General features: G+C 44.9%; 2 protein-coding genes across 2 annotated transcripts; both read right to left on the bottom strand.

The window, feature by feature from the left end:
* Nucleotides 1-12183: 12183 nt before the first annotated feature.
* LRGUK (leucine rich repeats and guanylate kinase domain containing) lies at nt 12184-48678 on the bottom strand. The gene is made up of 16 exons (XM_041401057.1): nt 48499-48678; nt 46145-46252; nt 45439-45520; nt 43153-43253; nt 42704-42785; nt 39654-39778; nt 35850-35993; nt 33542-33622; nt 32841-32927; nt 30377-30483; nt 25829-25948; nt 21144-21240; nt 18796-18997; nt 18143-18250; nt 12313-12470; nt 12184-12192 (listed from the first exon to the last, which is right to left on the bottom strand). The coding sequence occupies exons 1-16, from the start codon at nt 48676-48678 to the stop codon at nt 12184-12186; spliced, it is 1791 nt and encodes a 596-aa protein (XP_041256991.1).
* A 9978-nt stretch (nt 48679-58656) lies between these two features.
* LOC121334187 (exocyst complex component 4) lies at nt 58657-272394 on the bottom strand (the record flags this gene model as incomplete). The annotated part of the gene is made up of 11 exons (XM_041401096.1): nt 58657-59908; nt 82274-82433; nt 83686-83864; nt 87325-87466; nt 101357-101535; nt 105527-105682; nt 112928-113064; nt 133042-133261; nt 203529-203625; nt 267105-267193; nt 272249-272394. Coding segments are annotated over 11 exons (1743 nt in total), but the record flags the coding sequence as incomplete, so codon positions are not given.
* Between the last annotated feature and the right edge of the window lie 15964 nt (nt 272395-288358).

The raw sequence follows: 288358 nt of genomic DNA, 5'->3' as shown, positions 1-288358 counted from the left end.
CTACAAACAAAGCTCTTGGAAATCCCTTCCTGTGGGAACACCTGATGCCATTTCAGGACCACCGATTTCAAGATTTTTGGTTCAATTCTTGAAGAATTTCAAGCTCGTGATATCTCCCAAATGCCAGTCAGCAGCAACTGTGCTAAAGAGAGAATAACTCTGGATTTAAAACCCTATTTCCCACTCCAGTTCTATTTTTCCACACCTGCCCCACGTTTCTTTCAGCCCCTTTTCCCCCAAACCAATCTCTTTTCAAGCTCATGGTATCTATCTCCAAATATCACTCAGCCCTCTCTTGCTGAATCCTCTCCAGCCTGGCCTTGGACACTTCCAGGGGCGGTTCCACAATTCCATAGCCAGAGAAAGATCCACTCTCATGCTCAGAGAGGGGTAAAGGCACCTCAGAGCTCAGCTCCTGGTGCCATTTCAGACCACCAACTTCAAGATTTTTGGTTGAATTCTGGAGGAATTTCAAGCTCATGACATCTCCCAAATGCCACTCAGCAGCAACTGTGCTAATCACATCAAGAGAGAATAAATGTTTTTAAAACCATGTTTCTCACTCCAGTTCTGTTTTTCCACACCTGCCCCAAGTTTCTTTCAGCCCCTTTTCCCCCACAAAGAAAACTCTTGGAAATCCCTTCCTGTGGGAACACCTGGTGCCATTTCAGGACCACCAACTTCAAGATTTTTGGTTAAATTCTGGAGGAATTTCAAACGTATAACACGTCCCAAATGCCACTCAGCAGGAACTGTGCTAAAGAGAGAATAACTGGTTTGTAAAACCCTATTTCTCACTCCAATTCTGCTTTTCCACACCTGTACCAAGTTTCTTTCAGCCCCTTTTCCCCCACAAAGAAATCTCTTGGAAATCCCTTCCTGTGGGAACACCTGGTGCCATTTCAGGACCACCAACTTCAAGATTTTTGGTTGAATTCTGGAGGAATTTCAGGCTCATGACATCTCCCAAATGCCATTCAGCAGCAACTGTGCTAAAGAGAGAATAACTCTGGGTTTAAAACCCTAATTCTCACTCCAGTTCTGGTTTTCCACACCTGCACCAAGTTTCTTTCAGCACCTTTTCCCCCACAAAGAAATCTCTTGGAAATCCCTTCCTGTGGGAACACCTGGTGCCATTTCAGGACCACCGATTTCAAGATTTTTGGTTCAATTCTTGAAGAATTTCAAGCTCGTGATATCTCCCAAATGCCAGTCAGCAGCAACTGTGCTAAAGAGAGAATAATTCTGGATTTAAAACCCTATTTCCCACTCCAGTTCTATTTTTCCACACCTGCCCCACGTTTCTTTCAGCCCCTTTTCCCCCAAACCAATCTCTTGGAATCCCTTCCTGCGCGTCAAGCGAATCGCACAAGGTGGAAATGAACCGACTCCCGCCCGTGCCCGTTGGCACCGCCGGCTCTCACAGAGGATGCCGATGGTGGAGCGAGCCTTCATCCCAGCCCCGGGGGAGCTCACCGGGTCTGGGGGGCAGCCAGGGGTGGGCTCTGCTCCGGGAAGGGTCCCCTGGCTCCTGGCTGCTGGAGGCGCTGATGGGCCTCAGGGCCCAGATCTCTGCGGGAACAAAAATAAAGTTATTGACACGGGGCGCGAGGGGGCAGCCGGGGGTGGGCTCTGCTCCGGGAAGGGTCCCCTGGCTCCTGGCTGCTGGAGGCGCTGCTGGGCCTCAGGGCCCGGATCCCTGCGGGAACAAAAATAAAATTGTTTACACGGGGCGCGAGAGAAACGGAGATTTATTATTTTTTTTTCTATTTAGCACGGCCCAAGTGGGGTGAGATTAATCAGAAATTGAGATTTAAAAAAAAAAAAAAATTAGCACAGTCCAAGTGAGGTGAGATTAATCAGAAATCCAGATTTATTTATTTATTTGTTTAGTGCAGCCCAAGTGAGGTGAGATTAATCAGAAATTGAGATTTTTTTTTTTTTAAAAAAATTTTTTAGCACAGTCCAAGTGAGGTGAGATTAATCAGAAATCCAGATTGATTGATTGATTGATTTAGCACACTCCAAGTGGGGTGAGATTAATCAGAAATCCAGATTTATTTTTTTAAATTTATTTATTTAGCACACTCCAAGTGGGGTGAGATTAATCAGAAATCCAGATTTATTTTTTTAAATTTATTTATTTAGCACACTCCAAGTGGGGTGAGATGAATCAGAAATCCAGATTTATTTATTTATTTATTTATTTAGCACACTCCTAGTGGAGTGAGATTAATCAGAAATTGAGATTTTTAAAATATTTATTTAGCACAGCCCAAGCGGGGTGAATTTAATCAGAAATTGAGATTTAAAAAAAATTTATTTAGCACAGTCCAAGTGGGGTGAGATTAATCAGAAATTGACATTAATTAATTTATTCATTTAGCACAGCCCAATTAAGGAGAGTTTAATCAAAAATTGAGATTTTTTTTAATTTAGCACAGCCCAAGAGGGGTGGGGTTAATCAGAAATTAATATTTTTTGATTTATTTACTTAGCACAGCCCAAGAGGGGTGGGGTTAATCAGAAATGAATATTTTAAAATTTATTTATTTGGCAGAGCCCAAGAGGGGTGAGGTTAATCCCACTTTTGTGGGACAGCTCCCAAAGTGAGGGATTTGTTTCAGAACAACACAAAACCAGCAATTTGACTAAAAATTTGTGTGGACACCCCTTCATTTCCAGGCTTGGAGCAGAGTTAAACTCAAGAGAAGCAGCAGAGTGGGAGAAGCCCTGAAGGAAACGCTGAGCCAGGAGATTTTTGAGGTTTCCCCCCCATCTTAAAGACGCTCTAAATCTGTGATTCTCAATTAAATTAATAAATTAAAACCACACCAATCAGTCAGGGCCAAGCTCCCAGCGCTGCCTGGCAACGAGACACCCAAACTATTTTAATTTCACCTGCACACAGCAAAGAATAATTCGGATTTAAGGGCCCAAATTTATGCAGGGTCGCCATAAATAAAAGAATTTGGATTCTTGTGTGACGCTGCCTCAAATTTTCTGCCGGGAAAGCTGAGCAATATATTCCTGTTTTAATTAAAATATGCAAGATTTTAATTTAAAAATTAAATCTTTTTAATTTCATCTTTTCGTATTTACCGATGCGCCAGGAAGTTTCCAGCGCTCGAGGAATTTTGTTGCCGTTTTTTGGCAGCAGTTTTAGGTTTTTTCCTGAGGTTTTGATTTGGTTTTCATCGGAGCAGGGTTCTCTGGCAGGGATTTCTGCTCCCAGCACGAATGGGTTTTCAGAGAGGGAGGAAGTTTGATTTGGGTGAAAAAAATTCAGTTTTTTTTTGGTAAATCCTGACCTGCAGCTCCATCCGTTCATGCCAAGGCTGTTGGGAGGAAAGGAAGGGCTGAGGCAGAACTGCCACTGGTGAAACGCTGAAATGAATGAATTTTTTCTCTTTTCATGAGAGAAAAAAATGCCAAAAAATTCAGTTTTTTTTTGGTAAATCCTGACCTGCAGCTCCATCCGTTCATGCCAAGGCTGTTGGGAGGAAAGGAAGGGCTGAGGCAGAACTGCCACTGGTGAAATGCTGAAATTAATGAATTTTTTCTCTTTTCATGACAGAAAAAAATGCCTGAATTTAAAAATAAATAAAAAAAAAAAATCTACTTTGCATTGATAAACTCTTTTCAACCCAAGGAATCAGGATCCAAACCCTCAATAAAAAATCCTAAATAAAATCCTAAACAAAACACTGTTGATACAGATAAAATCTGGTCCAACAGCTAAAATCAAATAAAAATCTTCCATTGGGGAAAGTCTTAGCTGATCAAATTGGTATTTCCACGTGCTAAAAATACACCTGCATTTTTCATTAATTTTCATTAATTAATTCATTAATTTTCACTAATTAATTCTCATTTTCCAAATGAGAATTTTCTTTGGAAAATACTTGGTTTAGGTTGCTCCAGGATTGCTGCAAAGCCCTGAGAGCAAACTGTTGTTTCTGTTATTTCCCCAAATAAAAATTGAATTAAAATTAAATTAAAATTTGGAATGAATCAGCTTTAATCAATTTTATTCTGTTCATCAGCCCCACAGAACGGTTGGGTGGAAGGGACCTGGCAAAGCCCATGGCAGGGACACTTCCCCTGGCCCAGGTTTTTCCTCTCCAGCCTGGCCTTGGACAATTCCAGGGGTGGCTCCGTAATTCCAAATCCAGAGAAAAATCCAGCAAATCCCAGGGCAGGTTTCCAAGGTGAAACCTCTCTCTGGTTGGGGTTTAAATAATTCAAGAATTAATTCAGAATTAAATAATGAATTTTTGATTTAATTCTGGATTTTACTCTGGATTTAGTTATGGATCTAATTCTGAATTAATTCTCGATTTAATTCTGGATTTTACTCTGGATTTAGTTATGGATTTAATTCTGAATTAATTCTGGATTTTACTCTGGATTTGATTATTGATTTAATTCTGATTTAATTCTTGATTTATTTCTTCATTTAAATCTGGATTCAATTCTGGATTTTACTCTGGATTTAGTTATTAATTCTGATTTAATTATTGATTTAATTCTAATTTAATTCTGGATTTAATTATGGATTTTACTCTGGATTTAGTTACTGATTTAATTCTGATTTAATTCTTGATTTAACTCCTGATTTAACTCCTGATTTAACCCGTGATTTAATTCTGAATTTTACTCTGGATTTAGTTACTGATTTAATACTGGATTTAATTCTGGATTTTACTCTGGATTTAGTTACTGATTTAATTCTGATGTAACTCTTGATTTAATTCTGATTTAATTATTGATTTAACCCTTGATTTAAAGTTATTAATTCTGATTTAATTATTGATTTAATTCTAATTTAATTCTGGATTTAATTATGGATTTTACTCTGGATTTAGTTACTGATTTAATTCTGATTTAATTCTTGATTTAACTCCTGATTTAACTCCTGATTTAACCCGTGATTTAATTCTGAATTTTACTCTGGATTTAGTTACTGATTTAATTCTGGATTTTACTCTGGATTTAGTTATTGATTTAATTCTGATTTAATTCTTGATTTAATGCTGATTTAATTATTGATTTAACTCCTGATTTAATTCTGATTTGACCCTTGATTTAATTATGATTTAATTCTGATTTAATTCTGGATTTAATTCTGGATTTAGTTACTGATTTAATTCTGATGTAACTCTTGATTTAATTCTGATTTAATTATTGATTTAACCCTTGATTTAATTCTGATTTAATTCTGATTTAACTCTGATTTAACCCTTGATTTAATTCTGATTTAACCCTTGATTTGATTCTGATTTAATTCTTGATTTAGTTTTAATTATTGATTTAATTCTAATTTAATTCTGGATTTAATTATGGATTTTACTCTGGATTTAGTTACTGATTTAATACTGGATTTAATTCTGGATTTTACTCTGGATTTAGTTACTGATTTAATTCTGATGTAACTCTTGATTTAACCCTTTATTTAATTCTGATTTAACCCTTGATTTAATTCTGATTTAACCCTTGATTTGATTCTGATTTAATTCTTGATTTAATCCTTGATTTAATTCTGTTTTAATTATTGATTTAACCCTTGATTTAATTCTGATTTAACCCTTGATTTGATTCTGATTTAATTCTTGATTTAGTCCTTGATTTAATTACTGATTTACACCCTTGATAATTCTGATTTAATTCTGATTTAACTCCTGATCTAACTCTGATTTAACCCTTGATTTAATTCTGATTTAACCCTTAATTTAATTCTGATTTAACTCTTAATTTAATTCTGATTTAACTCCTGATCTAACTCTGATTTAACCCTTGATTTAATTCTGATTTAATTCTGATTTAACTCTGATTTAACCCTTGATTTAATTCTGATTTAACCCTTGATTTGATTCTGATTTAATTCTTGATTTAGTCCTTGATTTAATTACTGATTTACCCTTGATTTAATTCTGATTTAATTCTGATTTAACTCCTGATTTAACTCCGATTTAACCCTTGATTTAATTCTGATTTAACCCTTGATCTACCACTAATTTAACCCTCGATCTACCACTAATTTAACCCTTGATTTAACTCAAACACACACATCTCAGAGCACATCCACGCTGGGCTGCCTGATTTTTAATTTATTTCTTTTCCTGCCGTTTGCCGCCCCCCGGCCCGAGCACCCCAAACTTTTGCGCCCTCGCTGTCGGTGCCACCTCGGGCTGGGTTTGGCTGCTGTCCCCATTCCCGCTGTCCCTCGGGGCCACAATTCCCCAGGAAAAGCTGACTGGGCCTGACAGGATTTTTCTCTCACCTGCCCCAGAGTTTAACTCCAAATTCAGCAGCCCAGGAGTGAAAATCGTGGAATAAAAAAGAGTAAAAAAAAATATCAATAATTAAAGCAAACTGAGGTGAGGAATTAATGCTGCAAATCAAACCCCGAACCTCCAAAAGAAAACTGAAAACAAAACATTGATTTCTCTTCTTTTCTTTTTCCCTCATTTCAAAATAATCCAAAATTAATGAATCAACTATTTTAAAAACCTCTTTTTTTTAGTAAGGATTTACCTTGAACCATTGCTTTTCTAGAGACAATTTAATTCTGGGGGGTTTTATAATTTTTTTTTTGCTTTTTAGATTGAATCTCCAGGCTCTGCCACTGGAATCATCCTCACCAGCACACCTGGAATGAGCTGAATTTTTCTGTTCTTTCTGCTGTTTAAATTCCACCACTGGGAGTTTTTTAGCATGGCAGACAGGAAAAGAATATGGATTAGGAAGGTTTGCACCAGGGGGAAGGCAGGAGAGCCACAAAAGATCAATCAGAGAAGATTTATTGAGATTTTTTTAGAGTTTTTAACCGATTTTTGGAGGAAGAAGAGGAATAAAAGCAGTCAAGATAATATCTTAATAAATAATAATAATAATAAAAAAAAAATTTAAGATTTAGAAATGCTATTTAAACAGAGATTTCCACTGCAGAAAAACCCCTTGTGTTGACCTTCCAACACTAATTATTAGTGCTAAAAAATCACCTCAGGGACTGGGAGCTGCCAAAAAAATTCTCTTTTTTCCTCCTACTGGAAACTAGAGAAGGAACCCTAAAAAGTGAGGAAGGAACCCTAAAAAGTGGGGAAGAAACTCAAAAAAGTGGCAAAATACCCTAAAAGTGGGGAAAGAATGCGAAAAGTGGGGAGGAAATCCTCAAAAGTGGGGAATAAATAATAAAAAGTGAGGAAAGAACCCTAAAGAGTGGGGAAGAAATCCTAAAAGTGGGGAGAGAACCCTAAAACGTGGGAAAGAAACCATAAAATGTGGAGAAAGAAATCTAAAAGTGGGGAAGGAGCACTAAAAAGTGGGCAAAGAACCCTAAAAAGTGGGGAAGAAACCCTAAAAGTGGAGAAGGAACCCTAAAAAGTGGGGAAAGAATGCAAAAAAGTGGGGAAGGAACCCTAAAAGTGGAGAATAGACCCTAAAAGTGGGAAGAAACTGTAAAATGTGGGGAAGGAGCCCTAAAAATGGGGAGGAAACCATACAAGTCAGATAGAAACACTAAAACTGGGGAAGGAACCTTAAAATGTGGGGAAGGAACCCTAAAAAGGGGGGAGAGAACCCTAAAGCTAGAGAAAGAAACCATAAAAGTGGGGAAGGAACACTAGAAGTGGAGAAAAAACCAAAAAAAAGTAGGGAAATAACCTTAAAAGTGGGGAAGAAATCCTAAAAGTGGGGAAGAGACTCTAAAAGTGGGGAAGGAACCCTAAAAAGGGGGGAGAGAACCCTAAAACTAGAGAAAGAACCCTAAAAAGGGGGGAGAGAACCCTAAAACTAGAGAAAGAACCCTAAAAAGGGGGGAGAGAACCCTAAAACTAGAGAAAGAACCCTAAAAAGGGGGGAGAGAACCCTAAAACTAGAGAAAGAACCCTAAAAAGGGGGGAGAGAACCCTAAAACTAGAGAAAGAACCCTAAAAAGGGGGGAGAGAACCCTAAAACTAGAGAAAGAACCCTAAAAAGGGGGGAGAGAACCCTAAAACTAGAGAAAGAACCCTAAAAAGGGGGGAGAGAACCCTAAAACTAGAGAAAGAACCCTAAAAAGGGGGGAGAGAACCCTAAAGCGAGAGAAAGAAACCATAAAAGTGGGGGAGGAACACTAGAAGTGGAGAAAAAACCCAAAAAAAGTAGGGAAAGAACCTTAAAAGGGGGGAAGAAATCCTAAAAGTCAGAAAGAGACTCTGAAAGTTGGGAAGAAACCCTAAAAAGGGGGGAGAGAACCCTAAAACTAGAGAAAGAACCCTAAAAAGTGGGGAAGGAACCCTAAAAAGTGGAGAAGAAAACCTAAAAAGGGGGAAAGGAACCCTAAAAGTGGGGAAGGAACCCTAAAATATGGGGAAGGAACCCTAAAAACTGGGGGAAAAACCCTAAAAAGTGGGGGAGAAACCCTCAAAAGTGGGGGAGAAACCCTCAAAAGTGGGGAAGGAACCCGAAAAAAAGTGAGGAAAGAACCCTAAAAATGAGGAAGAAACCCTAAAAAGTGGGGAAAGAGCCCAAAAAGTGGGGAAAGAACTGAAAAAACTGGGGGAGAAACCCTAAAAAGATGTTTTGGAGTTGATGGCAAGGAAGTAAATTGGAATTATCGCAATGTAATTGGAACGAAATGATTGGAATAAAAATGAAATATTAAATGATTCCATTTGAATATTGAATTTTTGCAGGTTACCTGTGGAAATGAATCATCCAACGTGCTGCAGAGAAACGTCTTTGGAGAGAGGCTTCTTCCTGGGAAAGGGAAAAAACCAAAAAATGACCAGTTTTAAACAGGATTTTAAAATTATTCGTGGTGAGTTCAACGTTTTGGGTCCTCCCTTCTCCTGCTAAAATTCCAGAGGTGTTGCATTTCAATATCCTGGGAAAACAGCAGGGTTGGGTTGGGGTTAATAAAGTGCCTGATTTGCATAAATAATAAATAAATTTTTTTGTTTTGGCTTGGAATGATGAAGGTTTTAATCTCTGGTGAAGGTTAATTTGTTCACAGGAGTCAAAAAATTTCCACAATTCCCTGAGAGGAGGAATTTTTTTTAGGGAGAAATTCCCCCATGGAAAATTCTGTCATGCATGGGAAGAGCTGCCCGGGGCAGTGGTGGAGTCAGCAAGGCTGGAAGTGTTGGAAAAAAGGGAAAAAAAAGGTGAAAAAATGTGAAAAAATGACGATTTTGAGTGGGGACCACGATCTGGGAGGTCTTCGTAACCTTAATTCCATGAAAAAAGGAATTTCCTGGAGCAAATTTGAGTGAATGGCAATGAAATTTTTCACAATGAGCTCTCAGCAGAGCGGGAAATGTGGGGTTTGAAGGGTGTGTTAATTACCACTAATTACCATTAATTACAGTCTAATTTGTCAGGTCAGCAACAGGGTGAGCTGAAAAAATTGTAAATTCCAGAGGAATCTTATTAAATCCTGCTTTGGTATCAGCTGATATCAATTATCAGTTGATCAATAATTTAATGTCACAGGCTGAGACAGAGCACGGTTAAACTGCTCAAGAAAGAGAAATAAAATAAATAGAAATAAAATAGTCACGTAAATATCAATAAAATAAATAGAAATAAAATATTCACACGACAATTGTGAATTACTTCATTATTTATCCCAGGTAAATAATTTGACTCTGCTCAGACGCCCCCTGAGCTTGGTTTTAATTTCATTTTATTCTGTTAAATATAAAATTCTGACCATTTTTTAAAGTCCTGGGTGGATTACAGGTACAGAACCTTTCTGTTCTTACTTTTTATAATTAATTTTAATTTACAATTAAGAGCAAATGAGGGCAGGGCTGGTCTGAGCACAGGGGAGGAGCTGCAAGGAATCAGATTCTCATTTTGATCATGGAAAACTCACATGGATCTCTTCTTATTTTTTATTTCAGTTCTCCATGGGGCGAAGGGAGTGTGGTGACAGGACATTATTGGGGTGCCAAAATAATTTCAAATCCCAAATGTAAGAGCTGAAAAAATTGCCTTTAAGGCTGCAGAAATATTTCTATTTTTTTCCCATTTAATTTTGTGTAAGAGGCAAGTGGGTTTCACCTTGAATGTTTAAATGTGTAGAAAAATAGAATGAAAATTCAGAGTAGTAAATAACAAGATATAGATTATATATATATTTATATATATAAAAACATAATAAATATTTATTGCATATATTTACATATATAAATATAATAAATATTCATTATATAAAATAAATATTATAATATATTTTATATATTTATTATATATAGATATCTATATAATATATATTTATATATATTACTTCTTTGTTTTTTATAAATATATATATTCATAACAGTAAATACGAAGGTGTTCCTGGAAAAGGAGAATAATAAGAAATAAAGAGCTTTGTGGCCACCAGTGAGTTAAACCTGAGGTAAATGATGGCTCCCTCCACCATAAACCTCTTGACAAAATGTAAATTTTTAATATAAAAATGAAAAAAAAAAATAGAAATTGTTGAGGTAGGAGTGATGGCGGAGGGTGACAAAGGAAATATTTTGGCTTCTCCCTCGCCTTAAAGCAACGAAGCTTTGGATGAAAATGAGCAGCACTCCTGGCAGTTTGGGAAATCTCAAAATTAAGGATTTCCTTCCAGAAAAATGAAAGGTGGGAGTTTCCCCGTTTGCATCACCCATTCCTCAGCCAGAACTTTCTTCCACACAACTTTTAAACCCTGGGAAAAGCAGGGCAGGAATTGTTCCTCCACTCCCAGCTCTGATTTTAATTCCAGAGGAATTATTATGAATTATAAATTAAAAATGCAGGGATTTCATTTTTCTTCTCCTCTTTTTGTTGCTGTCCTGTAAAAGGAGCAGCGACCACAGAGGGAATGTCCTGGGAGAAAAGGGAAAAAAAATAAAGAGGGATGAAGCTGGAGTTTCCAGAGGTTGTTCGAAATCCGAGCGTTTTGTTGGTTAAAAGAAAGGAAAAGCAGGTGAAAAATGGGATTAAATTTGATGCCTGGCTGTTGTCACTGGAACGAGATGGAAGGGCTTGGCTGGGTGAGTTTTGCACTGCTGTGGGAGGGTGTTGGTAAGGAATTCTCGTGCTCCTGGCAACTGCACCCAGATATTCCCACAAAACAGCACAATTCCACCTCGTTGTGCAGGACCGGGAGGGGAAATTCTGCTCCTTAGCCCAGAACACAAATGGGTGGAATCAATAATGGGTTTATTCTGGAGTAAAAATGAGCAGAAAATAGAATTTGTGCTCTTCTCTGAGTTTTGCTGCCTCAACCCCGAGGGAATGAACGGAATGACAGGAGGAGGATTGGCCTTCAGCTGAAAGAGGGAAGGGTTGGAGGGAATATTGGGAAGGAATTCTTCCCTCTGGGGGTGGGGAGGCCCTGGAGTGGAATTCCCAGAGCAGCTGTGGCTGCTCCATCCCTGGAAGTGTCCAAGGCCAGGGCTGGGAGCAGCCTGGGATGGTGGGAAGTGTCCAGAAGGTGGAACTGCAGGAGTTGAAAGTCCCTTCCCATCCAAACCATCCCAGGATTCCAGCACAGCCAAGCTGAGGACACAAACAGAGATCAGTCCTGTCCTGAGGTGAAACCAGGGAGCAGATCCTGGGATTTGGATTCCTCCCCACTGTTTTTATTGCCGTGGCAGGGATGAGTATTTATGGGGAAGAATGAAATCCTTTTTGGTGCCTGAATCCCAAACTGATCCAACCCAGAGCCCTGCTGGGACAGACACTTTCTGTCCTAAATCCCTTAGCTCCAAAAGTTCCCAGCTCAGCTCCTTCACCTTTTTTTTTGGGAATGTGCACAGCAGGAATTCCAGAAGTACAGCCCCACTTCCACTGGAAATGCCCCCACCCATGGAATTTTGCTGGAAGAGTTGTTCCTTCCTCTGTTGGGAAGATTTTTGTGGTTTTTGGCTTTAATTTCCCACTTTTTGTGTTCTATCACATTAATTAAAAATAATCAAAATAAACCCGAGATATTTTTAGGAGCTTTTGAAGGGCTGAGTCTCCTCCCCTTAAATTGTCCTGTTCTTGGGAATATTTATTCCATCAAATCCCTCAGCTCCAAAAGTTCCCATCTCAGCTCCTTCACCTTTTTTTTGGGAATGTGCACAGCAGGAATTCCAGAAGGTGTCCCTGCCCATGGCAGGGGTGGCACTGGATGATCTTTAAGGTCCCTTCCAACCCAAACCATTCCACGATTCAGGAGAACTGGGAAATATTGAAATCAGAACGGGACAGAGAACAGAGATTCATTTTTTTTCCCCCTGAAAATTGAAAAAGGTTTGGCTCCAACTCCTGGTTTCTAAGGTGACAGGAGCTGCTCCTTACCACAGAGCCTGGGGGCGCAGTCAGCATGTCCAGGATGTCCCTGGGATAGGTTTTGGTGGAACGCTCCGAGCGGTCACCGTAGGACGGAGTCCGAGAGTGCGCAGCAGTTCCTCTGCCCGGGGACGACTTTTCCTCTGGGAAGCGCTGTTGTCTGGAACCTGGGGTGGGAAAGATAATCCTCAACAAAAATATTCTCAACACTAGCAGGAAGGAACATTTCCATCTTCATTTTCCATCCCCGGGAGTGGCCAAGGCCAGGCTGGATTGGGGTTTGGTGGTGGTTTGGTGTGGAAGAGGTTTCACAGCGACTTCTGTGAGCCAGACAGAAGTTTGAGAAGAGGATCCATGTTTGATAAGAGGGTCCGGGTTTGATAAGAGGATCCATGTTTGATAGGAGGATCCATGTTTGACAGGAGGATTCATGTTTGAGAAGAGGATCCATGTTTGATAGGAGGATCCATGCTTGATAAGAGGATCCATGTTTGATAAGTCATGACCAAAGTGTAAATTTATGAGTTTTGTAAGACTGTACAAAAAGCATGCAGGCTGGAATAAAAACTGTTTGAAGCCTTCTGAAAATGGAGCTGTTTGTATTGTCTCTGTCTCATACACAACAGTTTTGGTTGGCTAATTTGAGATTTCCCCGTTAATTAGCGCTAATGAGTGTGGTGGGCTCAGTGCTGGCTAATCACCAGTGCACTCACTGGGATGTACTCACCTATTTCCTGCTGGGAGGCAGGACTAGGAAATAGGAAAGGTAAAGCAGGGTGAAAAGTTTCAAAGGGTATAAAAAAAATTTATTAGCAGTAACTAAAAGGAAAAAAAGAAATAAGAATCAAAACAAAACCTTTGGGATGCTTTTCCTCCCCCTACAACCTTTTCTTTCTTAATGACAGCGTAAAGAAACAAAACCTAAAATTTCAGTTTACTGTTCTTGATTTTTTTCATCTTTAACATGTTTTTTTCACAGAAGTGTATAAAGCTTTTCAGTAAGTGGAAGTTTTATATCACTTCTGTAAATACCTCCCATACAAAAAAAAAATTATTTAGTATCCACAGGCCTGGAGAAACCTGGGGTAGTGGAAGGTGTCCCTGCCCATGGCACTGGGTGGGCTTTAAGGTCCCTCCACTCAAACCAGTTTTTAAAACCAAAATGATTTTGAATAATTCAAATTATTAAAAAAATCTGTAAACTGGGATTTATCCTGTGTATAAAATCACACCTAAATATGAAATGAAGCCATAGAAATAACCTTATAAATATTTTTGTTTGGTATTCTTTCCTCTGAGGGCTCTGGTGTGCCAGGGAAGTTATGGATTCTCCATCCTTGGAAGTGTCCGAGGCCAGCTTGGAGCACCCTGGGATAGTGGAAGGTGTCAGGGTTGGAACTGGATGGGCTTTAAATTCCCTCCCAACCCAAACCATTCCAGCATTTTAATAATTTCCAATCTCTGCATCCCATGGATAAAAGCTGCCAATGGAAGTACAAAGCATTATCAGCTCCAAAAATTCTTCTACTCCTGCTATTAAAAGTTTTTAAAAAAAACTTATCTCTTTTCTCCCTGGAATTCTTTTTATTATTTTTTTTTTTTTACTCTGTACACCAGCAAAAGATTTTGCCCAGCAGTTCATTAAAAAAAAAAGAATTATAAACCTCTCATAATCTCCCACAAGCAATCTTCCCCCTGCTCCAATCTCACTAAAAACCTCCTTTTTAAAGACAACCCTGTGGCAAGGTTTGGAAAATAAATTATTCCCTACAGTCCACGAGAGGAGAGGATCTCTAGAAATAGAGGAGTTAAACTTATTTAAACACCTATAAATGGGGCTCTAAGTGAATTTAATAGTGTGTAGTAAATTTAAAAGTTACTTTATGAGCAGCAGAATTGCCAAAATCTTGCAGTGTTAATGAAGTTTCTGTAGTGACAAGTCTGGAAGAGCTGTTGAGGAATAAAAAGCCCTTTAAAGGAGCTTCAGATACTTATATCTATCTCCAAAAATACCAGGATTATATAAAAATCTTTTATTTTTAATCCTCAGGCTTTTTTTCTCCTTTTCTAATAATCTCTCTAGGGTTTGCTGGGGTTTTTTGCCTTTGAGACAAAAAGTCCCCAGAGTTTTTAAGGCAAGAAAATACAATATTATAGCAAACAAGGCAAGGAAATCACCTTTTTCATTTCAGATGAACGTGGAAGTTCTGGAAATTAAAGTAAAATCTACCTTATTTAAAGCTAAATAAGATTTTTCAGCCCAGTCCTCACTGCTGCAGCTCTGAGAAGCCACAATGTGTACAGAAGCTTTTCCTGTGTCCACTGGGAAATTAATGTTATTCATTCCTCCACGATCCAAAATTACATGAAATTATGAACTGATGAATATTTTACTGTCCTTTATTAAAATTTCCAGACATTTTGCCCTTTTTTTTTTTTTCCAGCTGCTTTTATTTGCAGCCTTCCCCAGCCACACGGGCTGTGGATATTGGCTCTGTGCTCCTGAGGGAACTGATTCTCCTCCCTGCTCCAATGGATCTCAAATGGAAACAAATCCATAAACCATGGAAATTCCTGGAGTCAGAGGGAAAAAGTCCTAAAAACGAGCTGCTTTTTAATTCATATTGCACATCCTCTTTTAACCAAATAATGTCTTTTTTGTTTATTTTTTTTTTTAATTTCAATAAAGTTCTTCTCCCTCTCTTTCCCTCCTGGAGCCAATTCTGTGGCTGCAGCATCAAGGAATTGATCTGTCCCAAAGTCTGGGGGAGTTTTTGGGGTTTGTTTTTGTTGTGTTAATTTAGGAATTCACATAATTTAATAGATTTAGGAATTGTTTTTGGCTTGTTTTTGCTGTGTTAATTTTGGAATTTACATGATTTAATAAGTTTAATAAATTTAGGAATTTGTTTTGTTTTGGCTGCGTTAATTTAGGAATTTACATGATTTAATAAATTTAATAAATTTGGGAATTAATTTTTGGTTTGTTTTTGCTGCGTTCATTTAGGAATTTACATGATTTAATAAGTTTAATAGATTTAGGAATTTGTTTTTGGTTTGTTTTTGCTGTGTTAATTTAGGCATTTCCATAATTTAATTTATTTAATAAATCTTGGAATTTGTTTTTGGTTTGTTTTGGCTGTACCAATTTAGGAATTTCCATGATTTAATAAATTCAGGAATTTACATAAGGAGGGTCTGGTTTGCTTGGCCTGGAGAGGAGGAGGTGAGGGGAGACTCCTCGGGGTCTCTCCAACCTCTGCTCCCTGTGACAGGAACAGGAAGCAATGGAAGCTGTGCCAGTTTTAGGTTAAATTTTGGGAAAATTTCTTCCCCCAGAGGGTGCTGGGCACTCCCAAAGCTGCTCCAGAAGGGTTTGGACAATGATCCCAGGGTGGGATTTTGGGGTGCCTGGATGATCCTTGTGGATCCACTCAGGAATTACATGAAATATCGGGAACGGGAGATCCAGAACCCAAAGGCATCCTCAGAATGGTCAGGAAACTCCATCTGGGCCCAAAATAGGGTCCAGAAGGGTTTGGACAATGATCCCAGGGTGGGATTTTGGGGTGTCTGTGCCTGGATGATCCTTGTGGATTCACTCAGGAATTACATGAAATATCAGGAACGGGAGATCCAGAACCCAAAGGCATCCTCAGAATGGTCAGGAAACTCCATCTGAGCCCAAAATAGTCAGGAAAACTCAAGAGCCCAAAATCATCCTCAAGAGAGTTGGAAACTCCATCTGAGCCCAAAACCATCCTCAGAATGGTCAGGAAACTCCATCTGAGCCCAAAATAGTCAGGAAAACTCAAGAGCCCAAAATCATCTTCAAGAGAGTTGGATACTCCATCTGAGCCCCAAACCATCCTCAGAGAAGTCAGAAAACTCCATCTGAGCCCAAAGCCATCCTCAGGGAGTCAGGAAATTCCAGAGCCCAGAAAAGGTCAGGAAAACATCCAGAGCCCAAAAACATCCTCAGGAGAATTGGAAACTCCATCTGAGCTCAAAATCATCCTCTGGAGAGTTGGAAACTCCATCTGAGCTCAAAATCATCCTCAAGAGAGTTGGAAACTCCATCTGAGCTCAAAACCTTCAGAGCAGTCAGGAAATTCCACCCAGAACCCAAAATCATCCTCATAATGGTCAGAAAACTCCATCTGAGCACAAAGCCACCCTCAGGGAGTCAGGAAACTCCATCTGGGCCCAAAATCTTCAGAGGAGTCAGGAAGCTCCATCTGGGCCCAAAACAGGGCCAGGAAACTCCATCCAGAGCCCAAAACCATCCTCAGAGGAGTCAGGAAATTCCAGAGCCCAGAAAAGGTCAGGAAAACATCCAGAGCCCAAAAACATCCTCAGGAGAATTGGAAACTCCATCTGAGCCCAAAACCTTCAGAGCAGTCAGGAAATTCCACCCAGAACCCAAAATCATCCTCATAATGGTCAGAAAACTCCATCTGAGCACAAAGCCACCCTCAGGGAGTCAGGAAATTCCAGAGCCCAGAAAAGGTCAGGAAAACATCCAGAGCCCAAAAACATCCTCAGGAGAATTGGAAACTCCATCTGAGCCCAAAGCCATCCTCAGGGAGTCAGGAAACTCCGTCTGGGCCGAAACAGGGTCAGGAAACTCCATCTAGAGCCCAAAACAGAGCCAGGAAACTCCATCTAGAGCCCAAAACCATCCTCAGAGGAGTCAGGAAATTCCAGAGCCCAGAAAAGGTCAGGAAAACATCCAGAGCCCAAAAACATCCTCAGGAGAATTGGAAACTCCATCTGAGCTCAAAATCATCCTCTGGAGAGTTGGAAACTCCATCTGAGCTCAAAATCATCCTCAAGAGAGTTGGAAACTCCATCTGAGCTCAAAACCTTCAGAGCAGTCAGGAAATTCCATCCAGAACCCCAAACCATCCTCAGAATGGTCAGAAAACTCCATCTGAGCCCAAAAAAGAGCCAGGAAAGAGAATCTAGAGCCCAAAACCATCCTCAGAGGAGTCAGGAAATTCCATCCAGAACCCCAAACCATCCTCAGAATGGTCAGAAAACTCCATCTGAGCACAAAGCCACCCTCAGGGAGCCAGGAAACTCCATCTGGGCCCAAAATCTTCAGAGGAGTCAGGAAGCTCCATCTGGGCCCAAAACAGGGCCAGGAAACTCCATCCAGAGCCCAAAACCATCCTCAGAGGAGTCAGGAAATTCCAGAGCCCAGAAAAGGTCAGGAAAACATCCAGAGCCCAAAAACATCCTCAGGAGAATTGGAAACTCCATCTGAGCTCAAAATCATCCTCTGGAGAGTTGGAAACTCCATCTGAGCTCAAAATCATCCTCAAGAGAGTTGGAAACTCCATCTGAGCTCAAAACCTTCAGAGCAGTCAGGAAATTCCATCCAGAATCCCAAACCATTCTCAGAATGGTCAGAAAACTCCATCTGAGCCCAAAAAAGAGCCAGGAAACTCCATCTAGAGCCCAAAACCATCCTCAGAGGAGTCAGGAAATTCCAGAGCCCAAAAAAGGTCAGGAAAACATCCAGAGCCCAAAACCATCCTCAGAATGGTCAGGAAACTCCAGAGCCCAAAAAAAGATCAGGAGAGCATCCAGAGCCCAAAACCATCCTGAGAGGAGTCAGGAAACTCCATGCAGAACCCAAAACCATCAGAGCAGTCAGGAAACTCCATTTGAGCCCAAAAAAGGATCAGGAGAACATTCAGAGCCCCAACCCATGCTCCTGGAGGAATCAGGAGCAGCTCGTGGAGGTTCCAGGTCTCGCAGGCTGCATCATTGACAGATTTCAATAAATCAATTACCGATAAATAGGAATGTCCTGCTGATAACACCACTTTACCTGCCCTGCTCCTGAAGCCTTGAAAGCTGTCCGAAATGTCAGGTGGCTCCAAGCCCAGGTAGACCTTGACAAGGTGAGTAAGCTCTGTGAATGCCTCATCCAGCTCATCTGCACAGGGGGAAATGCATTTCGTGGCAGAGAGAAAAGAAACTGAATAAAAACCAGCTTTTCATCAGTGCAAAGACACAAATCTCACGAATTTGACACAGAAATATGCTTTTAACTTAGCCAGAAAATACAGAAATACATTGTTTGTCACAGAAATACATTTTTAATGTCTCTTGGGGTGAAAAACCTTCATCTTCACGAACAGCACATTGAAAAATAAAGCTAAAATTCTCTGCACTCACCTAAGTATTTTCTTATTGTTTTATTTCTTTAGGGCCATATTTAAATTGAAAGCTCCGTGTGCCACATTTACAAATTCACAATATTTTACACCACGGTGCTGTAATTTAATGTGGTGAACACCAAAAAAACACCTCTACAAAAGGAATGAATTACAGAGGGATTCTTTCCAGAAAGGATTCTCCCAGACAAGAAATACCATCTCCCACATTTAATGCCCACCCTGGCAAAAAAAGAAGCTAACCTCCACAACCTGCCGTCCCTCAAACCCTAATTATCCCGAAGGAAATCAGCAATTAACTCACCAGTGTTGATGACTGCATGGAAGTAGCTGGGCACGTCCTGGCTGACCTGCAGGTACATGTCCACCCTGCTCACCGCCTCGTCGATCTCCGGCCTGCTGAACAACCCTGTCCTCCTCAGGTGGACCCCGTATTTCCACTTGTCCTTTGGCACCAACAGCACGTACCTGGGTCTAAAGTGGGTATTCTTCAAGCTGTGGGCACCCTGGAACATAAAGCAGAGGAAAAAAAGTGGTTTTTTTTCCTTGAAACTGTGAAATTTGGACCTCAGTTTTTTTCTCCTTGAAAATAAAGCAGAGGAACACAGGGGTTTATTTTTGAAATTGAGTGTTTGTCCAATTCAGAGCTCAGTTTTTTCTCCTTGAAAACAGAGCAGAGAAAACAGTGGTTTTCTTATTGAAATTCAATATTGGTTAAATTTGGAGCGGGGTTTTTTCTCCTTGAACAGAAGATGTGACAGTGACATTAACACATCAGCTCTGGTGAGGAATGGACAGCTTGAAAATTCCACCAAGGTTTCATCTCCTGTTTTTCTTGCTTTGGGAATTTAAGGCCAGACAAGGAACACTCTCTGTGCCCATCAGGGAGATTCACACTCTGCCCAAACTGAGGGGAAAAAAAACCTGGAAATACCCGAGATGAAGTTATTAATTTGCTTTTTAATATCAGCTGAGCCACAGGCACTCAAAAGCAGCATTGCAGCACTAAATTGTCCCTCATTTGAGCAAGAAAATACTTGGTTTTTAGTGCTGCTGTTATTTGTACATTTATATGCGAGCCAGTGGATGTGCATGGATTTATTTTGGGCCCAAACTCCTCACGAGCACCAAGGCACTCAACTGAAAATCAGATTTTTCATCACCAGTTTCCCAAACAAAATGATCATCTTGTAATTTATGACAATTAAAATCTGAATGCTCAGCTCAGGCTCTTGTGTTAGCATTGCACTCTCCTAATTTCTTTTTCTCTCTGCTGTTTTACACAACTGAAAATCAGATTTTTGTTCATTTTCCCAAACAAAATAATCATAATGTAATTTATGAAATTTAAAACCAGAATGTTTAGCTCAGATTCTTGTGTTAGCACTGCACTCTCCTACATTTCTTTTTCTCTCTGCTCTTTTACTCCATTGAAAATCAGATTTTTGCCAAAATCAGCATTAATGGGGGCACTGAGAGCCCAAAATCAGTGATAATCAGAGAGCCCAAAATAAGCATTAATGAGGGCACTGCGAGCCCAAAATCAGTGTAAATCAGAGAGCCCAAAATCAGCATTAATGAGGGCACTGAAAGCCCAAAATCAGCATTAAGGAGGGCACTGAGAGCCCAAAATCAGCATTAAGGAGAGAGCCCAAAATCAGCATTAATGAAGGAACTGAGAGCCCAAAATTAGTGTTAATGAGAGAGCACAAAATCAGTGTAAATGAGGGCACTGAAAACCCAAAATCAGCATTAATGAGGGCACTGAGAGCCCAAAATCAGCATTAATGAGAGCCCAAAATCAGCATTAAGGAGAGAGCCCCCATATCTGGCCTTGTGCCCTGTCCATGGATAACCAAATCCCAGAAACCTGGGAACAAACTGCTGACAGCATTCCTGGGTCATCCCTTCCCACTGGAAAGGAAAACCTAAAGCAAGGGGCTCCCTTCTGGTGGATTGATATAAAAAATGGGAGATTCCAAGGAAAAAAAAAAAATGTTCAACACATCTGCAAGGGGAACGTGGAATTGGCTGAGGCATTTCAAAGTTCTGCATTCCTGGAGAGATGGAAGCAGATGATTTGATGGTTTTTTAATTAAACTCCTTGATTATTGTTACCATGAAGGGCCAGCTCAGCTGTTCCAGGCTCATTTGGTATAAATACAAATAATGGGCTCTGTTGTGGCTTTTCAAGGCAAAGTTTTGTTGCAAAAGGCATCAAAAAGAGCAGCTGGAGGCAGAAATCCTCCAGAGGAACCTCGCTCCTTTAAAAGGGATTTGCTAAACTTCCAAGGAATTGCCTGCAGGGTTGCTGGAAAATGCTGAAAAAATAAAACCAATAAACCCCAAGCTGTATTTGTGCCTGAAAATAAGTTTATTTCTATGTTATACTATTATTTAAATATTCCCCACTGGCCATTTTGCCCATCCAGTGGTTTCTATAATTTCATTTATGGGAGAGAAGACAGCACAAATCTACAAGAAATTTGTGCTTTCTGCCTGTGAAACTTCAAAACACAACTGAGAGTGAATAAACATTCACACCCAGGCATGAACCTAATAGAAAAAATAAAATAAATCAGGTTTGGCCAGAGAAGTGGAGTTCACTGTGGGAGCAGGAAAAAGCTACAAGGACAGGAGTCAGGTACTTACAGCTTTCACCATTGTGTCAAATTCCTCTTGAGAAATGAAATAATAATCGAATCTGTTTTCTTCCCCAAAATAAGCTTCCCTGGTGGTGTGGCAGGGCCTGGAAGATTGATGGGATAATAAAGAAATAACCTGGTTTACAATCCCTGCAGCAGCTCTGGAGTAGCAGTGGGAGATGGGGGGTGCAAAGCTGGGAAACTAGAAATAATTTTATTTTTAAGCAGCAAAGAAATACGAGAAATAGAAAGAGGTGCAAATCACACCCTAAATGCTGCGTGTTTGAAAGATGAACCCATTTAAGCAGCAAAGAAATACGAGAAATAGAAAGAGGTGCAAATCACACCCCTAAACGCTGCGTGTTTGAAAGATGAACCTGTAAATACACCAAAAAAAGTTAAATGTAACGTGGTGTTTTGGCTGTAAATCCCTCCCCAGCCCAGGCTGGCACTGAGAAATGATGAACCCTTTTTTTTTTTTTTCTTTCCCAATTTTGTCAGCTTGGGGATGATATAAAGTCAAATCCTGAATGTGGAAAAGGAGCTGGGCTGAACTGTGAGGTTAAGAAAGAGCTCAAAAAGTCCAATTTTTAAACAGATGCCTAATGGGAAGGGGAGAGACAATCCTGAAAGTGGGGAAAAAAGTGGATAAAAGGCAGGGAAATAAAACCTCAGCTACCTCAAAAAGTCCAATTTTTAAACAGATGCCTAATGGGAAGGGGAGAGACAATCCTGAAAGTGGGGAAAAAAGTGGGATAAAAGGCAGGGAAAGTAAAAATTCAGCTACCTTGGCTTCACACCAGGATAAAACACTAAAAAGCCACCAAAATGCCACGCCCAAACTCAGCTAATTAATGCAGGTAGCAATTTAATACTGAAGAATTCGCTTAGTCTGGTTCTGTTTAAAAATCAGATTTTTTTTTCCCCTTTTTTCTGCTTTGTCTTTGAGGTGGGAAAAAAGGGATGTAGGGATAAACCTCAGCTACCTGAGCTTCCCACCAGGATAAAACACTAAAAACCCATCAAAAACACCCAAAACCCAGATAATTAATGCAGGTAACAACTAGAGCCTGAAATATTCATGGGCTCTGGTTCTGTTTGAAAAGCAGATTTTTCTCCTCATTGCCACTAAAGAGGGAAAAAAAGGCTGGGAAAGGAATTCCCTGCCATCCCAGAAGGATAAACCTCAGCCACCATGGTGAAACACTAAAAAAACCCAAAAAATCCCTAAAAAACCCAACCAAAAATCCCACAAAAAACCCTCAGTTAATTAATGAAGGTGACAATCTGAGCCTGAAGTATTCAGTTGGTTCAGGTCTGTTTGAAAATCAGATTTTCCTCCTCATTTCTGCTTTGCCAGGAATTCCCTTCCATCCCATAAGGACAAACCTCAGCCACCAGGATGAAACACTAAAAAACCCCAAAAAATCCCTAAAAAACCCAACCAAAAATCCCACAAAAACCCCTCAGTTAATTAATGCAGGTAACAATTAGAGGCTGAAATATTCACAGGCTCTTGTTCTGTTTGAAAATCAGATTTTTCTCCTCGTTTCTGCTTTGCCATTAAAGTGGGAAAAAAGGCAGGGAAAGGAATTCCCTTCCATCCCATAAGAATAAACCTCAACCACCATGGTGAAACATGAAAAAACCACTAAAAATCCCCAAAAAATCCCTAAAAAAACCCCTCAAAATCCCCCAGTTAATTAATGCAGGTAACAATTAGAGGCTGAAATATTCATGGGCTCTTGTTCTTATAGAAAATCAGATTTTTCTCCTTGTTTCTGCTTTGCCATTAAAGTGGGAAAAAAGGCAGGGAAAGGAGTTCCCTTCCATCCCATGAGGATAAACCTCAGATACCAGGATGGAACACTAAAAACCCACTAAAACCCCCCCAAAAAATCCCTAAAAAAACCCCTCAAAATCACCCAGTTAATTAATGCAGGTAACAATTTGAACCTGAAATATTCACGGGCTCTGGTTCTTATTGAAAATCAGATTTTCCTCCTTGTTTCTGCTTTGCCATTAAAGTGGGAAAAAAGGCAGAGAAAGGAATTCCCTGCCATTCCATAAGGACAAACCTCAGATACCAGGATGGAACACTAAAAACCACTAAAAAACCCAAAAAAATCCCTAAAAAAAACCCCCCACCACCAAACCCAAAATCCCAGCTATTTAATGCAGGTAACAATTTGAACCTGAAATATTCACGGGCTCTGGTTCTTATTGAAAATCAGATTTTCCTCCTCGTTTCTGCTTTGCCATTAAAGTGGCATAAATGGCAGAGAAAGGAATTCCCTTCCATCCCATAAGAACAAACCTCAGATACCAGGATGGAACACTAAAAACCACTAAAAAACCCAAAAAAATCCCTAAAAAAAACCCCCCACCACCAAACCCAAAATCCCAGCTATTTAATGCAGGTAACAATCTGAGCCTGAAGTATTCAGTGGGTCTGGGTCTGTTTGAAAATCAGATTTTTCTTCTAATTTCTGCTTTGCCATTAAAGTGGGAAAAAAGGCAGGGAAAGGAATTCCCTTCCATCCCATGAGGATAAACCTCAGATACCAGGATGGAACACTAAAAACCACTAAAAAAACCCCCAAAAATCCCTAAAAAAACCCCCAAAAAACCCCAGTTAATTAATGCAGGTAACAATTTGAGCCTGAAGTATTCAGTGGGTCTGGTTCTGTTTGAAAATCAGATTTTTCTCCTCATTTATCCCAGGGGGCTGAGCTTGAAACCAGTAAAAATTCAATGTCAGCATCAGAGGGTGGCACTTTTTTCCCCCACAAAAAATGAGAGCAGCCAATTCCACATGGGCTCTGTAAAATTCCCTGATTTTTTCTGGGGTAACACAAAACACACCCAGCTCCAAAGGTCACCAGCCAGATGGTTGGAGGGGCCAATTTCACTCGATTTCCTGCGATTTTTACACATTTCAGCCCTTTTTAATTGTTTACATTCAGCCTGCCAGAATATCTTGCATAAAATCCATTTTTAATGAGCAGAATGTTTGAAATTTCCAGGCAGAAAACTGCTCAAATCTCCCCTGAATAATTAAAAATACAACTTTGCTTTATGGTTGCAATTTTCTGCTCTGTTAAGGTTCTGTCTATTCCTTTTTTTTTTTTTAAATTTTCTCCTCATTCATGGAAGTTGTAGGGAATAAAACACAATGTAAAAATGCCCTTTATTTAAAAAAACAACACAAAAATACCCTCACAGAATGTTTGGAAAATTTCAAATGGAATTGAATTTGTCATTTCTAAAATATGGGTTTAAATAACAGGAAAAAAAGGAACTTTTACAGTGGCATAATAGATTTTTCCCTTAAAAAAGAAAATTAATGCATAAATTACTGCCATAAAAAATGGGGAATAAGGGGATGCAGAGCAGGTTTTTTGGGTTGTAATTTCTTTTTTATTTTTTATTTGGTTTATTTCTTTTTATGTTTGTTTTTATTTTATTTGTTTGGGTTTTTTTGGAGGTTTTTAAGGGGTTTTTGTGGTTTTTTTTTTGGTTCTCTTGGAGTTTTTTGTTTGCTTGATTTTGGGTTTTTTTTAGGGAATAAAACACAATGTAAAAATGCCCTTTATTTAAAAAAACAACACAAAAATACCCTCACAGAATGTTTGGAAAATTTCAAATGGAATTGAATTTGTCATTTCTAAAATATGGGTTTAAATAACGGGGAAAAAGGAACTTTTACAGTGGCATAATAGATTTTTCCCTTTAAAAAGAAAATTAATGCATAAATTACTGCCATAAAAAATGGGGAATAAGGGGATGCAGAGCAGGTTTTTTGGGTTGTAATTTCTTTTTTATTTTTTATTTGGTTTATTTCTTTTTATGTTTGTTTTTATTTTATTTGTTTGGGTTTTTTTAGAGGTTTTTAAGGGGTTTTTGTGGGGTTTTTTTTGTTCTTCTTGGCTTTTTTGTTTGCTTTTATTTGTTTGGGTTTTTTTGGAGGTTTTTAAGGGGTTTTTGTGGTTTTTTTTTTGGTTCTTCTTGAGTTTTTTGTTTGCTTGATTTTGGGTTTTTTTGTTTGGATTTTTGGGGGTTTGGGTTTTGGTGTCTTTTTTGCTTTGGTTTGTGGTTTTTTTTGGTTTTGCTTGTGGGTTTTTTTGGGTTTTTTAGTTTTTTTTTTTTTATTTTTTTCTATTTTGGTCTGTGGGGGTTTTTTTTGCCTTTTTTAGGTTGGTTGGTTTCTTTTCTGTTTTGGTTTCTGGTTTTTATATTTGTTTTAGCTTACTGATTTTTTGTTTGCTGTTTTGGTTTGTGGTTTTCATTTGTTTTGTTTAGCTTGTTTGTTTTGTGTCTTGGTTTGTGTTTTCCTTTGCTTGTTTATTTTATTTTCTGTTTATTTGCTGTCCACCTTTAAAATAATCTGATAATTGGTTTTGGTTTGTGGTTTTCATTTGTTTTGTTTAGCTTGTTTGTTTTGTGTTTTGGTTTGTGTTTTCCTTTGCTTATTTTATTTTCTGTTTATTTGCCGTCCACCTTTAAAATAATCTGATAATTTAAATAACTTTCATTAACTTTTCAGCCAGTCAAGCCTTGAGAAGAGACAAAAACACAGCAAAATTCTCTGTTTTTAACTTCTTAACCAAAAAAAAACCCCACAAACCAAACCAGCAACAATTCCAACCTTGATCCTTTGGTATTTTTTTAAACTCAGGGTGCAGAACTTACCCAAATCTGAAGAAATTCTTGAATTTTCTGCAGATTTTGAGAGAAAGTTGCCTCCTGCCACCGGCCACAGGGCCCAGTAACACCAGCATGGGGTAGGGCTGCTCAGAATCAGGCAGAGTGCTGCAAGAAAGGACATTAAATCACCTTAAAAATCAAATTTCAGCAGCTTTTTAGACAGCTCTGCAGAGATTTTATCATCCCTTCAACTCACCTCACCTTGTTCACAGCGTAGACAAAAATTGGGGCGTTCTGAATGTAAAAATAGCACAAAAATCTGCATTAAAGGCTCTTTTTCAAAAGGAATAATGTTATTTTTACTCTGATTTGCAGCCTTTTCTAAAGAGCTGGGATTTTTTGGTTTTTTTTTCCAGAGGTGGGAATATTTTAATGAGCAGGATAACTGGAATAAATCTGGAATAAACTGAATCCTACAGGTTTTTCCACTCTCCTGCAGGACTTCGTTGACTTCCATGTCCTGTGCCAGGTGAAGGTGTAAAAATTCTTCAATTAAATATAAAAAACCCACTCAGATCCTTAAAACTTCACTGAACAAAATAAAACCACAAAAAAAGGACCCAAAGTGCTGCAAAAGTATGAATTTCTCCATTTTTCCACGTTGGATTAAATCCTTGGATTTAATCCTTGGATTAAACGTTGGATTAATGTTGGATTAAATCCTCGGATTTTCCACTTCCAGCTGCAAGTGGAAGAATGAAGTAAAACCAGAATTTTAAATTAATTTTTTTTAAATTCATTTTTAAATCTCAGGTAGATTTTAAGATTGGGCCACTTGGAAATATGGCAGGAATAACCAATATGATTATAACCCAATGATTTTTAATTAATAAGTAGTTTAAACTGAATTTGAAGTGAAAGGAAACTTCTTCTGTGTTCGTTGAATGGGATTTGAAACAGGTGAACAAAGACACCTGAAAAGAGAATATATTTCTAATATACTATACATATATTTCTAGATTATATATAATTTTATAGACTATTTAGACTGCATTTATATTTTATAATATATTTATAAAGGAGAATATATTTATTTGAGCATCCCTCTCACAAAGAACTCATTCTTTAAGAAATAAGGACAACATTCCAATACAAGGAAGGAGGAAAAAAATTCCAAAATCATGGCTTTATTCCTATTTTAGGAGCAGCACAGCAGCTCTGTTCCCTACCAGAGTCCATGGATATAATTAGCACAAAAAGCTGATTAGCACAATACATTAAAATCCTGCAGAAGGTAAAAATGCACTTTAAAAATCCATTCTAAAAAAATCATTTCAAAAGTGAGAAAAAAGCTGAAGTGAGTAAGGGTCCAAAATTGATAAGGATGTTGCAAAAAGGCACAATACATTAAAATCCTGCAGAAGGTAAAAATGCACTTTAAAAATCCATTCTAAAAAAATCATTTCAAAAGTGAGAAAAAAGCTGAAGTGAAGGGTCCAAAATTGATCAGGATGTTGCAGAAAGGTTTTTTTTTTATTCTATCTCAAGTTATTTCTTTTTGTGGATATTCCTGGCAAGGCAGGGCTGGGAAAACAGAACTTTTATTTTCCACATAAAATCCTGGAACGGGGTGGGTTGGATGGGAATTTAAATTCCATCTCATCCCAAACCTTCCCAACATTTTCCACTATTCCAAGGTTGCTCCAAGCTCCATCCAGCCTGGCCTTGGACACTTCCAGGGATGGGGAATTTTTTGGGAATCCTGTGACAGGACCTCCCCAGTCCTTAAAATAAAGATTTTTTTTTTCCCTTCTCCCTGCACCGGATCTGTTCCAGGCTTGGAAAATGCAGAATTCCTCTGGAATCTAAAATTTGGGGGTTCGGACTGCTTGGAAGAAGATTCTGGAAAAGAGTTTTGGGCTCATTATTCAAATTTCTTTGTGTTTGTGGGCACTGCTGTGAAAAATTAATCAATTTTAAGGCAAAGTAGATTATTTTGATGATCTAAATCATCATCCCACTTGGAATTCCCCAAGTTGGTTCCTGTTTCAGGCTTGGAAAATGCAGAATTCCTCTGGAATCTTTCCTTCTACGAGGAAATGTTACACCAAATAAATCATGCCTTGATGAGATCACGCTCAAAATTCAAATTCTCTTCAATAAATTCCCAGTTCCCCACGTTCTCAGACTCCTGGAATTTATGATTTCATCAGGAGAACATTTCCATCATCATGTCTTATCACATTGAGAACTCCTTGATTCTCAACATTGAAAGTTTGGGATTCCTTCAGCTTGGAAGAAGATTCTGGAATAGCTTTGGGCTCATAATTCAAATTTCTTTGTGTTTGTGGGCACTGCTGTGAAAAATTAATCAATTTTAAGGCAAAATAGATTATTTTGATGATCTAAATCATCATCTCACTTGGAATTCCCCAAGTTGGTTCCCGTTTCAGGCTTGGAAAATGCAGAATTCCTCTGGAATCTTTCCTTCTACGAGGAAATGTTACACCAAATAAATCATACCTCGATGAGATCATGCTCCAAATTCACATTCTCTTCAATAAATTCCCAGTTCCCCACGTTCTCAGACTCCTGGGATTTATGATTTCATCGGGAGAACGTGGAGAACATTTCCAACATCCTCTCTTTCACCACATCACCACTTCTTGATTCTCAACACCAAAAGTGTTGGGGGTTTCTACAGGTTGGGAGAAGATTCTGGAAAAGAGTTTTGGGCTCATAATTCAAATTTTTTTGTGGGCACTGCTGTGAAAGATTAATAAAATTTAAGGCAAAATGGATTATTTTGATCATCTGAAGCATCATCCTCTCCTCATTCCACTTGGAATTCCCCAAGTTGATTCCTGTTTCCAGCCCAATACTTGGGTTTCCATGAGATCATATTTGAATTAAAAACCTTCTAGTTGTGGAGAACTCTTGGTAAATTGCTCCAATGATTAATTATTTTAATTGTCAGAAAGAATCATGCTCTGGTCCTTTTCTGAATGGGTTCCTTATCAACAGCCAGGTACCAAAAATCATCCTGTCCTGGCCCAACAGACTGGAAATTAAATTAAATTCTGTTGTCACTCTGAGCAACATTTTCAAATGTCACCTGCATTTCTAGAAGGGGAAAATACCCATAATATTCACTGGTGTGTTACCACATAATTACAGATTAAATCACAAATTGAGAGCATGAAGAAAAGATTAGGAAATTCAATGTTTGGTGCCGGCAGGACAGGCAAGAATAAAAACTTTTTGCTTTGTTTTCAGGTTTGATTTGCAATAATGAAGATATCACTAACCCAGAATTAATTATAACTTGATGGAGAAAGAGAGATGCAAACGAACTCCCCCGATCTGGTTCCAAAAAGCATTTTAGGGTGGAAAGGGCAATAATCATTAGGAAGATTTCATTAATGACTCTGGGGTGCTCTCCAGCTGAGCACGAGCCAACCTTCCAGGCATCATTAACAATTTTTGGGGCTGGGCTGATGTTTTTGTGTGCACAATTCCTCTGGCAGAAGGCAAAATTCCTTCTTTCCATCAATCCAAAATCCACTAAGCAAATATTTAAATACAGCCCTGGGAAAAAAAAAAATCTGTGCCTTGAGGGTTTTTTTTTTTTAAGAAGGAAAATAAGCCAATTTTGTGGGTTTATTTTAAGAAATCTCCATCCCTGCAAAAATAAATAAATCTTTGGGGTTTTGCTTTTAAAAGAATTCTCAAAGCTGTTGTCACTACTGGGAAGGCTCCTGTTTGTTGTGGATGATCCCAGAAAACAGAGTCACAATAAAAATACAAATTTCTGACTTATTAAATCCTGGATTTTTTCCATCAGGTTACTCAGTTATGAATTCATTCAGCACCAAAACGGGGTGTGGGGTACAAAGGTTGACCTCACTGTCCAAAATAATAATCCACATTTATTTATAGCGTTTTCTACCAGATCATGTGCAAGAATTTTCCAAGAATTCCTCAAATATCACAACACAGCTGCAGAGCAGCAAAAATTCCATTTTTCAGAGGAGAAACGAGACTGGGAGAAGTCACCTGGGAATGGTGAGACTGGAAAAAGAGCATTCACCTGCCTCTCCCTTCCATGCTTTTCATGGAATCATCTCCTCCTTCCAGTAAAACATGGAAATTTCCCCTTATGAACACAAAAGGTGCCCCAAAATCTCCAGATAAATTCATTTTATCCCAACAGGATGCCAGCAGTGGGGAGAGAATCACCGGCAGAAGGGGAAGGAGAAGTTTTGCAGCTCTCTGCTGCCTCCAGGGTTTTTTCCAGTTCTTTTGGACACAGGGAGGAATTTTGCATCTCTCATTTGTGGTGCAAATGCCCATCTGCTCCAACAGATTGAGGAGAGGGAGTGGAGCTGTGGACAATCTGTCTCAGACTTTAGAGGTGAATGAAGAGCTTCGTTTCATCGTCAATTTGAACCAAATCAGATTTGCCTCCTTTCCAGGCCTGCTGACAGAATCCTGCAGGAGTTCTCCTCGGGAAAAATGTCCCTCTGAACGTGACAAAATTCTGCTTTACTTGAGTGCCACCGTCAGGAGCGGCTGTGAAATGAATGAACTCACCTGGGCAGGACTTCCTGGGGCTGCTGAGCATTGTACAAAATCTGAATCCTGTGATCTTCAGCAGCCATGACTTCTGGAGGAGGGTCCTCTTTATTCACGGCAGCCACCTGCTCCCAAAATTTAGAGGGGAGGGGAAAGGAAGGGGAGGAGTGATGCAATTGTTCCCAGGTGCAAAACTCTTGGCTGATCACCAGGAATAAGGATGGCTTTGTGCTGCTGAGGGTCAGGCTTGGTGCTGGGCTTGGCTGGGAGCAGAAATCTGGGGATGGATGGATGGATGGATGGATGGATGGATGGATGGATGGATGGATGGATGGCAGCCAGACACATCTCACCATCTTTAATGTAGACAACCCTTCCCTGAAGAAAACAGGATGCCACATAGGATGCAAAAGCAGGTTTTAATTATCCATTAATTTGCATCCTCTCAGTGCTGGTGGAAGGGGCCAAACCCCTGGGGACTGAAGCCACTCGTTTGTTACAGGGTGGGCATTAACAAATTCAGCAAACTCCTGACAATGCGTTCCCGTCTTTCCTGAGGGAGGGAGAGCACTCAGACTCCAAGGATTCCCTCCATCCATCCTGCTGACCACTCATGAGTTGTGTATTTTGGGGGTTATTAAGGCCACACACTCAGAAATGGGCTAAGAACGACCGAGGCAATTCCAATGGGACACAGGACAAAATTTCCACAGTGAGGCCAATCAGCCTTTGGAATAATCAAGAGGAGGTTGGGACAATCTGGGATGGTGGCAGGTGTCCCTGCCATGGCAGGGGTGGGACTGGGCTTTGAGGTCCCTTCCAACAAAAAACGTCCTGGATTCCATGAGAATTTCCCCAGGGAAATAATTGGTGAATTCACCAGTTGGTGGATTCACCAATGCAGGTCACTTTTAGGATTTGGCTGGGCCATTTGGGATTGCCTGTGCTTTTCCCAAGCAAGGCTGGGCCAGACAATCCATGCCTGGACAATCCATTTCCAGCCTGGAATGCCATGGCTGTGTGGCAGCCGTGCCTGTATTAATCAGCCAGCAGCAGGGGGAAATAGGAGGGAAAATATTCAGTGCTCAGAACTCCACATCCCCATGTTCAGGGGAAAGCAGGAGGAGGGAAAAAAATTTAAAAATAAATAAAATAAAAAAATTAAAATTAAAATTAAAATCCAATTTAATTTAAGCTGTAATTTGGCCCTTTGCTCTGAATTAGTGGCTGGGAGCACAGTGGGTGCATCCTGGTGCACATCAGAGTATCCTAAAGGAAGGATTATTATTAATATTATTAATATTGCAAGACTATTCCACAGTGAGACCCAAACATGGTGAGTTGGACAAGCAGGAATTCCAATTCCAAGCTCCTCTCCTGATCTAACCCACGTTCCTGTACATCCATTTTGTGTTAGTGAGACACAGAGATGCTGCCTCCAAATTCAGTTTGCCAAGAGAATTCTTTTAGGAGGCATCCTAAAATAACATAAGGAGAGGATTTTGTGGAACAACTTTTACCCCTCATAAATTAATTGCTGGTCTAAACCAGTCACTCAGGTTTATTTTTACAGTCCATTGAAGGGAAAAATTTCATTGATATATTCAAAATTATATTGAGAGGAAAACAGAATGGCACATAAGACAAAGATTGAGATCAACATTTTGGGTAGTTGGGGAAAATTATACTCTGGTATCATCATCTGTGTGTTCAGGATGGAGAGAGCCTGGCACAAGAACCCCCAAATTTATACAGATAAAGCTGGGAGTGATGGATTTCCTGAAGGGATTGCTTTGAAAGGATAATTCCCTGAATTACAGCAGTTCCAGCATGGCTTGGGCCCACTGGGAAGGCTCCTGTTTGTTGTGGATGATCCCAGAAAACAGAGTCACAATAAAAATACAAATTTCTGAGTTACTAAATCCTGGAATTTCTCCATCAGGTTACTCAGTTGTGAATTAATTCAGCACCAAAATGGAGTACAGAGCACAAAGGTTGATCTCAGTGTTTGCTGCAGCCAATATAATAACAACAGCAATCATAATAATAATCCACATATATTTATAGTGTATTACATCAGATTATGTGGAAAAATTTTCCAAGAATTCCTCAAATATCACAACACAGCTGCAGAGCAGCAAAAATTCCATTTTTCAGAGGAGAAACGAGACTGGGAGAAGTCACCTGGGAATGGTGAGACTGGAAAAAGAGCATTCACCTGCCTCTCCCTTCCATGCTTTTCATGGAATCATCTCCTCCTTCCAGTAAAACATGGAAATTTCTCTTTGGGGCACATTTTACGTTTATAAACAGCCCATGCAGCAACCAAATTCCAGCTCAGGCACCACAGCAGGGAAAGGTTTCCAATCCAACAGAATTTTTGTCAAGCAGGATTTTGGGGGAGGAGGTTTGCTGCAACTGCAAGCCTGGATTTTGTATTGTTTATTTAGAAAACTTCCAGAATGAAATGATGTTTGCTTACCTTTTCTTCCACTGAAACCTTCTTGAGATCCAGATCCGTGACTTGGAGCAACATGAAAATCGCTGAGAGCCAATAACCATCTTTTTCCTGAGGGGAAAAAGTTTCCATTTTGACAAAAAAACACTTAATTTCATCCAACCAATATTGAATTCCAATCAGCTAAAATTAAATTTGCCTTAATACATTGCAAAATAAAAGGTTTTTTACCCTGAAGGGTGTCAGGACACTGCCCAAAGTGACCCTTCACAACTGCAGCAAGAGCTGAGTTGTTCAAAAGTTTGTAACCACAACATTCAAAAGGCCAAGATGGGAATTTAAAAATGGAAAGGGATTTGATCAGACTTTGTTTAGGAGAAGGACATCTCAGCAGGAAAAACCTTTCAGATTATGGAAAATCAGGAACAGGCTGTTTCAGGTACTTTTTCCTGCTAATTTTATTGTGTGCCACGACAGACCAGTCTTATAAAAGCCAATAAAATCCTGGCAATTACAAGGAAAAAATTAAACTCTTTAATATTTTTAGTCTTTCTGGCATTGGGAATGACTGTAAAATTCACACAAAATTTAGAAATCACAAGGGTTGGGATAGAATTGTCTTTGGTCACTCAGGACAAATGACCTGCCCACTTCTAGAGACAGAAACTGAGGCTGAAAGGATTCAAACCAACAGGTTTAGGGTCTCATTTTTGCTTCTCTCTTACCTGTAGAGGGTTTTTTAGAAGATTTAAAGCCCTGAGGAGAGGCAGATCTTCAATCCATTTAAGCTCACTCAGCTCAGCCACCTGAGCAGGGACAGAAACAGAGCATAAATCAGCAGCAACAGAATCCAAGAGAACTAGGCAGGCAAAATGAAGTATTTTAATGGCTGCTCTTCAAATCTGGGCATATTAAAAAAATAATTCTAAATTACAGAAGGAGTTTACATGTTAACTGCCCTCAATGAGGCACTTCCAGGCACAAAAGGAGACTTGGCTGTTAGCTGGAGCAGCAGGATAATCCACACAGCAATTTCCAAGCACCTGCATTTTTCCAGTTCTTTCAAATGTCAAGCCCTAGCACTTTTGGCTTTTTATGTGCTGATGTGCTGGAGTGAGGCAATTCTGCAGTTAAATTCGTGCTCTGGCTGGGTGGTTTAAAAAGAATAAAATCCTTCTGAGAGTTTCTTTTCGCTGAAGTTCAAGTTCATCCTACAGAACTTGGTTAAAAAAGGAGCAGGATTTTTGTCCTTGGATGTGTCCAGAGGGATAAATCAGGGGGTCAAGAGGGTCTAGCCTATTTGGGGTCTCAGCTGTGAACAAGGGAATGCTGGGCACTCAGTTTTTGGGGTCAATCAAGGTTTGTGTGGCCCAAACCAACCTGGTTTTCTGCTGAAAGATGGAATCAGAGAGTGGAATGGGTTGGGTTGGAAGGACCTACAAAGTTTGAAACCCATCCAGTGCCACGGGAAGGGGCATCTCCCACTGTCCCAGTGTCCAGCCTGGCCTGGGACATTCCAGGGATCCAGGAGCAGCCCCAGCTGCTCAGGGAATTCCAGCCCAGCCAGGAATTCCACCCCCAAATCCAATCTAAATCTCTCCTTTTTTATTGTAGAACCATTCCCTTTTCTCCTGTCTGTGTTTTTCCATGGAAAAATCTTCTCTCCATCTCTTTCATAGCCCCTTTTAAATCCTGAAAGCCCAACTGAACCTAAAAACCTCCAGATTCTCCCTAATTCATACTCAATCCTTTTAAAGTGCCTAAAAACATAAACCTCAACCACAGCCTGCTCCAAACTCACTTTGAGATAAGAATAACCCGACCCAAGTCAGTTTTGGTGAAGTTAAATGTGATTTGAGTCGATTTCTTAAACAAATCCCAGAATTCCAGCCATCAACAATTGGAAATCACTGAATGTTTACAAGGGACACGTTTGCAGCTGAACCTGTTGTGGGCATTTTTTAAAAAACCAAGAATTTAAGATCATTCTGAGTGGCCGTGAGCTGAAGTAACTCCACGTGTTAATTAATTAAAACTCCCCTTTAAATTATTCTTCAGAAGGCAACGTTCAAAAAAAAAAAAAAGCAAAAAACTCATTGAACAGTATCAATGACATCATTCAAAGAGGCAAGTTTTGATGAGGTAAAATTAAGTTTTTATGTGCTGCAAAGAACAGTGGAAAATAAATAAGGCACTGGAAGTGGTGTTATTAATGTTAATAACAAGCACACCATTAGAGAGTTTCCTGTCTGCTGCAATTGAGGCACCTTTAAATGTCAACCTGAACACAGGCAGGAAAAGAATGCACAGTGACTTGAATTAAATCCACTCACAAGGAGAGAGAAAAATGACAGAAAATGTTCCACTGCTGCTTTATATTTTTGTTTTCTCAGATGATATTTTTTTTTCACATAACTTTGATGTCAAAGTGATTCACGAATTGATTTTTTTTTTTTCAGTTAAGGATGCTGGAAGATCAATATCAAAATTATTGTGGATATTTGGCTTGGCATTCAAAATTCAAAAGAGTTGGATGGTGCCATTGTTATTTCCAGTACAGAAAATTATGCTGCATAACAAAATCCACTTTTAAGTGAGTCCTTGCAGTTCTGCTTTGCAGGGAGTTTCCAGCTGAGAGCTCAGAGGAATCTGTGGTCATAAAATTGGGCTGAGAGATTTTAACAACCCCTCCTGAGGCCTGGCAGCAGCAGAGCTGTGGTGTAAGTAAAGATCTGGAATAATCGAGGTGGAAAATCTGCAAACTCATCCCTGCCTGACCCACCCAGGGGAGCAGTGCAAATTCCCAGTGTGTGAGAGCACTGAAGTGGGACTTGAGTGAAGAGAAAGCCACCTCAGAAATTAAATAAGGGCTGAGAGGACACCAGGAATCGACGTGGGAAACACCAAAAGAAAAGATCTCAGCTTTTCTAATATTCATTCCTGGCACTGCTGGAGGATTTTTGGAGCCCTTCAAGGAATTGAGTGTTAAAAAATGAAAATATTCTGTGCTCTTAGAAGAAGCTGAGCTGGTACCTGGTTATCCTCCAGGTTGATCACCTCCAGTAGGTCGTGCTCCTCCAAGCCTTGCAGACTGTTTATTTTATTGCTGGACAGATCCACCCACTGCAGATTTTTCAAGGTCTTCAGCCCATTCACCTTCTCAATCTGGTTAAAGCTCTAGGACAAAAACATGAAAGCAGAGAAACTGCAAATAAACCTCTATGAAAAACAACGTTCCTGAGGGGGAAAAGGAGTTATTTGTTGGATTTGAGGAGTTTTTGTCATGGAGAATCCTGTCACAAATAGGCCTTTCTGCATTAGCCTCATGCACATCCTGATATGTCACATTCCTCCTCATGGAATAAAGGAATCAATTCTCTCCTGATTAGCTTAACTCCAACTCACCTTGAAGAGACAACAAGCAATAAAAAGAGCTCTAACATTTTTTAAAAACTGATATTGGCCCAAGAACACACTTGTCACCATCCAGCTCAAAATTTAGAACACAGAGATGCATGGAAAATTATGGAATATATATACATAAATACATTGAATTTCCCTCTGTAATCATGGCTCTATTTACACTTGTGATTACAGAATAAATAATGAAAAAATTAAGGTAGGATAGAGAGGAGAGAGGGTTGGGAATGTTCCCCTGGGGAAGGGAAGGATCCAGGGAGAGCTTCCAGCACATTCCAGGGCCTGCAGGGGCTCCAGGAGAGCTGCAGAGGGACTGGGGACAAGGGATGGACAGGACACAGGGAATGGCTCCCAGTGCCAGAGGGCAGCCATGGATGGGATCTTGGCCATGAGGAATTCCTGGCTGGGCTGGAATTGCCAGAGCAGCTGGGGCTGCCCCTGCATCCCTGCAGTGTCCAAGGCCAGGCTGGACACTGGGGCTGGAATTGCCAGAGCAGCTGGGGCTGCCCCTGCATCCCTGCAATGGCCAAGGAAGGATTGGAGCACCTTGGGTGTCCCTGGAATGAGCTTTGAGGTCCCTTCCAACCCAAACTGCCCTGGGATTCTGGGATTTGGGACACTCAGAATCCATCCCAAGGAATTTTTATGGAAAACGGGGATGGAAAAGAGAGGAAAAGGGAAGGGAGACCCTTCATGGTTTCCTGAGATTCCAAGTGAAGCCTCTGGGACCATGAATGTCCTGGAGAGGTGATGGATCCAATGTCAGCCTGGGAGAGCTGGGAATGTTCCCCTGGAGAAGGGAAGGGTCCAGGGAGAGCTTCCAGCACATTCCAGGGCCTGGAGGGGCTCCAGGAGAGCTGCAGAGGGACTGGGGACAAGGGATGGACAGGACACAGGGAATGGCTCCCAGTGCCAGAGGGCAGCCATGGATGGGATCTTGGCCATGAGGAATTCCTGGCTGGGCTGGAATTGCCAGAGCAGCTGGGGCTGCCCCTGCATCCCTGCAGTGTCCAAGGCCAGGCTGGACACTGGGGCTGGAGCAGCCTGGGACAGTGGGAGATGTCCCTGCCATGGCAGGGGTGGCACTGGGTGACCTTGAAGGTCCCTTCCCACCCAACCCATTCCATGGTTCCATGACTCCCTGATAAGATACCAAAATCTCTCTGGAATACATAAATCCATATTAACACACATCAAGTGAAGGCTCCACTCACTGTCAGCGACAGCACAGAAATGTTTAGAAAATAATAATTTAAAAACCCCAAATTTTCCTGTAAAATTTTCCAGACTTTCCCACACGAAAAACCCCAAATTTTCGAGAACCAACCCTCAGAGTTTTTTCCAACGAGGCCCTGATTTCTCACTGGCCTCCAGATGGTTTCATTCCTCAGGGCCTCACAAATCTGAGACTCATTTCTGCCCCAAATTCCAAGCAGGGATAACAATTCCCTGCTCATCCCTGTCCCACACATTCCCAGCTGGCCTCTCCACAGGATTCTTCCTCCATAACCTTGCAAATTTTATTTTTCCATCAGCCTCACCTTGCGCTAAAAGCTTGGAAGCCTCATCTCCTATTAATAAATATTTAGGAACTGTTGAAATAAATAAGCCAGCTGACTTTAATGTTAATCCAGTTGTCTGTCCTTGACATTTTTGCTGACTTTTAAATGTTTAATTAGGTTATTAATAGCACGGAGCCTTCGTCAGACCTCTGGTTGATCGGGTACAGCTCGGAGCTGGGATTGCAAAATGCTGGCCCAGAGGTGCCCAGAAAATTCTGTGAACAAAAGGGATTTGGGGATAGATCCTTTAAAAGCAGAAAATTCCTAAGGCTCTTAAGACCTGTGCTTCTTGTTTTATTTTTTTCCTTCGCAAACATGAGTGGAATAAAGGGGTTTTTGGTACAGCAAGGGAGAATTTACAGGTTTTGAAGTGCTCCTCCCAAACTTCAGAACTTTCTGCTCTTTTCAACCTAAAAAGCTGAGGGAGAAAAGCTGGATTGCTGGGAAGAGAGAGGATGAAAAGAATAACTTCAGAACTTTCTGCTCTTTTCAACCCAAAAAAGCTGAGAGAAAAAGCTGGATTGCTGGGAAGAGAGAGGATAAAAAGAATAATAATAATAATTGCATTTTATTCTAGTTAATTCTAATTTTTAAAGAAAATTCTCAGCTGAAATCTCTTTCCATAATTTCCACGTGGCTAATTAAAAAGACAAGCAGTGTTATCAATAGTGATATCAGCACCTAAGAACCCCAAATGAGGAGCATGTTCACATTTAATAAGATTTAACTGTTAACAATCTCCCAGCTTTGGACAGAGCAGATTCCCAAGGGAATTCCTGGTAGACCTTTAAGCAAACCAGGAAATCAGGGCAGTGGAGGGACTTTCTGTGGCTCAAATTTGGAGAAAAAAAAATCAAAGTATTTAGAAAAAAGATCCTCACAGTCCTAGAGCTCCTTTCAGAGCATTTCCACGGCGTTTGGCCAATCTGAATTCATCTTCCCCACTAAAAATGAGACCAAATCCCAATTTATTGCCACTGAGGGAGATCCTGGAGGTGTCACAGATCTGAAATATAATTTCATTAACACCATTTGAATATATTAGAAATGTGAACACCTTCCCTGAATCCTGCAGCAGCCAAGGGCCAACCTGAGCTGGTATTTTCTATATCCAATTTTACAGAATGGAAGAAAAACCTTTAAATTTTTTAAAAGGATTGGAAAAGGAATATTTCTATTCCTGATAAGGGATTCATTCACTTCACTTCAAATATTTATGTGGGTGCTTAAAACTAATGTAGCCAATAGGAGCTCTGTATAGGTTTTTGGGGATTTATTTTTAAAGTCCCATTAAATATTTTTCACTTTTTATTACAAAGTCAAAGCTGTTGAAAAGCAGCTGGGTTGCTTTTGGGGCCACTCGATCGCATTAAAAATAGGTTTGGGTTGTGTTGCTGTGCAACATTTGTGTTATTAATTTAAAAAATGTGTGGTATTGCAGATATCCTGATAATTTGTTATGTAATTATTGATGTATTTATTTTATATATATCATTATAATAATTATATACTATATAATATATAATAAATATTATATATCATATATAATAAATAGCATATAATATTATAGATTATATATAATGCACATAATACATATAATATATATAATAGATGTTATTTTTAAATATTTATAAAATATTTTTATTATATATTATATATAATGCACATTATACATAATACATATAATATATATTATAGGTATAATATAGTATAAAATATTACTATAAAAGATGAAATAATATAAAATATTTTTATTATCTCCATATGTATTACGTTATATTTATTGTTTACATCAAGGTATTGATCTCTGGATAAGAGCCAGGCAGGAAAACCATCCGAATGATTTCTTTCTTACCAGGTTGAGGATCCTGATGGGCAAATGCTGCAGGCCCCTGATGGCAGCGAGCCTGTTGTGTGACAAACCCAGCTGGGTCAGGCTGTGACACTCCTCCAGCCCCCTGATCTCTTCAATCTCGTTAACTGTGCAGAGCTTTCAGGAAAAAACAACGAGCTGAACACCAAAGCTGAGCAGTAATTAGGTGATCAATTAACTAATTGGGTTTATGGGGTGGGGAGCTGGACGGGAAAGGATTTATCCTGAGGGGGTTTAAATCCCGCTGCTCCCACAGAAATTATTCAAGTTTTTATTCAAGTTGTGATTTTATGGGGCTAGTTCAGTTTAAATTATACCTGTTGTGTCCTGGCCATCTGTCCTGAGAGGAGAAAGAGTATTTTAAATTAGCATCACAGTTAAAACCAGCAGTACACATAATTAGAGCTGACTAACAAACTTCAGCATTAACAGACTCCTCAAATTCCCAAACAAAGAACCTCTGACAACAAATCCAGCTCCAATTCCTCCTTGAAATGGATGGAGTGACAGGAACCTGCCCAAAATCAGCTAAAACCCTGCCCCGGGGCTGGGACTCTTTGGTGACTGGAGTCAGGCAAAAGTTTGAACCAGGAAAAATTAAAATTTAAGCCACAAGCATCAACGTGAGGCAGCAAATTGCTCAGCACTGAACAATCATAAATTCAATTTTAGCTTTTTTATGACTCACTATAAAGGATTGTCATTTATTTCTGGCCAAGTTGTGTCTCTCTCTGGTTTGGACAATTCCTCCCTTTAGAAAGCTAAAGGAATACCCAAAAAAAAAAAGAGATAATGACCTGACCACGTGCATCATAATTCATTTAAAAATGGTAAGGAAAGTTGAGTTACTGGCACTGAGAAAAATGTTTCTGCTTCTGCAGGAGTTTCCAGAGAGGATTTTTGCATCTCTGATTAAAAATACGATTGTTCTGTGTGCCAGGGGAGGAGTGTGTGAGACTTTGCTGCTCTCCATTCTGCATTTCCTCTTTTTTAGGGGATTTTCCTGTGCACATAAAAACGTTTTTATCCCATTTTAACCAAATGAAATCCAAGGCAGCACAAAATCAAATCAAAACCTACAGATCAGACCCACGAGAAAAATTATTTGATTTTATTGATTTTTTTTTAAAAAAATTCTCCCCTTTTTCATTTTGCTGGAGGGATGGAAAATGAGGATTGCAAAAGGAGAGTGTTTGGTGCCATTTGGGGACAGGATTTGTGTCACCTGCACACTTTGTAAAGTGGGAAGAGCACAAATAAATAATAATTTAAAAAAAAATTAACAAAATTATATTTTATGCATACTTTAATATTCCTTTATGGAATTTTGTGACAGGATTTGTGTCACCTGCACGCTTTGTAAAGTGGGAAGAGCACAAATAAATAAAAATTTTAAAAAAATAAACACAATTATATTTTTATGTATAAATATTATATATATATACTTTAATATTCCTTTATGGAATTTTGTGACAGGATTTGTGTCACCTGCACGCTTTGTAAAGTGGGAAGAGCACAAATAATAATTAAAAAAAAAATTAACAAAATTGTATTTTTATATATAAATATTATATATATACTTTAATATTCCTTTATAATTTATATATCAGTACATGATCATATTAAAATATATCTAATTAATAGCAATATATTATGAATTATATTAATAATTAATAGATATTAACTATTTAAGAGATAATATATTAAATTATATATAATATTAATATAATGTTATGATTATAACAAGAACATTAATATAGTAATATAATTCCAATTATAATTATATTAATTCAGTAATATTTTATGAATATAGTACTATATTATTATATAGTATTCTATATAATAAATATATTATATAATTAAATATTAGCAATAATATTAATAAAATATGTATTTATGTATCTATATTATATTTATGTATTTTATATTTAAATATATATTTATATTTTAATATAAATCTACATATAATATATAAAAAAGAAACATTTATTTTTTATTTATTTATATATTTATTATATATGGGGTTTTTTTAGAGATATTTTAAAAAATATATTATTAAAATTATATATTTAAATTTCTATATTTATTTTAATATATAGTATATTTCATAATATATATAATATTTATTTTAATAGAAATATTTCTAAAAAATAAAGCAGGTGCCTTGTAAATTCCTTGTCTGGAACAAGCATTGGATTAATTTCATTACTGGCCAAGAGACAGAAAAATCTGCACCAACCTCCTGCCTCCTCCTTTTCAAGGAGCAGAGATTCAGGATGCAATTCCTGAAGAAAAAAAGGAAAAGTTCTGGAACCCTCAGGAAACATTTTGAAGGCGGCAGAGCAACGTGAAGCTCCAGAAAGCACAGGAAGGAATTTTTAGGGAAGCCTTGGAAAAAACATTGAAAATTCAATTTACAAGCTCCTGATTATCAGGTTTCTGCCAGGGAAGTGTTTCAAAATCCACAAATTGGGATGAGGGTGGAAGTGGGGAGCAGAAAAACCTTTGCTCCGTGTGCTTCCCTCAAAAACTCCGTGAACTTTTGAAAAAAAAATTCTTAAATTCTTAAAAATCCTTAAAAATTCTGTTCATTTTCACTAAACAGCCTCGTCCTGCAGAATTAGTTGGGTCCAAGATGAAACAACAAATTCCTTTTTTATTTAAGTGTTCCAGGCTGATTCACTGTTAACATTTGGGATTTAAAATCAATAATAACAATAATAATAAAAAAATATTATTATTATTATTATTATTATTAACCTCTGTAAGGGACATCTCCCCTTTGCACTTGTCCATGACACAAAAAGGAGTTTTTGTGTTCCTCTAGAAGGAAAATCCCTCAAATTTGCCCACTTTTAACACTATCAATGCTTAAATTAAGCTCAGTCTCAGCACCAAAATTACAATTTTATCTCAGTTCTAAGGACAAAACTGACATGAAGGGGAAAACACAAAGAAAACTGGTATTTATTTGAAGAAATGGCAAAAAAAAAAATTAATTTTTCTCCCATTCAAGATTCCCCAAAGGATACAATCCAGCAGGAGCTTGGTAAGCGAGTGGTATGCTGACAAATCTTTCATTTTTGGGATTTGATTGTGTGAAAAATCTACTTCCTAAAGGAAAAAAAGAGAGGAATTTGGGGTTATTTCTTCAGAGTTTGTTCCACCCTCCCACCACATGCAGGGGTTCAGTGTGGAAGAAAATAAAAGACATAAATAAAATACAAAGAAATTAACAAAAATATAAATAAAATGCACATAAATATACATATAAATATAAATAAAATACTCAAACATTTGGAAAAGGAAAATGGAAAAGGAAAATGTGAATTGAGGTAAGAACGAAGAATAAAAAAGGAATAAAAATTGACTTTTGCCTATGCTCAAATCTGTCTAACTTAGATTCAGGAAATGGTTTTGAATTTAAACCTTTAAAATGTTGTTCTGTTGTTTGGGGTTTTTTTGGTTTTTTCAGACTTACCCTGAGGTTTTTAGGTGCTTTAAAATTGAAATATGTGGTCAGTTGGTTTTTGGAAGCATTCAGCTCTACTAAATAAGGCATGTGACTGACACAGGAAAGATCTGGAAATGAAACAAAATGTCAAATCCTGCGCCTGAATGCAAAGATCATCACAGCAAAATGTGATAATTACATCCTGCAGCAATTAAGAGTCAATTTGGAGCTGCACGTTCAGGAAGTGATGCCTAAAATGCAGAAATCAGATATATTAACACCTAGAGGGAAAAAAAAAAAGGTTTATAAACCACAAAGAATAAATATCCAAGCTCGACATTTAATTTTCATCATGCCAGCTGACTTGCCTAGAAGCAAGAATTTATATTTGTATATTTATATATATTATACTATGTTATGTTATATTATTCTATATTATATTACATTACATTATATTGCACTATATTACCCTATATTATATTACACTATATTCTATTGAACTATATATTACATTATATATATTATATATATTTACACTATATATATTATATAGTATATGTAATTATATATATTACATATATGTAAATGTAATGGAAGTATATATTATATACTTATATAAGGAATTATATGTAAATATATAATATTTATATATTTACATATAAGTAAATATATTATATACAGGGTTTAGCTTATATATTACATATAAGTATATGTAATTATATATATCACACTATATATATTATATGATATTTATTATACTCTACTATATTCTATTATATCATATTATACTATACTATATTATCCTATATTATTATATTATATCATATTATACCATATCATATTATATCATATTATACCATACTATGCCATATTATACTATATTATATTCTATTATACTATACTATATTATACTGTACTATACTATATTATCATATCATATTATATTACATTATATTATACCATATTATACTAAACTATACTATATTGAACTATACTATATTATTCTATATTATCATATTATACCATACTCTATTATATTATACCATACTATGCCATATTATACTATATTATATTCTATTATATTATACTATATGATACCATATTACCCTATACTACATTATCCTATATTATTACATTACAGTATATTACATTACATTATATTATTCTACATTACATTATATTATTCTACATTACATTATATTACATTATATTACATTATATTACATTACATTACATTACACCATACTATGCCATATTATAGTTTATTTTATTATATTATACTACATTACATTCTATTATACTATACTATACCATATTATACTATATTATTGTATTATATTACACTATACCATACTATATTATACCATACTATACCATATTATAGTTTATTATATTATACTATATTATATTACATTCTATTATATTATACTCTACTGTACCATATTATCCTATATTATCCTATAGTATATTATCCTATATTGTTATGTTAGATTACACCATATCATACCATATGATACCATATGATATTATCCTACATTAATTATATATGTACTATATTTTCACATATTGTTTTTATATCCACCTCTGGAATGACAGACTCACTCTGGCCTGAGCTGCCAATCAGTGGAGAAAAGCATTTAGGCCACGACTGAGGAGTAAATGAGTGGTTGCTATGGAAAATCCCTGCTCTGCTCATATCTGGCCTCCCCAGGAAAAAAATCTCTTATTAAAATGAGCAGGGAGAGGAGCTGCTTTACAAAAGTGCTGCTGTTCTTGGACTGCAGCTCCTCGAGCGAAAGGAACTTGAGGGAAATGATGTGGTTGCCCCAGCAAAGCTTATTCCACTTGATGTTAAATTAAAACAAAAAAGAGAGAGAGGGAAGGACCAGCTGATGGAATTCATCCCAGTCTCTATCTGGCACCTTTCTGAATGTAAAAAATGTAATTTTTTTTACCTTTTGTCACCCATGGAAAACCCTGACAAGGGAAAACTCAAGGCTGGGAAAACCAAACCAAGCATAACTTGAATATCCTGCCAAATCCCCACCTTCACCTTGACATATCTGCTGGGATTTTATCTCTGGGTAATAAACTGAGAGTTTGAGCTCATGTTCCCACTGATAAACACATGCTGGTCTTAATGGGCCGTGGATATTTGGGGGATTTTAGAGGAGATCAAGCCTGGCTCTGTGCAATGTTTGACACCATTAAAATGTCAGCCAGGCTTTGTGACACTGAAACTCCCTGGTCCAGTGCATTTCTCATCTGGAACTGCTTCACAAGGCAGGAATTTGTAGTTTATTTACTCCATACCATTAATTTTATTGGAGGAAAGCTCCATTTTCTGCAGGTGAACGTATCCAGAGAGAATGCTGATGTCACTCAAGTCACGACCCTGGAAAAGGGAAAGGATTTTAATCATCATTTTAATAACTGGTTAATAACTCAGCTCACCCAAGGTCCCTCCAGCTGCAGCAGGACAAGGTGACATCTACAAAAAGCGATGTTGGAGCAGCCAGAAATAGAGAAAATGCCAAAAAAAAAAAAGACTTTGAAACAACAAAAACAGAGCTGAAGTCAGGAAAAACCAGGCAAACGAAGCTGTGTGGAAATGGGAGGGACAGCAGAGAGCTTTGAAAAGACAAAACCACTTCAGCTTCCTGAATGCAGCATTTCCAGGGGATTTACACATTCCTCTACTTTTTTCCCCTCCAGCTGACTGAAGTAGGAAGATACATTTTTCACACTTGAGGACTGGATAAGGAAAAAAAAAAAATTAAAATCAAACATTTCAGTGCTGATGTAATAAAAAAAAAAAAAAACAACAAAAAAAAAAGACCAACTCTCCACTCTGGCAGTCAGCAGGAGCCACTTTGAGTCTTATCAGTGTGACAAAAATCTGCCTCTTGACATCTTGTTTTTTAACAAGGCTTTTTTTTTGCAGCTATTTGCTGTTGAAAAAAGGAAATATTTGTGCAGAAAAGGGCCTTAAACTGATGGTTTTTTTGCTTGTACTTACTGGAAGTGACAGATGAAGATAAACATATTCAGTCCCAGGGGCTGAGCGGCCGAAGGTGTGGAGTCCCTCAGCGGCGGTGTCTTCATCCAACACCCCCTCCAAGTGACCCTAAAAAACACCAGGAAAAGGGAAAATTGATTAAGGGGAGATTGAGGAGGGGAAATCCCACACTTGGGAAAATCCAGAGGCTGCTGGGGTTCAAGGGGGAACAGGGCTGATAAAAGTCCTCAGTCGAATGCTGCTTTCAATGCTTCACCACCCTGCTAAGAAAAATGATTATTAGGGAAAGTGATGAAATCTGCCCTAAAAACCCCAAAGAGAAACGTGCCACAAGCCAGCTCCATCCATTTGGGAAGGTTCCTCAGGTTTTTTGCTGGGATTCTTAATTTTGTTCCCTCCTGGCTGATGTGATGCCTCAGGGTTTAGCTTTTATAATTTTCACATTCTGAGCTGCTTTAGTGTGTGGGTCTGAGCTTCATATTATGGGATGGTGAGCTCTGTGCACAGAGCAGGGAGACAAAACAATTCCTGCTCCAGCTGGGCACCAAGGACAAATGATCCAAATCTCAGGCCAGGAGCACAAACCCCGTGGGCTGCAGAGAGAAAAACAAGCAGGATGGGAGTGCAGGGGCTGAGCTGGAATTGGACACTGAACTGCAATGTGCACATGGAGCAGAGCTGATCCCAGGGAGAGACCCCGGGAGCGCTCGTGCATTTTGGGACCATTTGGGTTCATCTTGGGGGCAGCCCTGGCTGGGCTCTTGTGCTGCCCCAGGTGCATCCATGGAGGAGACCCTTTCCATCCATCCCTGCTTTATTCTTTAATTCTGTCTAATCTCTGTCCTAGCTCAGCCTTTCCAACCCATCAGAAGCACAGGTTCCATTCCCCAAGCCTGTTGAGCTCCCACAGATGATGGATGTTAACAGGGTGCTGCACCCCAAAATGCAGATTATTGGGAGCCCTTTCCACTTGCTCAGCACGAGTTGCTCTTCGGAGGAAAAATCTTTGCCAAAGAGGCTGCTTGACAGCCAGCACTAATGAGGAGATGAGCCCCTGGTTTGTGAAATTCCTGTCAGCTCCGAGGAGCTGCAGGACAGCTGCTGATCTGGGCACCTGTCTGACCAGAGTCCATCCACAAACAGCTTCAAAAACCACGAGATTTGACAAACCAAATTAAAACAGACAATAAATCATAATTAGACAACTTACTTCAAAGATAGAGTTTCACGCCTTAACTAAAAGAACCTTACAAAATAAGTTTATATACGTTGATTGTTACAGTGACAATATTAGTGATAGTGCCTTGTGTGCTTCACTGTGCGCAACAATTGATAAACAAAGACATCAAAGAAGTTTTTTTCTGTTCAAGAGAGAGGGGGAAAAGTGGGAAATTGATTTGTAGAGAATTCCCAAAGGCTGACAGATTTCTCACATCTGTATGCACACTTTGAGATGAGAAATGCTGACTTAGGAATGGCCTGGAACAGCACAGACATTGCTGAGAGAGAAATGGAACTGGAAACAAGTTTCAAAGGGTGGCCTTGCAAATAAGACTGGATGCTTTGGAGAAATAGAACTGTGAAAGAGGCATTGGAGTGGCACCCACGAGGGGTAATTTTAGGTGATTGGCTTTAGGGCATTTACAGCATGGTGTGGCTAAAGCTGACAGAGCAATAAACACTTATAATGTCTTGTAATTAGGAAATAGCTGGCTTCTGGTTATGATGGGGTGAATTCTAACATCTATATTGTCTCACCCTTCACATGAGACTGAAAATGGAATAAAAGCTTTTAAAACACCTCTCAGCTGCCCCATCTGTGGGCCACAAAACACCATAGTCCAATAGGGACCAAGATAAATAATAGAATAATTTCATTATAGCACCTAAATGTTACAGCAAAGGAGAGCACAGAATAATTTCCACAAGGCAAAATATGAGGTGACATTTTGTGGTGTTGGGATTTAAAGCCCAGCAGGGCAGGCAGAGAAAATTCACACGTGTCCATGGGGCTTGTTGGAGCTCAGGGCTGGGAATTTCAGCAGGAAATTGGGTTAATTTGGCCATACATGTGCCAATTTATCCTTAATCTTATATGGCCAGGAGCACTTGGCAGTGCTGGGTCAATGGTTGGAATCGACAACCTTCCAAGTGTTTTTTCCCAATCTAATTGATTCTGAGAGAGAGGGGGACAATCCTGGACCCGGGACACCACGGGGACGGGAGGGACCCTAAAAAGTCAGAAATGAGAGGTGCCGCCCTTCTTTCCCCCACATCCACAGCGAGGAGGGAAAGAGCAGTTCCCCCCCATGCACACACCCCTCCCCAGACAGTTGGGGAGCCCTGGGTTGAACCTCCGAGCGCTCCGACTCTTCCTCCTCGCCGTTCTCCTCCCGCTCATCCTGGCCGTGAGGAGGGCCGGGCCGGGGCTGCTCCTCGGGGAGCCCCTCAGCGAGGGGCTGCGGCGGCTCGTCAGAAGGGGGAGGCGGCTCCCCGAGGCTCCCTTCTCTCCCGTTCTCCTCGCCGCCCGCCATGAGCTGTGATAAGGAAGGAGGAGACGGAGGGGACTCCGCTATCGGCGCTGTCCCCGCTCAGGCATGGCCGCCGCCATTTGTTTACGCGTTGCCATGGAGACGGGAAGAGCCCGAGGGCGGTGATTCGCGCCAACCAATAGGAGCGCAGAGCCCGCAGTGAAGCAGCATGGGAATTGTAGTTCGCCTCCCTGAGGCGGCCATTGGCCTCGCTCCCGCCTCGAGGTGCACAACAAACTTACAAACGTTAAAATATGTCAATTAAAAGAGATAAAGAGGCGCACAAACACTCTCTGGAGAATACAGAGCCTTTACTGCTGCCTCAGTGTGTGGAGGATGACCAAAGAGTTTTTGGTCAACCACAAGGCAACCCAACCGCTCATTAAGCCCGATTTGCGTATTAACATTGACACCCCTGAGGATCAAAAGGTTTCCAGGCGTGCCATGTCTCACCTGTATGACCACAGTCCCCAGAACCCCACCTGTAACCTGCGGTCGTTCCATCCCATTGGGAAGGGCCAAAAATAGCACAAAAGAGGGATTTCAGGGCGGAAAGATTGAAGGGGAAAACACTTCTTCTTGTTAGGGATCAGTAAATGGCTGTGTCTCTTCTCCTGCCTCAAGGGATGACTTTCAGTCATGGCTTTTGTGCCTCCAATTGCACTGGGAACATTAATTTTATATATATATTTTAATATCTATATATGTGTATATATATATATATATATATAATATCTATATATGTATAGACACACACACAGAGAAATATAAACATAAATTAGATTTCTGTTATTACACTTACTTTCACGACACACCATTAACCATAGTTGGTGCAGTACTGTTTTTTCTTAAGAGAAAGGTACAATTTCAGAACTGATATGGGAAAAAAATAAATATAATTTGGCCAGATTTTTGGGAAATAATGAGAGAGGAGACTGTCACAGCAGGGGACAGCAAAATTACAGCTTTTGAGATATCTTTGTGTGTTGTCTTGTTTTTATATCATGTGTATCTTGCAGACAGTAATCTGCTCCTAATACAAATTTGAAGCAAAGATGTTGAAGATATTTGAGTTTTTGGGTCTAACATCCCCTTTTTTTTTTCTTTTTTTTTTTTTTTTTTTTCCCACATTGCAGAACAGGGCAAACTGAGAATGAAAAGGCAGAAAATAAAGGGGAAAAGGAGGAGGGGATGTCTCCAAATGCAAATCCCTGCAAGATAAACATGGGAAAAGAACTTATCCGTGTGGTAAAACAATTTAATATTGGGGATGGGGTTACTGCAGTGAATTTCCATTGTTGGGAAAGTGACACCAACTTTGGATGAGGTGGTTATTGCTAAGAAAAAAATGAAGAGGGAGATAGAAAAACTCCTTATGGACATTGCTCGCTGACTTTTATCTCTGTGCTTCAGGGAAACATTATGATAAGTGCAATAAAGCCACCCCAAATTGCATCCTTTTATTATCTCACTGGCCATAAATGTTAAAATGCTTAATGGGATTTATTCCTTCTCCACTGAGCAGCCCCCGGCAGCGAAGGGAAAGGCTGGAGAGCTCAGAAAGGACAGAAAACCCTGCAAGGGAAGGGGGAGCCCTGTCTGGGAGCGAGGTTAGGGAGCGATGCCTTGAGTTTCAGCTTTCCTATTTTCCAGATTCTGCATTAGTGTGTGACTCTGAACTCCATATGAAGTGCCAGCAAGTTCTCCTCACAGCTCAATCAGACAGAACAATCCTTTTCCAGCCCCACAACCAAGCACAACGCTGCAGCTTCAGGCCCAAAAAGTAAAAACAACAACTGAGGAGAGTAATCTGGGAGGATGGGATTTGATAACCTGGAGCTGTAATTGGACAAAGATCCCCAATATGGAAATGGACCAAAACTTATAAAAGTGTGAAAACTTGTGACTCACCATCCATCTTGGGTCCATCCAGGCTCTTGCACCGCCCAAGGTGCATCCTCTTACGACCTTTAATAAATCTCTACTTTACTCATTTAACTCTCTCTTGGTTTGAACTGCCCCACCTGGTTTTAGCAGGTGGCCCAATGAGCAGAGATAACTGCCCCACCTCTAACAGGTGGCAATGGAATACTCACCCCCAGCCACTCCTGCATTTGTAACCTAACACAAACACTGTTTAGCCTCTGTTCCAGGCAGCCTCTTTAGGCATCAGGCGGCTTTGTGACTTGCTGTGACCCAGGAGAACAATTCTGGATCAGCAGAGCTGCAAAGCCAAGCAGGAGCTGCTTAAGGGCAGCAATGTTTTGCTCCCTGTCGTGCTGCTGGGTCTGTTCCAAGCTTTTGTGGTCTCTAGGATGTTCTCCTTGCCAAAGCCTGCTGCTTCACAGCCCACATCTGCGGGTTTTGCCTTCTGCAAACTGCAGGGTCATCATCTCCTGCTTCTGTCCTGCACCAGGACTGCCAGTGAATGCAGGGAATTGGGTCACCCCCACAGGAGATGGGGCTGATGACAATGCCTTGTGAAGGCTGAGCTAGAACAGAGATTAGATGGAGCTAAAGAATAAAGCAGGGATGGATTGAAAGGATCTCCTCCATGGATGCACCTGGGGCCGCACCAGAGCCCAGCCAGGGCTGCCCCCAAGATGAACCCAAATGGCCCCAAAATGCACGAGCGCTCCCGGGGTCTCTCCCTGGGATCAGCTCTGCTCCATGTGCACATTGCAGTTCAGTGTCCAATTCCAGCTCAGCCCCTGCACTCCCATCCTGCTTGTTTTTCTCTCTGCAGCCCACGGGGTTTGTGCTCCTGGGCTGAGATTTGGATCATTTGTCCTTGGTGCCCAGCTGGAGCAGGAATTGTTTTGTCTCCCTGCTCTGTGCACAGAGCTCACCATCCCATAATATGAAGCTCAGACCCCACACTAAAGCAGCACAGAATGTGAAAATACAAAAGGTAAACGCTGAGGCATCAACGGGACACAGATGGGTGAGATGTTTCCCCAAATATTCCATCTTATTTTGAATTTCAAACACTGCTTGGCTGTGGTGTGAAATATTCCCCAAATTCTCCTGGCTCTGGAACAGCAAACACTGAATGACCATTAAAATAACACCAAAACCCAGGTCTGAAGCTGTAAATCTGCAGTTATTGTCCTCGTAAAACCTCCCCGCTATTGACAGAGGGAGCACTTCCTACTCAGGAGTGTTAATGGCAAACACTGGCCTTAAATACATTGATTTACCATTCAATTATGAAAATAATCAGCTCCCAAATCCGTGCCACATGCAAAGCAGGTTTATGGGCAGCCCTCTGCTCTTGTAAAAGCCCCACACAAATTCACTCAGGAAGCTCCAGGCAATAAAAGGACCCAGCCGGGTGTGGGGAGGAGGAAATTCCAAATGATCCTGAGTAGAAAGAGAAGTGAGGTGGCAAGCAGAAAACTTAAATCCCATTAAACTCAGTTTGCAGGTCCAGCTTTCATGGTGGTGGGGCAGAGGTGAGAATTTATTTGATACTTTCCCTTCAGCTTCTTCCCAGGGCTGTGACCCTGAGATTCCTGCTGGGAGCACATCCAAGCTCCTTAAATCAGCTCCCTGCAGCCAGTGGCTTGGGTGTACTCATTTCCCCATCATCTTCTTGTGTTTCTTGCTGAACCTGCCCAAAATTTTCCACTGGGGTGTTGGTGGCAGGAGTGTCTGTGTCACATCAGAGGCGGCTGCCTGGAATGTGGAGAAGGCCCCATGTGGGGACAGCTGGCAGCACCCTGCAGGAATCTGGGAAGTCTCAGGTGAGGGGTCAAGAGTGGCTAGGGACACCACAGAGTTGCAAAGGTCATCGAGTCCAACTGTTCTCCAGCACAGCCCAGGCTGTGTCCCCAAGTGCCACATCCACATGGATTTTAAATCCCTGCAGGGATGGGGATTCCCCACTGCCCTGGGCAGCTGTGCCAGGGATGGACAACCCCTTGGGGGAAGAATTTTTCCCCAAAATTCCCCCGAGCTCTCCTAGGCCAGCCTGAGGCCATTCCCTCTCCTCCTGTCCCTGTTCCCTGGAGCACAGCCCGACCCCCCCGGCTGTCCCCTCCTGGCAGGGACTTGTGCAGAGCCACAAGGTCCCCCCTGAGCCTCCTTTGCTCCAGGCTCAGCCCCTTCCCAGCTCCCTCAGCCCCTCCACACCCTTCCCAGCTCCATTCCCTTTCCTTGCACATGCTCCAATCCTTTCTCTTCATGAATGGCCAGAGCTGTCCCCGGGATTGCAGGGGGTCCCTCAGCAGTGCCAGCACAGGGGACAGTCCCTGCCCTGGGGCCATCCTGGGCCCAGCCTTCTCTCTCCTTAATCCTGGTTCTGCTCAGCTCAGGCTCAGCCTCCCTGTGCCAGAGCCTCAGCCAGGAGCAAGAGCAGCAGCTCTATCCCAGCTGGGGGCCAGAGGTGTGGAATTCCCAGAATGGCTGGGTTGGGAGAGTCCTTCCAGCCCGTGGAGTCCAGCCCAGCCCAAGCCCTCAGCCAGAGCCTGGCACCCAGTGCCACATCCAGGCTTGTTCAACACCCCCAGGGATGGTGACTGCAGCACCTCCCCGGGCAGCCATGGCAGAGCTTTATCCCCTTGCTGGAAAAGCTTTTTCCTGACACCCAGCCTGAATTTCCCTTGGCACAGCTCGGGACTGTGTGCTGTGGCTGTGTCAGTGCTGCTGGAGACAGAGCCCAGCCCCAGCTGAGCACAGGCACCTTTCAGAGCTGTGCAGAGTGCTGAGGGCAGCCCTGAGTCTCCTTTTCTGCAGGGGAGCACCCCCAGCTCCCTCAGGGCTTCCTCTCAGGGTTGGTGTTCCCAGCCCCTCTCCAGCCTCGCTGTCCCCTCTGGATGTGCTCAGTGTCCCAAGGTCCTTCCCGAGCTGAGGGGCCAGAGCTGGGCCCAGCACTCGAGGTGTGACCCCAGCAGTGGCAGTGCAGGGCAGCGTGACCTCCCTGCTCCTGCTGGCCACAAAATAACCCTAATACTAATTAAAGTCACCACAGGCCTTTGGAAATGCTCAGCACCGGGATTCCAAGTCCTTTGTGTTTCCCTCTCCTTTTCCCAGCCCTGCTTCCTCCTCCTGACAGTGGCTGGGTGCCACGGGATGAGCTGAGGCAGCCCGAGAGGGGATCTGCCTGTGCCAAACACATTTCATGCTGCAGCTCAGTAGAGGAAATTACAAACACCAAAGTCCAAGGGCTGAACAGTCCAATTTTCTCCCCTGATTGCCACTGTGCCTCAGCTTAGCAGAGTAAATAAAGAACACCGATGCAATGATCTTCCCAGTAAATCGCCCCTGTTGAATTTCACTCAGGTCATCCAAAAGCAAATTTAATGATTATGTGCTGGCCACAGCCACCTTGGTTGTTTTTTTGTTTTTTTTTTTTTTTTTTTTTTTGTTCCTGGCTCCGTGGTTAGATGCAATCAGCAAAGGAAGGAATGGAAAATAAAGTAAAACACCTCATTTCTGAGCACGCTCCCTGCTCAGTGCAAAAGCTGAAACTTGCACTGCAGGGCACAGGCAGATCCAGCTCGGATTAGTATGGAATCCTCATTTCCCGGCCAGGAATGAATGAACAGGGCCAGTCCACCAAGGAGAGCAACATTTGGCTTCCCTAGACCTCAGCTTCCTTTGGAATTTATCATATTTGGAGAACAGAGTCCTCAGGGCTCCACATTCCCTGCTCTGCACTCACAGCCTTGGACATCCAAGCCCAGCTTGCTCCTGGGATATAACTGATGTGGTTGTTTAAAGTCTGGTGGGATGAATCCTGGGGAATGAATTCCTGGAATTGCAGCACAGGCAGCTGTTTATGGCCAAGGTCTGCGGTGGTGAGCGGGGCTTGTGTGTCACAGGGATCCCAAAGCCTCAGGATGGGTGTGCAAGTGGCCATTTGTGGGATTTGCTGTGTCTCAGCTCTGTGAAATGACTCCACTTCCAGCAGAGCTCCCTGCTTGTCTGTGAGCAATAGAAGCGACATTGCTGCAGTGCTAATTTCCTCTTGGCACCTCTTCCCTGCTCCCTGTCTGAGTGCCCTCCCCTCCACTGCCATCCACCACAGCCAAAACGAGATTTGCAATTATGATTCATGCTAATGAAATAAAACTGCTGCAGTCAAAGACAAAGAGAGCCTCAATGCAAGGCTCCCCAGCAAACCTCTCCAGCCAGAGCTGTCTGTGACTGGCAGGTGATGAGTTTGGGGGGCATCCACACCTTGATATCCCTGGGTGGTCCGTCCATCCATCCATCCATCCATCATCCTCCATCCATCAACCATCCATCCTCCATCCATTATCCATCCATCGATCCATCCATCCATCCATCTATCATCCATCCATCCATCATCCTCCATCCATCAACCATCCATCCTCCATCCATTATCCATCCATCGATCCATCCATCCATCCATCTATCATCCATCCATCCATCATCCTCCATCCATCAACCATCCATCCTCCATCCATTATCCATCCATCGATCCATCCATCCATCCATCTATCATCCATCCATCCATCATCCTCCATCCATCAACCATCCATCCTCCATCCATTATCCATCCATCGATCCATCCATCCATCCATCTATCATCCATCCATCCATCATCCTCCATCCATCAACCATCCATCCTCCATCCATTATCCATCCATCGATCCATCCATCCATCCATCTATCATCCATCCATCCATCATCCTCCATCCATCATCCATCATCCATCCATCATCCATCCTCCATCCATCCATCATCCATCCCTCTCCTATCCATGCCTGTGTGATCCATCCATCCATCCATCCATCCATCCATCCATCCATCCATCCATCCATCCATCCATCCATCCATCCATTATCCATCTCTCTCCTATCCATGCCTGTGTGTGTAAATCCAATATATGAATTTATATCTGCCAGGCAGGTTTGTATCATCCTTAATCAAGAGGATAAAAAAGGGAAGAATCCCTCAGGAGAGGATGTGTTGGAGGCTGACACTCCAACTATGAAAGGAATCAGAGCAATTTGCTTTTCACTCCACCTTTCCTATTGTGTCTGGCACAGGCTTCAAGATCGTGGGATAATTAAAACCCAGTAAAGATTATGAGGCTGTAAAAAGGAAATTGTGAAACCCTCATGAACATTTACAGCCCCCATGGAAACATTTCGGGTTTGTGGTCTGGAGAAGTATTTCCTTGTCTCTTTAAGCACCAAAGGAGCACTTCCCTGGAATGATTCCTGGCAGAGCTGCTGGCATTTCATGGGGCTCTACAAAACAGAATCTCCAGGCTTTGTCTGTGGACTGTTGTGTCCTGCAGGATCATGTCAGGACAGCAGAATGATTTGTGGGGAAGGACTGGGGCAAGGGAACACAATCATGGAATGCTTTGGGTTGGAAGGGACATCAAAGCCCTTCCAGTGCCACCTCCCACTGTCCCAGGCTGCTCCAGCCCCAGTGTCCAGCCTGGCCTTGGGCACTGCAGGGATGCAGGGGCAGCCCCAGCTGCTCTGGGAATTCCAGCCCAGCCAGGAATTCCTCATTGCCAAGATCCCATCCATGGCTGCCCTCTGGCAGTGGGAGCCATTGCCTGTGTCCTGTCCCTGCAGGCCTTATCCCCAGTCCCTCTGCAGCTCTCCTGGAGCCCCTTCAGGCCCTGGAATGTGCTGGAAGCTCTCCCTGGAGCCTTTTCCTCTCCAGGTGAGCACCCCCAGCTCTCCCAGCCTGACTCCAGAGGGGCTCCAGCCCTGGAGCAGCTTCATGGATCCCTCTGGTCTCTCTCCAGCTGCTCCAAATCCTGCTGATTCCGGCACTGGATGCAGAATTGGAGATGTTCTGTGCTCTTGTAAAAGATCCCAGCGTGAGGACTGGGTCCCTCCTGCAGGGCAGATTTGGGGTAGGTTGTGCTGAGCTCAGGTCAAGGTTAAAGGAGGTTCCCAGGATTTTTGCACAGTTTACAACACTCTCTTGTGTTTTTTCCTTTGGGAAACCATCTCCCACTGCAAATGTGTTATAAATGCCCCAATTTCCATAGGCTGGAGAAAACAGGAACCAGACAGCAGGAAAGGAAAAATCAGTGCTGGGAAGGCAGGAAAGTTTCCCAAAGGCTGATGTTTCAGGAGCCTTGAGCTTCTCTTCCACCCCTCAGAAGTGACAAATCCAGGACAGCCGGAGCCTGGTGAAGCTGGACAGGACCCTGAGGACCCCTGAGCACCAGTGAGGGACTGGGGGGGCTCAGCCCAAACCCAAAAGAGTGGTGGTCCTCTGTGGAGAGTCCAGGGCTTCAAACACCTGGTGACCAGATGTGGCCTCAGGGGACTTCCCAAACACCTCAGGAGCCTCTGGAGTGTAGAGCCACCCTCTTGTCCAAGAGGGAGCCCCCGAGTGTGGCTGCAGAGGGATGCTGAGGGGGGTGTGGACACGGTGAGGGGGCTGTCTGAGGAGTTATTTACTCCCAACCACGACAGCTTGTCTCTACCCACCACCCAGCTCTGTAAACAAAAGCTGTTCCCAAAATCTCCCCCCAACACCCACGGTATCTCCTGTTAGTGAGGGTTTGAAACAAACACCAACACTCAGAGCCTTTGCAAGGGGAACTTTTCCCTCATTTCCAATCTAAACCTTTCCTGGTAAAACTTGAGGTGGTTTCCTGTTGCTTAGGGGAGAAGAAACCAAATCCCACCTGGCTACAACCTCTTGTAAGAGAGTTGCAGAGAGTGAGGAGGTGCCCCCTGAGCCTCTTTTTCTCCAGGCTGAACAACTCCCTGCGACAAAAAACCCCATTTCTGTGCTTCAAAATCACAACATCTGTGGTGTGTTACACTCACGGCAGGAAGAAAACGTTCTTCATTCCAAAACCACCTTCCCAGGAAAAAATATTCCGTGAGGATCCTCTGATGAGGATTCGAAGATGCTGCTGCAAGGAAGAATCCTGGAATTAAGGTTGGAAAAGACCTCTGAGATCATGGAGTCCAGGAAGATGGAGCAGGGAATGTCCGTGGGGGGCTGGAATGAGGTGCTTGGGCTCTGGATTCCCACGTTCCACACGCTGCTCCTGCCTTTCTCCTTGGTGTGATCCCTGGAATATTCACTTCCCTTGTGCAGGTTTGGAGAGGACTGAGAGCCTGAGCTCTTGAGGAGACACCAGTTAATTGCAAACTCTAATTACCTCAATTGCAAAATCTTCTCTTTCCTCTCCACTTGCTGTAGGTGAGGCCCTGAGTGTCACTGCTGCTCTGTTCACACCTCGTGGGGCTGTGAGGAGCAGCTCGAGGAAAAACAATTTAAATAATTTGTTTCAGACTCAAAAATACTCCCAAAGATGAGATTTTCCTGATTTTATCCAATCTGTCCTGGCCCCCACCAGCACAGCTGCTGGGTGGGTGGGAAATGTGGACTGCAAAGCCTGAGATCAGCGGAGCAGAGCCTCAGATTATTAAGAAATTAATAATTAACCAGTTGCACACCAGGCCACAGCAGCCCAGTCTGAATTCAGAGCTCCTCACACATCAGTCCCACACCTCAAAGGGTCCAAAATGGGATTTCCTTGTCCCAAGCAAGGACAAGAGACATGGAAATCCCGTTTCTTTGTCCTGAGCAGCTCCTTTTCCCTTTCCCAAAGTCTGGGTAGGGAATATCCAGCATTCCAGGACCTCCACGTGGATCTGTGATCCCAGGAACATCCCATTACCATCCCTCATGGAATTCTCCCCCGCTCCTGCAAACCCATCAGGGAAAGGGAGGAAGGAACTCCTGCAGTTAATGGCCAGTATTGACATGAGAAAAATTTGGATTGTGAATAAAAGGAGGGAAAAAGCCTCGGAATCTTCAAGATTCAGCAACAAGAACTGATGGGTTCTGCTTCTTGCAACCAACTGATGGGTGGTAGCTGAGGGTTGGACAGAGTGACTCAGAAAATCCTTTCCACACTGATGGAGCCTTGGAGAACACTGAGTTTGGGCCTGGAAAGGAATGTTTTAAGCACCTCAGGAATGACAGTTCTTAAAAACAGCCAGACAAACCACCAGGGCTTTTAAACATCCTTTAATTCTGCAATTTCAAGGTTGACACACAAAGCACCTACAGCTCAGAGAGAACCTTTCTCAGCACAGGAAGCCCAGCTGGGTCCCCAATTTTCTTGGCAAATACAAGTGCAGCAGATTCTGATTTTGGAGGAATAAGGAACCTTTTGCCAGGTGAATTTAGAGGGTCAAGGCAGGGCAGAATTGGTGCCCTGGGTGTGCCTCAGTCCCTGGATTTGGTGCCCTCCTGGCCTTGCTGATCATTGGTGCTGAGCTACACAACCCTGCCCGTCCTTCCAGTGCATCAAGTGACAGCCACAAAATATCTCTGGAGCTGGGGGGAACTCAAAGATAACATTCAGGACAAGAGAAGGAAGTTTTTTTGTTATTTTATATTGGCAATTTTCTCCTGCTGCAGGAGCACCAGATGGCTCCGGGATAATGAAAGAGGAGAAGTGGAAACAAATGGTCCCGTGTTACCTCCCACGTGCAGAACTGGCTGATCACCACCTGAAGGAATAAACAATCCCATCTTTTAGCAGTGGAAACAGCAGGAAACTTCACGTGGGTACAACCTGGAGAGAGCACTAGCAGAGCTGAGCAGGCTCCGAAAAATATCTCCAAACCATCAAGGTCCCACGTGTGATCAGCAGGTCTGGGATTGACTGGCAGGGTGCTGATTATTTAGTGTGGTCTGAACTTCCAAGACCCAATTTTCCCTTTTCCCTCCCCACAGCTCCCTTTACATCCCAAAGCAAACAACAGAGCAAAGCTGAACATCTCACCCCAAACCCCACTGGCGTTCCTGCTGTGGAATCACTTTCGGGAGAACATCGAAGAAGCGTTACATGGATACACACCAAAACCACCCCAACTCCAAATCTCAAATGGCATTCCCCTCCTCACCACAAAGCCCAGAAGATTCCCACTTTTTTCTTAGATTAAAACAGAACAAAACAAAACAAAAAAAACTTGTGAGGTGCCACCCGCCGGCCGCGGGTGAGGGGGGTGGCAGAGGGGGTCACACGGTGGTGATTTTCTTGTCCTTGGTGGCCTGTTTGATGGCAGCCTGCTCGCAGATGATCTCCTTGAGGCGCTGCAGCCTCATGTTCTGCGTGGTCTGGTCCCCCACGCCCGTCTGGCTGCGGTGCAGCAGGTTCAGGGCGTAGATGTACTCCAGCTCCGTGTACTTCACGCCCTGGTCCACCACCAGGTTCAGCAGCTCGTCTGCTGTGTTGTAGAGCATCTCGTAATACTGCCTGCAACGAGAAAAACACCCTGGGTTGTTGTGGTGCTTGGTGGTCCAGACCTTTTGCAGAATTCCACGAACTCTTGCTTTTATTCAGCAGTGCCACAAGCAGAGAAAGCTGAACAAAGTGCAGACATCTTCCTGCTGAACGTCGTGGTGCTTGGTGGTCCAGACCTTTTGCAGAATTCCACGAACTCTTGCTTTTATTCAGCAGTGCCACAAGCAGAGAAAGCTGAACAAAGCGCAGACATCTTCCTGCTGAATGTCATCCGAAAATCCTAGAGTGGTTTGGGTTGGAAGGGATCTCAAAGCTCCTCTTGTTCCACTCCCTGCCATGGGCAGGGGCACCTTCTGCCATGCCAGGGTGCTCCAAGCCCCATCCAGCCTGGCCTTGGGCACTCCCAGGGGCAGCCTCAGCCTCTCTGGGTGACCTGTACCCAACTTGGGCAGGTCTTAAAGTCAAAGTGACAGAAATCCCCTTTGTTGAGACTCACAGAATGGTTTGGGTTGAAAGAGACCTTAAAGCCCATCCAGTTCTTGCTTTGACCTCCTCTCTCCTGGCTCCAGATATCCCATGGCTGAGCCCTGGGAGCTTTTCCTGCCCAGGCTGATGATCTGGGAAGGGTAAATCAGCTTCCCCGTGCTCGGCCATGCCCACCTTAAAGCCAAAAGAGATCTTGGGGAGCTAAATTTGCTCTTTGGTTAGGTTTGCTAATCCCACAAAATTATTTATTAACCTATTTGTCAGATGACAGACTGAGCTTTTGATAACTTTTAATTCTTTTCCTTGGTTCTAAACCTCAACTTTAAAACCACAAAGCAGTTGGCCAGCATTCCACGGAGCAGATTCCCCTCACCTGTCCTCCACTTATTTATTCCCTCCATCCTTTACAACTTGCTTTCCTCAGCCACCTCTTGATAATCAAAAGATGGTTTATAATGGCAGGGACAAACACACTTGTGGAAGGAAAATGAAGAGCCTAAATAAAAAAAATCACAGAACAAGAGGCTCATCCCACTCCCTCTTTCATATTTCATTATTTGATAACATCACAGGCTGAGTCCATCAGAGCTGCTTGGGCGAAGGCAAACAGGAGAGTGTCTGATCAATATTTATTAATACTTTCAAAGACAAGGAAGGCAAAGTTGAGCAGACTCTGTAATGGAGTGAATAATTACTCATGCAAATTGGGCTTGGCCGCGGGCGCTGCCATGCCAGAGCGGCAGGTTTTTAATTGCACCCAATTAAAAATGCACACCTTGTGCTCCTTCCCTGCTGCCTCGCCTGCTCCCCTTTTATTTTAGAGGAATTTTTTAATTAAAAAATAATCTGATCCCGAGAAGAGTGGCAGATGAATCCCGTCTTTGTGAGGTGCAGGAATTCTTCAGTCAGCCCAGATTTAGGATAGGTGAGGACGGAGCTGTGAGGAGAGGATGGGGCTGTGCTGCTGGGCTTGCCCACTGACCAGTCTGTGCAGATTTAGCCCTGATTTGCCTTTTTTTCCCCTTAAGGTGCTCTGTCACCTTGGGAAGGCCACGGATTTTTTTGTTTTGGAGCAAGTCTTCCCTGCCCCTGGATCCCTGGAATGTTCAAGGCCAGGCTGGACGGGGCTTGGAGCAGCCTGGGATGATGGAAGGTGTCCCATGGCAGGGATGATCTTGGAGGTCCCTTCCAACCCAACTCATTCTAGGATTGTGGGGATGCAGCTGATGGGAACAAAGTGTCCCAGGGACTCATCCCAACAGAGAAATCCTTTTATTTCCATGTTTACTCTCAGTTGTCACTTATTTGTGTCATGCTGAAAAGCACCGATGGGATTTGTTGGGCTGACCTGGCAGGAGAGATTTTACACACAAAAACATGGAACAGGTTCTTAGGAACCTGTTCTTCTTAGGAAGGTTGTTCTTATTCCACAGGAATTCTTCTCCCAAATTCCTATGGAATAAGAGCTGCTTTTTACAAGGGAATTAATCTGCTTCAAGCTTTCACCTCTTCAGGATGGTAAAAAAACTTCTCCACTGGCATCCACCCCCAGTGCTGATGGCACATTTTGGGGAATGAGTAGGGAAGGACTGCCTGAGGGATCCCAAATCATTAACATCCTGCTCAAGCAGGATAATTAACTAATTTTGATGGTTTGGATGACAAAGGTTTGTTAATTTTAAAAAAAATAAAATCCATTTTTCATGTGATGAGCTCACATCCCAACTGAGACACCCATGGCCTATTCCTCTGACCACTGGCAATGGGATTGAGTCCAAAGCTGCCTTGAATTTTTTTGGGCATTTTTTGGGACAAAACTGAACACTCCCTGCTCCCTTTATCCATCTGGAATTGCCCCTGGAAGATCCACCACGACATGAGGAACAGCTCTGTGCTAAGAGCAGAGAGGGAAGGTCAAATATCCCTTTAATGGGATGGAAATGGTTCCCAGCTGCAGGAAAAAAACCATCCCATGGACAAACCAAAAATGCAGAATCCACCTGACCCCCAAACCACCTTCTTTTGTTGGCTTTTAAGCAGCACTTTCGAAAGAAAATAGCAAATTGCCAACCACGAACCCATTCTGCAAGGAGGCATTTTGAGCTGATATATCTATAGATTCCCATATTAAAAAATGGTCTCTTGAACTCTGTTCTTGGAGAAAGAGAATAAAAATTAAGAAGCTTTCTCATTTAGGGGGAAAAAAAAATCTCGGGAAAGGCAATCAGGATGAGCCCAGCTCCTCTGAGGGCTATTAATACCATTCTCCATTTAAATGCTAATGCTCACCTCTAACCCAAAAAAAACACCAAAAAACCAACTTTTCAAAAGGTGGCCAGGTGAATTCCAAATGAAATCCTGATTTCCCTGAGAATGACTTGATCTCCTCTTCAGAGGAGGTGATGTTTCAGAATAAAAGATCCCACTTTAATTATCCCTTCCTGATGTAGCTGGGGGCCTGCTCTGCATCAGAAAGGAACGGATTCTCCGGGCAGGAATTCCAGTCTGGGCGCTGAATTAGCCAAAGGGAATGGAAAAAAAAAAAAAAAAAAAAAAAAAAGAGAAATAGAAATTCTTTGCCTTATCTCCCTCTCTTTTGGGAGATTAGGGAGGTGCTTTGGCAGCACCCAGAATTGCTGCTGTAATGGGAAAGTCAAAAAGGTTAAGTAGGAAGCACTTATGGAAAATCTGGATAAAAAACTAGATGAGGAGACAGGGAGACAGGATAGAAGGAAGATTTTATGGTGAGGGTGGGGAGACCCTGGAATAGAATTCCCAGAGAAGCCGTGGCTGCCCCTGGATTCCTGGAAGTGTCCAAGGCCAGGATGGAGCACCCTGGGATGGTGGAAGATGTCCCTGCCCATGGCAAGGGGTTGGGATGATATTTAAGGTCCTTTCCAACACAAATTCTTTGATTTTATGAAAAACCACCACGCAGGACAAGCAAGAAACTGAAGATGATAAAAAAAGGCCAAAGCTGTGGTTATAAAATCACTCAATTTTGATATTTGACTATCATGGTGGAACCATGATATTTAAATACAGAGGGGGATGAGAGAGTGGAAAAAAAAATAAAAAAGGAGAAAACAGCAAGAAATTAGGTGACTTTAGTCAAGTAATGCAAAAGAAATGAATTTTCAGGCCTGACTGAAGGAAGAAAATCCCATGGGGCATTTTTCCCTTTGGAGTTATTAGAGGTGGGAGTGGGAAGAGCTGAGAATGGTTATGGGGCAGGAGAGATGAGTTCCAGGCAGGAGTTTGCAAAGGTAATTTGGAAAGCTCAGAACACCGAAGGAAAATGCAGGCAAAGCAGCAATTACTGTAATTCCTGCACCTGGTGGAGGCTGTGGGGATGTTTGCACACACACGTCAGTGAGCAGCATTTTAAATCAAAGATCTGCAAATGTGGGAGCTGCTGGTTCCAGCTCCAGAGCTTCTGAGGGTGGAAAATAGGGATGGGAGGCCACAGCTCCATCGTGGCTTTTCATGGAATCACACATGGGTTGGGTTGGAAGGGACCCTAAGGATCATCTAATTCCAACTGGGACACCTTCCCCATCCCAGGTTGCTACAATCTGGCTTTGGACACTTCCAGGGATGGATCCAGCTCCTCTTTCCAACCACTGCTCATCCTCAGCTGCAGCTACAACCCTAAAATAAGGGACAGCACCCTCAGGACACCATTCCAGGAGGGAATGTAAATCCTGATTGACTTTTCTTCAGACTTCTTCCTTGTTTTTCAGTCAACCCGGAGCAGTTCTGGGGACACCAACTGGAATGTTCCTTCTGTGCCTCTAGAAGAGCCCAAAGTGCTTTAGGGGAGCTCACATCAGAGATGGTTTTGCTGTTCTGGTCAACTTCAGCTCCTCTCAGACACCACACCAAGAGCTGGACACTTCTCCTGTGTGCCTGGGGTGAGGAAGAAGCCCCTACATGGCTACTGAAAAACCCCAAAATGAGGCCAAAAATGTTCCTGTCACTGTGATCCGCATCTTCTCTGTGCTCACCTCATCCACAGCCCCTTGTAAGCAGCTGCCCCACGGCACGTGGCATGATTTGGGGCAGGAGGCACAGGTGGCTCTGGGGCTGTGCTACCACAAGAACATAAAAAGGCACAAGAACGTGAAAAACCCCACTTAAAAACCCTAAAATCTGCAAAATTCCAAGACGGGAAATGATTTGGGAAAGGAAACAAAGCAGGAGAGGAAGAAACAAAAGTGAATTTGGAGTGCAGTGGTGCTTCAGGCTCCTGTGGCAGCTCTGCAAATCACAGCCCTTAATAAATAACCAAGGGATGGAAGGATAATACTGGGGGTTTTGTTTAAAAAAAAGCTGGAAGAATAATTAAAATTAAGTCATTTATCCAAGGCAGGGAGAAGTATCAGAGGTGGGAAGCCCTCACCCCTTGCTCAGTACCCACACAGAGCTCTGATCAGGTACAGAGCCAGGCAAGAAAAACAAGAGTATTTATTCAAAAGGACACAAGCACAGCCTTCTAATTAGAGACAGCCTCATTAGAAAATCCAATTATTTTCCCTTTTAAATTTTAAACCACAGAGACAGCGTATGAAGCCCTACATATAAATCAGCTCACCTGGGGGCTGTTTTTTATACAGATGAAGCCATTTTGGATAAAAACCCCCCCAGCCAACACCTCTGGGTGCCACGTGCAGCTCTGTCACCGCGTTTGTCACCACTGCCGAGCTTTTTGTCAAACACAGATGAGAAATCACCTCTTAAATGCAGAATTAATTAGCAAAGGGAAGGGTAAGGGACGTGCAGAACATCACCACCCTTCCCAAAGCTCTCTCCTGTTCTCCCTCCTCCTTTTTTATCCTGGTAGTTATCTGCCTTATCTATTATTTTCTCATTAATATTTCCTTCTTATTTCCTTTTCCCTTCCTCCCGGGCTTCATCACTTGGACAACGCTGCCCTGCTGGGAACACGAGCTCCAGGTGAGGCTCAGGTGGGAGATCAGAAGGAATTTCCTCATGGAAAAAGTTGGAAAAGGCTACCCAGGGAGGTCTGGAGTCCCCATCCCTGGAGGTGTCCAAGGATGTGGCTCTCAGGGCTGGTGACACGGTGGGCATTGGGCACAGCTTGGATTTCATACCTTGAAGGGTTTTCCAACCTCAACAACTCTGGGATTTTGGGAATGGGGATCTCTGAGCATCCCCACGTGCACGGAGCACTTAAATCCCTGAACACCTCGGAGCCCTCCCAGCCTGCAGCGAGACACAGCAATTACACAGCTTTTCAAAGGAAGGATAAATCCATTAAAGCCCATTAAATAATTCTTCAAAAAACAATGTCTGAGCCACTCCTTGTAGCTCCAAACCGGCTGATCCTAATGAAAGATGGAAATTCTCGCTCTCCAAATGGAACTTTATAGGGTATTAAACAAGCACCCTCAGCACTTATCTAAATCTTTAATTAGTTCTATAATATACTGATGATATCAAGGCTAATTAAATTTATACAGATAAAGAGCAATGAAATTCTAGCCAAGTGAGCTGGAAAGTACATATTAAATAGTAAATTTAATGGCTCAGGAAGATAAATGCAATTTTGTGTAAAAAAATTACATTCAATTTACATGTTGTATTAAAATTGATTTTGAGTGTGTAAATGATTGGAAAAGAATCTTTTTAATAGATCAGTAAAAGTGTTAATCTGACCTGTTTAAATATCAGTTATTAATGCCAGCATTTGCAAATAAGCCACACACATTTGCATTTTACTGCATATAGTAAAAAAAAAAAAAAATTATCGATACCATCTGCCAGTTTATAAGGAATATTAAGGGATTCTTCCCCTTGCCTCATGCATAAATTGGAGGGAACGTGAAAACGAATGTAGCCTGAAAGAAGAGGGAGTCAGCACTTCCACAGAAAGTGCAGCAGAGATTGCTCCAGTCAGCAAAAAATCCCACAATTTTCCTTTCCCTTTGGGAACAACAATCACTGTGGCAACCCCCCAGCTTTATTTAGGATCAAGTGATGTGGAACTGGACGTGACTGAGGAGGTGCTCAGTGGTGCCAGCTGAGCTTTGATTAACCAGGAATGTTTGGGAGCTGCCGATGGGTGAAGGACACAATGGGATCTGCCTGATGGGGACAGAACAGTAAAGTGGGGCAGAAGCTCAGTCAGGGCCCTCAAGTCAATATCTGCCTGTGGTAGGTCATGGTTGTTTTCCACAAGTCAATGTCTGCCTGTAGTAGGCTGTGTTTGGGTTCCAAAAGTCAGTGTCAGCCTGCAGTAGGTCATGGTTGGGTCCAACAAGTCAATGTGCCTGTAGTAGGCCATGGTTGGGTCCAACACGTCAATGTCTGCTTGTGGTAGGCCATGGTTGTTTTCCACAAGTCAGTGTCTGCCTGTAGTAGGCCATGGTTGGGTTCCCAAGTCAATGTCTGCCTGTAGTAGGCCATGGTTGGGTTCCCAAGTCAATGTCTGCCTGGGGTAGGTTGTGTTTGGGTTCCACAAGTCAAGGTCTGCCTGTAGTAGGCCATGGTTGGGTCAAACAAGTCAATGTCTGCCTGGGGTGGGTCATGGTTGAGTTCCACAGGTCAGTGTCTGCCTGCAGTAGGCCATGGTTGGGTTCCCAAGTCAATGTCTGCCTGCAGTAGGCCATGATTGGGTCCAACAAGGCAATGTCTGCCTGTAGTAGGCCATGATTGGGTTCCCAAGTCAATGTCTGTCTGCAGTAGGCCATGGTTGGGTTCCCAAGTGAATGTCTGCCTGTAGTAGGCCATGGTTGGGTCCAACACGTCAATGTCTGCTTGTGGTAGGCCATGGTTGTTTTCCACAAGTCAGTGTCTGCCTGTAGTAGGCCACGGTTGGGTTCCCAAGTCAATGTCTGCCTGGGGTAGGCCATGGTTGGGTTCCACAAGTCAACATCTGCCTGCAGTAGGCCATGATTGGGTCCAACAAGGCAATGTCTGCCTGTAGTAGGCCATGATTGGGTTCCCAAGTCAATGTCTGTCTGCAGTAGGCCATGGTTGGGTTCCCAAGTGAATGTCTGCCTGTAGTAGGCCATGGTTGGGTTTCAAGTCAATGTCAGCCTGGGGTAGGTCATGATTGAGTTCCACAAGTCAATGTCTGCCTGGGGTAGGTCATGATTGAGTTCCACAAGTCAATGTCAGGCTGGGGTGGGTTGTGGTTGTTTTCCACAAGTCAATGTCTTCTTGTGGTAGGCTGTGGTCTGTCACTATCACATTTTCTGAAAAATCCTCTTTGCCCAGGATTCTTCTCCTGGGAAGCTGAGAAGCCCAAGAGAAAAAGGAAAATAATATAATCTGATTTGCTTTTCCTGTGTTTTGCTGCTTTGGAATGTGGTTGGAGATTGTTTATGCAACAGGTGATTGTTTTGACTTAATGATCAATCACGGTCAGGCTGTGTCAGGCCTCTGGAAGGAGTCACGAATTGTCATTATCATTCTTGGTAACCTTCTGTCTGTATCCTTTCTCTATTCTTTAGTATAGTTTTAATATAGCATTCTTTAATATAATATTATAAAATAATGAATTAGCCTTCTAAGAACATGGAGTCAGATTCAATCATTCCTCCTTCATCCTGGAGACGCCAAAAATAACACAGTGGTCAGGTTCATCAAGTCAATTTTCCTGCAGTAGTTTTGTGTGTCGTGCTCCAGTACTAGGCTGTGGTCAGGTCCACCAAGCCAGTGCAGTAACTATGGCAGAAATAAACCAGGATGGGTTCAATGCCAAAATTTGAGATGTCCAGAAGTGGTGGACATCAGCATGGAACCGTAGATCTCCTGGATGAGGGATTCAGAGCTTCAATCCCCTCCTGCTTGCTTTCCCTGCTGGCCACTGGCCTGAGGAAGATTTCATCCCAGCTTCTCCCAGTGCTTGAAAACCTCCAGGTTTGAGGCCACAGGTTTTTATGGGCAGCTGCTGCTCATTTCCAGCATTTTTGGTTCAAACTGCTTCTCCCTTCCTATGCATTCTGAGGGCAAAAGTCGTATTTAGAGGGATTGAAACCCACCACCAGTAAAAGAGCAGCTCCCACACTGCTTGTGTGCAGTACAGCTGTGGTCTCTTCTGGCCATTCCTGGTGGGTTTACCTCCAGTTATCCCAACTTCTTCATCCAACAGAGCTTCACTACAGTATTTTTTTGCCAGACAGCACAAATCTGAGCACTTTAAATGAAAATATTATCAAGGCAATGTCAGTGCAGGGTAAAATCCTGAATACACGGGGCTTCTATCTCCACTGTCCACTGCATGGAGAAAGCAAGTTTTACTCATGGAATATCTTGGAGTTGCATCCCTTTGCTCATCACTTTTTATGGACAGACTCCACTGCAGTGCAACAGCAGCTCCTTGGGAACAAAACTGGCCCCCACAGAGTGAGAAGAGAGTCCCTGCACTGCTTCTGGATGGTGGAGTAGTTCAGAGGCATCAAAAGCACAGCAATTCTCTGAACTGCTTTTCATCTCCTCCCAGAGACGCGTCCTCAACTGCACAAAACCTCCAGGCTCCCCAAAGGACTCTGCTGCGAGAGCTGAACCTGGAGTTTTCCGTAGTAATTTATTAATTTTTCAACCTCTCGCAATTCCCATTTGAGAATTTCCTGAGGCACTTTGGAGACACAGCATCCAGAACTTCCCTGTTCTCTCAAAGGCTGCTTTGAGGGTGAGAAGGACCAAGGACCCCACCATGGTCCCCTCCAGCCTCATCCATTCTGTGATTACGGGGCCAGAAGGGATCTCCTTCTGTGTCCAACGGGGTGGATCCCACCCAACAAAATCATTACAAAATCATGGAATCATGGAATCGTTCAGGTTGGAAAAGCCCTTTAAGATCATCCAGTCCAACCATTGCCAGCACTGCCAAGGCCACCATTAACCATGTCCCCAGATGTCACAATCACATGGCTTTAAATCCCTCCAGGGATGGGTATTCCAGCCCTGCCCTTTGGCTGAAGAGATTTTTCCTAATAGTGATGCTCCTTGAGTAACCAATCCCAGATTCCATCCCTGAAAGCCCCTGCAGGGACTAAAAGCACATTTTCTTCATGATTCCCAAAATCTCCACATTCTCCACGAAGGAAAATAGAATTTCCCCCACTGCCCCACTTTTAACAGATGGCAGAAAAATTCAACTATTTCCCATGTTGGGCTGGGCTTAGGAAAACAACCCGGGATCTGAAGGCACTGAATCCTATTAAAAAAGCCATCTTTTATATCTTGCTTCTTCCCAATCCAAGCTGTTCCCCACCAAAGCATCAAAGTTGCTCTTATTTGCACTTCTTTGCTTCTCCTCTTTGTTTTTCCACACATGACAAGGTGGAATCCGTGTCTGATTTACGACTTCTGTAGAAGAAGATCTACTTGAGAGACCCATTTCAGCTTTAGGGGTTAATGCACCTCTGTGACATGAGGCGGCAGCTGAATTTTAGAGCTTCTCTGTATTATTTGAGCTCAAATCTGGAATATAAATGATAACAGACAAGGGAGTTTTACAGCCTTCAGTAAAACTGGAGTAAGTCATGATACGCTGCACATAATTTTCTGAATATATCTAAATGTCCACATCATATGCGTGTGTATTCAGTGCAGTGCTCTGGATGTAATTATTCAAACATCTCCCTAAAAAATAAGAATTGAGGCGTTTGGACTTTCTCTGAATGTGTGGATTTCTCCTGGCTACGAGGCCCAGGTTCATCAGAGGACAGATTTAATTGCTACATCAGAGTTTGTGTGTTGATATTCGACATCTGACGCGCGAAAGTTCAGCGACGCCAATCAGGCACGGTGCAGATGCCACTCTGCAAAATGTTCTCAGACAGTCTCCATCTGTCAGATATGGTAATCCCTGCTCCCCATCAATAATTCACCTCCTTCACTCCATGTTTCCCTCATTTGAGTCGGAATTTTTAATGTCAGAGGCTCCACCTTGGATAGACGGCGTTGCCTGATCTGCATTCCCCGCTCGTTCCTGCCCCGGAGCCTCTCGCCTTTGGCACTTCAAGAATAATTTCTCAGTTTGTTTTTTTTTGTTTTTTTTTTGGTTTTTTTTTTTTCCTGCAAAAATCACAGCTCTCCTTTGGGGCCGTCTCATCTCGCTCGAGGGTGGAAGTCAGAGGGTAATTGTGGCAATCACACCAAAATCCAGCTCGGATGGTTCATGCCTTTCCTGGGAAAGCTCCTGGGGAACACCACAGGGGAGGCTGAATCCCCCAAATAAGATGTTACAGTTGAAGAGGGAGGAAGGGGGCAAGGGAAGGAAGAAGATGATGTGGAGCTGTTCCTCCATGGGTCAGAAAATGCTGAGGGGCATCTTGTCCCCAGCTGACTCCACGGAGCCCACAAAATCTTGGTTACATCCCAAACTCTTTGCAGCCTTAAATCCTTAAAGAGAATTAATAATAATAATAATAATAATAATGATAATAATAATAAAGATGGAAAGCAACTTTTTACACAAATAGTGTCAGGACAAAAGGAAAGTTTTCAACTAGAAGAGGTGAGATTTGGATTAGAGTTTAGGAGGAAGGGGTTTATTGTGAGGGTGCTGAGGGACTTGGAGCACCCTGGGGTCAGGGAAAGTGGCTGGAACTGGGTGGGCTTTAGGGTCCCTCCCAACCCAAACCATTCCATGATTCTGTGATCCCAGAGCCAGGAGATGGCTGATTGTTGAGAACATTCCTTGGCATGAGGGCAAATTCCCCCCATAATCATCAATCAATCCTTCAGCACCAGTGACAAAGGAAGGTGCCCCCAGCAGGGGCAGCCCCAGCTCTCAGCACCTGAAAGGTGGAAAAACCATCTTGGGACTTTTTTTTTGGGAATAAACCCTGAGGATAAGAAGTGATAGCTGGGAATGTTACAGATCCCAGCACCTGGAATGACCAGCACATCCCAGGCACGGATCCTCAGCAGAAGGTGAAGGATGAAACTCCTGGTTGCAGAATGCAGCTGGTGGAAACCCTTACTTAGGATTATTTAGGATTATTTAGGTTCATCAGCTGAATGTGTGGCTTAGCACCTGGACTCACCACCAGCCCTGGTGGCTAAAACCTCCAAGCCAGACCAAAAGTCAATGAATTGAAGATTTTGTTGATTAAAGAGTAATTAACTGTAGAGGAAATGGAGGAATGCGTCTCAACCTGCCAGAATTCAAGTGTCCAGTGCAACCATTTCACCACCATGGTCACCTCCAACCCTTATCCCCAGGTGCCACATCCACATGGTTCTGAACTCTTCCAGGGATGGTGACTCCACCACTGCCCTGGGCAGCTGTGCCAGTGCTTTAGAACCCTTTCTGGGGGGGAAAAAAGTGTTTCTAAATCTAGTCCAGAACAACTTAAAGAGCTGGAACCCTGATGTTCCTGCTGCCATCCCTGCTCTACCCCAGTGCTGTGTCATGGCTTGACCCTGCTGGTCCTCTCAGTTCTGCTACTCCTGTCCTTTCCTCAGTTTCCCTTTTCCCTCCTCTATCCCACCAGGAATTGGCCCTTCCCTTCCCTTCCCTTCCCTTCCCTTCCCTTCCCTTCCCTTCCCTTTTCCCTCTTTCCTTCCCTTTTCCCTCTTTCCTTCCTTTTTCCCTTTTCCCTTTTCCCTTCTCTCACCTCACTAGCCCTGCGCCCAGTCCTGGCCACATCCTCACTGTCCCTTTATCCACATGGTTCTGAACTCTTCCAGGGATGGTGACTCCACCACTGCCCTGGGCAGCTGTGCCAGTGCTTTAGAACCCTTTCTGGGGGGGAAAAAAGTGTTTCTAAATCTAGTCCAGAACAACTTAAAGAGCTGGAACCCTGATGTTCCTGCTGCCATCCCTGCTCTACCCCAGTGCTGTGTCATGGCTTGACCCTGCTGGTCCTCTCAGTTCTGCTACTCCTGTCCTTTCCTCAGTTTCCCTTTTCCCTCCTCTATCCCACCAGGAATTGGCCCTTCCCTTCCCTTCCCTTCCCCCTCTTCTTTTCCATTTTCCCTCTTCTTTCCCCTTTTCCCTCTTCCCTTCCCTTTTCCCTCTTCTTTTCCCTTTTCCCTCTTTCCTTCCTTTTTCCCTTTTCCCTTTTCCCTTTTATCACCTCACCAGCCCTGTGCCCAGTCCTGGCCACATCCTCACTGTCCCTTTGTGTTCCAACACCATTTTCCTCCCTCCCAGCCCTTCCCTGCCACTCCTAGCCCTTCCAGGGACACATTTCTGACTCCAGCAGGTGGGAAAGCTTCACCCCTGCCTTTCCCTAATGAAGAGAGAAGAGAGGGCAGTGGCAGCTGTGACTGCAGAGCCCGGGGAAGTGCCGGGCAGTGACTCCAGCAGCACAGCCAGCCCTGGGATCAGCAATTCCCGAGCTGATAACTCGGGCTGCTCTGAGGCTCTGCAGCTCCTAATGAGATCTGACTGACAGGGCACTGCCTGTGCCTCTCTGGCTGCTGGGAAGATGCTGCCTCCTGTGAAAAAGGCAGGACATTTTCCTAATTGCTGCCATTTGCAGCTGGGAGCCAGGCAATAGAGATGCATCTCCAGCTGACAATCCCATATTTACCTTTCCTTCAGCTGCAGACAAACGCCTGGGATGGCTGCTCCTCACACGCTGATGGTTCTTCCTTTTATTTATTTATTTTTTTTGGGTAGTTTCTTTTTTTGTGTTTGTCACACGAATTCCCTTCTTAAAAAAAAATCTGTTCTTTCCCTTCAAGCTGAGTGTTGGGAATTTCATCAGAACCTCCCAGAACAGGATCCAGGCATTCTTCTCCCAAGAACCCACCTTTAAGCACGGGAGAAAAAAAGCATTTTCTAACCCAAAGAGGAGATGCAAGGTCACATGGAGAGCTCAGACAGGGAGTTCACATTCCCATACACTCACAGTGGGATCTGTTCCCATGGAATGGCTCTGGATGTTTGCTCAAGCTCAGGCTGAGGGCTGGGCTCAACCAAGAAGAGGGAACAACCTCAGGATCCAGGAGAGGTTTAAGTTTGGTATCAGGAAAAGTTTCTACCCCAAAATGGTTTTCCAGCCTTGGTGGAGTGCCTATCCCTGGATTTCAAAGCCACGTGGATGTGGCACTTGGGAACAGGGTCAGGGGTGGCCTTGGCAGTGACAGGTAAAGGGCTGGGCTGGATAACCTCAGGGGGCTTTTCCAACCCGAGTGATTCCCTGATTCCAAACAAAGACACTCCACTGAAGCCCATTCCTTATGCTGGGAGGTGCCACTCTTGGCTACTCTAAAGCAAAAAAAACCCTTTTAATGAAGGAAAACCAGGGTGATTCCCTCTTCTTCCTTGCCTGGATTCCACTGGATCCTATTTCCAGTCCCACTGGATCCCATTTCCAGTCCCACTGGATCCCATTTCCATCCCTGCAGGTGCTGCCTCCGTGTCTCCAGCCCAACCCCTCGTGTGATGCTCAATGGGATTTCCAGAGCCTGGAGCTGTGGAAGTGCAGGGAATCAGGGAAAGGTCCTTGGATGGGACAGAGAGGAGAGGATTTGCTGGAATGTTCCTCTGGAAGTTTTAGAGCAAGCCCACACATAAAGCTGCTCTCTGTGCACACAAAATCCTGCTGAAGCCAGTGGTGGATCCACCACACACACACAGAGGCTTTACCTGCACCTAAAAATGAGCTTTCACACTCATCCTCATATTTCTGTGGGATGAAAAGCTTAGCAGAACCTGGGCACCATCTGGAACTGCAGCTTTACTCTCCTGATCCAGACTTTAGACCTGGCCTAAGACTCTGCAGCCTGGTGGGGGGGGGCTGTGGGGAAAGCCCTGGGGAGGCCAAAACCTCTTCCCAACAAAACACCTTCCATGTTTCCTGTGGAAAATGAAGTGCAGGGAGAGGCTGACTTCCCCTGCAAGGCTGGGAACCCGGCAGAACCCCTTGTCCCACCCCCTGAGCCCCAGCCAACGTGTCCTGGGTGGGTTTCCCAAGGATCCAGAGCCCATGGGGAGCCCACCCCACCCCACTGCTGACCATGGACCACGAGGATTTGCTCCATATTTTTGCTGCCACCACCCACAACCCAAATTCTGTACAAATATTGATGAGCTCTCCACGATTTCCCAGAGGCACCACAGAGATGACAGCGGCCACCAGGACTTCCACCTCCAGGATGTGCTTTCAAACCCCAGCCTGAAAAAAGCAGTGCCCACCTCACATTGCACAGGCCTGGATAAACAAAATGATCCCATTCCAGCTGGGCAAGCAGAGTTTCCTGAACTCAGACCTTCTATTAAAGCACTTCCACAAGTCACTGGCCGGCGGCAAAGCATCATCACCGAGGCCAGAATCACTAAAGGTGGAAAATAAGAAGAAAAAAAACTTCCAGCAAGAAAAATCCCTTGCCTTTAATTACCATTAGCAATGCAGCATGACAGAGGGAGATAAACACACAGGCACCTACACAAATAAGGAGCTTGGGAACACAAAGTAATTACTTCGATTTTTTTTTTTTCCCTCCCCCCTCCCACCAACATTCAAAACTTATTAGTCTCCAGAAAGCACATATCAGCAAAAGACTGTCACCTCGGGGATAAATGAGGGATTTGTTTGTAACTCATTTGCAGGAGAGTATATCCTGATGGTTTTAAGGCAGAGGAGGAACATGCTGTGGCCAAAAGAGACTTTTTAAAAATGTTTATTCCCATCTTCCCGAGCTGGTTCCCTGGAAATGGGAACGCCAGGTTTCTGCTGGCTGAGAAGTTCACCCCATTGATTGTTTCTCTAACACGCCACGAACCCAGCGAGGAAAAGTCAATGAAGCCTCTCAGTTTTTCAGTCCATTTCCAGTTTAGGAAAATTGAATTAATCTCTTTACTCGGAGCAGCTCAGACATCCCTGTCCAGGCAGTGAAAATCATGGCAGAGGCCACGAAAACCTCTCTCTTTAAAGGTTACGGAGCGAAGATTAAAAGCGCCTCGGGGAAGGGCTGAAAAGCCTGATCCAAATAAAACCCTGAGTCAACACTGGCAAGGCTGAGCAGGACTGGTGCATGGCTGATATTTTCAGATGATTCCTTCTGGCACTGGGAGTGATCCCCATGGAGAGTGGGTGCTCTGTGAGCTCCCACATTCAGAGGAACTCACTGTGTGAGTTCAGCCTCTAATCCAGTTACTCTGGGGCTGCTACAGGGTGTGGAGCCTCAAGGGTTCTCCTGGGGAGGCATATCTGAGAGCAGCCCTGAGGAGAAGGGTTGGGCACATCCATGGTGAAGAGCAAGGTTTCCTCAGAGCAAAATCTCCAAAATATTCCAAAATCTCTTCTCCATCCTGTGCTGAGAAGTTCTAGAGAAGGACTTGGCCATGCCCCAACTTCCAGGAGCTCCTGAAGGACTGGAAAAGCTGAAAGTTTGGGAAAACTGGAGCAGGCACTTGGCTGAAACGGCCAAAGGAGCTGGGAAGGGTGTGGAGAACCAGGAGAGGCTGAGGGAGCTGGGAAGGGGCTGAGCCTGGAGCAAAGGAGGCTCAGGGGGGCCCTTGTGGCTCTGCACAAGTCCCTGCCAGGAGGGGACAGCCGGGGGGGTCGGGCTGTGCTCCAGGGAACAGGGACAGGAGGAGAGGGAACGGCCTCAGCCTGGGCCAGGAGAGCTCAGGGGGGATTTTGGGAAAATTCCTTCCCAAAAGGCTGCTCAGGGCAGGGGAGGAGTCCCCATTTCTGCAGGGATTTAAAATCCATGTGGATGTGGGACTTGGGGATATGGGGCAGTGGTGGCCTTGGCAGTGCTGGACTCAATGATCTTGGAGGACTTTTCCAACCTAAACAATTCCAAATCTACTGAAAGCAGGGAGACACCCCAAGAAATGCTCTGGGGAAGGCTGGAGAGGCACAGATTGGTGCCCTCCTAAAACTCCTGGCAGCTGCAGATTTAACTGGGAACGGAATCCACGGATGGGGGATTTGCTGTGGGAAGCTTTAATGATCCCAGAAAAAGGAGGATTGTTGGGATGCACCCCTCTGGAGAAGGGCCACACAGGGACCCTCTGATCCCCTAAATCCCCCTGGGGCAGCAGGAGGAGGAAGGTGAGGACGAGGCCATCAAGCTGAGGGGTGGTTTTTAATCCTCTGATTTTCGGTTAATGCGGTGAGACCACTAATTACAGCTAATTAAACCTGCACTGAGATCAAAGCTCGGCAGAAACTGCAGGGGGGAGCAAACAAGGCGGAAAAGAAAGGGAAAGAAAATACGGATTTTGTTGTAACCGAGTCCTTAATTGAAAACTAAAGCAGCTTTGTTAATTAAAAGCTGCAAGCCCAAACGAGGATGTGCTGCAGACACAGGAGCCCAGCCTGGGATGGAGACAGCACAACACAGTGCCAGCAAAGGGAAGCTTTTCCTCCAGAGCCTCTTCTGGCCCTCATCCCCTGTAGGGAAGGGACTTCCTGTGAAGATTTGGGGATTTTTAACTTTCACAACTTGGCTATGAAGAGGGGAAATAGAGTGCCCTGTGCACTCAGCTAATGTGGGGTTTACTCAATCTGAATGATCTTAAACACCCCAAATTTCGTCCTGGCTTGAGGGCAGCCCCCAGGAGAAATCTGAGATACTTCCCTCACCCACAGGCAGCAGGGGAGCATCTCAGGAGCTCTGCAGGGACTCCTGACTCTGGACAAAGGCATCCAGGTCGGGATTTGCTGGACCTGATGCTCTCCACACACAAATCAAGCTCAGAGATGGCTCTCAGAGGAAGATTCCCTCCACCAGCTCCACCCTCAGGCAACCTGGGCACCCAGGCACAACCACGGTATTTATTTAGAGTAAAATCACACACAGAAATAAGATTTGGCAATGAAAAGTCTTCCTGCAGAGCACGGGGATGTTTGAATGCTTCCCTTTCCCTCGGCAGCTCCCAGTAGATGGCAGCAGGTCATTGCTGATTCCTGCTGCCAGGGAACAGCAGAAATCCTTGGAAAATAGAACAAGAAACTGCCCAGCCTGGCAGGACAGGAGCCCTGAGCGCCGATGATCCAAAGCTGGCAGCACAGCCCTGGTCCCCAGCCCAGCAGTGATGCAGGTTTGACGTGGCTTTGAGAAAAGCTCAAGCTGCAGCTGCATCCTCCATCCTAAACCTTCCCATCCGCCCCTTTCACAGCATCATGGAATGCTTTGGGTGAGAAGGGACTTTAAGGATCATCCAGAGCCACCCCGTGCCACAGACAGGGACAGCTGCCACCATCCCAGGGTGTTCCAAGCCCTGTCCAAACTGGCCTTGGAATAAAGATGGGTTTTGAGGGACAGGAGCATTCCCCAGCCACATTGAGGGGCAGGAATGTGTCCAGGGAATGGAGCTGGGAAGGGTCTGGAGGGGCTGAGGGAGCTGGGAAGGGGCTGAGCCTGGAGCAAAGGAGGCTCAGGGGGGACCTTGTGGCTCTGCACAAGTCCCTGCCAGGAGGGGACAGCCGGGGGGGTCGGGCTGTGCTCCAGGGAACAGGGACAGGAGGAGAGGGAACGGCCTCAGCCTGGGCTCAGGGTGGATTTTAGGGAAAATTCCTTCTCCATAAGGGTTGTTAAACATTGGCAGGGGCTGCCCAGGGAGGTTTGGAGTCCCCATCCCTGGAGGTGTCCAAGGAACACCTGGAGGTGGCACTCAGAGCTCTGGGCTGGGGACAAGGTGGGGGTCAGGCACAGCTTGGACTCCATGGGCTGGGAAATTTTTTCCAACTTCCATGATCCTGTGAGTCCATGATTTGGGTTTCTTGATGGCCAAACCAGGAAGAAGTGGAGCTCTGATGGCTGCTCCCCACCCCATCTCCCTGGGGAGCCACCAGCAGTGCCAGTGAGGTGCCACAGCTGCTACAGGGACATGTCCCAGCCAATACCCCTGGAAATGTCCCAACCAATACCCCTGGAAATGTCCCAGCCAATACCCCAGAATTGTCCCAGCCAATACCCCAGAAATGTCACAGCCAATACCCCAAAATTGTCACAGCAATACCCCTGGAAAGTCACAGCCAGTACTCCAGAATTGTCACAGCCAACACCCCAGAAATGTCCCAGGCAATACTCCAGAATTGTCACAGCAATACCCCAGAAATCTGCCAGCCAATACCCCAGAAATGTCCCAGCAATGTCCCAGCAACGTCCCTGAAATGTGCCAGCCAATACCCCTGGCATTGTCATCACCAGCAGGAAAAGATTCCTGGTGCCTGCAGGAGGGGTGGCCACGGGAACAACTGGAATGGCAGCACAGGGAGAGCTCCAGCTCACTCCAGGTGTGGGGACACCTCTGGATCCCTCTGCTGCCACCCCCCGAGGCAGGGAGGACACTGAGACCAGGGACAATGACAGCACTGCTCTGAAACCTTCATTTCTGAGGTCACAGTGACACTTGTTAGAGAAAATGTTCCCATTTCATCCCTGCTCTCTCTGCGCCCTTTGCAGCCACCTCAGTTCACTCTCCAGAACACTCAGCTTTAACACTTGTATGACTCAGAAAACCACTTTTTTTCAGTGATTTTTTTATTTAAGGGTGAGTCTGAAGCAAAATCCTCACCCTTTGTGGCTACCTCTGATGAAATCTTCATAAAATCCCAGAGAATTCTGGGTGGGGATAGAGGGAGAGGAGGAAAGAAGAACAAGGGAAAGGACCTGAGTAGGAATTCAAATTTGAAGTTTTTGTCCCTTTCATGCCATAAATCTGATTCTGGGTGTGAAACTTTGGTAATCTGGAGGTATTTGGAAGTCATGCTTAGTCCCAGACTTTGCAGCACATGCCTGGATATTCCACAGGGAGAAAATCCTGCTTTTTCCTCAATAAAGCAGTGGAAGCCCCAACAACCTCCTGCATTTCTGCTGGCCTAGATATTGAACACACACAGGAGTGAAAAACCTATTAATATTTGCAGGAAATTTAGCAAATGCCACAAATCCTTTGTGACACCTCAGCAGTCAGAACCAGCCTGTTTCACCCTTTCTCCTGGTGGAAAAAAACCCCTCACACCGCTTGGCAATTTAATTTTTTTTTCAGTAGAAATGTGCTCTGTGATGCTCTGCTGAGACTTCCCCTGCCTTGAAAAGCAAAACTCATTTAAAACACATTTTCCCCTTGCCATGGGACTGCTCCCAAAGCAACAAATGCTGCTGTTGTCACCTGCAGGTTACAGAGCTTTGGAAAAATGGGGTTTAAACAGCAAGAGCCTCACCAGGACCAACAAGTGTTAGCTGGGCTTGCTGTGAATCCTCCACCTGATTTTGGCTTCAGAGGAAAAAGGGTTTCCCCTTCCAACTTCCCTGGTTGGATTTCTACTGCCTGAAGTCACTGAGCAGAGAAGAAAAGGATGCCCAGTGTTCTCTGAGGCCTCTAAAAAGCCTTGAAGACCATAGCAGAAGTGAAAAATAAAAGAAAAAAAAAATCAAAAGCACAAGGCTCAGAAAAACCTTAAAAAAACTTTTGGTCCTTTCTCAACTGGTCTGGTCTTTCCTGAACTGATTTCAAACAGGTTCACTTTGAGAAAAGGGACCTGCTCCAGAATTCAGGTTTAAGGCATGGAGAGGGGCTGCACTGCTTGTTAATTGTGGCTAATTGCTGCTGGAACCCTCAGTGTCACGGACACAGAAATATCCAGGCAGGGCTGGGGGTCTCCTGCCCCACCCACGACCCTCCAGTTCCCTGGAGCAGTGAGGCAGGGAGGGAATTTATCCCAGGAGGTGCAGGGGGAAGGGAGGATTTCTCCATCAGCTCTGCTACTGCTCCTGTACATGGAAAAAAAAAAAAACCACTTTATCTTGGAAAAGGCCAAACTGAGAGTTATCCACAGCACAGAGCATTCAGATTCCTGCCTGAGCCATATCACAGAGGTCCAAATCACTTTTATCCCAGCCTGATGTTGTTTTATGCTTTCTGGAGGGGAGCTGTGGTGTTTATTTAATAGTTTGAGTAGAGCTGGGCACCGTGGGGTCCCTGGGGTGACGTGAGAGCCTTGCTGAGGTGATTGTGAATTCAGGTGCCTTGGATGCACCAGAGCCTTGTTTATGTCGAAGGAGAAGCTGGGTAATAAACATTTAAACATTCAGGAGTCATCTGAAGAATGGAAGAATCAAACAGAGCATGGAATTACTCCCCAGAAGAAAAGAGGGAAGTGATGGAGCTGTGAAAGGAATAAAAGAAATGTTGCTGAATTGATGTGGTGGGAAGAATTCAGCACAAAGCTGCTGTGGGAAGGTGGGGGTCAGGCTCTGCCCCCAAGAACAAGGGACAGGACACAAGGAAATGGCCTCAAGTCGTGCCAGAGGAGTTTAGGGGTGCGTATCAGGAAAATTCCTTCACCACAGGACGGTCATTTAAGAAGGAAAAGATTAAATTGGGGAAGTTTATTCCTTGCAGAATCTCTAATGGATCTTCCTCCCTCCCCCTCCAGCAGGCCTCAGCATCCACAACCTCCTCATGCCGACGGTGATCTGAAGAAATCAATTCCGAGAGGATCCACCCCCAGATGAGATCCCAAATAAAGGCTCTCAGGCACACTCCTCATCCGGGGAGTGCAAACCTCCCTCGGAATTCAGCCTCCAGCAGCAGTGGCCAAGGGATGGCACCAAGAGTTTGTGGGGGGTCAGATCCAAGTTTCACACAGACCTCTCTCACTGGACCCCACTCCTTTATTTCCAAGTTCCAGATGTTTCTTTTGGCTGTTCCTGGGCTCAGCTGTCCCCTCCTGACCCTGACAGGATCAGCTGAGCCAGCTCTTGAGTCCAGCTGCCAAAACCACTGCTCAGGGCTCGCCTCCACCTGCTTGTCCCTCAATCCTCCTGGAGGGAAGGCACCCCAGAATGTGGGAGAGCTTTGCAGGGGGTCTTGTACATGGAGTTTTGGGTTTATTTTGGGTTTATTTTGCTGTTCCTGCTATTTCAAGGTAACAGAACTCGAGGGAGGTGTCCCTTCAAGCCAACCTGGATCTGGTGACCCTGAGCCTTCAACAAACCAAAGCATTTCTCACCTGGGAATAAATGCAAGCCCCAGTTTCATCCTGTTTAAATTCTGCCCACTATCTTTGGAAGCTTTTCCCTGCCTGGGTTTTGGTCTTGGAGAAGCCTCAAGGGAGCACCAAGCACAGACACTTTGGTGGGACCTCACATCAGCCTCAAGTGATCCACATTTGGATTGGTGACCTTGGAGATCTTCCCTAACCTTAACAAGCCCCCTGATTCTATGATTCCACATCCCTCTGAACATTGTTCAACCAAAGGAAAGCCAAAATTGCCACCAACACCTCCAGCTGTTGAACTTGCCACTCATCTGGCCACCTGAGACTTTTGGAATGTTGGAACCCAGGGCACAGGGAATGTTTCTCTGCTTGTCCTGAGAAATCCTGATCCCCAGGAGAACACTGCTTTTAATCTTCATCCATGGAGAAAGCTTCCAAGACTCTGGGATGAATTGGAATCTACGAGTGTGTGAAACAGAGAGTAGTATAGTTTATCACAGGGTGAAAAACTCAAGAGTTTTGGGGTTTTATGTGGAGGTGGGCAGGAGACAAGATGGAAGGAGTTTGGGCATTGTTTGATCTCCTTCTTGTTCTTCATCGCCTCCATTTTCTGCTCTGTTGGTGGCACAGAATGATTGGTGAGAAAGAACCACAATGCAGATGTTGGACAGACAAATAATTAGTTATTGGTAGAAAGGTAGAAATAAAATACGTTTTAAGAGTTAATTGCACAAAGCAGCTCTAAAAGACCTTGAACCTGTGCGTCTGATGACTTTTTTGGTGCCCTTCTCTTTGTACACCAAGCCTGAACGTGCTGAACTTTTAATGAGAGAAAAATCAACAACCTGAAGACCAAAAACCCAAAAGTCCCGTTCATCTCTCAATCCTGGCACCGAACCTTTTAGGGCTCTCCCTAAAAACCTCTCCCACATTGGAAGGAGCCACCTCAGCTCGGGTGGGCCCTGGCAGAGTGACAAAGGCCGGGGTTTGTGCTCACCTGGCGAAGTCCAGGTCGGCCTCCCGGGACATGGTGATGTTGGTGAGGTTCTGCTGCAGGATGAAGATGTTCCTGCACATCTTCTTGATGCCAGACTCGCTGATGCGCCTGAAGTAGTGGGCGCCGTTGATGAGGATGCAGGAGATGAGGTGGCCCAAGCCTGCAAGGGGGGAAGGGATTTAGTGCCAGTAATTCGTGGTAAGACCCCCAAAATGAGTGTTGTTGAGTGGTGCCTGTGAGCTGGATCAAGGGATAATTGGATTTTACCTGGAAACGCTCAGAAATCTTCGTGGTGCAGTTTAGGACTTTCCACCTCTTTAGTGAAAACACAAAACTGCCCCAGAACTTAGAGCTGTGTTATCTGATTTTTAACCAGGCTTTGCATAATGTGCCTTCCAGTCCCTCTCCCTGTCTGGGCAGAGCAATGGGTCACTGCAGCTCCTGTACAACCACAGGATTTTAATCTGTTCTCCAGGGGGGTGGTTTCCCTGTTTTTTTCTGGTAATTTCAGTCTCCAGGAGTAGGAATGAGCTGCATTCCAATGCCCCTGGGGCACAACCCCTCTCTGAACAGTTTCCTGTGTCTGGAGGATGTCAGAAGGGCACAGCTGGGGGCTAAGGGACACAGGCACCCCCAAAGTGATGCATGCACTCGTGTCATATTACAAAGAGCAAAAACCCAGCCTGATTTGCACTGCACAGGTCTGGGCAAGTCCAGAGGCCAATTAAAAGTCTAAATTAAGGATTTTGCTCATGTACAGGGAGCCAGTGTGGGAAATCTGTAAATCCCAGACCTGGGCTTAAGAGGTGTGATTAAGGAGGACCATGAGTATGAATTTAAAATTCAACAGGATGTGAATGGTCCCCGTGGCTCTGTGTGGAGTCATTTCCCTCTTCTTGAACAAAGGGGGAATCACAGAATTCCAGAATGGTTTGGGTGGGAAAGGACCTTAAATCCCACCCAGTGCCACCCCTGCCATGGCAGGGACACCTCCCACTGTCCCAGGCTGCTCCAGCCCCAGTGTCCAGCCTGGCCTTGGGCACTGCAGGGATGCAGGGGCAGCCCCAGCTGCTCTGGCAATTCCAGCCCAGCCAGGAATTCCTCATGGCCAAGATCCCATCCATGGCTGCCCTCTGGCAGTGGGAGCCATTCCCTGTGTCCTGTCCATCCCTTGTCGCCAGTCCCTCTGCAGCTCTCCTGGAGCCCCTGCAGGCCCTGGAATGTGCTGGAAGCTCTCCCTGGATCCTTCCCTTCTCCAGGTGGTCATTCCCAGCTCTCCCACATGGTTCTCACTCAATGCCCTGTGGGTGACAGCAGCACCTCACTCTGCTTCACCCCCGAAAGGAATCCCGTGGAGCTTTGGGATGAGAATGGAAAACCCTTTAGGGAGGAAGGACTGGGAAGAGCCTGACCTTCAAAGATGTACTGGAACTTGTGCTGCTGCAGGCTGGCGCTCATGGCCTCCTCGATGGCGCTGATGTCCTTGTTGAGCCGCACCACCAGCGGGTCGTAGTCCATGCTCTCCACGTTGGCCACGATGGCGTAATTCCCTTGTTTGGCCAGAGGGATCAGGTAGTGGAAACAGTGAACCCTGTGAGGCACGAGGAACAACAGTGCAACAACCCCCGTTTTAAAGTATTCCTGGGGTGCAAAGTGGTTTTTCCCTTCCTCAAGCTGGTAAAAAATAACTTCAGGAGATGGGCGGTGATGTCTGTGTTGAAGGTATCCTCCTCCTGTTGTTGTTCCGTCTTCAGGGATGGATCCAACAGATCCTTGGTGACAAGGACCTGTCCTCCAGCTCCTGAGCTGACCTCCATCATTCCACTGAGTTTTCCCAAGATTCCCAACCTCCCATACAATACCAGTCCTCCAAGAAGAACTCCTTTCATGAAAACCTCATAAAAGGGATAACTGGCAGGACCAGCAAGCCAGGGGTCATGGAATGATCATTAAAATTCCATGATTGTGCTTAATTCCAAACATTTCACACTACTGCAACTCCATCCTGTTCACCAACGTGCCCAACCATCATCCCTCCATGGAAAGAGAAATTCCAACATGGAAAGTTAAATCCCAACTTGCCTCCCTCCATGGAAGGAGAAATTCCATGCAGGTAAATCCCAACTTGCCCAACCATCATCCCTCCATGGAAAGAGAAATTCCAACATGGAAAGGTAAATCCCAACTTGCCCCCCTCCACGGAAGGAGAAATTCCTTCCAGCTGAATCCCAACATGCCCAACCATCATCCCTCCATGGAAGGAGAAATTCCTTGCACTTAAATCCCAACCTACCCCCCTCCATGCAAGGAGAAATTCCATGCAGTTGAATCCCAACTTGCCCCCCTCCATGGAAGGAGAAATTCCTTCCAGTTGGATCCCAACTTGCCCAACCATCATCCCTCCCTGGAAGGAGAAATTCCACGCAGTTGAATCCCAACCTGCCCCCCTCCATGGAAGGAGAAATTCCATGCAGTTGAATCCCAACTTGCCCCCCTCCCTGGAAGGAGAAATTCCATGCAGTTTAATCCCCTCTTAGGACTCTGCTAAAAGCCATAATTAAGTTGTTTCCCTCACAGCCAGAGAGGAAAGTTCTGTGTCCAGAAAAATCTACAGCAGAGCTCCTTCTGCTTTTGTGGTCACCCAGTGGGAACAGGGTTGGGCTCTACTTCCACCAGGAGAGATTTAGGTTGGATTTTAGGGAAAATTCCTTCATGGAAAGGGCCATTCAGCCCCTCACAGCTGCCCAGGGCAGGGTTGGAGTCCCCATCCCTGCAGGGATTTAAAGCCATGTGGAGGTGGCACTTGGGGACATGCTTAGTGGTGGCCTTGGCAGGGCCACCATGGTTGGACCTCATGATCTTAAAGGTCTTTTCCAACCTAAATGGTTCCATGATTCTGGAATTCACCTGCCAGGGGAACAAATCAAAGCCTGAGGGAGAATCCCTGGAATTTGGGGCATAACTCAGGGTCAGCACATGGGGGCAGGAAGCTCCCACCAGAGTGGCCCAAGGCTGTGACAGAGATGTCCTGGCTTCCACATTCCCTGGAAAACACCCCTGAGGTGGCCATCACGAGCAAGTCCAATTTAGGGCAATCCCCAGAGTAAAAGCATCTTATCTATAATTTTATATATTGTTTTAAAATATGAAAATCCTGTAACAGACATTAAGTAGTCTAAAATTTCATGATTATTCCAACAAAAGCTGCTTCCATTCCCAGGCTGGACAGGGCTTGGAGCAAGCTGGGATAGGGGAAGGAATCCCTGCCCATGGCACTGCATGACCTTTAAGGTCCTTTCCCACCCAAACCTTGCCAGGATTGTAGGATGTGATTCCATGGCTTGGGGAATGATCTGGGTGTGCCAAATGTCTCCTTTAAGGAAGCACACCCAAATCCAAGGAGCAGGATCTCAGTGACCTCAGGGTCACGTCCAGGGACGCTGGAGGAGGAGGAGACAACACCAACCGGCATCTGGAATGAAGGGGAGCTCTGAGGCAGGAGAAAGGCAGGGGATAATTGTGTGGAATTCCCCAAATCCCTGGGGAATTCAAGGAGACAATTCCCAAATTCCTGGCTGTTTTGGTGTCTCCTCAGGTTGCACCTGCAGCAGCCAGAGGTGGGATAAATCCCCAGGCTCTTCCCAGATGTGCTCCGAGTGTCTCTCAAACCACAGGGGTTCTGTGGAGGGATTCCCACCGTGCTGTGCACCTTGGACATGGCACAGATCCAGGGAAGGGGTGTAGGATCAGAGAATCCTGCTGGGAACAGGCACCAGAGGGACTGCAGGAGGTTGGAAACGCAGAGTGAAGGATCCAGGGAAGCTCCCACCTCTCCTCCCTTTGGACACAGTTTGGTGAATCCACAGCTCCAACCTCGGCTCCTCTTGGAAGCACTGGAGCTTCTCTGCTCTAAATTACAGCAGAATTTATCCCTGAAGTGCACTTTAGGGATTTTTGCTTAACCCAAGTGTGACAAAAAGCCACAGAGGCCAAAAACCCATCCCAAGAGTCTGGGTTCCTTCAGCCCAGCTGGAAAACTGCTCCATTTCCATACTTCCACCACCTTTTCCTCAAATCCTTCCAAGCCCAGCAGGTGATGGATGGCAGGATGAAGGAGTGCTGACAAGAATTAATGTGGATTTTTTTTGCCAGAGCTCCATGCTGACTCCAGCAGAGCACAGGGGGACACGACATAGCTTGGGATGTGTCACCAAAGAACAAACTGATGATCCATCAAATTTCTGACATCCCCCTTCTTTTTGATGCCTCAGAGCAAAGGGAAGCAATGCAAATACACCTGGCCTGAACAGTTCTCCAGGGAAAAACATCTTCCCAGCCCTGGAGTGGGCAGCTGGCAGCCTGAAGAAAGGGATTTGCTGCCTTTGATCTTTGCACGTGAAGGCAGAGACTTCATGAAATCACCCAGCCCTTGAAAAAAATCCAGCTGGTTCCCAGTTCCTGTCACTGTTTGAAGAAGTAGGAGGAGAAGCTCCTATTTGCAGTCCCCCACAAAAAAAAACAAAAAAACCAAAAAAACTCAAAAAAAACAACCTGTGGAGACACCTGTTAGACTGTGAAAACACCATTGTGTTGTTTTGGAAAGACAAAGCTCCCTGAAAATCACATTTTTTCCTGGTCTCTGAACCATAATCATGGAATCACAGAGTGGGTTGGGTTGGAGGAACCTGCAAGATCATCCAGTGCCACCCCTGCCATGGGCAGGGACAATTTCTGCTGTCCCTGGGTGCTCCAAGCCCTGTCCAGCCTGGCCTTGGATATTCCAGGGATCCAGGGGCAGCCCCAGCTGCTCTGGTAGGACCTCACCGTCCCCACATGAAGGAATTCCTTCCTTAATTCTCTTTTAGTTAAGATACAAACCTCCCTAGGAAATCCCACTTTTGGTGCCCTGCCTGCATGCCACATTTGGTGATCTGGCATTCCTGGACTCACCTTTGTTGCTGTCATGGACAAGTTTCTTTGTCTCCTCTGGACATGATCTCCACCTGCAGCTTCCCAAGATCCCCCTCCACGCCCAAATCCCAGGTTTTTACCTGACTTCCAGGTGCAGCACCAGCAGGCAGCGATCAGCCATCTCCTGGAAGGACCTGGCCAGCTCACTCAGGCTCTGCAGGATCTGCTCGGATGCAGGGAGCTGCTCCAGGCTGGCATGGCTGTCCTGGCCTGGGGACGTGGCTGGAAGAGAGAAGAGTTACATTTGGGATGTTCTCCATCCCATCCAGAGCCTCCTGTGTGCTCTGGGTGTTCACCTCTGACCCAGGAGCGGATGGAGGAGCAATGGATTGAACTCCCAGGTGGGTCTGAGGGGTTTCATCAACCTGCAGGAGACATTTTCCTGGGAAGAGAGTGCTCTGGGCTGAGAATTCCTGTGGCTGCAGAGTCCAGGAGTGTTCATCTCGCTCTGCTGGGAGGGAGGGAGGAGCTGCTTGGGAGCCAAGGCCCCCACAGCTGGGAGGGTCCTTTTTGGTCACCTCAATGTCCCCATCCCTTCAGAGGAGCCTTGCTTTGGTTTTGTTCCTTCACCACAGCTCCTGGGCAGTAAAAAGGAATTAAACACCCATGAGGTGCTCATGGATCATTTCCTCTCACTGAGACCTCCTTGAAAAACCTTCTGGGATTTTATCCCAGCCAGGAGAGCAGGTCTAACTCCACAACTTCATCCCTCAGGGGTGTAAAGAGCAATTAAACCACAGGCAGCACCCCTGAGGTGCTCATGGATCATTTCCTCTCACTGAGACCTCCTTGAAAAACCTTCTGGGATTTTATCCCAGCCAGGAGAGCAGGTCTAACTCCACAACTTCATCCCTCAGGGCTGTAAAGAGGAATTAAACCACAGGCAGCACCCCTGAGGTGCTCATGGATCATTTCCTCTCACTGAGACCTCCTTGAAAAACCTTCTGGGATTTTATCCCAGCCAGGAGAGCAGGTCTAACTCCACAACTTCATCCCTCAGGGCTGTAAAGAGGAATTAAACCACAGGCAGTACCCTTGAGGTGCTCATGGATCATTTCCTCCCACTGAGACCTCCTTGAAAAACCTTCTGGGATTTTATCCCAGCCACCAGAGCAGCTCCAGATCCATCACTTCACCCCTGGTATTTTACCCCAGGGCTGATCCCTGAAGCCACAAGAGGAACCCTCTGCAATCCCACATTCCACCCTCATCTGAGGAAGTGCATCCCAAATATCCCAGTTCAAGGCCTCGTTCAAGCAGCACTTCGGGGCTGACATCCTGCCAGGGGTGATCAGTTTGAGACAAGGCTGCCCTGAAATATTGAATTAAACAATGGGATTGTGAAGAGATTTCCTGGATCCCCAAAATCCCTGTGTCCCATGGCCTCAAGGAGAGATTCCTGTGCCATATAAAACATTTTGACTCTTGCTGGCTCCTTCAAAAAGCTTCTGTAACAAGGAAGGTAAAGTCTGGGTTTGAATTTCCAGCCTAACCTTATTCACGGATGTTTTGTATTTGTTTCTTTACGTGGTAACATTATTTTTTTCCCTCACGGAGTTCTCCATCTCTTTGTTGAATCATGGGATCATTTTCTCCAGGCTGAGCCCCTTTCCCAGCTCCTTCAGCTGCTCCAGACCCTTCCCAGATCCAGCACAGCCCTGCACAGGAGGGATCTGTGCATTCCCAAGGAGCTGCTGACAATCAAATTCCATTTGGATTGATGCTGATTTAAGGAAATGTGACTTTTGTGCAGCCATGGCCCTGCTCTGGGAGAGGAATTTGGGATTAAACACTAAAAATAATGGGCCTAAAATTAAACACACCCCCAGATCCAGCCTGAAAAGAGAAAAAAAAGCAAAGTGAGGGGATAAAAACCCTCTTTTTTTTTTTTTTTTTTTTTTGGTGCAAAACAAATTAAAGCAGAGGTGAACAAACAGGAGGGAAATGTACAGTTAAGTGTGGAAATCACAGAATATGGAAATAGATGATCTTTGATGCCCAGAGAAGCTGTGGGTGTCCCTGGATCCCTGGAAATGTCCAAGGCCAGGTTGGACAAGGCTTGGAGCAGCTGGGATGGTGGGAGCTGTCCCTGCCATGGTTGGAATGAGGTGATCCTTGAGGTCCCTTCCAAACCAACCCATTCCAGGAATTAACTCCAGGAATTTAACCCCCTCAGCAACTCCTGAGGTCACAGCAAAATTCATGAAGCAATTTTTTGAACCGAGGAACACCGAGAAATTCCCAGCCTGGCAAATGCTGCTGGAAATGATGAACTGGCCTGGGGTGTGAAAGGGGAATAAAGAGGGAAACGAGGGTGACAGTCCAACCTGGGTGGGTGGGAATGATGAGAATTCCCCTTCCTTGAGACTTCTCCCAGCCCCTCTCTGCTCACTGAGCTCTGTCCCACCAAGAAAATTAATTTATCAGCGAGGGGGTGAGTGGCTTATCTACAGAACCTCTAATTCCAGATTATCCCAGGACTTCAGCTCAGGGTCAGGTCTAGGGATAATTACATGGACACAGGAAAGCAGGAAACCCCACCTGTACCATGCATGAAAAAACATCATTTTTTCAAAGCCCAAAATCCTACATTTTGAGAAGTTTTTATCCTCCTGGAGATGCACTTGGGGCAGGAATCATCTCTCTTTAGCAGAGCCAGCTCTGCCACCCTGGAAGTGCTGGAGATGGATGGAGCCATCAGAGAAAAGCAGGAGTCAGCTCCTTGCTGCTGCAGGCAGATGCACACACCATTTTTCTCCTCTCCACAACTCACTTGCAGCACTTTAAGTGAAGCTGTAATTATATTTGTCAGTGGAGATGAGGGGAGGAGGGAGATGGGCACAATCTGCTCTGTGTTTGCAGCACTGAAATCCTTCTGGGCCCCCCTGGCTGGGAGGAGACTCAGGTGGGGGGGTGAATCTGAATTTTTTTTTGGGGGGTGAATCTGAATTTCTCCTGTGTGTTTTCGCTTCTGGAGCTCAAAGGAAGCCTTTCAGAGCCCATCAATTTTCCTTTCTTCTCTGGACATCCAGAAGAGGAGATCCCATTCTTTTAAGTCTCACTCCAGATAGTTTTACTCCATCATCCTTGGCAGCACGCAGCCAACAAACGAGCTGGAGCAGCAAAAAATAATCAGAGCCTGAATTATTAAAGGGCTTTGAGTAGAAAATGCCATTTGGAGCTGGCTGTGGGGTTGGGCAGCTGTTTGGGCAAAGGCTGAGCCTTCCTGTGGCTGTGGACCCACCACACTCTGAAAAAGGGAGGGATCTCTGCCTGCTGAAATTCTGGGAAAAGGGGGGAAAAAAATCAGGAATGCTGGAAAAACAGACCAGCCACGCAATTCTTCTTCCCCTTCTCCTCCTTCCTCACCCATTTCCACCAGGCTGAGCATGAGCCCACCTGGCCACCACAACACCCTGGCCAAAGCCCTGCTCCACTGGCCCCTATCATCCTGGAGCCTTCCCGAATTGGAAGGTGAATTTCCCATGCTGCTGGATAAAAGTGCCAGCTTTGTTCGGGATTTTCTCCTCCCTGGTTGAAACCACAGCTGAGTTGTCTCCCTCTGAGGAAAAGGATCGTTTCGTTCCAGCAAAGCTGAGGAAAATAAACTCAGCCCAGGCCTTGTCACCCAGGGTTTCTGCAGGTGCCTCCTGGCAGGTTGTGGATGGATGGATGCAGAGTGCCAGACCTCTGGAATGTTAAACAAAACCCCTTGGAGCCACTCAGGTGTGAGCAGAGTGACCACTGACACATCCCAGTGGTTTAACAGCACCAGGAGCAAAATCAGCCCAAGGAGACAAACTCTGCACCCTGAACCCGAGGAAGGAACCTCCAAAACGCTCAGGATCTGCACAGCATTCCCTAATTTCCTCTCTGGGGGAAAGGAAAGGCTCACAGAGACATTTTACGGCTCTGCTGGGGGAAAATCCCTCCTGTCTGGGAGAGAGATGCAGCAAGAAACTCCTGCTGAATTTAAGGAACAGTTCGCAGCTCCTTAAATTCGAATTTCTTCCTCCCTTCCTCTCCAGAAGAGGTAACTCCAAAAAACACTGGGAAAAGGGAATTTGTCACAGGGAAGGTGCTGTATTAAGCCTTTGGAGAGTCAGGGTTAACTCTTCTCTCTGCTGGAGACTTTCCTGGGGATCTCAGGCTCCACTTTCCCTTTCAGTGCTTGAGTTCCCAGCAGGTAAAAACCTGGATAATGAGATTTTATCCATCACTGCCATTCCAGCAGTGTCTTCTGTTCCCACAGCTTTTAGCACCATGAGGAGATGATGCCACAAGGACTCAAAATCGCTACTGAAACACCTTCAAAAAGGAGAGTATCTGGTATTTCAAGGAAAAAGCTTTGGGTGAAGCCAAGCAGAATCAGAGATGTGATCATTTTTTCAAGGAGGAAGGTGTCAACAACAGATCCAACATCAAGGACTTATTTCAGCGGGATTTCTGCCACGAAACCTCTGACTTCCACACCCAAAAAGCATGAAAAAATTAATAATTTTTAAATATTTCACTATTTAGAAGACACCTGTGTGTTAAGCCATGGTCTGTCCCTCTGGGGCAGAGCAAGGGAAAGGTGCTGCTGGTGAGGAAAATTTGTGAGGGGACAGGAATGTCACCAGTGCCCCACCAAAAATGGGACTCCAAGGTTCAGATCAGTCATTCCTTCTCCTAAACTGGTCCATTTGGGAATTCCAGTTCTCTAGGAAAGGACTGGAATGAGCCATAAAAGCTGGAGCTGGATATTGATTCTCCCACAGGATTCATTTCAGGGCAAAGCTGGATTTTGGGGTTGACACCTTCCCTGGGCTTCTTCTCTGAGATATGAATATTTGGGCCTCTTAGATATGAATAAATACTTCAAATATTCACCCAGATATTGATGCTTTTTTACCTAAATTGTTATCTTTTGTAGGGTTTAGATCCAGGGAAATAAAACACTCAAAGGAATGATTTCTCCCAAGACTTCCCAGATCATGGAATGGAAGGGAACCAACAATGTTGGAAGGGAACTTGAAAGGCCACCAGTCCAACCTTCAAGGTATCTGGCACCTCACAGCTGGATTTGGGATGTCAGCTGTGTAAATTGTCCAAATTCCCAGCATTTTACTGGGAATTCACCTTTTACTGGGATCAATGGCAAGGGCACTCACTGGTGCCAAAGGGACAAAGCTGCACTTGCAGGACAAACAGAGGTGAAGAGGAAACGAGCTCAGGGAGAGCTGCTCGTTAATTAATCTCCGAGCAAATTTCCACTAATGAGTCCTGAGGCATTCACATCTTCTGGAAAAATCCCTTCGCCCAGGATTTTTCTCCTGGGAAGCTGAGAAGCCTCAGAGAAAAAGGAAAACAATATTATTTCATTTGCTTCTCCTGTGTTTTGCTGCTTTGGAATGTGGTTGGAGATTGTTTATCCAACAGGACATTGTTTCATTGGTTTCATGTGAATTATTTTGACTTATTGGCCAACTGGGGCTGAGCTGTGTTGAGGCTCTGGAGAGAGTCACGAGTTTTCATTATTATCTTTTTAGCCTTCTGTCTGTATCCTTTCTGTATTCTTTAGTATAGTTTAGTTTAGCATTCTTTAATATATATAAAAATATATAAAAGATATTCTTTAATATATATAAAAATATAAAAAAATAATAAATTAGCCTTCTGAGGACATGGAGTCAGATCCATCATTCCTCCCTGCCACGAGGGCACCCTGCAAATACAACAGAGTTTTCTCAGAGAAAAATTAGGGATGTGCTGGAGGAAACTTAAGGAAGGGATTTCCCCCTGCAGAAGGTTCTGAAGAAGGGAAGGAAAAAAAAAAGCAAGAAAGAAGGAATCAAAAAATGAAGGGCTGGCACTCAGAACTTCCCATGTCCTCAAAATCCAAGCTCAGGAGAAGGGACAAAGCTGGGAAAAAAACCATCCCGACCTTTGAGGCGGCAAAGAGCTGCAGCCCCCACCAGCTGGGTAAACACTAATGACAGCAGAGCCCAGACTGTCACCGGTGATAAAGAGCAGCCTAAACACTCTATTAGTTTTTCATTTGGGGAATTAATGTTTTTTACTGCGTGTGTACACTCGGCACTTAATGAATTGTCTCGTTAGCGCTGCCTGCCTGCCGCGCTCCTCGCTGCTGCTGCTGCCGCCGGGCATAAATTTCCCCAGGAAATTAGAGCTTTTAAAAAAAGGCAAGAACTCCTCCAAAATGTGGGTTTTCTGGTTTTCTGCAAAGATGCAGCCTTGGGAAAAAATGATTATTGGAGAGGAGAAAAGGAATCTGTTAAATAAAATAGAGGGGCAACGTAAGAGGTTTGAGTTTAATCCTACAGCTCCTGGAAGGTTTGGGTGATCCACACTTTTCTTTCTTTAAGCACTTTGCAGTCTGGAAAAGGCATGAAAACCACCAAAAAACAATTGGTTCATTAAAAGAACTCCGAAGATCAGGAGTTTTTCATTAAAAATTTGGGGTTTTTTTCACTGAAGGAAGCAACATTGTGCAGGGAGAATGAAGAGCAGGATCCTAACAAGGATTAGGATCAGGGTTGATTTCACTAGGGAATGATTCCCTAAAATGTCCAGGATTTTCTGTTCCACTGCTCCTCAACTGGGAAAATTCCTCTCTTTAATTTTTTCTGTTTTCAGTCATTTATGATGTAACTGTCCCAGAACTTGCTCTTCTCAGAATTATTATTTCCTGGGCTGAATTAGATGATCTCAGAAGTGACTTGATTTTAAAAAGTCCTTTCAGCTTCTTCTGAGTTCTGGGAAGGATTTTTTTGCCTCTTTGGTGTGCTTCACCTGATTTTCCTTAAAAACAGGGAAATGGAGACACTTCCTTCCACCTACAGCAAACCAAAAACTCAGCCCCTTTTCCTCAGAGTCCACCAGGACATGGAGCTGCACCTTCCCAAAAAATGCCTTCAAAATTTCCCTGCAGGATTTCTCTGGGCCTCAGAGGGATGGATCTGCAAAAGAACCTTAAATCTCCCAGTCTGTTGGACTTAATGGAAGAGAAAGGAATAAAATTCCTGGAGTTAATCAGTGTCCTGATGCTCAGGAGTAAAAGCATAATGAAAATAAACACAGTGAACACATCCTTAGCAGTCTTTTTTTTTGGACAATAAATAGATAATTATAGATAAAATTAATGGCAATAATCAATTATAGATACAATTATAGATATAATTAATCAATTATAGATAAAGGGGATTTTTTTGAGGGCTGTTTGTTTTTAAGAGATTGGTTTGCAAAGCAAGAGGAGCAGCCCAGATGTCTGGAAGACAAAGGAACAAATTTTGTCCAAGGGAATCCAGAGGAAGGTGGGGATGGGAACATCCATGGGAATGATGAAGAGTTCTCAAATTCAGGGTGAAGAATGGGGCAGAAAAAGGGACAAGCACCAGGATGATCAGACTCAGCCTGATTTCTCCACAATTCCTGGTTATTTAAGAGTCATTCCCCCAAATCCCAGAGGAATTTAAGTGCTGGTGAGACCAGAGTGACCCAATGGTGATGTCAAACCCTGGATGTTTGAGTCCCCATCCTGTTTAATAATAATTTTACCAATTATTTCACCCCCTCCAGAGCAGGGCAAGGTGTCACCTCTGAGGAGGAGCAGGGAGGACTTTCTGCTCCCGATCTTTGCCATCAGAGAATAATTTTCTCCAGAAGAAATAAAAGGACTTAACTGGGATGGACCAACAGGAGTGGCCAGCGGGCTCCTTGGAGAAATTCCCACAAAATCCCGATTTCCTGGCATGACTCAGGCGGGATCCCGGCTGGAAAAGGCTTTGGAGAGCTTTGCTAATTGGGTCACTCATTTACATGACAATCCCCTGCGGTTAGGGCTGCTGAGTAATTAGTGTAATGATGATGGCGAGTTGAGTGCTGACCCCAGGATCGATCCAGGCACGGATTCCCGGTGCTGTCTCCCACAACAACCCAGGAATGAGCAGCCAGGCCAGGGAAACAGTGGCTGAGCTCCTCATCCCGGTAAATATTTGGTGGAAATAAAAGCTGAGGCTGAGGAAGGCTGCGATCCATGGGAAAAGCTTCACTGCAGACATTCCAGAGGGGGAAAAAAGCTCTGGAGGGCACCAGGAGATCACTTTGATGGAAAACCAGGGGTTTTTAGGTGACTGGCGACTGTGTGGTTTCCATCCCTGAGTCCAGCAAAGCAGAGCCATTTATAACCTATGAAATGTTCATGCCAGAATTCTAAAATAAACCAAAATAATCTCCTCATGCTCAGTTAAATCAAACCAGGCATTTTATCTCTGTGAAGTCAGCAGGTCCCTGCTGGTCTTGAAGGTGTTTTAACACTTTGCTATCCCAATTTTTCCATGGTTTTAGCCCTCCAAAAGTCAACTCAGCCAAGAGGGAAACCCAGCTGGACTCTTGCCCTCTGCCTGAATTGCTCAGCTCAGCTCTTGGCTGCAAAATCCTGGGATGGTTTGGGTGGCAAGGGACCTTAAACCCATCCAGCTCCAATCCCATGGCAGGGACACCTGCCACTGTCCCAGGCTGCTCCAGCCCCAGTGTCCAGCCTGGCCTTGGACATTCCAGGGATGCAGGGGCAGCCCCAGCTGCTCTGGCAATTCCAGCCCAGCCAGGAATTCCTCATTGCCAAGATCCCATCCATGGCTGCCCTTGATGCCTCAAGGTTTAGCTTTTATATTTTTCACATTCTGTGCTGCTTTAGTGTGGGGTCTGGGCTTCATATTATGGGATGGTGAGCTCTGTGCACAGAGCAGGGAGACAAAACAATTCCTGCTCCAGCTGGGCACCAAGGACAAATGATCCAAATCTCAGCCCAGGAGCACAAACCCCGTGGGCTGCAGAGAGAAAAACAAGCAGGATGGGAGTGCAGGGGCTGAGCTGGAATTGGACACTGAACTGCAATGTGCACATGGAGCAGAGCTGATCCCAGGGAGAGACCCCGGGAGCGCTCGTGCATTTTGGGACCATTTGGGTTCATCTTGGGGGCAGCCCTGGCTGGGCTCTTGTGCTGCCCAAGGGGCATCCATGCAGGAGATCCTTTCAATCCATCCCTGCTTTATTCTTTAATTCCATCTAACCTCTGTTCTAGCTCAGCTTTCTCAAGGCAGTGGCAGCCATTCCCTGTGTCCTGTCCATCCCTTGTCCCCAGTCCCTCTGCAGCTCTCCTGGAGCCCCTTCAGGCCCTGGCAGGGGGTCTGAGCTCTCCCAGCTGTTTGCAGCAGCTTTGCTAAGTACATTTGTATTTCTATCAAAGCTATAAATGGTGATTAATTAGCAGCTGATCGCCCCCGGTGTGGTTTGGATGTGACAGACCCCATTTCACTCTGGGTGAGGGTGGCAGAGCTCCCTGTCCTTGCTCATGGGCATTCCCACCTGGAAACCCAGGAGAGCAGGCAGGAACCTCACTCCTTCCTTAAACACCACCCCAAGCTCGCTGAGGACATGCTGGGGTTTGGAGAAGCCAAAGCTGGGCACAGCTTTGGAGAGATTCAGAGATTCCCAATGTTTGTGGAGAGCATCCCAGAGCAGGAACAGGCTGAGCTGAGAAAGATCTGTGGACACCAGCCATGGCCAAGCAGATACAATGCCCAAAAAGAGCTTTTCCTTCTTTTCCTCCGCTTCTCCTCAGAACCACCAAGATCTCAATAACTTTGCCCACCACCAGCAGCTCCCAGGGCAGGGCCATCCATGGGGGCCCAGCAAGCTGGGGATGATCACACAAAGGAGGTTCCTGGGAAGGGCAGCTGGCCAGGATTTGTGCTCTTCCAGAAGAGCCCCAACTGCTCAGGCAGTGGGAAAGAAGAAATATTGGAAAATAAGGCTATTTATGAAGCTTAAATAAAAAGCTGGCATTTGGATTAAGTCATATTGAAGCAGCAGATATTCACCAAATAATGAAAGCACTCGAGATTTACCTTGTTAATTTAATAGCAGATGGCTTGCATTTGGTGGAAATGTGCAGCTTTTTCTGGTTTAGTCAGAAATTTACTTTTGTTGCAATGACAAAGCCACAGCATTCACCAAGTCCTTCCTCTGCCCCAGGGCAGGCCCGTGTTGGTCATCTTTAATCTGGCTTTCAAATAAGGTTTTCTATTAATATATCTTAAAAATAAAACTTCTCCATGAGCAATCAATACAGCAAGATGTGCTACAAGTTCAGTGACCGAGAAAAAAAAATAAATCAGCTGCAGCTTGAGAGAAATAGAGCCCCATTTAAGAGCTGAATTCAGTTCATGAGGGGGTTAAACACAAAGCCCTGCCTGAGCTCAGCACTGCTGCGTGGCCTGGCTGTGAAATGCAAGGCAGCAATTTCCCCTGATTTCCATTTGTGCTGAAACCCCTCTGCGCCCCTCTGAAAGTGACTTTAAATGACAGCTGTGTGTGGCACACAAGGGCTCCAGTGTCCATTTCCAAGCCATCGTTCCTGGAGTGGGGCAGGATGCTCCTCTCAAAGCCCACTCCAGGCTCAGGGAGGCAAAGGAGAGGCTGATGATCCTCCTGGGAAAAAGTGGCCCAGGATGCTCTAATGGCCCTCAGTAAGCTCTGAGAAGCATTTTGAGATCTCTGGCTGGGAAATGAGCTGCAAATGCTCGGTGTTATCATTAATAAAGCCAGCCAGTGGCAGAGAAATGCAGGATTTTGGTAAAAAGCTGTAGAAAACCTCATTTTTTCCTCCGCTGCTTTGGATGGAAGTTGTAGATCACCCAGACTGGGAATGTGGGGGAAGTGCTGCCCATCTGCAGAGGGAAAGGGGAAAACATCTTCCACAGCCCCGTGGAATTCAGGGAATTTGAGGAGAAAATACCTGCTGTGGGCACGGGATACAGCAGTGAAGAGGCTGAATGGCCTCAGGGTGTGCTCCTGAAGGATTTTCTCTTTGTGGAGAAGGCAATGACAGGACAGGAGGACCCTCCTCAGACCCTGGCTGTTTTTCCAGTTAGAACTGGAAATGCATTAAAATGCTGCTATTGCTCACCAAGGATGACCCAGGCAAGGCCCACGCAGAGAAGGTGAACACGACACTCTGAGCAAATAAAGATTTCTCCACACGAAGGGGCTGAGGGAAGGGCAGCTACTGAGCTGTGACAGCCATGGATACACGGTGCAGATGTAAAAGAGTTTAATTCCAATGAACCTTGTGGAAGAGAAGGCCTGGAAGAGGTTTTAGAGTGACTTCTGTGAGCCAGAGAGAAGTTTGAGAAGAGGATCCAAGTTTGAGAAGAGGATCCATGTTTGATAAAAGGATCCATGTTTGATAGGAGGATCCATGTATGGGAAGAGGATCCATGTTTGAGAAGAGGATCTATGTTTGATAAAAGGATCCATGTTTGATAGGAGGATCTGTGCTTGAGAAGAGGATCCATGTTTGATAGGGGATCCATGTTTGAGAAGAGGATCCATGTTTGGGAAGAGGATCCATATTTGAGAAGAGGATCCATGTTTGACAGGAGGATCCATGTTTAAGAAGAGGATCCATGTTTGACAGGAGGATCCATGCTTGAGAAGAGGATTCATGTTTGGGAAGAGGATCCATGCTTGAGAAGAGGATCCATGTTTGGGAAGAGGATCCATGTTTGACAGGAGGATCCATGTTTAAGAAGAGGATCCATGTTGAAAAGAGGATCCATGTTTGATAGAGGATCCATGTTTGACAGGAGGATCCATGTTTGAGAAGAGGATCCATGTTTGGGAAGAGGATCCATGTTTACCCCTGAAAGAATTTCCTGCCAAGGTCATTGGCACAGAAACCAAGAGAGAAAGAAGGATAATTAAGAGAAACTGCACCTGCATGTTCCAATGAGCACCGTGTTTGTCTTGTGACCAATGAGTAAAGGGTAAATTTATGAGTTTTGTAAGAATGTACAAAAAGCATGCAGGCTGGAATAAAAACTGTTTGAAGCCTTCTGAAAATGGAGTGTGTTGCTTTGTATTGTCTCTGTCTCAACCATGACAAAAGACAATCCTGATTTAGGTGAGCTGGAGGAGCTCAGGGCCTGAAGGGGCTCCAGGAGAGCTGCAGAGGGACTGGGGACAAGGGATGAACAGGACACAGGGAATGGCTTTATTATATATTATAGATATTATATATTATAGATATTATTATATAATATATAAAACATATTATTATGCATTATATAATAATATATTATTTATATTTTATAAATAATATATTATTTATATTTTTATAAATAATATATAAAATAAATTTATAAAACCTATTTATTATTTGTTTGCATCCAAGGAAGCTTTGCTGGAAAAACTGCTGCCTTCCCCCAGGGCCACCACCTCCACGTGGGCTTGTTTGGATTATGGAATTTCTGGCATTGCACCAAAAATTCAGGTCCTGATCACTCCCTGAACACTTGGGTGATGCCCTGAGTGGGAGCAGGACTGAATCTCAAGTTTTTGGAGCAGAAAAGAGAAACAACCAAAGGATGAAAATTTCATTTATAAGCAGGAGGTCAGGACAGCCTCTGTCATTTCCCCTTCTTCCCCTTGTTCCAGACACTCCTGGCATTTGTGCACAGACATTTTGGGATGAAGTTATTACAAAGGAAGATGAATTTTTATTGTCAGGAGGACGCTGCCAAGTGAAATATTACACTTTGCGCTTTTATTTTTATTCACCACCGTGTGGAACGTCCTCTCCGAGGCCTGAAAGTCAAGCTCGTGCCCTTTAATATCTGGAAAATATTGATTTATTAAAAAACCTGAGTTTCAACCAGACCTCAAATTATAAATGATGTTTTATTTTAACAGCTCTGACTGTTAGAACATAAATCCTCAGCCCTGAGAACTCTCCTAGTAATTAAATAAATATTTGGCTCCTGAACTTTGATAGCATTTCCCACTGGGTTTTGTTTGATTTTGTTATTTGTTTAATAACAAAAAAAAAGCTAGAACAGAGCAAGCGCTGTCACCCAGGTATGGAGAAGGCAAAGTCTGGGTTACAGGAATATTAAAGCTGCCTGGAGTAATTTGGGTTTTAATTGTTAACTGGTTGTGTAACCTTAATTATCCTTCTGGATCCAAAGGATCTGATGATGGAAAGCTGAGGGAGGAGTTTGAAGTCCTGCTCTAGAGCATACACAGGAAGGATTTCAGTCACCCAGAGAGGCTCTGCTGCCAAGAATGATTTCATGGACATAAAACACTGTGACTTTGTTCAGCACCAGCAAATTTCCCTTGTGAAATTCCCAGAAAAAAAAAAAAAAAAAAAAAAAGTCTGAGCTGGTTTTCAACTCCCAGCTCCCAGGAGAACTCAGCTGCCCCAGTCCTGGACACCTTCCCTCAGGATTCTGCTCCAAATTTCCAAACCAAACTGCAGAAATTCCCTGTATCCTCACCACATTCCCCTGAGTCCCGGCATCCCCTCGAACTCTGTGGGTTTTTAATTCCATGCTTTTCCTTTTCCAGCTCCTCAGCTGTCCCCTTGCACCCCCTGAGACAGCATGGGATGCTCAGGATTTGTCAAACACACACTATTTAATTCCAAGGATGCTGGGCAGGAGGAAGAGCTCAAACCAAGACAAAGGCTGTTGGAACCCTGGATTCTGAGAATTCCAGACTTTCTGTGCTGCCAGGCTCTGACCCCCAGGAGAAACCTGCATTGACCTGAGGCCCTGGAGAAGCTTCCAAAATGGAATGACAGAACTGGGATTGTGGGTGTGCAGTTTGAATAGAAGTGTGTGATACCACAGGGTGGGAGAACTTAAAAGTTTGACTTTCAGAGGAAAACTGCACCCTTGTGTCACCGTCGTATTTTCTGGAAAAATCCCTTTGCCCAAGATTTCTCTCCTGGGAAGCTGAGAAGCCTTGCATTTGTATTTTTAATTTTCCTAGTAAAGAACTGTTATTCCCATTCCCATATCTTTGCCTGAGAGCCCCTTAATTTCAAATTTATAATAATTCAGAGGGAGGGGGTTTGCATTTTCCATTCCAGGGGAGGCTCCTGCCTTCCTCAGCAGACACCTGGCTTTCCAAACCAAGCCAGAAATGATGCTCCTGGAGCCCTCCATGGTGCCCCCACAGCCCCCAGAGGAACAAAAGCTGCTAAAACCCCAAATTTCCGCTGTCCCAATCCCCAGGCAGAGGTTTCCCATGGGAATTACTCACTCTGGGCTGCTGAGAGGCTGGAGAAAGCTGCCTTGGTGCGTCCTGCCAGCCACTCCAGGCTCTCGTGCAGGTTGGCCAAGGCTTTGAGGTCGCTGACGTCCCGCAGGATCTCCTGCTGAGGGATCAGTTTGTCTCCCAAATTCCCGATCAGGACCTCGGATTCTTTGCCAAAAGCAGCCCTGAAATGCAAAGCAAAGCCCCCCTGAGGAATGTGGAATCAGGCACAGCAGGAGAATCTTTTCTGTTGCGAATCTTGCAAGTGAAGAGTTTATTTTGATACGAGAAATTAAATATTGGTTAGTTGTCACCATCGTATTTTCTGAAAAATCCCTTTGCCCAGGATTCTTCTCCTGGGAAGCTGAAAAGCCTCAGAGAAAAGGAAAACAATATTATCTCATTTGCTTCTCCTGTGTTTTGCTGCTTTGGAATGTGGTTGGACATTGTTTCATTGGTTTTATGTGAATTGTTTTGACTCTTTGGCCAACCAGTGCCAAGCTGTGTTGGGACTCTGGAGAGAGTCACAAGTTTTCATTATTATCTTTTAGCCTTCTGTCTGTATCCTTTCTCTATTCTTTAGAATAGTTTAGTATAGTATTCTTAATACAATATAATGTCATAAAATAATAAATTAGCCTTCTAAGAACATGGAGTCAGATTCTCAATTCCTCCTCCATGTGGGGAACCATGAAAATACCACAGATAATTCTGTGTTGTAAATTTGTATAAAGGTATGAAAGTTAATGATACATGGTATTATTACTAATATTTTTAAAAACTGGTTTTTAACTCTTTTAAACAATATTAGTAATAAAAGTCAAATCCAAGCTCTTTGCCCAGTGCTTTTCCCTCTCCGAGGCAGAGCTGGGAATATCTTTGGGGATTATCAGCAGCACCTCTGCCTGGGGGATGGACTGTGGGATGCTCCAGAGATGAGGGCAGCCTGCTTCCAAAAACCAATTCCAGCAGCAGAGGCTGGGCTTTGCCTCCCTGCCTCCCCTCACTGCTGTGGTTTGGAATGGGAGGAAATCTAGTTTCATTCTTACTACTTTTTTTTCTTTTAGTTACTTTTAATAAGATCTTCTTTGTACACTTTTAAATGTTTTAAACCTACTTTGCCTTTCTCCTAATCCTATCTCACAACATGAAAGAAGCACACTAATAATTATATTATTATTATTATAATAAATAATAACTAACACTAAAGCCCATCACACTCATCAACACATTAGAAAATTTTAAAACTGAAAAAATCTCGAATTAGCAAACCAAAACCACTACACCTACCAAGCTCTGAGCTCCTCTAAAATGCTCCAGCAGGTCCTTCTGGCTGCCAAATCCCACTGGAATAATAATAATAATAATAATAATAATAATAATAATAATAATAATAATTCCCAACTAATGGGAATAATTCCCAATCAATGGGAAATTCTGCTGGTGCCTTCTGACATCTCCTTGCTGAGGAGACAGCAAGGGGTTAAAACAACAAAATCAATCTCTGTCCACAGGCTGAGGATTATTTTTTGCAAAGATTTTTTTTGTTTGTTTGGATTCTTTCTATTGAAACAAATGAATTACAGGAAAGCTGGGGAAGGAGGGAAAGCTGGGCACGGATCTCTTTTGCTGCCAGGGGACAAAAACTGCTGGTGAACTTTCAGGATTTGTTCCAAAATATTGGAATAATTTTCCAATATTCATTAGGGGCTGCTGCTGAGTAGTTCCACGTCCAAAAAAGAACATTTCCCCAGATTTCATCAGGCTTGAACCTTCTTTTCCAGGAAGGGATGTGTAGTCCTGCCCTGCTAGCCAAGGATTAAGGCACAGGAACACCAAATATTGAAATTTTAAACATCACAGAGGTCAAAAGTCCTGCTTTGGGTGAAAATAATGACATGAAAATGAAATAATAATAATGAAGTGAGCTCTCCCATTCTCTGCTAACCAAGGATTCCACAGGACCTGCTTCCCTCTGGCTCCACTGCAGTGTCCAGGCAGAATTATTCCCAATTCATCAGCAGTGCCAAGAGAAAGAAGCAGCAGCAGCAGTGAAGAAATCATGTTCCTTTGTATTAGGAGAAAAGGCTGGGAAAAGGCTGCTTAAATGGGAAGGGGATGACAAAAAAAAAAATTGGACGAGCAATTAACTTTATTTTGAAGCTTTCAGGAGGGATCTATTCAACCACCACCCATCCTGCAGGAAGTTTCTAAGCCATCAATTGGCTAAATCTGGCCCAGACCAATTATTAAGATTTAAATGAATGCCCCAGGAGCGTTCACATGGCACTGGGAGGAACTGGGGCTCAGCAGATGATGCTCTGTGCAAACAGACACTGAGAAAAGATCTTTGTCCTGAAGCCTGGGCTGAAAAAAAGCCACAGCACAGGAGCTTTTCCCAGGAAATTCAGTGTGGATGACTTAATGGGCTTTTCCCAAAGGCTTGCCATTGGAGCTCCTCTGATCCAGTGTCACAAAATACTTCAATGAACGGCCAGGAGAATGGAATCAATGGGATAAAATGCACATTGGGATGAAAATGTTGCTTCTGTCAGCGTCAGGCTGAGCTTGGCCACCCGTTTTTGCCTGGCCAGGAATTTCCACTCAGCCAGCAGAGCCCACTGGAGCTTTGCTATCCCAAAATGATGGACCAGGAATCACAGGGAGAGCCAGGAGGGGCTTCCCAGGTGAGGAAATGAAGGATAAATGTGAAGGCAGGTGAGGACTGAATCCATGAAATTCAACTCAGGGACTGCACAGAGACCTCGAGGGCTCTGCAGCCTCTCCCTGCTGCCCTGGGGATGTTTTAAATCCCTGCCCAAGCTGCAAACCCTTCTGTGACCCCACAAATCCCATCCTCTCCAGGCTGCATCCCCCCTGTCACGGGGCTTCCAGGCAGGGAAGGAGGAAAACGACAATCTGGGCAAATTGGACTTGTTATTTTCAACAGCTTCTCCTCCTCCTCCTCCACTTTTACAGCCAAGTGCCAATCAAGGAAGTGATGAATAGGGATGGGAACGTGCAGCCTTTGGAATCTCACAGGAGCTGAGCCATTCCCAACGTTCAGGCAAAGGGAATCTGCCTCCTTCCAGGCTTTCACTGGCATGAAAGGTAGAAACAACCTGGTTTGGGCACAGGGAGTTGTCTCCAAAAGAATTCCTGTTGGAAATATTGGAATTTTTTATTTGCTCCCCTGCGTTGGGATTGGGGGGAAACTCCACCATGGTCATGGGTCAAATAAAAGATTCCTTTGACAGCATGGATTTTGGGAAGTACCACCTCCTTTAGGTCAGAAAATGCTGCTCCCTCCATCACGTGGCTGATCAGAGCAGCACCAACCAGCAGGACAAGGATTTGCCTGGATTCAAACAATCCTTTCCTTCCCCAGTCCCAGGCATTTCCTTGACTTGGATCACAAAGACAACTCTCCAAATGGCTTTGTCAGAACAACAGAGTGAGCAGAAATCGCACCAGGAAAAGCTCAGGTTGGATATTGGGAAGATTTGGATATTGGATTTGAGGGATTTCTTCCCCCAAAAGGCTGCCCAGGGCAGGGCTGGAGTCCCCAGCCCTGGAAGGATTTAAAGCCATGTGGAGGTGGCACTTGGGGACATGGTCAGTGGTGGCCTTGGCAGGGCTGGGAATGGTTGGACTCGATGATCTCCAAAGCCTTTCCCACTTCCCAAATGATTCCATGATTTTCCTGTGGACAAGACTGTGGTTGTCTTCAAGGGTCCCTGGATGAGGGAAGAGATGAGAATCTTGACTCCATGTTTCAGAAGGTTGATTTATTATATTATGATATTAAAATGCTATACTAAAACTATACTAAAAAGAATAGAGAGAAAGGATCCATCAGAAAGTTAGAAAAGGAAAGAATGGAATGATAATAAAATCATGTGACTGCCCACAGCCTTGACACAGGCGGCTGTTAATGGTCTTCAAGTAAAAACAATTTCACATGCTGGGTAAACAATTCTCCAAATCACATTCCAAAGCACCAAAACACGGAGAAGCTGAAGCTTCCCAGCTTCTCAGGAGAAAGAATCCTAGCAAAAAGATTTTTCATAAAATATGTCTGTAACGCACGACAGCTGTGAAAACGCCGTAAATTCGCTCCTACTTTTTGCTGCTGCTCTCCTTGAAACCCATTCCCAACTTCCCACCGTTTTTTACCTTATGAAATCCTCCTCCTCCTCTCTCTTGGGCCTCAGCTGCTTGGGCTGAGCCATGTTGCTCCAGTTGGGCAGGGATTTCAGGAGCCTGCTGATGTCGTCGTCCTTGGCCCAGGAGGCGCTGATCACCAGCTTCTCATCCGACTGCACGATGCTCCTGCAGGGAGAGCAGCAACAACCACCTCATCCTGATTCCAGGGACACTTCTCATTTAATTCTGTGTTATGGATGGCATTCCATGGCACACACGCGGGGATTGAGCAGTGAGGAAAGGATGCAGAGAGGAATTCCGCACGCGGAGGGGACAGCGAGGAGGGTGGGCGGGGTGGGAAATTCCCTTAAACACACAACTCCTGATGGACTATGATGGACCTTCTGAGGGAAAAAGGGCCATTTTCCTAAATTCTGCAATCCTGGGAATTCAGTTTGGCGCCCAGCTGGAGGAGGTCACCCTGCACTGGTGTCTCCATGGATCATTTTTCTCTGGAATCTCAGGGGAGCTCAGCAACCTCAGCCCACGGTGGGGTCACTGCCAGGTGGGACCAGCCTGGAACACCTGGCTGGAAGCCACCACCACCTCCCCCCACAGCTGGCCCAGCCTGGGGACCAGGCCTGAAGCAAGGAAGGGGAGTGAAGGCTCCAGGATCTTCTTTCCAAGTCACCCAAAGCATCTCCTGATGGAGATTCCAGCTAAATCCTATGTGGGAAACTGAGTCAGGGACTGCAGCGGGTTCCAACGGGGAAGAATTTCCCTGTTTTGTGTTCTTGGCAGAGTAACTGATCTGAATTCCTGACTGGGAATTGCAGGACACAAATGGGATGCTGTATTTGGAGAAGTCAATCCAGGACCTTAAAGATTCTCATTCCACCCCTGCCATGGCAGGGACACCTCCCACTGTCCCAGGCTGCTCCAGCCCCAGTGTCCAGCCTGGCCTTGGGCACTGCAGGGATGCAGGGGCAGCCCCAGCTGCTCTGGCAATTCCAGCCCAGCCAGGAATTCCTCATGGCCAAGATCCCATCCATGGCTGCCCTCTGGCACTGGGAGCCATTCCCTGTGTCCTGTCCATCCCTTGTCCCCAGTCCCTCTGCAGCTCTCCTGGAATGTGCTGGAAGCTTTCCCTAGATCCTTCCCTTCTCCAGGGAACATTCCCAGCTCTCCCAGGCTGCCTCCAGGCTGGAATGGACTGAGCCAACAGAGGCTCTCCCACACCCCAGCACCTCCTGACACAGACCTGGCAGAGCCATTCCAGCCTCACTCTCCCAGATCCAGGCTGGAATTCTGGGGCAGAGATGAGGTGTCAGCAGCATTCAGGTGGCGATTCGGGGAATAAATAGAAATAAAAACAACAACAACACCCCGAGCTCTGAGTTTTGAAAGGAAAACACGAGACAGGAGCCAGCTCTGAGCCATCCTGAAGGGAACAGCTCATTTCTCCTCCCACCCCTTCCCCATCCACCAGCAAAACAAGCTCAGCTCAGGAACCACACAGCATTTGTGAAAACGAATTTGTCACATGCGCTTACAGACAAATTTCCCTTCCCTCTGAGTTCCACGTTCAATCTGTCACACACAAAAGGCTGAGTTTTGTTTCCAGCCACATGAGACCTCGGCGTCAACATTCCTGTTTGGCCTTCTGCTGCTGGGAGGGAGGCGGTGTTTTTCCACTCAGGGGAAACAAAAAAATTGAAAAAAAAAAAAAAAGGTCTTTTATTTTTCACCCTGGTGAAAACTGAGGGGGATAAAAGAGCTCCACCAGCAGCTCTGACATCTGAGATGGAAAAAGGGGATTTGATGATATCTGGGCATTGCTGTGCCAAGGCAAGACAACTGTTCCAGGGAACACATCAGCCAGGGCTTTGTCCTCTGCACATTTAAATGACTGCAGTAATATTCTCCTTCCCTTGGGAGTCTATTTCACACTTGAACAAATCCAACTCTTGGATAAAAAAACTCCTGCTACCGAGCTCGTGTTTTATTTTCCTCAATTTCATCCCATTACTCCCCGTTATTTCCCCTCTCAGCTCAGCTCTCTCCACGTCCACTGTTTGCTCTCTTCAATTATTTCCAGCCTTATCGTGGCCCTTCAGATGCCCAGGACTCCAGGGCATCTTTGGGAGTGTCCTGATGGAGTTACACAGAGCCACCTCTCTCTTTTATGATCCTTATTATCCTCAAAATCCCAATTGTTTGTGGAGTCAGTGCTGGGGAGGAGACGGGGGAGGATGTTGGGGTGCTCTGAAAGCTGCAAACTCAGCCTGCTGTCCTTGCTTTTGCAGGGTCAGAGTTTTCCAAGAGCCCAATCTGCGATTCCTGCTTTCCTCACATTTTGGTGGTGCCCATGGAATCCTGGAATGGTTTGGGTGGGAAGGGACCTTAATGCCCACCCAGTTCCACCCCTGCCATGGCAGGGACACCTCCCTGGGTGCTCCCAGCCCTGGCCTTGGACATTCCAGGGATCCAGGGGAGTCCTCCCTGGACAAGATCCATGGATCCACTGAAACCAGCGAGCTCCAAAGTAATCCATGGAACAGCCCCAGCACTGCCTGGATCCCTCGGAATTACACCCCCACTCTTTCCCAGGGCTCCAGCACCTCCTGATTTTTATTGGTGTTGGTTTTACCCCAACCACCCCCTCATCAAAAAGATGCTGAAGAGGCTGAACATCCCTGATCTCCGTTGGACACCCAGCTTTTCCCAACTCCTTTTCCCCACATTCTCTTCCCAGCTTCTCAGCCAGGGTTCCCCCTCTGAACCTTCAATCCAATTTGTGTCCTTGAGTGAATTATGCCAGGACAGGGTGACATCTTTTAGTACAGCTCAAAACTCTTCCTTCCACTCCCCTTATCCCAAACTCCTCCATAATTTTCCTGCTGCTGCCACAGGGAGCTGACCTTGGCTGGATCCAGGTGCCCACCAAGCTGCTCCATCCTCCCCAGAGGACAGAGAGTGGAAAAATGATGGAAAAAACCCTTTTATTGTGGAGCAGTCACCACAAAATACGAAATATCAGTCTGGAACAGCTGTCCTGGATATGTCTTTCCCAAAATCCTTCCCATTCCCAGCCTGCTGGTGGAAGGAGAGACAGCCCTGATGCCATGGCCAAAATCCTGGTGCGTATCCCACCTTCCCAGGTATCCATCCTGCACTCTGAGGAATCATTTCTCTTATGGGAAATCATATGGGAATACCCCTGGACACAGCTGGGGGGCCGTGGCTTTCCAGCAGGAAACATCTGGAAGCCACAGGGGCTAACTGGGCTCCTCTGCCTTGTGCCAGGTGGATTTTTTTGGATGATTTTTCCCTCTTCCCACGGCCAAAGTGATGTTTCCGTGCTGAGCTTGTGCTACCAAGGGTTAAAAAGCAGCTGGGCCAGGCACCCACAGCCTGAGGGGACATCCCTGCCCCAAAAAAGGGTCAAAAAGGCAACTTAAACCCCAAAAGTTCATGGAAGGAAGGGGAGATGCCACTAAGGAACAGCAAAATGAGTGGTAAAAGCATTTCCTGGGGAGTCAAAAATTCCTGCTTGGCTGCCCCATTTTGGCTGAATGAATCTGCTCTTTCTTAATAAAAAAGGGGCTCAGGTTTATTTTGCCTGGCTGGAAAGCAGGAGGGGTTTCTTTTCTTCACCATTTTGAGCAATCCAGGCCCAGTTATTTCCCATGTTTTTCCCCCAAATTTAGCTGAGAGAGTTCAGCCAAAGGAGGTTGGTCACCAGAAGCTGCCTCCAGAGAGGGAGCTGAGCACCTCCGGAGGATTTAATCACTTTTTTATCTCTCTAAACCACATTTTGGTGATGCCCATCCCTTTTTAAGACTAAAAAGACTCATTTGCGTGAGGGATTCCTGTACTCGGAGCCTTCAGAGAGGTTCAAGAATGAACAAGGTGAGGATGAAGATGAGGAAGAAGGGTGCAAGATGAAGATGAGGAAGAAGGGTGTGGACACCAAGACCGAGCTTAGAGTGGACAACAAAATAAAAACATGCAGCTTCAATGTGGATATGAATAATGTTGGCAAATTTATGTAGAAAAACATGGAAAGAGATTAATTTTTGCATTTGAGGCAGGAAACTTTGTCAGAGAAGGGTGTTGGCAGAGGATTAAAAAGAAGGGCTCCTGTTAAGGGCAGCAACCGTGAACCGGGCAGGTTTCTCCTTTCAGTATCTCCAGAAATCCCACAAAAATGGTTTTATACTCAGGTTTTTAACATAAAATGGTTTTTAACTCTGGGGTTGAGCTGCTCTCCTGGAAATCTGCTGGAGACGGGGGTTGGACACGACTGGGAAGTGCTGCCAGCACGGCAGGAGGTTTGGGGGCTCCATCTCCCATTTTATTTGCATTTTCAGCCCCAGCTCCTCATCAATTAGTCAGAAATCAGAGCTGACGTTTGTAAACAGTTTGGGTGGCAAACTGGAACTGGAATTTTGGAGAAAAACACGATTTGCCGGAGGCACCTCACCTACGCTGAACTTCCAAAATTCGTCATCAATTAACAAACGAGAGCTGTTATTTATAGGGATGTCCAATCCCATCCAGCCCCCTTAGGTTTGATGTTTTTCTTTTTAAATCCCTGGAAAACACGAGCCAAGCGGAGCTCAGACATGAACAATCTCAGCTGTGCATTTCCCAGTGCTGACGTCCTTCCCGAGCTGTTCCCGCAGAGAACTCCGGATCAAATCCTGCCTGGAGGAGCCTCCCTCTGGATGCTTTAAACCCACATTTGCTCACATTTCCCCTGAAGGAACAAATCCTGCAAAAAAAAACCTCTCTGCCTTCCCAAATTCTCACTCTTTGCCACCCCTTGCTCCGCCAGCTTTGCCGGATGCGATCGACTCCCAGCTCCAAGGAGTTCATCCTGATTTTAAGGAGCTGTAAATAATCCTGACTCCACCACCTTTGCCCACACCAGGATTTATCCATCCCAACAGCCCAGGGAAAACCCTGGAGCAGAGGGCAGGGCTGTGTGGAGCCCAGATCCCTGCAGAGGGCATAACATCCCCGCGGATGGGAGCGGGAAGGCCGGGAGCTGTTCCGCTCCCCTGCATTCCCGGGAATGGATCCGGGTTTCTATTTCAGTCCTTTGCCAGCAGCAAAATGACAAGAAACATTTCCTGTTTTTTCCTCTCGCTGCAATCAGGAGATGGCCAAATTAGCGTTGTCCTAATTAGCCCTCAGCAGGTGCCAAAGCCAGGAATGGCAAAGGAAGGAAGGAAGGACCGTCAAGTTCAAGCCAAACAAAATCAAATCCATTGTCTGGCTCCAGGCAGGGAAGTTTTGGGTGAAAAAAGGAATATTTTGGACAATGGCACACGAGCAGTTCCCAATTTAGGGGGGTGTTCAGACAAAGTTTAGCCTCTGCTCACTGCTATTGTTAATAATAATAATGATGATGATGATGATGATGATGATGAGCCTGTTTGCCGGATGAAGTTTTTCCTGAATAAAATCAGGCAATGGGAAGTAATTTCTTGGTCAGGAAGCACAAGGGCTTTTTCAGGCTCAATAGCCATGGAGGGGATGATGTAGAGCAGCTATTCCAGCCCACATTCCTGCAGCATCTTGTAGTGGTTTTTAATGGAATTATTTATCCCCATCGGATGAGGCACGATCCTGGTTTTCCTGTCCAGGAGGGCTGTTCTACAGATGGATAACTGGGATGTCCTTAGAAGTTATTTATTGATATTTACCCAGGAAATCTCTGATAAATCAAGTACTTGAAGGGTTTAACCCAAACATATCCATGGCCAGTGGGATTGTGGTGCCTTGATCTTCCTTGCTTTGGCTGGGGAATGTTGGGGATGAATCATCCCAAAATGCCAGTGGAACAAGGACACAGCACTTGGTGACACCCTGTCAGTTTACAGAATTGTTTTGGGAAACTTTGGTCAAACCCAGTGTGTGGATTCCTGTGGTTACTGATTGCTAAAATCATGGAATGATTTAGTTTGGAAAGGACCTCTAGGATGGAATCCAACCATTCCCAGCAATGCCAGGGCCACCCATGTCCCCAAGTGCCACATCCACAGGGCTTTAAATCCCTCCAGGGACGGAGACTCCAACCCTGCCCTGGGCAGCTCCTTCCAATGCCTGACCAATGTTTCAGGGAAGAAATTTTTCCTAATTTCCAATCTAAATCTCTGCTGGTGCAGCTTATGGCAATTTCCTCTCATCCTGAAATTCCTAAAGCTCCACGAGACCTGAATACCCAAATCTAAACAGAATCAATTCAAATAACGCTGAATTCCTTGCAAATGTTCAAATGAAGAATCTGAATTACTTTACCAGGGAGCAAAAGGCACATTCAGCCATTTATTTTTAAAGAGGACACTTCAGACTCTCAGTGGCCAACTTGAGGTCACCTTTCATCATGGAATTATGGAATGGTTTGGGTTGATAGGGACCATCCAGTGCCACCCCTGCCATGGCAGGGACACCTCCCAGTGTCCCAGGCTGCTCCAGCCCCAATGTCCAGCCTGGCCTTGGACACTGCAGGGATGCAGGGGCAGCCCCAGCTGCTCTGGCAATTCCAGCCCAGCCAGGAATTCCTCATTGCCAAGATCCCATCCATGGCTGCCCTCTGGCAGTGGGAGCCATTCCCTGTGTCCTGTCCCTGCAGGCCTTGTCCCCAGTCCCTCTGCAGCTCTCCTGGAGCCCCTGCAAGGTCTCATCCTGCCTGCCTAAGGGAAGAACAGGAGTAATTTCTCAGCTCTACCACCACTGCCATGCACATCTCAAGATCCTAAACTGCTCTGTGATGTGGATAAATCCACTAGGGAAACCACAACTCCCTATATTCCATTGACCATTATTCCAGCTTTTTTATCCCTAGCAGGAAACACCCTTCACCACTCCAGCAGAGATTCAAGAAGAAACTCCTGACCACTGCTGGCAGAACAGCTGAGGCTGGAAATGGGCAATCTGAGCCTGGAACAGCACAGCAGCCTTTGCCCACTGCATTCCCAGAGGAGCAGCTTTCTTCTGCCCTGCATTCCCAGAGGGAGAGCAGGCCCATCTCCAGCAGCCCTGGAGCTCCAGAGGAAAACTCCAGCCTTGTGCGGGATCCCTGCTCCAGCAGAAGCACAGCTGGCACTGCAGGAGGGCTGAGCCCCCATGGGATGGGACTGTGCCACCACCCTGACACACAGGGCTCAGCTCCTAAACTGACTCTGCCTGGGGTTTGGTTTTTGTACTATTGCATTTGTATTTTTAATTTTCCTAGTAAAGAACTGTTATTCGTATTCCCATATCTTTGCCTGAGAGCCTTTTAACTTTAAAATTATAAGAATTCGGAGGGAGGGGGTTTACATTTTCCATTTCTGGGGAGGCTCCTGCCTTCCTTAGCAGTTCTTCTCAAACCAAGACAACAGCCAAGCCCAAAGAGCAGCAATTCCCCCCGGGCTGTACCTGTAGGCCAGGGTGCAGGTGTCCTTGTACTCCTGCAGCTTCACACACACCATGTTGAGGAACTGGTCCGAGTAGGCGCTCAGGTCGTGCATGAGCTCCATCAGGTCCTGCACTGTCTTCTCCACGATCACCGTGCTCTGGGGAGGGGACAAAAACCCAGGTGTGAGCAGCAGCTTGGTGAAGTTTACCTCAGCCCCCTCCTGCTTTGCTAATTGCTGTCACAAACGTGCAGCTGATGCTCTGCCAGCGGCTCCTGCGAGGCTGGATAAATGAGGGAAAGGAAAAAACTGGGCAAGGAAAGGGGGAAAGGGGTTTAAGGGTTTGTCAGCTCTGGAAGTTTGGGTTTCCGAGCCACTTCCTGAAGTTCACCAGGTCTTTCCTTCATTAGGTGAAACCTCAAAAGGCAAAAATGTGATTTTTAGCGGGACACACAGCCCAAAGTGCTGCTCCACATCCTACAGATCCTGAAATTACTGAGGTAATTGTTACTGTGATATTTTCTGAAAAAATTCTTTTGCCAAGATTTGTTTTTTCTTAGGAAGCTAAGAAGCCTCAGAAAAGAATGAAAACAATAATTGTTTGATTGCTTTGGAATGTGGTCTGGATGTTGCTTATTAACAGGTGTATGTTTGATTGGTTTTATGTGAATTGTTTTTACTTAATGACCAATCAAACCTAGCTGTGTCAGACTCTTTGAGTCAGGGTTTTTGTTATTTGTTCTTGTTAAACTTTTTGGTGTATTTGTTTTTGTACAGTTTAGTATAGTTTTAGTATAGCATAATTAATATAATATAATATAATATAATATAATATAATATAATATAATATAATATAATATAGGAACTTTCTAAGAACATGGAGTTAGATTTATTTCTTCTTTCATCTTGAGAGCCTCACAAACACAACAGGTAATTACTGAGGTAATTACTGAGGAAGAGACCTCCCAGACCTTTGATCAATCCCCACCCTGCCACCCCAAACAGAGCCCAGAGTGACCCTAAAACCCCTGATGAGCAGGTTTGGTTTCCTCCAGCCTGCAGGAGGCACCATATATCCAACAATGTCCAAGATTTCAACAGCTCCATAGGAATTCTGGGATTTCTGAGGCCTCCCGAGGTGACTTGGCACAGTTTGTATTTATTTTGCCTACTGTGTTTGATTTTGTTGCTGCAAACGAGACAGAGGGGAGGTCATGGAAGTCCCAGGGTGATATAAATTGAATTATTACTGGTCTCAGTGGAGTGAAGGGTTATTCCTGAAAGGAAGATGCTGAAGTATTTGGGAACCCTGGTTGATTTGGGAAATTCTGGACTCAAATTGCATGGGGGGATCCCAGGGATTTGGAAAGAGCCCCCCTTCCTGTGTGTTCATCAGGACGTGAGGAGAAGTTGGGGACTCACAGCACAACCTCATCAAGCCCCAGGTGGGCAGCTCTGCCACAGCCCCACCAGCCCAACTTCCACCTCTCCGCTGAATTCCCGATCACAGCGCGGCAGCATCGCCCTGCTCCCTGATCCTGCTCCTCAGAGCAGCCCCTGAGGGACAGGAACTGATCCTGCTCTGTTCCCTGTCCCTGACTTGGGTAAAAAAAGCACCTTCCAGCCTCGTCCTCTTTAGGAATTCTCCCAAATCCTTGGGATAGGGGTTCCCTGAGGGAGGAAAAACCTCATCCCATTCCACCCCTGCCATGGCAGGGACACCTCCCACTGTCCCAGGCTGCTCCAGCCCCAGTGTCCAGCCTGGCCTTGGGCACTGCAGGGATGCAGGGGCAGCCCCAGCTGCTCTGGCAATTCCAGCCCAGCCAGGAATTCCTCATTGCCAAGATCCCATCCATGGCTGCCCTCTGGCAGTGGGAGCCATTCCCTGTGTCCTGTCCATCCCTTGTCCCCAGTCCCTCTGCAGCTCTCCTGGAGCCCCTCCAGGCCCTGGAATGTGCTGGAAGCTCTCCCTGGAGCCTTCCCTTCTCCAGGGGAACATTCCCAGCTCTCCCAGCCTGGATCCATGGGTTCCTCTGGAGTTGTTCCAGGTCCTTCCCCCAGGGCTGGGGCAGCTCTGCAGGTGGGGTCTCACCTGAGCAGAGCCTGATGTGGTTTCAGATTAAAGCCAAACCCAGGATGGGCCGAGAAACGTGCTGAGGGATTCAAGTCACCATTGATCCCTCAGGAATAAGAAAGGGAAGAAAATCCTCCCCAGCTCAGAAGCAACACAGACGACAAAATTCCCTTCCTTTTTGTGTGGATAATCAGAGTTTTCCTTTTCCACTAGGATTTCAGTGGTGGGAGGAGGGTGGGGTTTCTGGGGATACCAGATCCACGGTATCAACTGATATCCTGCAGCTTCCCAGGAGCAGGATCTGTCCTGCCAGGAATCCTCCTGTGACCCCTCCTGAGTTGGACACAAAACCACACGAGGAGGAATCAAACCTGGCCTCCATCCAGCTCATTCCAATTTCTTTTCCTAACTCAGCTTTTAGAAAAACACACCCTAAAAACCCACAAGTGATGTTAAAACAGAAAGTATTGTGGTTTTTATGGCGTTTCCCCCGCTTGTTCTCCTCAACAACATTAAAATTCCAGCAAAGCTCCTGCCGGTATCTGGATTTTAGAATAAACCCTACTGATTTAAAGGGAACACAAAGCTACTTGAATGATTAAAAAAAAATAAATAAAAAGGAGAAGAAAGGGAATTACCATATGAAAGAAGGCACTGCCAGATACATAATGACCATTTCCCTGAGACATCTTAACCTTCCCCAAAGCCCTGCTGCCACCTCTGCAGGTGTCCCTGGGGACACCCTGTCTGAGGAGCATTTGGGACAGCTGCATTCGTTAGCTGGGCCAGCCTTGGGGCTTCTGAAAGTCCCCAAAATGAAAAGCAGCTCACACATCATCCCAGAGCCACCATCCTGGTGCCTCTGCCCCATCTGGATTCGTTAACAGCAAATGGATGTGATCAAAGCTTAATTTGAGGCACTTCAATAGAGCCTGTTAAAAAAAAAAATAAAAAAAAATCCAACTAACAAGGAAACTCATCCCGGGAACAACATCCAGCCCCTCACACCTGAATCCCAACAGCACGCCGAGGGGATGTTCATTACTCCTCCAGCAAGGCTTTCAAAGGGGCTGAAGGCTGCTAAAAATAAAAAGAAATTCCTCCTGACGCCCTCCTGTCCCTCAGCTGTGGCCAGAGATGAGGATGAAACAGAGAGCAGTGGTTATTGACACTCTGGGGTTGGTCTTTAATGGGCTTTGCAAATATTTGCCATTATCCCTTGATTTGCTCCTTATTCCCAGCTGGGCTGGAGCTGCAGGTGATGTAAAGCAGCTCCAGGGCAGGCAGAATTCCTGCTCTGACTGCGGGGTGGCACACAGCAAGCTGATATTATTCCAGAATTTACATATTCCACATGTAATATAATATATAATATGGATATAATAATATATATTCCAATATATATATTATATATGGATATTATATATATATGTATTATCCCAATATATTGGCATAGATATATATTATATATAATATATATTATGTATAATACATATATAATCCAAATATATTAATATATATATATTAATATATAAATTCCATATATATTCTGGATATATTATTCTAGCCATTCCTTTGGGGTTTCAGTATTCCAGCCATTCCTTTGGGATTTCAGTATTCCAGCCATTCCTTTGGGGTTTGTGCCCCGTGGAACCCCAGTGAAGAGGGTTAATAATGACTGGAGAAACAGAGCACTGGAGGTAAAACAACAGAGCTGTCTTTTTAAGGGTTCCTTAAAAACACAATTTCAGCACAATAAAAGTGATTTTCAACGAGCCCTCGACAGGCAGAAATTCAAACCTCCAAAACTTTCAGCTTTGCATAGAATCAGAGAACAATTTGGGGTGGAAGAGACCTTAAAGTCCATCCAGTGCCACCCCTGCCAGGGGCAGGGACACCTCCCACTACCCCAGGTTATTCCAAGCCTTATCCAACCTGGCCTGGGATATTTCCAGCGATGGGAAGTGCATAATTTCATTTTCTAGCTCCTTGGTGAGGAGCACTTGTATTAGAGGAACAATCTTCGCCCTTGATTTTTTTTTGTATTTTCATTTTTTTGCAGAAATCACAGCTCTTCCCATGCCTTGGGAGGAAGAACCTCCATTCCCTGGCCACATTTCCCTGGGGAAAGCAGACAAAAGATGGGAATATCCTGCTCAGAAATGTCTTCACCAAAACACAGCAGATGGAGGAAGAGACCTTGGCACTGGAAAAGTCAATTTTTCCTTGATTATTGCCCATCACAAAATATCTCCTCGAGATGCCTTGGCAGAGGAAGGCACCCTTCTTTAAGGGCTGCCTTAAAGAAGAAGAATTAGTAAAGCCTGATTTAATTTTTAAGCTGAAGTTTAGCTGATCTCTCACAATTTTTAAGCACCAAGCAGAGCCCAGCCGTAATTAATGCAGGAGAGGAGAGAGGGAAAATTTTCAAAGCTCTTCAGGCTCGGTGCTGAGCCACAGCTCTGCATTTGGGACCATTCCCAAGGGACAAAACTTAAATTCTTTAAACTTAAATACCTGCCCAGGTATTTAATAAATAAATATCTAATAAATATCAAGTGCTAAAAAATACCAAGTGCTGTCAGTGCCTTGGAGGGCAGTGGGAAAGGGAGATAAAAACTGGGCCTTTTTGCCCAAATTTCTCACAAAAAATGGAAGAACTCTGACTAAATGAGCAGATTCAGAGATGGGAATCACTGAAACCTCAAAAGCAGGAGCTAGGGAGCCAGATTGCCTGGAATTTTGGGATAAATGGGCTGTTTGATGCTCTTTGGTGGCTCTAAAATAGCCAACACCAGCCCTGAGGCCCCGGGAGTGGGAATGGGAAGAGTTGGATCCATCAGGGCCCTGGGGAGCCAACCTGGAGCCCTATTCCAGCACCAACACTAAAATAAAAGAGCAAAACAACAGAATAGAGGAGTAAAACCAACTAAATTAATTCTTGTAGCTAACAGAGGCAAGAGGAGAATCTAAATTCCCTCTTCTACTGATCAGTGGTTATCCCACATGGAGTGATAACACCCTTTTCCCAATTTTCTTTCTGGTACACCCAGGTTTTACAAAGGGCTGGAGTTTTTAGAATGCATCAATTCCATTCAAAATCCAGTGTTTAGCAGCAAAATCTCTTTTTACAGTCTCCAGTCTGACAGCCTGCTTTCCTCTCCAGCCTTTTCCCAGGAAAATCCATTATTCCAGTATCAGTTTTTTGCCCATTTCTATGGTTATACTACACCCTACTACAACTTTGCTTCCCAAATGCTCCTAACTCCAAGGGATTTTTTTCTTTTTTTAATGCAGGTGATATTTTAATTTTTATGGGATTTATCCTGAGAGGTGTTCAGTGAATTCACCCCATGGATGTGAGCCCAGGATCTGCTGGAATTCTCTCCCTGCTTTAAATGTGATGTTGCAGGAGCCAAATGAGTGCACAAACAAGGTATTGGATAAATCTTATTTACCTGGCACTGTGTGATCCAGGAGAGCTTTGCTCCAGTGAACTGGAATATTGATGAAGAGCAAAATGTACATTTGTTATTTTTTTTTAAAAACAGGAGAACGTGAACCATAAAATGTGCTCATTGCTGTATTACTGTGGCCATGCAGAAGAGTTTCCCTCCTTTAAACATTCTATTCAATATTTGGGACACAAAGTTAAAATATCATGGGGCCAGCCCTGCACAAGCCCAGTAAATGCAGAATAAATCAGACCCTGTTAAAGCTCAGAGAGGGGAGGCTGCCACGAGGGTTTGCAAGGATTCAAAAATAAATCAGCAGCTCTGTAATTTCAAATTCTACCCACAGAGCTGAAACACTCGTGGCTTTTCTGGAATATGAGAGGCCAAATCCCAAAGCTGGGCAAGACTGGAGAGGAGGCACAAGGATGGGAAATGGGTGGGAGGGGGATTTTCATCACATTCTTTGTTAAATTGGAGAAAAACTTGTGCTCCAGATCGGGCTTCACTGCAAGGAAAAGCTTCCTTAGAAAGATTCCAGGGAATCATGGAATGGTTTGGGTGGGAAGGTGTTGGAACCCTGGTTGCTGAGAATTGCAGACTCTCTGTGCTGCCAGGCTCTGACCCCCAGGAGAACTCTGCACTGACCTGAGGCCCTGGAAAAGCTTCCAAAATGGAATGACAGAACTGGGATTGTGGGTGTGCAGTTTGAATGGAAGTGTGTGATACCACAGGTGGGAAACTCAGAGTTTAAGGGTTTAGAATGCAGTAATATACATAAAGCAAGATGGAAGTTTGGGGCAGGGGCTGCTCCTTCTTCTTCACCTTCTTCTCCATGGGTTTGGGTGGTTTTGTGTAACTGGATAAAAAAGTCCCCATTGTGGGGCAGAGGTAGTTAGTCATTAAGTTAAAAGAAAAAATAATTTAGGTATAATTTCTTAATTGGACAGTTTATCCTTAAAGAGCCTTGTAGAGAGAGAGATTTGACTCAGTTTTTTTCAGTTTATTAGAATGAAGTGCTGTGGAACTCACAGTTTGTGAGACTGTGACATGGATAAGAACTAATAAACATCTGAGTCTGAACAAAAAATACCATCTCACACATTTAATCCTGACCCTAACAAAAAGAAGTTAATACTCAACAGGAAGGGACCTTCAGGATCACCCAGTGCCACCCTGCCATGGCAGGGACACTCCCACCATCCCAGGCTGCTCCAGCCCCAGTGCCCAGCCTGGCCTTGGGCACTGCAGGGATGCAGGGGCAGCCCCAGCTGCTCTGGCAATTCCAGCCCAGCCGGGAATTCCTCATGGCCAAGATCCCATCCATGGCTGCCCTCTGGCACTGGGAGCCATTCCCTGTGTCCTGTCCATCCCTTGTCCCCAGTCCCTCTGCAGCTCTCCTGGAGCCCCTCCAGGCCCTGGAATGTGCTGGAAGCTCTCCCTGGAGCCTTCTCCTCTCCAGGTGAGCACCCCCAGCTCTCCCAGCCTGGCTCCATTTCCCAAATTTTCAATTAAACTGAGTCCCTTCCTACAGAATCCCAGAACCATCCAACCTCTCCCTGCATGGATTTTCATGCAGGACATGGATTTCACCCCTGGGCTGCAGCTCAGCTCTTCCCCACTGCCCTCAGTTTGAAGTGTGGTGTTTACTCCCATCCACTTCAGCTCGTTTGTCCTGGCATAAATGAATTTTGCCACTGTCAAGACAGAAAACTGGGACTGGATAACCCCACATGGAAAGTTTTTCCCTGGAGAAATGTTCCATTCAACTGTTCTTTGTAGCCCTGATGACCTGGAGTTGCCTTTCATGACACTTTCATGATATTTGCACAGAAAAAGGTAAAAAACCCCTTTCCTTTGTTACCTCCTGAATGCCTGTGACATTGGAATCCTTTCCAAGCTCCTCGTTTTTAGCTCATTCCAGACTTCCCAGCCAGCTAGGAGGAGATCCACCAGATGGGAGCAGAAGCTGGATCACAGGAGAGCAGAAATGAGCTCTGTGTCCCTCAATTAACCACAGGAACAGCCGGGTGTGCTGCATTCTACATCTCAAAATCAAGCCCAGGTGCTTTCCGGGGAGAGCTGCCACATTCCCAATGGAATTATGGACTTGATGAAGAAATTACTGGGTGGAGAAGTCACTGGGTGAACTTTGCTGGCAGATCTGGTGAAATTATTCTGATTTTGAGTTGAAATTCCACAGGAAAAGACGCCCAAGTGATCTTAAAAACCCCACTCCAACAAAAGCCCCATCCCAGGAGCTCTGACCCTGGAATATCTAAAAGTGATGGCATTTTATTCTCCAACACCATCAAAGTGAACCTGTCTACCCCAAACACACCAGAACTGTTCAAATCTCCTGAATTCACCACAAAACGGGAATTTTCAGCACATCAACCCTTAGCCAGCACCTAGGAGCTTCCCAGCATCCCAAAAAGGGGCTGGATCTCAGCAGGATCAAGGTTAAGGTTGGAAAAGACCTCTCAGATCACTGAGTCCAACCACCAGCCATGGCCACCACCAAGCCATGTCCCCAAGTGCCACCTCCACATGGTTTTTGAACCCTTCCAGGCATGGGGACTCCATCACTTCCCTGGACAGCTGTGCCAGAGCTGGACAATCCAAGAATTCCCTGCCAAGGTGCTCTCAATACCTCCAAAAATCCCAGCTGGACTGAAAGTATCCACGTGAGGAGATGCCTTCCCATAATCTTCAAACCAATAAATCCCTGATCCCAAGCTGGCTCCTAACCCAGCTTTACTACAAACTTAAAAAGCAGGGAATAGGAAAATTGTCACTCGGACAAGGATTTTCTTTCCTTTATTCCCATTTCACGTGCAGTGCAGAGGAGCAGGGAAGGGAAAATTTGGTTGGACACAGGGGGGAAGTTTGTGACAGCCCCAACTTCCAGCCCTGACATTATTCCCTCACTTGAGACACTGAAATGCTCCTGGAATGATCCAGCAGCCCCAGCATAATCAGGAATATCAGTGCCTTGGCAGGGAGACGGACGGGATAATTTAATTGGTCTTTTGTATCTCTCCCTTCTCTGATCCTGCTGAGTTCTGGAGCTATTATTAAAGGCATTTTTTTAAGGTATTTTAATTTACTCCTCCAAATGGATTCCCATCCATTCACTCCCACCAAGTGAATGTTGTCAGGGACATTAGTGAGGTGATAAAATAGCTGCAGCTTCCCGCTGCTTTTAATGTGTTACATCCACCAGAAAAGTCATTAGCTCTTAGCCTTTAATACACCCTCTGCACTGCTGCAGAACTGTTTATCACTTACAAGTGCCAGCACAGGCCAGGCTCTCCCTTTATTAATCAATACACATTTGTGCAGGGAAAAGGGACTCACAACCAGTGATTCCCAGCCTGGTTTGTGCTGTAGGAGCTGAAAAAAACCATCCCTGACATTATCACCCCCGTCCCTGAGCATTCCTAGAAGTGGCTTTTACTCAGGTTTTTTTTTTTTTTTCACAACTCCCCCAATTACAGGTGAGCTGGTGGCAAGGTGACAAATTCATTTCACCAGTGGTGAGTGGCAGCTTTCCCTCTCCTTTGTCATCCCTGCTCTAGAACATCATTAGCAGCTGCAGCATGGCACAAATGGAACGTGGAGCAGGAATTAATGATGCTAGGGAGCAGAGCCGTCCGTCTGGGAGCTCGTTTTTAATAAATGTTTCCATACAGCTGGCCCAGTTTGGAGAATAAAACCCCTCAGTGTTATTTTTATGTGCTCTGAGATCTATTTTTTTCCCCCCACACAGTCTTGAAACGCCAGTATTTAAAATATATTTATCTATTAAAAATGTGTTGGTGAATATGAACGTTCAGTGATGCTCCTGGGAAGACACAGTGACCATGGTTAAACGTAGCTGAATGATGAAAAACCAAAAGAAAGCAATATATTTATCTATTAAAAATGTGTTGGTGAATATGAACGTTCAGTGACGCTCCTGGGAAGACACAGCGACCATGGCAAAGGCAGGTGAATGATGAAAAACCAAAAGAAAGTGGGAAAAAACCAATTGAGAAAGGTTTAGCAGGGCTGAGCTCCCAAAAGAAAATGTTGTTGAGCCCCTGGATTGGTGCTGTCCAGTGCAAAGGCTGTAATTATGGTCTAAATTCAACAAAATTAATGAAAGTGCAAGAGATCACTGGAAAACAAAGGGTGACATCCAGGAATGAGGGGTAAAGGCTTAAGAGGGACCCTGAGCTAGGCCAGGCTGAGCTCCTGGGCTCACCAAGATGTAATTTCACTGAAATTAGAAGCCAGTTTGTCAGATTTGGGCAGAAGTGTCTAAAAGTCTCATTTGTAGAGAACACAGAGTGACCAGGCCAATGTCACCAGCAGTGACATTTTGCTGTAGGGGGGGATCCCAAAAGACACTCAAACCTCACCTTTATGCATCAAAATTCACCTTTATGCGCCAAAATTCACACTTGTGTCTCACCCTTCATTAACCCAACTCTAATTAATGAAGAATTCTTTGTTCACCAAAGCAATCCCTGGCAAACATGGGGAGAGATCAGAGGCCTTGCTATGGATTCATCCCTCTGAAGCATCCAAAGGGATTGTCAATCCCATGATTGGCAGTTAAATTCACAGTTTTATTTTCTGTGCATTAATTTTATGCAGGGCTAAGGCTGGTCTTAAATTTGAAGGAGAAAAACATTTCCAAGGGGAATTTCCACCCCGTTTTCCACACAAGAGGCCAGAGTGTGACAATTTGGTTTTTCAGGTGTTTCTCAACAGAATGGGCAAATTTTTTCCCATTTCCATTAGGACATCCCAGTGCTGGAATGCAATTTATACATAAAATCATTGGAAAGAGAGGAATTGGTTAGGAAAAGGATGGGAAGGAGAAAATTTTCCCCTCAAATCGTTTGCTCAGCAGGACTTGAATTTCAATATTTTACTGCGCAGGAACAGGTGAACTTCAAGACAAGCAAGACATTGGAATTCCCAATCTCCACCTCCTCTGATTCCAAAGGATTTCAAACAAATCCAGTTCTGGGATGGAGAAATCCCAGTGCAGCCCAGCAAGGAGGAGCCTCCCAAGCACCTCCAGGCAGAACCTGAGGGCTCCTCCCTGCTCCTCCTGCCAGGAATGACTCAAAAAGCAAAACCACTGGAAAGGGGAGGTGATGGACTCAAGGTCTCCACACAAGAACAGAACCCAAATATCCTTAATTCTTTTTAAATTTATATTAAAAATTTAAATTTTATGGAACCCTTTGCATTATGCAGAGTTTCCCAAGCTGGAGGCTACAAACAGAATTGCCTCGTGTCCTGCAAAATGAAGCAGATTACAAAAAAAATTGTGTTATTTCACTTATTCTCTTGGTTTACATTTTTTTTTTTTTTTTTTGCATCTACCAAAAAAAGGAGGAAATTTTGCATTTTTGGATCATGGCACGAGCAGGGGTCAAATTGACCAATTTAAGGGTAATTCAGGGAAAAATCCAGCCTGAATCCTGCCCCCAAAAAGCACAGAGAGGAGAAAACTCAGAGCAGCTGCACGTGCTGGCATCACTGGTGATTTATTCAACAAATTCAGCCTTGTGCTCACACATCAAAGCCCGAGGAGATCACAGCTCTGTCCCTGATGTCTCCAAAGGATTGTTTGGAAATTCCTCGTGTGTGGAGGCAGCTCCCATGATCTGACAGCTCATGTTAACATGGAATTCATCAAACCTCAGTGACCACCCCAAAACCCCAGAGATGTGGGAATGACAAACTCAGAGCTGGGGAGATGGGAGAACAGCCAACACCAGCCTTTGATCCTGCCAGGAGAAGCAGGAATTACAACAAGAGATCCGTGGGCTGGGAGCAAAATTGGAATATTTTAACCCACTGTGTTCTCCTTCTGTTTTATCTTCTTTCCTCAGGCCCCACGTGGTGGCAGGTCCAAGGATGGGGCCATTCCCAAAGGAAGATGATTCCATGGAGGAGCTATGGTTTGAGGGTATATCCCAATTTCTAGAAGTAGGGATGGATTTGGAAAATGCCAGAGGCCTGCAGGGCACTTTCCCTTTCAGGCTGACGTTCTCCACGAGGAAAGCTTGGCCACTCCAGTTTAAACCAGTGTGGAAATTGGATCACTTGGACCTGTGGTGGAGTGTCCATCCCTGGAGGTGTCCAAAGAAGGCCTGGAGGTGGCACTCAGGGATCTGGGCTGGGGACAAGGTGGGGATTGGGCACAGAATGGACTTGATGGTCTTGGAGGGATTTTCCAACCTCAAGGATTCTGTGATTTTCCGGGAATCTCATAGATGGGACACAGATACTCCCAAAGCAATCCCAGAATCATCTGGGTTCCAAGGAACCTTCAAGTCCATCCAAGTGCCACCTCATCCATGGGCAGGGACACCTCCCACCATCCCAGGCTGCTCCAGCCCCAGTGTCCAGCCTGGCCTTGGACACTGCAGGGATGCAGGGGCAGCCCCAGCTGCTCTGGGAATTCCAGCCCAGCCAGGAATTCCTCATGGCCAAGATCCCATCCATGGCTGCCCTCTGGCAGTGGGAGCCATTCCCTGTGTCCTGTCCTTCCATGCCTTGCAGTAAAGATAAATCCTGACGCCAGGAATTCCTCATGGCCAAGATCCCATCCATGGCTGCCCTCTGGCAGTGGGAGCCATTCCCTGTGTCCTGTCCCTCCATGCCTTGTAGTAAAGATAAATCCTGAATCACACATCAAGGACACCTTTGCTTCCTTCAGATCCCAACTATTTTTATCACTATTTTTTCAAAGACCTGCCCATGAATCCAAAAACCGAAACAAAACAAAACTAAAATTATTCAACTGCACTTCACATATTCCTACACTAAGCACCGAGTATTTCCACTCCCTGACCTGCTGGAAAGAAGTAAAAATAACTGAAGGAACTACTCAGCATTTTGGCAACCACCTGCTCCTAACTCAGGATTTCTGTCATTGCAAAGCCCCGTGCGACGGCAAAACCCCAGTCCCAAAACCCAGCAAAAGAGCAGTGTGGAAAAGAAGTTGTGTTTTCCCACCAAAGAAACACATTTTAGGAGGAATAAAGAATAAAAGACATCAGACTGGGAAGTGAAATACCCACTGGGTCAGCTCATTATGGGAGATGTCTGATAACAGCGGTGCTGCCGTTGTTCAATCCCCGGCCAGCGCCTTAACGAGCAATCCCGCTTGGAAAATGGGCTGGATGAGGCCATGGATCGTCCCTTCCCATGTGGAACTTGTACATCATTTCCTGACAGAGCCATCTCCCCTTCCCAGCAGCCAGAGCAGCTCTGAGAGGCCTCCCAGGCAGTTCTGGATGGCGGGGAAGGAGCGCTTTGTTTTATCGCCCGCTGTTTTCCCGTTTCTAACGACGCTCCACTGATCGTCCTGTGGATAAATCCATGCAGGCATTCAGTGGGAAGGCCAGGGAGACAAACTTGGCTGGGATGGAGCCATCCACACAAAACATTCATCTGTTAACCAAACAGCAGGGCTTCCAAACCCAGTGGGATCACAGCAGAGCCCTGCTGGGAAGCGGGAATTAACTCGGAGCGGAGATCGTTTGTCTCTGGAATGTTGTCATGTTTGTTGTCATGTTTGTTGTCATATTCGCAGATGAATTCCAGGCTTTATTGGGAAGGCAGGTGGCACTCAAGATCGCTCATGGGAGAGCCCTTGGAATACAAAGAGAGCCGAGGAGAAATGAATCTCCCGCGGATGGAATGGCGGGAGTTCATCTCCAAGGTTGCTGCTATTAACGGCAGCAAATTTCACTCAGTTTCACACAGAAGGAGAAAACTGGACTAGCTCAGTCACTACCAGGTTACTACTCAGTTACTACCAGGACACTACTTAGTTACTGCTTTTTGTTTTATACCTATGTAGAAAAAACATCTCCTGTCTTATCCAGAAAATCACACGGCCTGATGGGGAACACGCAACAAAGAGGGAAGTGTTGGAGAAATGGGATAATCATCCCATCTGGGGTCTGTACAGTGCAGGAAACAGACAATTTGGGTCCATCACTGGGCAAAAAAAAAAGGGAATTTTTGGGAAGGAAAGAGGAATTTTAAATATTCAGTGGTTGCTGCAGACGAGGTCAGTCTGTATTTACAGATCTGCCACTTCAGCAGTATGAAGGAGGCTGAGGGATGTGGCTACATCAACTTCCCAAAAGGAGTCTCCTGAGCTCTCTCCAAGTGAAGAGCCAATTAAATACCCTTTAGAAAGTTTTTTTAAAATTTTTGCTAAACTCTTTCCCAAGCTCCTGTCCCTCAGCAGAATCACAGCAGTTGCACAGAGCACCCTGTGTGAAAAGGGAGGATTTTTCACCCCAAGTCACACCAATCCCATCCTCACCTCCATGTCCCAAGAGCCATTCCCTCACCAAGAGGAATTCAGAGCTGAGGATTTAGAGAGAATTCAGAGGAATTCAAAGAGAGTTTTCTGGGAGACCTCATGGTACAAAAGTGAGGTGAAATGCTCGAGGTGGTGCTGAGCAGCTCAGTTCCCACAAAAGTAAAGCACTGCTGGCTGCTAGATCCTGAGTCCTGCCAAACCATCCTTGCTAAGACCACTCTGGGTGAGAAGCAGTTGGAAATGGCTTGTGATAAACCTGAGTTCTCTGAAAAACAGCTCAGCTTTCTGCTAAATCAATATCGACCTCAAAAAGGTTTTGTTGGTCGAGTACTCAAGAAAAATAATAAACTGGAATTACAGCGCAAGACGCAAAGTTTTTGATCAAGTTGAGGGACAGCCAAAATTATTCCCACTAAGTTGTTTTTTTTTCAGGTCCATGACTTGTCCAGCACTTGGAGCTCTAAAAGCCCAGCTCCTGCACGTTTTGGCAGTTCTTATTCCAGGAAAATGGGTCAGGAATCCTAGAGGGATTTGGGTTGGAAGGGAAATTAAAGATCATCCAGTTCTGCCCTATTGCCATGGGAAGAACACGTTCCACTATCCCAGGTTGCTCCAAGCTGGCCTTGGACACTTCCACAGATGGAGCATCCTCAACATCTCTTTGCTAATTGGGAGGACAGGGATTCATAATATTTTTCATTTTGTGGTGGAAAATGACAGAGCAGGAATTAAACAGGGAATGCCCAACAAGGGTTCAACCTGTCCCTCAACACCATGTTTGACACCACCCCTAAATGATAAAAAAATAGAGATAAACAGAGAATTAATTAATTAATTGATTAAACCAGCCCTGGCCAGGGCTCTCCTGTAGAGTTGGAGCATTTCCTCGATTTTCACACCTTGTAGCAGTTTTTTTTTTTTTTCAGGCACAAAGTCCTTAAGTATTTTAATTAAAGAATGCATCCCAATGGTGTGAATTCCCCAGGAAATCCTGGATCAGCCCCAGGAAGACCAGACCTGGTACAATTTTGTGGGGAGAGGGAAAAATTTTCCCTTCTTTAAAGTGCAGCTCACACAAAACAAAAATCCCAGCACAAAAGCAAACTATTTGCACAAAAAAAGAAATTACTATTCTGACAGCTTTGTGCGCATGAAACTGTTTATTTTATTTTATTTTATTTTATTTTATTTTATTTTATTTTATTTTATTTTATTTTATTTTAATCTTAATGGGAAGGCTTTATTTACAGATTAGAACCAGGAGGGGAAACTTTTAATTTACTGCCTTCCCTCAGTTCTTTCAGACGTAAATTAGAGCGCTATGAACCTTCCAACTGCAAAGTTTATCCACTTCAGGAGGAAGATTCCAGAAACAGGGTGCCAGGAGGAATATTCCAGCAGAATGGCAGCATTCCTGCATTGTTGTTCCTTTTATAATTCTGCTGTTGACAAATCCCTGCCTCCAAAATCCCAACTACTCCCACTGAACGCTGCTTGTCACAGAGGGGCAGCCCCTGCCACACAGAAAAAAAGAGCTTTTTACCTTCCCTTTCAACAATAGATTAATGTCTCTTTTGTTCTGCGGCAGAGCTGGGTGTCATATTTCAAAATGCACTTTTAAAACAGGTATAATTAAACCTGTGTGAGACGAGGCAGGCAGAGAAATGAGCAGCCAAAGGAGGAATAAAGGCATTTTAGAGGGTGCTGGAAGGTGCCTCATCCCTCCCTCTCAGCTACAATTACATTCCACAGTGGGGGAGGGAAAAAAGGAAAAAAAAAAAAGTGATTATAAAAATGAACTTTTCCTGGAAAAATGAGCACGTTGTGAAAGGATGACTCCTTTGAACGGCGCAGCACTTCAAAAGGAGGATGAATTAGTGCTGACAACTCAATAAAGTAGCCATCAATTATTCAAAATGTGATGGCTCTTCTCATGCAGCACTTGTGATTAGGAAAACATTTCAAAACCCGGGAATGAGAGTTATTCTTCCTCAATGAAATGGGCCCAGGCTTCAAAACGTGAGGGAAGAAAAATAATGGGATTTTGGAGGAGCCTGGCAAGAACACAGGGAAGTTTCTTCTCCTGGAGCCATCCATCAAGTGTTTCATGGGAGATTGTTCCAGGCTGGATTTGGGATTTATGGAGTGGAACAAGGAGAGGGAAGGGAAAAATATCTGTGATGTGAGAGAGCTACCCAAACTGCTCAACCAAAACCCCAAATTTAACCACTGGTGTGTTTTGGAACAGCAAATATTAAACTTTCCTAGGGAAAAGAGAGTTATGGAAGAACCAGGTTTCCCAGAGAAGTTTATGGAAGGTTTTTTGATATCCCAGCCCTGGAAGTGTCCAAGGCCAGGGCTTGGAGCAGCCTGGGATGGTGGGAGGTGTCCCTGCCCATGGCAGGGGGTGGCACTGGATGGGCTTTAAGGTTCCTTCTGACACAAACCATCCTGGGATTCCATGGAAGACATTCCTGGAGGAATGTTGGTGATGGAGCAATACATCTTCCTTTAAATGAAGTTTATCAGACTTTGCCTTTCCAGTTTCCTCCTGGAATTCCAGCTCATCTGTCACCAAAACAACCCCGGAGAAGGCAAAGCACTGGTTTAAAACTGCAGAAATCTTGGGGAAAAAAGGAGCTTGAGGAAAACCAGAAAACTGGGTGAGTGTCACTCCTGTGGTACTTGGATCTGTGGCTTCACGCTGGATTTTCAGCAGTGAGGAAAAGCTGCTCTGCCTCAGCATCCCGGGGCCCTGCTCTGCTGCCAGGGATCCTTAATGAGTTTGCAAATGAGGAATGTGCAGCTGGAGCTTTGAACAAGCAGGAGGATGGCCAGGCTAAAAGGCTTCTCCTCTGGCCAAGAAGGTAACAGGGGCTGGGGCTGACACCAGCCCTGTGAGGCAAAATGAGGATTTATGAGAGCAATGCTGCTGCTGAGGGAGCCTGGCAGGGCTCTCTGGGTAATTAAAATAATCAATCAAGGCCTGGGATGGGGGCTGGGGGCAGATACGTGTGGTTTACTCCCAAGTTCTGAGGAAAACCTGAATGCAGGAGGGGAAAAACTTAAAATAAAGTAAATGACAATGAATGGAAAGGCAAGGAATTTATGGGTCTAGGGAGTACTTGGTGAGCTGGCACTGAAATCAGCTGCACATGCCAGAGTGAGGTCCCTTCATGGACTCCCAGGATGGTTTGGGTTGGAAGAGACTTCAAAGCCCATCCCATCCCACCCCCTGCCATGGCAGGGACAGCTTCCATTGTTCCAGGGTGCTCCAAGCCCATCCAACCTGGCCTTGGACATTCCCAGGGATCCAGGGACAGCCCCAGCTGCTCTGGGCACCCTGTGCCAGGGGAGAACATGGCACAGTCATGCTGAGGTGAACAAAACACATTGGCGGCCTCAAAAAAGACCAGGATAAAGGTTTTTCACCCAAATCTCAGTGGAGATGCTCCAGGCCAGGCTGGATGGGGCTCGGAGCAATCTGGGATAGTGGAATGTGAAAAATGAGTATTTTATGGTTGGTTTTTAGCAAATATTCAAATGAATATTATTTGTGTTGTGTTAGAAAATTATGCTGTATTAATTTTCTTAAGTAGTGTGCTAAATATAGTTTTAGGTTATAATAAAATGTTAAAATAGGAACTATGCTATGTAGGATACTTTTTTTTAAAGTAAGGACTTGCACCAGATAGCAGCCACAGGACAGCTAAATCTTTCAAAGAAAGAGAATTTATTTCTCCATTATCATAATAAACTAACTTCTTCCTGCCTTGCTCAGCCCTGAAGATGCTGTTAGGATTCAGAGGAAGAAGTTGACACTGACCAGACAGAATTTATGCATCAGGGATGAGGTGTATGAATATGCAACATGCTGTTGCTTTTAAGGGTTAATCCTCTTTTAGCATGGGTCCCTTTTCAGGCTTATTTTGCCCAGAAAGAGGTACCTGGACTGTCCTTAACTCTTTGTTTTTATTGTCTTGTATTGTCCTCATCCAAACTGTCCAAATTTTTATTACCTTAATTATATTACTATTTTTATAACCATTTTATTACTATTAAACTTTTAAAATGTTAAAAACAAGTGGCTGCCATTTTTCACATGGAAGATGGCATTTTTCACATGAAGATGTCCCTGCTCATGGCAGCAGGGCTGGACTGAAAGGCCTTTAAAGGTCCCTTCCAACCCTTTAAAGGTCCCTTTAAAGCCAAAATATGCCCCAATTTAATGATTCATCACTGAGCAAATGAGGGTTATCCACTTCCTGACCAACTCCAACGCACGACACGGAAGAGGCATCCAGTGATTTCAGGGATTAAGGGGATCCAGAGACCTCAAACACGGGGCTGTTCCCTTCAGGTCAGACGTGATTCACATCTGTGGGATGGTTTGTGAAGCGTGACTCCGCTTCTGCAGATCTGAGGAGGACAAAAATAATTCTAAAATAATTCTAAAATAATAATTCTGCCTGCCGGGGGCACCGCTTGAAAACGTCCACGCGCAACTCCCCTGCCCTGGGATGCACTGAACGTGCCAGTGAAAGTTGAAGTTTTTAAAGTAAATTAAAACCCTGACATTCTGCCTAAAGCAATTGGTTTTGTGCAGCTCAGAACTCCTCGCTGGAGAACTGCAGCTGACTTACACGGGAGCCTTCTGAAAGCTTCCACAAAAGGCAGGAACTGCACTCAATGTTCCCCACCCCAGAGGAGAAATTATCTGAAAAATATTGGAAACAACAGGGAGAGTCAGACTCCCACCAAGAGATAATTTTGTCTCCCGTTTTAAGCTAGAAAAGGAGATTTAGCACAAATTCTGCAGTCGGTGGGTTTTACCCTCTTGACGTGAAACACATAAACAAGAGCTGAAAACATCTTGGTTGTAACACCATGCCACTGCAAAAAAAAAACAAAACCCTGAAATATGAGGCTCAGAACCATTAAAATTGCTTTAAAATTATCCTTGAATGGGAAAAACCCCCATGGATCAGCCATGCCTGCTCCTTAATGGATGCTGCTGGCAGGGAGCCAGCCTGGAAAGACAATTAATTTGTTTACAAAAATAAATAATAACATCCAGCCTCCATCAAAGCGTGGAGTCATCAGCATTGGTGAGCTATCAAAAGCTGCTAGCTGAGACCATCCTTCTCCTTAATAACCACTCATTTGATGGGAAGAAAACATTCCAGAAGCTCTCAGGGATGTCTCCTTGGAAAGCCACGAGTGAGTGACTCCATGCATGGAGTGGGTGCTGTGGTAATTAGCTCCAGAAAGTCGTTATCCTCCAAAACAGCTGCACACCCTGACTTTTTAAACAGGGGTTTTTTTTTTGGTTTGTTTTGGATTTTCAGCTGCTGGAGTTTGGCCAAAAAAGTATCGTGAGCATCATCCACACCGTGCTGAGATAAGAAACAACAGAGGCTTTGAAGGAAAGGAAAAATCCCACTCTGCTGCTCCAGAGGGAAGCAATTTGCATTTTTTTGGAGATGGAGCAACAGGTTTTTATGGCCAGTGACCACCTGGGTGGCAAGATTTATCACCTCGTTGAGAACCCTACAAGAACAGGCTGCAAGAAGCTGTCGAGGCACTTGTAGCCTAATTTAGGATCGATTTAAACAATTACAGCCTGAAATTTAATGCTGAATAATTTTGAGACAAATGAGTTTCACGGTGATTCAGTCACTCTGCGAAGGAAAAGGGTTTCAAGTGTTTTATATCTGAGGAGGGAAAAATGGAAAACAAGGCAGTAAAATGGAATATTTACTGAGAGAGGACAATTTTTTTTTAAGGATAATCTTTACTGGAGTGGGTGATTCATCTGTGAGGACACAATGCTTGAAAAACCTTTTATCTCTCATCTAATTCAGCTCAAACATGTGCTGCTAGTGATCCCAAAGCAGCTTTATCAGTGGGGGCTGATAAATTCCCCAGTGCTGTTCCAATCCCAGCTGGAGAGGCTTCAGAGACATCTTTGGGATGGCAAAGAGTGGGATGGTTAAACCAGGAAAAGGAAAAAAGCTGGGGGAGAGCTTCATTCACCACATTTCCATCATATCCACGAGGTGATGGGGGCAAAGACTCCAGGCTCCAGCACTGTCCCTGGAGCCTTCTCCAGGTGAGCACCCCCAGCTCTCCCTCCAACCCTCAGAGCAGCTCCATGGACCTGCTCCAGCAGCTCCACAATTTTTCCTCATTGGATACACAACCAGGTCATGGCTGGACGTGGACAGCAGGGCTGTCCTGAGGGCTCCCTCAGCTCCTACCTGCAGCAGAGGCCTCTGCACTCCCAGGATCTTCATGGTGTCGGTGTTGGCCAGGATTTTGAGGGGATCCGAGGCCTTGGTGACGCCTTCGATCTCCTTGTTGATCTCGGCCAGGACCTGGCTGAGGAAGATGTTCTTGATGTACATGGTGAGGAACTCCCTCAGAGGGCACTGCTTGGCCGGGCCCAGCTCCATGGCCAGCTCGATCTCCTGGATGAACCTGGAGCACAGAAAGGGGAAGGACCAGTTGTAGTTAAATCGTGGAGATGCTTGGGATTTGTTGGCGTTGCCTTTGCCACTCCAACATTTCAGAGCCAAGCAGTGTGGGAATGACCATGGACTGTCCCAGCTTGGGGAATGAAAGGGAGAAAAGGTCCACAAGGTAGTTTTAGGAGAAAAAAAAACCAAAACCAAAACCAAAAACCAACCAACCAACCAAACAAACAAAAAAAACAACAAAAAACCCCAAAAAATCCCAAACAATTGGTGAGATACAGACTAAAATACTGGAGAAGGACAGATAAAATGAGAGAAAATCCACATCCCAGGCACAATTCCTGTTTGTGCCACAAAAATTTGGCTTTTCCATTTGGGACATGCTGGCAAGATGTCCTTATAAAAAAATTTGGCTTTTCCATTTGGGACATGCTGGGAAGATATCCTCATAGAAAAATTTGGCTTTTCCATGTGGAACATGATGGGAATATGTCCTTATAGAAAAATTTGGCTTTTCCATGTGGGACATGCTGGGAATGTGTCCTTACAGAAAAATTTGGCTTTTCCATGTGGGACATGCTGGCAAGATGCCCTTATAAATATAAAATCACCATTAAAAAAGCTAAGATACCAGAAATCACTTTAAAAAGCCAAGCTTCCTTCTGGGCATGGTCACTTGATTTCCACAGGTGGATTCCCCCACCTCTAAACTGAACAACAGAATATTCCAGCTCAAAATCCTGAGAAAAACCATGGAAAAACAGCAATATCTATGCATGATGCCATTATCCTCCTGCATTATGGATGCCTGTGTTATGGTGTATTTTTATCACCCTTTATTGTTCCATCCCAGGATCCCATCCTGAGCACACAGAGCAGCAGGATGACTCTGGGAATATTTTAGCACCAAATGTTTGCCATTTCCTGCAAAATCTCTTTATTTCTGTGCTGCCATCTGGTTACCACGGAGGAGTTTATTCCAGAAATTACCTCGTCATGTCTTTAACTACATCTGAGGCAGTGGAATTGTTGTTCCTTTCAAAACAATTAGGGATTGAGTATCAGGAGCCATAATGGATTGAGATATGCTGTCCTGAGTTGTGCTGAGGAAGGTTTAGGTTGGATATTAGGAGTAATTTTTGCAGTAAGAAATGGTCAGAAAGTGGAGCAGGGAAATGTGGAGTCACATATTAAGGAAGTTATTAAGAATGAAGCTGTGCAAGGCATGGAGAACTAGAGGACAGGGATGGGAGACCTTCAGTTGGGATGCTCAAGGACAGTTTGATGAAATTGTTATGGGAATGGAAACCAGTGAAGTCTTCATTTAATCCCAAAGATCTCTGCTGAGGGAAATGGGAGCAGAGAAAAGGTAAAGAAAAATGAACTATGGATGTCAGAGTGTGGCTTCCAGCAGGGAACAGCCCAGGAGTTCCTGGATTTGATAATCCAGTGGGACAAGTTCCTTTTTACAGCCTCAGGGGACAGCTGGGATCCTGTTTGCTGGGGTCTGCTGTGGTTCAGAGATGACCTCTCCAAATTTCCAGCAGGCAGAGTGAGTCCCACACTGCTCTGTACCCCAGGCAGCCACTCTGGAGCTTCAGCCTCCGAAATCCAGCTGGGCTCAGCACCAGGGGGCTCAAGCAGGAGTCACAAAGTTCCAGGTGTAGGTGAGACTTGCACCAGGAATCCTTCTGGGACACTGAATGGCAGCACTGGTGCACCCTTGATGTCCTGGACAGGGAGGGTTACTCAGAATTCCATTAAGAACAGATTAAAAATGAAAAATGTGAAATTATTTTTGTATTTAAGAGAAGGAAGAGTTGCCCCTGGATCCCTGGAAGTGTCCAAGGCCAGGCTGGATGGGGCTTGGAGCAGCCTGGGACAGTGGGAGGTGTTGAGGTTGGAAGTGGATGATCTTTAAAATCCTTTCCAACACAAACCATTCCAAGATTCCATGAATTAGGGATGCAAAGTCTAACTGTCACCTGAATAAATGTGACACCAAGAGTGACTCCTCTGCCACGAAGTCCCACAGGGCTCTTGGCTTCCCAGCTTCCCTCTTCCTGCTTTCTCATCCTGTCACATCCCTCCTGTTAGTGGGAATTTCACCATCAGTTTGTGGGAATTAGAAAAGGTAAGAAGATCTTTAGAAAGCTGGGAAAGCAGGCTTTAGAAATAGAAAGAATAGAAAATTTAGAGCTAGCTGCAGCTAAAGTTAAAAAAGCTATAACTAAAAAAAAAAAAAACTCTTATTTTTCATAGTTCCCCAATCCCACTTGGCCATCCTGTGTTTGTCTACCAGGAGCCCAGCAGATTTGGGAGCCCAAAAAACACCAGAGGGGAAAGAGCTGCCAGCTCAGGAATCAGCCCTTGCCTCTGGCTGGTCTTGCTGAGCTTTGGCTGGAATTGTGTCCATTGGGAATTTCGGCTGGAATTGTGTCTGCTGGGAATTTTGGCTGGAATTGTGTCCGTTGGGAATTTTGGCTGGAATTGTGTCCATTGGGAATTTAAGAGGGAATTGTGTCCATTGGGAATTTCAGCTGGAATTGTGTCCGTTGGGAATTTTGGCTGGAATTGTGTCCATTGGGAATTTCAGAGGGAATTGTGTCCATTGGGAATTTTGGCTAGAATTGTGTCCGTTGGGAATTTTGGCTGGAATTGTGTCCGTTGGGAATTTTGGCTGGAATTGTGTCCATTGCGATTTTCGGCTGCCATGAAGCAGAACTGTGAGCAATGCACATCTTTCAAGGGGTCCAAATAAGCCAAATTTGGGGTTATTTTCCACACCCTTTATCCAACAGTTCCTCTCGCTGAGAAATGTGGAGATGGAAATTCCCAGCCAACGGAAAACTCAGCAGAATTCAACCAGAATTTCTCCTCCTTCTCAGAAAAAAACCCCAAGTAGCTCAGATGTATTTCTCTAAAAAACCAGCCCCAGTTGGCAATAAAAGATCAGCCAAAGTACAAGAAACTGAAAATGAGTGTTTGAAATGGGAAATGTTGGGTGGCATTAAGGAGCCAACAGATATTCCCTATTTCTGCCTGGCAGACGCAGCCTCACACTGTGCTATTTATTTATTTCAATTTCAAATGCTGCTGGCTGCCTTATTCCAACAGAACTCAGCCTCTATAACGAACAAGAAAGTGTTTAACGGCATGGAAAAAATACATCCTAAGAGTCCTCTCCAAAAACGTTGTGTTACTCATCCAAGCCATCCGTGGTACTTTTAGATGTCAAAAAAAGGGAATTTGACCCACAGATATCCCAGAAATCAATTATTTATGACAGAATGGTTCGGGTTGGAAGAGACCTCAAGGATTTTATTCCACCCCTTGCCATGAGCAGGGACAAATTCCATCATCCCAGGGTGCTCCAAACCCCATCCAGCCTGGCCTTGGACACTGCAGGGATGCAGGGGCAGCCCCAGCTGCTCTGGCAATTCCAGCCCAGCCAGGAATTCCTCATTGCCAAGATCCCATCCATGGCTGCCCTCTGGCACTGGGAGCCATTCCCTGGGTCCTGTCCATCCCTTGTCCCCAGTCCCTCTGCAGCTCTCCTGGAGCCCCTGCAGGCCCTGGAATGTGCTGGAAGCTTTCCCTGGAGCCTTCCCTTCTCCAGGGGAACATTCCCAGCTCTCCCAGGCTGATTTCAGAACCATCAGTTGTGTCCCACCTTCAAAATACAAAAATGCTTTGTCTGAATAAAAATTCAGATTGAGGGGTGTCACCAAATTTCAGATCATGGTCTCTGTAGATATTCCTGGGAATTGCCTGAAATCCTGAAAAAAGTCTCGTAGGGATGTCCCTGCTCTGAAGGACACTTTCAGGAGATGTCACAGTGAGGATGGAGTTCCTCAACAGAGCAGCCAAGTGGAAAAAAAAAATAAATATAGAAATTTGCACCTTATCCTGAATTCAGAACCTGCATTTTTAAAATGATGCACAATTTTCAACTTGTTTTATCCTCCTATAAAAGCATTTGAGGTGATTTGTGGCTGCAATTAAGCATTCCCCTTAGACAGAAAAGCACTTTCAGGGAAATGAAGTAGCTTTTGGTAAATGACAGTCATTTGGATTAAAAAAGAAAAAAAAGAAGTGCCTCATTTCAGGAAATTTAATTCATTCTAACTCACAACTTAATTGGCTGTGAGCTCTGTCTTACCTAAGCTGAAAGTGTGGGATAAAAAGCATAAAACCTGAAAAAGCTGCATGGATTGATTTAGAAACCTACAATTCCTGCCTTCCCAAGGCTTTCTTCTGACTCCTTCTTCTCAGATGTCTTCTGAAACATCATTAAGAGGAACAGAAGGCACTGGAAGTGCAGAGCATCAACAACTCCTCGCCTTAATGATGATGGTAATAATATCTGAAATCCTCTCCTCAAGCAAATGAATGACAGGAAAAAATATCAAATATTCCAGAACCTTATTAAGACAATTTTTTTCTGACGTTCAGCCCAAATTTACATTTCATTTCTGTGTGATTCTGAATTGTTCTCTGCCTTAGTCATGAAACATCCAAGTACCTGGGATGAACCTTTTGGGGAGCTTCCACAGAGCAAGGAAATATTAAAGAAACATCAGAAATCCCTTGAGCTGGATCGCAGTTGCTGACAGAATGGAAAAATCCAAAACAGTCTAAGTAACAAAAATCACATTGTTTTGCCTAAAAACTTCACTGCAGGGAATTATTTTGGTCCATGATCAGCCACCCCTGGATTGATGTTTCAGACCTTGCTGATGAACATCGTGGCCATGCAAGGTAATAGAGCTGATTCTGTACAAAGTCACTCCAAAGAGAGGAAAAATGGTTCAAGATCCTTTCTAGGTGACCCTAAAATATTATCAAAATTAAAATTATCATCAAAAGAAGTGTACACAGCTCTGGGAGACTCAAAGGAGGTTTTGCTACTTTAAGTGTGTTTTAAACATTAGCAAAACCAGACCAAAAAATCACCAAATACCAGACAAAATAATGAATTTTCTGCTATTATAAAATATTAAATAGCCTAGAAAACATCCAGAGGAATGACTGCTGCTAACAGCAAACATGACATTTGGGGTGTTTTTCTCTAAATTATTAATTAATAATTAATTACAAGCACCTGGCAGCACCAGCCAGAGTTGTTCCCATAACCCCAAGGTGAGTTTAATGGGTTATTTTGGATAATAATAACCAAATTCAGTTCTTCCCATGTACAAACACAAATTCCCAAACCATGAAAAGGTTCAGCTACTCGAGATAATTCTTTTGGTTACTGTAAAAAGGTTCTGTGTCCCTACAGAGCTGAGAGCTTTAGTGCTGGAAGATGAAAGAGCCCAGGACTTCTCTTTTTTTTAACAGCAGCTAAAAAAATACAAGATTTAAAGAATCGATTTCTGTGTTGTGGTTGCTCAGCCATGAGATTGAGGTAAGAAATGCCTCCTCCTTCCCCTGCAGGTGTGACAGAAAAATCAGTGTTTCGTTGTCTCTGAGGTCCTGCAAACACCCACAAACGCCCTGGGAAAAAAAAATTAAATTAAAATTTACCTCTCAACTGCTGCTAAAAATATTGTTTCTTTAATGCTCAGCTGCCACCTGAAGGACACAAATTTCTGATGTAATGGGACTCTCTCAAGGTGCAATTTCTTCTGATGTCTCCAGAGGGGAATATTGGCTTGTATTTGGGGCCAGGAGAGGCAGAATTAATCAGATCTAGAGATTCATGAGGATAAGAAATGTTCACCTCATGCCCTGCAGCTGAGATTCCTCTCTCCTCCCTCCCAAATATCCCAAGACCCCACCCAGGCGTGGTTGGATGGATGCTCAGACCTCCTGCTCTCCATCCTCTCATCTCTTGTGAGGGCTGGAGGGAAATTCAGGAACCAGCAGCAATTCCATGGCTTGCCAACCCTCAGGTGGGATTTTCCCAAAGGATGGGAAATGTGAATGAGGAACAGCCAGGAGTTTGGAGAAAATGAGTTCCAAAAGGAGCAGAATGGTACACCTGGTAGTTGGAAGGCTGTGAAGGGTATCAGCATCACAGCCCTGGGCAATGGGGAAAAACACTGGGAAAATATTGTGTGGGACAAGGGAATGGGGCTGCTTTACTGAAGGAATGGCTTAATGGGTTGGAGCTGGCAGTAAATGGGAGATTGGGAAGGAATTCCTGGCTGTGAGGGTGGGGAGGGGCTGGGATGGAATTCCCATAGCAGCTGGGGCTGCCCCTGGATCCCTGGAATGTCCAAGGCCAGGTTGGAGCAGCCTGGGACAGTGGGAGGTGTCCCTGCCATGGCAGGGGTGGCACTTAGGATGAGCTTTCAGGTCCCTCCATCCCAAACCATTCTGGGACTGGTGTTGGCTTTCATCCCCCTACAGCAGATGACCCCACACCTTTGCAGAGGTTTTAGATCAAACCTGGTAAAGCTCCAGCTTTGTTTGGACCCCAAAGACTCTGTGAGCCAAACCCCTGTCCCTGGAGAGCAGGGACAGCACAGGGGGTGACACTGGCTCCCTCCAGGAGCTGAATGCCAGCAGAGCTCTGGGTGTCTGTGGTGAAATGCCCAGTGTGGAACAGCCCCACCAGCACATTTTCCATTTCAGGGGAGGCTCCTGCCTTCCTTAGAGACACCTGGCTTTCCAAACCAAGTCACTAACCCACCTGGAGCCTTTGGAGAGGCTTTGACCCTGCTCAGCCCCTGCAGAGTCCTGAGGACACCACGAGGCCCCTGAGTTCCCCTGGAGAACAAACAGGGAGCAGCTTTACTCCCTCTGTGCCACAAAGCTGCTTTTCATCCCCCAAAACAGCTGCAGGTTCTGAACGTGAACCTGGAAGCAGGAAACCTGTGAGAGAATGGTTTTGCCTCTTCCTCATTTATGGAGGACCTTTTTTGGGGTGTTCAGCTACACAGAGTCTGAGTTTCCCCATGAATGAACGTTTGCAAAGCCAGAGATGCTCCAAACTGCAGGGAGGATGGGATTATTACCAAAAACACCCAACTGTGCACATCCAGGAAACAGGGAAATGTAAATCACTGCTTTTCCAGGGACTGGGGAGCAGAGCTGGGATGTCCAGCCCAGCACAGCACCAGGCTTCACCTTCAGCCTCAAATCCAGCTTTGATGAGCTCCTACTTCATCCTTTGTCACCAATAAAATAAATTAATAATAGATATATCTTCAGTTTATACAGAACTGAGCAAACCCAGCTCCTGTTCCAGCCACCTCTTTGCTTCTCTGTACCAAATTTCTCCCCTCCCATCCTTGAATCCCTAAATTTCCAGCCCAAAACCAGACTGAGGTGGAGCCAAGCTGCCTGCAAGTGACAAGATTGCTCCGAGATGGAGATGACAACCCAAAATGACCGCTGGACTAAATCACTCTCCCTTGATCCATTTGTAATTTAAATCCAATCCTACAGAAGATAAATGCCCCAAGCAGTCCATCAATCCCTCTCTCTAAAGGTCTGTGATATCCTTGTTTCATGTGAACCCAGGGCATGGAGCTAAACCTGGAGGATTCCACCATTTCTCCTTTTTTAAAGTTCTATAAAAGCAAAGTCAAGGCTTTCCTCCCCACAACAGGTAACACCATTTCTCCACTACTTTGCTCCGTGCAGGGCAGAAAATTCACCCAGCCCTGCTTTAAAACCACTGTAATTTTAAACAATCCTGACAATTCCACAGGAATTCCTGCCCATCCCACAGAAATACTGTGAGGCAGCATTAAATGTGTGTGAAGCACTGGGGTATCACAGCAATAATTATGTTAACAGAGCCACCATATAACGTCACCCTATCAGCCAAGTGAAACATGAACTTCACTATTATTAAATCTCATTTCCTTTAATGTCCCATTACATTCAGTTTGTTGACCACCACTGGAATGTAATGACACCCCCCACAACTTCACATTTTCTCCTGAGCACAACAGCTCTGTAAAAATTAACTTGTTATTCCCATTATTTTTTTTTTCCCCTCAATAGGATCTGGCGGCTCGTCCTTTATGCTCCAACCCTCCCAGCTCTCAATCTGCCCCCTTTTAAAAAGCAACATATGCTGAGGATAAATCTTTCCAATGGCTCTGCTAATAGAGGAGCTGTAGTGACAGCTTTACAAATGGGCAAACTGGGGGTTAGCCCATTGTTTTATTCTGATTTGGAATGGGAATGCAGGGATGGCTTTGGAAGAACAACTGGGACCAGCCAGAGGTTTCAAAGCCCCTGGATTTGGTGTGGCACATTCTGTGAGCCTACAAGAGCCAGGATCAGACCAGATTTGCTGCAGCATCAGACAGCAAAGAGCCCCATCACTGTCTGTGACTCCAATTAGTCCTGTCTGCCTCGTGCTGCCATTCCAATAAATCAGTGGGCAGATGGCACAATCCCTCATTAGCATCCCACTGACTCCCGAGTGGGGAGTGGGACAGCCAGTTAAACCCTAAAAACACACCAGTGCGAGGGAAAATCCAAATTAAGGTCCTAACTCCAGAGCCCACCTGGAGACAGTGCTGGAGTGCCTTGGTGGAGCTCCAGGAGCACGTGGGACAGGTTGAGATGTCCTGTTGGGGACACCACAGCCTGTGGCACCACCGGGGCAGTGTGAGCAGTGATTCTGAGTGTCCTCTCACAGCAGATGGATCTTCTACCATCCAACATGGAGAAAAGGCCAGGAGGGCCTGGTGAACTCCATGAACTTCCATGGAAGTTGACCTCCATGAACTTCTCCATGGAACAATTTGGAGAAACAGAATTTTATGGGCAAGCCTGTGGAATTCCCAGACTATTTCATTTAACAGCTGGAAATAAGACAACATCATTTCAGAGATCTCTGGCAGAGCATGAATTCCCTCTATCCTAGTCAACATCAAGTTAATTCTTTCATCAAGTAACCCTCTTTTTCACATTTTATTCATGTACCCAAAACTGTTGGTATGACCCTGAAACACATGGGATGGAGTAGAAGAACACAGATCCCAAATAATTTCCATATCTTATTGCCTGAATTGAGAATCTAGATGGGACAATCACAGAATCATTCAGGTTGGAAAAGTGCTCTGAGATCATCGAGTCCAACCATTCCCAGCCCTGCCCAGGCCACCACTGACCCTGTCCCCAAGTGCCACCTCCACAGGGCTTTGAAATCCCTACAGGGATGGGGACTCCACCCCTGCCCTGGGCAGCCCATTCCAATGCTTTACAGCCCTTTCCATGAAGGATTTTTTTTCCCAAAATCCCCCCCTGAGCTCCCCTGGCCCAGGCTGAGGCCGTTCCCTCTCCTCCTGTCCCTGTTCCCTGGAGCACAGCCCGACCCCCCCGGCTGTCCCCTCCTGGCAGGGACTTATGCAGAGCCACAAGGGCCCCCCTGAGCCTCCTTTGCTCCAGGCTCAGCCCCTTCCCAGCTCCCTCAGCCTTTCCTGGTTTTCCACACCCTTCCCAGCTCTCTCCCCACTCTCCAGCCCCTCCAGGTGTCTCCTGTCCGGAGCTGTCCCCAGGATTCCAGGGTGTCCCTCAGGGGACATTATTCTGTGATTCTGTGACAGTCCCTGCCCTGAGGCTGTGCCCACACTGGGGTTGGCACAGCCCAGGTGCCATTGGCCTCTTGCCCACCTGGGCACAAGAGTTTGGTTTTAGCCACACTCAATCCCATGGAAATGATGACAGAAGAGCAGGGACAACCCAAATCCCTCCAGGACACCCAGGTAAGGAATCACACACCCCAGTGGATCAATGGGAGCACGAGGACTTTCCTTTCTCACCAACCCTGGGCACACAACACCACAGAGGCGAAAAAACAGGTTTTCCAGAGCAGCTGTGGCTGCCCCTGGATCCCTGCAGTGCCCAAGGCCAGGCTGGATGGGGCTTGGAGCACCCTGGGACAGTGGGAGGTGTCCCTGCCCCTGCAGGAGGTGGGATGGGATACATTTTAAGGTCCCTTCCAACCTAAACCACTCTGTGGTGTTTGGTTCCAGGTGTTTGCACAGGAACATGAAGATCCTGTTTATAAAGAGCTGCCAGGGTAACAATTCTGCACTTTTGAGGTCGAGATCACAGATCCAGCCAGGTGACTTTAACCTACTCACAGCTCCAAGCTAATCACTTTCATTAGTTAGTTGGCTGAAAAGCTGAGCTCAGTGGGGACACACCAGTATTGCCATTTAGGAAGGCAAGAACCAGTGATCAAAGACCCAGCTGTGCTCCAAGCCCTCCTCATTAATAAATTCCCACCTTGGCCACAGAGCCGGAGTTTGCAGCTCTGGCTCAAAATGCTCAAAAATACAATTCCTGCATGTTTCCCACATGAAGGAATTTATGGCAAGGAAACACCACCAGGATTTTGTTGCTCCTCTGGAGGGTGGAGAGGAGGCTCAGTGTACGAGGAGGGCTGTTTGCAGGATGTGTTTGGGGAAAACAGAATCAGCTTCCAGAGGAAACAAGAGATGAGAAACTGGGATCTGGGATTGCCTTGGATCATCCACCTCGTTTGGCATGCAGGGTCTGGGCCAGGCTAATGAGGAGCAGGGATTTGCAACAGCCCTGTGCTACTGGAGGCAGCAAATTTGGACAAATTGGATGCTGTGCCTTCATTAAGGATCCCATTCCTCTTCTCCAAAGACTGAAGGCATTTGCTCCAATGGCCTCAACAGCAAGAGTTACATTATTCCAAATCAAACTAATTTCATTAATTCCCATTTGTGGCTGACTTTTTTTTTTTTTCCCAACTCCTGATCCTCAAACCTGGAATGAGGAATTCCTGACAGCTGCTGTCTCCTGCCCAGACACTTGGCTCCTGCCCACAGAGTGATCCTTACAAATCACACTTAATTCATTACCTAATAAAGCTGCTGCAAACAAGAGCACAAGCACATCCAGGGCTGTTATTGCCAGTGGGAAAATGATTTCCTGCCCCTGGGAAATGTCACTGGATGTTCATGTGTGTGTCAGGTTGATTATCCCATAATTGCAGTGCACAGCTGACACATGGCACACGAGGAGCAGATTTGGTTCTTTCAACACGGAATTGTGGAAAATGGGGCTGGAAGGACAGAGTAAGGCACACTCTGGCTCTTCATTACAGATTGTCACATCAAAGGGTGATGTTTTGGTGTGACAAGAAATTACCTTTACACACAGACACAGCAGATGTGAGTGCAGGGTACTGACCAGGAATGTTCCTCTCAAATCCAGCTGGAAGAGACTGCTCAGGTATTTGGGAGGTTGCAGAGAATTCCCATCCCATAACGAGAGGCACAAAGTGGTGACCCTGCCATTGTCCTCATCCTCTCCCTGCCACAAATCAGTGTTTGGAAAGGGACAGGTCCCATCCTTCCCCACGTTAAAGGTCACGTGGACAGCACTTCCTGACATCTGGGAACTCTCCATGGAATAGTTTGGGTTGGAAGGGATGTGGAAAATCATCCCATTCCACCCCATCCATGGCAGGGACACCTCCCACTGTCCCAGGCTGCTCCAGCCCCAATGTCCAGCCTGGCCTTGGGCACTGCAGGGATGCAGGGGCAGCCCCAGCTGCTCTGGCAATTCCAGCCCAGCCAGGAATTCCTGATGGCCAAGATCCCATCCATGGCTGCCCTCTGGCAGTGGGAGCCATTCCCTGTGTCCTGTCCATCCCTTGTCCCCAGTCCCTCTGCAGCTCTCCTGGAGCCCCTTCGGGCCCTGGAATGTGCTGGAAGCTCTCCCATCGTTATACACTGGAAGAGGAACCCTCCAATGAAAGGTGTCCATAATCACATCAAGGATGGGGAACCTCCCATTCCTGACAGGATCGACACTAATGAAGGAAAGGAACAGATGGGCTGATTTAGCAGGATTTCATCCACACCCTGCCCTGGCAGGCAGCACCACTCCTGCTGGGATGGGATCTGTGGGATGGGATGGAATCTATGGGATGGGATGGGATCTATGGGATGGGATGGGATGGGATGGGATGGGATGGGATGGGATGGATGGGATGGGATCTCCCTTCCATGATGGTATAGGGAGGTCACACTCAGAACTTGGGGATTTTCCACAGGGACGCTCCAGAGGCACAGCACCAGGGACTCGTTAGCCTAATTAACTCTTCACTGTCAATCAAAGACAGCTCCTAATGCAGTTAGGATCCCACAAGCACAGGGTCAGTCAGAGCTCGTGGTTTTCCCGAAGGATGGCAAAGCCCCACATTTTTTGGGTTACAAGGATTTTACAGCACCGAGGGCGGGAATTCCTGCAGTCTGAATTCAGAAGCCTCCGTGCAAATAAAGCCTCATGTTTGTGTTTATATTCCTTCAGGGCACGACAGAGCTCTGAAGGGAAGCTGGGAAGAGGTGGGAATAAATCCTGGGAACCACCAAGACTTTCAGCAGCAATCTGAGAAAATATGAGTGGGTTTTTCTGATAGAAACCCTGCCTTTGTGGCCACCTGCACTGTAAATTGTGCTCCGTTTCCTTACACTCTCTCCTTACAACTCCCAATTCTTTTCAATTACCAAAAAGAGGGGGAAAATATGTGTACAATGTAGCAATGAAGCTTCATAGATATGATGGATGTTGCAGCAGTTTTAGTTTGGATTTTTTCCATGAATTTTTATTGACCTGCACTGTAAAAACTGCACCAGGAATCCTAATACTTGTCCTAACTCATCCAGCCCTGTGTGAATCATTTCAGTCCTCTGCATATTTCATCTTTTTCCTCTAACTAATAGTGCTTGAATGCTGTGAATAATTTATTATTCAGCCAAATTTATGATCATGCTGATTCTTTTTCTTGTAAAGAAATACATTTTCAGAATATATTGATTTTAGCTGGAAGTGTTCCAGGTTGGATGGGGCTTGGAGCAACCCGGGATAGTGGAAAGAGTCTCTTCCCATGGAATTTGGTGATTTTCAAATTCCTTTATTTTAATGGAATTTTCCAGCCTTCAGCTGATGGATTTAAACCTCTGTGATGTCATTTAATTACAGAATTTAGGGGAGAGAGCTGAACACAGATGGAATCCCAACCTCTGCCACATTCCTCAGACAGAGCGCAGGAAGAGGAATCCAAGAGCTTTGTTCTCCTTGGATTTTTTTTTTTTCCCTTTAAAATCAGCATGCAGCACTCAGCCCCAATGAAATAACACCTGAAAAAAAACTCCTCTCAGTTCCTCCCTCTCTGCATTTATTTACACCCCCATCCCCTTATCAATGAAATCATAATTGCACCGATAGCAGCACAGCAGCAGCAGATGGGCCCACGGAAAATGTTAAATAAACCCCAGATTCTGCCAATTCAAAGAACTCAATGGTTTATAAATATTTCTTCCCGTATCACAAGCGTGCATTATTTGAGATAGGCTCTACCTAAGTAGCTCCAGATCTCAGGTTATCTTTGAAAGCTGAGGGATTTGGGAGACATGAGGTTTTCAGGAGGAGTTTCTGAGGGGAGGAAAAAGTGGGAAGAAACGGGACAAAAAGTGAGGAAAAAGGAGAAATGGCAGAATGACAATAGAACGTTTATGGTCTGTGGCTGTGGAGAAAATAAATAAATAAAGGAGGAGGAAGAAAGGGCTTGGGGAGAGACACCTTTGGCATTTCCAACAGATGCAGCTGTGGAGGGGTCTCAGGGATCCCTGGATTTGTACAAAAATAGGGACAGGAGGAAGGAAAATCCCATAAATCACCAAAAAGTTCCATCCAGCAGCAAGCACAAACCACAGTCCCTCAGCAGTGTGGGAATTAAACTAGTGGGGATATTCATGGGATGTGAGGTTGGAGGGATGGGATGGGGATGAGGAGACAGAATACAAAATACAGAATTCCATGGAAGAGTGGTGTGGGGAGCAAATTCCAAAAGTGATTAACAACATTCAGCAGAATTAGATGAAGACTGAGGACGTGCAGAGCTCAGGGATGCTCTGATTAAAAAATAACTGCAAAAGTTTGAGATCAAGTGAAAGAAATCAGCCTAAAATCTGAGTCCTGGACCAGTGGAGGACCTAAGGAAAAAAAATTATTTGATTGGAGGTTTTAATTAAATAGAAACGAAAGAAAATAGAAAAATTAAATGGGTTTGTTTACCCATTTAATTCATCCCTGCTTTAGGATCAGGGTATGGAATATGGAAAAGTAAAGGATTTATATCTCAAGAGATGCATTTAGCATTAAAAAGGCCCCACACGGATCTTCATCCAAAAATATCCTCAGCACTCCTTGGATTTACAAAACCTTGTGTTTACATTAGAGCAGGGTCTGAATGAAGTCAAGAAAAATTAATTAAAAAATAAAAATGTCCCTTTTACTTTAACCCTGCTGCTCTGCTCTCCTGTCACCTCCTTCATTTGCCATGGCCTCAAAGAACTGAGCACCCAAAAATTAAATTAATGAGAAGAAAGGCAAGGAAATGCATCTTCAGGAAAAAAACAGAGAGGTTTCATTCCATTATTCCATCTGAACAGGAAGTGATCACACGGTTAAAAAAACTGAAACTCTTCCCAGAGTTTGGTCAGATTTCACAGGCAGCTTGGGAAGGATGGAAAGAAGGATTGGGAAGAGACAACTTCCACTGCCCCAGGTTGCTCAAAGGCCTGTCCAGCCTGTCCTGGAACATTCCCTCTGTCAGTCCTGAACTTCTCCACTACCCAAACAGGATTTGTAAAGGTTTCATGAAGGTCAAACCACCAAAGCAGGAGGAAAAACCAAGATACTGGAATCTGTTCCTGATCTTCGGGCTGGTTCTACCTGACCTGCACAAACCCCCCTTGTAAAATTTGGACTTGAACTCCTTTCCAAAATATTTCATGTATTAATGATTATTAGGAAAAATAATGAATGGATGAAAGCCAGATAGGGGTCCCACACAGCACAAAATAAGTGCCACATCCACAGGGCTGTGAAATCCCTCCAGGAATGGGGACTCCCCACTGCCCTGGGAGCTCATCCCAATGCTTCTCCAATTTCTTCCAGCCCTTTCCATGAAGAATCCAGCAAAAAAACAGACCTCAAATTCCTTGCTTTATCTCCCACACTTTTATATTCCAAATAAACCCCAAGTGAGTGACGATGACAGAGCACAAGGGATGAGAGGACGTTGAACAATGCCCAGAAAATCAATTTCCAACTGCTGATTTTGTTATTTAGATTTAAGAAAAACACCCCTCACATAAAGGACTGTATGTTTGAGCTATTGAGAAGCCAGAGACAAAATGTAAAATTCAGCAGCATCGAGTAAACTATTACAAAATATCAATTTATAGACAAGCACATTAAATATTTTGTATTCAAGCTTCTTGCTTGTACAGTAAAAGTGGCAACTGGATATAAATTTCAAGCAGAAACTCACAGCCTGCAAAAACAAAAGTACAATGCAACTTTGGAATGGAAATTTCAGCTCCAAAGGTAATTTCCCGTTGCCAGTGCTCACCAGTGCATGAATTATCCTCTCAGAGATGCATAAATAGGATTTGTTTGATTACTTTATCAGCTCTCCATTTTATCAAATCTTCTGGAGCAGTGGGAGACATCCCAGGGATATTTGGAGATTCCTTGTTTGAAGACACAGCGGGGGAAAAATTGCATCACTCCTACGGAGGAGCGAGGCCTGACCATGAAATCGTAATTAATGCCACAACAATCCCTGAAGCAGCCAGGAAAGGGACAGATTAGAAGGAAAATATTGTCAGCATTTTATTTAAATGAACTTTGAAAAAGTCTGGCATGACAGGAGCAATATCAGAGCCTAATAAGGGATTAGATGGAGAAATTACAGCGAAATTTGATGTAAAAAGACACAAAGTTTGTCACTATCCCTGCTCTGAAGCCACAATTCCAAGTGATCCTGAGCTGCAGGACTCTTGCCAAGAGTCCTGGTTTTCAAGAGTGTTGAGAAATCCAACCAGGTGAATTTTCCTGCTCTAAAATTCCTGGGAGAGATTTTCCAGTTCAGTGTTTTCCAGATCCAGCTGTGATTTCCAGGTCACTCTGGATTCCCAACCAAACCAAGAACCTCCCCCACTGTGGAATTCCTCCGCTTGGGTCGCGAGAGGCGACTGAGGGTGAGGATTCACAAATATTCTGAGTTGGAAGGGACCCACAAGGATCACCAACTCTTAAATCAAAGGCCCAAAAGAACTCTCTGAACACCCTGATGGTGCCTCCAGAACATCACCTGGAGGTGACAACTTTGTCCCACTAAACCTCAAGGGCAGCAAAAACCACACAAAGAACTTGGTAAACCAGGATTTGACACAAACCAAGGGAAACTCCCTAAATTATGAAATCCCAACGTCAAACTTCACTTCAAAGGACTTCCAAGTGCAGCAGGGAGCGGAGCAAAGGGCCAATACATCCATAAATAAGTGGTCAATCTGGAAATTTTGCCCTGTGGAGAGGACCTGGCACAGGGTGCCCAGAGAAGCTGGCCTTGGATCCCTGGAATGTCCAAGGAAAGGCTGGACAGGGCTTGAAGCAGCCTGGGATGGTGGGAGGTGTCCCTGCCCATCGGGTTGGAACTGGATGGGATTTAAGGTCCCTTTCATCTCATTCTGTGATTTATTGAGATAAAAATGAAGTGGGAGGAGGACTTGGTTCTACGCTGCAGCCGCTCCGAAGCCAATTTTCCTGAAACACCAAGAGTGAGCACCAGGAATTGCTGGGAATCAGGATTTCCAGAACTCCATAAAGGCTTGAATGAGTGACAGCAGAATTACTTCCCTGCTGGACCCACATTTCCCAGATAATGGGATAATGATGACCCAATGCTGGAGAGGAGAGGAGCACCACTGGAAAAGTCCTGTGGGATTAAACATCTCCCGATTTTTATAGGGAATCCTGAGAAGCAATCCTTGAGAAAGGCTGGAGATGGGAGAAATTAAGAACTATCCCAGGAAATCGTATCCCTCTCACCATTCCAAGCCCAGCAGGAATTCCAGCCCTGCCCACCATGTGGGAAAGGCTCTGTTCAGTGTCAAAGCACCTCCTCGGATATTCCCAGTGGATCCTGGCAAACCACTCCAGTTAGGGGAGGAGGGGGGAGGCAGCTCTTGTGTCCCTCACGTTTCCAGCCCGGATGAGGCCTGACAGCCCATGATTGCTGCAGACAGCCCCTAATTAGCTGTCATTAGCAAACACATGTCAGGGCCCGGGCCGGTGCTGGATCTGCTAATTTTCCTCCAGAATACTAAATACTGCCTCGAGACGAGCTGGTGAGTGAATTTTGTTGTCTTATTAAACATTCCCTACCTCCCCAATTCCTAAATGCTCCTGTTGGAATCAGTGATGGATTAAAAGTGTTTCTTTTCCTCCTCCTTGCTGTAGGCAGCCCTAAGGAGAAGGATTAGGACGCAAACGCAAAGTTGGAAAGTTGGGAGCTCTGCAGAGCCAGGAGGTGACAGATGAAACAATTCCATCCAAAGAACCACAATGAACGTGGAGCTGAGCTTGGTGGAGCCCCCTGCACAGTCAGACCTTAATTCTGTCTTATTTTCATTAATTAGAGCAGGCTTAAATTAATCCAGCTCTGTTTCTGCAAGCTCATGGGGGAGCGCAGCAGAGGAGCCGGATGGAAACCTCATGGAATTCCTGGTGACATCGACCCCTTTGCTGCACAAAGTCACCAAAGGAAGACAAATTTATGGATTCAGGTGTCAGTTTAAGGGGGTAAAAGAGAATTCCTCCCTGTGAGGGTGAGGAGCCTTGGGAGAGAATTCCCAGAGCAGCTGGGGCTGCCCCTGGATCCCTGGCAGTGCCCAAATCCAGGCTGGACAGGACTTGGAGCACCCTGGGACAGTGGGAGGTGTCCCTGACATGGCAGGGGTGGAACTGGGTGATTTTAAGGTCCCTTCCCACCCAAAGGAACCATTCCATGATTCTCTGATACCTGTTTTAACCCTTCATTCACTGTGGACGCCTGTGATGCTCATGGGAGGTTCTGACCTTGTTGCCAACTGCTCTGGAATTCCTTCCAGAACTGGAACGAGTGATTGGAATCAATCACTCCCTCCTGGGGGTACCAAGATTCCACCAAAGAAATCTTCATTTAACTTTCCCTCCACGCTTGCACAGTGAAATATTCTCATCCCCTTCTCCAGGTGGACGACAGAAGTGCAGAGGGACTGAGGGGGACACCTGATGTTTTTCACACAACCCCTGTGAGAAAAACACATCGAGGTAAAGCAGAATCCTCCAATGAACCAGGATGGTTTTGGGAATTTTGGGAACTGGCTCACATCCCTGAGGTGCTCCTTGTGTGGAAATGATTCCTGAAACAGTGATTCCCACTAATGGGCATTTCCAGCAGTTCTCATTAACATCATTATTGATTCTTCCACTTCCTTGTATTTTCTCCTGTGTTTCTTCAATGTCCTTTATTTTTTTTTTCCCTGTCATTTTTCAATCACAACATCCACCAGTGCCCTCGTGCTCTGTATGGAGGAGTAAATCCCTCATTTCTGTGAAATGCCCATTTCCCAGCACATTTTCCATGGTGATTATGAACAGACAAGGTGTATTTTGAACGTTTGCTCAGCAAAGCATTTCAGGCCATGCCACGGAAGCACTTTGCAATTCTTGCTGCTTTCACTCCTCTATTCCCAAGGTAACTCAGTCACAGGGCAGAATTCAAGCCACAGGTGAAGAATGCCACAATTGGATGCACATAACCATGAGCCAAGCTCTGGATTTGTCTTTTTAAACAAAACCTTTCTGCTGATTTTGTTGCAGAGTCGAAAAGAACTGCAATTGATGGATGTTTAATGGATTGGCTGGTGTGTGAATTACAGAGGACTCCAGGAGAGTTTGCATTTCCTGCCTGGTTTCATTTCAGATTTAGGAAGGGTTTCTTAAGCTTCACACACTTGCTAACATTCTGCTCCTCTGCTGATTCCTATTCAGTGCCACATTTCTTGAAAAATGCACGAAACATCCCCAACCTTCCTGGGATGAGGACAAATCCTCCCTATCTCCCTCCATAATCCTGGCCATGTTTCTATTTTCCTTCAGGAGAATTATTTCCTCCACCTGCTCCTCCTGTAGGAGTTGCTTCCTCCTTTTCCTGCTGTCCTGTTGTTCCCAACTGAAACACATTGATCCATGCTGGTTCCCCCCAAACACCAAACACATTTTTCAGAATTCATCAGCGACTCAAATAAGCAACAACCTGCAAAATCAAAGCCCTCAAGACTTCCCAGACATTGAGACACAGCCCAGGTGGGTGTGGGTGTGTGGATGAACACAAACCCTACTGATAAATAACAGTACCTGGTTATTAATTCCCTTTTGGAGCATGATTAAGGATATTTATGGCATGACTTTCCTTTCTGTTTTAGGAACTGAACAGAAATTCGCCCCTGAAATGGGCACAGCATTAAAACCCTGACAGGACTCAGGCTGTGTAATGTGCTTATAGCTCTCTGCATTTTAAAAAAAATAATTAAAAGCTTGGTAAAAGGTCAGAAGTTGCACAGGGTTACATTTTTCAAGCATGAGAAAGCAGTTTCTTTCCAAAGCCTGAAGACAAACGTACTTTTTCTTTGTCAGACAGAAAAAGGTCTTGGAGGGTGATAAATAGCAGAGCTGTCCAATTTTGTAATCCAGTCAGAAAAAATGGACATCTTTGTGCCGAGGTACAAATCAAACCAGCTTTTTCTTTCTTTGCTTAATCACCAATTAAAAATACAATATATTATGTGAACTTTCAGGTAATCTAAATTGAATTTCATTCACATTAAAGAATGCAGCCTCTCATTTGACAAAAATGGAGCAACTATTCTTTTGGAGAGCCCACAGAATCAGTAATTTAGTTGAACTGGAAAGTGTGTGGCTTCTCAGAAAAGAATTACACTGCTGATTGTGTTAAGCAAATAATAATTAACACAAGTACATACAGCTCTAATTAGTGAGGAACTTAATTAAACAAATACACCAGCACAGCAAAATGCATAACAAAGTAATTGTTGAGTGCCTTGCCAACGTGGCTTTTACTTTTACACGGCGATGAGAAAACAATTTTGGGTAGAGAAGAGCAGAAATCAGGCTCTGCCCAGCCCCTGTGAAACACACAGAGACCCCACGAAATGATGTGGAATTCCCTGCACTGCCTGGAATTCCCTGCATTGCCCCATCCCTCTCTATTCTCTATGACATGGAAGAGCTGTGCACAAAAGCTTTGAATGGCACTGGGTTCCAGGGTTAGGAAGGAAAATTCCTGATTGGCTAAACTAAAACAACATAAAAGTTCAATTTGTCATCTCTAACCCTTTACCTTGTTCTGGCAGCCTGGAAAATGCACCCTGAGGTCAAGGCATGGAGTTAGGGAAGAGCTGAAGTTGGAAAATTGTCCAAGATTGTCCAAGACTGAGTCCGGGTGGGTTCTGGGGATCATTAAGGCTGAAAATTCCACAACCTCCCTGGGCCACCTGCTCTCACAGGAAAACCATATTTCCTGATGTTGCCAGCATCCCAGGATGGAAAGGACTCCAGTGGCATCATCTGGTCCCACTCCCTGCTCCAGCCCCGGCACAGAATTGCATCCAGACAACTCTGGAATATCCCCAGGGAAGGAGATCCCATGCCCTCCATGGACAATCAACTCCAGTGTTCTGTCACTGCACAGGAAAGAAGATTTTCCTCATGTCCAGGTGGAATTCCCTCGTGTTGCCTCACTTCAATCACTGATTTCAGGCCTGTGGTATGGAGCATGGAAAACTTGGATTTTCCTGGCATTTTCCCTCTGGCAGTCAATAAGCGTGGAAAGTTGGCATGAAGAAGGATTCCACCACAGCATGGGATAATTCCCAAAGTCATATCAGTGCTTGTGGAGACACAAAAGGTGTGTCCAACAACCCCAAAAAAACTTGGGAAGTTCCCTCACAAAGATGCCGTGATCAACTGGAAGTTTTTTGTCCAGAAAAAACCCATATTTTTCTGAAACACACTTCAAATTTCACCAGATGGTTTTTCCACCTTTTTTTTTTTTTTTTTTTTTTTTTTTTTTTTTTTTGAGTTAAGCAGAGATTTGTCTGTGACCCAGAGTCTTTCACCCCTTTTTTTGGAAGTTCTACACCTGCCCTACCCTCGCCTCACTCTCATTTCCCCCAGGGGTTTTATCCATCCCTGTGGTTGTGAGCAGAAAGATGAAGAAGGTTCAAAATTTATCTGCAAATTCCCAAAAAAAACCTTCTCGTCCCTGTGGAATGAACTCCAGGGAATTCAGGATCCCTGGTGGGTCACCAAGAATCTGAAAAAAGATCCTCCCAACCCAAATATTCACCAATATCTGGATGGACACCTTGGCCATTGGCACCAACACAGATCCTCTAGAGAGGAGAACAACGCCTTTTTGTTTGTTCTCAGCACCATTTTCCCCACACAACTTTCATCCTTAATCTTTTAAGGTTGTAATTTCCTCCTAAATTACTTATGAATCACAGAAATGAGGATTTTTTTTGCCTTGTTTTCATCCCTGTTTAAGTATTTCCAGCCAGTAAATACATTTTTAATCAGCGAAAATAAAGGGAAAGGAATAGGAGGCAGCTCTTTATGGCTGAGGAGTCGTGGGCATCTTTGAAACAAAAATGCAACACCCCAACTGCATCTTTAATATCTTTTATGAGTCTGTCTCTGAAGCAGCAGCAGCAGTGTTGATACAGCCTAATTAAATCAATTCATCTGTGGAACTTTGCAATGCTTGGACTTTTTCCAGGAGGGCTCCTTGGAGCGTCTTTTTTTTCCATTCTCAATCTCTTCCCAAGTTTTCTGAGGTAAACAACAACAACAAAGATGATAATTTCTTTCCTGACACTCTACAGTCACTGAAGGTTGAAGCCCCAAAGGATTTTTTTTCCTTGATGTTAAACTCTGTGTTTATCAATGCTGTTCTCAGCCCGAAGCTCCTCACCACCACTCTGCTCTTCATTATTTCCCAATTTATTATTTGTATTACCATGCTGCCTGCAGGCTTTGAGGAGCACTGATTTAGCCACAGTTTCACTCCCCTTTTATTTTTTTATTTCATTTCTGGGTGATAAACTGGAAGATCAGGCTTCCTGCTGGATTAAAATTCGTGCAGTAAGGACCACAGGAACTCAGGGTGTGATTTGGAATTGCAGGCACTGGGTTTGCTCAAGGTCCTGAGGGTGTTTTCCCACCATGGGATGTTTTTATTCCCCTCTGTCACTTCCTTGTCTAAAATCTTTAGATCTGAAGCAGGAAAGTTGCTTTTTTATTTCATTTTAAACTCCTTTTTTTGTGTTTTGATGGCCACATGTGCCGTGTCAGCATCTGTGTGATTAAGAGGATGGAGAATCTATGAAGAATTTAACGAAATTGAAAAGCTGCTGAAATGAAAGGCTGCTGTCCATGACTGCAAGAGCCCCAAAACCCCAGAGAACTGAAGCAAGAGATGGACACACACATCCCAAAGCCAAAGACTCTGGAATTCCTGTTCCACTTGTGTTACACCCACAGAATCCCCCCAAAAAAGCTGGGTCTTAGCACAAATAATCTCCAGAAAACCACCCTGGTCCAAAAAAACTCAGTCTTTAAATCCAGAAATGAGGATTATGGAGGTATTTTCTAATTCCTGGAATCACAGAATGGCTTGGAAAGGACCTTTAAAGGTCACCTGATCCAAGTTTTTTACCATGGGCAGGGACATCTTTATCAACATCAAGTTGCTCAGAGCCCCATCCAACCCTAAAGGAAGGAAAAGGAAGAGGAAAAGAGGAAAAGGAAAAAAGGAAAAAAGGAAAAAAGGAAAAAAGGAAAAAAGGAAAAAAGGAAAAAAGGAAAAAAGGAAAAAAGGAAAAAGGAAAGGAAAGGAAAGGAAAGGAAAGGAAAGGAAAGGAAAGGAAAGGAAAGGAAAGGAAAGGAAAGGAAAACCTAAAGGAGCTTAGTCTAGGGGAAGAAAGGAAATCTTGCAAATAAACCTCCCAAAGAAATGAAAGAATAAACAACAGAGAATTCATCTGAGGCACAAGAAATATTCCCAATAAAAGTAATAAGTTGGACAATATAAACACAGGTGCAGCTGTTTAATCAGTGCTGGTTTAGAGGGAATCTTCTCCAATTAAATTAAAAGAGCAGCAGAAATGGGATATAAAACCCCTTTTTATGACATTTTAATATGATATTGGACAGTCCAAATGGGTAATTTAGCATTATCACTGCACCAAGATTCAGTCTCCATCCCAGATGATGGAAACAGAAACTTTGGAAGATATTTTCCTTCCCTCACCTTAATCCTATCCTGCAAAAAATCCTAAACTGCAGGTTATTCTACAGAACAAGTTTTATTCAGCAACACAAACACAATCAATATCCAAAACCAACCAACCTGCCTTGGGCACAATTAGGGTTCAGGTGGACCCTAATTTCAATTTCATTGACTTTGGTGAAAAATTGTGATGCACACCCACAATCTGGGGGGGAAATTGCACATTTTGGGCAAAACCCTGAATGTTTTTTAGGTTCTGTGTGCAGAGAGGGAATTCCTTCTCCAGTTCTTGGCCTGGAGTTTTCCTCTCCTGTTTCTGGCTGGAGTTTGGAGCTTGCCCAGATCCAGCCTTTCCTTTTTGCAACAGAAGCCGCTCAATATTTTTATTTCACTCTGCTCCTGCAGGAGTTTCTGCTCTTTCCAAGAGCTCTCCTCACCCCTTTTGTGAAGCTGAACAACCAGAACCAGCCACAGGTGCCACAGGGAAAGTTCCAAAGGAGTCCAGAGCAATGACATCAACCCTTCTCATTAACACTTGCTTAATTTCCTAATGAAACTCTTCCCTGGATCCCGTTTGCCTTTTCCACAGCTGCCCCCTGGTTTCCACCTCACCTCACCACCCCCGCTTCCTCTCACTTTTTCCTTCTATCAAAGCCTCTGCCAGAGACTCTGAGCTGCTTAAAAAGAGCAATAAAATGTTATTACGCTCAATAACTTCCAGCAGAATCAAATCTTCTCTCGGAAACAATCGAATTCTGAAAGCAGCATCCACCACCTTCCCTGCAAAAGCACAATATATTGGGAGAAAAACCAACCTCAGCCTGGCTAAAGCAGGATTTTAACGCTTGCTTATCCTGGGAGAAATCTCTGACAGGGAATTTGAAACAGGAAGATGCACAAAGGGTTTCTGGGATGGCGTTCAGCCTTTTGTTTTACCTACTGTGAGCAAACAGATGATCAGAGAACGGGATAAAAGGCTTTTTCTTTGGATCAAGAATGCTTTCTGAAGTGATGGAATAGAGGTGATCAGAGGAAATCCAGCTGCAGCAGCGAGGAAGGGTTTGTATAATAGATTATAAAACCTTAATGCATTCTAAACACGCGGAAAAGCAGTTTAGTTTGGCTTGCAGGAGTTCAGGGCAGCGTGGAGAGACATTAGCAAGTCAAAGCAGCAGTGGCATTACTGAGGGATCAAACAGAAATACCTTAATTTTTGGAGTATTTTGCTGTTAATAGTCTGGCTAAACGAGTTCTAGCCAGGTTTTCCCAAGGAAAATGGGAATTTGTGGGAAATTCTGCTCAGCAGCGTGGTGACATCTGCAAATCTGTGCTAATGCAAAATGGTGCTTGGGTCCAGGGCCCCAAATCCTCAGCCAGGTGGGACAGGGAGGTCTGTGAGGCACATCTGGAGTGTCCAGCTGTGGGATCCTCAGGACAGGAGGGACCTGGAGCTGCTGGGGCAGGGCCACAGGAGGGATGCAGGGCCTGAGCATCTCCGTGCCAGGGGAGGCTGAGGGAGCTGGGGCTGCTCAGGGCAGGGGGCCACGGCTGAGGGAGCCCATCCATGGGGATCCATGGCCAGGGAGCTCCCGAAGGATGGAGCAGGCTCTGCTCCAGGGCCAGAGGTGGCACCAGGGGAACGGGCAGGGGCTGAGCCCAGGAATTCCCCCTGGATTTGGGCAGAACTGCTGCCCTGGGCAGTGCCCAGCCCAGAGGGGCTGGAGTCTCCTCCCTGGGGACATTCCAGAGGCACCTGGACACTGCCCTGTGCCCTGGGATGGCCCTGCTGGAGCAGGGACCCACTGGGGTCCTTTCCAACCTCACCCATCCTGGGATTCTGTGAAATCACACTGCAGGCTGTGGGTGACCCATTTCCAACACCCAGGTATCTTCTGGAAAACACCATCTCCAGCTGAGTGCCTTCTTGGGAATGATGGAAAATCCCTTTTTCCCAGGAGTCACGTGGATAAAGCAAGGGGTGATGGGCACAAGTTACTGCTGGGGAGATTCTGGTGGCACACAAAGGGAATATTTTTCTCAAGGAGAAGAAGAAGTCGTCATTGGAATAATCTCCCCAGAGAGTGGTGGATTCCCCCAGGGTTGGGAATTTCAAGATTGGGCTGGACAGGCTGCTGGGCCACTTTGTCCAGGCTGTGCTTTGCCAGGAAAAGTTGGATCTGATGATCACTGGGGTCCCTTCCAACCCGGGGTTTTTGTTTCTATGATGAGGATGTTTCCCTCAATAATTAATAATGATTAATAAGGATGGCAAATCCAGGCAGGAGATGAGAGGCAGGGATGGCACAGCTTATTTGAGGCTCCTTGTTTGCTCTGTCACCATCAGTGCATCCCAAAGACCTCACTAATGGGAATGACACATTTCCAGAATATGTTTTTAGCCAGAATTTGGTGCAGCCATTTCAGGCTGCAGCTATAACCTGACATGATTGAATTCCAACATGCAGGGAACACCAATGCAATTACAACAACCAGACTAAAGCTAATTAATGACACTTGGTTGGGATGGAGAAGCAAGAAAATCCTTCAGGGGAGCAGCTGAAGGAGTATTTTGTCAGCAGTCAGGGCAGCACAACAATCTCCAGCAGCTTCCCGAGGCACTCTGGATGTTGGTCTGAACAGGGAGAATTTGCCACCTGGAGGAAATGATATTCCTGCTTCCAGAGCTACAACTTCCCAGGTGATGTGTGGTTTTGGATATTTCTTTCCCAAACCCTTGAAGAAGCTTCTGAGGGAGAGCAGTGTATAAAGTGAATTACAGCTGTTACAAGAGGACAAATGATACAAAGGACTGGGATGGAATTTATTCCCAATATTCCCTGTGCCTTGGAAATCTGATGGTATCAGTCCCTGCAGCACTTACATGGGGCTCATAAAAAAGGGAGAGGGACTTTTTTCCAGAAGTAGATAAAGACAGGGTAAAGGCGGATGGCTTTAAAATGCCAGAGGACAGGGTTAGATGGGATATTGGGAGGGAATTCCTGGCTGGGAGGGTGAGGAGGCCTTGGAAGAGAATTCCCAGAGAAGCTGTGGCTGCCCCTGGATCCAAGGCAGGTTGGACACCGGGGCTTGGATGGGATAGTGGAAGGTGTTGAAGTTGGAACTGGATGATTTTAAGGTCCCTTCCCACCCAATCCATTCCATAATTCCTTTGGTACATCTCACATGTGACAAAGGTGTGCAGAGGGGAAAAGCTCACCTGCTAAAACCATTCCCAAATCCCACATTTTGTAATTACCACATGAAAACTCCGGGAAAAACCTTTGCAGAAGTGTTCTAGCTGGGATGGGGTTGGCTCCTTGAGCTGGGGAGGTGAATGTGGCAAGGGAACAACACTTGCACAAACTCCTTTCCACATCAAAGGGGAATTGCTGGAGAGCTTGAAAAGGCTTCATCCCCTCCTCACTAATGCAAAGAGCACAACAAAGCTGCACTCAGCCTGGCCACTGAATTCACAGGGAAAGAGCAGAGACTGGGGGGGCTTTGAAACCTGATTTGCATCAGATAGCCACTCCAAAGGCAGGCAAATGCTGGGAAGCACTAATGAAGATAAAGCAGCTACATGAGAATGGTGCTTTTGAAGAGAATCCCCCGTGCCCCCCTTCCCTGCAGGTCCTGATCACAGGAAACCTCCTCTGGTTTCACTGGAAACCTCCTCTGGGCAGGAGCCCAGCTGGGAGAGCTGCACCGGGCACACTCTGCTGCCTCAGGAGAACACTGGCGGCCAAATCCCACCCCTGGAGGTGTTCAGCCATCCCTGGAAGTGCTCAAGGCCATGTTGGACAGGGTTTGGAGCCCATGGAAGATGTCCTTGCTCATGAAGGTGTCCCTGCCCGTGGAAGGTGTCCTTGCAATGGAGGCTGTCCCTGCCCACCAAGGTGTTCCTCCCCATGAAGGTGTCCTTGCGCCGGGAAGATGTCCCTGCCCGTGAAGGTGTCTTTGCCCATGGAAAGTGTCCCTGCCCATGGAAGTGTCCCTGCCCATGAAATGTGTCCCTGCCCATGAAGGTGTCCCTGTCCATGAAGATGTCCTCGCCCATGAAAATGTCCTTGCCCATGGAAGTGTCCCTGCCCATGGAAGGTGTCCCTGCCCATGAAGGTGTCCCTGTCCATGAAGATGTCCTTGCCCATGGAATGTGTCCCTGCCCATGGAAGGTGTTCCTTCCCATGAAGGTGTCCCTGTCCATGAAGATGTCTCTTCCCATGGAAGGTGTCCCTGCCCATGAAATGTGTCCCAGCCCATGGAAGGTGTCCCTTCCCATGGAAGGTGTCCCTGCCCATGAAGATGTCCCTGCCCATGAAATGTGTCCTTGACCATGGAAGATGTCCCTGCCCATGAAGATGTCCTTGCCCATGGAAGGCGAAGATGTCCCTGCCCATGAAATGTGTCCCTGCCCATGAAGATGTCCATGTCCATGAAATGTGTCCCTGCCCATGGAAGGTGTCCCTGCCCATGGAAGGTGTCCCTGCCCATGGCAGACGTTGGACTTGGATAATCTTTAAGGTCCTTCCAACCCAAACCACTCCAGGAATCACTGCTCGGTCTTTCAGACACCCACAAAGCCAAACCTCATGGTAGGAAAGTTTAAAACGAGGTTAAACAGCCCAAAACCAAGCTCAGACCACATAGCAGCAGCAAGGAACTCACCATCAAATGCTTTAATGTCCAGATTTTTCCAAACCAAGATTAATTCCTTGTGGGAACTGAGTCTCCCACAGAAAAGCAAAAGGAACCATGGATTTCTGTCATTGTTTCAGTGACAGCTCAGAATCTCATTTTATTTCCATGTGCTCAGAGAAACTTTTCTTTCTTAGCACAAAAGCTGATGTTGATTTTTTTATTCCGTTTTAAACCCAACAAATGAGAATTGGACTTGGCATCAACACTGAACAACAAGAGGCTTTTAGGGAGAACAACTTTAAATTTGTGTCTGTTGATCAACAGCAAAGATGATCCTAAAGGGAACTGGGAGGAACTTTTAGGATCTTGAAATCTGTGGCCAAAAATACTGACCCAGGATTTTCTTTGTGTGGCTCATCTAGGCCATCAATAGCCAAATTTCTGTCTCAAAATAAACATGCAACTGAATTTTGAGGATGGGGGGAAAGGCCCATCTTTCTCCCTCATAAAAAAAGCAGCTACAGACACCGAGCTTTGGCTGATTATTAAGGTTTTCAGACCAAGGGGAGAAAATTGAGGGCTGCAATGATGTGACAATCTTACAAATCACACCTTGGATGTCACCTTTGAAGGGTTGAGTCTGTTAATGGCCTGTGCCTTGGTGAGAGCAGGGGAAGGAGGGGGCAGCTCCTCGTTAAAATTCCATGATTCCACCTCCTTCCCTACAAAGAAGCCACGACTGGCACCAAGCAGGGACACCTGGGTCACCACCATATGGCAGCACAGCAGGAGCACAGCACCCAGGACGTGGCAAATTGAGATTTTTAAAGAGCTGCCTTGGAATCGTGAGAAATGACAAAAAGCTTCTGCACATTTGGGGAAAAGAAAAAAAAAAAAAGGAAAAAAAAATATAAATTTTAGATTTCTCCAGTGAGAGCCAAGCTCTGACAGCTCTTTGGGGGCTTTTGCAGGTCCTGGTGCTTTTACAGCTGTGTCTACCAGGACTCCTCAGTAACACTTCCAAATTAATTCCAACACTTTCCACATGAAAAGCAGAACTTTTGGAAGAAGGGGTAGAAGGAAGTGCGATAGATTCAACTATTAAAAAAAACCCCAACAACCCAACAATCCAAGAAATAATCCTGCTCCTTTCTCCCTTTTCCAAGGCCGAGGTGAGATCTCTGGTGGGCAGAAGGTGCTGCTCAGGGCCAGGATTGTGTGGGATCCATATTCTGGTTCCTCTGGAGGCAGGAATGACAGAGGGGACATTTCCATGGCTTGGAAGGATGAAGAGAGGCTGGAAAGGGCTCTGAGTCCCTTTTGAACCAGCTCAGGTCAGTCCTTCAGCTCAGGTCTGCTCCTCTCCAGCACAGCTGGTTTGCAAAAGGACATTCAAGGACACCAGAGCTTTTATTGATCCCTGGGGTAAAAAGTCAATTTATGGAGAAGGGAGGAGAGTGCAGGACAATGGAACAGATTTTTCCCTGTTGCAGAGCAGTGTTTAAGGCAGAAAGTCTTCCCCAGGCTGGCCAGGGAAGGACCATAAATGTGCCTTCACACCCCAAAACCAAGAAGCTGCTAGGGCTCCTCATCCCTGGAAGTGTCCAAGGCCAGCTTGGAGCACCCTGGCACAGTGGGAGGTGTCCCTGCCCATGGTTTGGGTTGGAATGAGATGATCCTTATGGTCCCTTCCAACCCAAACCATCCTATGGCTTTTACCCCCTTTAATTTTGAGTTTACCATGACCTCTCCCAGCCATCCAGGCTGCTCCTCTGGATGTTGGGCGTTTCCATTCCCTTTCTTGGGAATGAAGGAAAATCCCTTTTTCCCAGGAGTCACGTGGATAAAACAAGGGGTGATGGGCACAAGTTACTCCTGTGGAGATTCTGGTGGCACACAAGGGGAACATTTTTCTCAAGGAGAACCAGCAGCCATTGGAATAATCTGCCAAGTGAGGCAGGATCCGGGTGGGAAAGGTGGCACCCGACCCCAGCCCTGCTCTGCACCATCTCAGAGAGGCTCTGCTGGCACAGCAGTGGAGATCTCAGCCCTCACCCACCCCGTGGGTTCCCTGGCTGGGCAAAGGAGGGACCAGAAAATGCCATGGAACATTTTTATGGATGATTCAGCACTGATTTTTTTCCCTCCCATCTCCGAAAACAAAAAGCCCTGCTGGGATTTTTTGTTGTTTGGGGTGGACAAACCATCAGCTCCCCCTTCCCTTCTGGTCTCAGACTATCCAGGAGATAAGTGGCCTCAGAAATTCATGGATGCCACAGAGCCAAGGAGAAACGAGCAACACATCCCTCAAAACTTTTTGTCTTCCTCTGTTCCCAGAGATCTTCCCAGACATCCAAGCCCTGGGTTGCTGCCAGGGCAGCTGATGTTCTGGGGCAGGAAAACGAGGCCAAACAGGTAAAGAGAGAATGTCACATTCTCTCTTTCTGCTCCGTGGCACCATGGAAAAATAACAATCAACCCCGTTCTTCCCCCCTCTCCTTGAGAGCCCCTTCATGTGCTGAAACAAAAAGCCCCAATTTGAATTCCTGCTTGGATTTGTGGAATTCTGACACGTCCTCAGTCAAGCAAGATCCCCTCCTTCAATCAGCCCCCATTTTCTGGAGATGCTGGAGAAGGAGGAAGCTAAAGTAATTATTGAAAAATCATAAGCAGCAGCTTTGCCCTAATTAGCAGGACTCCTTTGTCATTTTTTAAATTGATTGTGCAAGTATTGACTGAACTCCCTGAGTCTTGTGCCGTGATAAGAACAGCAGCCAGCGAAAAACAAAATGCAGTTAAGTGACCCAATATCCCACTGGACATTTGTGACTGGGAACAAAAAAAAGAAAGAAGGAAAGAAGGGAAAGTAAAGCCTGGAAGAAAACCCCCAGTGGTGTCATCCACAGTCAGCAACAGCTGGATCTCTGTGACGGGAGCAATGTCCTTGTCCAAAAAAAGTGTTTTATCCCCTACATTCCCAACATGGTTGCATTTAATTCCTTATTTTTAAAACATGGAATGGTTTGGGTGGGAAGGGACCTTAAAGATCATTCATTCCACTCCATCCATGGCAGGGACACCTGCCACTGTCCCAGGCTGCTCCAGCCCCAGTGTCCAGCCTGGCCTTGGGCACTGCAGGGATGCAGGGGCAGCCCCAGCTGCTCTGGCAATTCCAGCCCAGCCAGGAATTCCTCATGGCCAAGATCCCATCCATGGCTGCCCTCTGGCACTGGGAGCCATTCCCTGTGTCCTGTCCATCCCTTGTCCCCAGTCCCTCTGCAGCTCTCCTGGAGCCCCTTCAGGCCCTGGAATGTGCTGGAAGCTCTCCCTGGAGCCTTCTCCTCTCCAGGTGAGCACCCCCAGCTCTGCCAGGGCCTCCAGCCCTGGAGCAGCTCCATGGATTCCTCAGATTCACTGCAGCAATTCTCGCAAACGGAATATTTGTGGATTTGTTTTGGTTTTGTTTCTTTCCTCCACCTGGCTCTAACTGATTTTTTGACCTCAACTCCAACCACTAAACCAAAACGAAACCTCTCTCATTTCCAGCTGTTCAACGCCCAACTCACTCAGCCCTGCCCTTATCACCAAAAACTTTTATGAAAAAGCTGCTTTGATTGGAACAATTTAAAGAGAAATTTTTATCACCCTTCTTCCGTGGAAAAATACCAACTTCATTCCACAACATCAGCTGCAAGTGTAAGAGAAGAAAGGGATTGTATCCCAGGCCTCAAGATCCATCTGCTTTCAGACAGACAAGAACAACTTCCAGGAGGCTCCTGTTGATAAGCCTGGTTTGACGTGGATGGGGATTGCAGGAATTGATTTCCTAGGTTGTTTCAGATATGATAAGAAGCATAAATAGTGCAGAAGAACTCCTGAGTTTGCAGATACCACTCTCATCATTTCTCTTCCAGCTAATCACGATTTTTTTTTTTTTAAGAAAAAACCACACATTTTTAGTATTGAATTTGTAGCATTGAAAAAGAATGTTATTTTTCAAACAGGATCTACAGTGTTCAGGGACAGGGCAGGTATGGTGCAGGTCAAATAAATTACTTCACTTTTCAAGATGAACAGCCATTAATGAGATAAAGAAAATGAAAAATATAACATTAAAATATGTTTACTGCATTATTCTCAACTGTTTGACCTGGGGGAGAGATCAGCAGGTGTCGTGAGATGGTTCAATAATGTCTGTAACAATAATTACCAGGTGCAATCATCTCTCCAGGATTATTCAGAGATTTTAAACACAGATGATGGGACGGGATGGGATGGGATGGGATGGAATGGAATGGAATGGAATGGAATGGAACTGAATGGAATGGAGCTGTCAGCACTTAGAACTTTTTACTGAATTCAACTCTAAGCAATAAAGTTTTACAATAAACCACACTTTGAAGATGAAGAAAATCCTTCCAAGAAGAGTTTTCCCCTCTGTTTCAAAAAATATCGACCTGTTCTTTCTGGTTATAAAACCAAATTAAAATTTAATTTAACTCTGGTTTGTTTCTTGCTTTTTTAGTGAGGCTGGACAAGGAAAGTGGATGGTCAATTAAGGTTTTTGCCTGCAAAAAAAACCCAGCATTTACACCCCAGCTCAATACAAACAATTTCACCCTCTGCAATGAGTTGTAAAATGAAGTTCTACGGTTTTTCCACAATTCCCTGCAAAACTTTATAAATGGTGTCAGCTGAGAGAACACAAAACCACGGCCACAACTGCTGGAAAGGGCACCTTGATGGTGGAACTCAGCACTGCTCCCTCACTGGCCTTGTTCAGAGGCTGTTTAAGTTTAAAAAAGAGAATTTTCATGGAATGACCCCAAAATGGTTTGGTTGGAAGGGACCAACCAAAAAATTATCTTGTTCCAAACCCCTGCCACGAGCAGGAACACCTTCCACTGGACCAGGCTGCTCCAAGAACTGTGCCAGCATTTCTAATTGCAGGACAGAACTGTTGATATCCAACTATTCCCAAACAGGAGTGGTGCAGAGGGAGTGATTTCCCATAACAGGGAGAGGATTCATGTCCCACCCCAAGGGATGAGCAGCCCCAGTGGTGGCCCTGGGAGAAGACACCAGGGAGATGTTTGGCTGCAGCACATCTGCTTGTGCTCCTCCAAACCGCTTTTCCCATCCAAAATCCAGCTGTGGGATGGAGCCTGTGGCACTGGATGTGATTGTCACTCCAGGGCACAACCCAGCACGTGGTCCTGTTGTCCCTCAGCCCATGGATGCAGTCTGCAGAGCTCCCTGCCAGCCCTTCCAGTGCCTGAGCAGCCTTTCCATGGGGAAATTCCTGCTGATGTCCACCCTGAGCCTCCCCTGGGTCCCCTTGAGGCCATTTGCTCCCATCCTGTTGCTCATTCCCTGGGAGAAGAGGCCAATCCCACCCTGGGTCCAGCCTCCTGTGTGTCCCCCAGACCATGGATTATTTATCACTAGGTAAGCATCTATCCCTAGAATCCTTCTTCACTTGCACAGCAGCAAATTTTTTTCCTCCCATCTGGAATTTCTTTTCTTCAGGTTACACCTGGAGCACTCCTGAGTGTTAAATACCAGCTCCACAATAAAAATGCAGTTTCTGTCCCTCCTTCCTCTTCCAAAACCCATGAGGTGAACAGCACAACAAGAACATCTCGGGTCTTCTCACCTGCCCTGGTCCTTGACAACTAATTGGGAAGAAATCTTTAAACCAGAGGGAAAGAAAAAGGGAATTAATCTCATGTGCTCCATCCTTTGCCACGTGAGCTCAGGTTCCTGTAGGAACAAACCCAGGGCCAGTGACTTTCCTGCAAAAAGGAAGGAATTGCTTCTCCTGAGGAATTGCTTCTCCTGGCACTTGCATCTGTAAACTGTAACCTAAAGATTTCCTGAAGTTTTGCCCTTTCTGCTGTGCCCCCCTTCTGCAATCGCAAACAATCCACTTTTCATGCAATGTTTAAAGGTTTGATGAAGAAGTGATAGCTATTGACTTTCTGCTTTTGAGCAGCTCATTCCCGCTCAGTTACTCCACTGAACAAGAAATGTGGGATTTCACAGAAGGGCCCTGTGGGGACCTCCTGAAACCATGGAAATAAGGAACAGGAGAAGATCTCCCTGAGCAGTGAGGGGTGCCAGTGAGGGTGGCTGAAAGAGGAGCCTCCACTTCCAGCTCTGTTACTTCCAACTCTTGATTTCCATTTCCAGTCCCGCTGCGTGCTGCTAATTCCTGTTGGGAATCCTACAGCAAGGGAAGCAGCAGATTGACCAAGTCCAGGGGGATTGGACAGAAAAACAACTCATCAGTAAATGAAAGAGAAAAACTTCTTGCCATAAAAAATGGAATCATGGAATGGTTTGGGTTGGAAAGGACCTGAAAGATCATTCATTCCACCCCATCCATGGCAGGGACACTCCCACTGTCCCAGGCTGCTCCAGCCCCAGTGTCCAGCCTGGCCTTGGACACTGCAGGGATGCAGGGGCAGCCCCAGCTGCTCTGGCAATTCCAGCCCAGCCAGGAATTCCTCATGGCCAAGATCCCATCCATGGCTGCCCTCTGGCACTGGGAGCCATTCCCTGTGTCCTGTCCATCCCTTGTCCCCAGTCCCTCTGCAGCTCTCCTGGAGCCCTTCCAGGCCCTGGAATGTGCCGGAAGCTCTCCCTGGGTCCTTCCCTTCTCCAGGGGAACATTCCCAGCTCTGCCAGGGGCTCCAGCCCTGGAGCAGCTCCATGGATTCCTCTGGTCTCTCTCCAGCAGCTCCAGGTGCTGCTCTGTTGTCCCCAGGGCTGGGCCAGCTCTGCAATGGGGTCTCAGGAGAGTTGAGGGGGAGAATGGCAAGACACACATTCATAAATCCCATAATTACTAATTACTATTAACATCACCGCTAAAAAAATATTTGCTTCAAAACTGCTGCTGGAGAAGAAAGTAACCTTCAACTCTGAGAAATATTAAAAATAGAGCAATCTGCAAGGAAATGATGATTGACAGAGGGAGAGGTAAAGAGCAAGGCTTAAATAATATATGGAAACCTGTAATTCAGCCTGACACAAATTCATTTTTCTCGCTCTGCCACTCCGAAGCATCCAATCAATGAGACAAATCTCCATGGCAAAGCCATTATTTAAACAAAGCAGGCTTGGCTTAAAAACACAATAATTTGGGCCAATTTAGGACTGTGATATTATGCACCATTTCGCATTGTGATGTGCTGAGAGATCCCACATTGATCTGGGAATGAAAAGCCAACAACATTTTGATAGTTCATAGATTTCCCCCTTTCTCTTTGCCTCCCAACCCCCAGATGTTGAATGGCCCAGCAGCCCCCAGCTCTGCTTTCCACCCTGGGTTTGTTATCCCTGAAAGCCAAACTGGAGAGACTTCTTGAAAGAAGCAGCAGTAATAAGAAGAGATAACGACTTAAATGCAGCTTTAACAATGCTGCTTTCTTTCCTTTTGAAATAAGCATCTGGGGCTGGCTTTTTCCCCCAAAATATGCTCAATTGCTGCCTCCAAACGCATCAGCAAAGCTGAGAAATGGGAGGAAAACTACTCCTCAAGTTGGTGGATGGGATCAGATTTTAAGGACCTGACAGAATTTTGGTTCAGCTCCTGATTCCCTAAAACTCCAAGGAATTAAAGATCCGAAGTTGCTCCAGCTGTTTGTTGGATCAAGGCCAGGGCAGTGCACAGCTTTGCAGGACTGAACAGCCCACAAGGACTGGAACAGGAATTGGAAGAGTCTGCTCAGGGAGCGTCCAAAAAACCTCTGGATGTGGCACCTGAGGCCGTGGTTTGGTGATGAACGTGGTCCTTAATGAGTCTTCAATCATCCCCTTCATCTTCCCGGGTGTTCATTCCCCATCCATAAAATGGGAGTAATTATCCTTCTATTCTCTCATCCCTCCTTTGCCCACTTTAGCCACATTTCATCCTCTTTTCATCTGCCTGTGCCCTGCTGGGTCCCCACTGAGGCTGAAGGGCTGATTCATCACTGAAACGCTCATAACAAACAGAGATATTGCACCCAGAGCATCTAAAATGCATTTTCACCTCTGGCTTTTGTGGTTTTGCTAATCAGAAAACATGGAATTATCTCAATTTAGCAGCTGTCACTGTGCCACCCACCACTGGTTAAACTGGCTCAGAACCACGGTGACTGTGCAACGAGCAGACAGCATTCCAAGAGAGCTCTGAAAAGGTGATCTGATGCAACAACTCTGACTTAAATGAGAATATTCCCTTTTTTTATTGCCTCACAATGGGATTTCAGCACAGCACTTACAGGGGAGAGGAAGATGAATTGTCTCTACAGACTCTAAAAGTTGCCGAGAGCTCCTCGTGGCAAGGTGAAATCCATTCCTCGGTGCTGCTTTGTTTTCAGAGACTCCAATCCAAAGTCCTGGGGGTTTATTGCTCTGTGAATCAGCAATTGCAAAAGCACTGCAGAACAACAGCAGCCAAAACGTGACAGCTCTGAGGCAGCTCTAACCCAGGAGGGATTTGGGAGTTTACACTGGAAAGCTCTGAAAGAGACATTCCAAAGTGAAAAGTTTTCTGAGGATGTTTGTGCTCAGAAATTCTGCCTGTTTGGAAGTGTCAGTGCTGGCTCACGTCAAATAACCACAGGAAACAGCCCAAATTTGGCTTTTTTTTTTCCCTGCTGTGATGCAACCAGGAATCCCTGGGCTGGTTTTGTGGGGGAACACCAGAACAGACACTCAAAAGCACAGGGAGAAAATACAGAAGAGGAACTCCAGAGGAGTCTGGTCCTTGCTGCTCCTGCCAATCCTTTGGGGGTTCAAAGTGCTCAAAATTGGGATAAAAGCGATTTAGTGAGGTCAGGGCACTGTTCTCTCAGGAAAGTGTCTCCCCAGGACTTACAGGAATAACAATAATAATGATAATGATAATAATAATAAAAACAACACTAATAATAAAATAAATAATTTTTAAAAAATTGCTCTGATCCTCCCTCCATATCCACCTGAGTGCTGCTGCTCCCACCAGGCCCAGCCTACCTGGTCAGGAGCAGAATTAGGGAATATGAAAAAAACCTGAAAGCATCACACATGGGCTGTATTTACTGTGCTCTGTGGTTTGAAAAGAAATTTAGAGCCCACCCAGTCCCTTCCACGGTACTCCAAGCCCTGTCCAACCTGAACTTGGACACTTCCAGGAGTGCAGGACCTTAACAGAGACTGGATTTTAATGCTATTTCACACCTCTCTTGAGGGAGCTGAGGAGCTTTTTCATGATCAGGAAGAAAGTTAATAGACAAACACTGTTTTTATTAAACTAGATTAAACTTGGAACTGCCACCCTTGACAAGGAGGCCTTTAAGGTGTAATTTGAGAATCACAGCAGATGAAAATGAAAACAAAAATAAAATCAAAAAGAAGAACTCTGGCCTTGATGATATTGTAAAGGTTTAACTAGTGAAAGACAGGAATGTGACCTTTTGGGATGAAGAAGCAGAAATCTGGCTGATCCTGAGGAAAGACAGCACATGAAGCATCTCCTGTCTTTCACAGCAGTGATAATTTATTAAAAATACACCCTAATCATTAAAATCCATCATCTAAAACCAATAAAAGGTTCTTCAGTAGAACAATCACTGTCACCATCTGAGAATTCCAAATCACCACCTCAGTTCCAGACTCTGCCTGGTCAGTTCTGATTCTCACATATTTTATCATTGCTCTGGCTATTGCTTTTCCTCCAAAAAAAAATCAGAATCTGGGAGGCCAAATGGAGCTCCTCACCCACCAAGACAAATGGATTTTATTGCCTTAATCAAGGAGAGTAACAACTCCACAGCTCATTTCTTCCAGAGCTGGCTGGAACAAACTCTGGGGGCACGGGGAGGAGATGTAGAACACAGCCCATAAATTATGAGTTCATTAAAGAAACGCCAAGGGCAGCTGCTTCAGAAGGGAACATCCACGTTCTGAGGGGCTCCCACAGCTGGTGGGCAAAACAATGACTCCCAACAAATGAGGCAGGAGATCTCCACAGGATAAATCATGGGAAACTCCATCATTTGTCTCCTGATTAGATTGTCCTGCTGCTCTGTGTTTGATGGGATAGGAAACCAAGGGTTATCCCAATTTTTGCTGCTGTTGTTCATGTTCAGCTTGGCTTTGTCAGAGTCTTTTCCACGGAACTGTTGTGTCTCTGCTTGCCTGTGGAAGGAGCAGCTTGGGCTCAGATTTGCCAAATTTGGGCCCTAAAATTTGGGCAAATCCATATTTGATGGATTATTCCTCTGAGACCCACAGACAGCTCTTGGGGTGTCCTGTGCAGGGCCAGGAGCTGGACTCAAGGATCCTTGTGGGTCCCTTCCAAATCAGGATGTTCCCTGAAGGGCAAAGTCTCACTTTTCCCCCCTGGATGGGTGAAAATCCTGGGAGAGAGGCTTTGCACAGCATTATTGAGGGGCACAAATACACAGGGAGTGAGATCAGTGAAAAGAGGATAAAGCAACCAAGCACAAATTGCCCAAATTGCTAAATATTAGCAACAAGCCTCCAAATTACCCAGAGCGAAGCAGCTTCTCTGAGGTAACTCAATTCCTGCATTCAAAGCTGAAAAAAATGTTAAATCAGGACCAAAGAGTGATTATATTGATTTGTATACGCTGAACCACAGGAATAGGAAATAAATGAGAGAAAGAAAAATCACACACACACACACAAAAAGAGCAAATGTTTCTAACAATTTCATGTATTCCTCTCAGGGATCCACAGCCATCAAGGCACAAGAAACTTCTGTTCCAAGAGGGAATGATCAGTTTTTATTCCCAGATGAATATAAAACAGATGATTTCTTATTTTGTTTTTTAACTAACCAGCAAAATTTCCAACTGCAAGTGAACCCTGAAGAGGTCTTGGATATTTACTGCTCCTAATGGGCCAAATTAGGCTACTGGTGATTAAGACTCAAGCCTGGAATAATGAATGGGCTCTTCACACTCCAAACCTCTGATCTCCAGGGCTTTGGACTGGATCCAAGTGGAAGTGAAAGCACTGGGCAGCTGACAGGATGTGGCCACTGTGAGCTGATTACCTTGAGCTATTTTTAGCCCATTTTAGGATGGGTTGGGCTGAAATGTGGCCCTGCACCCCTGAGATATCTGGGAGAGCTGTGTCACCACTGTTTCTGTTCTACTGACACAGATTTCTGCTTTAAAGATGATTTTCTGGAGGCAGGCAGAGCTTCTGCCTGATGAGCAGAGCAGAAGCAATGGAAAAAAAAGTGTTTTTCCAACAGTTTGAGGAAAGATGCTGTCAAGACTTTCCTCACTCACCTCTCCTTAATCCCATTTTTTCCCTTCTTGCCTTTTACTGCTGCTCTTAGAGCAACGTCCTGCCTTGAGGACTTTGGACATCACCACATGGGCAGAAGGCAAAGCAGCTCCAATTCATCCCATTCCCCATGTGAAACAGTCACATTCCAAAGGAAAACATTTTTCTGGGCTCCTACAAGTTCCTACTTGGGAATTAAGAGGAAAAGCCCAGAGAGCAGAGAATGTTTCTGGCTATAGTTAAATAGAAAGGTCACCTCCTGGACTGTGTTCCTGCTATAAACCAACAAATTATTTCTCTTACTACTGTGATTGTTTTCAAATCAATTTGAGAAGCCCTCGGAGCCAGAGAGATGGGGAGGGGTGCAGAGGTCCCATGGGGGGAGTGGGGACAAGGACACAGAGCTTTACCTCTCTCTGTGCCAGGTTATTCATGGCTTCTCCTACACCTCTGCTTTTCCACCCATAAAACACAGGACAATGATCCCTTCCAAACACTGAACCTGCCAGGTGCTTCTCAATCCTCAGGCAGAAGCCTCCTTAGAAATCATTGTCCCAATTTAAGTCCCAGCAAACTCATCAGCTGAGATGGAAATGCTCAGAACTGGAAGAGAAAGCTCCAGGGAGAGCTCAGAGCCCCTTGAAGAGCTGGAGGGGCTCCAGGAGAGCTGCAGAGGGACTGGGGACAAGGCCTGCAGGGACAGGACACAGGGAATGGCTCCCACTGCCAGAGGGCAGCCATGGATGGGATCTTGGCAATGAGGAATTCCTGGCTGGGCTGGAATTGCCAGAGCAGCTGGGGCTGCCCCTGCATCCCTGCAGTGTCCAAGGAAGGATTGGAGCAGCCTGGGATGATGGGAGGTGTCCCTGCCCATGGATGGTGTTCTATGGGGATTTTTGAAGGAATTTAATGAGTTAGAGATGGCACCTCTGAGCTTTTTAGATGATGCAATTTATTTTCTTATCTTCTCTGTAGGCAGGAAGGGTGAATTCAGCTCACATCTTCACTGCACGGCTGAGAAGGTCACAAGACCCCTAGTTACAAGACCTTTTAAGGAGTTATTGACCAATAAAACACTTCCAACAAGGATATTTATGTTTTTGACCCGATCCTTAAATATTTGGTCTTACGGACCCATACTGCAGTGTAAGCTTTCTTAGCCAATCATGTTATGACACACAAACCTACAGTGCTGCACTCTAAACTCCTTGTTCACCTCTGTAACTGCTTCTATTTTTTCTATATCTTAAACTCTAAAACTCCAAACTTCCTTCTTAACTTAACATGTCTCTGCTTCAAACTATAAATCCACATTCTTGCTTCTAGCACCTGAGTTTGGAAGGTCTCAAAGGTCTCAAATCAAATCCTGTGGTTAATTCTGAGCTTTGGCTTACAGGCCCAAAGTTCTGAGAATTCCTTACATTTCAGATTCCAACAGGGTTGGAATGATCTTTCAGGTCCCTTCCAACCCAAACCATTCCATATTTCTGTGATTATTACCAAGTGATTACAAGGACACCCAGTGCACTTCCAGCTTTAGGATGAGCACCAGTGACAGACACTGAAGGAACAGCTCACACCAAGCCCCAAAACCAAAACCAAGCTCTGCCAAGCACAGAAGCCAGAAATTCAAGCTCTACAACACAAAGGGAACCCAGGTTAACACGGGCTGAGACATCCACACAGTCCACACAGTGCTCACCAGCCCCCAGGGAGAACTAAACTCTAAAACTCCAAACTTCCTTCTTAACTTAACATGTCTCTGCTTCAAACTATAAATCCACATTCTTGCTTCTAGCACCTGAGTTTGGAAGGTCTCAAAGGTCTCAAATCAAATCCTGTGGTTAATTCTGAGCTTTGGCTTACAGGCCCAAAGTTCTGAGAATTCCTTACATTTCAGATTCCAACAGGGTTGGAATGATCTTTCAGGTCCCTTCCAACCCAAACCATTCCATATTTCTGTGATTATTACCAAGTGATTACAAGGACGCCCAGTGCACTTCCAGCTGTAGGATGAGCACCAGTGACAGACACTGAAGGAACAGCTCACACCAAGCCCCAAAACCAAAACCAAGCTCTGCCAAGCACAGAAGCCAGAAATTCAAGCTCTACAACACAAAGGGAACCCAGGTTAACACGGGCTGAGACATCGACACAGTGCCAGAGTGCTCACCAGCCCCCAGGGAGAATATTCCACTCCCAAACCCATCCTCTGGCTTTGTGCCTCACGTCAGGCGCCGTGTGACAGTGGAATTGTGTGAAAACCTCGGTGCTCAGCCTCACCCTGAAGCATCTCCCTGGCAGAAATTTGGGATGCTGAGGGTCTCATTGCCTGGAGATTGGGTGTGGAAGGCAAGTGGAGCAATCAGGACAGCCAGGCACCGGCAGCACTGGTGGAGTCTCACTGATGGCAGCCCCGATGTCGAATGAATGATTTAACACTTGTTAAACTTCTCCCATTGTGAAAGCAACCTATTATTTTCCTGCTTGTGCTCTGCAATGCCTCAATCACTGACAGAAGGAGTGAGTGAGAAATAATAGAGTTCATTTTCGATTGCTGTCGTTCAATAGCTCATTCTGTGTACCCCATCTGCCATTGTTTCAGCAACAAGAGAGCTGATGGCTTTTTCTCATCTCCTTTTCTGAGCCCACCCCTGATGACTCCTCTGTCTTTAACAGCCCCCAATAGCATCCTGTAACATCACAAGTGTTCAATCCAGGTGTTTTTGCAAAGAAAAACACAGTGGTACAGCACTCAGGGGAGGGGTGCATGCATCGGTTTCAGCAGGGCACTTTCAAATCCAAAATTTAAATTCCTGTCGTAGCAGTCACTGATTAAAGCTTTGGGTTTTTGTCGGCTCCAGGAGTGGGGAATTTGATGAAGTTCAAGAAGGGCAAGTGCAAGGTGCTGAAGTGGGTCAGGGATTCCCTAAAGAAGGGATTGAGAGCAGCCCTGACCAGAGGGACTGGTGCTGGTGGATGAAAAGCTGGACATGCCCTGGCCACGTCCACTCAGCCCAGAAAGCCAAGAGAATCCATCGTGGGCAGGAACTGAGGGATGGAATCATCCCCCTGTGCCCAGCTCAGTGAGACCCCACCTGCAGAGCTGCCTCCAACATCAGAAGGAGCTGCTGGGTGAGTCCAGAGGAGGCCACAAAAACGAGGAGAGCAGGAACCTGGTGGGAATGCTGCAGTCCAAGGGGCAGCTGAGCTCCATCCCAAGCCCTGCTTTGCCTTTGCAGGGAGCTGAGAGAGAAGAAACTGAGATTTACCTGGCCCAAGGTGTCCTAATGCATTTGAGGAGCAAACAGGTTAAGCCAAGAGAACAGACTGGAATGATCACCAAAGCTGCAGAGTCAAGAGCTCCCTCTGGACTTTGTCCTCCCAGGATTTCTTCTATCACTTCCCAAGACCCATAACCTCTGGATGAGCAGGGGTAACTCTGGATAGCAGCACTTGTTCAGCTCAGAGGAGATGTGGCCACACAGAGCTGCTGCTTGAGCATCCCTAAAAACACATCAATCCCAGCTTCCAGCAGCAGGATGGAACAACAATACACGAGGAGGAAAACTGGGTTAAAATTATGCCCTGTAGAAATCTTTAGGAGGGAAATAAATCTCATGGAAGGTTCTCTACCCATGGCAAAGGGGTGGGACTGGATGATCAGGAAGGTCCTTCCAACCCAAACCCTTCAGTGGCGATTCCATGAAGGTGGAGCTGGTATAGACAGGAATGAGGATGGGCAGGAAAAGGGATTGGAGGTGGGAATGGGAGATTTCAGCACACTGAGACCAATTCAGCCAGGGAATGGAAAAGATAAAGCAGAATGTGAGCTTTCACTGTGTCTGGACACAGAAAAACACAAAAAAATGGAGAAAGCAGAAAGCTGCAGGCACTTGTGACAGACGGGACTGAATGTTTCCTTGGGAGGAAAATAAATCACCACAGAACACAATGGAAGTGCTTGCAAAGAGCAGCTCAGGAAGCAGGGGAGCTCAGCAACACACCACGGATTTGTGAAAACCTCAAAAGAGCGATGACTTCCAACCCTTGGAGCAGCAGGGGGTGGTTTTGGGAGTCTGAGAGGAGATGACCTTTGGGGGGACACCACAAGTGAATTAAAGTGTGGGCAACCTCCCTAAGAGGAGACACAAACCAGAATTGATATTTCTGTCTCAGCTGAGATGAAAACAAATTGCTGCTGTCTCTCTGCAAGGATTCACTGGGGATCTGGGATCTCTTTTTTGGGGGGCTCACATGAACTCTGGTGCCAGGTCCCAAATCTCTCCCATCCCAAAGTGCCTGTGGGGAGGCAGCAGCCTGGGATCCAGGGAGGAGGATTATCCATCCCACTGCCTGGTGGGAACACATTTTCCCTGAAAAGGCAGAGTGCTGCCTTTCCAATAATAATAAAAAAAATCCCCATGCTGGAATATTAAAACAAAGAATTTTCGAGGCAGCCCCACTCCAGTCAAAAATGCATCTAAATATAGTCAGGTATCATATCCCAGCCCTTCACTAGGAGGTTTCCTGGCAGCACAGCTATGGGTGTAGCAATTCAAAAATCCCTGTTAATGTATAAAAACAGTTGTAAGAAGCTGGGGGTTTCCACAATTCCAGACTAAAAAGCCATAAACGGGAACACATTAAGAAAATAACTGCTGTGCTGGTCTTGTCTTTTTTTTTAAAGAAAAGCCTTCTAATAGCGTGTTTTGTCTCCATCAGCAAAGAACTGCTCTCAAATAATTGCTCTAAATGACTCTTTGAAGGCACATCTCTATTTGCAAAGCCCATCAACTTGCAGACAAGTCCCAAATCTTCCTTTCTTAATTTACTGTAAGGATGAACAAACAGAGGGAACTTAACTCGGTAATTACTGCCAGCACAGCTCAGAGAGAGTCCAGTTACCCATGTTCAGAGGGAGCTGCTAATCTCCCCCAGTTCTGCTTTTAGATGGGATTTAAAGAATCCAGACAGGGAATTTACATTGATGGCAGCCAGCGACGCTTCTGAGGGCATCTCTCATCAAACAGCATCAATCTGAGAGAGCCAAAATGTCTTGGTTTGAAAAGAGAGGTGTCTGCTGAGGAAGGCAGGAGCCTTCCTTGAAATAGAAAATGTAAACCCCCTCCCTCTGAATTATTATAGTTTTGAAATTAAGGGGCTCTCAGGCAAAGATATGGGAATAGGAATAACAGTTCTTTACTAGGAAAATTAAAAGTACAATAGTACAAAAAAACCCAAACCCCAGGCAGAGTCAGAGCAGGAGCTGAGCCCTGTGGGTCAGGGTGGTGGCACAGTCCCATCCCATGGGGGCTCAGCCCTCCTGCAGTGCCAGCTGTGCTTCTGCTGGAGCAGGGATCCTGCACAAGGCTGCAGTTTTCCTCTGAAGCTCCAGGGCTGCTGGAGATGGGCCTGCTCTTCCTCTGGGAATGCAGGGCAGGAGAAAGCTGCTCCTCTGGGAATGCAGTGGGCAAAGGCTGCTGTGCTGTTCCAGGCTCAGATTGTATCCAGGTAGGAATGCTTGGCTCCTGCCCTGGGCGGAGTATCTCCGATGGGATGCTGGAACTTGATCAGACATGGAGGGACACTCAATTAACAGCAGAGATATTTTTGGAGGGCGGACTGGTCATGGAAGAGATAAATTAAACTGCCCCATGGACAGAGGGAACTGCCCCAGCTCTGACAGATGGCAATAGAACACACCTCCACTAACATCTTTCAACCCAAGACACAAAATCTCACAGTTCCTTCTCAGCACCACCTTTTCTCTGAGTTATTAAAGCCAAAAACGACTTGACTGCACCAGGGCTCAGCTCAATCCTCCTCAAGGAGTAAAAACAAATTACCCAGACCTTAAAACAGCCCCCCTGTTTATTCTGATGCCAGCTAAACTCCTACAGGTTGTAAAGTGCTCCTGATGCTGTAATTTACGGGGAAGGCTGAATCATCCCAGGACATGAATAAAGATGAGAGCATTTAACAACACGACAGACTCTTCACCATGTAAACTGTGCCACAGATCAGAGTTAGATCAGAAGTGTTTATTCCCTATAAAAACCAAGAGAAATATTTTAACCACAAGGATATACTTACCTGCAGCAAGCAAAGAATAAACTGGAAGAGTTAAACGATTTTAGAAAGTCATAATTCCCCTTAAGTACATGTTAGGGTAGAAAATAAAACACAGGGTGCTCATTCTAACCTCAGTCACTGTCTAATACAAACTGAAATTACATTTAGCTTTGGCAGACTTAGATGCTGTAAATATTATTTTAGAGAGGTGGCAGAGAGAGTTTGAAAGGTTTTCCCATTTTATGTTTTAATGTGAACTTGTCAGCTCTTCACAAGTGTGTATATAAAGCCAGGCTCTTTTCCAGAGGTCCAACTCCAGTGACACCACTGGGACAGGGCAGGTTTGAAGTGGTTTTGGAAAAATTGGATCATTTGGGTCTCTATAAACACATCAGCACAGTAGGCTTTCCTTCTTTGTAAAGCAAGCCTCAAATTGTTCTTATGGAATGAAAATTCCCTCTCCAGGATTTGCAAACTGGCCTCATGTGCTTAGAGAGATCTGAGGAAGCAGGTCTTAAAAAAATAGGATTTATGGTGAGAACACCAGTGTGCACATGGAGCACGAGGTCCAGGCCTGCCTAGGTACACCTGGAGCAATCCCAAAGTCTCCTCACCCACGCTGAGAGGGAGCTGGCACACGCCTGGCAGGTCCCCGAGAGCTGTCGGCAGCTCGTCCCCCAGTGTGGGGCAAATGGAGCTGGCAGAGCTTCAACGAGCTCCTTTCACAGCTTTTTGATTGATGGGTGAAGCCATGGACCTAAGGAGACCCAGAAACACAACCAGCTCCAGCCCCTTCCCTGGGCTGGGCTGACAGGATTGGGAATTCGGCCATGGATGCCACAGGTGATGATGGATCAAAAGCAGGGAGGGTTGGGAGATTTGTGAAGAACTACAGAGCCCCTGTGCTCCAAACGCTCTGAAATTCTTGAGTGAATATTCATGAATTTGGAAGCACAGAAAAACAACTTCCTTCGAGTTTGGAGGGAAAGGAGAGCTCAATGTTAAGAGAGAAGGGGAACATTTTACAGAGTGGGAAAAAAGACATTAATTCCATGATCTGAAGGGATGTTCTTGGCTGTTCATGTAAGGTTAAGGGATGCTAAGAGAGAAGGGGAACATTTTACAGAGTGGGAAAAAAGACATTAATTCCATGATCTGAAGGGATGTTCTTGGCCTTTCAAGGTTAAGGGATGTTACTCAAACCCCTGCAGTAAAGATACCCAGAAAGTCACTGCTGAGTGTCAGAGGAGGGAAATGCAGCAGCTGTTCAAAATAACCAGGTGGGAACAGCCCAGTGGCATCTCCCAGCTGTGGGGGTGGATCTATGAAGGCCTGATAGAATTCCTTGGAAGACTCAGAAAGAATCACAAGCCAAACCTGACAAAATTTTAAGTATGTCCCTTGACCATACTGATCATTTTCTTACCCTGTTTTGCCCAGAGAGACTTTATTAAAAATTCAAGAGATGCAAAGTTCAGGGAGAAAAGAGCTAAAAACTCAACCACCAATTCTTGTCTCTCCTTTCCTCCAAATCACTGTTTCCCTCAAAAAAACAACTTACAAAACCTCAGCTGGTTAAGCCCACACTGACTCAAACCTGGGCTTAGCCACAAATTTGACATGGATCAATGACACCTTGTCCTGAGAAATCAAAGGATCATTGGGAAACAAACTGTTGACCCAGAAGAATTTGTTCCAGTTCCCCCCAGTCCAGTGCTCTGATCTGCCTGATAAGGCTGATAAAAGGTGCCAGCCCCAGTGGGGCAGCTGAGGAGGAGGAGGAGGAGCGAAGGCTCACAAAGGAAGAAAGGCCAGCTCGGAAGAGAGGAGACCCACAAGGGAAAGGAGGGGAGAGGGAAAAGCTTTACAGTTGGAAAAGAGCAGATGACATTCAAGAGGGTCACGGAAATGGAAAATGAGCCGGGAGATTGAAAGGTTTGGGGGGGGAAGAGATGGCTTTGAAAATGTTCCTTGATCTCTTCTCCTTCATTGAAATGTTTTCTTCACAAGGCCCAGACAACAAAAACATGAAGGGAAAGCTGCATCTACCAGCTGAAAATGAAGGAATGTTCATTGCAAAGTTGTATTGACTAATTTTCCTCCCGGAGCCACAAATTTGATGGCACATCCATTTGTTCCCACTCCAGTTCAATGGCACAATCATTTGTTTCCATTCCTATTAGGAAAATGAGGCATGAGGTAAAAACCAGCCTGGTATAAACCTCTTCCCTTAAATTCCACACATATTCCACGTTTCCTGCTCATTACAATGCAACTCAGAACCTGATCCAGCAGGCAGCCTCTTAAATCCCCCCAGGCAAAACCGTCCGCTGGTTGAAATTTGTTTAAAACCATGGAAGTACATTTATTTTAACTAAATGAGGATCTGACTCCGAGTTCATTCCACGGCGAGTTAGCAAATAGGAGGCAACGCTGGAATCTTAACTCATTCAAACAGTAGCCAAAGGCAACTCTGGACATCAAAACTCATTTTGGATTAGGAAGGGACGGCCCTGGGTTAATTCCCAGCGTTACGGGATCTTTAGCACCATGTGCACAGAGCCACCAAAGATGTGGATTTGGATGTCACACGGTGCTCCCACGTAGGGATGGAAAGACAAAGACAGAATATTTGGATTTCCCAGGCTGAAGAGCAGCGCTGTTACTGGAAAAATCAGTGAGAACAGTCAAATACTTCTTCTTCTCTCCCCATCTACAGCATCAGAAACTGGGATTTCTTCCCGGCACAGGATTCCACCTGCAGTTCAGGAGTGGGTTTGCCTCTTCATTATTCCTTCTATCCCCTTATTCTGTTTTTTTCTGAGTGTCCTGGAAAAGCCATCCCCAATCCTGCATATTCCAAAAGATGCTTGTAGAATCCCAGAATGGTTTGGGGTGGAATGGATCCGGAAAATCATCTCATTCCACCCCATCCATGGCAGGGACACCTTCCACTGTCCCAGGCTGCTCCAGCCCCAGTGTCCAGCCTGGCCTTGGGCACTGCAGGGATGCAGGGGCAGCCCCAGCTGCTCTGGCAATTCCAGCCCAGCCAGGAATTCCTCATGGCCAAGATCCCATCCATGGCTGCCCTCTGGCAGTGGGAGCCATTCCCTGTGTCCTGTCCCTGCAGGCCTTGTCCCCAGTCCCTCTGCAGCTCTCCCAGAGCCCCTTTGGCCCTGGCAGAGGCTCTGAGCTCTCCCTGGAGCATTTAAATATCTTACATTGGTAAAGCAACTCCTCCATTCAGCCCAGAGCTGCCCCCAGGATTCCAGGGGATCCCTCAGCAGGGCCAGGGACAGTCCCTGCCCTGGAGCTGTGCCCACACTGGGGCTGTGCCAGGCCAGGATGTTGTTGATTCCCTGTTCCTCAAACAAAAACCAGTGAGAAGCTTCCTCCAATGCCCAGTTTGCTGGAAATAGGAGCATTTCTTCCAACATAGGAAGTTCTCTCTCGGGAATTCCTGCTCTTTGTATCCCCTTGTCCTACCCAGGAGACCAGAGGGATGCAGAGTTTGTGATTCCAGAAATGAGAGTGTGGCAGATGCAAACACACAAATCAACCTCGCTCACCCAGAGCAATTAGAGCTGGCTCATTCCCACACCTCCCCAAACATCCAGCATCCATAAAAGTGCCATTAGGGAAGCCTGCCATGTCCCTGAACTAATTTACTCCATCCAGCAGTTATTTCTGCTCGCTCCTCCTCTCCACACACAATTCCTGGAGCTTTCTGCAGAGAATTGACAGCGGATTTTGCCCGGGAAGGTGAAAATTTTGGCAAAAGTTACTGCCAGGCTTCCAATTCCTCTTTGCATTAGGCAGCAGCTGGCTCCTTTTATTCCAGGATGTGTATCCAGGGGCAGAAGAGATGTCTCTAGTGTTTTCCTGATGCCAAAAAATATCCAGTCTAGGCCATTCCTGCAAGATTCCGTTCAAGCACTGTGTGAATTGTGATAGGAAGGAGCTCCTGCACACCAAAGCTCATGGAAAGCTTTATTCTCCCACACAGGGAAAGGATTTATTTAACCAGAGTGCAAAGGAGATGGAACACAAGACATGTATCCTCCTGTCCACCTGGGAATTCCAGCCGTCTCAATGATATGTAAATTAAATTTGGATTTAATGCAGGCCTGGTTGGAAAAGGGATGAGTCTGTAGAGCCCATTCCTAGTCCAGCACATCTGCTCTGGGTGTGCCTGGAGATCCATGGAGCTTCCATGACTAAGGATGGTCACAAATCATCCCTGCAATTTTTCTCTGGAATTAATTATCTCTTAAATAAATGGTTTAGTTCCCTTTAAAGAATCCATTTGCTCCACGCAAAGCTGGTGTTTTGCTGAAAACAAAAGACAGCACCTGAAAATAGAAGTGGAAATCCCATCCCTGGAGGTGTCCGAGGGACACCTGGATGAGCAGAAAGCTTGTCCTGGACTGGATTTTCCAAGCAGCAAAGAAACAATCCCAGGTATCCAACATCCAGCAAATTCCATGTGGATGGGACATCAAATCCTCCAAACTCCAGCTGTCCCCAGCTCTGATGGGACACTGAGATTCTGGTGATCCAGCTGTCTATTTCCCCCCTGCTGGTCTCAATCCACCCCAATCCCAGTGCCAGGCACGTTGTTAACACTGTAATTCCTCCTTTATTAGATAAATGGCGTCCCTGGGAGCCCTGTGAATTTCCATCATTATTCCTTCACTGGAGCTGTGTTCCCCGACCTGCTGAGACATTGATCACCACCTCACCCCACGCCCTGGTGGGACCCATTATTTATCTTATTCCATTTTACAGCGTGGAGTAAATAAATAGCATTAAAGTGCTAAATTTATTCATGGAAATGGGGCTGCGTTTGCATCCTGGAGCCATTCCTTAAATCAAAGAAATGCTGTTAATAGGCTGCAATGAAGACGTAAAACATCCATTTTAATATGGCTGTAATAAAGGCAGATTGCAGGAGCTGATGATGACATTTCACATGTGGGGACAAGGATGGTGACACTTTAATATCTCCAGCTCCTGGACTCAATTCCATGCCACGCAAGAGGGTTGTATTAATTATTACAGTGTCATCTTGAAGAAATTAATTCCAGTCATTATCAGAGGATGCTCATTAAGCAACAATTGCTTGGCTGCTTGAGCAAATCCCACAGCCTGGGAGGGGACAGGAGCACGGTGACAACCAGCTGGTGACACATCCACTGCCACGCCAAACCTTTTGTGATGGCAGAGTTGGGGAGGACACAAGGTGATCTCCACCAGGCAGAGGAGCAGAGCAGAGGCAGCAAAGCTGTTCTGTGCTGGAGGAGCACCTGGCATCAGTGGGAGAGCTGGGATGGAGTCCTGCAAGGAGCAGGATCCCAGTTTTTGGATCTTCAATTCAATTATGAAAGCTTTTTGATAAAGGTTTGATTGCTTTAATCAAAACACTGCTCCATCCTTGGAAGAGTGCAAGGCCAGGTTAGATGAGGTTTGGAGCAGCCTGGGATAGTGGGAGGTGTCCTTGCTCACAGCAGGGCTTGGAACTGGAAGAGCTTTAACATCCTGTCAACCCAAACCATTCCATAATTCTGGGATTTAAATAAAGTCTGCACCTTCTTTAAAATCTTTTCTTATGAATTAAAAACAAATTAGGTTTCCCCAAACTGATCCAGAGCAATAACAAAGTGAGAGGAACATCTCGGTCCTTCTGCTGCACCAGACTTGCTGCAAAGCCAAACTGAGGTCTCCTTTAACTCCTCCTAAATTCCACAAGCCAAAGTTTCCCCAAAATGGACTATTTAAAGTTCCATGTGCATGAAGACATTATTAAGTTATTCTCCTCTGAAGAAAATATTCAAGAAATGTGTCAAGAATTCCAAGAATTAGGCACCGGAACCATGGAAACACAGAATGGTTTGGATTGGGAGGGATCTTAAAGATCATCCCATTCCAACCATGGACACCTTCCCCAAGGATACCTCCTGCTCTTCCCCACCCACTCTGGGGAATACACCAGAGTCAGACCCCAAAACTGACATTTCATTTTTCATCCTGATTTTATTTTAACCTCTAAAAGTCCAGTGCTGAAACCAGAACAGGTCACTCCACACAAACTCCTGTTCCATAGCAGCTGCATTCCAGAGGTGTCCTTTAGAACACATTGATACTTTGTTTCTTAGGCCATTTTTATTAATTTACATTATTAAAACGAGTTTGAAACCAAAAATTACTACACAAATGCCAGCAGTGTGAGCACAGAATTCAGATATCTGAATTCACAGCGAGGAAAAAACACAACAAACTGTGTCTTACCAAGGGATGGAAAAGGAAAATTATATCCATTTATTCCTTAGCCAAATTGCTACTTGCATTTATTCATGGGATATAATTATGGATAGCAATCACATTTTCCCCTCCAGACTCAGTTTTGGTTCATAATCAAATTCAGGAGAGGTGGCAAGAAGTGAAATTTAAAGTTTGCCACTACTGAGCCAAACCCAAAGAGCTCTAAATCTGTGTTTCTCTTGTGGGAGAAAACTTCAACTTAGAGCCAGGATTTTGCAGTATTTGCTCAGAAATGGGCAAGAATCATCCTAACCCCCACCAGGTGCCTCCATCAGAAATTGGATTGAAACAACCAAGAAAACTCCTCCTGCCCAAAGACACCAAAATCAGCCACAGAAGGTCTACAGAAGGTTTGCCTTTAATCTGTGTTGGGTGATAGCCACACGAAGTAGAAAATATCATAAAAAGCAATTTAGTAAAGCCAAAGACCAGCAGGCACAGACAAAAGAAACGTGGAAGAGTGGATGGGATGAGAAAGGGATGCCTTGGGAATGCACTGCCACATCCTCTCCTGTCCACCTGGAACCATTTCTCTCCACAAGGCACAGGAAAATAAAATTTATAAATGTTAACATGTTGTTTGTAAAGGTCAGGTCAGTATTTGCTGTGACATGAGTCAGGGGGAAGCAAATCCATCTCAGCATCAGGTCACCGTGGGACAGCAGTGACATTAAAGAGAGGAGGATCTGAACCCTTCCCCAAGTGAATTTGTTGCTGGGATCAGGTTTGATCCCCTTCCCTTCTGCTCTGGTCTCTGGGATGTGGCAGCAAAGTGACAGAAAGTTTAGAAAAATGGATTTTTTGGTACAATTGTGATGCTGGTTTGTACCAAAACGGTCAGAAAGAGAGGCCATTAAAAAAAAAAAAAAAGGCAAGATGGAAGTGGGGTGAAATGTCCAGGATTTATCCACAATGGGCTGTGGCAGTGAAAGAAGGAATTCCTATTACAGCAGGTTTAAAGGTCATTAGGGGAGGGGGGAATTGGTGCTGCCACTTCAGCTGGTTTTGACAACAGGTTCATCTTTTCCAAGGAAATTATAGAAACATGGAATTGTAAGGTTGGAGAAGACCTTTAAGTCCACCCAGCAGCACCATCACATTCACCACTAAACCATGACCTCAATCCACATGTTTTTTGAATATTTCCATGGGTGGGACTCCACTGCTTCCCTGGGCCCGGCAGAAAGAGGAGGCAATAAAAAAAAAAAAAAAGGCAAGATGGAAGTGGGGTGAAATGTCCAGGATTTATCCACAATGGGCTGTGGCAGTGAAAGAAGGAATTCCTATTACAGCAGGTTTAAAGGTCATTAGGGGAGGGGGGAATTGGTGCTGCCACTTCAGCTGGTTTTGACAACAGGTTCATCTTTTTGAAGAAAATTATAGAAACATGGAATTGCTAAGGTTGGAGAAGACCTTTAAGTCCACCCAGCAGCACCATCACATTCACCACTAAACCATGACCTCAATCCACATGTTTTTTGAATATTTCCATGGGTGGGACTCCACTGCTTCCCTGGGCAGCCAGTTCCAGCACTTGACAACCCCTTCCATGGAGAAATTTCTCCTAATATCCAAGCTAAACCTTCTCTGGCATAACTCAAAGTTCTTTCCTCAAACATCCAACCAGCCTTGATCTCCAACCTGAAATCCTTTGCTTCCATGCACCTCATCTCCTTTTAGAAGCTTCTCAGTGGAAGATTGAACACAAGGGGAAAAGGGAAAACAAGGATTTGATTCATCCAAATTTAGAATAAGAGGAAAGCCACTGATGTCTCAACCCCACAGGGCTCTTCAGCACTTTCTTCCCAGAAGTTTCCATGTTTTAATTAATTGTTGTGAAATGCAGCCAAGAGAAATGAAAATCACCCACCCTCACTGTAACATGTGACTTAAAAGATAAAGCACTAAAATAATGATAATAATTATTCTAATAATAAACTATGCCAATAATTCAAGGAAATGGGGTCGTTTTGGATATTTGACTGGAGAGGTCCAAGGAAAAGCTGTGAACTCAGCAAAACCAAAACTCATGGGACTTAAAGCAAGGAAAATCCTTACACTGAGACTGCCACGGGCTGAGTTTAACCAAAAGGGTGTTTTAAAACTTTTTATCAGTGACAGAATCCTGGGTTCTTCACCTAGAGGACATAATTTCCATGTCATCACATAATTATAATACACACATGTACTCCGTCACTTCCTCGGTGAATGCTGGAATTATGGAAATTCTAGGATCAATGGCAACATTTGACCAACACCCACAAAGCTGCCAGTGTTCCTGTGGATGGAAAAGGGGAAGCAGGAAAATGAGGCCACGTCCTTTCTGACATTCATTCCAGGAAGCAGAGAACTGGATCTTGCTCTCCCTTTCAGGTGTAACTCAGAAGGTGAAAAATGTCTGTTCACACTGTCCTCACCCCCGGATGGAATTTGTCTGTAGGAATTCATATTCCCACCTATCTGACATGCAAAACAAGAGAAAATTTCTCACTGTGGTTATGAATATCCTGAAGGAAAACGTGCACATTTTATTATCAGCTGTGCTGTGTCCTTGAGCAGGAGATGAGGAGCTTGAGGAGCCCTCGGAAGGCTCGGACCAACCCAGCACCAGCAGCACCTGGAGCTGTGGAGAGAGCCCAGAGGAATCCATGGAGCTGCTCCAGGGCTGGAGCCTGGCTGGCAGAGCTGGGAATGTTCCCCTGGAGAAGGGAAGGATCCAAGGAGAGCTTCCAGCACATTGCTGGGCCTGCAGTGGCTCCAGGAGAGCTGCAGAGGGACTGGGGACAAGGCCTGCAGGGACAGGACACAGGGAATGGCTCCCAGTGCCAGAGGGCAGCCATGGATGGGATCTTGGCCATGAGGAATTCCTGGCTGGGCTGGAATTGCCAGAGCAGCTGGGGCTGCCCCTGCATCCCTGCAGTGTCCGAGGCCAGGCTGGACACTGGGGCTGGAGGAGCCTGGGATGGTGGGAGGTGGCCCTGCCATGGATGGGGTGGAATGAGATGGGCTTTAAGTCCCTTCCCACCCAGCCATTCTGGGATTCTGTGAATGCAAAAAAAAGGCTGATTTTCCTCTCACACTAATAAACCAATGAATTTCCATCTTTTAAATTCATCCTGCTCTGGATCCCATAAAACCAGAGCAGGCTGCACCAGTACTGAGTTGCTGCAGTGATTTCTATTAGAATGAACAGAATCTCATAATCCTCATGTTGTGCCTCAAAACCTTCACAGCGTCCTCAGTGCAAGGGAGAGAATTTTGTACAGAAATACAACCAAAAAATAAGGACAGTGATGTGTGAAAAGTGAGGGGCACCACTTCTTGTGCTTTTTGTTCTATAGCAAACAGCTCACCAAAAGGAAAAAAAAAACCAAAGCAGGGAAGCTGAAGTGATTTTCCAGCTGCCCATCCCTGCTGGCACCACAGAAGCTTTGCTGCTGCAGGATGCCGTGCCCACATCTCCATCCCAGCAGGGGCCAACCCCAATTCCACCCCCCTGGGGCAGCCAGGCTTTGTCCCCTCGCCATAAATCAACATTCCCTGCTAAACCCAAAGTGACACCAGAGTCACCCACCCCTGGCCAAGCGCTGGGCACAAGTCCCTGCTGGGCCAGCAGTGTTTTGGGGATGCTGCAGCAGACAGACAGCCCTGGAGCCTCCTTCCTTCCATCCCCCTTGGCCCCAGGAACAAAGGAAAAGCCAGGCTGGGCTTTGGGAGGAGGGACATTAATGGCCTGTGACACAGCTGCCCTCTCTGGGGTCACCTGTCACACGAGGTGGGAATTTTCCTCCCTGACTTTGTTGTGACACGGATATCAAAAATGTCAAAAGATTTACTGTAAAAAGCACCTCCAGGCCAGGTTTAAGGTGACTTCCATGCTCTTGTTTTGCTTTTTTTTTTCTGCCTTCAATATATTTTGCTCCTACAAGAGGATTTTACACAGATCACTGTAAAAATACACATAAAACTCTTTTTTACACTTCCCCAACTACTCTGCTACTGGGGAATTTGAGCCTAAAAAGAAGAATTAGAAGGAAAAAAAGCTCCTGGAGGAGCACAGAACTCAGCCTCAAACTCCTAAGTTCACCAATGTTTCGTGGCATAACCAAAAACCCACAAACTGGTTAAATTCCAGCACCAGCTGGGTCCTTGTTCTCAGCCCACCTGCAGCACCACAGTTGCTATTCAATCTCTTTGAGGGAATACCTACAGCTCCTGTGGCTTTCCAAAAAAACATAAAAATTAAAAAAAAAAATTAACACTGGAGTTGTTATTGTGCAATTATTTTGTAAAAGTTACATATCAGTGCTAAGAAAAAGAGCAACGAAATGACAAGGCACAGGAGCTGGAAGAATTCAAACATATGTTGGAAATGTCACAAACAGCAAAGATTGGAGCAGCAAAAGCCACCAGAAAGAGGGCAAAAAACTCTAAAACTGCTAAATATAATTAGGTATTTAATTAGGAAACCAAAGCATTACTAATATATGCTTTAAAATTTAGGAGCTCAAAGCATATAAACGAAAGCACAACCTTTCTATTTCGGGATGACTTTGTGCAGAAAATGAATCTGTAAAAATAACTTCCCACGAAGCACAGGCTCAGCAGCACTTTGAGAATCTGGGAAAAAAGAAGTGTAAATAAGGCTCCCAAAATCCACTTCTCACAGTCAGAGGGACAGAAAAGGGATTTATTTAAAGAATCTCCCTCTCAGACTTGTGCTTCAGTGGTTTCTTTGGAGCAGGGATGTCCTGGAGGAGTTGGGATCAGAGATTTATTGTGTCATAGCTTCAATGTGCGCCTGGAGCAGAGGAATTGGGGAATTTGAGTCTAAAAACAATAATTAGAAGGAGAAAAGCTCCTGGTAGAGCACAGAACTCAGCCTCAAATTCCTAAATTCACCACTGCTTCACAGCCATAACCAAAAAACCACAAACTGGTTAAATTCCAGCAGTTTTGTCCAACATTGTCCTACTTATTTGAAGCAGAAGAAAAACAAAATCACTCCAGTGAAATTCCAAAGGGGGAACTCCAGTGTGAAGGTCCACGAAGTGACAGCCACTAATGACTTTTGACAATTTGACTTTTTTTTTTTTTTTTTTTTTCCTTTTGGAGCTGCTGGGAGTTGCCAGCAAACCCAGGGAACTCTTTGGAAGTGGCCTTGGGGGACAGTGACACATGGACATGTGATGATGATCTCCTGAGCTTGGCTCGTCATTCCCCAGGCTGATTCCAGCCAGAGAGAGATTTATGCCCATTAAACTCCATAAAAATACACTGCCACTCCCACTCATCCCAACTGGATTTGTATGAAAAGGAGAGGAAAACAATATATTTTAAATTGCCTTTGAAATTCAACACCTGAAGGTAAAGACAAGTCTCCAACAGGATCTACCTGAGCTTCAGGAATTGGAAAGAATTCTAGGAAAGATTTTATTTCAACTGCTGTTTGAAAGAAGAAAAGTATCTCTGTTGCCACAGCACTGGACTTTCCATCTTTGTTTTTTGCTAAAATACATTAAATTAAAGGAACAAGTGGTTTTTAAATGCCTGGGTTAAAGGACATTCTGGGTCATGATTTTAGGGAATTTGCAGTGATGTTACTCCCATCATGAGACTACACATGGACATGTGCTTCCCTGAAGACAAATAAAAATATGATCAATTTACACCTCCTCATCCAAAATCTAGGCTGAAAATACACAAAATGCCTTAATTCAGCTTTCATTAGATGCTTTGTTACCCAAATAAATTCCATGTCTGAGTGGGCGTGGAGTTTGAAGTCCCAATACTGGATAATTTATCATGGAATTATTGAATAGTTCAGGGTGGAAGGGACCTGAAAGATCATGGGTAGGGACACTCCCACTGTCCTAGGCTGCTCCAGCCCCAGTGTCCAGCCTGGCCTTGGACATTCCAGGGATGCAGGGGCAGCCCCAGCTGCTCTGGCAATTCCAGCCCAGCCAGGAATTCCTCATTGCCAAGATCCCATCCATGGCTGCCCTCTGGCAGTGGGAGCCATTCCCTGTGTCCTGTCCCTGCAGGCCTTGTCCCCAGTCCCTCTGCAGCTCTCCTGGAGCCCCTGCAGGCCCTGGAATGTGCTGGAAGCTCTCCCTGCATCCTTCCCTTCTCCAGGGAACATTCCCAGCTCTCCCAGCCTGGCTCCAGCCCTGGAGCAGCTCCATGGACCCTCTCCAGGTGCTGCTCTGTTGTCCCCAGGGCTGGGGCAGCCCTGCAGGTGGGGTCTCACCTGAGTGGGGTACAGGGATAAAATCCTCCTCCCCTGCTGTGGGATCAGCCCAGCACTCAGGGGGTTTTGAGGCCAGCTAACATTTTTTCCATCTTAAATGAAGCTTTGGGCCACCAGGGCTGGAAGGAATTTGAAAAGGTGACAGTTCACTGGTGTTAATCCTCACGAAGCCAGAACATTGCTCTGAATCAGAATTAATTCCTGCAGCAGTAATGGCACCGTGACACGTCCTTTCATCAAAATTCAACTTTGCTGATTAAACATCTCCAGGAATTTGGTTGTTCTACATCAGAATTATCACAGTAGGTAAAGGTCACAGGGAGCCCACACTTCTGTTCATGACACTCTGGGGTTTTTTCACTCCCTCTCTCTGTCTTTGCCAGACAAGGCTCAGGCCCTGAGCCAGGAGAATACAAATTTGGGAGCTCAGCCTCCCCTGCTTCGTTTGCATCTGTTGATTCATTTGGGTGTGGAGAGGAGGGCAATGCAAATCAGCACCTCTGCCTCCCCAGAAAGCCGTGCCCCATTTCCCACTTCTCACCAGCCTTTCTCACCCACAATCAGGGGCAGCAGCACCTCAGGGAGGTTTTCCCTCCTGCTGCAGCAGAGCCAGAATGAATAACGATCCCCGGGGCATTGACACGGGGAGGTTTTGCTGGATAACACTTTATTCAATGCTTCTCAAACCCTGCCTGCTTTGAGCAACTCTGCAAAAGCTTGGCTTTATCAGCACTCCAGGCATGCTGCTTGTTCTGCCAGGATTTTTGGGAAGGTTTAGGGCACTGGAAGAATTTGTGGAAAAGCACCTTTGTTTTGTTTACCTCGCTGAGTTGATTGACATCTATAAATGATATTGTGCTCTCCAGGGCTGCTGCCTTCCATTCAAAGGACTCAGTTCCATTGCTTCAAAGATTGTATTTTGAGCATTGTAAAGCTCCTGATGGTGGGTAATTATAACAAATTATCTGAATAATTCTAATACTGCATCTACTCCATTACAAATGACAACCAGCAATTAAACCCATCTCAGCCTTTCAGCAAACTAAACAGAAAAAAAACTTCACTCTTGACCTGGGCGTGTCCATATCTGATAATAAGCACCCATTCTGCTCACTGCAACAATAGTTCTCCCTCCTTGACAACTTCTATTTGTTTTTTTTCAAAAGGAAAAATTTTTAACAAAAATTTTCCCTAGGAGGCTCCCAAGGGATGCAGATTGCGGAGAGGAAAAGTGGGTTTTGTGTGGTGGAGTGACCCCACAGGTGATGGGGTCAGCAGTGGGGACAAGGCAGCTGAGGGGGACTTTTCTATCAGAAAAGTAAAAAGTTTGAGAAGAAAGATTGACCTGGAAGCAGAAAACAGTAGGAGGTTGTGGCTGTTCCATCCCTGGAAGTGCCCAAGGCCAGGCTGGATGGGCTTGGAGCACCCTGGGATGGTGGAAGGTGTCCCTGCCCAAGGCACAGATGAACTTTAACTTCCCTCCAACCCAAACCATTCCATGATTCCATAATTCTGTTTTATTCCAAACACTCAGTGCCATGAAAAACTTGGAATAAATGCCTGGGAAGGAGATAAAACAACACTTCAGGAGCCAGGCAAAGGCGAGACGTCAAAATCCCAACGTTAATGCAAGACAGCAACCAGCAATCGAGGGATTCCCTGCAATTAATCAACTTTCATTACCCTTCATCAACAACTTTCTTTTCAGTTTAGATGAATGACCATGCTGCAGGTCCAGCCTGGTTGTCAGGGTGCAGCACAAGCCCAATTTTCCCTCACATCCCTCAGCCTGGGCACATCAAGAGGAATGACTGTCTCAATGACGGTGTGCAGTGACAAACTGCACAACCCCAAGGGATAAAATGAGGAATCATCCCAGACTCCAGACCTGCCTCCACCTTCTGCAAAGATGCAGCACCAGGGGATGGTTTTATTTCCTCCCTGTAAGATTATAAAGCTTTAGAGTACATAAATTTCCCTACTCTGTGGAGCAGTTCTGAGTTTCTGGCTGTCCACCAGACCAGGCTGTCACTGATCCACCTCCAAAATCCAGCAGGATTTCCTCTGGGAGAGCTGCTAGAAAATAACACTTGCCAACATTTCCCCCTTCTTGCTGTAATTACTGTTATTTCTACAAGGTCTCAATTTTTTCTCTATAAAAGGAACAATTCTGTCTTGTATGCCTGGAATCAGTTCCCTGGCTCAGGTAAAAAATATCCAACTTGGGTATCCCAAAACCAAGGAACTTCCGAGGGACCTGCATTTATTTAGCAGCATTATTTCACCTTACAGTGTGTATAAAGCTTTAATTAATAAGGACTTGGAGCTGTCTCAGACCTGTCACACCTCCAGAGCAAATCCATTTGTAAAAATACAACTCGGAGGGACCAAATTGCAAAAAAAATGGCAAATGTGGAGCTTGGTTAATAACAATGGGAATTGAAGACTTCCAGCTTTCCCCATTTATTCCAAATCTGCACAGAATTCAGCACCATTCAACTCCACACTTCATCTACAACTTCTTCCCTGGCAGTTCCAGCACCAGGATTTCCATGGACAGAGCAATTTCACACTTAGATGTGAATGAATTTTGACTCTGAAAAGTTTGGATGTTACCAGAGGAAAGGAACTATGGAAGTGCTTTTCAGTGATATTCCACAAAGTGCAATTCCTGCTGAGCTATCTGAAATTCAAGATTCCCGGGACCCAAAATAACCAAACTAAAGGCCAACTTCTGGCCTGCAAAACGTATTTATGCCTATTCTGCAGATCTCTAAAAGTCAACAGAATTTAAAGTTAAATCCCTCAGGAATATCTCACCAAAAAAGTTATTTTGTGTCACGACCTGGTGCTTGAAAAACCTGTTTTTCCATGGGCTCAAATCCCTAAAAGGCTTTTCCCAAGGTTCTGTCAGGACTTTCCTTTTGCCACCTGCCCATGAAAACCCTGCAAGTGTTTGTGGAGCCACATCTGATGTGTCTGAAGCAAATAATCCCAATAAAACAGGAATAAATGAGGGTCCTGAACTGTAATATGCAGGAATTCAGCAGAATGGGAAAATGCAGCTTAGAGGTGAAGGAACTTCAAACCCATTTTTTGTAGCTCAGTTCAGGAAACTGAAAAGAGTGGAATAGTTGAAATAAACAGTTCAGATTATCTTAAATGAAAATGAAACACTTTGAAAATCTCCCTTCTTTCTCTTTTAGCATCTGTGGAGGGGACAAGAATCACCTCCATGCTCTGAGGGAACAGTTCTGGTTTCCCCAAACATTTTAAACTGCACAAAAGGTTTTAAAGAAAAAAGCCCTGCAAGAACAATCCAGGTAAAACACAAAGCTGAGGTGCCCAGCTCCAAGGGAATTCCAGCTCACCACCAAAGGCTCCTCCCAGAAAACCCTTGAGCTAAACACCACCACACTGATGTAAAACACAATCATGACCAAAAATTAAATTATTAATCTTTCCTTTCATTGCTCTGATGGCTCCATGGGGGCTGTGGGGTCCAAAAGGGGTCATTCCAGGCTTCAGATCTTTGCTTTTGACACCAAATCCTAAACACAGGAATCACCTTTTTTTTGTTCTCATCAAGCACCAGCTCTCCTGCCTTCAATTAAAAATTCATAAAGCTTGATGAAAGCAACCACAGGCACTGTATAACAATTTTTAAGGTAATAGTACCATAAAGTGGACTTAAATCACACCGTGTTTTCATCCTTGGATTTCCCCCATTCAGGGAAAACCCTCACTGAAGTATTTTTTGAACTTCCATTTTTTGAATCTTCCATAGACAATTACAAATTTAGAATTTGTCAAGTTCTTTTTCCCTTTTCTTCCACCACAAAAATCAAAGATGCTTTTCTGGTTGTGCCATGGGAGCTCTTCTGTTGCTCTACAGATTTTTTTTTTAGCAATGTCAGAGAATTATTTCCTGTATTTGAAAGGAAAGTTGGGGCTATTAAAGCAAGTTTTAGCTACTACTGGAAGTTAATTCCTCAACAGCAAAGGAGCTGCTTGAAAGGCATCAGCTCCTACATGGCAGGATCTCACTTGTGATTGAGATTTAAAGGGTTTGATAATTCTTGTGGCATTTTGGGACATGTGGTGGCCTTGGCAGTGCTGGTTAATGGTTGGACTTGGTGATTTCAAAGGGCTTTTCCAACCTTAGAGAGTCTTAAACGTGGATCTCAGTGTGGAACTTGGTTTTTTTTTAAGGAATTTTGTACCTGAGATGGTTCAATTGAATAGATGGATCCTTTCTGCCTTGCCAGAACTTCTCTGGCCATGTGGTGATCCCTGAGCTGCTCAGGGGATTGGATGGAGCCATCGTGTTAGATCCCTCCTGACTGAACTGTTCTGTTCCCAAGGAATAAATAAATCACTGGAAATTCATGTGCCATCATCAATCCCTGTGACAAAATCAGAACACCAGTGACAAAACCAGAATAGCAGTGACAAACCAGAATAGCAGTGACAAAACCAGAATACCAGTGACAAACCAGAATACCAGTGACAAAACCAGAATACCAGTGACAGAATCAGAAAACCAGTGACAAAACCAGAAAACCAGTGACAAACCAGAATACCAGTGACAAAACCAGAATACCGGCGACAAAATCAGAATACCAGTGCTCAGCAATGTGGAGAAGCTCAGTCCTGCTCCATGAGAGCACGAGGGAAATGCTGGAAGTAAATTTAAGGTTTCCCAGAGCAGCTGTGGCTGTCCCTGGATCCCTGAATGTCCAAGGCCAGGTTGGACACTGGGGCTGGAGCAGCCTGGGGTGGTGGAAGGTGTCCCATGGCATGGGGTGGATCTGGGCCATCTGTAATGTCCCTTCCAACCCAAACCATTCTGTTTTCCCATGAAGGAAGGAGCTAATCCTGCTTTGTTGGCTCAATGAACACAAGCCTGGTTCAAAGTACCTCATTACCATGGAATTACATTAACACTCTTTTCAGCTATTCAGCCCCAGCTCTTGCAAATGTCAAAATTTCTCTGTTCCTTCAGCTTGTATTTCATCCAAAGGGAAGGAGGAGCTGGAGACATGTGAAATTTCTGACAGGCTGTTGATTTTCCCTTTGGATGAAGCATGTTTGAAAACTCCAAACTTGACTGATCTGCTGAAGCACATTCTCTGACAGACAATATAAAATCAATGCCTCACATATTAAGAGGGTTCTTTTTTTTTTTTTTTTTTTTTTCTTTTTCCTAAGGTATTTACATGTTTTAATTAAAAAAAAAAAAAAAAAAACCCCCCAAATTAAAAGGGGTTTTTTTTTTTTTTTTTTTTTTTTGGCGTGTGAGAGTTTTTGTTTGTGTGGGAGGTGGCGGTGGGGGGGGTGGTGGGGATCGCTTTATTTTCTGTCATGGAAAATGAACAGCCTCACCTTAAGGTTTTTATAAACTGTCATCTTTAATCAGACACACACAGCAAGACTGTCAGCTCTCATAAAGCATCGGGGGGGGAAAAAAAAAGGCACAAAAATGTGAAGCTGTTCCCCATCCCCTCTCTGAGTGAGCCCCCTATCCCTGTGATGGCCCCAGCCAGGAGGAAACTTTTCCTCAGCAGTGTCACAACAAGGAGCTCTGCTGAGATCTGTCTTTATCCTTCAGCAACCTGACTTTGGGAGGGTTTTTCAGGGAGGAAAAGGGCTGGGATTCGCCTGAGAGGAACATCCATCCCTGCTGCTGGCAGACAGAAAGTACAGCAGCTAAAAACCTCCTAAACACTCATTAAACAGGGGACAGGGAGGGAAAAACATTCCCAGGGTAGGTGTCAAATTGCTCCCTGAAGATTCCCACTCAGGTCACTGGAAGGAAGCAGCAGTGGATGAGAAATTGCATCAAGAGTGGGATTTCTAAAATAAAGCTGAGAGTATCCAGGGAAAGTTCTCCTAGCGGAAGGTGCCCTGCCCATGCTGGGGGGTTGGAAATAAATGATCTTTAAGGTCCTTTCCTCGTTTCCAGTGTTGAATTTCATGTTTCTGTAACAAGGATTTGAGATCTTTTGGTGCTGAGGCACTGCTGAGGCCCCTGGAGGGCAGTGTCCAGTTTGGGGTCACTCAGGAGTGACCAGTGCTGGGTCTGTCCTGACAGGAGAGACCTGGAGGGACAGGAGCGTGGCCAGGGAAGGGAATGGAGCTGGGAAGGGTCTGGAGGGGCTGAGGGAGCTGGGAAGGGGCTGAGCCTGGAGCAAAGGAGGCTCAGGGGGGACCTTGTGGCTCTGCACAAGTCCCTGCCAGGAGGGGACAGCCGGGGGGGTCGGGCTGTGCTCCAGGGAACAGGGGCAGGAGGAGAGGGAACGGCCTCAGCCTGGGCCAGGGGAGCTCAGGGTGGGCACCAGCAGGAATTTCCCCATGGAAAGGGTGCTCAGGCCTTGGCAGGGACTGCCCAGGGAGGTTTGGAGTGCCCATCCCTGGAGGTGTCCAAGGAATTCCTGGAGGTGGCACTCAGAGCTCTGGGCTGGGGACAAGGTGGGGACGGGGCACAGCTGGGGCTGGATGACCTTGGAGAGCTTTTCCCACCTCAGTGATCCTGGGAATTCGTGATCTCCTGATCTGAGCCTCATCTTTCTCACCAGAGGCCCCATCTGCCAGCCCCAGAGAGCAGGAAGAGATTCCCTGCTCTGCAGAATCAAGAATTCCATTAACTAAATGATATTTCCCCACCCTTTGAAGGGGATCTGTTGAAATGCAAGACCTGATGAAATCTGGAGGGTTCTTTTCAAGGACTCACTACCTTTAAGATTCCAAATCATGTTTCCTGTGCACTTAACAACACCTCAGATTTTTTTTTTTTAAATTTACCCTGATCCTCTGCACATTACTCAGACTCAAACACAAACTTTAGGTAGTCAACACTCCAAGTTCCCTCTCCCAGCTTGAGTCAGCCTTATTGACTTCCCTGACATCAAGTATTTTAGGTTTGACTCAGAAAGCTAAAGGCATCAGCTCTCATTATTTAGCAGTATTTGTGCCACAGGGGGACTTGACATTTTCTATCTACTTCACTAATAATAAATAACCCTTAGACTTTAAAATACCACATATTTTTCTTAACCTATTTGGTGTGATTTAGCACAGTTCAAATGTAACAAACTCATCTAATTTTCACACTCCTTTTGCTTCCCAATACCAACAGTCCCTATATTATCAAGTATTAATTTTATAGTGTGCAATTACAAGATATTACAGCACATTTTAAAATAAAATAAGATGATTATTGTTATTATTATAACTGTCCAGATGTAAAAGGGGTTACTGGTGAGATACACAGGTGTTCTGAGTGACAAACTGAGTTTTAGATCAATTTAGTGACGTGGTTTTTAACACCAGCAGCAGTTGATGCTCAAAGACCAAAGGATTTTGACATCCCATGACAACTTTGTTGTCCCCTCCCAACATTTTCCAAGGAAAGAGGATTTAAATTCTACATCCAGCACCTTTCATCTCGACACACCCTGATTTCAACAGCAGCTTGGCAGGATTATTCCCATAAAACATCCCTGCTATACTCGTGCACCTGGGTGGGTGCACTTGTCCTGCACCTTGTGCACTTCCCTCCCAAGGACAGGGAATTCCTGGCATCTGACACTTGACCATCAGCAGCTCAGAGCCACCACTGGAGAGGGACATTCTGGTGTCAACAGGCAGCAAAAGTCCATCACCACCCTCCCCAGTTAGTCCCTAAAGGGTTTTTTAATTAATTAGCAGAACAATCATTGTTTTATTTGCATTAAAATAACTGGAAGAAACAGTTAATTCCAAATTTGCTATCAAGCCTGCTGCTTTCAGTGATGGAGACTGTAGAAAGGAACAGAAATTCTTCATCTTACATGGAAAGGTCAAACTACTGCTGCTCTCTTCCCCTTGCCCCCATCAATCCCAAAAAACATGAGGCACAAAACTTTGCACACACAGAGCACTAAACTCATTTAGAAGTCACTGCAAGCAGTCCAAAGGTTGCCAGCAGTGGAAAATTGGGAATTTTGCTTTTCCTTCTTCCCTTTTCCCCCTGCTCTTTGTTTTTCTCTTTCTGTCCAGACTCTGAACCCCAAGGCAGTGACACCACTGACACACCCCAGCCCTTCCCACCTGGAAGAGGGGAGATCCCTCCCCTTTATTCTTTGCATCCCAAAGGATGCCAGCAGTGGCAAATTGAGAATTCTGCTTTTCCTTCTTCCCTTTTCCCCCCTACTCTTTGTTTTTCTCTTTCTCTCCAAACTCTTGAACTCCAAGGCAGTGATCAGGACACCACTGGCACAGCCCATTCCCTCCCCTTTATTCTCTGCATCCCAAATGATGCCGGCATTGGCAAATCGGGAATTTTGCTTTTCCTTCTTCCCCTTTTCCCCCTACTCTTTTTCTTTTTCTGTCCAGACTCTGAACCCCAAGGCAGTGACACATCCCAGTCCTGCCCACCTGGCAGAGGGGAGATCCCAGCAGACCCCGTGGACATCCCAAGGGTGCCAGGAGAATTCCTCCTCCTCACTCCTCCCTCCCAAGGTCACGTCCTGTTGGGAAGCGACTCCTCCACTTGGCTTTCTCCTCCATCCTCCAAGCCTTTTAATTGCTGCTTGATCCTAATGAGGTGTGGCTGATGGTAATAAATGGAAACCCTCCCGGCCTCAATATCCAGCATCCAGCACAGCTCAGCTGCGTTTGCCTCGGCAGCACCATCCATCCCCTCCATCTCCCACCCTTCCCATTCCTCCCCCTCCAGCCTCGAGACTGCAGACATCTGTTCCTCAATTGTCTGGTAATAAACACACTCTATAAAGCATATGTAAAATGATTATTACCCCGAGGAGCCAAGTGCCTTTCAAATGCCAGCTGAAACAAATAAACATTAAAAAAAAAAAATAAAAGACATCAAGAAAAAAAAAATCCCCACCAAACAAATGGTACGACAGACATTGCTCAGGCTGTTCCATGTTCCAGAATGAAGGGCGTTGGGATTGCTCCTGTGATTCCTTCTTCCAAAGGGAGATGTTATTCCTCAGCCCAGTAACTCCAGCAAAGGATGAAGGAAGCAACTGGACTCCTTTGGTAACTTTTATACTTTGGCACCTCCCATGAAATGTAATTAAGGAAAATCAGAGGTGGGTTCTGCCTCAATTTCTAAGTGCAATTAGTTTCCAGATGTAGTTAGGAAAACCTATTCCCAGGAATCATCTCCTCTAGAACACCCACTTGTCTCTCAGAAATACTCTCTTCGTTTATTCTGTGTGTGGTGGTGTCATTAAGTGCTGCTAATTAATCTGGGCCTTGGTGTGTCTCAGCTGTCCTCGTGGAAATCAGGGACCCACATCCTGAACAACACAAATCTCACTTCCCAACTCTGGCTCCCTCCTCTAAAGGAATTCATAGGCACGCTGTCCTCGTGGAAATCAGGGACCCACATCCTGAACAACACAAATCTCACTTCCCCTGCTCTAAAGGAATTCATGGGCAAGGAAAGCTTTGAAAACCATTTTTAGGTATTTTTCCTTACACTGCCTATGGTTTTAATTAAGAGTTTCTCTAAACTTTGGTTATTGGGAATGGATTCATTTGCACCCTCCCAAAGTCTGACCCTGTGTTCTTCAAGAGGCTCTGGAGCCAAGTTCCACCCTCAGTTTATAAATAAAAAAGGATTAAAAAGTGGCTTTGTAAGCAGCAAATCTGTCCCTGTGCTTGTGCAGCCGTGATGTGATCAGCACTGACACTTCTCATAGCAGGAGTACAAAGAGACAAGTTCCCACTGGTGAGTGTGAGTGCTCTGCTTCCAACGTTCAACATTGCAGGGCTGAATTATATTGTAAAGCCACCACTTGGTGTGATGCTCAGGCTTTAAATCAGCACACCAGGGTCTGGTTTCTCAGTGATCCAGTTTGTTTAAGACTTTCAGAAGCACTCAGCTGCCTCATAAAATCAGTGAGTCCATGCAGTGCTGAAGCTCCTCTGGCAACGTGTTTATGGGACTTTAACAAAAACAAGGGGGAAAACCCCTTGTAAATAAAATATTGATCATTTGAATTCAAACCAGATTCATTTCGAGCATGTACAGGGGACAGGCATGAAAGATGAGGGGGGCAGGTCATGAAGAACCTCAAAAAGGAAAATAAAACAGGTGAAAACTTCACAGCTCTGTGGGAATTACCTCCAGGAGAGCTGGACATTTAAAACAGGAGCATCTGGAATAGGGCAACAAGGATCTAACCAAGAGATGATGATTTTATGATTCCACATGCCAGAAGTTAAAGCATCAATATTTGAACAAATTCACTGTACTGAGCATTTCAGCTGCTGGTGGGACAGGCCATGGCTATCCCATCAGGAACAGAATTCCCTGTAGGGAATTACTGTCAGCTAAAGAAATCCTGTGATCATCCCAGATCCTCTGCATCCCATTCATCCCTAAGTCATCATGAGTTAAATCTCTCAGCACACTAAACATTAAAATGAATAAAACCACATTAAAATTGTTTTTAGCCCCAAACTCTCCCACCCTGCAGGGAGAAAAGGGCAAACTGGGTCATTCCCTGTTTTCCTTCTTTTCCTGAAGTTATTGATGAAATCCTCAGTGCAAGGGAGTGAAGATGTTGCAGGTGGTTGGCACGAAAAACACACTGTACACAGACACCTTCATCTCGATGCAATTATTTTTTATGAGGCAAATGATTCCTCCTGCCTGACTTGCAGGCTGGGAATGCAAAGTGAAGTGTTTGGGAGAAGTGCTATTTAAAGCAGAGCACTCGTGTTTCGCTCAGATGGGAGGGAAAAAAAGGGGGGGAAATAAAGCAGGAAGGCAAAGAGAGAGAATTTCAATCAATGGGAAAGATCTCATCAATAAAAATAGGAGCATCACCCGCTCTCTGGGCATGCAAGATGTCTGTAAATTCATTAATGATTTAGAAATTGAAGTCTACATCATCATAGTCACACCTTGAAGAACACTGAATTTCAGTTGTCCATCTTTTCCCATCATAAAATAGCTGAAAACTACAAATTATCCTACAGCAAACTTATTTTTAGCACATTTCTTCAGTTTAAAAGAGACAGAGGTGGAAATGAAAAGTGCTTATAGAATTCTTCATTTTGTTATGGGAGCAGAGCAAGAAATAAACTCTTTTTTCAAGGCAAGATCTTGCACACCATAACACATTTCAGGATGTTCTCAAGATTATTCCAATCCCTGCTGTTTTAACACCAGAAATTTAGATTTGGAGGCATTTATGCCTTTTCCAACTGTGTTTTTAAGTCCTGAGAAGTCACAAATAAGCTGAGCTCTCAGCCATGGGGGTGCCAGGAGGAGATTCCTTCCTCTGGGGATCAGATTCCAATCTGAATTCCAATTTTTTATGACTATTTTGTGACTTCTTGTCTTTAGCATTGGAGAGAAGCTCCTGCTGTTGAGTGGCTCAGGACAGTGAACTCACACAAACACAGGCAAGGAGGGAAACGCTCTCCAAAGCTGCTGGGAAGAAAAGGAAAATTTTCCCAAAAAAAAAAGAGGCGGGAGGTTGACACGAACTGGGCCAAACCTTGTATTGCTGAATTTCCACAAAACCAGCAGGGCAAACAGCAAAATTCAGGTATCAGAGGTGAATGATACAGTGCGAAGAGGTTTATTAAAGGCTTGCTCTGTTAAAGCTCCAGCTGTGACAATTTTGGTAAAGGAAAACCCTCCCAGAAAACAAGAGGTGGGAGGCTGACATGAGCCAGGCCAAACCTTGTATTATTGAATTTCCACTAAACCAACAGGACAAACTGTTAGAAAAGCAGCAAAATTCAGGTATCAGAGGTGAATGATACAGTGCGAAGAGGTTTATTAAAGGCTTGCTCTGTTTAAAGCTCCAGCTGTGACAATTTTGGTAATTACAGGCTCACTCTGGATCAGGAGTTAATTTGCAGTCCCCAGCCCACAGTGTTTTATCAATGAACTCACCTTGCAGTTCCTCTGACTTTTTAATAAGCACAAAGAACAGCAAGAAACAATTTGTGGCAGGTTGCAAATAAACCTCCCCCAGCTCAGGTCAATAAATGACACTGGTTGGTGACACGGGGTCACCCAGACAGGAAATCCCACCTGACATCACAGTTCAGTTTGAAGAAGATTTAAAGATTAAAAATATTTAAAGAAAAAATTATTTTTCTTTAAATAAATATTTAAAGAATAAAATTATTTTTCTTTAAATAAGTATTTTAAAATATTTAGATATTAAATGATTAAATACTTTAGAAATATTAAATATTGATAAATTATTCAAATAATTAATAGTGATAATTACATATTTAAATATTTTGGGAAAATAATAGTTAATAACAAAATTAATGAATTAATTTAAAATAGTTAATATTAAACATTTAAATATTTTAGAAAAAGTTAATTTTTTTTACACACAACAACTTCACACCATCAACAACCTCAGAGCAACCCCTTTGCTCCGGGATCTCAGAACTGGAATTTGCCCAACATCCCCACAAATCAAAGGTTTAATTCTACTTATTCTAAAGCTTTGCAGCTGTAGGAATGTGCAGAAAGGCAGATTTTACCTGAGCAGGGGGTGAAAGATGATGGTGATGTTCCTGGCTCCTGGTTTGCACACAAACTTGGACCCACCACCTTCAATTAAGTTATCATCTGGTCCTCCTGGAAAACAAGGTGGGACAAGTTGTCTAACAGATCTCGACATCCCTTGATTTTCAGCGAGTAAGTGATAATTAAACATTTAGCAAGCGATAATTAAACAGGAATTAAATGCCTATTTCCTGGTGAAAGATCAGTAATTAACGCCAGGCTTTGCTCTCTGTGCCCTCCCAGGGCAGAGGGAACACGCAGGTGGTGTTGGAGGTGACTTTGGGCTCTTCATTCCACAGGAATTGGGGCATTTTGGCACAAAATCCACCAAATCCAGGTCCTTCACCTCGGGCCACATGGCTCAGGTGTGTTTTAAAGCCCACAGTGATTGGAAAAGATTTGGAGAACAGCATTTCCCAGAATTTTCCTACTTTCTCTGACTGGGGATGGCACAGTTCCAGCCTTGGTTTGGGTGCCAGTGACTGACATTTTAACCCATTTATTGTATTTAGCATTACTGGCTAAATAGCTCATTCCCATCTCTGAGTCTTGTCATTCCTGGACTGGGGATGGCACAGTTCCAGCCTTGGTTTGGGTGCCAGTGACTGACATTTTAACCCATTTATTGTATTTAGCATTATTGGCTCTCTCAGGAGCTCATTCCCAACTCTGAGTCTTGTCATTCCTACCTGGAACTTTCCCTTCTCCGACTTCCACCTGGGTACAAACGCTCTCTAAGCTACAGGAAAAATAAATTTGCAGAATTTGGCAGCAAAACACAACTCAGGGAACATCTTTTACACACCACAGGCTCCAGGGTTTGGAGTGGCAATAAAACCTGACCAGTGCCACTGTGTCACTCCAAAATTACTTCCAGAGGCAGCTCCTGACACCTTAAATTTGGACACTGGGGGAGAAAATAGAGGGGAGGGACAATACAAACTTCCTGAGAACTCTGCATGTCCTGATAGCAACAAAGTCCACACGGAACCATTCCTGACGAAAACATTTTTAGGACAACAGGCCAGACACCCCACACATAAACAAATCACCATGGAATGGTTTGGGTTGGAAGGGACCCCAAAGCCCATCCAGTTCCAATCCCATGGGGACACCTTCCCCTATCCCAGGAGGCTCCAAGCCCAATCCAGCCTGGCCTTGGACACTTCCAGGGATCCAGAGGCAGCCCCAGCTCCTCTGGAAATTCCATTCCAGGGCCACCCCAAAAAGGAAAAGTTTGAATATCCCAGGTATTATCAAGCACTTTCCATGTGAAGTCTCCTTAAAGATTGATAATAAATAATAAATACAGAAACCAATCACATTATTGGGACAGCTTTAGAGGCAGGGAAATGACAAAGATTTGAAATCAAAACTACTTTAGGAGGTCACTGAAGGTTTTGACCCTGACATCTCCTCTGCCTCCAACAAAAAGGATTTCTCCAAATGGGAAAGAGCAACACAACTGATGAAGAAGTGACTCCAACCTTCTTTTCCAAGGGAATTTGATGTGCTTTAGAACAATCAATCTACAGAATAAGCTCTTTGGTGACTGAATTTATTTGACCCTTCTGCAGCAACATGCAAGGACTGAGCAGGTCACCAACACCAGCATTTCATACCTTAAATAATCCCTCTAGGTTCAGGAGTGTTTCCTACAAGAATTCCCATAGATTCAATGATATGAGAGTAAAAGCTCCAGCTCTGAATTCCCCATGGGATGGGAAATCCTGGGAAACTGGAAGTCTGCAGTCACAACATTTCCACAGCTGACTCAGCTCCTCGAATGAACCCTGAGCACGCAGAGCTTCCTCATAAATCCTAGCCAACATATGGACTTGGGAAGCACAAAGCAACTGAAGACAGAGTTTTTGAAACTTTCCTGATGGTATTTAGAAAGAGGCAGCTCTAAAAAAAAAAAAAAAAAAGAAAAAAAAAAAAGCAGGGATTTCAGCTGGCAGCTTAAAGAGTGAACTCTCACAACGTGGCAGTTTAATCGGGGAAGAAAAGAGGCGTTGAGTTCAAGGAAAAGAAAATTATTCACTTCCCCTGTTAATGTCAGATCCTGCAATTTCCAGTGGGCTCTGTGTCTGAACAGAATTATTGAAGAAGCCAGCCAAGCATGAGCTGCTGAGGCAGGGATGAGGAGATGCAGGCTCCAATTAAGAGAGGGGTGTTATTCTTGTTCCATCAAGTCACCCTGCACTAATCAATATTATTGACTGGGACGAACTCCACGGCGAGGAATAAAACAATCTGTCTGATCTGCTGGGCCAGATGATGATGGATTTGAGGAGAACAGAACCCTGGCACCGAGAGAAAAATGTGCTTTTACATCTCCTTGGCTCTCAGCCTTCCATTAGTAATCGTGGCTGCTCTGCAGGTAGGTGCAGGCTACAGGGGAGAGGAATTTTGCTTGTATTTAAATATTTTACCCCCCAAAAAAAGATGCTGAGGTGGAAATTTTGTTCCTGGTGATGCTTTGGACGTCCCAACTACACAGCAGTGCAACTTTAATGCCATTGCTCTCCCACCTCCACTGCTCTAAACACTGGAGTTTTGTTATGGAAAATCCTGGAGAGTGAAGGATTCCTTTCCCTGTGAATTAGAGATCTCCACAGGGGATTCATCTGATTGTATCAAGGTCTGACATGTGTTATTTACATGGACCAGCCATGATTTCTCCACTGCAGCCAATTCCCTGTGCTGGAGAGCCACCAACATCTCCATAAAATACGCCAGGAATATTCCCTCATCCTGACTGATTCCACCAAGAGCATCTCCTGCAGGGACTGTTCATCCAAACAAGCCAAAACTGGCAGCTCTGGAGAAAACAGGGAGCAGAGAATCCCACAATGGTTTGGGTGGGAAGGCACCTTAAAGATCACCCAGTTCCATCTCCTGCTTGGGCAGGGACACCTCCCATGGGCCAGGCTGCAGAAGGCCCCTGACTGGGGGAGAGACTCCAGAGGAATTCATGGAGCTGCTCCAGGGCTGGAGCCCCTGGCAGAGCTGGGAATGTTCCCCTGGAGAAGGGAAGGATCCAGGGAGAGCTTCCAGCCATTCCAGGGCCTGAAGGGGCTCCAGGAGAGCTGCAGAGGGACTGGGAACAAGGCCTGCAGGGACAGGACACAGTGAATGGCTCCCACTGCCAGAGGGCAGCCATGGATGGGATCTTGGCAATGAGGAATTCCTGTCCGGGCTGGAATTGCCAGAGCAGCTGGGGCTGCCCCTGCATCCCTGCAGTGCCCAAGGGCAGGCTGGACACTGGGGCTGGAGCAGCCTGGGACAGTGGGAGGTGACCCTGCCATGGCAGGGTGGCACTGGATGGACTTTCAGGCCCCTTCCAACCCCAACCATTCCATAATTCCATGAGGAGTGGAAATAATGCCTTTTTTTCCTCTCCTTATCAATGACCAAGAGATCCTGTAAGAGATTAATAAGAGATTCAATTTGGAGCCTGCCAAACCAGAGCTGAACTGGCAAATTCTGCACTGCTGATGTGTCAGAAAAATATCCCAAACTTTCCCATCTCTCTGGAAGCATCACTGTTGCTGCAGTTTCCTCTCAGGAGCGAAGTTTGCTGGTTTAATCTGCCTGGTAATAAATTATGAGGAACAAAGGAATAATAAGGAAAACTTGGAGATGAAGTGAAATTTGTCACAGAGTTAATGACACCCTCCTGCTGTGCTGGCAATGAAGTGTGCCCACCTGAATGTCACTGCAAGTGGTGACAGAGACAGGGCCATTAGTGACAGAGCTTGGTGTGTCTGAAATGGAGCCTAAAATGTCAGGCATCAACATGAAAAAGGAGATGAGCAGGGAAACTGGAATCTCTGGAGGTGCTGAAAGTCAGAACAAACATTAGGAGAGCTTTAGTTTGCCTTTCTGCTTGGTACGTTCAAATTTAAATGTTTGCATGGAAATCTTCCATCTTTACAAAAAATGCCAGGGAATCTCTGAGTGGTTCTGGTGAGAAGGGACCTGAGAGGTCACCCAGTGCCACCCCTGCCATGGCAGGGACACCTCCCACTGTCCCAGGCTGCTCCAGCCCCAGTGTCCAGCCTGGCCTTGGACACTGCAGGGATGCAGGGGCAGTCCCAGCTGCTCTGGCAATTCCAGCCCAGCCAGGAATTCCTCATGGCCAAGATCCCATCCATGGCTGCCCTCTGGCACTGGGAGCCATTCCCTGTGTCCTGTCCATCCCTTGTCCCCAGTCCCTCTGCAGCTCTCCTGGAGCCCCTTCAGGCCCTGGAATGTGCTGGAAGCTCTCCCTGGGGCCCTCCCTTCTCCACGGGAACATTCCCAGCTCTCCCAGCCTGGCTCCAGAGCTGGAGGGGTGGAATTGGATGATCTTTAAAGTCCATTCCCACCCAAACCATTTTGGGATTCTTTTCTCTCACTCTTCCAACGTGCCAAGGAGGAATCACACATTTCTCCTTGTATTTTTCTGTTCCTTGAAAGACGTGAGCACATCAGAGAAGAGGCAGCTCAGCCCCTTGAAAGATTTGCTGTGCAGGTTTTAAAATTCATTGTAAGTAATGAAGTAACTTCTTTTCTTTTTAACAACACCCTGAGAAAAGCTTTCTCTGTCTCTCACACAAGAACTAAAGAAGGGTGAGATTTCTTATGCTGTCACTTCAGGAGTCATCAGACATTACCTCATTGTTTCAAAGTTTTATCTGTCTAAATGAGGTTTATCCTCCATCCTGCCACATTTTCAATCCTCCCAGTCACTAAAACTTTTCAGACACAAAGGTATTTGCCTGACAGGTAAATCCCTTTTCAAAACATCCAAGAAATATTCATTTGGGATCAATGGAAACAGCAACATCCCAAAATCATGAGGAGCACAGGGAAGCTTCAGCTCTTTTCCCATCCCTGTGTTAGCACAGGACAAGTTCATTGATCTCTCTGCAATTCACCTAAACAGGTTCCAGGCATGGAATGAAGAATTCCTGGGCCCCCCTCCATGATCAGAGCACCTTTCCTAGGGAGCCACTCCATGTGAATCCATGCAGAACAGAGGAATAAAGAAAAATAAAGGATGAGCCTTTGAAGCAACAACTGAGCAATCAACACATCCTGCAAATCCCAGCAGCTCTTCCACTCTGAGGGAGCAGCAAGAGCTGAGAGCAGCAAAGGAACCACTTCCCATGGGATGGTGCTTCCCTAAAGTTCTTGATTGTGTGGGAATCAACACCACAGTTACGGCCTGCACATCATCTTCAGGGCATGGAAATTCAAATTTCCTTCAGTGTGAAGGGAGGAAAGCAAAAGATGCCCAGAGAGAGGAAAGCAGGTGATCATAAAACAGCTCAGCAGAGAGAAGGGATTGACCTGTGAACAACAACTGTGGAGCTTTATAATGGAAATCTCCTGAGTTTTCACATTTCTGTATGTCAGACCCCCCAAATAAATCTCAGGATGATCTGGGTTGGAAGTTCCAAAAGTTCCAATCCCCTGCCATGGCAGGGACACTCCCACTGTCCCGGGTTGCTCCAGCCCCAGTGTCCAGCCTGGCCTTGGGCACTGCAGGGATGCAGGGGCAGCCCCAGCTGCTCTGGCAATTCCAGCCCAGCCAGGAATTCCTCATGGCCAAGATCCCATCCATGGCTGCCCTCTGGCAGTGGGAGCCATTCCCTGTGTCCTGTCCATCCCTTGTCCCCAGTCCCTCTGCAGCTCTCCTGGAGCCCCTGCAGGCCCTGGAATGTGCTGGAAGCTCTGCCTGGATCCTTCCCTTCTCCAGGGGAACATTCCCAGCTCTCCCAGCATGGCTCCATGACTCTCAGGACAGGAACACCAGGTTCTGTTTCTCCTGCACTGGTTCTCAGCAGAGATTCACTGCACTGGCACTCACACACTTCAATTACTTTCACATGGAACCAAACACAATTTATCATCTCTCAAATTCTTTTGCATGTCTGGAATCCTCAAAGTTCATTCCTTTCAGAGAATCCCAGGATGGTTTGGGTTGGAAGGGACCTTCAAACCCGTCCAGTGCCACCCCTGCCATGGGCAGGGACACTTCCCACTGGACCAGGATGCCCAGAGTCCATCCAGCCTGGCCCTGGACACTTCCAGTGGCATTTTGGGGATTATTTCAGGCACATTTTTCCATCTGTTCTTCTGTAATGATGATTTCTGTTCCCTCTCCAGCCCCAAACTGGCAGTGAGTGACCCCTGCTCTGACCAGCACATGGGACTCCCATTCCCTCTCCAGGAATAGGAATGAGGGAACTGAGATGCACCGGATAAAAAAATCCACTTTATCAGGATAGACAAGAATAAGCTCCAACCAATACTTGATTACTTCCTTGCTTGAGGGGAGAAGCAATTTAGCAGAGGTTTTCTGACAGAGGAAAGATTGCATTTCTTGTTTGCTTCTCTTAATCACCCACTCTTCTTTTAATCATGGCAAGTGGGAATTTATACATCAGACCATCAGGAATGAGGGGCTGATGGTTAAAAGCACACATGCACCCACGTTTTCCCAAAATCAACAGAGTGAGAGGGAACTCCAGAAGAGTGGAAATTGCTGGGAATTAGGTGGTAACTACTTGTAAAGCACTGGCTGCTGTCAGACCTGGAGCTGGGAGATGACTGAGTGACTCCAAGAGCTGCTCCAGCTCCCAGTGCCTTGTCACCAGCCTGGAAGGGGCACAGGGGACACCAAACTGGCACAACCTAAAGGCACAGCACTCCCTGCTGACCTCTCTCTGCTCTGGAAATTAAGCTCACCCTGAAGGTTATGAAGTTCATCCCACTTCAGTGTTTCCATCAGTGATAAATTCCCAGCCATTCTCCCAAAAGCAGATGGTCCCCACAGTGGGAGGTTCCAACCTCAAATATTTCAGTGAAACACTAAAATGTTGGGCAGAAATTAAGGGATGGTTAAATCAAGTAAAGTCTAATGGTTGAACCTGGAATAACTCCTTTACAGGTATAAAAATGGGAAAGAAGGAATGGAAAGGGATTGGGATAAGATGCTCCAAGGGCTGGAGCCAGGCTGGGAGAGCTGGGGATGCTCACCTGGAGAGGAGAAGGATCCAGGGAGAGCTTCCAGCACATTCCAGGGCCTGGAGGTGCTCCACAGGAGAGCTGCAGAGGGACTGGGGACAAGGGATGGACAGGACACAGGGAATGGCTCCCACTGCCAGAGGGCAGGCATGGATGGGATCTTGGCAATGAGGAAATCCTGGCTGGAATTGCCAGAGCAGCTAGGGCTGCCCCTGCATCCCTGCAGTGTCCAAGGCCAGGCTGGACACTGGGGCTGGAGCAGCCTGGGACAGTGGCAGGTGTCCCTGCCATGGCAGGGGGGCACTGGGTGGGATTTAAGGTCCCTTCCCACCCAAAGCACTCAGGGATTCTGAGCAGAGCTGGAGCTGTTGCTCAGGTTTGCAGATCAAACACAAACCTGCTCCAAACCTGAGGGAAAAGTGATTTCCCAAAGCAGGAGAGGCAGATCTGGATTCCAGCCACAGGACTGATGTGGCCTCTCTGACCCTGATCAGGTTTCTGCATTTCAGCTCCCCAAAAGGGAAATTGAGATTGTGGCTCCAACTTTCCCCTGGCAAAGCTGTTCTGAGAAATGTCACAAAAAAGGCGCCAGCTTTTTATTCACTGTTTTAAATTCATGCTTTGACTTCAGTCTTCCATTAAAACACAGAATAACGTCCCAAACTGACCAACAACTCCAAAATCCCTGCCTGGAACTGCTCCTCCCAGCATGTTCCCGTGGCACATCCCAGGATTTGGTGCCTGATTTGGATGCAGCCCCCGAGCCCTGCTCTGCCATATTGCTGTGCTGATGTTCCCAATCCTTCCCTGCTCCCCTATCCCGCCTTGTCTGAGATCCAACACCATATGCATTTAAATAAGTTGCTCTTTAATGTTTCAAAACCTGATTTATTAGTTGCTCACACTCCATCTGCCTTGAAAAACGGCGCCGTGCCTCGGCTTTCACAGCCTGCACAAAAGGTTGGGGTTCAATTTGAGGCTCCTTTATCATTTGATCACCGTGTCAGCCACATATGTAAAGTCTCCTTCCAGCTACAGAAATTGTTTAAAATGCATATTTCTCCTCTTTTTCTTGTTGTGATTTCTTTTTTTCTTTTTTTTTTTTTTTTTCCTCCTCTCCCCCAGGCCACACGACTGAGCAGCAGGCACTTTGATTAATGTATTTGTCAACTTGCATATTTAGGATTTTGTTGGTTTGCCTAAAACTCCCCGTGTACAAATCTGAGCTGTTCCAAAGCATGGCTGCAGCAGAATTCCTTATCCCGAGCTGGAAAAAGCACTGGAGCTAATGAGCTGTGATTACTCACGCCCTGCATCCACTTTTCCACTGTTCTCTACTCAGAGCTTTCTTCCTTTATCTTATCTCCTGTAGCAGCAAATGGCTCCTACCTGAATTTTTTATATCCCTGACATGTTTTCTATTCAGTTTTAATGTCAGAAAGGAAAAAAAACCAACCCATCGTGAGGTAACAAAAAGCAAGTGAAATAAAGTAAGATATTTCCTGACACTGTGTCATTTGCTGGTTTATTTTCTTACAAGCTGTTTATCTCTAAAATCCCTGTTTCACTTTTTTTTTTTTTTTTTTGTTTTGTTTTTTGTTTTTTGTTTTCTTTTAAGATTTAGAAGCTCCAGGACATTTTAGACAAAGGAATTGGCTGGAATTATAGAAGGATAAAATGATTTGGGTGGGAAGGGACCTTAAGGATTGTCCAGTTTCAATGGGCAGGGACACCTCCCACTGTCCCAGGCTGCTCCAGCCCCAGTGTCCAGCCTGGCTTTGGACACTGCAGGGATGCAGGGGCAGCCCCAGCTGCTCTGGCAATTCCAGCCCAGCCAGGAATTCCTCATGGCCAAGATGCCATCCATGGCTGCCCTCTGGCAGTGGGAGCCATTCCCTGTGTCCTGTCCCTGCAGGCCTTGTCCAGGTGACAAGTAAAAGGTTGTACAGTCTTCTGGAAGAAGCAGACACGCCATCCATGGCTGCCCTCTGGCAGTGGGAGCCATTCCCTGTGTCCTGTCCCTCCAGGCCTTGTCCAGCTGACAAATAAAAGGGTTGTACAGTTTTCTGGAAGAAGCAGACGAGGAATGATGGAATTATTGAGGTTGGAAAAGATCTCTGTGATCATTGAGTCCAACCAAGAGGTCTAAGAATGCTTCAGGTTTTCACCATGATGGTAAAAGAGAGGATTTTGAGGCTGGCACGCAGCTGGGATCCAGCAGCCCCCAGGAAAGCTGCCATGGGCTTTTTTTCCATGTATTAATGAAGGAGTCTGTTCTAATGAAGATAAATTCTTTTGACAAGTCTTGAGAACGTTACAGACCTGGCAGGTAAAACGAGGCAGAATAAATCCTCCTGGGTGATTCCACACCGGGATGCCTCCATAAATTCCCACCAACAAAGGAACCTCCTGACTCCTCATCTGCACCTCCACGGTTGGGAACGAATTAATTTTCCAGCAATGTGCACAATGATCCCCAGGAATAAGCCAGCTTTTCCCCCTGGGAATGGCAGTGGATTGGCCACAGAATGCACAGAGGCACTCCCTGCACGGGCAGGAGTGGGAGCTGTCAGGCAGCATCCTTCAACCTGTTCATCCATAATCTCTTTCAGATGGGTTTCCCCACCTCCTCATCCCCCTTGCTTTGTTTGGCCTTTGGAATTCAATCAAAGATGAATTAAGACTTGAGGAAACAGTCCCCACCGTGGTCCCTGGCAATTCCTGAGCTCTGTCTTAATTTTGTTACAGCTTTTATTTCTTGAATTTTCATGCAGAGCTGCTCCCCCTGAGATTGTCACTGATATTGGCACCAAACCCCAGGGGCTGCAACCAAACTCAAATGCCAATAAGGAGGAGGGGACGCAGCCCTCAGAGACATCAGAAATTGCAGGAAAACAGCCAGAATTTTAATCACAACTCTTTCAAACGCAGCCAGGGATTTAGAAACGCTGTTATTGTAGGATATGACCCTAATTCAGTGTTAATCAAAGCCACTGGTGGCACAGGAATAACCTGGTGATTTAATAAAACACCATTTCACAGCAGCCACTGTGTCAGGATCAGAATGTTTCCATATCAAAAATTCCAGGGAGAAGGCTGGCCAGCCTTTTCCATATGTTTCTGTACATTTCTGTCACCAGGGAATTTAACATTTCCTCTACATAACATCCAATAACTTGGTTTTATAGAAAAATCTTAATTGATTTCTGTATTTTTGTTTCCTTTTTAATTTTTGCTCCTGCTGCACAGGTATCAAGGATAAGAAAATTGGAAAAGGTTGTGCAGAGAAGCTGCCCCATCCCTGGGAGGGTCCAAAGCCACGTTGGAGCACCCTGGGATAGTGGAAGGGGTGGCACTGGATCACCTCTAAGATCCTTTTTCAACCCAAACCATTCTATCAATTTATGAAAAGCTCAGGAAGTACATGTGGAAAAAAAAATCAATTAGTACAAATTTCCTCATTTTTAAATTCACTTAACAGCTTCAGCTTAGTTAAAAGCTAAAGAAGCCAAACTTGAATGTTTCAGCTTCACCAGAAAAATGAATTAATTTAATTCATTTGTGGTTTCTGCTGATTCAGCAGCTTCCAACTACAGGAACTGAGCAGTTGGTAAAGTCTGAAAATCTGGAATCTTGATCTTATAACTTCAAAATTAAAGGAAATCTGTGCTCTCATGTTTATCTGCAGGAAGCAGGAGCACCCACTGCTACAGGGCAACCAGAAATGGCAAAAGCAAAAAGTCAATTTGACATTAAGCAGATATTTTAAAAGAAGGGAGCAAAACAACACAACCCAAAGTTATTCCAACAGCTTGGAGCACATTCCAGGCTGTCCAAGCTGAGTTGTGTCTGCAGCCTGAAAATCCAGCGTTCCCTCTTTAAAACCAGAGGGAAGTCACTCCTCACTGGAGCAGAGTGGGAGTTCAGAGGTTCCCCTGTTGGAATGCAGGGAACAGAAGCCTCTCTGAGTGCTTCAGAGAGAGAAAGAAATGCAGGGCTTGAATCAGAGCCTTTAGAGAAGGTGAAATACTTTAAGCCACACAGACATGAAATAGAAGTGTAAGTTTTAAGTAAATAGTAATATATCTTAAGTGCCTTAAGAGACTGCATAGCAAGTAGGACGCCCTAAAGCCTAGTTTAAAGTTAACTTGATTCCAGTCATAACAAAAACAAAGCAGAACTTTGCTTGCATTTCTAGATAAAATATATAATATTGTAAGTGTAGGTTTTGTGTAAGAACTGACACTACTTTCATACATTAGAAATTAAACTCGGATTGATGAAGAAAGAATGTTTTAGAATTGTGTTTTTAGCTGACTGGATGATTTATGAATAAAATGCCCCTGAGGTGCAAGAGAGATGAAGAAAATGAAGAAGAAGACAAAGATGAAGAAGATGAAGAAGATGACAAAGAAGAAGATGAAGACAACGAAGAAGAAGAAAAGAAGAAGAAGAAGAAGAAGAAGAAGAAGAAGAAGAAGAAGAAGAAGACAAAGAATACAAAGAAGAAGGAGACGAAGAAGGAGAAGATGAAGAAGAAGACAAAGGAGAAGATGAAGAAGAAGACAAAGGAGAAGATGAAGAAGCAGAAGCAGCAGCAGATGGAGAAGAAGGAGAAGAAGAAGGAGAAGAAGGAGGAGGAGGAGAAGGAAAAGGAGAAGAGAAGGAGAAAGAGAAGGAGAAGGAGAAAAAGGAGAAGGAGAAAAAGGAGAAAAAGGAGGAGGAGAAAGAAAAGGAGAAGAGATGGAGAATGAGGAGAAGGAGAAGAAGGAGGAGAAGAAGAAGGAGGAGGAGAAGAAGAAAGAAGAGAGAAGAGAGAAGAAAGAAGAAGAGGAACAAAGAAGAAAGAAGAAAAGAAAAAGAAGAAGAAGAAGAAGGAGGAGAAGAAAGAGATAGTGGCTGCTGCTTCTGCTGGGAACACTGGACTCTATGCCAGGGAGCAGCTGTTGCTGCTTTTGCTCTGGATTTTATGCCAGAAAGCTCTTGCATGGACTTTAATATCTCGAACTCTTTGCCTTCAAGACTGATGTATTCATGCAATAAACAACTTTATAACAATCAGCAACTGCTCTGTCTCCTTGAAAACCTGAGACCCACCAAAAATCTTGACATTGCCCCATGCTCTGCTCCTCACCCTCCAGCTGCAAACAGCCACAAGCTCGCTCTGAACACCTCAGTGCATCAAGGAAAGTCAGAAATAGATGAGATGGAATCTGAGGGAGGGAGGATTCAAAGAGCTCTTCCCTCACAAGGGCCACTCAGAGCTGGGGAAAGCAAACAAACATGACACAGGAAAAGGGATAGGCTGTTTGGAGCACACATTTGGGAATAAAAAGTCCCACAAACCAGCAGAAACTGCAGAGTTGAAGGTTCACAGCTCCTCCCCAATTCTGAGTTTGTATAAACTCCAAACTCCCCTGCAAGGTGCTCATGGGCATTGAGGAATCAGAGAATCACTGATAATCAGAATATCCTGAGCTGAAAGGGATCCACAGATCCAGGGGCAGCCCCAGCTGCTCTGGCAATTCCAGCCCAGCCAATAATTCCTCATTGCCAAGATCCCATCCATGGCTGCCCTCTGGCAGTGGGAGCCATTCCCTGTGTCTTGTCCCTGCAGGCCTTGTCCCCAGTCCCTCTGCAGCTCTCCTGGAGCCCTTCCAGGCCTTGGAATGTGCTGGAAGCTCTCCCTGGATCCTTCCCTTCTCCAGGGGAACATTCCAGCTCTCCTAGGCTGGCTCCAGCCCTGGAGCAGCTCCGGGGCCTCCTCTGCACCTCTCACCCACAGCCAGCTGCTGGAGGTGATCTTTCTCCATTTGCAAGAAAATATCCAGATGAAATATTTAGAGGAATCAAAATAAAGCTATGAACAAGACGGTGCCCAGAGAATGAATTTAGGCTGATATAAAATAGGTTTATAGCATTAAAATAATGCCATGCTCTGCAAAGGAGCCACATTAAGTGCTGAATTCCTTGTCTGTTGAGCTGGGATTGCAGCTGGAATTTTGGTTGTAGTGATGCCTCAGGTTTCAGCTTTTATATTTTTCACATTCTGTGCTGCTTTAGTGTGGGGTCTGGGCTTCATATTATGGGCTGGTGAGCTCTGTGCACAGAGCAGGCAGACAAAACAATTCCTGCTCCAGCTGGGCACCAAGGACAAATGATCCAAATCTCAGCCCAGGAGCACAAACCCCGTGGGCTGCAGAGAGAAAAACAAGCAGGATGGGAGTGCAGGGGCTGAGCTGGAATTGGACACTGAACTGCAATGTGCACATGGAGCAGAGCTGATCCCAGGGAGAGACCCCGGGAGCGCTCGTGCATTTTGGGACCATTTGGGTTCATCTTGGGGGCAGCCCTGGCTGGGCTCTTGTGCTGCCCGAGGTGCATCCATGGAGGAGATCCTTTCAATCCATCCCTGCTTTATTCTGGAACTCTGCTCTAGCTCAGCCTTCTCAAGGCATCAGTAGGGGATAAAACCCCCAACATCCCCAACATTCCGCTGGCAGGGAGCTGAGGGCTCTGCCAGGAGGCTGCTCCCCATTCCCAGAACACAGCAGGACACATCCCCCATGGAATCACCAGGGATGGAGGTGGAAAACCCCCCTGGGAATGAAGGACAAACCTTCCAAGGCACTGGAGGAGCTGCCTGGCTTTGCTTCCACTGCACTCAGAGACTGCAGGAAAGAACAGGGAAGGGAAGCAGCTGAAATCCGAGAAATCCATTGTCCCAACATCCATTGTTCCTAAAATAATGGGCTCCAGGAGCAACCCTGCCTCAGGTGCTGCTTTTGCCACACTTAACACACCTCAAGCCAGAGCTCTGAGCAAACCATTGCTATTTTTACATCTCTTTTTACCACATAACATCCTTTCCTAATGACAGTTTTACACATATCCCTGTTCAAGAGACTTGTGTTTCATTTTATTTTATTTTATTTTTTTTTGGCAATAGATCACATGTCCCAGTGCTCCACACTTCCACACAGGCTCCTTTCCCAGCCATCTGCTTGTTGAACTAATTCAAACTATTATCAGTTTTACCTCCAAGAAAAGAGATACACCAAGGTTCAAGGAGAGCTCCAATCACACCAAGGGAGGGGAAAAAGCAGCACAAAAAACCCCCAGTCTAACAATGAGAGAAATGTCAAGAAATAGAAATGTCAAATCCCTTAGGGTGGGGGAAAAAAAATAAATTCCAACTCCAGCTCATCTCCAAGCACTGTATTTTGTAATAAAATTACCACTCCATAGTCTTTCCTCAGGGAAAAGCTGTTCCAACTAATCAGAGCATTGGTTTTTTTTAAAGTTCAAAACAAATGCAGGGTTGTCTATGCAGAATTCATGCCCTGGCTGTCAGGAACTGCCTTTAACTCTTTGCAAGCAAAAAACCTCAGAGTTTTGTCACCAAAAGCTGTAAAATGGCTCAATGTGGAAGCAAGTCAGAATATCTCAGGGTTCTCATGGGTTCTCAAGGTTTGGGTTGGAAGGGACCTTAAAGATCATCCATTCCACCCTCCTGGTGGAGCATCCATGTGGATCCATAAAACCTGTCTCTATTTTCCATGTAAACCTTGGAGAAAAAGGGCTTTAACAGAAACAGGAACATCCTTTTCAGACAGAAACCTAAAAGTAGTGTATTAAATATTAAATAAGGTCTGTACAGAACTGTGACTGTGAAGCTCTTGGAGTTCAACTCCTTCATCCATGATCTCCTTGTGTTATCCAATGGATCTTCCCTCCTTCCTCACCCTCTGCCTGGCAAACTCAGCCAAATTCCAAGAGACTTTTAATTCCAGGAGCTTTGTCAGTGTCCCTGTAACAGCCAGGAATGGAAAAATGCACCAGACAGAGATGGAAAAATGGATAATTGTTTTTGTTGGATAAATGAAATGCATCACTGAAATGAAATCATCAAATGCATCTCCTCCTCCCTGCAGATAAATCCAAAAGTGCTGCTTCTCTTCTGACTGCTTTTTCTCAAGGAATTGCTTTTTATTAGCAAAATCAGATTTAAGAGTGAGTAGAATTCTTTTGGAGTAGTATCTCATTAGGTTTTTATCACCTCAAGATCTCAATTCTCTTCTTTAAAACTATTTACATGCTGGAAATGTTTTTTTTGCTTGTGACTGGGTACATTTAATTATTGATGAAACCTTCAACTTCCTTAATTGAAAGCCAGCAGGATGGTTTAACTTCATTTCTGGGATGACACCAAACATGCTCGTGGTGGTGGCACTGAAGAACTGAAACAGCTACAGCTGCAGATGCTTCCAGATGTGGGGGCAGAGCACAAGGAATCCACAAAATTCCTCTCCAAAGCCATCCCAAAGCAAATGTGGAGCACATAAAATCCTCCTGCCTTCAAGGAGAACAGCAGCTTCTGTACCCAAACCCAAAAAGGCAGTTCCTTTTTGACCTCCACTCCTCACTGCATTTAAATAAATCTGTTTATGGCTGTTTGGAGACCTGAAAACCAAAGCCTCAGCCTGTCATTAATATTTTAATTGAAGCCATGAATATTCATGGTCGGTTTGCTTCTTTAGAGAACAAGATCTGATAATTAAATAATTCTAATATGTAAATGTGCTCCTGTCATGACACCTTGCCTTCATCTACATTACAAAACTGAGGCAATTTTAGCTCTTTCATTATTTATGTAATTTTGGTTCTACTGGCTGATTTTTTTTTCTTCTGGACTAACTCAGGCTCTTGACAAGAAGGCAAATCTCAGTTTCTGGATCAGTCATTATGGACTATTTCAAAGTCATCTGCCTCCCCTGACTTTGGCATTTTGGGAGGAATTTAATTTATCATTATTTTTATATCATCCAGCTTCTGTTTCCAAGCTAATTCCAACTGTAAACACCTGATATTTTTCACAAACCCAGGAGAAGGCAGCAACCACAAAGTCTTTTAGGATTTCAACATTTCTTAGACTTCAGTAGCAATAAAAAGTACCTGGGTCAGGCTGGAAGGGTTTGCATCAACCTGGGGTAGTGGAAAGTGTGGGGGTGCGATGAGGGATGAGTTTTGAGGTCACTTCCAACACAAATCACTCTGGGATTCCATAAAAAAAAAATGTTTGGTTTCTGTGAGAAACAGAAACAGAGAAACAGAGTGGCAGCTATTTTCTAAAATAAATCCATTCCTTCCCTTTGCAGCTGTAACCAACAACTGCAAACTCTGGATGATTCCAGGAAGTTTTCCTTGTAGTCGCTTTGAAATCCCCCCATTTCCATACAAACTAAAACCTAAAGGATTTTCAATGAGGACAAAAAAGCTTGAAAAGGCTGCCAGGGCCATTATTTGTTCCTTCAGCTCCTCCACACAACCTCCAATTTCTCCCCTTCACACTCACCTCAAGCTCAAACCCTGTTCTTTCCTGCCTTCACTCTCCAGACCTCACTTCTCTACTTGTTAGAAACATTTTCCCCCCATTTCCAGGTTAAAATTCGTTTTTCCCACTTCATTCCTGTCTGTGGCAACTGCAGTTTTCAGTCTGGAGCTCCTTCCCAGCCCTCTGAGGTGCCTGCTACCTTTTGTTGGCAATGGGATCAAATTCCACCATGAAACAGTCCTTTTTTTCCCAATATAAACAGCCAGAAATTGCATCCAGCATTTCAGAGGACTTGTACAGCGACATTAAAACTGTCCAGTCTCTGCTGGGCAGCTTGGAGTAATTCTGGGACCAAATGTTTTCCTCATCCCCCACCATTTCCAATGGGTTAGCTCCAAGTTCAGCTCAGCTCAGTTCCCAGGTGCATTCAGGATCAGATTCCATTCCTTTTCCTTGGATTCCCAAGATCAACCAGCTCCTGGAGGTGATTTCATCCTCACCATCACTACAAGGACTGACAGTCATTAAAACATCTCCTAAAACAAACCTCGTGAGAAAGCAGAGGTAGGGCAGTGAAAGGCATCAGGTGACAAAATGCCAATTAAATACTGACATCATTTGAGAACAATATTTGACAAAGCTTGTGCTAATTTTGCATAAAGTGACCTCTTGGAATGGGACACTCTGAAGGACAAAGCAAGGGAAGGAGAATTCAGCACCTCAGACTGGAGTGTGCAGCTCCTGAGGGAAGGAACCATTCCCAAAAATACACTGCCACTACAAAAAACCTCAACAACAGCTAAAAAATAAATTTAAGAATCAAGTTTGGCAAGAACAAATCCTGCAGTAAAAGCAGCGCTGTGGAAAAGCTCCTGCTCCATCCCAGCTCCAAACTGGACACAGAGAAAAGCAGATCCTTCAGAGCTCTGTGCTACCCTTGGTTCCTCTGAATGTGACCTTCCTGCTTGGAATATTTTCCATCTAAAGCCACTTCCCCACCCAGATGTTCGAGGTGGTTGCCACACATCTGCAGCACTTCAGCTTTGGACTGGTGATACTGGAATTTTTGGGACAGTTTGACAACGTTGATGTCCTGCCAGGTGAACCAGATGGGTTCATTCATTCCCTCTCCTTTGCTGTATTTGGTCCCATTCCCATGGAGAGGGGGAATAAGGAACTTGGGTAAGTAATTAATGCCTCTAATTACCTTAGAAAATAATGAGCTGTGTGCTGGAACAGAGCAGTCCTTGCTGGAAGCCAGTCCCAGACAATCCCAAAGAGTTGATCCAATGATCTGGAGCACCTAAACTGGGAAAGGGATCTCAAGGACCTCAGGCAGTCCAATCACAGAGGCTTTCCCATAAGTGCTCTGGGAGTCTTGCAGTCTCCTCCACCACAGAATCATGGAATGTTCTGAGCTGGAAGTGACCCTCAAGGAGTCTTGAGCTCCATGGAAAGAGACCAAGAGCTGCCACGTGTTTGTTGTCTTCACAAAATCAGAGAAAATCTCGAGTTGGGAGGGATCCACAAGGACCAAGCCCAACTCCTGTCCCCACAGGACCATCCCAACAATCCCACCCTGTGCCTGAGCATTGTCCAAGCACTCCTGGAGCTCTGTCAGCCTTGGGAATGTCACCATTCCCTACTCCAGTGTCCAGCCAATGTCTACAATCGTTGCCACCACCTGAGCATTGTCCAAGCACTCCTGGAGCTCCGTCAGCCTTGGGAATGTCACCATTCCCTACTCCAGTGCCCAGCCAACATCTTGCCAATGTCTACAATCGTTGCCACCACACTCAGGTGGTTCCTGGGGAGCTTCACCAGCTCTATTTTGTTCTCAAGGTACCACCAGGACAGACCCATCCTGAAGCCTCTCAAACAAGCATCAGGGTTTACTCAAAATGAGTATTTTGATGCATCCCCAATCGTTGCCACCACCCTCAGGTGGTTCCTGGGGAGCTTCACCAGCTCTGGTTTGGTTCTCAAGGTACCACCAGGACAGACGCATCCTGGAGCCTCTCAAACAAGCATCAGGATTTACTCAAAATGAGTATTTTGATACATCCGTGCTTTCCCTGAGGGTGAAGAACATCCTTGATAATCCCAGCTCATCCACAAGCCTTGGACAGAGTGATGAAAATCATCCTTGGAGGGACACAGGGTTTTAGCAAAGCAGGGTATGGGATGCCTGCACTCCTCAAATCAGCTGGAACACCAGAAAACAAAAAGAGCTTCCATATCTCAGTGTGTTTAATTCCAGATTTCCTTCAGGTGATGAAATTGCTGCTGATTTAAGTCTCCAGTTCTGGGCTGAGGCACTTGTTCAGGAGCCACTTGGAAATCCAAGTCCTTCATTTCCAAAATACAGCTTCAAAGAAAAAAAAAATCAAAAAAAGCAGTGAAGAGAAGAAACAAAGACCATTTCCACCTGCTCCAGTATTTTTCCACTGAATGAAGAAAATGAATGCAAGGATTGAAAATTCCAAGCCAAAGACGAGGAGAAGCAGCACTGAGGATTTTATCAATGAAATTATGTGAGAAACAGAGAGAAGAAGCCAGAGGAGTCATAGAATTATTTAGGTTGGAAAAGACCTTTAAAATCATCAAGTCAGACTATTTCTATATAAACACTACAATAAGCAGGGAATATTGAGAAGCTCATGGATTCTTCACATGAAATTTTAATTTAAAAACATCCTATCTAGAAACAGGTAAAAACACCACATAAATCTTGGAAAAATTAACCAAATGAACAAAAAGAGGTGCCTAACACAAAGTAACCAAAGAAAAAACCTAAAATAACGTGGCTGATACTGCATTTATAGCCAGAGGTTTGTTCAAAACAGCAGAACCCCCAAAAATTCACCGAGGGAAAGCAGTGAGAGGTGCAGGTGTGCTGTGGGCAGAGACATCTCCAGCTCTGAATCCACCTGCATCTCCCACTGCCAGCTGGGGGAAAACTCACCCATCCTTGGCCTGCTCCCCTCATGTATCCCAGGCAATCCCACAGTCCGGTCATATTGAACCATTCCTCCAAACACACACATGTATATATATATATATATTTATATATATATTTATGCACACATCAGTTCCTTTTTTACCTAATTAAATCCAGCACTCAACGCTGGATAACAAGACGTTGATTAATTTACTGATTTGATTCCAACACATCCTGGCTGCGTCAATCCCCTCCCTCCAGATCTCCAGAATAACCTTCACTCCTCGGAGCAGGCATCATTTCCTTCTCCTTTTCACATATGCAGATGGGACAATTATCCAGACATCCATCAGGAGGGATTGCAAGAGCAAGGAACTCATTTTCAGCCCGTTTGCTGTGCACACCAGCTGAATACACAAAGGGATGAACCTGGGGAAGGTTATTCCAGCCCTCACTGAAGCTCGACAGAGCAAGGAAGAATCTGAGATATCAGCAAGGGTTTGACCACGGTGTAAAAACCCAGCTGGGCATGGACAGAAATGTGCCACGAAATCATGGAATCACAGAATATGCTGAGCTGAAAGGATCGTTGAGTCCAGCTCCTGGTCCTGCACAGGACAGAATTTGGAAATAATCACAGAATCCCAGAATGGTTTGGGTTGGAAGGGACTTTAAATCCCATCCAGTGCCACACCTGCCATGGGCAGGGACACCTCCCACTGTCCCAGAGTGCTCCAAACCCATCCAACCTGGCCTTGAAAACACAAATAATAAATCACACTCTTTATCAGAACATGAGGGGCTGAAGGAATCTATAGGAAGCCAAACATTGTTTTGCTTTTAGGGTTAGTAGGATCAAAAACCTACCTAGAAAATAGATGTCCAACATTTTAAACCAGGAAAAATTGAGAATTAAGGATATAAGACCTTATAATTTTTGTTGTCCATATAATTTGGATTTGCAACTCTTGTGAATAAAGATGAGGAGATAAAGCACCAAACCCTGCAGGTCAGCCAAGCCACTCTAAACCACGGACTGTGGTCCATAAAACTCCAATGGGCCTCATAAACCAACTTCCCTCATTTTCAGCTACTCAAGGTCAATGAAGAGAGGCCATAAATAAATTGGCCACCTCCCCACCACCTCTTTTTTGCAGCTCTGGAGCTGTCACAGAAAGATTGAAGAAGAAATGATTGAAGGAGAAATGATTGAAGACCATCAGTTGAGAAAAAAAGAAAAAAAATTAAAAATTGAGAAGTCCTTCCAGCAATAAAAATGAAATTTATGACTGGCCCAAAAGCTATTTTTTTCCAAGACAATATCTGCCAGCCCTCACAAGGACCACAGACCCCTAATATTTCCGCTCTGGGCCATATGTGCCATTCTCAGGCAAAAATAAATTTGTTAACAAGTCTGCAACAGCAGTTGGCACTTTCTTCTGCCAGTCTGTACGAACATCTTGAGACTTTCTTTAATAGGAAAAAAAAAAAAAGGGAAAAGAGAACGTTTTAGAAAAGCACAAACCCAGCAAAACACGCCTGAAACGTAAGGGGAAAAAATAGTAATTCGAGCAAACATTTTAAATTAATAGACAACAGAAATGCTGGCAAAGTTTGTTGTTCATAAGCTTCGGGATCATGCAGGGGTCCTGAACATTTTAAACATTCAGTGTGACCATCTGTCACCAACACAGGCACCGAACAGAACGAGCAATTACCAGAGCCCTTCTCAGACAGAATCTGTCAAGCACAGCCAGCGCGGCTGCCAGCAGAAATCAAACCGGTGAGATGGAGCTGATGAAAGCAGCTCCTCCTTCTGGGAAAAGGGATGGGCTCCACCTGAGCAGGGGAGCAGTGGCTGGGGGGAACAGCAGCCAAAAACCTCCTGATGCTCCCGTGGTGCTCAGGGAATGGTTGTGAGGGTGGTGGCCACAAGGACGTGGGTACGAGTTGCCACGGTGTTGGAGCAGAAAAGCAGAGAATTCAGAGAATTCCTTCTGGAATATGATCCATCAGAATGATCTGGGTTGGAAGGGAGATTAAATATCATTTGGTTCCCCCCATGGACACCTTCCACCATCTCAGGTTACTCCAAATCCCATCCAGCCTGGCCTGGGACACTTCCAGGGATGGGGCAGCCACAGTTGCTCTGGTATTTGAACCAAGTTTCTCCAATAATTAATGACTTAATAATTGTAACAAAAGTACTCAGAGAAAAGGGAAACACCAGGGTGGAGAAGGCAGGAAAAGTAACAGGCCTCTACACGGAGTAATTAATTTAAGGAATAAAAAAATAATATTTATACTGAAGGAACAACTTCTGCACTGCAGAGAGGTTCCTAATCAAAATCCATGAGGATGAGCTAAGGAGATCTTCCTACTCATTCTTTGATCAGAAGTTAATGTGCAAAAAGCAAGTGCTGATGAAACCAGAGATGAAGTCATTACCAACACTCAGGAGAATTGGATACTCCACACCTTGGCCTCTGGAGCAAGGGAATATCATTTGCTACTGCCTATTTCAGTGCATTCAGGTACTGAGAATGTTTACCACGAGGTAAACACTGCAGGACTTGGAATTTTAGAAGACACATTCAAGTGTTTCCGTCAATCACAGAAGTCCTGGGGCCACACCGACCATGGAGCCATAAAAGCAAGCACGATCCAAGAGACAGGGGACTGTTCCCAGTAAGGTCAGGAGAAGAATCCTATTAATATTTAAGGAACTCCTGAGATGCCAGGAGAAGCATTAGCTGATCTCACAAGAAAAAAAAAAAATTAAAAAATGAGATGAGGAAACACAGGAGAGGAGAAGAAAGTATTCTGAGACTGTATTAAAAAATGAAATGCAAAGTGACCATGATAAAATCCAGATGGGATTATCAAAATAACATCGGTAAATGTCAAAGCAGTGAACTCCTGGGCTGGTTTTTCAGCAGAAGATCAAGGAAAGGCCAAGTTTTGATAGAAGTGTTCCTCTACTTGAGTGATTTGTTGTCTCAATGACTGAGTGACTCCAGCAGCCTCTCCAATGCTGTCATGCTGTATTTAGAGATGATTAATGGAAATACAGCCCCCACTCAAGCTCGTTCCTGCAGACCTTTCCTGCATCCCTCCAAGCCAATATTCTTTGACAACTCTTACACCACATCAGCTCTGTCAGGACCAAATATTGACAGGAGCCTGGCAAACACTACAGGAGAAACAGTGTTTTATTTAATGAAGTAATTAAAACCTGCGCTATCGATATCTGGGAGCGGAGATGTTGATCAGAGCGCGAGCCTGCTTTTCATAATGACAAAATGTCTGTGATCCCGTGGAGCTCACAAAGGAAATGGGATTTGAGGCAGGAACAGATGGATACAGAGGGGAAAGGATGAACAAGGGAACTCAGCTGCTTGGCTTGATAGGTGGGGTGCTCAGAACAACACAGATCCAGCAATTTCCAGTGACTTTTTTTTTTTTTTTTTGTGTGGCACCTGATACATCTCCTCAATTGGCTCATTTATCACAGAATTGACTTTAAAACAACTTTCAAACTCTTTTTTATTTTTTTTCCCCCAAAGAGACTTGCATTTTCTGACTGCTAATCTGCCTTGTGGAAGCTGGATTTTAACTGAAAAGTACATCAGTAAATTGGCATCCCCTACTGAGACAGATAAGAGCTTCGAGTCACTGAATAAGGATGCTGAAACTGTGACAGGTATCTCTGAAAGCTCTTTTGAAAATTCCTTTATAAATAGTATTTATTTGGCTAAAATACCTGATCAGTGCAGCACTTCTGTAATCTGACTGTTTGCAAAGTGCTTTAGTTCTTGAGATAAAAAGCTGCTACAGAACTCTGAGGATCATCTGGAGGAGCAGTTTCCACGTACGTGTCAAACGCTTTTGTCCCCAGCCAGGTCTAATTTCATAGCAATTGGGCTCATTTTGAAATAGGTTTTTTTGGGTTTTTTTTCAGCTTTTCAGCTACAAGTGAAAAGTGCATTAGGTTGGGAGAAGTCTCCAAAGCAGCAGAAAATCCTTGTAAGAGAAAAGCAGGAAAAAAAAAAAAAAATCAAGCCATTAACTGCATTTGCAGGGACCTGTTGACCATGAGAGTGAGATTTCATCAGGATAAAGGCACAGGGACACAAAGAATTCCCTTTCCTTCATGTGCCATCCTCTGCCTGGTCTTTGTCCCTGGGGTATTTACAGCATCTTCTGCTCCCACCGGATTGTTTTCCCTACATTTCAGCTGTTTCAACTCTCAAAGAGTTAACGAGTCTTTCCCAAATGAGATCCCTGCAGGTGTCAACTCCTTGGAAGCAGATAGGTCCAAAGGGCAGACACATCCTTATAATGAGAGAAAGATTAAGAGGGGGAGAGAAAAGGAGCCAGCATGAGGCATAAGAAGTGCTTTGATGAATGATAGAGCCTGGCATTAATGAGATCTGGTAATTTTACATTTCCAGAGAGCCGTGGTCGTTAGGACTGGGAGGATCTTAGCTTTATTCAGCTGGAACAGAGGAAAGTTTAGGACAAAAGGCAGCTTATCAAGGAATCCTCTCCCCTTTGAGGGAACACAGCTGGGATTTGCAACATTCCCCATCCCTGCCAGTGCCAGGTTTGTTTGGTTGCTCTTTTAAAAGCCACCAGCTCCAGTTGCTGCCACCTTCAGCAGACCAGGCACACCTTGGCCAGCAACAGTCACAGGAAATTCTGCTCTTTGGAAAACAAATAAAAAAAATTGTTGTAACCTCGCCTGGCTGGGAAATTAGCTCAAAGCACGTTCCTCATGAGCCAAACTCTGCAGCCTCTTGGTTATTCTGCACCAGCCCATCTCTTTTATTGAATTCTGAAGTAGCTGAGCTACTTCAGGGTATGAGGGGTAAGAACTCAACAACAGGTTTTCTCTCTGTTTAATCTTGGTGCAATTTGATTTTTAGTTCTGTAGCTTAAACCAGTAAAACCTGCTGGAAACATCAGCAACACAGAGAGAAGACGTGGCACGTGAAGGGTCAAGGTGTACAAACCCACATTGATATCAATTTATTGAGAGCAGCCACGATGAGAAGGACTTGGGGGTGTCCCCAGTGTGGGCAGCAGTCCCTGTGCCCCACTCAGGTGAGACCCACCTGCAGAGCTGCCCCAGCCCTGGGGACACAGCAGCAGCACCTGGAGCTGCTGGAGAGAGTCGATGGAGCTGCTCCAGGGCTGGAGCCAGGCTGGGAGAGCTGGGAATGTTCCCCTGGAGAAGGGAAGGATCCAGGGAGAGCTTCCAGCACATTCCAGGGCCTGCAGGGGCTCCAGGAGAGCTGCAGAGGGACTGGGGACAAGGGATGGACAGGACACAGGGAATGGCTCCCAGTGCCAGAGGGCAGCCATGGATGGCATCTTGGCCATGAGGAATTCCTGGCTGGGCTGGAATTGCCAGAGCAGCTGGGGCTGCCCCTGCATCCCTGGCAGTGCCCAAGGCCAGGCTGGACACTGGGGCTGGAGCAGCCTGGGACAGTGGGAGGTGTCCCTGCCCATTTTTGAGGCATATTTTGAGCATCTACTACAAGCCCGGCAAAAGGTCCTGCCTTTACATCCTTCAATTCCCTTTTATCCCTATATTTGCCACAAAAAAAAAAAAAAAAAAAAGGAATTCTCTTTTCCCTCAGCCATGGCATCACACAACAAATTAATTTCCAGGCTGGTTTTTCTCCTTTCCCCACCCAAGCAGGCCCTGAGCTGAGCTGCTCCCACCACGCGTCCCCCTCTCACCAGCCATGCCACAAAACTCAGCACTAACCCACAAGGAGTCACCAAAACCCAAAAAAATCTACCCTTTCTCAAACCTTGATGCCTTTTTCCTGCCCTCACTTCCTTCAAATGGGAGATTTATTGTGAATGATCAACCTTTTGAGGGATTTCAATCATCTCAAATGTATCTGGGTGTTCTGATTGACAGGAAGCCTCCCAAGATGCCTTTGCTCCCTCACCAGCACCGTTCCTCCTCATAAATATTTACACACAATTTTCAGTTTTTAACGAATTCCAGATATTCAGGCTTCTTGTTGAAGCTTCCTCATATCTTTAGAAATCATTTTAACTGATATTTTTTCTGCTTAACCTGTTGGTTTTGCACGTGGATAATGATCAGCACTGAGGAACAGTGTAGTCCTCACATCACCAGTGCCCTAACACAGATTTACTTCTCCATTCCCATAATATGCAGCTGATAAAACCCCAGGATTTAAAAAAAATGATAATATAAAATACAGAAAAAGCAGATACTACCAAAACCCAGGTTATTCCTTTTTTTTTGTGTGTGTGTGTGTCTTTCTGGGTGTTTGACCACTTACAAGTTCCAGTATTTTCTTTGGCTACTGTTCCAACCCAACCCCAAAAAAATCTAATTATTATCAAAGGATTAAACCAGTCTCTGTTTCTCCAAGGCTGGCTCAGCTCCCATCCCACTTTCACACTTCCCAATGTGGTCTTTTAGGAGTTCAGCCAGATTTCAGAAATCTGCCACATCTGATCACCTGTTCTGGTGTTTCCTTCCATTTCTCCATGTTCTTATGCCCCCCTTGGGATTTGTTCCCTCTGACATCTGTTCCTTCCACAACATTAAGCCAAATCACTTCTATGATGATTTGCTAAATATCAACCTCATTCTTACTGGTATTTTACCTTCCTCCTTAAACTTTCCACCTTCTCCTGATGGTGGGAGCGTGCTGGAAAAACATCCATATCCACGAAAACATTTACAGCCTCTCTTCTCCAGGCTGCTCTTCTGCTTTGTTTTTATTCCCTCAGCTTCATCCCCAGTTCTAAACTGAAGGAGGGAATGTCTAGACTGGATATCAGGAAGGAATTCTTCCCTGTGAGGGTGGGGAGGGGCTGGGCTGGAATTCCCAGAGAAGCTGAGGATCCTGGATCCCTGGAATGTTCAAGGCCAGGTTGGATGGGGTTTGGAGCAGCCTGGGACAGTGGAAGGCATCTCTTACATGGCAGGGGGTGTAATGAGGTGAGCTTTAAGATCCCTTCCAATCCAAACCCTTTTTTAGCTCTGCAGTCATTCCTCTGTTCACTCTGGATTTGTTCCACAGCCTGTCCCTCACCATTCCCTGTTTTTGCTGCAGCCATTTCACACAGACCTTTCCTTGCTCAATCTACCCCTTAAAACAGATGTGTGCTCCACAAAAAGGCCAGATATTAATTAAATCTCAACTTACTTCACCTCCCTTCTCTCTTTATTTTATAAGTTTTTTTGATGTCTAACCCGCCTGCCATCCTTCAAAGGTATAAATATCCGCCGGACCATCCCGGCCTCTTATTCAGAAGCTCTGCGGTCATTCCTGCAATAATCCCAACAATAATTCCAAAACTAAGCCTTGAGCTTTCTCCAGACAGGACTTCCCTTGGAGATCACAACCACCAGAGTGCCCCGGCTGCTGTGGGGTCGCTGCCCACCGAGCGGAATGTCCCGTTCAGGCCGGCGCTCCGCGTTCCCTAATCCCGCGCATCCTCCACTGAAGCCACGCCAACTTCCCCCCATGGAGGTTTATCCATCCTGCCTGCCTCATATCCCACAGCTCTACGAAGAAAAAACCCCAGCTGCTCCTCACAAACAGCTTAATCCTTCCTGGCACAGGAACAAGCTGCAAGGAAAACGGGTTGTTAACAACTTTTCCCAACAGGAGCGATGTGGCAGTCACATTTTCTGAAAAATCCCTTTGCCCAGGATTTTCCCCCTGGGAAGCTGAGAAGCCTCAGAGAAAAAGGAAAACAATATTAGCTGATTGCTTCTCCTGTGTTTTGCTGCTTTGGAATGTGGTTGGAGATTGTTTCATTGGTTTCATGTGAATTGTTTTGACTTATTGGCCAGATATGGCCAAGCTGTGTTGGACTCTGGAGAGTCATGACTTTTTCATTATTATCTTTTAGCCTTCTGTCTGTATCCTTTCTGTATTCTTTAGTATAGTTTAGTACAGCATTCTTTAATATAATACAGTATCATAAAATAATAAATTAGTCTTCTAAGAATGTGGAGTCAGATCCATCATTCCTCCCTTTGTCTGGGAACCCCGCAAATACAAGAGAGTAACACTGGGATTTACCCTTCCCACTGGGAGCTCACACGTCCCAGCCACCGCTGTCCCCATGGGGTGTGACAAATTTACAAGCAGGACTGAAGGATTTCCCTGCCTCAGGAACAGGCAGGAGCTGGATTTGGTGACGCAGGCAGCGCTCCAAATGCTGTAATCCTAATTGGAGATATCCGTCTCCAGCAGGGAAGGCTATTAAAAGGATTTTAGAAAATAATATATTCTGCTCTGGATGCAATTATATCCCAGCCCCAGACACACAGAAGTTTGTTTTCATTTTGTAACAGCAAATATTTTGGCTGTTTGAAATATTTTTTAACAATGCCACACACTTTGCCAGATGTTCCATCAAATGGTATTGAGTTTTTAACACGCCTTTATTTAATATTAGATGTAAATACATATTTGGCTCCCTCTCTGCACAGATTTTCCAGTGATTCTGTGATTCCCTCCATCCAACCTGATGAAAAAAATTGAATTTTATAATTATTGCTGCACTTATTTGCTGATTCAGGTTTTGCAAAATCTGGGTTCTGTGATTTACCAGTGTTAATAGATGTTAAACTACTGAGCCCTTTTCCAATACAAAGTGCATCTTTATCTTGGAAGAGGAAAAAAATAGACACATTCTAAATCTGCAGAGCCAGTTTTAATGTTTTAAGTTCAACAAATGGTAAAATTGAATAATTAGTTATTTAGTAGCTAGGAAAAATGATCAGTTGCTTTGGGAAGAAAATGATAATCACAGGATTGACTGAGTACTGGAATGGGTTGGGTGGGAAGGACCTTAAAATTCATCCAGTTAAAATTCATGGGCAGGGACACCTGCCACTGTCCCAGGCTGCTCCAGCCCCAGTGTCCAGCCTGGCCTTGGGCACTGCAGGGATGCAGGGGCAGCCCCAGCTGCTCTGGCAATTCCAGCCCAGCCAGGAATTCCTCATGGCCAAGATCCCATCCATGGCTGCCCTCTGGCACTGGGAGCCATTCCCTGTGTCTTGTCCCTCCAAGTCCCTCTGCAGCTCTCATTAATAACAATAATAAAAATAAATTTAAGGTCCCAGTTGCATTTTTGTGGCCCCTTATTGTCACCTAATTCTGTCTCCTCTGCCAATGACAGCATTGGTTCCATAAGAAAACAACAGCCAAACTCATCTTTTATATTATTTTAAGGGACTCTGAGGGGACAAAGAACACTAAAACCCCACTGTTGTCTTCACAGCTCAGCAGGACAAAAGAAAAGTCAGCTGAAAATGGTTTGTCCTTCCTGTTCTTTCCATTCCCAGCTGAGCTCTGCTCCATGAACCATCCAGCACTGCCTGTTTACTTGTTAAACTCCAAAAACAGTCCTGAAACGAATCTAAAAATGGGGGGGAAAATCAAAATGGAATGTAAATAAATCCAACAAACCAAGTTCCCCAAAACCTTTCACTCCTTCTCCTGGCTGGGAGCAGCTGGAGCCCATTGATGCTCCAGCAGCAAGAGATGCTCCTCCAGCCAAGCCCTCTTCTCTTCAGGCTCTTTCAAGGAGCTGTGTTTGTGTTACTATTTATTTTTTAACATGAAAAAAAACCCCAAAAAATAAAGAAATGACACCAGGAGAGCACAGGGAAAAGGAAATGAGAGACTGAGTGAAAGGAAACAAAAATCCCCCCCAAACTCCAACCAGAGGCAGCTGCAGGGCAATTAAACTCAACAGTTTACAGATGTTCCTGGAGAATGCTCAGTCACAATGGCACCAAATTGATCTCCTTTCTTAAAAACTTGGTGAACAAAGCTTACTTTTCTTAAAGGGCTCTCAAAATGAAGTTTACAGCCCTTTTTATTCCTATTTATGTCACCAAAATGCTTGAACTTCACGTTTAACTCTTCCCTGCTGGAGCCTCCTGGCTCCTCTTCCACAGTTTCAGGTCAGAGTTTTGGGAAGTTCAAGTGAAATTCAAGCATTTTTTTTTCCTTTCTCATCATCTTCAAACATTCTCTCTCCCAGCAGAACAACACACCTGACTAATCATTCTTTCTGTTATCAAATTTAATTAGGAATTTTGTGACTGGGCAGTGAGCAAAATAAGAAAAAAGAAAAAAAAAGGGGGGGGAAATAAAAAGAGGGACGAGTCAAGGAATTAGAGTTGTAACAATTAATTGATTTTATTTTCTTCCTGGAGCCCTTTAACACTTAGTGCCTTATCTGAACTACTTGGTGCAAATAGAGCTCTTCTTTTCCAAGGTTTTTCCTGATTTACTCAGGATTATTTCAGTTCAGCTCAGGACCTGGATTTAACTCTCTTTTTCTCTATCTTAATTTCTTTACAGAAATGCTTAAGTGGCCAACGTTTTCCTTCCCAGAAGGAGCCAAATAAATATTCAATAAATATTCCTATGCAGTGTTTAAGGAGAGTGGAGCCAGCTGGGGGTCCTGCTCTTCTCCCAGGAAACAAGTGACAGGAGGAGGGGAAACAGCCTCAACCTGTGCCAGGGGAGGTTTGGGTTGGATATTTGGGAATTTTTTTTCATGGAGAGAGTTGTAAAGCATTGGGATAGACTGTCCAGGGTGGTGGTGGAGTGGCCATTCCTGGAAATGTTCAATAAATGTGTGGATGTAGCTGACCCCAGCACGGAGCTAAACCTACCCAGAGGTGAAGGAACCCCTAGGAAGACCCAGGTCAAACCAAAACCACATTAAACACGTGCCCCTTAATTACATTTACACAGCCAGCAGGACACAAATGTGCTCAGTGCCTCCCACCAGAGCTAATTAACCTCAGCACCCCCCGTGCTCATTCACAGCTTTGTCCTGCTCACCCCTAGGAAGACCGAGGTCAAACCTAAACCACATTAAACACGTGTCCCTTAATTACATTTACACAGCCAGCAGGACACAAATGTGCTCAGTGCCTCTCACCAGAGCTAATTAACCTCAGCACGCCCTGTGCTCATTCACAGCTTTGTCCTGCTTACACTCCACCTTAAATTGTGCTCAAAGCAACACGAAAATCACACTGCTGTCCACCAAATATTCCACTGATGACCACTCCAGAGGTGCTGCAAGTCCCCAGGATGCTCCTGTCTTTGGAAGAACACCAGGAAGTTCTGCAGCCCCGTTAAATCTCCCAAAATCAGGATTACTGAGGCAAAGTTAGCAAGAAGCAGGAGTTAATTTTGATATGTAACTAGGTTTCATGAAGAGTCATGGATCTGGGAGAAAGAAGTGTCCATGAGGGACTCAATTCCAACCTGAGAAAAATGAACCTCTGATGTTTCCAGACATGAACTCTTGTACCCCTTGTTTTCTGTTTGAGCAGAGTGGAAGATGTTCAAAACAAAAATCAAGCCCAAAGTCTGTAATAAAGATACCCGGGAATAACTAAATCCTATTTGCACTTCCACAAAAACCCTTTGAAGGATCACCACTTGGAGAAACAGATGTGCTGCCTTTGTCCCTTCAGCTTCCACACTACAATATCCATAAATCCATACATCCATATCCATAAATACCCATACATTCCATATATCCATAACCATCAATATCCATATATTCCTATGGCATTTGCCCAGGAGACACTAAACAGGGGTGGTTTGAAGCTCTGTCTCTCATCCCTGGCCAGTGGCTTCTGCCAACCACAGTGGCCAAGTTTTCCTTGTTTTTCCCTGTTTTTATTCCTCCTGAAGCTGCTCATATTCACAATTTTCTTCCCCCAGAATTCCACGTCTTTGCACCTCCTGCTCCTTTCAAATTTGGCTGATATCGATCCCATTAGTGGGGAGGGGTGGACAGAACAGACCTAAAGGACTCATTTCCTTTAGGATGGGACTCATTTCCTAGAAAATCAAGATGAAACCACAATAGAGCTGCTATCAAGTGAATTTTAAATCTGCATTCATCTCATGGTATGATAACATTCATTCCACTCACTTCTGAAGAGACAGGATTATTTTTTCCCCAAATCAAGAGGATATTGAAGAAATTATCACTGATAAATACCTGGAAGCACAGCCAAGATCAAGATATCAATTTCTACCTCCTATCAGACATCTTTCACGTAGCAGAAAATTATTTCTTCAACACCACTTGGAGAGGGACGAACAGTTCAGGAAGAGCACAAGTAAATGATGGATTTATAAAACAATTGCATTCAAGAATACAAATAACACAGGAAAAAACTTGTATTCCCTCAAGTCCCACACTAAAGGATCACTTCTCTGCTTCCCTGCATGAGAGATTCAAGTCTCAGCACTTCCAGCCTTCCTGGAGATTCACACTCTGCAGAGACGAAGATTATTGGGATAACGGAGTCAAGGAGGAAAAGGAACAAATCTCATGAGCACCAACCTGCACTGCTGGGAGAACTGGTTTTGTTTAAAGGCTCCTTAATTCCAAAAAATACTGAGGATGTGCAAAACTTAGCAACAATATAAAACAGCAGCAGCTGGAAAATATCTGTGAGACCTTTGAGTCCAACCTGTGACTGATCCCCAGCCCGTCCCCAAGTGCCACATCCAGGTGTTCCATCCCTCCAGGGATGGGGACTCCAAACCTCCCTGGGCAGCCCCTTCCAAGGCCTGTCAACCCTTTCCATGGAAAAATTCCTGCTGGTGTCCCCCCTGAGCTCCCCTGGCCCAGGCTGAGGCCGTTCCCTCTGCTCCTGTCCCTGTTCCCTGGAGCACAGCCCGACCCCCCCGGCTGTCCCCTCCTGGCAGGGACTTGTGCAGAGCCACAAGGTCCCCCCTGAGCCTCCTTTGCTCCAGGCTCAGCCCCTTCCCAGCTCCCTCAGCCCCTCTTGGTTCTCCAGACCCTTCCCAGCTCCATTCCCTGGACCCTCTCCAGCCCCTCCAGCTCCTTCCTGAGCTGAGGAGCCCAGAAGTGACCCCAAGATTCCAGGGGGTCCCTCAGCAGTGCCAGCTCAGGGGACAGTCCCTTCCCTAATCCTGCTGGCCACTCCATTCCTGCTAAAATCCAGGTGCCATCGGCCTCTGGCCCAGCTGGGCACACCTGGGGACGTCCAGCTGCTGTCACCAGCACCCCCAGGGACATTTCAGCCCCTCTGCCCCAGCCTGTGGAGCTCCACGGGGTTGGTGGGACCCAAGGACACAACACCTGGCCTTGGTGAACCTCATCCAGCTGTTCCCAGCCCATGGATCCAGCCTGTCAAGATCCCTCTGCACTCTCCAGCAGACCCACATGCCCACCCAAGCCTGGTGTCATCTGCAAAGTTCTGTTGATCTAAAGATGGAATCCCACAAATGAGAGGTCTCAGAGGGGCACTGCAGACGCACAGACCTAAAGATGCTCACCAGACTCATCAGCTTGGGTTCGTGGTGAAATGCCACCAAAAATAACCCAGAGTAATGGGAAAATGAACGGATCTGGGATGAGGTGGAGTGACCTGTGCAGGCTGGGGAGAGGTTCTGCTCATTTCTGCAACACCAGGGATTCTGGAGAAGTTTCTTTTCTAGCAGATCTTGGGTGAACCTCCTCTGCTCTCAGCAGCTCTCCAAGGGTGCACCCATGTGGGGTCCATGAGGAGCTGGAAAACATCCCCTGCATCCCCTGGGTTGTACAAAGTCTCAATTAGTTTAAGTGAAAACACAATAATCTCTTCAAGTATCAAATAAACACCCACAGCAAGACTCCATCTCCACTTCTGTAACACAAATCTCTATGAAATTTTATGTCCAAATGAATTTTTCAGTCATGGCAGATAATACAACATCCCATTAGGACTAATGTGGGAAAAATTAGCAGAAACTTCAGCAGATTTTTTTTTTTTCCTGCAAGCTGTTTAAATTAGTTGCTATAAATATGAAGTTTAAAAAAAAAAAAAAGAAGGAAAAACGAAGATTTCTAATTTATTTCCATGTTGCAGGCCTTGATCCCAGCAACAATTAGGCATACGGACGTGTGATTAGTCAAAAATCACTGCCATACATTTAGAGTATGGAAGTATTTACATTTTTACTCTAAGTGGACATATGGCAACATTAAAAGATTAAGATCTGTCAGTATTTTAAAGACAGGCTTGTCTCTTGAGAAAAGGATGGAGAAAAACCCTTGATTACCACAGGCAGAATAATGAAAATCCACAATGCTTTTAGCCCTTTTGGAACCATTTTATTCAGCCTTTATCACAGTCCTTTTTAAGGGCATTTTTAATCACGAGGATTTTCTGACGATGCTCAAATTTAAATGTGACACCTCCAGATGAACAATGAGGTTATTTCACCTCTGTGTTTTCCAGTGATATATCAATTTCTTCCCTTTTTTCTACTGTTTAACTTCAATACCTGACCAGAATGGTCCCTGCCTGTAGAACAACTGGTATTTTAGAGCTGATAAAAATGCACGAGGTGTAGGAAAGCCCTGAGTACAACTGCACAGTGTGAAGAGATCACACCCAGAGACATTTCCTTCCAAGGAAAACGCAGCAACTGCATAATACATAAAATATTACCTATAACACATCCTCCTCCTCCTCTTCCTGGGCGCAGGAGGAGAAAGCTCCTTTGGATGTCACAAGAATTAGCCGCAGACACATATGGAAATTCCATTTAGGATAAGAATCAGTGACAGGAAACAGCCAGGAGGGACTATTTGTACTGAAATACAAGCCATTAACTTGAGCCAAGCTAACAGCAAACGACTGCTCAGGCAAGTGCCAGCTGCAGATAATTAGTTTAGAACCTATTGGAACATGAATATTTTATCGTGCGGCACAAAACTCGTTAGGGAGAGGAATTAGAGGGCCGGGACGTCTGGAAGCACGGCAGAGGTGATCTGTCAGGTCCCTGGGAAGAGCTTTTCCTGGAGAAAACAAGCACAGTCATTAAAGCCACACCAATCCATTAGGAACTGAGCTGGTGGCACACCAGGAGTGCAGGGAGCTGCCTGCATTTAGTGGCTGTGCTGCTGGACACACAGGGAAATAAATTTGGGAATCACCCCAGCCAGCATCTTCCTCAGGGAATTTTGGGAATCACCCTAGCCAGCACCTTCCTCAGGGAATTTTGGGAATCACCCCATCCACCACCTTCCTCAGGGCCACGGGGTTCGTTCTCATCACCTTCACTCCTGGGATGTGAATTCACTTCTGAATTTTTCCTGGGAAATGGAACAATTTGCTCCTGTTCCCCAGCATGTCAAAGCTGGATGGGGCATTAACACCTGTCCTCTCTGTGCTCAGTGAATCCCTAGGAAAAGGGAACATTAAAAAAGAGGATAAATGAATAATTCAGGGAATCCCAGAATGGTCTGGGTTGGAAGGGACCTTAAAGCTCATCCAGTTCCAGTGTATATTTGATACACTAGGTGGAAAGAGAACCAAAAAAAGTTAATTTTATGGGACTTTTCTATTATTTCCCCAACAGACAGAAAATTAAATAGAGATGGCCATGACCTTGAGGACACTGAGCTGTAAAAAATGTCCTGATGAGCTAAAAACGCTGAATTTTCAGTCCATGACCGAAACTGTTTTGGCTGGATCTGAGCAGGAGAGCTTTTAAATAAAATAGCAGGTAACAAAGCAAATTCACACATCTGAATTTTCCCATTCCACACGGAGTTACTGGAGAAGGAAGGCCCTCGAGCAACATCCTTGTGTAGACAAAGTGAATCTCTTCTGATTTGTCCTCAAGTCGTTACCTGTTACATCCAGCTCCTTAAATCCATCGTTTCCAGCCTGAACACCATCCAATATACATTAAAAGTGTCTCTGATGCACACACTAGAATGATTTAAATCCACCTCAAAAACTCCTGGAAAGACCAGAACTTCAGATCTCTGGTGCTGCTTCTCTTGGATTATAAAATATTGCACACCTCTCACTGCAATCCTGACACCAGAACAAAGCCTAAGAAATATAAACCAGAGCCCAAATGACAAATTATTGCAAAATCACACATGATGTTAAAAATCCCCAAACTGTTAGAAGTCATATATTTATATCTGTTTTTTAAAAAAATCCCTACTAATACAGAATCCACCTCATAGAGAATATCCAAAGCAGTAGCAGAGCTGCTTGAAAAAAAAGCAAAGAAATGTAAATTTAGATATCATATTTATGTTGTAGAAAAACCTCACATTAACAGACTAAATCTATGGCAAATCATTCATAGCATGTATTCCCTGCTTTTTTAAAATTCAAACCTGCTCCTATTAATCATTAATTGGAACATCATTATTTCTGGGAGATGAAGACATGCTTAAATCAGTCAGCAGCAATACTTTTAATGACAACCAACTTGTTTAATTCCATTTTTTTCTCCCCAAAGCTGCATCAAAAACAAATCATTCTGCATTTCTGAAGACAAGAACATGTAGAGCCCACCTCACCCCAGCAACTAGGTGCTGGAAACACTCGTTCCTGGATTACTGAACCACTCATTAAATCCATTTGTTTATTTTTTTTTCCACTTGTTCCACTAATTGCTGTGACAACAGCAAGCCCCACAAAAACTGGAGTGGTTCCTGATTTCCCTTTGCTTCATTCTCCTGGGCTAAGCCCAGCCTGAGTACAGGTGGCAGAGCCCCAGCAAGTGTCCATATGGGGATCCATCTGCTCTGGCAGCCAGCCGGGAACGACGCAGTGCTGGCTTGGGATCGTGGAACAGTCCCAGGATGCTGCACCCCTCCCCTGAGGACTTAAATTTTAGCTTTTCTATTTTCCAGCTCCTGTACTGCATCAGTGTGTAGCTCTGAACTCCATGCAGTGTTTGTGAGCTCTCTTCACAGTTTGGGCAGACAGAACAATCCAGGCCTGAGAAGCAAGGACACCTCACAGCCTCAGCCCAGAAAGGACAAAGCAAACTGGGGGAATGTGACTTCACCACCTGAAGCTGTAATTGGACAATGAACCCCTGATATAGAGCAAATTTATATCTGCCAAAAAAACTCTTGACCACCATGAATCTTGGGAACCCTCATTACAAAATACCACCGACATCCATGGAAGGAGAAGGTGAAGGAGAAGGTGAAGGAGAAGGTGAAGGAGAAGGTGAAGGAGAAGGTGAAGGAGAAGGTGAAGGAGAAGGTGAAGGAGAAGGTGAAGGAGAAGGTGAAGGAGAAGGTGAAGGAGAAGGACCACCTACTGCCCTAAAACCTCCATCTTAGATTTATATGTATTTCTATATTCTAAAACTACACACTCCATGTTTTCCACCCTGTGGTATTACACACTTCTAACCAACTACACACTTGTAATCCCAGTTCTTTAATTGAATTTTGGAAGCCTTCTCCACGGCCTCAGGTCAATGCAGAGTTCTCTTGGGGGGTCAGTGCCTGGCAGCACAGAAAGTCTGAAATTCTCAGCAGCCAGAACTCCAACATTGCATCAGCCAGGCTCCTGCACTGCCCAGGGTGTATCTATTTAGGACTTTAGTAATTCTCTATTCTCTAGCTCTGTCCAGCCTCTGTTCTAGGCAGCCTCTCAGGCATCAGCAGCACACCCAGGAATGACAAATCCTGGGATGGGATCATGGAACAACCCCCAGGACACTGCAGTGCCTCCCCCTCTGCCTGACCTCCACGAGCTGAATTTTCCACTCATGCAGCAGAAGTTCTCTGCGAGCCACGGAGTACAGAGGAGCCAATTTTTAGTCCTTCCTGAAATCTCTGGAGTTGGGAAGAAGGGATGGAGCTGAACTGAGGTGGATTGGAACGTGTCTTGTATTTACAGAGACCCCTGATATAGGAAATTATGAATCTGACTCTACAATCTCAGAAGGCTAATTTATTATCTTATGATATTATATTAAAGAATGCTATACTAAAATATACAGAAAAAATACAGAGAGAAGGCTAAAAGACAATAATGAAAACTCGTGACTCTCTTCAGAGTCCGACACAGCCTGGCCCCAACTGGCCAAAGAATCAAAACAATTCATAGCAGAAACCAATGAAACAATCACCTGTGGGTAAACAATGTCCAAACACATTTCAAAGCAGCAAAACACAGGAGAAGCAATGAGATAATATTGTTTTCCTTTTAATTTGAGACTTCTCAGCTTCCCAGGAGAAGAATCCTTGGCAAAGAGGATTTTTCCAGAAAATATGACGGTGAAAAGTGTGCTGCCAGCAGTGAGCACCTACTGCACAGGTACTACCACCCAGAGCTGGGGCTTGCTGCTGGGAATAGCCACTACAAAGCCACCACTGCTCCCAAAACGGGTCCAAGCTCTATTCTTATGCAGCATCTCCCAGGAAATGAGTGCAGGGAAGAGCTGGGACAGTGCCCCTACAAAGACCCGTGTCCAACTGCACTACAACACATTGAAACTCCAAACAGGAACTCAGCTGGCTCGGGCTTAACACATCAATGGTTTTGATGCATCTGACTTTAATCTCAAATGGGCATTTAACAGGAGCCCTTCCCACAGTTAAAAAACTTGCAGACAAAGCTGGGCCTCAGATCCCGCCGCTTTTATCAGTGGCATGAGGCAGGATAAGAAAGCAGCAAATGGAGCACAGGATTTATCCCTCTAATAACCTCAATCTGATCTCCACGTTCTTTCAGGCCGCTGAACGCAGAGGTAACTGAAACGTGCTCCTCCAGAAAAATAAACCAGGAGGAAAGATAACAGAGCAGCTCTTTTAAAGGCTTCAACCCAGCGGATCAATATCCTGTTGTTTAAGAAAGGGAATGTAAAAAAGATGGGGCTTTAATTTCCATTTCAAGACCAGGGTTCAGCATCACCCACCATTCAGCAGCAGCTAAAGTGCTTTTTTAATTTTGTCCTCGTGCCAGAGCATTCAGGGAACAACAAGCAAAAGGACAAAGCCAAAGTTCAAAGATTGAAGACACAAAGGCGAGCTGAGGCTCTTGTGCCAAGCTGTAACCTCGTTTAATTTGTTGCAAGGAGATGTATTCAGAAATTCCTGTTAATGGCAAAGAAAGAAAAGTGGGACAGGCACTCGGAAATCAAGATGTTGGAATGGCAGGATTTAGGGAAATGGGTTTCACACAGAAGGTAATGAGTGTTTGGTAGGAATCACAGGACAGGTCGCTGTGCCATCAAGAGTTTTGCAAGAAATCCACTTCTGCATGTGCTGAAAGGATTAGAGAGAGAATGGGGAGAAGAAGTGAAAAATAAAAAACCATTCATTTGTCAGGTCACTTGAGCTTTAAGAAATTCTCACCAGTCCCAAAATGAACAGTTGGGATCATCCTATATTCTCACCCAACCACAGACAGGAGTTACATTCAGCTTCTCCCTAAAAACCACATTTGGGACAGCAGAACAGGACTGAGGCAGAAAAGCACACCCCAGCTGCTGACTCCCCCTCCACAGCTGCTTTTTGTAGTGACCATAAAACAGCTCCAGAGTACTCACTGAGCGTCATTTGAATTTTTCAAGGCAGCAGTAGCAAAAATAGGTCACAATCCTACTGAATCCATTGGGAAAGGTTTCAAAGGGAATTGCAGAAATGGAGTGCAGAGCCAGGGGAGTCCATCCTTTCACATTCACTCCGTGCTGGCTGGAGCAGGGATATCCAGGGATCCTCCTCCAGCAGTGGAGGTGCCATTGCAAGGTGAGCTGGATTCTTCTCCTCCTCCTCCCCAAAAATGGGATACAGGTTAATCCTTGGCTGGGAAACTGGGATTCTGGATGAGTGACAAAACCAGGAGGAGAGGGGGGATCACTGCAAGGTGGAATGAAGCTCAATCCTTCAAATCATTCTTCAAGCAAAAGGAAGACAGAAGGCAGGAGCCTTCCCAAAGGAAGCAATTCCTGGCTGGGAGGGTGGGGAGGCTCTGGAATACAATTCCCAGAGAAGCTGTGGCTGCCCCTGGAAGTGTCCAAGGAAAGGGTGGACAGGGCTTGGAGCAGCCTGGGATAGGTGTCCCTACCATGGACTGGATGAGCTTTAAATTCCCTTCCCACCCAAACCATTCCAGGATATCCAAGGAAGGTAAAACAGCCTTGGTGATATCCAAGGTTATAAAAAACAGCATTTGGTGCTGCACATCTATCTGGACAGGGCTTGGAGCAGCCTGGGATAGGATGAGCTTTAAATTCCCTTCCCACCCAAACCATTCCAGGATATCCAAGGAAGGTAAAACAGGTTATAAAATACAGCCTTTGGTGCTGCACATCTATGAGGTAAATCCCTCTCTGCTCCTTTTATTACTCTGGAAAATCAAGATTAAGATACTTCAGACAAGGCTTATACTGAAAAAAAATAAGAATATTTCTGTAACACTCCCAAGCCTTACATGAGGATGGTATTTAAGAACAAAGTCTTTTGTTAACTTTTAGTATTGTTCACTTAGAAAGCTGGAATTGGTCTCAGGCAAACAGGGATGGTTTCCATAATATGTGGAAACCTGGGGACTAAATGAGTTTAAGAAAAGATGAGAAAAACAGAGCATAACCAGGAGGATGAAAATACATAACTAAATCGAGATGGCAGTGTTTGCAGGAAGCCTTGGGAGTTTTCAGTAATAAACACAACTTCAGCTCAGCAATTAAAAGAAGTGTTTATAAAAATAAAGCTGTTCTTAAACTTACAATGTTCCTTCAGCAGTTTCCTTGGGGAGCAGAGATGTAATAGTGTATAAACAGCTGAAATTACTCTTGTTTGTAAATTGTGTCATTGCTTTTCATTTCCCCTGTGTGGCAATTCCAGGAAAAACTCAGCGCCAATTCATTGATAAATGTTCCCAAAAAATGGGTGTTTTTTCCACCATAGGTGGGTATCACTGAAAAAAGGCAAAATTACTTGAGTTTTATCAAGATCCAGCTTGCCAAAATAAATAAGTGTATCACAATGCCAGCCATAAATGAGTTTGAAACCAGTTGAAAAGGATCCTTGCTCAATTAAAGACTTACAAGCACTGTACCAATATATCAATAATCCTATTATTTATCACACAGCTCTAACGACATGAAAGATACTGAGAAAGGAAAACCCTTTACACCTACCCGCAGCTACTCTGATTTTTATGCCTTCCAGAGCCCACTACAGCCTTAAATTGCTGCTGATAAACCCAAACCTGAGCTGATTTTAGAGCCAGAAATGAACTTCATAACCTGCCTTTGGATCTGCTGAGCTCCAGGGTAAAGTTTCCACCTCAGATGCTGCTGTGGCCACGTGGATGATAAAAAAAATGCAGATTTTAAAAGTCCAGTTTGGGTCTGCAAGAAGCTTCTGTGTTAATTTGCACTGTGGATCTTGAGTCCAAAGGCTTTCCAGAATTCCAGAATCTTCAGGGGATAAAACAGGCTCTGCCACCCCCAGGTCTCCTTCCAACATCCCTTTTCTCCCTCTCTTCCAGCTGCCCGGTGCTGCTAAAGCCGAGCTTTGATTCAGCTGCTGCTCCAGAGGGAAAAAATTAGAGGCAGGAGATGCTGAACTCTGACAAATCCCACCCGAGAAGAGTGTTTGAATGTGATTTTTATAATATATCCTAAAAACAGACCCCAGTGAGAGAAAAGTACAGGAGGAAACAAGGGGCAGAGCTTCTTCCTAACGAGTGGATTCTTTGACAAGTGGCACCAGAGTAAAGAAGCCACCAGGGCTTTTGGTTTAAGGAGTCGAATTAAATCCAGGCCTCACTAATGAAGAGCACACACAGGAATTTGTTCTTTCCAAAGCATGTGCTCTGGGTTGCTTTTAAGATAGAACCTGCATTTTCTTTATTTTATTTGCTTTTTGGTTGTCTTTTGAAGGTGTAGCTTGGAAACCAGACCCTGGGTGAGGTGGGCTCTTGGAAAAACAGGAGTGCCCTGGCAGGATCCTGGTGCCAGAAGCAAAATGCTGACCTTTAACCAGCCTGGAGACAGCTGAAGAGGATGGAAGCACCTTTTAGCTGCTATCCAAACCAGTGAAAGGTTCACTGTAACTCCCCTTGACAGAGCAGATCTGCCACTGACAAACACCACAGGACAGGCTTTTGTCTTCCCTTTAACGAGGCTGGCACTAATTAAGTCTAATGCCAGCAAAGTCTGTGGTAGGACTGACTCAGTTACAAACTAAAAGTTGGGGAAAAATTGTTGGGAAAGAATTTTTTCTTTCCACATAGAAACTGAGGCAGGAATTGGGGAAAAGATGTCTTGGAAATTCAGTAGCTAAAGTGGTTTCAGGCAGAAAGAGCCTGGGCTGGAGTGCAGAAAATGCATCACAAACCCCTTTGCTCAAATCTTACTCCTTTACTGAGTCTGAAATGCTCACACATCCATGGATATTTGTATGGAATTCTAGCATAGTGTTCTAAATGTGGGGAAACTTAAGGGATCAGAGGAATTTAATTTGGTGCCTGAGCAGCTTCATCCTGTCACCTCTCCTGTTATGCTACTGGTTAACTTGCAATTTCAGCTAATTACTAATGAATTACCAAAATGCTCCTTGCACTGGACTGGGATCTTTTGTGCCAACTGGGGAAAAGCAAATTATTCTTTAATAAAGGGTCACACAGGTAGGCAAAAACCTCAAGGGAACTCAACAGAGCACAGAATGATCTGAGGAATAACAGAGCTACAAGATTTTGTGGTGATGCTTTGCACTCCTCATGGAATGATTTGTGTGGGGAAGGGACCTTAAAGACCACCTAGCTCCAACCTGAGCATCATCTGTGCTTCCAAAATCACATCCCATGTTCATTCCTGTCAAAACACCCAATCTGTTGAAATGTGGAAGTTTTTGTCTGCTCACAGAGAAAACAAAAGGACAAACAGAGCCCACAGAAGTAACAAAGGTCAGTGTGGATTAAAACCCCAAAGCTTTACCTTGGACCTTCAGAGCCAAGTGTGGATCACCCTGCACAAATTCAGGCACAACCAACAGTCTGTATTTGCAACCAGACAAAACTGGGACAAACTTGTGGGAATGGGGCAAGGCAGAGATTCAGGGAAAGAACACAGGGAAAAGGGAAGAAACAGAGGCAATAATCAAACAAACCCCAGGTTAATGAGGCAGTGAAGATTTATCCCAGGGATAAAGAGGCAGTGCTCTGCCCTAAACACATTTGTTCATCCTCCCTCCCTAATGACTCCCCACCTTCCCAATATTCCCAGTCTTAAACACCAATTCTTAATTCTGTCTCATTACCACCGAGGGCTTAAGCTGTTCATTCCAGCACTGCTTCAGCTGAAATCCAGGTTTCTGTTCCAGATGTGAAACAGGGAGGGTGTGCAGGTGTTAATGTGACTCCACAGCACGAGGACAGACCCAGCAGAACAGCGAGTCCTTGATTAAGGCCTGAATGAAACCATCAGGGCCCATCAAGCACCCTGCTGATGAGCAGCTATTTGGCCACACACAGAGCAGTGATTTCCATCCACTTTAATAATCAGGGAGTTGGGGTTTACTGTTAATGTGACATTGATGAAGAGAAATGACGCTAATGTGACATTGATGAACCGGAATGACAGTTCAGGCTTGATTAAAATTAGCCACAGTTCCTCAGCACAGGACCAACCAGAAGGGCTTGACACAGAACTGAGATCTTCCAGAGAGGGTGAAACAGAGGACAAGGTGAGGGGAGAGGAGCAGAAGGGTGCTAAAAAAGCCAACAAATATTCTCTGATTAAATCCAGGATCATTCAACAAGGTTCAGCATCTCAAATCTTCCCCCTGCTCAATTCCCTGAATTCACAGACAAAAGAGTCAAAGTGGAGGGCAGAAAGTGCCCACCTAACTCATCCTCACCTTTACAGCTCCTGGGGACACCACTGGGCACCAACATTTCGCTTTAGCAGGCTCACAGTGATCCCTCAGGGTTTAGCTTTTCATTTTTCACCTTCTGTGCTGCTTTAATGTGTGGGTCTGGGCTTCATATTATGGGATGGTGAGCTCTGTGCACAGAGCAGGGAGACAAAACAATTCCTGCTCCAGCTGGGCACCAAGGACAAATGATCCAAATCTCAGCCCAGGAGCACAAACCCCGTGGGCTGCAGAGAGAAAAACAAGCAGGATGGGAGTGCAGGGGCTGAGCTGGAATTGGACACTGAACTGCAATGTGCACATGGAGCAGAGCTGATCCCAGGGAGAGACCCCGGGAGCGCTCGTGCATTTTGGGACCATTTGGGTTCATCTTGGGGGCAGCCCTGGCTGGGCTCTTGTGCTGCCCAAGGTGCATCCATGGATTGAAAGGAGGAGATCCTTTCAATCCATCCGTGCTTTATTCTGGAACTCTGTCCTAGCTCGGCCTTCCCACGGCATCAACAGAATCTCAGGATGTTTTGTGTTGGAAAGAACTGTAAAGATCCTCTTGTTCCACACCATCCACCAGAGTAAAGCTTGCTAAGCCAAGGCTGAAAGTCCAAGGCATGGAGACTCCTCAGGAGCCCCAGGGGAAGCCAGCATTGGATGTGAATCAGCACCGAGCATTTCTGCTTGAGAATCAGGAAAATAAAGCTGTGACACTAAATAAGCCAAGACCAGCCTTTCAAAATCAGAGCTGTAACAGCAAACAGCAAACCCTGTTTGTACTTTCAAAATCAGAGCTGTAACAGCAAACCCTGTTTCTCTAGGGAAACACACACTGGCTCAGCAAAACTGCCTGAAGGATGTTCTGAGGAATGCTAAGGAAAAAAATTAAGGAAAAACATCAAGATACAACTGCTCAAGTCTGGATTCTATTCACCAGAACATGTTCATAAGGTTTACACTTACAGTGGCCCCTCATGTATTTCACCATTAAGTTCATCTCTTAAACTCTCTCCATAGGGAAGTTCCTGAATGCTGGAAATACTCACAGGATAAGAGCCTTGTTCAAACCCCTCTGCACCAGCTCAGAACAGCCAGCTCACACAGGAGTCAACAGCAATCACCCAGATTTTCCTTCCAGCTGTGAATGAGTTGAAATGGCCCCAACCTTCTGTAGTTACACTACTTGTTCCTTTTATAAACAGAAATATTCTTTCATTCATGATATAATTTCCTAGATTATCCATTATTAAAATTCCCCCTCTCCAAAATGAATTTACATCTGAGTTATCTCATTACTTCTGAACAAGCCAATTATTGCCTCTAGTGAACAAAATAATTAGACTTGTGCTCCCTGCATTCAAGACCTTCTCCAGCAGTCCCAGAACACAGGAGTACACAATGCAAAGATACAAATACACAGAACACATCAACGAAGCAGCTTTTTTTTTTCCTCCTAAACATTGTTTACCAACTGAATAGGTTCATTTTTTTTTAATATATACACTCAGGTGTTGAGGGCACGATACAGACCTGAAATTTAAACTCTGCCATCGGTCAGGTCTGAAAGAGCAGAGAATTTCACTTGGTTTGTTTTTCCACCACTGGAGTCAGAAGTCTTCCCTCTCCTATGATATCTGTGTGGCCAAAAAAATCAAAACGCTGCCCAAAGCTGGGTAGACTTGTGCTCCCTGCATTCAAGACCTTCTCCAGCAGTCCCAGAACACAGGAGTACACAATGCAAAGATACAAATACACAGAACACATCAACGAAGCAGCTTTTTTTTTTCCTCCTAAACATTGTTTACCAACTGAATAGGTTCATTTTTTTTTAATATATACACTCAGGTGTTGAGGGCACGATACAGACCTGAAATTTAAACTCTGCCATCGGTCAGGTCTGAAAGAGCAGAGAATTTCACTTGGTTTGTTTTTCCACCACTGGAGTCAGAAGTCTTCCCTCTCCTATGACATCTGTGTGGCCAAAAAAATCAAAATACTGCCCAAATGTTTCCTAGAGGTTGGTGATGGGATTCATGGAATGTCAGAATGGAATGTCAGAATGGTGTGGGTTGGAAGGGACCTTAAAATCATCCAGCGCGACCCCCTGCAGGGGCAGGGACACCTTCTACTACCAGGGTTGGAAGGGACCTTAAAAATCATCCACCGCCACCCCCTGCAGGAGCAGGGACACCTTCCACTATCCCAGGGTGCTCCAAGCCTGGCCTTGGGCACTTCCAGGGATCCAGGGACAGCCCCAGCTGCTCTGGGTACCCTGTGCCAGGGTCTCCCCACCCTCCCAGCCAGGAATTCCTTCCCAATATCCCATCTAACCCTGCCCTCTGCCTCTAGGAATCCATTCCCCCTGGTACTGTCCCTCCAGGCCTCTGTCCAAGTCCCTCTCCAGCTCTTTTGGAGCCCTTTGTCTTGGCGGAAGACAATTTAAAGAGGCGGATGCTCTAAAATAAAGTTACCTCTATTTAAATTCAACCAATCCCTTTCCACCAAAAAGCAAGGACTATGAGTTGATATAAGTGAAAAAAACAAGTGAAGCGGCAACAGGCAAAACCAGAAATCATTAGGGACAAAACCACTAAATCTCAGGAATCCCCCAGGAACAAAGAGACCCCAAAATGGCGGCACTGCCCCTCCCAAGATGGCGCCCACAGACAGGGAGACAAAGGGAAAATGGCGGCAGCGCCCCGCCCCAAGATGGCGGCATTCCCTGGCAACCGTGGGGCTCAAAGTGACACCTTAGGATTTTAGCTTTTATATTTTTCATATATTTGTAATCTTGCAGTTCTTTAGCATACAACTAAAAACTCCAAACAGAGTGTGAGCTGCTGCTTTCCCGTTTTGGGCAGACACAATAATTCCTCTCCAGGCATGGGAATCAAGGACACCTCACTGCCTCAGGCCCTGAGAAATGCAAACAGAAGTGCATTGAGAGGGGAGCAAAATTGGGGTAAATGACTTAATTACCTGAAGCTGTAATTGGAAGATTAATCCCAATATGCAAATGGACCAAACTTATAAAAGTGTGCAAACCTGTGACCCATGGTCCATTTTTTGGGTGTAGCCCCCGGATGGGCTTCATCTGCCCAAAATGTATCTGAAGGCCCTTAAAAAATAAATTATACATATAAAAATATATATATATATATATGTGTGCAAACCTGTGACCCATGGTCCATTTTTTGGGTGTAGCCCCCGTGTGGGCTTCATCTGCCCAAAATGTACCTGAAGGCCCTTAAAAAATAAATTATACATATAAAAATATATATATTATATAAAAATAAATATACCCATTTTATTCCCTTAATTTTGCCTGGCCTCTGTTTTTAGGTAGTCCCAACAAAGCATCAAAAGGACAACAGGGAAACGGCATCAGCTCTCTCCCTCAGGAGGAAATATGGTTGACCATACTTTTTCCTCCCAACTGCACGAGCTGGGAGATAAAGGGACAAAAGATGGTGGCAAAAAGAGCCCTCACGATAAGGCTGAACATGACAAAGAAGTTCTAGTCTCAGATAAAGCCTCACTAGGGCTTGTGGAGTCAGCACTTCCTCAGGTTACCAGGACAAGATGCATCCCAAAGGGGAAAAACCACAAGGGAGAAAAACAAGGCAGGACTTGCCATAAAACGTGTCCCACTGCTCACGTAAATCCTGGGAGAAAGGTATAAAACATCTCCTCTCTGAAGGAGTGTGCTGCTCCCAGATGAGGACAAGAGGAATTTTCCCAATTTTCACACCTCGTTGCCCTGCACGTGGCCCTGGAGGAGGAAGGGGAGAGATGCTGCAGCAGCCTGGCTCATAATTCCATTAAGGACTCTCTGCCAGCTGTCAGGATGAACCCACGGCCTCACCCTCAAGAATTTGTGAAGCAAAAAAGATTCATTTTAATCTTCTGTATATGAGTTAACAAGCAGAGAAAATCAGATCCTTCACATCTGCTTCTGAGGCCTCTTGGATACTTCAGCGATTCCCTGCGTGAGCTTGAGCAGGAATTTCTCCTGCCACTGAGCATTAACAGCACAGTAGACAACATATTGAGGGTAATAAAAACAATGCAACCCTCATTTATCAGCTTGAGGAGAAGCTGTCGAGGCAACCAGCTGAGAAGGACCCACCAGGAAAGTCAGAAACACAAGATGAAGATGTTTGGGGTTTTGCCCTTTGCTTGGAAATTATGCTCAACTCCAGCATGAAGTGCAGAGAATTGAGGGAAGGCTTTGCCTCCCCTTCCCTCCCTCTGTCCCCAGCACTGCTTATGTGCAGTGTTTTTTACAGGACTTCATGGTCTGATTTTGCTGCCAAGTGAGGTTTGAACTTCTCTCCTTGGCTTGTGCCCTCCCCTGCACAATCCATGATAAGTGCACAGCCTAATGCATCACGTTTCCCAATATATATTTATATATATTTTTAATGTATTATGTCTCTCAATAAGTTTATTTTTAATTAATGAGCTATTTCAAATGGAGGATGAAAAGCAAAATCTCCTTTTCTTTTTGGAAGGGTGATCCAATAACACTGACAGTACCAGATGGCTTCCTCCTCAGAAAGCCAGACAAAGCAAATGCATCCATAAATGTCCAGAATGTCAGAAGCAGGCACCAAATAGAAAAGGTCCAAGTAAATACACACAGCTCTTGCTTCTCAGAAACCAGGCACATTTGCTAGTCCTGTCAAGGAACAGATTTATTATTTTTTAAATAGCACTTCCCTTCTCCAATACACTGAAATTTCCGAGCAGGGCTGAAAGCATGGAGGTGCTTTGGTCTCACTGGGGAAATAATTCTGCACAGCTAGTTTGATCTGTGAAAACCTTCACCCAACAGCAGCAGCTGTGCTCAAAAAGCAGAGGATTTCTCTGTCAAAGCCCAGAACTAACCACCTCATGTTAAAAACCCTAAAAAACCCGAACACCTTTAATTTGTGGTGTGGAGAAAAGCCAAGATCACGCTCAAGCATTGAATCCAAGTGTCAGTTTAGGATTATGGACTGGGAGCACAGCACACCTGCAGGTTCCTAATCCATCTCCATGGATGAGGTTATTCCTAATCCACCTCCATGGATCAGGTTATTCCTAAATAGTTCAGGTGCTCGTGGAGATGGTTCAGGGCACACCCAAAATCATTCCAGACCAAGGCAGGCACCTGTGTTGCTGCCATCTAAACCATCTCTGCCTCCTGACTTAATTAGCTGTGAATACAGATAATTTCTTGATCAGTTTTCCTGAGTAACCCCTAACAGCAATATCCACTCCATTTAATCTGAAACCCATGTTGTGGGAAGAAATCTGGTTCTGCCTAAGAGCACTTTTAGGGAAGAGCAGAACAGACACCACAAGCGTGAAAGGCTTGTGCTCCATGACCTGCCAGCCCAGCAGCCTCCTCTTCTTCTCCCCTGCTCTAAAATATTAACTTCTTGCCCAAAAGTACCTATTTCTTGCCCCCAAATACCTATTTCTTTCCCAAAACATCAATTTAAAAAATACCTATTTTTCTGCTGTCTCCACTTCTCCCTTATGAATGCTGACAAAAACTTACTAAAAACATATTTATATGTTTTATATAAAACTTTTTACCTAAAACAGTTGTAGCATTACCCTGGATTTTGAGCAAATTTCTACAGAAAGCAAGGCAGATGCAATTCTATTTATTGAAGCTCCCCAGTCTCCAAAGTCTATCAATCCCAACAACTTCTGGGTCCTCAAAAAATAGTGAGACCTCCAGGACATGAAGCTGCATGAAAGACTTGACCACTCAAAGCCTTCACTCAGGGAAATTCAGAGCCTGTCCCTGTATTTTTAAAAGATCAGGCACCACAACTGGAATAAAATTATTTCCTCCCAAATTTTGAGGGCTCAGCCCAAGCTGAAGACAAACATCCCAGCCTAAGAGCTGGTTGAGGATATTTCTGAGACACTGAGGAGAAATGGAAGCATTTTTAAGCAAAACAGGTCAATTAAGTGACTTTGAAAATCAAGTTCCACTTTTAGTGAAGAAACAAAACCTTCAAGTATGCATCCAAATTTTCAGGATTTGTTCACTTTCTCCAAGTCCCTCTGCAGCTCTCCTGGAGCCCCTTGAGGCCCTGGAAGGGGCTCTGAGCCCTCCCTGGAGTTTTCTCCAGGCTGAAAACTCTTGGGGGGAAAGGGAGGGAATGAGGGAAAAGGGAAAGGAGGAAGCTTAGCAACAAATAAAATAAAAAAGACCACACTGGAAAACAGTCTGGAAGCCAAGCAGAGCCCTTTTCTCCAATTAAATATTTCCAATTAAAACCCTGCTCTGCTCTCCACAGGAACATCAGCAACTGGACACTGAGTGTGCCATATGTGGCTATTTCCAAATTAAAAACAAAATTCCTTTTTCTGCAAAAAAAAAAAAAGAGTGAAGTTTAAACACTTCCATCCTCTGGTTTTCTGCATAAGCACGATCCAAAAACATTAAGTGGGTTAAACACATTAAATAACTGTAATAATCTGCTCTCAGAGTGCAGAGTAATGGAAATCTTGCAGCAAGGCTTGGAATTAACCTGCTTAATTTCCCTGGTATTACATCCACCACATCCATCCCCTCATTCTGCTTCACAACTGCATCATTAACTTCCCATCCAGACATCCCAACCTCTCACTCCAACTTGCCACTTCTTCATCCAAATGTATTATAATTTGCTTATCCACTGTCATTTTCATCAAGTTCCTATTAAAACAGAGAGAAAGAGGTTTAAATCTTCTTCCTCCACATTTAATTCAATTGTCTGGCCCAACTTTGTTTTAATGACTCGGTGCACAAGACATGGTTTATGCTTGGTTTGGTCTAATTCAGAAGTTTCTACATCCAGTAAGGGGAGAAAAGACTGAAAAAATAAAGATAAAATGAAGAAATTTTGGTCGTGGCAATAAGATATTTATGGCTGTACCCCAACACAAGTGATTTCCTACAAGCTGAGAAAGAACTGGCTAATGCATCATCCAACACACCAACCCAACAGGGCTTTGCTCAGAACACTACCAAGAAAACCTCCCAGACCAGTGAAAAAACAGGAAATTAGCTGGGATTGATGTGGATTTCCTTTATTTCAGTGGGGAAGGAGGGAAATTCATTCCTACTCTCCATCTTTGATTTAATTCTATGTGATTTTATGGGTTCCCTGCTCATGCCAGGGGTTGCAACTTGATGATCTTTAAGGTCTCTTCCAACCCAAACCTTTCCATGGTTCTCTCTCTGATTTTCTGTAGCTACTAAATGTAGAGTTAACAAACAACATGAAAAAAAAAAAAAACAAACCCAACACAATCATTGTGGTTCTCACCTAAAGCAGATTTTGTCTAGCCCTGAGAGATCAGATTCAATTACTAAACCAGGCCAGAAAGGCAGCCTGGGACTGAGTTTTACTAATGAAAAGAGGGGAAACCAAGTGTCCCCTGGATAAATTACACTAATTACATTTTAAGATGTTTTTTTAAGTGATAGGTATTGTGCTATGATAGCATGGAATTAAAAAATAGAAAAGAAATAAAAGAAATTTTCAACTAAAATCTATTTTCTTCAGGCTGTTACTAGTGGGTTCACAGTGCACTATTAAACCAGGAGAACATAATATTCCAATTAACTTGGTTTTAATCACTCCTGGCTGAGGAGAATGTGAACAGAGTCAATAAAAGAGGAGGTATCAGAAATGGCACCTTGGATGGAGGATGAAGCTTTACCTACCACACTCCAAAGGCATCAAAATTCCCTTGAGATGTCTCTCAAGGCTGGGAATTCTTTCCCTGGGACAGATCCATCCTTGTGGCATTCACATTTTCTGAAAAATCCTTTCACCTAGGATTTTTCTCCTGGGAAGCTGAGAAGCCTCAGAGAAAAAGGAAAACAATATTATCTCATTTGCTTCTCCTGTGTTTTGCTGATTTGGAATGTGGGTGGAGATTGTTTCATTGGTTTCATGTGAATTATTTTGGCTCAATGGCCAATCAGTGCCAAGCTGTGTCAGACTCTGGAAAGAGGAATGAGTTTTTATTACTATCTTTTTAACATTCTGTTAAAGTGTTAATAAAGTGTATTCTTTAGTATAGTTTAGTATTCTTTAATACAATATAGTATCATAAAATAATAAATTAGCCTTCTGAGAACATGGAGCCACATCCATCATTCCTCCCTGCCACGAGGGCACCCCACAAATACAATACATCCTCACCCATGGCAGAGATCCCCTATCCACAGCAAACCCTCACGAATTTGCTGGCAGTGTGTTAAATCCATCCTAATGAGATCCACACTCTTAATTCCCTTAAACTGTTGTCCACTGGGAGGGTCTGCCTTGTCCTTTTGGTCTCTGTGGAAATCATTCCAAATCGATTCTAACTCCATTTCCCTTCAGCTGTTTCATCCAGAGTACAAGAGCAAACCCTAAATGTCCATTCCCATTTTTATGAATTCAGATTGTATCATTTTGGGTTGATACCTTTGATGGTGATTCTTTGAGTGAGCAAAAACCACTCCTTCATGACAGATGGTTGAACTACTACAAATAGTTTTTTACTATTTTACCAAGTTTTCTATGTAAGGACTCCTGTTTTCCAAAGGAGTCAAAGCAGAGGCAGAGAAGGACACAATTCTGAATCCTGGAACTCCTTCATCTCCCTTTTTGTAGCAACTTTTAACTGGGAATGGAGGATTTGCTCCTCAAGTTCCCGGACAAGAGATGCCATATTTTTTCCTGCCCCAAGCAGGATTTATCTCTGTATTTCAGACCTCTCAACAGAAGGAAAAAAAGTTATTCTCCCCTTTCTGCTTTGTAGCTGCAGCACCTGAAATAGGAAAAGCATCTTTTGTCATACAAAGGTAAAGGCCAAGCTCCAGCAGGTGACTTTTTGTTAAATTTCTAAATTGGATCCTCCAGTAACAAAACTGATAAAAATAAAGCCTTTAGAGACACAAACACTTGGTAGCTGCAGGAGACCATGTGGATCTGAGGTGTGCAGGTGGCACAGGAGCATTTTTACCCAGTCCAGTGGCTCAGGATACCCCCACCCCAAAATCCCCACGCCAATGAAAACACAAAGCCCCGTGATGTGAAGCCTTCAGACACACAAATGTGTTAACTGGTCAAAAATTCTGGATAAAACCGTAGGCTCTGATAAAGAATCATGGAAAACCAATAAAATCAATTACATAAACTTCTATGCACAAAACGAGTTGTTGAAACAACAAGTATGATAATGAGCTATAAATATTTTAATAAACCCCACCCCTGGCTTTACTCTGTAATACTCTATTCTAATTTCCAGGGAGGCTCTGGGAGAACATTCCAGCAGCAAGGCAGGATATAATGACAGAGACAATGGGACAGCAGAGAGAAGTTTTGCTGGGATTGATGGAATAATGCCAAACTGGTCCATTGAAACTCCAAGTGAGACCTGAGGTGTTTGTGAGAGGAGCGCACCCAAGCTCCTAATCACACCTCTGAACAAACATTTGGTTTCTTCACTTATCAAGCAAGAAAGGGCCTTTTGTTGAGGCATTTCCCCCCCCCCCCCCCCCCCCCCCTCCCAACCCCCCCCCCCCCCCCCCATCCATAAAATACCAAAAGCCCCACCAAATTCTTCAATTAGGGTTAAGAGACACAAATTAAGTGTCAGATATTTACATGGAAATTCATTTTGCAAAGCATCATCTCCTCTTTACACACACATGCCCCAGCCATGACCATTAATAGAGTTCCAAGCACTTCCCTCTTCCAGGGAACTAATTAGGAAGTAAAGATTGCAAAGAATTAATTTTTATCCTCATTTTAACGTGAAAGTTGAAGTTAGGAATATCTTGAGGTTGGTTTAAGTCAGAGAGAGGAATCATGTAAGAATTGGTGGTGGTGAATTATTTCTGTGTTCTGCACCAAAATGCTTCACTTACAAATTAACTCACATGGAGAAATAATAAAGACGGAAACAACGCACAGAACAGCACAGCCTGTTATTCCAGAGATGGAATCCCAGGATGGCTGAGGTTGGAAAGGACCCCAGTGGGTCACTGGTCCCACTCCCTACTCCAGCAGGGCCATCCCAGGGCACAGGGCAGTGTCCAGGTGCCTCTGGAATGTCCCCAGGGAGGAGACTCCAGCCCCTCTGGGCTCTGTCAGGGCTGGGCCCCTCAGCTTGGGAATGACATTCAGATGCTCGAGCACATCTAGAGTCTCCCTGCCCTGAGCAGCCCCAGCTCCCTCAGCCTCCCCTGGGCATGGAGATGTTCCAGGCCCTTCAGCACCTTGGTGGCTTTGGCAGTTCTGGAGGAACACTTGGATGTGATGACCTTTGAGGGCTTTTCCGAGTTTATGATTCCATTTCACATCACAGCTCCTGAACTCTTTAAGACCTTAAATTTTGTCTGCTTACAGTTCTAATAACTTGAAGCCAACTCCAAATAAATCCTCACATTTCCACAGCAGCTAAAAAGGTGCCCACACTGATTTCTGTACAGCCACCCACTGGGCAATCCCTCCTCACCCTGGGGTCAGGCCAAATTGCCATCTCCCCTTGCTGAGAGCACAGCCCTGAGTGCTGTAAACCACTTTTTACTGGAATTACAGCTTGACCCCATCACATGAACACATCCCCCATTTTGGAAGTCTTTCCATATGTGAATCCTCCCTGTGTGAGGGAAGAGGCCGTTTGAAATCACTTCCACATTCATTAAGCAGACAAAGGAAGTGCCATTTGTTCCCACAAAAAAAAAATCCCATTCCTCGATGCCATTGAGGTGCAGTGAATGCAGGGCTTGGAGGGAGCTCATCCAACAACTCCTGATGACAATTAAGTCAAACACAACCCCATGATCAGTGCAATTAAAATCCCCAAAGAAGAGCACAGATGTACTCGAGGCCCCCAATCACTTACAGGATTTTTTGCTATTATGTAAAAATCCAGCTACTGAGCAGCAAGGCTTTGGTATTATATTATTAAGTAATTACAATGAGATATGAAAACACTAATGAGATCTGCGGTGAGGATTTGCTGCACCCGATGTTTCGAGGAAAATGAATCAGTCTGGCTTTCTCCAGCACGCTTGGAACAACCTCCTGCAGGCAGCTGCATGAGTTTTATGTGGAGAAAACACAGAAAAATCTGGTTTCAACAACTTCTCCGCCTTTGTGGTGACTGCAAGGCTCAAAAGACTGGCAAGGGAAGCGGGAAAATTCGGGAAATTGATATCCAGAACATGAATTTAAATGCAGGCCTGGTGTGCACATTGATGTGGGGAATGCAAACACCACTTGGAACATGGAACACCCTTCCCTGTCCTCTTTGCTTTAGCAAAGCACACAAATGTGGCACATTAATGACTGTACAGGGTGACCAATCTCTGCCTGGTGTATAATCAAATTAATTCTTGGGGAAGTGGCTTCACAAGAACACTCCTCTCCCAAACTGAGCCAATTAATGAGATCCTGGTCGCCACTGGGGACACAAAACCCAAGGACTCTGTGACAGCACCAGACATTTGCTGAAACTCTGAACCTGCTGATGAAAAGAGACCCTTTGTCATAAGGAAAGAGGGGCCTCAGAATTTTAGGAGGAGAGAGGGAATATGCACAGAAGAAAAGCTGTGTCACGGCAACAGTGCTGGGACTCCTGAGAAGCCCTACCACTCAAAAACGCTCTGGGAAACCAAGGCAGAGAAATGTCTCTCATTTTGCCCAAAATCACATTTTCTGGTGACAGTTAACTTGGAAAGCACAGCCCTAGAACCCTTGCAAGGCACCTTTCCCTCCTGCTTCAGCCAGCCCAGATCCCTCCAGGAGCCAACTGCTGGCTCTGATCACTTTGAGATGTGCAACTCCACCAAATTTATCAGGTTCAGAAATAACCTTTGAGGCCTGGAATAACTCAAGTGGATCCCAAAGCCCAGCCCTGCCCTTTGCAGAAGAATGTGGATTCACCCAGGCCATGTCCCCAAAGGAGCTGACCACAAGGATCACCCCATGGAGCCTCCACTCCTCACATTATTATTATTATTGTCATTCAGCTGAAGAGGTACTCAGGGCCAGCTGGAGAGGAAGGTTCCCTTTTCCCAGTGCTAGGTGGTCCATTCCAAAATTTTTCAATTAATGCATCCAAGTTCACACCTCTCAGGTCAGTTAAATTGGAATAATGACCAAAATGAGCCCCTTTACAGATGGACTCAACAGGCACATGATGGCCTTCAATGACTTAATCTGGTAAACCTATAAATAGAATTTTAATTATGCCATCTCAAACCATCATAGGGGACTACCCACTCTGGAATGGACAATTCCACTCAAGCTTCAAAACCAACAAAAATCCAGGAGATAAGAGATTTAAAAACCCATTTTAAATATCAGGAGGATTCAAAGCTCAGGGAAAAAAATCTTCCCCATGAGGGTGGGGAGGCCCTGGCACAGGCTGCCCACAGAAGCTGTGGCTGCCCCTGGATCCCTGGAAGTGTCCAAGGCCAGGTTGGATGGGGCTTGGAGCACCCTGGGAGGGTGGAAGGTGTCCCTGCCCATGGCACTGGATGATTTTAAGATCCCTTCCAACCCAAACCAGTCTCTGATTCCATGATTCTCACAGATATTCCTTTTCTCCACCCTCAGCCTCCATAAAAACACCCTTTCCCCTGCCCATCTCCTCACATTATTACTGGATGTAAAACCCTATTCAAGGAAACTCTCCTCTCCTGGAAAACATCCATATTTCCATGTTTTGATAAGAAAGCGTTCTAACACATTATTCCATGATATATTAAACAAGAACTCCAACAGCAATTGATGCACTTGGCCCACAGAGCCCTTGAGAATTTGGCAGCTTTTGTATCTTCAGACCCCTAAATCACATCCCTTCATGGATTAAAGTTCCATCTTCATCCTGCAGAAGAGAATCACCTCCTCAGCACACATTTATCTTCTCACAAAAGGCAGGGAATAATGGATCCATGAAAGCTGTTGCCTTTTTTTTTGGCAATAATTTCCGATCTATGATACACACATGGAAACACAGGAGAGCAACACCTCCAATTCCTGTGTGTGTAAAATGGATAACAACCAACATTAAATCAAACGTGCAGCATTTTAATCATTTAATTAGGTAAAAATTACTTTCTCCCCCAACAGTTCTTCCTTATTAGGAAAAAAACTCAAGACATCTACAGATCCTCCAACTGTTATTCCAACTCGAAGCCACAAAAGTCTTTGGAGCATCTGGCGTGTTTTGTGCTCCGTGGCAGCCTCGTTCTCTGTGAATTGAGTGATTTATTACCACCTAACCTCAGCCTCTGATGAGATTATGCTGCCAATTTGTGCCTCCTTTTTGGAGAGAGGGCTCTGCAACCCGGGCTTTGGGCTGAGCGTGGTGAATCTCAATTTAAAGGCTGACCTTTACAAGACGAGGGAAATGTTAATTCATGCTCACCTAAATGGCTTCAGCCCTCTTTAAAAGCAGAGTTTTCTGAGCCTGCTCACTCCTCTGCCACTGTAAAGTTCCATTTCAACATTATTAAGATAAAAACCTCTTGGCTGTGAGGAAAAAACCCCAAATGCTAATACAGCCGTCTGGGGTGCATTTGTTATGCTCCTTGAAAAACAATGGTGTCGCGTTTTGAAGGGATTTCAGACACAGATTAGAGGCAGCAGAATGACAGGGCCAGAGATTAAACACTTCTTTACCCCCTGAACAGGTACAAGAGCAGCAGCAGCTCCCTCCACGCTCACCCTGAAGGTCTCTGCTGGAATTTGCCATCCCCTGTGATGTGGAATTACTTCCTGGAGAAGTCTCAGCTTGAAAGGGATAAAATTTGCAGAAGAGGCAAGAAAGTGGCTCAGCCCCCACAGATAATTGCATTGGGCTGTTTTTTAAATTAGGATTATACACACCATCAAATGGGAGAAAGAAAAGGAATGTTTCAGCAATGTATTTATCAAAGCCTTGCTAAGCAAGCTGGTGAAAACAAAGAAATTTGACCCGCAAAAACGTGGAGAAACCTCAATATGAAAAGAAGAATTTGATGAAAAATTCAAATGTCAGCAAGATTTCAATAGAAAACATAAACATCCATGAGCATCTCAGGACTCTACACTGTCAAAAAGGCCAGAAGAAACAAAAGAAAAAAATATACAATGCCAACATAGCAATCAATTATCCTAGAAAGAAGATGGAATCATAGAATATCCTCAATTGGAAGGGAGCCACAAGGATCAAAGTCCAAATATATTTTGTGTGTGTATATATATATATATAGTATAAATCTCTTCACAACACTGTGTGGAAAAAAAAATGTATTGCAGTTTTGGCCAGCATGATGACTCAAGATCCCAAAAAAATCAGGATTAACTGATCAACATCCAGGTTAAATAGTGACCCAGCTGAGCTGAACTCCCATGGATATTTTATTCCTCATTTCACAGCCTAACTCCATGGTGTTTAAATAAATGGCTCACTACTGACATTTAGGCAAAAGCATAAATTCCATGGCTCAGTACTTCTAAAAGCTTGCTCCTCCTGGAAAAAACTCCAGTAATTGATATAAAACAGAGTATTACTGTTCACAGGCATAAACATTCTCCACCTATTCTGTTCTAATCTGCATAATACAAGATAATTCCATGTTGTCTTTGTAAATTCACCACAAAGCCCTCAAATGCTTCAGTAATCCAGATTCAAAGCTGGAAAACAGCTGTAAATAAGTGCCTTGAAAATCAAGGATTGCTTTGCAAACAAGGCACTGGGACACAGCGAGTCCCAACTGTAACACCACAACCCAACCAGTCCTGCTGGAGCAGCTTCCAGCAGAATGAGTGAAAGTGGAGTATTTCTGGGATTTTCATACAAGGAGGATGGTGCTTCCTCCCATCAACAGGGGAGAGAAGCATGGCAGATGTGGGAGAGTTGTGAGGATAGAGAATCCAGGCTGGCAACAACAATCAAAGCTGATTCTGATGCCCTGTGAGGGCTAACCTAGAGCAGAGGCTGGGCAGAGTTCCAGAATAAAGCAGGGATGGATTGAAAGGATCTCCTCCATGGATGCACCTGGGGCAGCACAAGAGCCCAGCCAGGGCTGCCCCCAAGATGAACCCAAATGGCCCCAAAATGCACGAGCGCTCCCGGGGTCTCTCCCTGGGATCAGCTCTGCTCCATGTGCACATTGCAGTTCAGTGTCCAATTCCAGCTCAGCCCCTGCACTCCCATCCTGCTTGTTTTTCCCTCTCCAGCCCACGGGGTTTGTGCTCCTGGCCTGAGATTTGGATCATTTGTCCTTGGTGCCCAGCTGGAGCAGGAATTGTTTTGTCTCCCTGCTCTGTGCACAGAGCTCACCATCCCATAATGTGAAGCTCAGACCCACACACTAAAGCAGCTCTGAATGTGAAAAATACAAAACCTAAAACCTGAGGCACTATTCCAGCATGGATTCTCCATCTCTGAGAAGCTCCTCTCATCACACACTACCTTCATGCCCCTATTTTTGGTTTTCCTGTTCCAAAAGGATCATGTGGCACCTGAGAGGTGTTTGGGCTCTGAAGTGAGAACAGTGCAAGGGTTAAAGATTAAAGGAAGAGGAGCCTGAGGTCAAGACCCAGGTGGGGAGGCCCAGAGCAGCTGGGGCTGCCCCTGGATCCCTGGAATGTCCAAGGCCCGGCTGGACACTGGGGCTTGGAGCAGCCTGGGACAGTGGGAGGTGTCCCTGCCATGGCAGTGGGGATGGAGCTGGGTGATCTTTAAGGTCCTTTCCAACCCAAACCATTCCATGACAGTGACATTCCAGTGCTCACTGACACCAAAATTCCTTGTCCTGCCTTACCTTGCTCAAATTCCCCCACACAAAGCAGAGATTTCACAGCCCAAGCCTGACTTTCAACACCTCCCCTCTCCCTGAGGAGTGACAAGAATTAAGTGGGAAATTCAACCCCCCCAAATGTTCTCCAGGATTAACCAGAGATGCCCTGATCCTTCTTCACAGACTCGACTGCTGGCTGAGGTCAGCCTTTAATAAGCAGCAATACACACATTTAGACACCTGGAAGGGATCAAAAACATCGTTGAAAAGGAAGAAAACAAACCCACATGGATGGGAAAAGGAGGGCTGACCCCACCCAGCAATGGGAACCTGTTGCTGTAGATGAAATGCCAAAAGTGCTCTCCCCAACACCAGGAGCTCTTTGCACTGACAAAGCAAAGGGACCCTCCTGCCTCCTTTTTTTAGGTATCTCCCTCTGAACTGTTGTAGCTTTAGTAACAATCTCTGAGGAAAAATCAAGAAACAGACGATTTTCTTACACATAATCCCCCTTTTGCTGTCAAGGGCCTGACCCCAGTTTGATAATCTCATTTCCTGAGAATCAAAACGCTGGAAATTCAAGCTTCCTCGAGTGTTAATTGCAACCCTGCTCCATTGCTAATCAAAAAATTGGATGTTTTGCATGAAAATGCTGCTCTAATTAATTCTCAGTCATAAAGCAGCCTGGTTTTAATAACCCCTCCTTGATTGGGCAGCCTTTGAAGAGGCCGTGTCTCTAATCCGCTACATCGGGACAAACACACGCCGAGGAAATCAGGAGTGGCTTTGCAGGGGCTGGGGGAGCTGATTGCTTCAGAGCTGGCAAAACCTTGAAAATCCCTGCTCTGCCTTCTCCCCCCAGCCCTGCCCAAGCTCAAAGCCAACTGTGATCCTGCTCATCATGAGACAAAAGCAGTGGTGTGACAGGAAATTCGGGATATCACATCGGCTCCCCTTCCTCAGCTGATTTTTGCGCTGGTTTATTCCCCATCCTTCTTTAAGGAATATTTTTTAAACCAGCACAAGCCACTTGTCACCACATCTCCTTTAACCAGACATGAATCCTGTTCCCTCTTCCCCCTCCCCAGCCCCTCTGACTGACAACACATTATCATCCACATCTTGCAGAGGTGCTGAACCGAATTTTCATTATCCCAAATGTCAGCTTTGGTTTCTGTCACCGCCGAGCACAGCTGGCTCCCTGAGGCAGCCCTTGGGTGAATCCAAATGGAACAAGGCACCTACAAATAACAGCATTTTCCCTGGACCTGGCCTTACATGGTGCCCTTGTCAAAGCAGATCCTCTGTGCCTCTGCTGCTATTTCTTGGCATCAAGATCTTAATTAGCAGAGTTTCTCGTTGTTTTTCTTTAATTGCTTAAAACCTTATGGTAAGGATTTTTTCAGGCTTGGGTGGAGAGTGGATGAGCAGTAGAGTGAGGAGTAACAAAAATTCACTTCCCAAATTTAGATTTGTGTCTGAGGGCTATTCAAGGCTTTCCATTTATCACCCAGCCAGCAAGAAAAAAAAAAAAATAGTGGATTTTTAATTCTAAAAATGATCCACTATAATTTATTGTGTTATTGTACCAGAGCTTTGTTTTACTGCCACATTCGCCATCCTTTGCCAGAGATAAGCAACCTGGAAGGTTCCTAAAATCCCAGATTGGTTTGGGTTGGGATTAAAATCATCCAGTGCCACTCCTGCCATGGCAGGGACACCTCCCACTGTCCCAGGCTGCTCCAGCCCCAGTGTCCAGCCTGGCCTTGGACACTGCAGGGATGCAGGGGCAGCCCCAGCTGCTCTGGCAATTCCAGCCCAGCCAGGAATTCCTCATGGCCAAGATCCCATCCATGGCTGCCCTCTGGCAGTGGGAGCCATTCCCTGTGTCCTGTCCATCCCTTGTCCCCAGTCCCTCTGCAGCTCTCCTGGAGCCCCTGCAGGCCCTGGAATGTGCTGGAAGCTCTCCCTGGATCCTTCCCTTCTCCAGGTAAGCACCCCCAGCTCTCCCCAGACTATACCAGTCCAGAAGGAAATATTTCACTTCTGTATTCACCCCCACCTTTATTTTTTAATGACAGTTGTCAGAGAACTTGTGTGGCCAACTTCAAGGGAAAAAACACTTGGCCAAAGTCTTTCTCCTGCAATTTCAGTGGAATGAGACAGAAGAATTCCAGCTCTAAACCACTTGCAGCAGGTCCCTTTCTCCCACTGAGGGATAATGTGAGCCTCATGCTCTGCACTATTTCAGTCCAAATCAAAGGGGTTAATGACAAAGCATCACTCTGATCTTCACACGTTTTTAAGGCTATTTAAATTAAATTCTTGTGTCGAAAAGTTAGCGTGAGCTAAACTTTTATAAATTCCTTTCTTTTCATGCATATGTTTCTTTGAAGATCTTTTCAGGAAAAAAGATTCCCTAACAAGTCACCCTCCCCCTGCTGCCACTGAAAAATCATCCCTGTGGATCAGGCTGTTGGGAACAGAAACTGTGCAGTGTTCACAGAAGACAGAGTGTCACATGCCTGCTTTCCACTAACCTGATTGAACAATTAAATTGTATTTCTCTTTAAAAGGGATAAAAAAAATAAATATATATATATATAAAAATCCAAATGCAGATCTTGCTGTGGTCTGGGATTCAGGAAGATTAATGAGCAACCTAAAAGGGAACAGCAGCTCATAATAGAGACAGAGGTTACTGCATTTTTAACGTGAAGTTCAAAGGGAAACTTTTCTTGATGGTTCAACTGCAAAGGATCTCAGCAAAGTCATCTCATCTATTGTCCCCACTGCCTCCCCACACTGACTTTGTGTCACCTACTGCATCACGTCCAGGCTCTTCCAATTGAGCTGCAAAGGGCAGCAGGATCTTGGCCCTCTCCACACTAATTCCTGTTTTGTCCTTTACTCCTTTGTCAGCTCCTGGGCTTTGTTCTTGCCCACCCAGGCTCCCTGAGCAGCTCTGCTGCATCCTCCTCTCCTGGAAATGTTCCCAGTGTCCTGCTCATCCCAAATGCTGCCCCAAGATTTGTCTTGTATCCGTAAGGAATCACTCTTCCATGAAATCTGATTCTAAATGAGCTCCAAACCCTGGACAGGAGCTCCTTAAAACCCTCAGTGTAGCAGCACTAATCACAAAAATCCCCAAATCCCAGCCACGAGGCACCTGGAGGAGGACACAGATATGGAGAAAGTCAGTTCTGTTCTCTGCTTGTTTTTAAAGCCACGTGGACAACTGGGAATGACAGAAGGCAAGACTCATCCCAAAGGGATGGGAAATTCTGGAGCAAGTGCTGCAGGCTCTCTGATGGCCCCAAAAAGCTCAAAATTCTCAACAGCCAAAAATTTCTTGGCTTTTAGCCCACACTTGTCCCACACAGTTTGTAATAGGGAGCTCAAAACTATGGAGAAGGAACTACTTAAATCCTCCTGGAATAAAACCCATTAATGGGATGGAACATGAACCATCCCACTGACCTGGGGGACATCTCCCAGCCAGTCCTGGCCGTGTGACACTTTTGAAGGTGAGAACCTGAATCCCAAAAGGCAGAGGGCTGTGAGCTCCACACCTCCCAGGTGTGTGCAAGGTGAGATCCCAGCTTAGCTGGCAGGTTCCTCCCCATCCCTTCATTCCCACAGGCTGTGGGATCAGGGGGTGGGCAGCTGTCACCCTCAGCTTCTTCCTTCTCAGTCCACCCAAAAGGAGCTCAGAATTCACCACAGAGCCATTGCACCCCTGCTCATCAGTAGAGATCACCTTCTGCAGCCACCCAAGTGACTCAAGCTGTCACCAAAACAATCTCTGCCTCTCAAGGCTTTTTTTCACACCCTTGTGGGATTGTCTCTGAGGACAGGTTGTGAAAGGAGGAGGGGAACACAAAGGCATCCAGAAATTCTCTTGTAAATTATAGAACATTCTCAATTAAAAGCCAGCTGAAGATTGTCAAGGACAAGAGTTCCAAGAGAAATTCTGCCCTTGGTCATCACTGTAATATTTGAAGGACATGAATTATTTTCTTGTTATGATTAGCCCAGGAAGAAACTGGATTAGATGATACAAAAGAATTTAGCCCTGCTGTAGATGATCATGGCAGTCTTGGGATATTTCCCTTGATTCTGCTGCCAAGCCCAACCACTGGATCACCCAGTAAAAACAAGGGAAATGATGGCATGCAAGAGCAGGGGACACTTCCCTGGGCACACACAGCACCTGCCATGGGCAATATAAACCAGCAAAAGCAGCCCAGATCCCCAGGAAAAACAAGGGAAATGATGGCATGCAAGAGCAGGGCACACAGAGCACCTGCCATGGGCACTATAAACCAGCAAAAGCAGCCCAGGTCCCCAGATTCACCATCTGCAAACTGCAGCTCCTCAAATGTACAAAACACAAAGAATTGGTCACTTTAACCCATCCAGCTTCAAATTTGAGCTGCCTGAGCTCAGCTCCCAAAGCAATGCAGGGTAAGTATCATAGCAAGGACACAGACAAATATCCAACACCCAAACCCAGTGCTCAAGGTGAGGTTGTTTCTATTTCACCTTTTGTTTTAGGAGTATTTTTTAAGACCTCGAGCTCCAGCTGAAAATGCTGAGAAAATAGAGAAACCCTTCACAACCTCATAATGAACAAGAGCTTCAAACTTGGAGTGACTCAGAGCAGAGATCAATACCTGCCAGAGGCTGGGCAGGATATTCCAGCTCCTGCAGAAGGGAATTATCCAATTACCAAGGATTCCTTTCCATACCTTGCAGCTCCCCACTCCTGCTGTACAGCTCCCTCCTCTGCTCCCTCAGGTAGGCACTCATGCTGATGGCATGGGATGAGGATTCAAACCTGGAATTCAAAGGAATTCAGTCAATTTCAGGCACTGGAAGCATCCTTCTTGTGAGCACCACTCAGCTCTTCATCATATAAAACGTAAAGATATTGTTCTCCTGGAAATTAAGGACCAATCAATTATTATTTATTGTATGGCTCTAATAATCCATAAGGACCAAATATTTTCCAACCATTTCAGCCCCATCAAGAGGATTTTTGGCACTTACAGTAAAAGGCCCCAAACTGGGCCCGGATCTGACACCTCAGTGACTGAGGACAGCTCAAGGTCCCTGTGACCACAAGTGTCCCATGGCCATGGGCTTTGTGCCTGACACAGATGAGTGCTGGGAACACCCCCATGGCCAAGGGCTGTTGCTCCAGGCAGGCACTTCCCCAAAAAAAAAAAAAAACACAAAAAAACAATCCTGGGTGTTGGAACAACAGTAAAAGGCCCCAAACTGGGCCATTATCTGACACCTCAGTGACTGAGGACAGCTCAAGGTCCCTGTGACCACAAGTGTCCCATGGCCATGGGCTTTGTGCCTGACACAGATGAGTGCTGGGAACACCCCCATGGCCAAGGGCTGTTGCTCCAGGCAGGCACTTCCCAAAAAAACCCACAAAAAAAACCAATCCTGGGTGTTGGAACCCGGGTTACTGAGAATTTCAGACTTTCTGTGCTGCCAGGCACTGACCCCCAGGAGAACTCTGCATTGACCTGAGGCTGTAGAAAAAGCTTCCAAAAATGAATGCTAAAACTAAGATTATAAGTGCATAGCTTCAATAGAAGTGTGTAATATCACATGGTGAAAAACTTAAGAGTTTCAGGTTTTAGAATATATATAAAGCAAGACAGAAGTTTTAGGGCAGAAGCTGGTCCTTCTTTACCTTCTTAATAAGTTTAAGTAGTATTGTGTAATTAAATATAGTCCCCATTACAAGCCAAAAGTAGTTAGTTATTGGGTTAAAAGTAAAAATAATTTAAGTGACATTTCTTAATTAGCTTATCCTTAAAAAACCTTGTAAGAAAGAGAGATGTGTCTTCATTTTTAGCTTATTAAAATTAAGGACTACAAAACTCCCAGCTTGTGAGACTGTAACATAGATAAGAACTAATAAACATCTGAGTGCAACAAGAAATACTGTCTCACACATTTAATTCCAACCTTAGCAAAAAAAGAAGCAAAAAAATCCATTTCCTGGGAGTGCCTGGATGGGCTCTGGGGACCAGGGAGCTCATGGTGGGGACAGAGCACCTTCAAACAGCTCCAGTGGACATAATGCCTTGAGAAGGCTGAGCTAGGACAGAGGCTGGGCAGAGTTCCAGAATAAAGCAGGGATGGATTGAAAGGATCTCCTCCATGGATGCACCTCGGGCAGCACAAGAGCCCAGCCAGGGCTGCCCCCAAGATGAACCCAAATGGTCCCAAAATGCACGAGCGCTCCCGGGGTCTCTCCCTGGGATCAGCTCTGCTCCATGTGCACATTGCAGTTCAGTGTCCAATTCCAGCTCAGCCCCTGCACTCCCATCCTGCTTGTTTTTCTCTCTGCAGCCCACGGGGTTTGTGCTCCTGGGCTGAGATTTGGATCATTTGTCCTTGGTGCCCAGCTGGAGCAGGAATTGTTTTGTCTCCCTGCTCTGTGCACAGAGCTCACCATCCCATAATGTGAAGCCCAGACCCACACACTAAAGCAGCACAGAATGTGAAAAATAGAAAAGCCAAACCCTGAGGCATCAGAGACCATACTTGGAAAGGAAACTTGTGTCACAAGAAGACCTGAGGATGGTGAGGATTTGCTGCAGATTGCAACTGTTAATCCCATAAAAATGTCATTCTCAGCTAGCTAGGAAAGCTCTGGGAAGTCTTGCTTGGAAGAATAATAAAATTCCTGCTGCAATATAGAGAAGAAGATTGTGTGCCAGCCTCTGGGTACCTGTGGTGTGGCCTGGGACCCATGGGCAGGACTGAGGATTTCAGTTATAGGTGACAAGAAAGAGCATCTTTGGGAATAGTTGAGGTATTTTCTTCATCCTTTTAACTCCAGGTCTTCGAAATGAGATTGGAAATCATTGCTGCAGTGAAGAGGAGCTGCAGTCTCTTCCTCTGCAGAGACAGAGCTTTCCCTGGTGGAATAATGAACCTGTTGTTCCTGATGCCTTGTGCAGGCTGCCCTAGAACAGAGGCTGGACACAGTTACAGAATAAATCAGGGATTAATTAAAAATATATCCTCAACAGATGCACCTTGGCAGCACAAGAGCCCAGCCAGGGCTGCCCCCAAGATGAACCCAAATGGTCCCAAAATGCACGAGCGCTCCCGGGGTCTCTCCCTGGGATCAGCTCTGCTCCATGTGCACATTGCAGTTCAGTGTCCAATTCCAGCTCAGCCCCTGCACTCCCATCCTGCTTGTTTTTCTCTCTCCAGCCCACGGGGTTTGTGCTCTTGGGCTGAGATTTGGATCATTTGTCCTTGGTGCCCAGCTGGAGCAGGAATTGTTTTGTCTCCCTGCTCTGTGCACAGAGCTCACCATCCCATAATGTGAAGCCCAGACCCACACACTAAAGCAGCACAGAATGTGAAAAATAGAAAAGCCAAACCCCGAGGCATCAGAGACCTCACTTGGAAAGGAAACTTGTGTCACAAGAAGACCTGAGGATGGTGAGGATTTGCTGCAGCACTCCTCATGGCCTCCCCAGTCCCGCAGCTCAGGAAGGTGGAATCGGCCTCAGTGCTGCCCAGAGGGACACTGGGAACACGAGCACCACACCCGAGACAGGGGAAAGCATTTCACAGCTTTCCTGGCCACTAGTGTTAAGATTATTACTATTAATGAGGCTTTTCTGCTTTAATTTGGACTCTGAGTGTTGGTGTTATTGCAACTGAACTAATAACGATTTATCAAAATACAACAAACCCTTCTGATTTTAATTAAATGAGCTGTAAATTGTTGGCTCTGGGTTCCTTTCTGTCCTCAGTGAGACAATAAAAGCAGCATTATCCCACAGGTCTTTCCAGGCACCAAACCCTGACCTCATCCCTTCTTTTTCATAACCATCCATTTTTTGTCCCCTATTTTCCTTCCTCTTCCTCGAGCTGCCCTTCCCCACATTCCTGTTCCCACTCAACTCCTTGTAACTCCCTTCCCAATGCTGATCCTCCCACAAAGCTTTCAAAACATTTCTGTTTTCTTTAGAATTGCACAGAATTACAGCCAAGTCTGGGACTGATTTATTGGGTGTTCAGCTCCTGCCTGTACAATTCACTCCTGTCTTATTTCCTGATTTCCATCTTGGAAAACTGATCTGGCCACCTAAGCATGCCCTTGGCTACTTTGGGGAACAGAAGAAAGCCTAAAAAAAAGGAAGTTTATGATGGCATGCATTACCCAAATTCCCCTTCATCTGAAGCTTTCTTTTTCAAGTCAACATCGCAACTAAAGAAATATTTTTTTTTATTATACCCATTTTAAAGGAAATAAGGATTCAAAGTTTCTTCTAAATACCAGCTCCTGATTTCCAGAGAGCATGACACAACTTCCCTCTATTCCTTGAGGACATAACTAGCAGAAATATTTAATATTAATTAAATTAGCTCAGTATTTAATATTAATGAAATCGGCTCACAGCTACCACAGGACACAGCACCAACACCTGCATCCACCTGCGAGCAAAACACGAGGTGGAGCCCTGCCCTAAGAGACTGCTGAGGAATGAAATGCAGATTTTTGTGGTGACAAGAGGAGAGATTTGGCCAGAGCTAATGGAAAGGCAGGGAAAGGAGCCTGGCACAGAAAGCACTGGAGATGGGAGGGGAGACAAGAATAACACTCCATCAAACACGTACAGAGCTCAGAGGGCTGAGAAATTCCATTTCAAGGGAGATTTCCATAGATATGGTGACAGCTGACAGATAAGCAAATGAGAGATCCCAATAAGTGCTGCTGTCACTGTGGGGACAGCGCCGGGAGCGGGGAGAGATGCTGCTCCCACGAGGTGATTCACCTGCCTTTGAACAATTACAGCCACCTCCTCTCTGCTGACAAACTCCACCCAGCCTCAGCCTGCTCCAGGTGAGCCACAGCATCCTCATTCTTCCAGCTTTAATCCCAAATTTAGTCCTCAAACCCCAAACTCGGGTCCTTGGACGCTCGGGGACAGACATGGGATGAGCAGCCCTATTTTGTTCCAATATCCTTCTGCAGGTCAGAGTAAATTCCAAGTGGAATTCTCAGCCCAAAATGGCCATGAGAGAGTTTTTAAAAGGGTGAGGGGTAATAATCATGGGTTGACAGGGGAAGGAGGCAATACTTAACCTCTAATAACAGGGGGTTGCAGGAGAGCTCATCCTGGGAGAGCAAAGTGGAAGACTTGGACTTCTAACTGGTATCCCAGGTACTATGAGAGGACATCTACTGGGAGCACAAAACAGCACTTTTAGGTCCTCTCCATAATCCTCAAGAGACCCAAGAGAATGGCCAGCACAGGTAGGGGGGGGAAGAGAAGAAAATTCCAGCACAGCTCCCCCAAATCCAGGTGTGAATCTCCTCTCCCACCAGCACTGCTCAGCAACTCCTCACTCCTTACTGCTGCACAAATTTGCTCTCCCAGTTCCTTCCCTTGGCCACCCAGCCTTTCTCATCCTCCTCTCCCTTACACTCTCCTCCCAACCACTTAATTCTTTGCAGCCTGACCGCTGAATTAAAGGAGTTAGTGACAGGATTAAGTGCTTAGTCTATGCAGTAATTACACAGTTATCTTAATTCCCTTTGTCCAGTGCCCTTTATCGCTCTCTCTAACAGGTCCTGAATTTACCATGGACAAAGACAGGCAGAATGGATCACTCCATGCTCTGCAGCAGCTCCTGTAATGGGATTCCCAGTCCTGGAATGAGCCCTGGGAAGAGCTCAGCTCTAAAACCCAGCGCTGAATCCGTAACAGATCTTCAGCTCCGGGCATTAAATCCCCATCCAGGAACTTCCACACCTCTCACACTGTGAAACTGCGATTACCAGCAGCACTCCAGGGACCAAAGGCAGCTTAGGCACAGCTTTTAAAACCCCTGCACTTACTTAAAGAGAGGGTTCTTGGGTCTCTGGGGTTTCTTCTTGGCGAAGAAGGCGGCGAACTCGCGGCCGGAGCTGGCGTAGCTGAGCTGGGCCGAGGGCTCCGAGGCCGTGCGCGTGTTCTTCATGTCCAGGTACTCCGTCAGCAGCATCTGAGGGGAGGGACAGAGCTCACAACGCTGCACAGGGCCACCACACACACAGGCTACTTCAGAAGGCTTTAAGCATTGACCCACACACAGGAACATCCAGTCACCTCAGAAGGCTGCAAGCATCTGCCCTTGCTGTCCTTCAGCCCAGCCTTTTATCCCCTCTGCTCCCTCTGTGACTGCTCAGTGCTCCTGGCTCATCACCTGCAATTCTGCTCACCTGCTTCTCACAGCTGCAGCCCGTCAGGGATGAGGCTCGGCCATAGCCCCACTCCCAGTTACCTCAAACTGTGTGCCTACACCTTCCATCCTTCCTTCCATCCCTCCGTCCATCCTGTCACAGCACATGTCACAGTTGAGACAGCCACGGTACCCAGACTGTCACCATGCAATTTCAGAAGGCTTCACCCCACACACAGTAACACCACCCCACTCCAGAAGGCTGTGAGCATCCACCCTTGTCGTCCTTAAGCCAAACTTTTTATCCCCTCATGCTCACACCCTGCTTGTTGTCCTTCAGCCCAGCCTTTTATCCCCTCATGCTCACACCCTACACCTGTGTGCCCTCTGTTCCCTGGGTGATTGCTCAGCACCCCTGGGCCCTCCCTAGCTCGTTGCTGTCAGTGCTGCTCACCTGCTGCTCACAGCTGTAGCCATTGGGGATGAGGCTCGGCCACAGCCCCACTCCCAAACCTCAAACTGTGTGCCTACACCTTCCCACCCAACCACTCCATGACGAGATTGAAGCACGTTCTGGTGATGCCTTAGAATTTCAGCTTTTATATTTTTCAAATCCTGCACTGCATTAGTGTTGTAGCACACAGTAACACCACCCCACTCCAGAAGGCTGTGAGCATCCACCCACATCGTCCTTCAGCCCAACCTTTTATCCCCTGCTGTTCATGCAGTGCACCTGAGTGCCCTCTGCTCCCTGGGTGGTTGCTCAGCACCCCTGGGCACTCCATAGCTCATTGCTGTCAGTGCTGCTCACCTGCTGCTCACAGCTGTACCCACTAGGGATGAGGCTTGGCCACAGCCCCACTCCCAAACCTCAAACTGTGTGCCTACACCTTCCCACCCAACCACTCCATGATGAGGTTGAAGCACGTTCTGATGATGCCTTAGAAATTCAGCTTTTATATTTTTCAAATCCTGCACTGCATTAGTGTCACAGTTGAGACAGCCACAACACCCAGAGTGTCACCATGCAATTTCAGAAAGCTTCACCCCACACACAGTAACACCACCCCACTCCAGAAGGCTGTGAGCATCCACCCACATCGTCCTTCAGCCCAACCTTTTATCCCCTGCTGTTCATGCAGTGCACCTGTGTGCCCACTGTTCCCTGGGTGGTTGCTCAGCACCCCTGGGCACTCCATAGCTCATTGCTGTCAGTGCTGCTCACCTGCTGCTCACAGCTGTACCCACTAGGGATGAGGCTTGGCCACAGCCCCACTCCCAAACCTCAAACTGTGTGCCTACACCTTCCCACCCAACCACTCCATGATGAGGTTGAAGCACGTTCTGATGATGCCTTAGAAATTCAGCTTTTATATTTTTCAAATCCTGCACTGCATTAGTGTTGTAGCACACAGTAACACCACCCCACCTCAGAAGGCTGCAAGCATCCACCCATGTCATCCTTCAGCCCAGCCTTTTATCCCCTCACGTTCATGCAGTGCACCTGTGTGCCCTCTGCTCCCTGGTCAGCACACCTGGGCACTCCATGGCTCGTTGCTGTCAGTGCTGCTCACCTGCTGCTCACAGCTGTACCCACTAGGGATGAGGCTGGGCTGCAGCCCCACCCCCAATTTCCACAAATTCTGTGCCTACACCTTCCCAGGCAACCATTCCATGATGAGGTTGAAGCACATTCTGGTGATGCCTTAGAATTTTAGCTTTTATATTTTTCAAATCCTGCACTGCATTAGTGTCGCAGTTGAGACAGCCACAACACCCAGAGTGGCACCATGCAGTATCAGAAAGCTTCACCCCACACACAGTAACACCACCCCACTCCAGAAGGCTGCGAGCATCCACCCTTGTTGTTCTCCAGCCTTTTATCTTTTATCCCCTGCTGTTCATGCAGTGCCCTCTGTTCCCTGGGTGGCTGCTCAGCACCCCTGGGCACTCCATGGCTCGTTGCTGTCAGTGCTGCTCACAGCTGTGCCCTGGGGATGGGGCTGGAGCAGCCCCACTCCCAATCACCACAAACTCTGTGCTTACAGGACAGAAAGCTCAGCAGCTATGCTAAAACAGCATCAGTGTGTCCCTAGAATGCCTGGGATTTTTGGGTTCTGTGTGGAAAAACAACCAGAACTCACAAAAATTCTAATTAACAGAAATGTGGCTTTATTTTTAAAAAATTATATCCTGAGGACTGGCTCTAATTTGGTAAAAATTTATTTTATATCCCTAAGAATGGTTTGGGTTGGGAAGGATATCCAAGATCAGCCAGTCCCATCCTCTGCCATGACCAGCAGACCAGGTTGCTCCTGGTCCAGTCCAGCCTGGCCTTGGACACTTCCAGGGAAGGGATTTTTGACCAAATCTATCTGCTCCAAGTTCCAAAACAAACCAGCAAAAAGTTCCCAGAGGTGATTCCATCCGTGGCAGCCATGGGAAGAGGGTGGGTGAGCTTTATACACTGATTATAAATATAATTAATGCTCTTGAAAACAAAGGGTTGCAATAGTGAGAAGTGCAGTGAAAATACCTTGGTTTATAAATGTATTTATGGGCTTAAATACTGCCAACATATTTATATGGAGAAATAGGAAACATCCATGTGTGTGCTGGGGGTCCCACATGATGGAAAATACCCTGGAAATCTGCAAAAAATGTCCTTTATTAGCTCCCAACCCAAACGTGCTTCTTTCATCATCAAAAATAAGAATTCCCACAGCTGCCAGTGGAGTTTAGGATTGATTTTCCAACCCCAAATGACTCAGTGAGGGGCTGGGGATTCCCTTTGTGACACGAGGGTCCCCCCTGGGAAACCTTTGCAGCCCAATATTTGATAGTATTTAAAATGCAGACATAAAACCAGACTCCAAGTAATTCCATTTTAATTTCCTTGTGTCCGAAGATGAAATGAAAGCCCTCGAAAATGAACTTTTGTCAGTGTATTTCAAAAGTCTGTTTATTTTCAGGAATTTTTACCTACTCACAGGCTGTTGGAAATGTGTTCCATGTGAATAATCAGCCAGTCAAAGCCCATCAAAGAGAGTTGGAGGTAATGAAAAGAATTCATCACTCCTGTGTTGCCTAAGTTGAAACAAATTACACAGGAATAAATATCCAGGCAAATGGAATCGTGCCCCTAATTAGAAACAATTTGGGATGGCTTGGAAAAAAATAATAATACAAACACACAGAGAAAATCTGATTCCTAAACCATCTCAATTAAAACTTTACCTAAGCACAGGCTTTGAAAATTTGTGTTTATTGGTAAAAATAACCACTGTGCTAATTTTTGACACTAATTTAGCAAACCCGTTTGTATTCACCTATTTGCATTTCATCTTCTCCACTTAAGTTAACAACCCGAAAATCGCCACAAAAATCTAATTAAACCCTCAAACTTAATCAAGTTGGGGGAAAAAAAAGGCAAAAAAATTAAGCAATTTGTTCTTCCATTATGGATGAAACCTACTTATGATGGATTCCACTATTCTGGTGTCACTTTATGTCCAGGAGTGGGAATATTAAGTGTGAATTCCAGGATTACAATAAACCAAGAGAGGTTTGGGTTGGGAGCAGAATGAATTGTCCCTGGGGGTAACAGGTGAAACAGAGAACCAGGAGATGAGTTTGCTCTAAGATATTCAGAAAATACCAAATATTGGGAAAAAAGATGGAAAAATTAATTTATTGTTAATGTACTCCATGAAACTATTTACTGCAAAGGCAGGGGAGGATGGCTGGATACAAGGTTATGAAAAAGTCAGAAGCTGTAAAAGCTGATTTTGATAATTATCTCAAAATTCATCAGATTCCAGAATGGTTTGGACTGGGAGGGATCATAAAGCCCATCCAGTCCCACCCCTGCCATGGCAGGGACACCTCCCACAGCCCCAGGCTGCTCCAAGCCCTGGCCCTGGACATTGCCAGGGATGTGGGTACCTCTGGGAAGATGAAAGCAGGGAGACAGGAATTGAGAGTTCATTTTTCAGTTAAAAAATTCAATTGTAGCCAAAACTGGGCCAGGCAGATGAAAGCTCTTCCTGCTCCACTGCCCTGAATTCAACAGTTCCACAAATTCTTTGGGGTGAAGTAATTAACTGGAAATGTGGATGAGCAGTGACAGGACACAGCCAAGGGGATGGGAGAGATCCCCAGAGATGATCCAGGGAGAGCTTCCAGTACATTCCAGGGCCTGCAGGGGCTCCAGGAGAGCTGCAGAGGGACTGGGGACAAGGGATGGACAGGACACAGGGAATGGCTCCCACTGCCAGAGGGCAGCCATGGATGGGATCTTGGCAATGAGGAATTCCTGGCTGGGCTGGAATTGCCAGAGCAGCTGGGGCTGCCCCTGCATCCCTGCAGTGTCCAAGGCCAGGCTGGACACTGGGGCTGGAGCAGCCTGGGACAGTGGGAGGTGACCCTGGACACTGCAGGGAAGTGGAATGGGATGGGCTTTAGGGTCCCTTCCCACCCAAAACCATTCCATCATTCAACACAGCACATTTGGCTTCAAAGTGCAGCATAAAATTGAAATCCCTTCTCATTTCTCAGCACCATTAACTCATGGGCCAGGCTGGGAATAATCCTGGCAGCACTTGGCCTCCCAAAGCAGCCTCAGGTTTCCCTTTCTGCCTGCCCTGAGAGGTCCCTGGTGCTCCCCAGTGTCCCTGGGCTCCAGGGGCTCCCTGTGTCCCTGCTCCCAGCCCCAGCTCCCCACTTGCTCTGTCTCTTCGTCCTCCTGCAGGATTTTAATCACCCTCACCTTTCACTGTCACAAGTTGTGATCTGGCCCTGTGCTGATTAAAAACCACAGCAAGACACAACCTGACAACCCACTTGAAAGGCAAGAAAAGCCAGATATTAAAAATATCCACTGAAAAGCCACCCAAACCAGCTCCACTTCAATCCCTACGCTGGGCACTTGTTTCTGGGCCAGGGTCCCTTCTGTGGGAGCTGCTCTGGCAGTCTGGGTGAAAGTTGTGCTTCCCAAGTCATTTGGGGGTTTGTTCCTTCCCTTCCTCCCTCCCTGCAGGGAGATGAAAGTTCCCAGGTGTGGCACTAATTCCCAATTAGCATTGATAATGAGGGGAGCACTGATAGCATTAGCTGCAGAGTTTGGGAGGGATTTCTTTATTCTTTCCCAAAAAGAAAAGAAGGAATTCTTCTGGTACAGGAGTGGAATTGTGAGGTGCCTTTAAGGAATTCATTCTGGAAGGGATTTTATTATTATGTTTCAGTTAAATGAATTGGCCCTGTGCTGATTAAAAATCACAGCAAGACAGAACCTGAAAATCCACTTTAAAGGCAAGAAAAACCCAGATATTAAAAATATCCACTTAAAAGCCACCCAAACCCAGGCCCTTTCTGCCTGTGCAAGCCAAAGGAACTTTCCTGAAGCAGCCAAGTGAGGGATTTCCTGATTTGATCCCACAACACCTGCTTAGGAATTGCTGAAGCATCATCCCAAAACCTGGTTAGACATTAATCACGTGGCTGCACAGCAAGATTTATGAGGAACTGTGAAGTTTGCAGCATCCCATTCATCTGGAACAAGGATTTGGAGTTTGTGCTCCGTGGCTGAATCCTGCCATCCGTGGGATGTGTTTACATCCCTCACACAAATAAAGCTGTCCATAATTCAGGGGAACAAAGCACCCTGCATCCAACTGCTCTCTGGGAATGAAAATTAATAGAAAGTGGTTTATCAAAAAAGCCATTTTTTATGGATTTGGAGGTGTGATTAAATTTTGAAACTCCAAAAGGCCAGGGCAGGGTGTGTGGCCTGTGTGTCACATCGAGCTGGTGACACTGGCTCTGCTCTGTCCTTCTCAACTGCAACCCTGGCACAAGGACAAATCTGCTCCTGGGACACTCCACACCCTCATCTGTGGGAAATTAATTTGTAGGGAATTCTCAAAACGTGACAGATTTCTCACATCTGTATGCACACTTTGAGATGAGAAATGCTGACTTAGGAATGCCCTGGAACAGCACAGACATTGCTGAGAGAGAAATGGAACTGGAAACAAGTTTCAAAGGGTGGCCTTGCAAATAAGACTGGATGCTTTGGAGAAATAGAACTGTGAAAGAGGCATTGGAGTGCACCCATGAGGGGTAATTTTAGATGATTGGCTTTAAGGCATCTACAGCATGGTGTGGCTAAAGCTGACAGAGCAATAAACACTTATAATGTATTTTAGTATCAGTAATAATAATAGTAATTATGAATTTACTTTGTAGATATAAGGTAGTTACAGCTACACTTTTTTTTTTTCTGAATGTGATGGTGTGAATTCTAACATCTGTATTGTCTCACCCTTCACATGAGACTAAAAATGGAATCAAAGTTTTTAAAATGCCTCTCAGCTGCCCCATCTCTGAATCAGAAAAGGGCCTAATCCAACACACATCTTCCTTCCTTGGCTGAGCCCTGGATAGGTTTTTATGCTTTATCATGCCCAAGATTGACCTGAGCAAAGTATGGGCAGTAAAACACACCTGGCCAGGGTGACAGATAAATTAATTTGGTTTTTTGGTACCTTTTGTGAGGTTTTAGATAGGAGGGCTGAGCTCTGAATAAATTCTATTCTATAAATCAAAAGCTTTAATTGGTATTTCACAGCCTCACATCCCCTGAATTCTGATGGAAGCTGCACTGTGGACACTCTGCTCCATCACCAAATCAGTTTCCAACTCCACGCCATAAACCCTGATTTTCCTCAGCCTTCCTGTACTTGGGTGTCCAGAAAATCCAAGGAAAACCAACACACCACGAATTTTTCAACGGTGAATGAGAAGCCCAGGTAATTACTGGCCTCTCCACCTCATATTGATCAGGGGCAATATCACAGAACAGATGATAGAAGATTCTATTACAAAAGAATTAAGGGGGAATAATAGAATTCATGTCCAGCAACAGGGATTTCCAGAAGATGAAAAGGTCCTGGTTAAAGTATTCTTATGATGGTGACAAAATTAGCTTTAAATAAACAGAAAGAAATAAAGATTTATGTCCCCCAAGGATGTGACAAAAGCCAAAACTCCCCAAGTCAACACAGAAATCCAGGCAGGTGCAGGACAATGTTCAACTAGAAATGAGAAAATCACTGACACTGGTTTTTACAAGCTCCCAGAAATCTTAATTCCTCTTTTTGTCCTCTGTATTGCAAGAGAAATACCAGATTATTCCAGCTTCCTTTTCTTTTGTTGGATGGAAACCTTCTCATTTTCAGTCTCAATTCAACTCATCTTCATTTTTAAAACAGCAATTAGAAGGTGAATCAATGACAGCACATGAAAAGGGCTTTTCCCAGAGCAGCTGGGACAGTGGGAGGTGTTGAGGTTGGAAGTGGATGATCTTTAAGGTCCTTTCCAGCCCAAACCATTCCATGATTCTTTAAATGTGGCTTTAAATGTTAATGAAATTTAAATTCTTTAAATGTTGCTTCAATCCCTTTCTGGATTGAATGGACCTGGCTCACATTCCTATGGAAAATTACTAGAGGATGGTTATAAATTATAATGTTTGGGGAGAAAAATGGCAAGCAATACAGTAAACACAGAAAATCACATCTCCTGTTACTGCCCTTTATTCCTATTTTCAGAAATATAATCAATGTACTCTGAGGATTTCAATGTCAGCAGAGGAAAATTTCTACTTCTACAGAAAGTAAAGGAAGTCTGGATCTACGAGATCATTGTGTAAAGTTGAGTCTGGAGAATGTGGGGATATTAAAGGTAATGGGTATTAAGCAGTTCACTAGAAATGGCTGTGAAAAGCAGAGCTTTGATCTCACATCTGTAACACCAAATCAAACCCTGGTGTGACAAACCAAGAAATCAGGGAGAAGAGATGCAAGGTGCACACGAGCAGCCTGGAAATTTAATATTAAAAGTCCCATTAAATGGTGGCTTCAGTCACCACCCTGAGCCACAGGGTGTCAGGGAATATTCTCACTCTGGCTCTGGTTTGGTTTTTGTTTATACTATTGCATTTGTATTTTAGTTTTCCTAGTAAAGAACTGTTATTCCTGCTCCCATATCTTTGCCTGAGAGCACCTTAATTTCAAAATTATAACAATTCAGAGGGAGGGGGTTTGCATTTTCCATTTCAGGGGAGGCTCCTGCCTTCCTCAGCAGACACCTGGCTTTTCAAACCAAGACAGAAGCTCTGGAGACAGGAGAGCTGTTCACAAAGTGCCAGAACCAGGCAAGAAAAGCTCGGTGAGGCAGCAGTCTGTAGCTAATTACCAGTAATTTGCTGTATCAAAAGTCTTGATAATTAAAATGCTGCAGGAATTGTGGCATTTCAATAAAAAAAAAAAAAAAAAAAAAAAAAAAAAAAAAAAAAAAAAAAAAAAGAGGAAGAGTTAATTGAATTCGAAGAGCTCTGAGCTTCCTGTGTCAGTTTTGTCACATGGAGAACATGGGCTGAGCACACACCTGGCAAACACACCAAAGGGGAAGCAAGAGGGGAAGTCTGAAGGAACAAAATTTAAAATTTTTAGGGGCTGTTAACAACTGTAATGCAGCTCAAGCTGCTTTATCTAATCTTCTTGTTGCTCCTCCAATTCATTTAACTGAAACATAATAATAAAATCCCTTCCAGAATGAATTCCTTAAAGGCACCTCACAATTCCACTCCTGTACCAGAAGAATTCCTTCTTTTCTTTTTGGGAAAGAATAAAGAAATCCCTCCCAAACTCTGCAGCTAATGCTATCAGTGCTCCCCTCATTATCAATGCTAATTGGGAATTAGTGCCACACCTGGGAACTTTCATCTCCCTGCAGGGAGGGAGGAAGGGAAGGGACAAACCCCCAAATGACTTGGGAAGCACAACTTTCACCCAGACTGCCAGAGCAGCTCCCACAGAAGGGGCCAATTCATTTAACTGAAACATAATAATAAAATCCCTTCCAGAATGAATTCCTTAAAGGCACCTCACAATTCCACTCCTGTACCAGAAGAATTCCTTCTTTTCTTTTTGGGAAAGAATAAAGAAATCCCTCCCAAACTCTGCAGCTAATGCTATCAGTGCTCCCCTCATTATCAATGCTAATTGGGAATTAGTGCCACACCTGGGAACTTTCATCTCCCTGCAGGGAGGGAGGAAGGGAAGGAACAAACCCCCAAATGACTTGGGAAGCACAACTTTCACCCAGACTGCCAGAGCAGCTCCCACAGAAGGGACCCTGGCTCAGAAACAAGTGCCCAGCGTAGGGATTGAAGTGGAGCTGGTTTGGGTGGCTTTTCAGTGGATATTTTTAATATCTGGCTTTTCTTGCCTTTCAAGTGGGTTGTCAGGTTGTGTCTTGCTGTGTGGTTTTTAATCAGCACAGGGCCAGAGCACAACTTGTGACAGTGAAAGGTGAGGGTGATTAAAATCCTGCAGGAGGATGAAGAGACAGAGCAAGTGGGGAGCTGGGGCTGGGAGCAGGGACACAGGGAGCCCCTGGAGCCCAGGGACACTGGGGAGCACCAGGGACCTCTCAGGGCAGGCAGAAAGGGAAACCTGAGGCTGCTTTGGGAGGCCAAGTGCTGCCAGGATTATTCCCAGCCTGGCCCATGAGTTAATGGTGCTGAGAAATGAGAAGGGATTTCAATTTTATGCTGCACTTTGAAGCCAAATGTGCTGTGTTGAAGGATGGAATGGTTTTGGGTGGGAAAGGACCCTAAAGCCCATCCCATTCCACTTCCCTGCAGTGTCCAGGGTCACCTCCCACTGTCCCAGGCTGCTCCACATCCCACCCAACCTGGTCCCTATAAATGGGAACAAGATCTGAGCTGTCATTTTCCCCCCCATCTTTTCCAGAAGTTCTCCTGGTTTATTTATATATTTTAATAAAAGAGAAACAAACACTGGTGACAAATTTATTTAAGCTACCAATAGTCAATTTGACTAACTGGGTCATAAAACAATTGGACAGCATTTATTTTTCTCCAGGCACCTCAGCTGTTCTGCAAACACAGATTACAGAGGCAGAAACCATCCAAATAACAAGGCCACTTCCTCATTTTGCTATCAGCCTCTTGGCACCCAAACAAAACACAAAACAAATAAAGAAAAATAAATCCTTTTGGAATTTTTGACAAGTGAGCCCAGTCAGCTTCAGGGTGGTAGCTTGTAATTGCTATGATTTTGATGACCAAATAAAAATATCTTTGTGTGTGTTTGAGTGGGTGTTTTTACATATTATGTCTGCACATACATTTACACACAAGAAGGGGAGATTTAGATGGGATATTAGGAAGAAATTCCTGGCTGGGAGCTTGGGAAGGGGCTGGAATAGAATTCCCAGAGCAGCTGGGGCTGCCCCTGGATCCCTGGCAGTGTCCAAGGCCAGGCTGGACATTGGGGCTGGAGCAGCCTGGGATGGTGGGAGGTGTCCCTGCCATGCTGGAATGATGATTTTTGAAGTCCTTTCCAACCCAAACCATTCCATGTTCTACAATTCCAGTCCAAGTATCTCATCAGCACATGGTCCTTCTGATATGATTGATAACTTGGTGAAATAAATCTGGTCCAGTTACGAGCCAAATGCAGCCTAAAATGCACCAAAACAAGGAACCTGATCAGAAAGGTGCAATTCCCACCTGCTTTGTAGATGGCACAAAAGAAAGCATTTCCCTGAAGGGTTCAATCCCCCTCAGTTTGACTGGACTTCCTTTTGCTCGTGCAGCACACAAAAAGGTCAAGGAGGAGTGGAAGAGTTGAACAAGTAATTGAGTACAGATTTCTGCTCTGCAATTATAATTTAGCCAAGCTCCAGTGGATCTGCACAATTTGGAGGTGGGGAAGAATACAGCTAGAAAGTTATACTCACAAGTGAAGTAAAGCTAAACATTTTTTAATCACAAAGAAAGGAGCTTCCTCCACTCGTGTTTAGTGTCATCCACCTTGCAGGGAAGAATTCTAATGCACAGCAAAACCAGGGCTGTGCTGAACCCACCTGAGCTGAGATTCTGCAGCTCAAACTGCCCAGAAAATCCAGCAAAGAGAGGGGCAAAGATGAAAAAAAAAAAAAAAGGCAGCATGTTGCTTAAATACCAAGCATGTTCAGTGCTGGGTAATACAGCACACTTTGTGTATTCCATGCCTTCAGCTAATTGCTGAAGACATCCTGCTCCAGTGTGGATGGTAACAGTAGTGTGCCCTCAGTCTTCATTAAATGCCAGCTCTTAATAACAGACTCCACAAGGGCTTTAATTGCATTTAGTCGCAGCTTCTGAACTTTAAAAGTTGTTAATCAGATTTCTATGTAAATGGAATGACGAGGAAAGGTTAAGTACAGGTTTCTGAAATTTCAGCAGTTGAAGATGTATTGCCCTTAACAGGAAAGAGAAACTACCAACCTTGACAGGAACTAAACATCTTAATTAAATACTCACAAGTACAGTACTTATTTCGGCGTGAAGTTCTATTTTCAAATGTCAAACTTAATCAGGCACTTGACAAAAACATGTGATATCCCTCCAGCACACGGGAACAAAAATACCTGGGGATGCTTCCCTCACGAAACACCTGCACATCTCCCAGCCCCAAACGCCAGGAATTCAGGTTTTATGGCCCTGGAAGTGCAGGATTCCAGGGGAGAAACAGGATCTCCCATTTTTCAGCGTGTCAGCTCTCCCTGCTCGCTCCATTTATCCCTGGAACAAGCCTCACGCTGCCAAACAAACATAAGGGTCCTCATAAATCTGACTCGCAGAGATTTATGCCCCTCCAGGGCACAGCCCATCAATTAGCACCAGTCAAAAGTACACAAACTTCTCCAGCAGGAGGAAATTTAGTGTGTCTGCAGCAGGCTTTGGGGCCAGGCACTCCTGAGAGCAGCCAGAGTGCTGCTTGCTGCTCCCCAGCTCCAGCCCTGAGCCACCCAGGATGCTCCCAGTGACCAGTTCAAGCCCTGGGCTCCCTCCCTGGTGCTGATAATTTATTGGATTTGCACATTTATAACCTCCAGACCTGCTAGAACCAATATAAAAACTGACTACGGTGCTCAGACAGGAGTCCAAGCTCTGTTTTAAATCTAAGATTTATTCTTGTGAACTGGGAGGATTTCAGTCTCTGGTTTCAACTCACTGGCAAGGACATGTGGATTTTATTATCAGTGTGTGATATCCAGCAGCCACACAGAACTGTGGGATCCACCAAGGATGCTTTATGGCAAAATATTGTAAAATAAATATTTTGTTCCAATCCTAATCTAAAGGAAGAACAGCAGCACGTGGGATTAGCTCAGGGGTTGAGCAGAGGATCTAAGGAGCAGAGGCTTTGGCCTTGGAATAGCAAATAGTGAGAGAAGAGTGTAAATAGAGAGAAAATAGTGAGAAAGAAATGGTGTAAGGTCAATGGAAGTTAATTAAAGTGAGCAAGAGAAGTACAGAGCCACCAGTTGCTTCATCTTCCTCCAGATCAGTGGAAAATATCATCAGAGTGACTTGAAAAAAGGAGGATGAGCAAGGAAACTTCCACCCCAGGAAACTTTCACCCACCTCTTCCTAATCTGCTGCTGTAACAGGAGACATCATCCAAAAAGGGATTTAAAAACTGGTGTGAAGGAGGAAAAGTGGGGTAAAAAAAGGAAATCTGCTATAGTTAAACTGGGGGTTGTTGCCTCATTATCTATGAAAGGTTTTTAAACAGATGTTTTAAACAGGAAGGGCTGTGATGCTGCATTTAAAAAATCCTACATTTTGCAGATTCCTATTTCATCTCTTGCTTGTCAGAACTGACCTTCAGATCTCACCCTTTTCAGATTTAAGACCCTGGCACCCACCATCCCCCTTCAACCAACCCCAAATGCTTTCCTGACCCCTTTTAAACCCACGCTGGCATTTTCTAATCAACCAAACCCTCTAAGATCCAACCACAAATCTGAACTCACAACCGCAGCCCGGAGGCAGAGCACCTAAAAGAGAGACACGGCCCCAAAAATTAGAGGCATGAAGAGTTCCTACAAAAGAACAGCAAAAATTCCAGGGCAGAAATGGAGGTTTCTGTAGAATGAGCCCAGTGCCACCAAGAGGTTGATGAAAGGGCACGTTCCCCTTTGACACCAACCCAGCAGCCACCATTTCCAGCCCAGCTTTAAGGCCACCGACGTCTTTGAAATGAGAGCAGAACTGCAGAACCTCTTTGTCAGACCTACAATACCCACGGCTTTGTATTCATCCCCTTCCCAAACGGGTGGGAGTTGTAGCAGTGCTGGCAGCAGTCTGGTTTTGGAGGTTTAAAAAATCACAATTTAACAAGGGAAGTGCCCCTGAGCTCGTTGCAGAAATACCTGTTTCTGTAAGGCTTCGGGGTCTTTGACATTATTCCAAATACTGTGAAGCCAGAGGGGGGAGCTCACAGCATAGGCAAAATTCCCATTTTCAGGCTTGGGGGAAAAAAAAAAAATCCAATAAAAATTTCCAGCTGTTTCCAGCTGCTGTGCACGAGGCATTCCAGCTTTTAAAGCATCCATCAGGATTGCTCCCTTCTGCCTTTTATGCTGCTCTCTAAAGGTGCAGCACCAAAATGCCAGTGTTAAGCAGATTATAATGTTTGTGAACATGTTCCATTCCAGCAGATCCATGAATGCCTTTCTGCATCAGGGAGCCTTTTCCTCCCCCTTTCATCAGCTTATCAAATGAAGCTCAACAGTACCAGCTCCATCTAATGATACCAGGGGCCTTGTAATGGGATTAGGAAAAACACCATCATTAGTTTCAAGGAGGAATGTGACCTTCAAGACACTTCTGATTCCTTTAAAGGGATGGAGTAGGAACAATGAAATTAATTCCTACATAGGGACACGGAATGGGCAGGGAGAAGCAAGAGGCTTTCAATTCCCAGGTAAAGATTATCTTTCCTCCTCTATTATTGGCAGGTAAAAAAAGTCCAATTGATTATCAGAATGGAACTGGAACTGAGAAGGAAAAGGCAGAGCTGGGGGTGCTCCCCTGGAGAAGGAAAGGCTCCAGGGAGAGCTTCCAGCACATTCCAGGGCCTGGAGGGGCTCCAGGGGAGCTGTAGAGGGACTGGGGACAAGGGATGGACAGGACACAGGGAATGGCTCCCACTGCCAGAGGGCAGCCATGGATGGGATCTTGGCCATGAGGAATTCCTGGCTGTGCTGGAATTGCCAGAGCAGCTGGGGCTGCCCCTGCATCCCTGCAGTGTCCAAGGAAGGATTGGAGCAGCCTGGGATAGGGGAGGTGTCCCTGGAATGAGCTTTGAGGTCCCTTCCCACCCAAACTGCTCTGGGATTCTGGGATTTGGGACACTCAGAATCCATCCCAAGAGGTTTTTATGGAAAATGGGGATGGAAAAGAGAGGAAAAGGGAAGGGAGACACTTCATGGTTTCCTGAGATTCCAGGTGAAGCCCCTGGGTCCATGAATGTCTTGGAGAGGAGATGGATCCAGTGTCAGCCTGGGAGAGCTGAGGATGTTCCCCTGGAGAAGGGAAGGCTCCAGGTAGAGCTTCAGCACATTCCAGGGCCTGCAGGAGCTCCAGGAGAGCTGCAGAGAGACTGGGGACAAGGGATGGACAGGACACAGGGAATGGCTCCCAGTGCCAGAGGGCAGCCATGGATGGGATCTTGGCCATGAGGAATTCCTGGCTGGGCTGGAATTGCCAGAGCAGCTGGGGCTGAGCCTCCAGCTGAATCCTCCACTTAAATTCCAAAGCACTCCCCATCCCTGAGAACACTCTTTGCCCTGCTGGAACACACTGGATTCGGCAAGTGTTCAAGTGATTTTAGATAAAATTCAACAGGACTCCACTCTAGAGCTAAAAGCCTCACACAAAAACCCCTCCACTTTGTGTTCTTGTAGGATTTAAGCAATGTATTGGTGCTGCTCCTCAGGAAGAGCCTCTCCTGAACAGCAGCCTGACATCTCCATCCTGCCTTTCACTGCAGAACACCTCTGCCATGGTTTGAGGTGGGAATTCCTCCAGATTGTCCCCAACAGGAATCCCAGAGCCTGGCCCTTCCTGCTGAAATTCCACACAGGCCATTTTTAATTATGATCTTCTTTGCTTCCACTGCAATTGCACGAGAGAGGTGGGGACTGGTTTGGTTTGAAAACTGTGGAAAAGAGGTAAAATGTATCATGTCAGCAGCCAATGTGGACCAGAAGGCTGGATATGTGAATTCAGGTTCCAATGTCCCTGAATATTCATTTTCTTGGTACATGGCACGGAACAACAAAGACTGGAATGGATAATTCCGGAATGGATAATTCCAAACAGAACTGACCCTGCCTGGGAGAGCAGCAGGAAAACACAGTGCATGTGTTTAACACCTCAGCCCTTACAAAACACCAAATCCTGCACTGGCACCAAGCCCCACTCCAGGCTGGTGCAGAATTCCTTGGAATGTGTGTGCCACTGGCAGGAGAATGCCACAGGGTGGAGCCAGGATAAAGCAGATGGCTGAGCATCCATTCCTGCACTCTGCCAGTTTTCCAAGCACTCAAGTGCTGCTGGCTCAGAAGAAAAGCTGCCACTACCAGGGCAAATTCCATCCTTTGAGATCCAACCACTCCCCCTGCACCAGCTGCCTCCTGCTCTGAAATTTTGAGGTTAAAAGTGCATTTATTTACTCAGGATGCTGCACAGGCATCATCCACCACTTCAAGCTACCACAATTATACAAAAAAAAACCCTTCTTGCATCCCTTGTAACTCAAATAAAAAAAAAAATCAAGAGGGGCTTGTCAGTCCATCAGCTTACAAGTCCAGTTGTGTCACGGTACATTTAACATATATAAATATAACTTCAGCAAAAAAA

Source organism: Onychostruthus taczanowskii, unplaced genomic scaffold (assembly GCF_017590055.1).
Source record: "Onychostruthus taczanowskii isolate IOZ18803 unplaced genomic scaffold, ASM1759005v1 scaffold184, whole genome shotgun sequence".
In the NCBI taxonomy this organism is placed as follows: Eukaryota; Metazoa; Chordata; class Aves; order Passeriformes; family Passeridae; genus Onychostruthus; species Onychostruthus taczanowskii.
Note: the sequence above shows the minus strand (reverse complement) of the source record. Positions and strands in the feature narration are given on the sequence as shown.

Coding starts and splice junctions, on each gene's coding strand:
- LRGUK (XM_041401057.1), bottom strand. CDS start 48,678: ATGGCGGGCGGCGAGGAGAACGGGAGAGAAGGGAGCCTCGGGGAGCCG. Junction 30,484..32,840: donor AGGTTTCAGTGGAAGAAAAG/GTAAGCAAACAT, acceptor TTTTGGGAGCAG/GTGGCTGCCGTGAATAAAGA. Junction 21,241..25,828: donor AAGAATTTCTTCAGATTTGG/GTAAGTTCTGCA, acceptor TCAATCTTCCAG/GCCCTGCCACACCACCAGGG.